Source organism: Panthera tigris, chromosome B3 (assembly GCF_018350195.1).
Source record: "Panthera tigris isolate Pti1 chromosome B3, P.tigris_Pti1_mat1.1, whole genome shotgun sequence".
NCBI classification, from domain to species: domain Eukaryota; kingdom Metazoa; phylum Chordata; class Mammalia; order Carnivora; family Felidae; genus Panthera; species Panthera tigris.
The window spans coordinates 22,306,615-22,594,972 of NC_056665.1; the positions used below are offsets into that span (position 1 = coordinate 22,306,615).

Sequence of the window (288,358 nt, forward strand, 5' to 3'; positions counted from 1 at the left end):
GGGATCAGGGGAGGGGTCCTCAAGCTCATACCCCTGATTTTACCGAAGAGGACAGGGACACTAAAAATCCAGCTGAGGTACAGCTATAATGAACTGAAAAGGTAATAGGACTCACCTTCTAGCCTCCTGAATCACACTGTGAGTTCTGGGGATGCAGATTCCCACAGCGTTACATCAGTTGCTTTGTGACGTTTGAAGTTTGTTCATTCTGCCACTTTCCCCTAGATGAGTTCTGCACAGGCTACTGAGCAGGGTTTTCGGGGCTCCACCGACTTCACATTCCTTCCAGCCTGCCAATGCAAGCTGAACTGATTCCAATGTTGTTAAGGAAGCTGAATATAGCTTGAAGTTCTATTGAATTGAGTCCTTTTCTGAAATAAAGAACATTTAAGTGGATTACAAGTTGATATTCTTGGCCATTTTCTGTTGGCTGATGGAAGCACGGGAGGAAGTGAATAGTACAGTTGCTTCATTGGGTAGAAAATGGCTTGTTTCCGGCTCATATGAAGTTCCATGGCTTTTGAAATATGATTAAGCAAGGTGTAAATAAAGCATTGGCACATGTTCAATGCAGCAACGGCCCTTTGCAAATCTATTATATACTCAGAGCTGAGCTGTGTTCTTGGAATATAATACTAAGGGAGGCATGAGCATCAAGACACTAACTATCTTTGTGTCACCACAATTAAAGGATACATTTGCATGTAGATGCATTGTAGAGAGCAGTAACTACTTCCAGGAGGTGGATGGATTTGAGGAAGTCAGTAGGAAAGAGGCAACCTTTGACTGAAGCTTGAGGCAAACCAGGTAGGGCATGGAGAAGTGCCAGAGGCCATGGAAGGCAGGTTGTCTAGTGGAAGTGGCTGGGAAATGAAGGTGGACAGACGGAGGGCCTCAAGGGTTGCAGTGTTTTGAAGATGGGTATAGGATAGAAGAGGAAGAATATGATCTGTATTTAAAAAAAAGAACTCCAGCAGCAGGAGGAGGTGGGGGGGGGCAGGGCTGCTATCATTGCAAGGGTATCAAGGATTTTGTGTAAGCAATGCAGGACTGAGCTTGAACCTGGCTGTGCAGAAGAGAGAAGAGACAGGAATGAAGGAAATCCCTGGAGCAGAACAGACGGGACTGAGAGCGGTGATGAAAGGAAGAGTTCAGGACACACATGAAGTCCCAGCTTGGAGGCAAGGAGAAGGATGGCACCTCCCAGCGAGACTGGACAGTTGGCAGAGGCAATGTTTGGGCAGAAAAAGAATATTTTCACTCTTTTTTTCTCCTTTTTATTTTAGAAGAGTTAGACATACAGAAAAGTTGCAAAGATTGTACAGTGGATTCCCATAAACCTTCACCCAATTTCTCTTAATTGCTAATTGCACAATTATCAAAACCAGAACATTGACACAACATTATTAATTGAACTACAGACTTTAACAATTTTGTCATCCAATGTGACTATTTTTTAGTTTTCTGAGCTGAGGTGCTACTAGACGAAGTCTGGATCTCAGGGGAATAAAATTTATGATGAAAACTTTGCTTTCTCTTTTCACTGTTATTTTTAATGCATGCATTGTTTGTTTATTATTTATAAAATAAATATATTAAATAGATAAAATAATATAAATAAAATAATATATATTACATATAAAATATTTATATATACATATTTTAACTCGCTTATATAAATATAAATTTTAAACAAATATTTTATATAATATTTATGAATATTTTATGCATTTAAAATATATTATTTAATTATTATATATAAATACACATATATTTTAAAAATATATTTATATTAAAATATTAAATTTTAAAAGTATATAAAATGAATGGTATCGCCCCTACCTTCCTCTGTCTCAGAATTTTCTTTAATTGCAAGAGTTAAATACAGCTACTTTTATTGTAAGAACTGTCTTACTAGTGTCAGCTAACTAATATCACTGAGCACTTCCTATGCATCCACACAGCACTGTTTTTCTCTATCCCATGTCTATTCTGCAGGCAAGGGCACCACCTTTGTGAGGCCCAAAGAGGCCCAGACTGAGCACGCCCACCCAGGGTGAGCCAGACATGAACTCTAAGCCCTGCTCCTAACCACAATGTACGCAAGCATTTTATTACACTATACTTTTGGCCTCCTGGCTGTCTCTTTGGGTTCCTCTATTTTTCTTTTTTCCCCCTGATTCTAAATAGCTTTATATATTCTATATTTAAATCAAACATATTATCATATTTCTTTTCTTCCTGATTATAAGTAGTTTTATTTATTCTATATTTGAGTTAAATGTCATCATATTTCTTTGTTTTTCCTTTTTTTTAAAAAATTAAATTCGAGTTAGTTAACATACAGTGTAGTCTTGGGTTCAAGAGTAGAACCCAGTGATTCATCTCTTATATATGACACCCAGTGCTCATCCCAAGTGCCCTCCTTAATGCCCATTGGCCATTTAACCCATCCCCCTACCCACCTCCCCTCCAGCAGCCCTCAGTTTATTCTCTGTATTTAAGAGTCTCTTATGGTTTGCCTCCCTCTCTGTTTTCAATCTTATTTTTTCTTCCCTTCCCCTTGTTCATCTTTTGAGTTTCTCAAATTCCACATATATGACCCAGCAATTGCACTACTAGTAATTTATCCAAAGGATACAAAACGCTGATTCAAAGGGGCACATGGTACCCCTATGATTATAGTAATGCTAACGGAACTAGAGGGTATTATGCTAAGTGAAATAAGACAGAGAAAGACAGATATCATACAGTTTCCCTATTTTTCTATAGAAAGAGGTCTTGTGCTTCTTTTCTTCCTCCAATGATCTTGAAGGAAACATTTCCTTTATGTGATTAGTGGTTGCCTTTAAGTTAATGGAACTCTCCCACAAGTTCTTTTCACAGGTCTCCATACCAACCTATCTAGCAACTTCTGTGGTCCTCATCTCACTCAGCCCCTTAGCAGCTTTGGGGAGAGTGGACAACACCTTTCTCCCAACAAACTTTTCTGTGGCCCTTCCCATGACACCATATGTGCATTGCTCTGCTCACTGGCTCCCCTGTTCTGCTCCACTCTGCAAGCTGGTTTACCTTGAGCCTTGGGCCTGGGATGTTTCTTTGTCTCTCTATGCACCCTTCCTAAGTGACATACTTCATCCTTATTACTCTAATTTCCATCCCCAATCTTCATTTCCAGTTGAGATTTCTTTTCTGAGCTTCCAACTTGTATATATGACTGAACCTGGAAAGCATAGCTTGGATATGCCACAGGGGACCTGAACCTAACAGATTCATAACTGCATTGAGGGTCTTCACTGGTCTCCTGGCCCACACCCCATGTAGCCATTTTTTTTTTACTTCTTTTCTTCATCCCCATAACCAACCATCAGCAAATTCTGTAGATTCAAACAAACAAAATGTATAATCTTCTCCCTGATTCCCCTGTCATCCACCAATAGCTCTTCAAACAATTGCAAAAGCTGAAGTGATCTCATCTACTTCACAAAGCACCCTTAATTCAGAGGGTGAAGTGACTTTTATAATTGTAAGTCAAATTATGTCACTTTTTTGCTTCAGAAAACAGATGCTTCAGCCATTGCCAATGGGAGTGCAAAATGTTACAGAACATAATGCAAAGCAAATGGGAATTTCCATGAAAATATTAAATGCACCTATCCTTTAACACACTGATGTCTCTGGGAGTTTGCCTTCTGCATGTGTTTTTACACATACAAAATTATGTATGTACATGCTTATTCTCAGCAGCCTTGGAAACGCAGAATATTGTGAACAATTCAAAAGCCAGCCAAGAAGAAACCAGATAAAGAAGCTATGGTATATCATACAACAGAATACTTTGAAGTAGAAAAGCAAATTGAAGAAGATTCTCATATCCTGATATGAAAATATCTCCAGAAAATACTGTTCAAAAAAAAAAAAAACCAAGTTGAAAATATTTCATAACTTGTCATCTTTTATATAAGAAAGAGAAAGAAATAAGAATTTACATTTGCTTGAAAATGAGAGTGGTGAGATAGACAAGAACAGCGGTAAAAGTGGAACTTCTCATTGTGAAATTTATTAAAGTGTTATGATGTGATTTTTGAACCTTGTTGAATATATTATTCACACACACACACACACACACACACACACACACACACACTTCAATGACTTTCTCTTAATCTATTGGGAATTCGCAGCCCTTAGCATAGGCTGGGGAAGCTGTGTAATCAACTTCTCCACCATCCTATTGGATGGGCCTCCCCTTAACTGCTCAGAAACTTCAGCAGTGTTCAGTTTCTTGCCAACCTCAGACCCTTCCAGGAAATCAGGCCCTGCCTGAAATGCACGTTGCCCCTATCCTTGCACAGCTGGGTCTTCTCAAGTTTCAGGGTGCCACATACATGCCACTCACAAAGAACCTTGCTGACCAAGCCATGCACAGGAGATTGTCTGCTATGTTTCTCTGTCCTAACCATCCCATGTGCTACATATATGCAGTACTCTGTATACTTTATAATTTCCCCATTTATTGTTATTGTCTTGTTTATTTATCTACCTACCAGTTTTAGTCCAAGAAAGCAGACATTATTTATTCTCACTCAAAATTTTAGACACTCAATATATTTCTTGAACAGATGACAGAGTATGCTTAAATCTATATTTCATCAAAATTTTCTAGCAAAGTCATGAAGAAAATGCTTGATTTTTCCCATATTCCTTGAAGAATTTTTCTTTGCTTCTTTTGCTCTTTCAACCCTCTTTTTAACATTATATAATTGATGGTAAATATTTAAATGTTCCTTAAAAAAAGAATGTTAAATTTTTCATGCAGCTTTGTTACCATATTTATGGCACTTATTTATACCCAAATACATATGTCCAAAATGTTTCAATGTTTAAATTACAATTATCTTATTATTTTTTAACTCTATATTTTCATGTTTCTCTCACTGTGCTGGAGTATACTTTCTAAGATTTTTTTTCACCCCTTGTGAAGTATATGCAAGTGGTGTATTTTCTGGGAAATTGTAATGTTACCATTCTTTGTGATCCATAGCTTGTTTGAATTTTACATTCTCTAATCCCTACCTCTTCCTCCCAAAGCTCTGCAGACGCCTCAGTTGCTCTCTGAGATCAGCTAGCACTTAGGTCAGTCTGAATTTCATTCCTGTGTAGAAAACTTGATTTTCTACCTGGCTCCTTAGGAGTTTTTAGATTCTTTTTTGTTAACATTCAAAAATGTTTAAGGTAAGGAAAATTCAAGAAAATAACACTCAGAAGACAAAAAGAAATGTTTAAAACTAAAGTAAGCTATGGCAAAGATATTGGAACTATCTGATAGATAATTTAGGATAATTATGGTTAATATATAAAGAGGTGGACAATGTGCAAGATCACATGGGTTATTCAATCAGGAATATGACACTATTAAAAAGAATTAATGGACATGCTTAAAATGAACAGCCAATTAACAGGATAAGGAATGCCTTTAATCCATAGATGAAGCTGAGGAAAATAATCATGAGCTTCTAGATAGGTTAACAGAAATTACAAAAATGAGAAAGACACAGAGACAGACAAACAGAGAGACAGAGACAGATAGAAAATAAAATAGTAGGAAAAAGAAGAGACTATCCATGAGGCATGGGACAAATATAATGAAATATGTATAATTGGAATCTCAGAAAAAGAGAGATAGAATGGAGAAGAACATATAAGTAATTAAATATTAAACAATTTTTTCCTAAAATTAGACACAAAAACATTGACACAAGAAGCTCAGAGAACCGCAAGACAAACACCAATGTGCATGCACACATATACACACTCAAAAATGCATAAATATATCCCTATGCACATCACACTCAAACTGCTAAAAACAAAACAAAAAGAGAAGTTTTAAAATGTAGACTACAAAAAATAAACATTAAATATAAGGAACAAAGTAGATAATTGGAACAAAAATAAGAATTACAGTAAACTTCTCATTAGAAACAATGCAAACTAAAAGGTTATAGAATGACATTATTAAACTGCTGGGAAAAAGTACTGTCAACTCAGAATTCTATACAGTGAAAATATTTCATAAATGAAGGAAAATAAATACTTTCTCAAACAAAGTAAAATTTAGAGGTTTTATTACCAGCATAATTACACTACAAAATTACTAAGGAGAACTCTCCTTCATAAGAATGTGGTATTATACTTAAATATGAATTTATAAAAAGAAATTAAGAATTATAGAAATGTAATAATGAAGATATATTTAAAAATACACTTTTGGCAAGATTTAATTCTTTTTTATGGCTGAATAACATTTCATTGTATATATATATATATACATCTTTTTAAAAAAAATATGACATTTATTGTCAAATTGGTTTCCATACAACCTGTGCTCATCCCCACAGGTGCTCTCCTCAATGCCCATCACCCACTTTCCCCTACCTCCCAACTCCCATCAACCCTCAGTTTATTCTCAGTTTTTAAAAGTCTCTTATGGTTTGCCTCCCTCCCTCTCTAACTTTTTTTTTTCACTTCCCCTCCCCCATGGTCTTCTGTTAAGTTTCTCTGGATTCACATATGAGTGAACACATATGATATTTGTCTTTCTCTGCCTGGCTTATTTCACTTAGCATAATACCCACCAGTTCTATCCACATTACTGCAAATGACATGATTTCATTCCTTCTCATTGCCAAGTAGTATTACATTGCATATGTAAACCACATCTTCTTTATCCATTTGTCAGTTGATGGACATTTAGGCTCTTTTCATAGTTTGGCTATTGTTGAAAGTTCTGCTGTAAACATTGGGGTACAAGTGCCCCTATGCATCAGCACTTTTGTCTCCCTTTGGTAAACTCCTAGCACTGCTATTGCTGGGTCATAGGGTAGGTCTCTTTTTAATTTTTTGAGGAAAATTGTGTTCGGGCGCCACTTGTCATGACCGGCATGACAAACACCGAGGTCAGGGTCCTGAGGGTAGGGGAATGCAAGAAAAAAAGAGAGAAGAGAAAGTTTGGGAACAGGAGGGTCCCCTGGGCTGATGGCCCAAGTGACGGCTTTATTGTTGCTGTACACAATCTTTTATAATATAAGACTCTTATGGATCAGGTCATTCTAAGAATAAACAGGTTTCACATGATCACTGCCAGCCAAAACATTTAGTTCTGTGTACCTTGCGAACTTTCTGAACGGGTCACAAGACCTTGTTGATAGATTGCTAGCAAAACACAGTTCCCATGTTTGTTTCTATCTGACTCGGGGTAGAAAAAGGGAGGTAGCATTACTGCCAACACCTGCAGACCGCAGGCTTCAGGAATTAACTTTCTCAGCCTTGACAAGGCTTTCGTATGCCCTTGAAAGTGGGGGAATGGGAGGGAGAACCACCGGGTTGGCTGAGTCAACAGGGAACGTTGCTCGACCTGGTCTCAGCCTGGCACCGGGGCCCGGCCCCCCACAGAGGGGCTGCAGTCACTCTGGATGTCTGCTGCAACTCACTGCTGGGGCCACAGTCAGACTAGTGTGTACCTTATCTTTCCCTCTCCCAGGTTCAGGACTCACTGTGGAGTGGTGTGGCCCCTGTCTAGGCTACTTGCACACTGCCAGGCTTGTGGTGCTGCTTCCATGGGATCTGGCTAAGGGCGTGTTAGCAGGGGTGGATCCACAGGGTGCACAGGGGCGGGAGGGGCAGGCTTAGCTAGCTTTGCTGTGGGTTGTCCCCTGCAGGAGTGTCCCTGCAGCACTGGGAGGGAGGCAGGCTTGTCAGAGGGATGGATCCACAGAAGAACAGTGTTAGGCATTTGCATGGTGCAAGCAAGTTCGGTGAAGGGAACTGGTTCCCTTTGGAATTTTGGCTCAGGGATGGGAGAGGGAAATGGCACTTGCTAGTGCTTTTGTTCCCATGCTGAGCTGAGCTCTGTCTTCTGGGGCTCAATAATTCTCCCTCCCAGTGTCCTCTCACCCTCCCTGCTCTCCGAGAGCAGAGCTGTTGACTTTTAACATTCCAGATGGTAAGTCCTGCTGGCTGTCAGAACTCACGGAGTCTGGCCCCTCCACTTTTGCAAGCTAGACTTTGGGGGCTCTGCCTTGCTTGGTGGGCTCCCCCTCCACTACCCTGGAGTGGTGTGGCCCCTGTCCACGTAGCACACCGCCTCTCCGCCCTTCCTACCCTCTTCGGTGGGCCTCTTGTCTATGCTTGGCTCCAGAGAATCCCTTTTGCTAGTCTTCTGGCGGTTTTCTGGATTATTTAGGCAGATGTGGGTGGAATCTAAGTGATCAGCAGGACGAGGTGACCCCAGCATCCTCCTATGCCACCATCCTCCTCTATACCACATCTTTTTTGTCCATTTATCTATTGATGAACACATGGGTGGCTTCCATAATTTGGCTACTGTAAATAATGCTGCAAAAAATAGGAATGCATATATCTTTTCAAATTAATGTTTTTGTAGTGTTTGGATAAATCCTCAGTAGTAAAATTGCTGGGTCATATGGTAATTCTATTTTTAATTTTTTGAGGAAGCTTCATACTGTTTTCCATGGTGACTGTACCAGTTTGCATTTCCACCAACAATGCACAAGAGTTACTTTTTCTCCACATCCTCACTAACATTTATTGTTTTTGACTTTACCTATTCTGACAGGTGTGAGGTGATATCTCATTGAGGCCTAGATTTGCAACTCCCTGATGATGAATGATGTTGAGCATCTTTCATGTGCCTGTTAGTCATCTGTATGCCTTATTTTGGATGAATGTTTGTTCATGTATTCTGCCTATTTTTAAATTGCGTTGTTTTTTGGTGTTCAGTAGCAAAAAAGTTCATTTAGTTTGGACACTAACCATTTATCAGATAATGTCATTTGCAAATATCTTCTTCCATTCAATAGGTTGTCTTTTTGTTTTGTTGATTATTTCTATTGCTGTGCAGAAGCTTTTTATTTTGATGTAGTGCCAATTATTTACTTTTGCTTTTACTTCCCTTGCCTCAGGCCATATATCTAGAAAAAATGTTGCTATAGCTGATGTTAGAGAAATTGCTGCCTGTGCTTTCTTTTAGGACTTTTATGATTTCAGGTCTCACATTTAGGTCTTCAATCCATTTGAGTTTATTTTGGTATATGGTGAAAGAAAGTGGTCCAGTTTCATTTTTTTGTATTTTGCTGTCCACTTTTCCCAAAACCATCTGTTAAAGGGACAGTCTTTTTCCTATTTTCATATTCTTGCCTCTTTTGTCAAAGATTAATTAACCTGTATTATATTAACCCATATAATTGTGAGTTTATTATATATTATATTAACCCATATAATTGTAGGTTTATTTCCTGTCTTTCTATTCTGTTCTATTGATCTATGTATCTATTTTTGTGCCAGTACCATACTGCTTTAATTACTACAGCTTTGTAATATACCTTGAAATCTTGAATTGTGATACCTCCAATTTTGTTTTTATTTTTTTTATATTGCTTAGGTTTTACAGAGTTTTTGTGGCTGTATACAAATTTAAGGATTATTTGTTCTTGTTCTGTAAAAAATGCTATTGATATTTTGATAGATATTGCATTAAATCTGTAGATTACTTTAGGTAGTATGGACATTTTAACAATATTTTTCTGATCCATGAACATGGAGTATCTTCCCATTTGTTTGTATTGTCTTCAACTTCTTTCATCAATGTTTTACAGTTTTCAGAGTATAGGTCTTTCATCTCCTTTGTTAAGTTTATTACTAGGTATATTTATTGTAAAAGAAACTGTTTTCTTAATTTCTCTTTCTGCTGCTTCATGATTAGTGTATAGAAATGCAACAAGTCTGTATATATATATTTTTAATCTGGCAACCTTACTGAATTCATTAATCAGTTCTAGTACCTTTTGGTGGTCTTTAGGATTATCTGTATATATACTATCATGTCATCTGTAAATAGTGAAAGTATTACTTCTTCCTTAACAACTTCTGTGACTTTTATTCCTTTTGCTTATCTGATTGTTATGGCTAATACTTTCAGTACTAGATTGAATTAAAGTGGTAAGAGTGGACATCCCTGTCTGGTTCCTGACTTAAGGAGAAAAGCTCTCGGTTTTGAAGTATGTTCTCTGTAAACCTGCTTTTTGAGGGCTTTTATCATGAATGGATGTTGTACTTTATCAAATGCTCTTTCTGTATCTATTGAAATGATCATGTAGTTCTTATCCTTTTTCTTATTAATGTGATATATCACATTGATTGATTTGAGAATATTGAATCATACTTGCATCTCCAGAATGAATCCCACTTAATCCTGGTGAATGGTCTTTTTAATGTATTCTTGGATTCGGTTTGCTAGAATTTTGTTGAGGAATTTTTTCATCTGTTTATTACAGATATTGGTCTGTAGTTCTCTTTTTTCTCTTGTAGTGCCTCTATATAGTTTTGGTATCTGGGTAATACTGGCCTCATAGAATGAATTTGGAAGTTTTCTTTCCTCTTTTATTTTTTGAATAGTTTGAGAAGAATACGTATTAACTCTTCTTTAAATGTTTGCACCTGTGAATCTTTGTCTTGGACTTTTGTTTGCTGCAAGTTTTGGATTATTGATTCAATTTCATTGCTGGTTGTTTGTTCAAATTTTTTATTTCTTCCAGATTCAGTTTTAGGAAGTTATATTTTTCTAGGAATTTATCCATTTCTTCTAGTTGTCCACTTTGTAGGCATACAATTTTTCATAATATTCTCTCATATCCCTTTGTGTTTCTGTGTCAGTTTTTATCTCTCCTTTTTCATTTTTGATTTTCTTTGATTCCTCTCTCTTTCTCTCTGTCTCTCTGTCTCTTTTTGATGAGTGTGGCTAAAGGTTTATCAAGTTTGTTAATCTTTTCAAAAAACCAGCTCCTGGTTTAATTACTCTGTTATATTGGTGCTTGAGTTTCTATTTTATTTATTTCTGCTCTATTATCATTACTTCCTTCCTTCTACTGGTTTTGGGTTTTGTTTGTTGTTGTTCTTCTAGCTCTTCTACGTGTAAGGTTATTTAGCTTATTTGAGATTTTCTTGCTTCTTGAGGTAGGCCTGTATGGTTTTAAACTTCCCTCTTAGAACCACTTTTGCTGCATCCCAAAGACTATGAATTGTTGTGTTTTCATTTCCATTTGTATCTATGTATTTGTTGATTTCCTGTTTGATTTGTTGGTTGATGCATTCATTGTTGGTAGCATGTTATTTAACATCCATGGATTTGTACTCTTTGTAGGATTTTTCTTGTGGTTGATTTGTAGTTTCTAGTGGTCATAAAAGATGGATGGTATGACTTTCATCTTTTTTAATTTGTTGAGATTTGTTTTGTGGCCTATTGTGATCTAAGTTTCCTTATTGATTTTCTGTTTTGATCATCTGCTCATTAATGTAAATGGAGTGCTAAAGTCCCCTACTATTATTGTATTACTATCAATTATTTCTTTTATGTTTGATATTAGCTGTTTTATGCATTAACTGCTTTATGCAAACATGGTGCTCCATGTTTGATGCATGAATATTTATAATTATTATATCTTCTTGTTGAATTGTCCCTTTTATGACTATATATTGTCCTTCTTTGTCTCTTATTACAGTCTTTGTTTAAAAGTGTACTTTGTCTGATACATTTATTGCTATCCTGACTTTCTTTTCACATCCATTTGCATGATAAATGCTTTCCATCCCTTCACTTTCAATCTGCAGGTATCTTTCATTCTAAAATGAATAGACAGCCCACATAGATGGGTATTGTTCTTTTTTTTTAATACATTGCCATCATCCTGTGACTTTTGATTGGAGTATTTAATATATTTACATTAAAAGTAATTATTGATAGATATGTATTTATCACCATTTTATTACTTTTTCTGGTAGTTCTTTTCTGTTCCTTTCTTCTATTGCTATCTTCTCTTCTGGTTTGCTGACTTTCTTTGGTGGTATACTTGGATTTCTTTCTTTCTATTTTTTTGCACATCTATTACCAGTTTTTGATTTGAGGTTGCCATTAGGTTTATATTTAACATCTTATGCATTAGCAGTCTATATTACATTGATGGTTGCTTAATTTTGAACCCATTCTTTGTTTTTAGAGTTTATTTATGTATTTCAATAAAGAGAGACAGAGAGTGAGAAAGAGAGAGAGAGAGAGAGAGAGAGAGGAAAGAGAGAGAATCCCAAGCAAATACCGTGCTGTCAATGCAGAGCCTGAAGTGGGGCTCGAACTCATGAACCAAGAGATCATGACCTGAGCCAAAATCAAGAGTTAGATGCTTAACCAACTGAGCCACCCAGTCACCTGAAACCCATTCTTTACTCTTCTTCCCATAACCACACATTTTAGGTACATGTTGTCATATTTTACATATTTTTATTTTGTAAGTCTCTTGAATGAATTTTACAGATATACTTATTTTTACTGCTTTTGGGCTTCCTACTTTTCTTACTCCTACTTATGATTTTTCCTTTCCACTCAAAGAGTCCCCTTTAACATTTCTTCTAGGATTTGTTTAGTGGTAATGAATTCCTTTAACTGTTGTTTGTCTAAGAAACTACTTATCTCTCCTTCTATTTTGAATGATAGTCTTGCTGGATAGGGTATTTCTTGGCTGCAATTTTTTTCCATTTAGTACATTAAATATATCATGCCACTCTCTTCTGGCTTGTAAAGTTTCTGCTGAAAATCTGCTAAATGTCTTATGATATTCCTATTGTATTTAATGGTTTCGTTTCTTTTGCTGCTTTTAAAATTCTCTCTTTATCACTACTTTTTATCATTTTAATTACTATGTGTCTCCGTGTGGACCTTTTTGGCTTGATTTTGTTAGGGGCTCTCTGTGTCCCCTGGATCTAGATTTCTGTTTCCTTTCCCAGATTTGGGAAGTTCTCAGCTATTGTTTCTTCGGTTAAATTTTCTGCCCCCTTTTCTCTCTATTTTCCTTCTGGGATTGCTATAATGTGAATATTACTGTGCTTAATAGTGACACTGAGTCTCTTAGTCTATTTTCATTTTGTATTATATTTTCTTCTCTCACCTGCTCAGCTTGATTGCTTTCTTTTACTTTGCCCTCCAGGTCATTGATCCAGTGTTCTGTTTCCTCTAGTCTGTTATTTATTCCATCTAATATATTTTAAATTTCATGTATTGAGTTCTTCATCTGATTGGTTCGTTTTTAAGTTTTCTATCTCTTTGTTGAGGGTCTCACTGAGGTCCTCCACTCTTCTCAAGTTCAATATCTTTATGCTTATTACATTAAATTCTCTATCAAGCATGTCAGTTAACTCCATTTCATTTATCTCTCTTGCTATGATTTTGCCCTGTTCTTTCATTTGGGGCATATTTCTCTGTCCCCTCATTTTGTTTAATACTCTGTGTCTGTTTCTGTGTGCTAGGCAAGTCAGCTATGTTTTCTGCTTTTGAAAGTAGTAGCCTTATGAAGAATAGATCCTGTAGAACCCTAAGTGCAGTATCCCCTGTTCACCAGGGGTGTCTCCTATGTGTTATGTGTGTGCCTTACTGTTGTGGCTCAGTGTTTTTTCCTTCAGTCCATTCATCTGGAATGGCTCTCTTTGCCTGTTGTGGGCAGATTTTGTCCCTGTGGTTTATCAGGCCAGTATGGAGACTCCTTGGGGTTGAGTCAAATCATACAAGCATTTGCCAGAAATTCAGTAGCGCCATACTCCAGAATGCTTTCTATGTGTTGACCCCTGAGAAGATTTTGTTGATTGGTGAGGCCTGCAGTTAAGCCAGCAGTCTGCTCCCAGCCCATTGCTGGGGACATGGTCTGATTGGCATGTGTGGTTATCTTTCCTTCTCCCTGGGGCAGGAGTCACTTTGGAGTGGTGCTGGACACTGTTGGGGCAGCTTGCACACTGTGAGGTTTGTGGCAGTACTTTGAATGGTCTCCAGCCATGAGTGTATTGGAAGGGACAAATTTGCTATGTGTTCAGGGGCAGGACCGTGGTGTTAGCAAGGTTTGTGTGCCTCTCCTCTGCAGGAGTGGACCTGCTGCTGCTGAGAATGAGGTAGCCCTGGCTGGACGGGGTGGATCTGCTAAGGCATGGGGAGTTTTGGGGTGAGTGTGTGCAATGTTAACAAGTTAGATAGTGAGTGTCAGTGCTGCACTAGTTTCCATAGGTGACTATGTGTTTATGCTGGGGGGGCAGGGGAGGGAAATGGCACCTGCTAGCTCCTTTGTTCCTGGACAAATCTTTCAATGATCTCTGTCCCTCCAGCACACACTCTGAGATGAATAAGTATATCTTTCTTTCATATGCCCCAGGTGGTTTTCAAACTGCTGCTTCTAACCATGTATATATCCATGCTGTATATCCATTGGCTGTTGCTTATTTGTTTGTTTGTTTTGGTGCTGCCTTTTTAAGGGCAGGGACTCAGTTTCCTCTTGCCCTCCTGGCTCTCCCAGAGTTGAGTCCACTGATTTTTAAAGTTCCAGGTTTTAAGTCCCACTGTAAGAACTCAAAAATTTGGCCCTTCTGATTGTCAAAGCCAAATGTTATGGGAATTTCTCTTTACAGTGTTGGCTCCCTGGTGTGAGGTTGTATTTCTCTGTCCTCTCTGCTCCCTTGGCATCCCTCCATCCTGTGGACAGTTCTGGGAGTCCCTCTTACTTTCTTACCACATCTATGCCCTCCCTACACTCTTCAATATAGCCTCTTCTCTACATTTAATTGTGTAGTTTGTTCTGTTGGTGTTCAGATCATTTTCTGGGTTATTTACACTGATGTCAGTGTTATCCAGTTGTATCCATGGGATGAGGTGAGCTTACGGTCCTCCTAGTCAGCTATCTTCTCCAGCATGTTGTTGCTGTTGTTTTTAAAAAAATGAAAAGGCAAATTAATGTAGAAAAGATTGTCATCCATACATGCTTTTTAGAAAATTATTTTGTCCTATGCAGAAAAATGCATCTTGACTGTTATCTAACATCTTAAAGAAAAATTAACCATAGATCTAAATATAAATCATAAAAGTACAAATCTTCCAGAATAAAATAAAAGAAACAATCTGTAGATGCAGCAAAAGATTTTATTTTTGTAATTTTTTAAAATATGAAATTTATTGTCAATTTGGTTTCCATACAACACCAAGTGCTCATCCCAACAGGTGCCCTCCTCAATGAAAGATTTTAGATCTCAGCATTGCTTTAACTGCATCCTGCATATTTTGATATGATGTATTTTTTAACATTTACTTATTTATTGAGAAAGAGAAAGAGACAGTGAGAGAGAGAGAATGAGTAGAGGAGGGGCAGAGAGAGAGGAGAGAATCTCAAGCAGACTCTGTGATGTTAATGGACATGAGGCTCTATCTCACCAACTGTGAAATCATGACCTTAGCCAAAATCAACAGTCAGATGCTTAACTGACTGAACCACCAAGACACCCAGATAATATGTGTTTTGATTTCCTTCAATTATGTGTATCTTCAAATGTTTTTGAGACCTCCTCTTTGATTCATGGATTAGTGTGTTGTTTACCTTCCACATGTATAGAGATTTTTCTTGTTGTCTTTCTATTATTGACTTCTAGTCTGAGTCTATTATGGTTGTAGAATACACACTCTGTATCATTTTAATTATTTCATATTTGTTATGGTTAAGTTTTTGATCCAGGATATCATTCTTCTTGTTGAAACCCTTTTCTTCCAAAGGCTGTTGGAAAAAAATAAAAATAACAAAAAAAGAACAAACGTATTGTAGTGTTGTTTGGTGGAGTGTTCTATGTGTCAATTACATCTTGTTGGTTAACTGTGTTGTTCAGATCTTGTATATTCTCACTGTTTTATGTCTAGTTATAACAGTTGTTAAAGTATGGGTTTTGAAATCTCCACCTGTTATTTTGGCTTTGTCTATCTCTTCTGTCAGCTCTATCAGTTTTGCTTCATGTATTGGAAGGCTCTGTGGTTTGGTATGGACACATTTAAAATCATTATGTCTCCCTTGTGAATTGATCCTTTGATCATTGTGTAGTATCCTTCTCTATGGCAATTTTCTTTGCTTTGAAATTTACTTTATTAGATATTAATAACCTAATACTGATTTTCTTTTAAAAGAATACTAATGCTTACATGTTATATTTTTTTCTCTCCTTTCATTTGAAATTTCTCTGTCATTGAATTTGAAGTAAGTTTATTGTATTAAGTTTATAGTTGGATGCTTTTTTAAAACTTCACTGAAAATTTCTGTCTTTTTTTGGAATATTTATATCATTCGCAAGGTAATTATTGGATCAAGTCCTCCATTTAAAAAATTCGTTTTCTGTTTATTTCTTCTGGTTCCCATTGCTTTCTGTCTTTCCTTGCTTTCCTGTGGATTATTTGAATCCTTTTTAGGATTCTTTCTTAATTTACTTATAGTGCTTTTGAGTGTATCCTTTTGTATATTTTTCATTCTAGTTGCTCTGGGTGGTATAATATGTATACATGACTTATCACAGTCTACTGGTTTTCAACATGTTACCACTTAGTGTTAGGTTTGGAAACCTCAACTGCATTTAGGTCCTTTTATATGCTCCACTTTTAAATATCATTGTATGGGGAGTCTGATGATGCTGTCATTTTTGTTTCCATCATTAAATTAAGTGTATAAAACACACCAGCAAAAGAATAGTCTAATCTACATATGTATATTTTTGCTTTTTTCCCTTGTTATTTCTTCTTTACTGATGCTCCAAAATACCTTCATTTATCATTCCCTTCTGTTTGAAGAACTGTAGTTACTCTTTATGGGTAGGTCTGAAAGTACCAGTTTCTTATTTTTTCCCCTCATCTGAAGGTTTTAATTTTCTCCTCACTCCTGTAAGTTTCATCAGATATAGACTTCTTGGTTGACAGTTCTTTTCTTTTAGCACTTGAAAAATATTTTGCTGCTTCCTTTGCCTCTATGGTTTGGGTTCTGATGAGAATTCCATTGATCAGTGTTTTCTTATTGGTAATACATTGTTTTTCTTTGGCTGCTTTCAAAATTTGTACCTTTCTCTTTAATTTTTGGAGCTTCATTAAAATGTGTCTTGGATGTAAATTATATTCATAAAAATAAAAAATAAATAAAATGTGTCTTGGGTTTATTTATTTATACACTTTTTGGAACTGTAGGTTTATATTACTTTTGCCAAGTTGGAGAAATTTTCAGTCATTTTTTTTTTTTCAAATGCTCTTTCTGCCCCACTATCTTTCTCCTCTCCTCTGGGACCTTGATGGTACAATTGTTGTATCCTTTTTAGTTTTCCTATAGATCTCTGTGGCTCTGTTTATTTCCTTTCAGCATATTTTTCTCTCTGTTATTCAGATTTGGTGAATTTTATTGATATGTTTTCAAGTTCACTTATTCTATTCTCTGTTTTACTACTGAGTTTATACAGTGAGGTTTTTTTCCCCCCTTAACTGTATTTTTCGGTTCTATAATCTCCATTTGGTTATTTTTATAGCTTTGGTTTCTTTGTTGAAAATTTCTTTTTCTTTCCTTTGCTTCAATAGAAACTGGGATTAATTGTTGAAGTGTTTTTATAACTACTTTAAAAATTCTTGTCAAATAATTCCAACATCTGATTCATTTTACTGTTGTAGTCAGTTGATTATCTTTTTTCATTCAAGGTGGTTCTTGGTATGAAAGGTGACCTTCAACTGTATTCTGGCTATTTTGACTTTTAGATTAGGAGGCACTGAGTTCTATTTAAATCTTTTATTTTAGTTAGCATGCCATCACCCTATGTAGGTTTAGCATGTGAGGATGAGTCTACTTTTATGGGTTGTAGTTCCAATAGCAGTTTAATGTTCAGGGACTTCACAGTGTTATTTTCTTCTGCTTGGTTTATCTAGTGTTCTGAGGGTTCTACTGTTGTCTTGTCGTGGTGTCTGAGGGGTAGAAGATATTTCTCCAGGTAGGGAAGTCAGGTGTCTATGGCAAGGGAAGGAAAATCCTTTTTCAGATGGTCCCTTCCCTTCCCTGGTATCTCTGGGGTAAGACACTCTTGGCCCCACAGAGACAAAGAGGCTGCCAAGGCCAGATAGCTTCTGTGACTGGGCTCTATTTACTTTTCCTACCTGTCTATCCCTGTGCTTGAATTGGAGAGGCTAATTGGGCAATTTTATATAAAATTAATCATACATGTACTCCATGACCCAAAGTCTTACTCTAATGTATTCAAGAGAAATGAAAGTTTCTCTTCACACAAAAGCTTGTACATGATTGTCCTTGAAATGGTGAATGCATAATTAATCTATGATAAATCCATCTAGTGTAATACTTTTAGCAACGAAAAGAAACAAACCATTCATGCATACAGAATTGTGGCTGATTCTTAAATGGATTTTGCTAAGTGAAGTAAGAAAGATCCAAGAAATGACCTATTGTGTAATTCAATTTATATAATGTTGGAAAAAGCAAAACTATAGAAAACTATACAAACTATATAAAACTATAGAAAATTAAAGCATATCAGAAATTGTCTTGTATTGGAAGAGGGATTGTATACATGAGGATAGCACAGGAGAGCTTTTGAGATGAGGAAATTTATATGAAACAAATGTTAGGAAATTCTGGTGGTTGGAACAAGACTATTCATTTGTCAAAATCCTTAGAACTATTTACCATAAAAAGTGAATTTTATTTTATGTAATATTTAAAAATCACCCAGGATGTATGTTACCCAACTTGACAATAAATTACATTAAAAAAAATCAACCAGGATGTAGGGGAAAAGTTGACTCCGGACTGTGATGAATGAATTAAACTATGTTATCAATGAAGTACATAAGCACACTGAGGGGTAAAGGAAGAAAAGAGCATACCTAAGTAAGTTAAAAAAAAAAAAAGACGCAGTGTTTTGACTGAGTACTGTATGGCTAAAGACAGAAAGAATGCATAAAAACCCCACTGTACTCTTGTTGGTATATTTGTTTTCCAGAAGGACTGGATTAAATATTCTGAAACTACTTTGTTTACTAATGTTGAACAAATGAGTAAATATATTATACAGAATGACAGCCAACTTTCTCACTGTGAGGGAAAGAAGTCATAAATAAGGCAAGAAGGAAGTCTAGAATGAATTCTATGATGCTGCATTGAAGTTGGAGACTCAATATGGGCATATAAATATAAATATATATAAATATGAATACATATAAAATATGAACATGTTTATATATATTTATATTATATATTTATATTATTTATAAATATATTTATATTTATATATATTTATATTTATATAGGTAAATATATACCTATGTTATATTTAAATATACCATATACATGTTACATTTATATACACATATACAGGTAAATGAATTTAATAATAAATATAGATATATAGGTGTACATATATATGAGTTAGTATACATCCATTTATTTTTTTATCCACTGAAATGAATTAGATGCTATGTCACACCAATAGCATTAACATACTTTGTGTCCACGTTTGGTTTCTAGATAACTTTCATTCTACAACAATAGGGTAATGTAGCTCTTTGGAGATGCAGTTGACTCCAAGCATAGAAAATACATAATGAACCTGGAACATTTTGTAGTGCCAATAACTAAGGAGGTGCTAAAATAAAGCAAAACGAGAAGACAAAAACAATGAAAGATGAGGGCATATCAAAACAGTACAAAAGTTAATCTAAAAGAGCTCTCAATGTCCAAAGAACAATGGCCAAAGAACTCTCAATTAACAACTTTAGCTAAAAAATAAATAATGATAGTATATATACTATCATATATACTGAAATATAACCCCCAAAATTAAGCAAATACTTATGAGTCCATATTGATGTAAATGTATAATTGAATGAATAAATAAATAGGGGAGAAGAGATAACTCTTACCTACATAAGAATTTCAATTAGTAAATGCAGAAGTGAAAAAAAAGAAATGAGAAAAATCACCATTATAATACTAGAAGTATAATTACCACAGGCAGGATCCATTGATAAATGTTAAATAATGCACAAATTTTAAACAGAAAGTAAATAATTTTCTAAATATCTATCTCCAAATATCTAGTAACTACAATGAAGAAAATGGTAAGTTTGCACTGGACGTCCTTCATGCCATCTTAGCCATGTGATAAAGGTTAACACAACCAGTAATAAATAATTGACATCATGTATCCACTGACTCCGTGTATTAGAAAAGCACACCAGGTGGTGGTATCCTTCCCAATAATTAACAAGCTCAATATAATTATGAGAAGACATAAGGAAAGTAAAAATTGAGGTACACTCTACAAAATATATGTTCAGTACTTTTTTTAAAAGATATTATTTTTAAGTAATATCTACACCCAACTTGGGGTTCAAACTGACAACTCTGAGATCAAGAATCTCACACTCCACTGACTGAGCCAGCCAGATGCCCCTGCTCAGTACTTTTAAAAACAGTGTCAATGTTCTAGGTTCTAAAGGGCAAGGAAAAAAGGGACAAATTATCACAAATTAGAGAAGACTAAAGAGGCATGACAACTAAATGCAATATGATATCATGGGTACATCTGGAACAGAAAAAGACAGTGGAAAAACCAGTGAAATCCAATCAAATTTACTTCAATTACTAGTTTTTGCCAATATTAATTTCTGTTTTGATAAATTTTTATGGTTATGTAACTTGTTAACACAAAAGGAAAGTGGATGATGGCTGTACGGTAACTTTCTACTAATTTTGCAACACTTCTCTGAGTCTTAAATTATCTCAATACTACCACTATTAGGTCACTTTTTGTGGGTGATAGGGAAACAACTAATTACCTGGAAACCTAAGTAAAAATTTAAAAATTTGTTTGTTCTGTCTTTCTTATATCAACTATACTCCTTGAGTAACTAAATAAGCATATGGATGAAATGTCTCCTTATAGAAGTTTTCTAATGAATGAAAACAACACTCCTAGTTTCTGGTCAATGTGGCATGAAAGGAGCTTGGAAGTCATCACTTCCATCTTCACAAGAAAAAATACTGAACAAACTGAAAATCAATAGCTCTTATTAGATTAACTAGAGGATAAGGACACAAGGAGAACTGTTACCCCCAAAACTGCAGAGACAGACAGGCCAATATATAGAATCACACTATGACAGAGCAGAAACCCACGGGCAGAAACTGCCACTGGAGCCAAAGCCAGGGTATAAATAAATAAATGGTAATTGATGAATTGTTGGAAGCTCAGTATAGACAGGGTTGGGGGTCTACACTGTCTGGCGGGGAGGACTTCTACAAGATGGTAGTGTAGAAGGATCCTGGACTCACTTCTCACAGACACATCAAATCTACAGCTACATAGAAATCATTTCTGCCTGAAAAACATCGTGAAACTAGATGAACTGCTTCTCCACATCAAAGGATAAAATGACCACCTTAAGAAGGTTAGGAGAAGCAGAAATACAGCTCCTCAAAGCTCCACTCCTGACATGGGGACACACAATAAGGAGAGATCTCACCAATTCAGCATTTTTACCAGAGGAGCAAAGGTTGGTGCCCTACATCAAATGCCAACTCTGGGGAACTATACTGGAGAGATGAGCCCCCAAAACATCTACCTTAGAAAACCTATGAGGCTGATGTACAAGGGACCCAAAGTGCTCTAGAAAAGATTCCTTTTTTTTAGCGTTTATTAAGAGACAGAGAGAGAGAGAGCATGAGCAGGGGAGGGGCAGAGAGAGAGGGAGACACAGAATCTGAAGCAGGCTTCAGGCTCTGAGCTGTCAGCACAGAGCCCAATGCGGGGCTCAAACTCACAACTGGTGAGATCATGACCTGAGCCAAAGTCGGACACTTAACTGACTGAGGCACCCAGGCGCCCCTGAGATTCCTTTTTAACTCACCTTAAAACCCATAAAAGAAACAGACATTTGGAAAGTGCCTAGACTACATGTGAAGCGGATTCATTTGCTAATCTAAAAGCATATGATGGAGGAGCAGGAAATAGTTGAAACTTTCCCCAGAGAAGGGAATGCTGGCATATACTATTTTTGCACTCCTAACCTACCCTGCTAGCCCTGGCAGGTGAGTTTGGTTGTAGCACCCCCTGCCCTGCTGCCTTGTTAAGACCTATAGGGGCAAGTAGTCATAGCACTATCCTACTGCCTTGCTGAAGCCATGAATCATGATGGTTGCTATAGCCTCTTGCTTCCTGGCTGAGGCAGGTGAGCACAAACCGTCATGGCACTTTCCTGCTCCCTAAAGGCAGTGAGCACATGTTATTCTGACATTTCACTACTCCCTGGCTGGAGCTGACAAACATGAGCAATGTGGTATTCTCCCACTCCCCACCTATGACCGGCTTATGCACACAGACAAGTTACTCCTCCTGTTCAGCATTTCCAAAGCCTGTGAGCATGCACTGTCAAGACATTTCGTTGCTGCCTTTCTGCCGCAGCCAGTGAGTGTGCCCTGCTCCATACACTCTCCAGCTGCCTCGCTAAAGCCAGTGAGCATGTGCAATTCACACAGAGGACACCCCTTAATTGCCTGGCCATAATGACCAAGGGGCTTGGCATTCCTTAGCTCTACAGTTATGTATTAATCATAAAGACAGTTGTTGGAAGGCCACCACCACCAGGGCATGGCACAAACAGCAGATTGAAACACAACCCGAGTCTACCTGTGAAAAAGGCTTATTTACTTAGCCTGGAGCTTCAGCCTGAGGGACAGGGGCTTCAAGTTTCCCACACATCTAGAGGCTAGAGTAGGCACTCCCAGGGAATGTAAGTGGGGGGCCACCCTCCTTGTGCACCACCTTGGCCTTGCTACAACTCAATGAAACCTCCCAGAAATGAACTTATACACTCATCTGGGGCCTCAGTTTTTGCAACTATCACCCAGGGGACACCTCCAGAATTCTTTGGAGGTCAGCAGGGATTATGGCCCTATAGGACTGTATACATTTGCATACCTTAAAAGCTCCTTATTAAAATGAGGTGTCAATGAGATTGCTCCCTTTGGAACATGTACAGGTCTTGGCACAACCTCAGTAATAGGGACATATCAGGAATAAATCTGAGGGTTTACACAATCATAAAGTTTCAAGAGACAACAAAGAACTAGAGTAAGTTTGAACAAGAAGTTTCATCACCTACACAAAGCCAAAACTCCTTCAAGACTAAAAAAAAAAAAAATAGCTATTTGCCTAATACATAGAAACAAACACAGAAAGTCAAACAAATGAAGAAATGGAGAAATATGTTCCAAATTAGAGAACAGGAAAGGATTTGAGAAAAAAAAATTCCTTAATGATGGATAAATAATGTACCTGGTAAAGAATTCAAAGTAATCATCATAGGGATGTTCGTCAAACTCAGAGGAATAATGTATGAACACAGTGGGAACTTCAACAGAAATAGAAAATGTAAGCAAGTACCAAATAAAAGTCACAGAGCTGAATAATATAACTAATCTGAAAAATAAACTAGAGGGGTTCAACAGCAAACTGGATGAAGCAGACCTGATCAGCTAGTTGGAAGACAAAGCAATGGTCAATTTATAATAAAGGAGCTATGAATATATGGTGGGGGAAAGGACAGTGTATTTAATAAATATTGGTGGGTAGCAACACGCAAAAGAATGAAACTGGACAACTACCTTAAATCATATACAAAAATAACTCCAAATGAATTTAATTCTTAATGTAAGACATGAAACCATAAAATTTCTAGAAGAAAACATACATGATAATCTTCCTGACATAAGTCTTAGCATCTTTTTTTGCGGGGGGGGGGGGCATATGACTCCAAAAGCAAGGTAAACAAAAGCACACATAAACAAACAAGACTACATTGAACCAACAACTTCTACACAGAGAAGGAACCCATCAACAAAATGAAGAGACAACCTACTAAATGCAGAAGATATTTGCAAATTATACATCTAACAAGATGTTAATATCCAAAATATATAAAGAACTAATTCAACTCAATAACATACAAATAGGAAAACAATCCAATTACAAAATGGGCAAAGACATTTGGAACAGACATTTTTCCAAAGAAGACATACAGAAGGCCAACTGTCACGTGAAAAGATGCTCAACCTCATTAATTATCAGGAAAATGCAAATAAAAACCACAATGAGATATTACCTTACACCTATCAGAATAGTGACTACTAAAAAGGTAAGAAATAACAATGTTGTTGAAGATGTGAAGAAAAGGGAACCCTTGTGTAATGATGGCAGGAATTTAAATTGGTGCAGCCACTACGGAAAATAGTATGGATGCTCCTCAACAAAGTAAAAATAAAACTACCCTATGATTCAGCAATACCACTACTGGATATCTCTCCAAAGGAAACAAAACCACTAATTTTAAAAGCTATGTTCCATGAAGCATTATTTACAATACCCAAAATAAGGAAACAACCTATGTGTTCATTGATGGATAAATGAAAAAAAGAAGATGTTGTACATATTTAAAATGGAATATTACTCAGCCATAAGAAAGAATGAAATCTTCCCATTTGTGATAACATGAATGGACCTTGAAGGTATAATGCTAAGAGAAATAAGTTGGACAAAGAGAGATAAATGTCACATGGTCTCACTCATGTGGAATCTAAAAAACAAAGTAAATAAACAAAATAAACAAAACCTAGTCTCACAAAGAATAGATTGGTGGTTCCCAGAAGGAAGGGAATTTTGGGGGGTGTAAAATCGATGAAGGAGATCAAGAAGTACAAACTCCCAGTTATGAAATAAATCATGACCATGTAATATACAACATTAACATAATAAATAATGTTTTATTAATTTTATATAATGACAAATGTTAGCTAAACCTAGGTGCTCATTTTGCAATGCATAAAAATGTCAAATCACTGTGTTGTACATCTGAAACTAACATAACACTATGTCAATTATACCTCATGAAAAAAACTCTTCAGAAAGGCCTAGTTTTATGATGGAGAGGATATACCTTCATGAGTTTGACTTCCAAGAGACATACCAGGTTCTAACAGTGAGAATTGAAAAAAAAAAAAAAATCCCCTTGTAGTTCCAGCAGAGGGAAGGGAAGGTAGGAACTTTTAAATATGACCAGAGCATTCTGTTCTTCTTACAAGACTTTCCCTTAAGAGAAACTATTTTACCAGAACCTAACTGATTTGAGGGAAAGGAAATTATCAATCCAGTGTACTCTATCTTTCCTGTCTCACATAATATTGGAATGATGGAGAAGCATTTATGAAGATCACAGTTCAGGGGCACAAGCTCACCAAAAGACTAAGATGTAATTGTAGGATTCTGGAATGCTTACTTCATACCTTGCCACTGCATTGATAGAGTTCTTGTATAATAACAGAGGATTGCAAGTGTAAGAACAGTCTATCACAGGGCTTACTTAAGAAGTCTCTAGGGATACCAAAAAACAACAGGAAAGGCAAAAACAAGGAGACTGGAGGAAATTATAGCCTCTGAATCTTACAGCAGACAACAAAAAAAGCTAACTTATAGCTTAGTGAAGATAAAAACCCCCACAAAAGCCTACTTACTTCAGTTCATTTTACCTAATACATCATGTCTGGCTTTCAACAACAACAACAACAACAACAACAAAAACAAATTAAAAGACACGCTGAAAGACAAAACAAACTGTTTGAAGAGACAGAGCAAGCATTAGAACCAGACTCAAATATGGCACAAATTTTGGAACAAAGAGACCCAAAATGTAAAACATCTATGATTAATATACTAAGGCCTCTAATGAAAAAAGTAAACAATATAAAAGAATAGACAGGTAATATCTTTTATTTATTATTATTATTATTTTTTTATTTTTTAGAGAGAGAGAATGTGATAGCAGGGAAGAGAGGCAGATGGAGAGAGAGAGAATCTTTAGTAGGCTCCACGCTCAGTGCAGAGCCTGACACAGGACGTGATCCCATGATCCTGGGATCATGACTTGAGACAAAATCAAGAGTCGGGTGCTCAACTGACTGAGCCACCCAGGTGCCCCAGAACAGATGGGTAATATAGTCAGAAAAATGGAAATTCTAAGACAGATTTGAAAGTAAATACAAAAAATAAAAAGGACCTTATAGAAATGAAGAAGACTTTGGGCTCATCAATAAAATGGACATGATTGAGGAAAGAATCGGTAAGTTTAAAAAATATGTCAATAGAAACTTCCAAAACTGAAATGCAAAGAGAAAAAAAGGAATTTTAAAAAGCACAACAGATTGTCTAGGAACAACAGTTCCTAGACAATTACAAAAAGTATAACATACGCATTGCAGGAATGTCAGGAGGAAGGAAAGAACAAAGAAACACAAGATACAAGTAATAATGGCTGAGAAGTCCCCAAAATTAATGATAGACATTAAAACACAGATCCAGAATGCTAAGCAGATGAATACCAAAAAATTTACACCTAGGCATATTATAATCAAACTTCAGAAATTCAAAGACAAAGAGAAATTTTGAAAGAAGCCAAAGATAAAAGCAAGCAAGCAAACAAAAACACCCTTAGCTATGGAAGAGCTGAGATAAGAATTACATCCAACTTCTCTTTAGAAAATATGCAAACAAGAAGAGAGTGGAATAAAATATTTAAAGTGTTGAGGAAAAAAAATGCATCAAACTAGAATTCTGTGCCCAGGGTTGGAGGAAGATGGTGGCGTAGGAGGACGCTGGGCTCACCGCGCATCCTGCTGATCACTTAGATTCCACCTACACCTGCCTAAATAACCCAGAAAACCGCCAGAAGACTAGCAGAATGGAGTCTCCGGAACCAAGCGCAGACGAGAGGCCCACGGAAGAGGGTAGGAAGGGCGGAGAGTCGTGTGTGCTGCATGGACTGGCGGGAGGGAGCCGGGGCGGAGGGGCGGCCCGCTGGCCAAGCAGAGCCCCGGAGTCTGGCTGGCAAAAGCGGAGGGGCCGGACGGAGTGTGTTCCGACAGCAAGCGTGACTTAGCATCTGGGAGGTCATAAGTTAACAGCTCTGCTCAGAAAGCGGGAAGGCTGGAGGACAAAGGGAGGGAGAGTTGCTGAGCCCCGGGATGACAGAGCTCAGTTTAGTGGGGAACAAAGGTGCTAGCCAGCATCATCTCCCCCGCCCATCCCACAGCCAAAATCCCAAAGGGAACCAGTTCCTGCCAGGGAACTTGCTTGCTCCTCACAAACACCCAACGCTGTGCTTCTGCGGGGCCACCCCTCTGGCAGCGGGTCTGACTCCCTCCCACTGCCACAGGGCCCCTCCTGAAGTGGATCACCTAAGGAGAAGTGAGCTAAGCCTGCCCTCCTGCCCCCGTGCACCTTGCCTACCCACCCCAGCTAATACACCAGATCCCCAGCACCATAAGCCTGGCAGTGTGCAAGTAGCCCAGATGGGCCACGCCACCCCACAGTGAATCCCGCCCCTAGGAGAGGGGAAGAGAAGGCACACACCAGTCTGACTGTGGCCCCAGCGGTGGGCTGGGGGCAGACATCAGGTCTGACTGCGGCCCCGCCCACCAACTCCAGTTATACACCACAGCACAGGGGAAGTGCCCTGCATGTCCGCACCACTCCAGGGACTATCCAAAATGACCAAACGGAAGAATTCCCCTCAAAAGAACCTCCAGGAAATAACAACAGCCAATGAACTGATCAAAAAGGATTTAAATAATATAACAGAAAGTGAATTTAGAATAATAGTCATAAAATTAATCGCTGGGCTTGAAAACAGTATAGAGGACAGCAGAGAATCTATTGCTACAGAGATCAAGGGACTAAGGAACAGTCAGGAGGAGCTGAAAAATGCTTTAAACGAGATGCAAAATAAAATGGAAATGACGACGGCTCGGATTGAAGAGGCAGAAGAGAGAATAGGTGAACTAGAAGATAGAATTATGGAAAAAGAGGAAGCTGAGAAAAAGAGAGATAAAAAATCCAGGAGTATGAGGGGAAAATTAGAGAACTAAGTGATACACTAAAAAGAAATAATATAGGGGCGCCTGGGTGGCTTGGTCGGTTAAGCGTCCGACTTCGGCTCAGGTCATGATCTCACGGTCCGTGAGTTCGAGCCCCGCGTCTGGCTCTGTGCTGACAGCTCAGAGCCTGGAGCCTGTTTCAGATTCTGTGTCTCCCTCTCTCTCTGCTCCTCCCCTGTTCATGCTCTGTCTCTCTCTGTCTCAAAAATAAATAAACGTTAAAAAAAAAAAAAAGAAATAATATACACATAATTGGTATCCCAGAGGAGGAAGAGAGAGGGAAAGGTGCTGAAGGTGTACTTGAAGAAATAATAGCTGAGAACTTCCCTGAACTGGGGAAGGAAAAAGGCATTGAAATCCAAGAGGCACAGACAACTCCCTTCAGATGTAACTTGAATCGATCTTCTGCATGACATATAATATTGAAACTGGCAAAATACAAGGATAAAGAGAAAATTCTGAAAGTAGCAAGGGATAAACGTGCCCTAACATATAAAGGGAGACCTATAAGACTCGTGACTGATCTCTCTTTTGAAACTTGGCAGGCCAGAAAGGATTGGCACGAGATCTTCAATGTGTTGAACAGAAAAAAATATGCAGCCGAGAATCCTTTATCCAGCAAGTCTGTCATTTAGAATAGAAGGAGAGATAAAGGTCTTCCCAAACAAACAAAAACTGAAGGAATTTGTCACCACTAAACCAGCCCTACAAGAGATCCTAAGGGGGATCCTGTGAGACAAAGAACCAGAGACATCGCTACAAGCATAAAACATACAGACATCACAATGACTCTAAACACGTATCTTTCTATAATAACACTGAATGTAAATGGATTAAATGCGCCAACCAAAAGACATAGGGTATCAGAATGGATAAAAAAAAAGACCCATCTGTTTGCTGCCTACAAGAGACTCATTTTAGACCTGAGGACACCTTTAGATTGAGAGTGAGGGGATGGAGAACTATTTATCATGCTACTGGAAGCCAAAAGAAAGCTGGAGTAGCCATACTTATATCAGACAAACTAGACTTTAAATTAAAGGCTGTAACAAGAGATGAAGAAGGGCATTATATAATACTTACAGGGTCTATCCATCAGGAAGAGCTGACAGTTATAAATGTCTATGCGCCGAATACCGGAGCCCCCAAATATATAAAACAATTACTCATAAACATAAGCAACCTTATTGATAAGAATGTGGTAATTGCAGGGGACTTTAACACTCCACTTACAGATATGGATAGATCATCTAGACACACGGTCAATAAAGAAACAAGGGCCCTGAATGATACATTGGATCAGATGGACTTGACAGATATATTTAGAACTCTGCATCCCAAAGCAACAGAATATACTTTCTTCTTGAGTACACATGGAACATTCTCCAAGATAGATCATATACTGGGTCACAAAACAGCCCTTCATAGGTATACAAGAATTGAAATTATACCATACATACTTTCAGACCACAATGCTATGAAGCTTGAAATCAACTCCAAAAGCATGGAGGTTAAAGAACACCCTACTAAAGAATGAGTGGGTCAACCAGGCAATTAGAGAAGAAATTTAAAAATATATGGAAACAAATGAAAATGAAAATACAACAATCCAAACGCTTTGGGATGCAGCGAAGGCAGTCCTGAGAGGAAAATACATTGCAATCCAGGCCTATCTCAAGAAACAGGAAAAATCCCAAATACAAAATCTAAGAGCACACCTAAAGGAAATAGAAGCAGAAGAGCAAAGGCAGCCTAAACCCAGCAGAAGAAGAGAAATAATAAAGATCAGAGCAGAAATAAACAATATAGAATCTAAAAAAACTGTAGAGCAGATCAACGAAACCAAGAGTTGGTTTTTTGAAAAAATAAACAAAATTGACAAACCTCTAGCCAGGCTTCTCAAAAAGAAAAGGGAGATGACCCAAATAGATAAAATCATGAATGAAAATGGAATGATTACAACCAATCCCTCAGAGATACAGACAATTATCAGGGAATACTATGAAAAATTATATGCCATCAAATTGGACAACCAGGAAGAAATGGACAAATTCCTAAACACCCACACTCTTCCAAAACTCAATCAGGAGGAAATAGAAAGCTTGAACAGACCCATAACCAGAGAAGAAATTGAATCAGTTATCAAAAATCTCCCAACAAATAAGAGTCCAGGACCAAATGGCTTCCCAGGGGAGTTCTACCAGACATTTAAAGCAGAAATAATACCTATCCTTTTCAAGCTATTCCAAGAAATAGAAAGGGAAGGAAAACTTCCAGACTCATTCTATGAAGCCAGTATTACTTTGATTCCTAAACCAGACAGAGACCCAGTAAAAAAAGAGAACTACAGGCCAATATCCCTGATGAATATGGATGCAAATATTCTCAATAAGATACTAGCAAATCGAATTCAACAGCATATAAAAAGAATTATTCACCATGATCAAGTGTGATTCATTCCTGGGATGCAGGGCTCATTCAACATTTGCAAATCAATCAACATGATACATCATATTAATAAAAGAAAAGATAAGAACCATATGATCCTGTCAATTGATGCAGAAAAGGCCTTTGACAAAATCCAGCACCCTTTCTTAATAAAAACCCTTGAGAAAGTCGGGATAGAAGGAACATACTTAAACATCATAAAAGCCATTTATGAAAAGCCCACAGCTAACATCATCCTCAATGGGGAAAAACAGAGCTTTTTCCCTGAGATCAGGAACACGACAAGGATGCCCACTCTAACCGCTGTTGTTAACATAGTGTTGGAAGTTCTAGCATAAGTAATCAGACAACAAAAGCAAATCAAAGGCATCAAAATTGGCAAAGATGAAGTCAAGCTTTCGCTTTTTGCAGATGACATGATACTATACATGGAAAATCCGATAGACTCCACCAGAAGTCTGCTAGAACTGATACATGAATTCAGCAAAGTTGCAGGATACAAAATCAATGTACAGAAATCAGTTGCATTCTTATACACTAACAATGAAGCAACAGAAAGACAAATAAAGAAGCTGATCCCATTCACAATTGCACCAAGAAGCATAAAATACCTAGGAATAAATCTAACCAAAGATGTAAAAGATCTGTATGCTGAAAACTATAAAAAGCTTATGAAGGAAATTGAAGAAGATATAAAGAAATGGAAAGACATTCCCTGCTCATGGATTGGAAGAATAAATATTGTTAAAATGTCAATACTACCCAAAGCTATCTACACATTCAGTGCAATCCTAATCAAAATTGCACCGGCGTTCTTCTCAAAACTAGAACAAACAATTCTAAAATTCATATGGAACCACAAAAGGCCCCCAACAGCCAAAGTAATTTTGAAGAAGAAGACCAAAGCAGGAGGCATCACAATCCCAGACTTTAGCCTCTACTACAAAGCTGTCATCATCAAGACAGCATGGTATTGGCACAAAAACAGACACATAGACCAATGGAATAGAATGGAAACCCCAGAACTAGACCCACAAACATATGGCCAACTAATCTTTGACAAAGCAGGAAAGAACATCCAATGGAAAAAAGACAGTCTCTTTAACAAATGGTTCTGGGAGAACTGGACAGCAACATGCACAAGGTTGAAACTAGACCACTTTCTCACACCATTCACAAAAATAAACTCAAAATGGATAAAGGACCTGAATGAAAGACAGGAAACCATCCAAACCCTAGAGGAGAAAGCAGGAAAATACCTCTCTGACCTCAGCTGTAGCAATCTCTTACTCAACACATCCCCAAAGGCAAGGGAATTAAAAGGAAAAATGAATTACTGGGACCTTATGAAGATAAAAAGCTTCTGCACAGCAAAGGAAACAACCAACAAAACTAAAAGGCAACCAACGGAATGGGAAAAGATATTTGCAAATGACATATCGGACAAAGGGCTAGTATCCAAAATCTATAAAGAGCTCACCGAACTCCACACCCGAGAAACAAATAACCCAGTGAAGAAATGGGCAGAAAACATGAATAGACACTTCTCTAAAGAAGACATCCGGATGGCCAACAGGCACATGAAGAGATGCTCAACGTCACTCCTCATCAGGGAAATACAAATCAAAACCACACTCAGATATCACCTCACGCCAGTCAGAGTGGCCAAAATGAACAAATCAGGAGACTATAGATGCTGGAGAGGATGTGGAGAAACGGGAACCCTCTTGCACTGTTGGTGGGAATGCAAATTGGTGCAGCCACTCTGGAAAGCAGTGGGGAGGTTCCTCAGAAAATTAAAAAGAGACCTACCCTATGACCCAGCAATAGCACTGCTAGGAATTTACCCAAGGGATACAGGAGTACTGATGCATAGGGGCACTTGTACCCCAATGTTTATAGCAGTGCTTTCAACAATAGCCAAATTATGGAAAGAGCCTAAATGTCCATCAACTGATGAATGGATAAAGAAATTGTGGTTTATGTACACAATGGAGTACTACATGGCAATGAGAAAGAATGAAATATGGCCCTTTTTAGCAACGTGGATGGAACTGGAAAGTGTGATGCTAAGTGAAATAAGCCATACAGAGAGAGACAGATACCATATGTTTTCACTCTTATGTGGGTCCTGAGAAACTTAACAGAAACCCATGGGGGAGGGGCAGGAAAAAAAAAAAGAGGTTAGAGTGGGAGAGAGCCAAAGCATAAGAGACTGTTAAAAACTGAGAACAAACTGAGGGTTGATGGGGGGTGGGAGGGAGGGCAAGGTGGGAGGGAGGGCAGGGTGGGTGATGGGTATTGAGGAGGGCACCTTTTGGGATGAGCACTGGGTGTTGTATGGAAACCAATTTGACAGTAAATTTCATATAATAAAAAAAATAAAATAAAATAAAATAAAATAAATTTAAAAAAATAAAAAATAAAAAAAAAATAAAATGCTAAAAATACTGAAAAAAAAAAAAGAATAAACATAAAGCTCACATGTACTGCATGTCAGTGTGAAACATGGTACAACCATTAGGCAGTATACATCAAAAAAAAATTTAAAAACATGCATGCCCTTATCCAAGTAACTCAATATCTAGTAATTTGCCTGTTGCTAATAATTAAAGAACCTAACAAAGACTTAGTAATAAGAATATATGTCAAACGCTGGTTATAATATTAAAAAAAAAACAGAATAAGCTTCAGTATCCAATAATAACAGATTGGTTAAGTATGTTTTGGTAAATCCACATAACAGACTACTATGCAGCTATTAAATGCAGAATAATCTTTTATGAAATGTCAAGGTATTTACAACTTACTAAGTAGAAAAAAGGACATTACCAATATGTTTATATGGTGTGATCCCACTTTTATAAAAAAATAAATAAATAAACATGGATGTAAAAAAAAAAAAAAGATTTACTTCAAATGCAAAAAAAAAAATAAAATAAAATAAAATAAAATAAAATGTCCATACTGTCCAAAGCAATCTAGAAATTCAATGCAATCCCTATAAAGAATCCAATGGTATTTTTCACAGAAATAGAATAAATGATCTAAAAATTTGTATCAATTATTTGTGCATAAGAATTGCCAAGTCAAGCAGTCTTAAAAACCATCAAATCATAAAATCTAAAGATCCCTAAGTCAATCTGAGAAACACTTTGATCTTGTTTTATTCTGTGTTAACTGTCCAAATACTTGGCTATACCAATGATTACCTAAGCAGTATCTTTCTCTTTAAAAAGGGCAAGGAAAAATTAATCTCAATTTGAAATTTCAACTGTTCTGGTAGTTGTCATTTCTTCAATGAGTTGGCATTCCAGAGTTGAATCTTCTGCAAAAGATCCATCTGTGGAAGTCTCAACTATAGGAGTCTTACAGCCATGAAACAGCTCCATTCTTTTGTGGCCAAACTTTTATTTTTTTATTTCAAGTTTTTATTTAAATTCTAGTTAGTTAACATACAGTGTGATATTAATTTCGGGAGTAGAGTTTAGTGATTCATCACTTATCTATTACACCCAGTACTCATCACAACAAATGCCCTTCTTAATACCCATTACCCATTTAGCTCATCCACCCACCCACCTCCTCTTAAGCAACCCTCACCTTGTTCTCCATAGTTGAGTCTATTTTATAGTTTGCTTCTCTCTCTTTCTTCCTTTTTTTCTTTCCCCTATGTTCATCTTTTTTGTTTTTTAAATTCCACATATGAGTGAAATCATATGGCATGTATCTTTCTCTGACTTATTTTGCTTAGCATAATACACTCTAGCTCGATACATGTCATTGCAAATGGCTAGATTTTATTCTTTTAATGGCTGAGTAATGTTACATTATGTATATGTATGTAACATATTATTTATTCATTGATCAGTCTATGAGCTCTTTCCATCACTTGACTATTGTTGATAATGCTGCTATAAACATCAAGATGCATGTGCCACCTCAAATCAGCAAATCGGTATTTTTGTATCTTGTGGGTAAATACCTAATAGTGCAATGGCTAGATCATAGGGTAGTTCTATTTTTATCTTTGAGGAAACTCCATACTGTTTTCCAGAGTGGCTACACCAGTTTATTTTCCCATCAACAGTGTAAGAGGATCCTCTTCCTTTGCATTCTCACCAACATCTGTTGCTTCCTGTGTTGTTAATTTTAGCCATTCTGACAAGTGTGAGGTGACATCTCATTGTAGCGTTGATTTGTATTTCTTTGATAATGAGTGACGCTGACCATCTTTCAATGTGTCTGTTAGCCATCAGGATGTCTTGGAAAAAATATCTGTTCATGTCTTCTGCTTAAGTCTTAACTGGATTATTTTTTTTTTTGGGTTGAGTTTGATAACTTCTTTATAGATTTTGGATACTAATCCTTTATCAGATATGTCATTTGCAAATATTTTCTCCCATTATGAAGGCTGCCTTTTAGTTTTGTTGATTGTTTCCTTTGCTGTGCAGAAGGGTTTTTTTTTTTTTTTTAATGAAATCCCAATAGTTTGTTTTTGCTTTTGTTTCCTTGCCTCAGAGACATGCTTAGTAAGAACTTGCTATGGCCAAGGTCAAAGAATTTGCTGCCTATGTTCTCCTCTAGGATTCTGATGGTTTCCTGTCTTACATTTAGTTCTTTCATCCATTTTGAATTTATTTTTGTGTATGGTATAAGAAAGTGGCCCAGTCTCATTTTTTCGCTTGTTACAGTTCGGTTTTCTCAACATCATTTGTTGAAAAAACTGTCTTTTTTCCATTGGAAATTCTTTTCTACTTTGTTGAAGATTAGTTGACCATAGCATTGGGGGTCTATTACTGGGTTTTCTATTGTGTTTCATTGATCTATATGTCTGTTTTTATGCCAGTGCCATACTATCTTGATGACTATAGTTTTGTAATATAGCTTGAAGTCAGGAATTGTGATGTCTCCAGCTTTGCTTTTCTTTTTCAAGATGGCTTTGGCTATTTGGGGTCTTTTGTGGTTCCATACAAATTTTAGGACTGTTTGTTCTAGCTCTGGGGAAAATGTTGGTATTTTGATAGGAGTTCCTTTAAATGTGCAGATCGCTTTGGGTAGTATAGACATTTTCACAATATTCGTACTTCTAATCCATGAACATGAAATATTTTTCCATTTCTTTGTGTCATCTTTACTTTCTTGCATAAGTATTCTGTAGTTTCCAGAGTACTCTTTGGTTAGGTTTATTCCTAGATATCTTATGATTTTTGGTGCAATTGTAAATGGGATTGATTCCTTGATTTTTCTTTCTCCTGCTTCATTATTGGCATTTAGAAATCAACAGATTTCTACATGCTGATTTCATATCCTGCAACTTTACTGAATTAATGTATCAGTTCTAGAAATTTTTTTTTGTCTTTCGGGTTTTCTACATAGTATACCATGTCATCTGTGAATAGTGAAAGTTTGACTTATTCCTTGCCGATTTGAATGCCTTTTATTTCTTTTTGTTGTATGATTGCTGAGGCTAGGACTGGTCCAGTACTATGTTAAATAACAATGGTGAGAGTGGACATCCTGTCTTGTTCCTGACTATGAGGAGAAGCTCTGTTTTATCCCATTGAGGATGGTATTAGCTGTGGGTCTTTCTTATATGGCCTTTATGATGTTGAAGTATGTTTCCTCTTTCCCTACTTTGTTGGGGGATAAAATATCAATATTTTATCAATAATGAATGCTGTATTCTGTCAAATGCTTTTTCTTCATCTATTGAGAGGATAGAATGGTTCTTATCATTTCTTTTATTAATGTGGTGTATCATGTTGGTTGATTTGTGAATAGTGAACCGCCCCTAAAGTACAACAATAAATTCCACTTGGTTGTGGTGAATAATTGTTTTAATGTATTGTTGGATTCAATTTGCTAGGATCTTGTTGAGAATTTTTGCATCCACTTTCATCAGATATATTGGCCTGTAATTCTCCTTTTTAGTGGGGTCTTTGTCTGGTTTTGGAATTAAACTAATACTAGCTTCGTTGAATGAGTTTGAAAGTTTTCCTTCCATTTCTAATTGTTGTAACAGTTTGAGGAGAATAGGTATTAACTCTTCTAAAATGTTTGGTAGACTTCCCCTGGGAAACCATCTGGCCCTGGACTTCTGTTTTCTGGGAGATTTTTGATTACTGATTCAATTCCTTTGTTGGTTATTGGTCTGTTCAAATTTTGTATATATTCCTGTTTCCATTCTGGTAGTTTATATGTTTCTAGGAATTTATCCATTTCTTCCAGACTGTCCAATTTGTCGGCATATAATTTTTCATAATATTCCAATATAATTGTTCATATTTATGTGGTGTTGGTTGTGATTTCTCCTCTCTCATCCATAATTTTATTTATTTGGGTCCTTCCTATTTTCTTTTTGATAAGCCAATTTGAGACTCACTTTAGGATGAATATTCTTCACATAGTTGCTATAGATTTAGATTTACGTTTTCTGTGTATGGATCACTGAAATAGAAAAATCAGGGTCATAATATCAGAGAATCAGTGAGCCATGGGTTTTGAACATCTGTGAATCATGGAATCTGAAGTCTGCTGAGTCATGATACTTAAAAACTACATTTGAATGCAGTTTGGATTTGCAGTAATAGAATATTAGAATCACAACTGTGGAATCGCACATTTGTTCTATTTGAAAACCTCAGCTTTTGTTCAAACACTCTGTTATGGCAAATTCACAAATCTTGAGAAATTGAGTCATGGAGAGTCATAATGCGTCGAAGATGCATCTGGGAATACTGGAGCAGTGCTCATGCAAGCTGTGAATGAGCTTGCAGATTGAGAATATTTGTCTGCAACAGCAGAAATACCATTATGAAAGGAAGTCTCTGGTGCAACCCAAATATTCAATACTGTGAGAGGGAGGGAAATACAAATGCTTTATTGTGCATTTACCACACATCAGTTGCTTTATACAGGTCACTGTCTAAAGTGTGTGAGGAAACCAAAGCTGAAGATAATTTCATGTCAAAGATCAGCTGATACATGCCAGAGCCAAGACTTTCATGGCATATCAGTCTGAAGCCTTGGGCAGGACAGCATGGAGGAAGTTTGAGGATCCCTGAGCAGTCAGCCTCTATCTGGTCAGAGTCCCCTCCCAGCTGTGGGCAAAAACTCTTTATCACTTGCACCTTCTTAATTTCCCTCTCTGTCCTAGCAGAGTAACAAGAGCAGATGTTCAACAAACTCACAGGGTTTGTAAAAGTTCCCATGTTGATTTATCTAAGACTAGTGTACCTACATATCCTTACTCTTCTCTTGCTCAAATCCCAGGGCTGTCCTGGGAGAAGATATAGGAATGGATCCCAAATTTGTCTGCATATTATAATCACCTGCTGATCTTTAAGATGTCCTAAAGCCCTGGCCACTCCCAAACCAGTTAAACCACTGTCTCTGAGGGATGGAACACTGGCGTTGGCTTTTTGTTTTTAACGTTCCAGATGATTGCAATGGGAAGTGAATTTGGAAACCATGGGTTTATTCTGTTATTCATGAACAGCAGTGGTTTCAAATAAGAAATAAATAATCCCATTTTTAAAAATTACTGAAGCCAAATCTCAAATCCAGACCAATGAGATCTCTGGGAGATCCTCATAAGAATATCTGGGAGAAGCCTAGGCTGGGTGATTTATAAGAGCTTCTCATGCTGATAGAGGGAGCATCCCTGGAAGCTTAAGGGATGAGCTTCTCATGACTCCTGGAACTGCATAATCCTTTTCTGCAACTTTTCATACTGGGTGGTAGTGTTTTCCTCTCCATGGTTTCACCTATCAGTAAACAAATCACAGATTTTTGCTAAAGTTGTGAATTTTGGTCACTTGCAAGTTCTAGAGTTGACCAAGCATCCCTATTTGCCCAGGACTCTTCCAGTTTTAGCACTGAAAATCCCACATCCTAGGAAATCTTGCAATCATAGGCAAACCAGTATGCCTGGTCACTCCACTTGCAACCGAAGTATTTATTTTAAGTTTATTTCTTTATTTTTGAGAGATAAGAGAGTGAGCACAGGTGGGGGAGGGGCAGAAAGAGAGGGAGAGAATCCCAAGCAGGCTCCATGCTGTCAGCACAGAGCCTGACTAGGGGCTTGAACTCACAAACTAGGAGATCATGACCTGAGTCAAAATCAAGAGTCTGACACTTAACCAACTGAGCCACCCAGGCGCCCCATAATCAAAGCATTCTGACTAATTCATTTTCCTTCTGAATGTTGCCTGGAATGACTTCTCTTCATCCTCTTAACCAGGGCCCATAAACAAACCACCACCATGATTTATGGCAACCACATGGATCTCTGCATACATTTCCCACATATATCCTGAGATGTCATCTCAGCCTTCAGTACCTCCCATTCAAAACTGAAATGTGAAGTGTACTCTCTAGCTCTCTCTTCTTACACTTGGATCTCTTTATTCAAAGTTTAATGTCATGTTCTATAAAGTTAAGAAAGCAAAATAATAATTCATTTGGGCTGTTTCTCTTCATGGAACTGATTTTCTCACATCACCTCATGTAAATGATAGTACATCTTAAGAATTCCTTTAAGAAAATAGAAAACAGGAATCTTAGCTATAGGGTGGGTTCTATAAAAGAACACAGAGAACACCAAACAACCATGTCTCACCTCAAGATCAGGAACTCCAACTTGCCCACCAGGAAGACTTGAATGGAAAGGCATCTTGACTCTAAGACAGCTCCAACCCTCAGCAGCAGGAATCTAGAGGTCACCACCCCAGGGTTCCACTGATGACCACTCAGCTAGATGCTATTTGTACACTCCTCTCCATGTGGATCAGCTTTCCTTTGTCTACCAAGGCAAACCCCCTACTATCATTGTCAAATCACTTCAAATTACAAAGAAGAAGACTCTACCTTCTTCAATTGATTTTTATAATACCTGACAAGGAAAATCTTTTCACTTTAGGGCGCTGACTTTCAGAGCGGTTACCTCAGGTCTTCACAGGTCCATAGTCCATCAGCTGTGCACTGAGAATGGGGATCATGACATACTACCTAAGCTGTTCTTTCATTAGGGACTATGGATGCAGTTAGTTTATCATGGAAGCAATGATATGATGCATGCCTAAAAATTGATAAAATCTTAGCGTTGGATGAGTCCAACGTGGAAAATGAAATGCAACTCTAGCCTTTTAGAGATGAAACTAAAATATTATATATTGAAGTCAGAAATAGTTTTGTTTGAACCACAGCTTGTTTTTTACCAGTTGACCTTATGTAATTTACATTATTTCTCTTTATCTAATCTGTAATATGTGAGAAAAGAATATTTGACTATTGTATTTGTCATGAAGGTTAATTTACGTAGCTTACTTAATCCCCTGGCATACAGCAGGACCTTCATAACTGTTTGTTTCCAACATCAACTCAGGAACTTCACTCTCTTGCTTCTTTGTCCTTAGCCATCACACTGTAACGTGACACAGCACAATAAGGGCTGTTCAGTCAACAATAGGTTCTGTTTTAGATGGAGTGCAAGCTGTTTGGATTTGGGCACCTAGCAGTCCTCCATCAATCTCAAGTCTCTTATGTAACACAAGCACATGATCAAAGATCTTGGACCTTAAACCTGAATCATCAATCTCAGTGGTAATGGGATTTAGAAAAACGTTCTTCCCTGGAAGATCACTAAAAGGTCATAGTCTTGTTTGCCTCTAATAGATTTTCTGTCATTTTGTATAGTAATGTTCAGTTGGGTGGCAAGATTACTGTCCTCCTGAGAATAACAGTCATCTCTGTAGGTATTTTACCCAATTCTCCAACTGGGCTCTGAGTTTCTCTAGAAATGGCCTTTTAATTACTAGCCTCTAATTTTTAACTGGTTTTACTTTTTAGGAGCACAGAAGAAAAAAACAAACCTGATCACAGTGCTCAGTCTTTGTTTGGTACACGCTCCATCAGTCTTCTCTGCAAAGCCCCGTTTGTGTTATTCCATTCATTCATTTATTCATTCTATTTATATGAGCCATTAATATCCTCCTTCATCCATCATCCTCATTCCAATTCCACTCCCTACCCTGAGCATCACAATGTATACACATTGTACCTAAAGAAAATCCTTTCAAACCATTTTTATACATTCACTTACATACATGTATGAAATTGAGTTATTTTGTGTGCATGTCATGAATACAAATATTGCTTTGTTTTGTTAGCCATATAGATAGATAGATAGATAGATATGCATAAACCTAATTCATTGCTATGTTACTGCTTCCAAGATCTGTACCGTGCACAAGCACATCATTACCCATTTCTAAAAAGGAAGGCTACCCATGTTATTTATAGCTCCTCACTCACATAGCCAAAGCTGAATGTCTTTGTATTGGTCTCTGTGTATATCATTGACACTTTCTTCAGGGTATAAGCCCCAGTGGAAAATGGTCATGTCAGAAGATACACCATATATAATTTTACATAATGGGTCAACCAGTTTTCAGTTTCCAAAGTAAACAAAGGTTCCCATTTCCCTAAATGCTCATTAGCATTTAACATTAGCAAATTTTCTAATTTTCACCCATCTGATGTCAGTATGGTAATATGATGTTTAAATTTGTATGTCTCAGATTACTAGTGAGGTTAAACATAAACTCATTCAGTTAGTCTGTATTCTGTCTAGGTGTCCATCTGAAAAGCTTTTTCGTGTCTCTTGCTTATTATTATTATTATTATTATTATTTTTGTACTGGATTGCTGGTCTTTACCTTGATTTTCAGGAGGTCTTTGTATATTCTAGATATTGGGAAGAGTAGAGCTTAATCTGCTATTAATATGTTAATTTTATTTTTGCTAAACAGAAATTACAAATTCTGAATGGGTCAACTCCATAAATCTTTCCCTTTAGTGTGTGTGACTTTTGGATCTTAGTTAAAAAAGACGTCTCCACTTGAGTCCACAAAGGCATTCTGAATCTACTATTCACTTAATAGGCTTACTTTCTGTATAGAACTTTAGCCTATTCATTGCTATATTTATGAATATATAAATATATAATTAATATTATATTATACATTTAGTTTATATTTAATGATATATTTATATAATTATAATAATAAATATATAATATAAAATATATTTATATACACTTGTATATAAATATGTATTTTATATATAATATACAAATAATAGATTTTTATGAATTTATATTTTAATAATAGTAAATTTATATTATATAAATATATGATATATATAAATACATAATTTATATTATTTTATATATTTAATTGTATATTTAATAATATATTTACATTTATAATATGTATGATTATAATAGATAATTATTATATATAATAATTATATAATAAAATTTTTATAATAGATATAAATAATATATTTATGTATGTTTATAATTTAATATTAAATGCATATTATATATTTATATATTATATTTATATATTATATAAATATATATTCACATTTATTTTTACCATATATATAAGATAGCTTACACCAGGCAAATATATATATATATATATTTGGTGCCTGGTGTAACATAGGAATACATCTTTATTTCTCTCTGTTGGTAGTCATGCTCTTTCCCCAACACAATTTATTGAGTAATAAATACATTCATTTCCACTGATGGCTATTTTAACCACTACCAAATACAATATCCCCAAACACATACATGGCTCCGTCTGCACTATGTTATACTACTGCTCTTGTGTCAGAGGGGTTTTATATAATGTGTTATTTTATGGTATAATTACCCCCTTCTTGCATTTAATTTTCAGGATTTGCTTAGTAATTTATGGATTCCTAGAATTACTTTTTCAGTTTTCCCCTACAAGAAGATAATTACAAAAATGAAGCCTGGTTATTAGAAAGAAGCTGATTATGTAGACTAATATATAGCAAAGATATTCGCCCAAAATAAACATGCAAATAAATAAAATATCAAATGAAGGGAAATTAACATGAAATTATTGGAGGTTTTCTTTTTAATTTCTTTTTTAACGTTTATTTATTATTGAGAAACAGAGACAGACAGAACATGAGTGTGGGAGGGGCAGAGAGAGCAGGAGACACAGAATCTGAAGCAGGCTCCAGGCTCTGAGCTGTTAGCACAAAGCCCAATGCTGGGATTGACTTCACGAGAACCGCGAGATCATGACCTGAGCCGAAGTTGGAGGCTTAACTGACTGAGCCACCTAGGCACCCCATGAGGTTTTTATAATTAAAGGATTTATCTTTTATCTTGGTGTGGTCCTAATAGTTTCATTTCTCCTTTGTTTCTCTTGCCAAAGAGACACATCTAGAGAAATGTTTCTATGGCTAATGTCAAAGAGATTATTGCTTATGTTTTCTTCTAGGCATTTTATGGTTTCAGACCTCACATTTAGGTCTCTATTGTGAGTTCATTTTTGTGTATATTTCAGTTTTCCCAACACCTTTTGTTGAAGATACTTTTGTCCCATTGCATATTGTCTACTTCATCATATTAATTGACCATATAATCGTAGGTTTATTTCTGGGCTTTCTCTTCTGTTATACTTACCTATGTATCTATTTTTGTGCCAGTACCAAAACTTCCAGTTTTGTTCTTTTTCAAGATTGCTTTGGCCGTCTGGGGTCTTTGTGGTTCCATGCAAATTTTATTATTATTTGTTTTAGTTCTGTGAAAAATGCTCTTGGTGTTTTGATAGGGATTGCATTAAATATGTAGATTATACCAAAATTAAATGCTTTTGCACAGTGAAGGAAACCGATTACAAAACAAGAAAATAACCAGGCACCCACTAAATGGGAGAGGATATTTGCAAGTAACATATCTGATAAGGAATTAATATCCAAAATGTATAAAGATCTCACAACTCAACACCAAAAAAATCAAATAATCTAATTAAAAGTGGGCAGAAGACATGAACATACATTTCTCCAAAGAAGACATAGAGATGGTCAACAGACACAAGAAAAGATTCTCAACCTCACTCATCATCAGGGAAATGCAAATTAAAACCACAGCAAGATATCACCTTGTACCTGTCAGAATGGATACAATCAAAAACATAAGAAACAACATGTGTTGGTGAGGATGTGGAGAAAAAGGAATTTTATACACTGTTGGTGAGAATGAAAACTGGTGCAGTCACTGTGGAAAACAGTACAGAGGTTCCCCAAAATATTAAAAATAAAATTACCATATAATCCAGTAATTCCACTATTGGGTATATACAAGTAGAAATTGAAAACAAAAATGAAAGAAACTAATTTGAAAGAAAACAAACAAAAACACTATTTCAAAAAATATATGCACTTCTATGTTTATTGAATTGTTATTTATAGTAGCCAAGATAGAGAAGCAACCCAGGTATCCATAAATTGATGAATGGATAGAGAATATATGATACACACACACACACACACACACACTGCCAGAAAAAAATGGAACCTTGCCATGTTCAATGACATGGATGGAACTAGAGGGTATTATGCTAAGCAGAGTAAGTCACTTGAAGACAGACAAATACCATATGATTTCACTCGTGTGGAATTTTAAAAACAAAACAAACAAACAAGGAAAAAAGAGACAAACAAAAAACCAAACTGTTAAATATAGACAACAAATTTTTGGTTGCCAGAGGACAGGTTGGTGGAGGGGATGGCTGAAATAGGTGAAGGGTATTAAGAGCATATTTACCTAGATGAGGACTGAGTAATGTATAGAATTGTTGAATCACTACATTGTACACCTGAAACTAATATAACACTGTATGTTAACTAACTGGAATTAAAATAAGAATGTAAAACAAATTTTAAAAAGTAAATAAATAGAATGTAAAACAAATTTTAAAAAGTCAATAAAGGATTTTTCTTTTGAACATGAGAGACGGAACCTATATTCAGAATCCCACTGAAATAAGAATAAAGAAGAAAAACATAGCATCAGTGCAGAATGACAAAGCAACTAAGATGACATCAATTAAGAACCATTAAAAGATTTTAAAAAGTGATAAAGTAGGTTGATAAGTGGTGTCTGAATTGTCAGTTCAGAGAAAGCTAAGGGTATATGGAGAGTAAGGCCAATAAATATAATAGAGGATATTGCTTCCATGGAATAAAAACAGGATGCATTTAAAGAACATTCAGAGAACAAAAGTGCTTAAAAATTAAAAATATAATGGAAAAAATAATATATGCAATAGAAGGTGTGGAAGATAAAGTGACATTACTCTTCAAGAAAGTAGAGCAAAATAGCAAATGAGGTGTAAGAAATCAACCTGGGAGGGCCAACATCCAAATAATTTTTTTTAATGAAGACAGATAGTAAAATAACGATGAAATAATACTAGAAAGTTTCTCAGAATTTCAGGGCAATAAGTCTCCAGATTGAAAGGTCCCACTGAGCACTTGATACAATGTTGGAAATGGAATCACAAGAAATCAGCCCCTGACATTTCAGAGCACTGTGGCAAGGGGGAATCAATATGGACAAAAGAAAAGAAAAGAAAAAAAAAATGATGACTACAAAATGACCAAATGACCTCATGACCTCATTTACTACAAAACTAAAATGATTCACACAATAAACAATGCCTTCATATTTCTGAAGAAAAATTATTTCCAATCCAGACTTCTCTACAAACTAGTCAATCAGTCTCATATAAGGAGGTAGTGAAGGTACTTTCAGAAAGTAAGGTCTCAAAGTGTGACGGCCATGCATCTTTTACTAGAAGAATTTGCTCTACTGGAATGTGATAATAATAAAAGGAAGAGTAAATCATGAGATCTAAAAATAAAAATCAACTATTCAGAAAATAAGCAAAAAGAATTTCTAGGGTGATGATAGTGGAAATCTCTAGGATGACAATTAGACATGATTCAAACAGATGGAAGATTCGATGGGAAGAGTCTCTGTGGAAAATAGAAAATTATTACTGATTTGGAAGTATTGAGAGATTTTATTGGAGAGCAAAGTATTTATTTGATACAAATTTAAAAAGCAGTTTAATTTAAGATTCACTGACAAAAAATATTATGAACTATAGAGGACTAAATATAAAAACCTAGGTGAAATGGAAATTTTTTTGAGAAAAACTTAAAATACTAAATTTTATGCCAGAGAAAGAAAAAAAATGTAGAGATCAATAACTAATAAACACATTGAAATGGTGTTCAAATTCACCCTTTGTCAACTGAGACAGTATTACATAAGTAAATTCTACAAAACTCTCAAAGAATACATAACCCTTATTTTACACAATTTGTGGAACGAAATAGAATTTGAAGATAAGCTTCCAAACTCATTATATGAAGTCAAGTTAATAGCCTTGGTACCAAAACAGAGCAAGTAAATTACAAGGAAAGAAAATGACAGACCGATTTCACGGGTGAACATACATTCAGAAATGAGAAATGGAATGCTAGCTAATTAAACTCAACAGTGTATTTTTAAATTAACAAAACAAAATGGTATGTAGAATTTACACCAAGAAAGCAAGGTGACTATCAAAACAGATTCAACATCTGATTATTTCGTTATCAGTAAATCTACCAGTGCAATTTACTGTGTGGATGCAATAAGAAGAAAATCACATAGCTTTCTCAATACATTATTAAAAAGCATTTTTAAAAGTTCAATGTCTATTTACATTGGAAACTCATAGAAAAAGAGACTCAACAGATGGAATATAAGAATAAATAAAAGAATATAGTAAAATTGCCAGATAGATCAGCACATAAAAATGAATTTCAGAGACACCTGAGTGGCACAGTTAGTGAAGGTTCCAACTCTTGATTTCGGTTCCGGTCATGATTTCGCAGCTGTGGGACCAGGCCTCATGTCAGGCTCCATGCCGACAGTGGGGAACCTACTTGGGATTTCTCTCTCTCTCTCTCTCTCTCTCTCTCTGTCTGTCTCTCAAAATAAACATTAAAAATGAATTTAATTCCTCTAATCAGTAATAACTATTAAGAAAATGTCATGGTAAGATTCAATTTACAACAGAAACAAAATCTGTAAAATATTTAGGATAACTCAACCAAAAAAAATCATTAGATTTGTATTGAGAAAAAGAATCACTCTTTTAAGGATTGGCTTTTAAAAAACTAAACCTTTAATTTTGAGATCATTGCATATTCATATGCAATTGTTAGAAATAATAGACTCTATGTATCCTTTGCCCAGCTCCCCCCAATGGCAACACGTTGAAAGGTTATTACATCACAACTGGGAGTCATTGATACAATCCACCTATCTGGGGTTCAGATTTCCCCAATTTTACATGGATGTACTCATTTATATGTGTGTGTGTGTGTACTTAGTGCTATGCGATTTTATGACGTGTAGTATAATGTATCCACCACCACAGTCAAGACACAAAACAGTGCCCTCACCACAGAGGTCATTTGAGTTCCCTTTTTAGAGCCATACCCACCACCTCCCACACTATTTCCTGATCCCTAACTCCTGGCACCCACCAATCTGTTCTTCATTTCTACAAATTTGTCATGTAAAGGATGAGACATAAATGGAATAATAATTCTGTATCCTTTTGGGATTGGCTGTTTTAAACTCAGCATAATTCCTTTGTGATCTATCCAGTTTGCTGCATATTTATCAATAGGTTGTTCATCACCCATGGTATGGTTTACCACAGTTTATTTGACCATTTATCTACTAAAAGATATCTGGGTCACTTCCCATTTGAGGCTGTTAAAAATAGAGTTACAAATGAGTGAAAACATATGTTATCTATCTTTCTCTATATGACTTATTTCACTTAGCACAACACTCTCCAGTTCCATCCATGTTGCTACAAAAGGCCATATTTCACTCTTTCTCATTGCCAAGTAGTATTCCATTGTGTATATAAACCACAATTTCTTTATCCATTCATCAGTTGATGGGGGGTGGGAGGGAGGGGAGAGTGGGTGATGAGCATTGAGGAGGGCACCTGTTGGGATGAGCACTGAGTGTTGTATGGAAGCCAATTTGAAAATAAATTTAATATTAAAAAAATAGTTACTATGAACATACATGTACAGATTTTTGTGTAATTATGAGTTTTAATTTCTCTGGGATAAATGACCAAAAGTGCAATTGCTGGATCATATCATAGTCATATGTTTACTTTTATAAGGAACTGCCAAACCACTTTCCAGGGTAGCTGTACCATTTTACATGTCTACTATAAATAAGGGCAAATTTTTTAAATAAAAAGAAGCACAAGTAAGGGTATGTTATCAAAACTATAAATGGTATGAAAGGAGACAAATGTGAAAGTCTCTTTTATTTCATCTCTAATGACTACAACTAATGTCTGCTGACACTTACTTGACTGGCTTCCAGAACTGTCTTACCGAAATGAGGTTATATTATATCTGCTAGTAGCTTTTATCATGTATCTTATCATACATATTTTCTTACCTGCAAGCACATGTTGATCCTATTCTTTTAAGGATGCCTCATAGTTTATGGATATGCCATCCTTTGTTCAACTTGTCCCTTAATGATGGGTTTTATGGAGTTTGTAGTTCTTTTTGTTAATATATGCTATAGTAATAAACATTCTAAGCATAAATGTTAAGTGTATATATTGTGTGCTGTATCCTGGGATAAATTATGAATTATTGCATTAAATAGGATGCTAATTAAAACTTGGATAGATATCCCCAAATTTCTTTCCTAGCAGATGTACTCATGTATACTCCCAACAACAGTGATGGCAGTACATCTTTTCTTAAACCTCCTCAGGCTTTGGAATTTATAAGAATTCTTGATCTTCACAGATTTGACAGGCTAAATGTGGAATCTCAACTTCAATTCATCATTGAAAGATCATGTTTTGAAGTCTTTCTCTTATCCAATCATATAGATAAAATATACTAGGGAATAAAAACCTAAAAATGTGCAGCTATGCTTCAAGACAGAAAAATTGTATCTGTGGCTGAGAAACCCAGAAAAGCAGAAGCTGGGTTGCTGATGGAAGCCTCTGCCTCTCAGGGAAAGCAGGAAGTGATCTATCTCAGTGCTTAAAATGAGAATCTTCCTCCAGCTTCCTTGCTCATGAAGGATGTGGGGAGAAGGTGCTACCAAGGATAGTGGGGGGCATAGGCCCAGCTGGAGGATGCTGACCTAGGTCTAGCTTGGAGCTGTGCAAAACGCTCTGTGCAATATTCTCGGTTTCACTGAGAAACATGAACTGAGACTCAGTAAGAAAATGACACTTGGAATCGAGGGTTCCAAGGAGATAGGTATTTTCAATAGCAAAATTGTTATACACAGCAGGATAAGGAGAGACAGACAGAAACAGAGAGAGAGAAAAGAGCCTGTGTAACAAAATTCCAAAACACATAAGGAATTCTAAAGCTAAGAAAATCAACCCTCCTCCCACAAAATATCATCAAATATTTTGAACGTATATTCACTGAAGAAAATAATTAAAATAATAGCATCATAAAAATAATCAGGAGAAACAACTAATTAGTTCAGGACAAAAATAGAATAGATACACTTCTCCCTCTTCCTGCAGGTAAGTACAGCTAAAACCCTAAACATTATATAAGCAAAATAAGATTCTGAAAAGTGGAGGGAAAAAAGATAAACCAGCCAGGGAAATAAGTAAGTTAGAGAAAGACAAATACCATATGATTTCACTCATATGTGGAATTTAAGATATAAAACAAACGAGTAAAGGAAAGAAAAAAAACAGAGGCAAACGAAGAAATAGACTCTTAACTATAGAGAACAAACTGATGAATACCAGAGGGAGTTGGAGGGGGGATGGGTGAAATAGGTGATGGGGATTAAGGAGTACCCTTGTCATGATGAGCACCGGCAATTGCACAGAAGTGCTGAATCATTATATTGTACATCTGAAACTAATATAGCACTATATGTTAACCAACTGGAATTTAAATAAAAATTAAAAAAAAAAACAAAAACAAAAACCAGCTAGGGACCTGGGGACAGAGGAAGAACAGAGCAGTGAGTTCCCTAGTTTTCTTTTTGCCTCACAGATCCCAGACTGGATACCGGAGAAGTTAGCATCAGAGAATACCAAATGAGAGCAGACAAAAATAAATCTTAACAAAAGCTTGCTCTCTCTAGCCAATGGACCAGGAAAGAAGCAAACCAGCAAGACAGAAAACATTTAGAAAGTACACGCACACCCACCTTCATCAGCAAAGGCCCAGTGGGGAGCCTAGACCTCCATTGCCCCTGACTGTAAGTGGGCATGGTTGGAGTCTATTGCCCCTTCTCCCCATCCCATCAGAGAAGGGGTAGGCAGTGGGAACTTTTGCTTCCACACACAGAACTAATAACTCCCCTTTTCACAGTGTTACTGGGGGCATATAGGGGCCCTCAACTTCTACCACCACCCAGTGGTAAGGAGGATCCCACACACATACTCCACCAGTGCCAGAAATGTCTCTGCTCCAAGCCAGGATGGGGCCTGCATCCCACCTCTGTTCAACAAAAGTAAGGCAAACCTCCCAAGAAGGCCCATTGGGGAACTTGGATTTTCATTCCCACTTGGCAATGCAGTAGCCCCTTGAATTGAATGTGGTTCCTACGGTATTTACAATAACTTTGTACAACTGTGTGTCATGCATTTTTCAATATGTATGCTTTATTCATAATGAAAAAGTTTAAAATATTTTAAATATAAGTATGTTTAGTATCCTCAGAGATAAAGAAAGGAATGGGATTATAAAAATAACAAGAAATTATGAAACAAATTCAAGAGAACACAATGAAAAATAATGAAATGAGCTTCCTGAAGGCTCTCTGTCTCCCTGGGATGGGTTCTCAGCAGTCTATTCCCCACCAATGCCCAAATAACAATGACATTTACAGAGCCTCAACAGACGAAACACATCTAGACAAAGAATGAATTAGAAGTTAAAACCAAGGATCACAGGATTTACCATTCAAAAAGAAGCACTTTGGAAAGTGAAAGGGGACAACACGTATGAGCCGTTTTAAAGCTAAGAGTCAATCCTTTGCCCCAGTGGTCTCAAGCAAATTGAGGAATACAGTCCACCTACCCATAATTCACCTTGGAGTCATAGAGGGAAGAAAAGTTAATGAAAAGACAAGCTGTAGAAGAGAGGAGATAATGAAAATCTCCAACATAAATCTGGTTGGAGTTTCTGAAAAAAGACCAGAGAAAAATGGTAGAAAAGCAATTTTTAAATTTTTAAAAAATGTTTATTTATTTTTGACACAGAGAGAGAGAGACAGAGCATGAGCGGGGGGGGGGGTGCGTAGAGAGAGAGGGAGACACAGAATCTGAAGCAGGCTCCAGGCTCTGAGCTGTCAGCACAGAGCCCAACGTGGGGCCTGAACTCACAGACCACTAGATCATGACCAGAGCCGAAGTAGGACGCTCAACAAAGTGAGCCACCCAGGCGCCCCAGAAAAGCAATTTTAGAAGAGGTAATGTTATGGGTGCCTGGGTGGCTCAGTCGGTTAAGCGTCTGACTTTGGTTCAAGTCATGATCTTATTGTTCAGGAGTTTAAGCCCTGTGTCAGGCTCTGAGCTATCAGCACAGAGCCTGAAGCCTGCTTCGGATTCTGTGTCTCCCTCTCTCTCTGCCTCTTCCCTGCTCATGCTTTCTCCCTCTCTCTCAAAAATAAATAAACATTTTTAAAAAATTAAAAAATTAAAAAAAAAGAAGAGGTAATATCAGAGAATGTTCTCTAAGGCAAAGAGCTCTCAAATTAAAATTTGCTCAGAATACTATGCAGAATAAATGAAAATACACAAGGCATCTTCTAGTGAAACTGAAGATTATATCTAAAAATCCTAAAACCTTCTGAAGAGAAAAGATAAAAGTAAGTAACTACCTAAAATGAGAGAGAATAGTGGTGGATTTTGTGAAAACAATTGCCAGAACCTTGTGGAATAATATCTCCAAAATAGCAGAATGTAAATAACAATTAAAAATAAAAAAAAATATAGGCAATTAAGATATTTTTTAAAGGACTCTGGGAAGATGGTATAAGCAGCACTATTTGTTTTTAATCTCTCCTGTAAACACACATAAATGAGCATAGCAAAACCCAAATTCTGTAAACAACCTCTGCAATAGAGCTAGACAGCCATGTATTCCACAGAATCCCAGAACACAAGAGTATGAAGTGAACCATTGTCTTCCAAAAGGCAAGCATAGCATCAGCTGAGGGAAATAGTTTGATGGATCTGAGACCTTCAATATTACCACCAAGCAGGGCAACTTGACCAGTGCAGTTGCACAGGACATCACAGTTAGAAGGATGCCAGCTTGGAGGTTGATGATCTGCAGTTGCTGTCTTAATAATCTTTGGATTTATCTAATGGGACAATGGAGCACACATGGTGGGGGGGGTGGGTTGGAGTCTTAGCTCACATGTGGTCCTGCTTCCTGAAGGCTTCTCTGTCTCCCTGGGATGGGTTCTCAGCAGTCTATTCCCCACCAATGCCCAAAGATCACAGCCACCCTCCACCTCAGCTGGGACCTGGTACAGGATGCCTGCAGTCTGTGAGGTGAATTATAGACTAGGGGTCCAGGTGCCTGTGAGGGTTTCACTCACCCTACAAGTATCCCTGTGCTCAAGCAAATACTACATGAACTAGCAAATAAAAACCACCATTACGAGGTGGGAGAGAGAGCACAAGAAAAAAGAAAAAGCCTTTTTATTTGGTCTTTGAATAAGTGGCATTAAATAAATTATATGGCAAGCCTTGCCAATGATTACTTTCTAGAAATCCCAGCAGGCCAGCTTTTGAAAGCAGCTGAATTAGGAGGGGTTTGCTCACTCTTAAAGTAAGTGAGGGCACAAGAATTTCAGTAAGGTCTGAAAGGACCAGCATGGACTAGGTCTTGCAAACTCTCAATAATAATAAGCACATCTCCCTTCCACGACAAAGCCCCACACAGAAAGGAAACTGTTAAGAAAAGAGTCCAAAATGAGCTGGAAAAAGATGATAAAAACAAAGAAAAAAGAGCCTACAGATTATGAATAGGGTAGAAAAACAGATTCTTTCAGAAAGCAAGATGCCACATTTTCCAACACTTCTCGAAAGCAACCAAAGAAGTTACTTGTATCAGAACTTAAGATTCAATCAGAGAAGCAGAACCATTGATGTGTGTGTGTGGGGGGGGGGGGGATAGGGGGACTTGCATAAGGACAGATTCTTGGCGCTAGTTAAGCAGACATTATAAGGCTGGTGTTCTTGCACCTGATGCTGGAATCTGAAGTTCTCAGGGCAGATGGTCAGGACTGGAAGATGCATGTATAGAAGGAGAAAGCAAGAACTAGCCGAACTTAACAAGCATGGGCTGGAACCTCATAAGAATGGACTGAACCCTGTGTTAGATTTAGTTGCCTTTGAAACTGGTGGTATGGGCATCCTGCAAAACCTCTTTATCATGGAGCTAAAGGTATACCTGTCCCAAGAGCTGGAGAAGCTGAAGGACGATCCAGCAAAAGTAGAGACAGGCCTGTGCTTCATACTGACAAGGTGAGTTCAGCAGATCACCAACAATGTATGTGAGCTACAAATGGGTTGCTGTTTTACTTCTTCCTTCCAAATCACCTATGAGAATCTCTCTGCCCTAACAAGAAAAATGCAATGAAGAGAATTCTAGGAAATACAATTTGGTTTTGTCAAGTAGACACATCAAAAGCCACCACAGTATTTGAGAGCTATGATGTGAGAAACCATTCTAAATCATGACTCCATTCTGTAAGTTTAGATGAACCAAATTTCATGTAAAGAACCACATTTCAGTTACAGGAAAAAATTGAAGTCATACAAAGCTTTTTATAGAAAACAGAAATTAAAAGCATGTCAGAAAGACATTTTGATAAAATGAATTTAAAATATACAAAGACTTGTATTACTCTAATGATGAGTGACATTGAACATCTTTTCATGTATCTGTTGGCCATCTGGATGTCTTCTTTGGAAAAGTGTCTATTCATGTCTTCTGCCCATTTTTTCACTGGATTATTTGTTTTCTTGGGTGTTGAGTTTGGTAAGTTCTTTATAGATTTTTGATACTAACCCTTTATTCAATATGTCATTTTCAAATATCTTCTACCATTCTGTTGGTTGCCTTTTAGTTTTGTTGATTGATTCCTTTATAGTGTGGAAGCTTTTTATCTGATGAAGTCCTAGTAGCTCATTTTTGTTTTTATTTCCCTTGACTTCAGAGACATATTGAGTAAGAAGTTGCTGCAATGGAGGACAAAGAGGTTGTTGCCTGTTTTCTCCTCCAGGGTTTTGATGGTTTCCTGTCTCACATTTAGATCTTTCATCAATTTTGAGTTTATTTTTGGGTATGCTGTAAGACAGTGGTCTGGTTTCATTCTTCTGCATGTTGCTGTCCAGTTCTCCCAGCACTATTTTCTAAAGAAACTGTCTTTTTTCCATTGGATACTCTTTCCTGCTTTTCAAAGATTAAATGGCCATATATTTGTCAGAGTGGCTAAAATTAACAACTCAGGCAACAACAGATGTTCGTGAAGATGTAGAGAAATGGGAACCCTCTTGCACTGTTGGTGGGAATGGAAACTGGTGCAGCCACTCTGGAAAACAGTGTGGAGTTTCCTCAAAAAATTAAGAATAGAATTACCCTATGACCCAGCAATAGCACTACTAGGAATTTATCCAAAGGACACAGGAGTGCTGATTCATAAGGGCGCATGTACCCCAATGTTTTTAACAGTGCTATCAACAATAGCCAAATTATGGAAAGAGCCCAAATGTCCATCAACTGATGAATGGTGGTATATACATACAATGGAATACTACTTGGCAATGAGAAAGAATGAAATCTTGGATATGCAAAAACGTAGGTGGAACTGGAGGGTATTATGCTAAGTGAAATAAATCAGTCAGATACAGACAGATATATGTTTTCACTCATATGTGGAATTTGAGAAACTTAACAGAAGACCATGGGGGAAGGGAAGGGGAAAAAGTTTCAAACAGAGAGGGAGATAAACCATGAGAGACTCTTAAATACAGAGAACAAACTGAGGGTTGTTGGGGAGTGTGGGGGAGAGGGGAAGAGGGGTGATAGACATTGAGGAGGGAACTTGTTGGGATGAACACTGAGTACTGTATGTAAGCAATGAATCATGGGAATCTACTCCCAAAGGCAAAAGCACACTGTATACACTGTATGTTAGCTAACTTGACAATAAATTATATTTAAAACAAATAAATAATAAAATAAACATTAAAATAAAATAAAATAAAAAATATACAAAGAGATGAAATGTATATCCTGATATTTTAAAATACTTGATTAAGAAAATTATCATTTATAGTGATGAGAGAACATTAATTAATAGAACTAAGGGGAAAATATTTTTTGAATTATTATTTAAAAATTTTTAAGTTTATTTATTTTAAGAGAGAGAGAGAGAGAAACAAGGGAGAGACAGAGAGAGAAGGAGAGAGAGAGAATTCCAAGCAGGCTCCGTGTTGTCAGCATAGAGCCAGACTCGGGGCTCAAACTCAGGAACTGTCAGATCACAATCTGAGCTGAAAGCAAGAGCTGGACGCTTAACCAACTGAGCCACCCGGGTGCACCAGGGGAAATATTTTTAAAAGAACTCCACTTAATATATAAACACAGCACAAATAATTACAACAGGTTATGTCTTAAGAGAAATGGAGGAAGGAAAGGATAGCTATTTTTTTAAGATATGGAAAGTATTAGAATGAAAAGAATAACATAGAAAATTATCACTACCACCATCACCACCATACACATACACACAAACACAAAACAATATACAGATCAAAGAATGAAAAACAAAATGAGAATAAGATAAACACTAAGGGCTGTGTTTTTATTAAAGTTTGTTTGTTTGTTTGTTTATTTTTTAGAGAAAGGGGAAGGGGCAAAGAGAGAAGACAGAATCCCAAGCAGGCAAGCAGGCTTTCCTGTGTCAGTGCAGATCCCAAGGAGGGGCTCAAACCCACAAACTGTGAGATCATGACCAGAGTGGAAATCAAGAATTGGATACTTAACTGACTGAGCTGAAGTCTGGAGGCTGAATTTTTTAAAAAGTCTTTTAAAAACAAGTATTTAAAACTATGGAATGAAAGCATACAGTGCATATCTGGGAAAGTCAACCCAGAGCAACCAATACGAAGTTATAAAGTATTGAACTTTGAATAAAAAGATAAATGTTCTCTGGCTATCCAGGGGAAAAAAAGAACAGATAAAAGTCACATAAAACAGAAAGAAAATTAGACTACCCTCAGACTTTTCAAGAGTAGCACCTTATGCCAAAGGGAAAAAATTACATATTTAAAGATACTTTTCAAAAATTTAAAAATTGAACCAAGGATTTTACATATAAGCAAATAGACTTTCTATTATAGGGAGGAAACAGTCATTAATACGCAAAAACATAAGCAATATTTTCCATGAGTCCTTTCTTAAAACTGTACTGGAGAATGAATTTTAGATAGTAAATGTAACTGAAGAGACACTGGGATAAAGACCACTGGTGATCATTAGTATTATTATATGCAGAACCAAGATTAAATATGAGATACAAGGGAGAGTATAGCATTTCATAGTTATAGGCTTTGACAATGTACATACAGTAGTGAACTTTTTAAAAAGAGGAAAAAAATGGGGAAATCATACACACAAAAAAACAATTTTTTAAAATGTTTTTTTTTAGTCATAATGTTGGTGACAATGTTGGTATTGCTGTTTTGAATTTGCTTTGTTTGTACTGTGAGATAAAACAAATGAATATGTGGTGTTATTCTAATCTGATTATCCCCAGCACTTTTGAGAACCAGAATTTTTAGGAGATGCAAATGTAAGATAGAAGACCTTAAGTAAGCACTTTGACCTTATTAGGCATTTTATTACAGATGATAGAAATAGATGATAGATAGAAAGGTAGATAGATGATAGATAGATAGATAGATAGACAGATAGATAATGATAGATAAGATAAAATATAGAGTTGATGGATGATAGATAGATCATAGACAAATAGATAATAGATAGATAATAGATAGATAGATATCCTAAATTTGTCTATTTGAGAGGCCTAAAAATAACACTTACAACTAAAAAAATACCCAGGATTTAGAGACACAGTTGACATAGCTGATTTCTGGTCTTGGGGAAAAGTACAAGATGAGAAGACAAGCTCAGAATATCTTGTAACAGATTGCAAGGCCATTATCAAAGACTAGTAGGGTTGTGTTAAAAGAATTTGGGGGTCAACCTGAAGAACCTCCCACTCACCAAAGATAGGACAATTTGATCCATACGGATAATGGCTGTAATAGGTTGAAACACACTGAAGAAGTATCAATCTGTGAGCTCATAATGATGTAGGGCATTCATCCAGCTCCTCCAAAAAGCAGATGCCAAGGTGGGAGGAAATGTGCAAGGATTGCATTGGAGAAAATAACAGTGTGAGAGAAAATGGGGAGTGAAACAGAGTTGTTGACTATCAAACTTCAGTGTTAAGTTTGACCCCAAGTGAAGGGAGGAGAGGGGAGAGTTTGGGTGGAAAGCCTACACTGTAATTCAGGAAGGTTCAGCAAGGGATACCTCCAAACAAAGGTGGTTATCAGAGGAGTTCAGTGTCTCCCAGGTACAAGGAACAACTTATTAAAGGCGTGTCCTCAGCACAGGCAAGGAGATGGATTTCATAGCTCTTATAACTGGGACCCTTGGTGTTACCTGAAGTTGGAGGTCTGCATGGGGACACACGCACGCGCGCGCGCGCGCACACACACACACACACACACACACACGTTTAGTTACATTTATAGGATACTAAGGGACCAGTTATTTGTTTTGCAATCTCATAAATAAAAGGGAAGTCTCAAACATCTATCTTGCTTTACTTATGCAAACTACCACTGGGAAACAAATGGCAGATGTGGAGATATATTTAAATGAAGAAGGAAAGAGCTGGAGCATCACTATTGTGCAACATGTATAAATTAAAGATCTAAGCACTGCCAACTAAGACTATATGGCTGCTAACCACAGAAAAGTGATAATTAGACCCTTATATGCCCCTTGACAATGAAATCAGCAACACCGTTGAAGTAATTTTCCTCCAAAAATAAAATGTGAATCGGATTAAGTTTATAGACTCAATCACTACTTTGTAGGAAAAATTGCAGAATTGTTTTTTTTTTTAGAATTGTTTTTTTTAAACAAAAATTTTCAAGGTAAGAAGATACAGACAGGTAACAGATATATTTTAAAAAATCAGGCTAAGCTAAATTATAGTGGTTGGGGCTGTTCAGCTAGATAATAAAACTATAAATAAAAGTGATAAGGGGATTTCCATAAAATCTAGAACAGCAGATTTCATGCTATGGGAGAAAGGTGCTTGTCTTGAGGAAGGGGCATGAGGCTTCAGGGGTTGCTGCTAATCTCTTGAATGGGGTTAAAAGGATATTCATTGTATAATAGCTCTGTAAGTGATACATTTGCTTTAGGCAGTTTTCTGTACTTGTAGCTTTTGTCATTAAAATATTCAAAATTTGATGGGAGAACAGAGACATATATAGACATATAACAAAAAGAACTTACCCTATAAAGACGCTCACTGAAATAAATATTAAAGATGTATAGCTAGGGGTACTTGATTGGCTCAGTTGGTTAAGTGTCTGGCTCTTGATTTAGGCTCAAGTCATGATCTCATGGTTTGTGAATTCAAGCCCCACACCTGGCTCTGTACTAACAGTGCAGAGCCTGCTTGGGATTCTCGCTCTTTCTCTCTCTCTTTCTGCCCTTCTCCTTCTTGTACTCTCTCTCTCTCTCTCAAAAATAAATAAACTTGTAAACACAATTATAAAAAAAAAAGATGTATAGTCATATGAATACTTAACCTAGAGGGAAGTGAATGAAGAAACAATACATTGGTAAATTAACTAAATATCACCTATATAAATTATACTGCTATCCTTAACTTTAGTTAATAGTTTGGTAGGTGCAAAAAGTAACTTTCTAGATCCAGTTCCAGGAAGGTGGAACAAACACATGCTAATCTTCCTATCTCACTGAACTCCAATTATACAGGCTGAACTGAATGCATAGACAGCAATCTGAAAACTCTGAAAAGTAAATATCAGCTGTCAGATCAAAGGAAACCATCAGAATTCAAAATATCAATGAATTGGCAGTGCATTTGCCTTACTTTCCTTGTATATTCCCCAGCCTAAAATCAATGAAGCTGGAAAACCAGAATGGAGCACTGTGGTGCAGACAGAAAGAGCTCCAGCTGAAGCCCTCTAGCTGGGCTAAAAGGCTAGGGAAGAGAAATGAGAAAGAGTGAGGGAAATCCCCCATGCTTTCTTTCCAACTTCTCAGTTTTTGCACCCTAGTGCCCAGATAGTTGTGTGATAAGGGAGCAGTAGCAACAAAAGTAGCCAAGAACAGAAAACTGTGGGAACTAAATCTCTGGGGGAAGGAAGATTCCTCTAGCATTTGTTGTAGCTACAGATCCAAGAAGGCAGGCTCAATCTCAGGTGTTTTTTTTTTCTCTCTGTCCTCCGTAGGATTGGTCTTTACATATGGTACAATGATGGAACTGGGCAGTTCCTGGCCAGGAACCTGAAAAGGGGAATGGCAGGAAACACAAAATACTCTCTAACCTGTACCTTCATAGATCTGATTTTAATTAGTATCTTAAAGACTTTAAAAGTTGAGATAACCAATTCACCTGTGCCCAGGTCCTTGACTGACAGCTGGATGGCACAGATACAGGACTGCTTGAACCACACTGAAAGGCATGGAAAACAATGGGTACTGGAAGCACAGCCTACAGAAGGCTAAAATGCAAATATCATCATTCTTCATAGGATTTAAACAAGTCCCAGGATCTCATAATATTCACAATATGCAGGATAAAATCCAAAATTACTCAGCATATGAAGAACCAAAAAACCAAAACAAAACGTAACAAAACAAAAAACTTCAACTTGCATTAAGAAAAACAATCTCCAGACATCAGTGATGAGATGTTAACATTCTACGATAAGTCTCTGAAGTAGGTATTAAAAAATGCTCAGATAAGCAATGGTGGGCCTTCTTGAAACAAGTTAAAATAGAAAGTTTCAGCAAATAAATAGAAGATAAAAAGAAGAGTCAAATGAAAATTTTATAACAAAAAATCCAACAACTGAAATAAACTTACTGTAATGACTCCATAGCAGAATGGAGATGATAGGGGTGCCTGGGCGGCTCAGTCGTTTAAGTGTCCAACTCTTAATTTAGGTTCAGGTCATGATCTCATGGTCATGATCTCACAGTCTTGAGATCCAGCCTAGCATTGGGCTCCATGCTAGGCCCTGAGCCTGCTTAAGATTCTCTCTCTCTTTCTCTCTCCCTCCACCCCTTCCCAGCTTCTGTGCATGCACACACACTCTCTTTCTCACCCTATCTCTAAAACAAACAAACAAAAAAGAATGGAGATGATAAAGGAAATAATCAAGGCACATGATCAATAGAAATTATCTAATTTGAATAACACACAGTAAAAAAAAAAAATGAACAGAGCCTAAGGGAACAGTAGGGCAACAATAGGCCCAAATTTATATCCTCAAAGACTAAAAATGGAAGGAGGAGAAAAGGTGTGATGCCTAAAAAAAATATTTGAAGAAATCATGGCTGAAAACAATCTCAGCTTGGCAAAAACAAAAAGCAAAGCAAAGCAAAATAAAACAAAACTATAAACCTAAGATTCAAGAAGTTCAAGAAATCCCAAACAGGATAAACTCAAGGAAATTCATACCCAGACACATTATAATCATACTTCTGAAAACTAAAGAAAAAGAAAATAATCTTGAAAGCAGCCGTAGAAAAGTGACATATCCCTGTAAAGGAACATTGATTTGAATGACAGCAGTTTTCTCATCAGAGGCCAGGAAGTGGCACAATGTTTTCATAGTACTGAAAGGAAAGAATTGTTAACCTAGAATTCTGTATCTAATGAAAATATTTTTTGAAAATAAATACATGACAACAAATGGCTTCCTTTTATCCTGAAGGTGAGTTATGTCTTTGCTGTATACAGGATTCCTAGATTATAGTTACTATATTTCAGGAGACTGCAGTTGAGTCCTCTCTTATAGTTTCCGTTTAAGACGTGTATAGTTTGCCATATGCAACTTCTTTCTTAATTTAAAATACAAGAAATAGAACAAAATAATAGACAAGTATATTTGGGGGGGGAATATACAGTTGATTTTAAAATTTATATATAAAGGCAAGGATAGCCAAGATGGAGGTGCAAGGGCAGGTAGAACCTCAGAAAAGAATATGTAGTTGTTTCAAGACAACTACATATCCATACAGAATAAAAAGAAATCTTGAATCCTACCTTACCTCAGAGTGTAGACAAACATTAATTACAGATGAAATGCAGCTCTAAATGTGAAAGACAAAGTAATAAACCTTTTGGAATAAAACATAGAAAAATATCTTTCTGACTTTAGAGCAGGAAAATATTTCTTGAACAGGACACAAAAAAACGCTGACCATAAATAACAATATAAGTTGAACTATACTAAGGTTAATAAATTGTATGTGTCAAAATATGTCTTCCAAGAGTGAAAGAGAAGCCACAAAGTAGAACAAAATAATTATAGCACATTTTTCTGACAAAGGACTCATATCTAGACTATAGAATTCCTACAAATGAATAGGAAAAAGAAAGTGTATCCAATAAAAAAAAAGTAGGCAAAAAAAATAGGCAAAAAGCTCTGAAAAAGGACTTCACAAAAGAGGATATTTAAATAGTGAAGAAATATATGAAATGTCCTGAGATTAAAAAATTAACAAGGAAACTGATAACTAATACCATTAATACCATCCAAAATGCTTATAATAAAAGGGAAATGATCAAGTATTCATAAGAATGTGGAGTAACCATATTCATCAGAGATACACCCATGTATTAAAAGAACATTTATAAGAAATGATCATAGCAGCACTACATTTAATAGCTCCAAACTGGAAAATACCCAGATGCCCATCAACAACAGAAAGGGTTGTGGTCTATTTATATGATAAAATGCTATTTAGTGAAAAGAATCAATGGACTACAAGTTAAAAATATGGATAAATATTACAAATACAAATTTGATCAAAAAGAGTTGGATAAAAGAGAATGCATTGTTCAACTCATTAGTAGGTAAAACTATCTATAATGTTAGAAGTCAAAATAATACCACCCTTTGAAGGATAAAAACTGTAATGTAGGAGAAGAATGGAGTGCTGGCAATATTCCTTTTTTTTTTTTTTCATCTCAATGCAAGTTTCACTAACTTGTGACTTTTTCTGTGTGTATGTTATGATTCCATAAAAAATGACAAAATTAAACTTTCTCTGTGTATGTAATGATTCCATAACAAATGACAAAATGAGAAAGGTGACTTCACCAGCTAATTGTTCTAATGATGTGGGGAGGAAATAACACAAAGTTTACACAAACTCTTTTAGAATATAGGAAATTAGGAATAATTCCCAACTCATTTTATGAGGCCAGCATAATCTAGATACCAAAACGTTACAGGCTTATTACTTAAAAAAGAAAATCTCAGGTATGTTTCACTGAGAAGCACAGATGCACAGTTCTAAAGAAAATATTCACAAAATAAATTCAACAGTATTTTAATAAATAATAATAACTAAGATCAAGTGGTTATTTTTCAGGACTAGAAGGTAGGTAGGAGCAGGACAACATTGCATCTCCTACTTCTGAGGCAGTTTTAATCCTGACTCAAAACTCCTAGCAAAGAATGGTTGCTATGATAGAATGTATGAGCTGTAAAACAAATAAGGATTCAGCAGGGGTTGGTTGATAGTGATTACCCCTCCAGGATCACTTTTAGCATGACATGCCTGGATTTTCTATAATATTTATTGTAAATAAATCTGTGATTTATGGGCTGCATCTATATTAAACAATAGATTAGTCACACAAACAGGGCTACCTGAGTTGCCAGAATATAAGAACTAAGAGACAATCAAATGCCATTGCATTTCAGACTCATAGCTTCCAGAACTGAAGACAATAAATTCCTATGCTTAAAATCACTTAAGTTTTGATGTTTTGTTATGGAAGACCCAGGTGAATTATTGAATGTCTTCTGCCTGAGATCAGTAGTGCAACTAAACAGCATAATATCACTTCTATTAAATATTGAACTTGATGCTCCTAGCTAGTCAAGTAAGTCAAGAAAAAGAAACAAAAGAATAAGAATTGGAAAAAAACAGTTTAAAACTATTGGGTTTGGCGGTTGTTATGACTAACTTAAAAAAAATATCTATAGAAAAACTTTTAGAATTAATAAATGAGTTTAAAATTTCAGAATATAAGACCAATATGCAAATGTCAAATATATTTCTATATCTGCAACAGTTATAAAATGAAAAAAATTTACATATTATTTTAACAGCATAAACATATCAAATGTCTATGAATAATTCTTATGGAAGTTTCTCAAAATATCTACACTGAAAATTGCAAAATATGATTGAGAGAAATTAGAGAAGATCTAAATAAACAGAAGAAATATGATGCTCGTCATATTCAAAGATTAGAAAATTCAATATGGTAAAGATGTCAATTCTTCCCAAATTGATCTAAAAATTCTACAGAATCCCCCCGCAAATTATAAAATGAATAATAATTATTTTAAGATAAAAAGGGTCAAGAATACCCAGGGCAAGATTGAAGAAATAGAAAAAAGAATATTCACACTACCAGGCATATGAAGACTTATTAAAATCCTATAGTAGTTCAAAGAGTCTGATGTTGCTATAAGGATAAACAAACATGACAGACCTGCATAGGTATTGTCATCTGATGCACAAAGGTGATATGGTAATAGAGGGAGAAAAAGATTACCTTTTCATTAAATGGTATTGGGTCAATTGAATATCCATATAAAATAATAAATCTGTCTTCTTACCATACTTCATAGCACACACAAGGTTTTAGTTCCAGATGGATGAAAAGTCTCAGTGTGAAAGGTAAAAACAATGCTCTTAGGAAAAAACATAAGGTGATATCTTCATGACTGGGATAGGCAAAGAAATCTAAAGCAAGATACAAAAAAATGCAAATTGTGATTGGAAATGTTGAGAAATTAGACTATGCTAAGAGTAAAAACATCTGTTACTCAAAAGATACCATTAAAAAAGTAAAAAAAAAATGTCTGCAATATATGTCTTACAAAGGACTCATATCCTGAAGAAATAATGAATTCCTACAAATAGCAAGAAAAAGGCAGATAACCTAATAGAAAAATGGGCAAAAATCTTAAAAAGTCACTTCACAAAAGAGGATATTAAAAGTATCAATAAACATATGAAAAGCTGCTCAACAAGGAAATGCAAATTAAAAGCCACAATGAGATCAAATTATCCATAAACCAGAATGTCTGAAATTAAATCAAAGACAAGTGGATAAGTATGCAAAGCAACTAGATCACTCATACACTGTGGTAGGAGTGTAATTAGAGCAAGTACTTTGGGAAATTGACTATCTTCTAAACCTGAACATTTGCAAGTTCTAAGAACAGCAGGGCTCTCCAGAGAAATGTATATATATGTACATATATATGTATATGTATGTGCACAGAGAGAAAGAGAGAGATGGATTGTAAGAAATTGGCTCACATAATTATGAAGGCCAACAAGTCCCAAGATCTGCAGGGTGAGCCAGCAAGATGGAAATTAAGAAAAGCCAATGATGTAGTTCCATTTCAAAGGTAGGAAAAAGCCACTGTCTCAGTTTGAAAGTACACAGACAGGAGGAATTCTCTCTCACTTGAGAGAAGGTCAACCTTTTGGTTCTGTTAAAGCTTTCACCTGATTAAATGATGGTCACTCACATTATGGCAGGCGATCTGCTTCACTCGGTTTACCAATTTAAATGTCACCCTCACCCTCATAGAAGCAACCTCAAAATGTATCAAAACTCTTAGTTCCCATGGCCCTGGTCAAGTTAACACATAATTATGCACAATATCACAGTATCCAATGGAAATATGTACACATGTTCCCTAAAAGACATGTTCAAGAATGTTCACTGCAACATTATTTGTAATAGCTTTACACTAGACACAACAGATTTCCATCAATAGCAGATACTGGGGTATATTACTATCATCAGATACTATATAACAATTAGGATGAAGAAACTAGGGGAGTCTGGGTGGCTCAGTCGATTAAATGTCTGACTCTTGATTTCTGCTCAGGTCATGATCTCATAGTCTGTGAGTTCAAGCCCCACATCAGGCTCTGTGCTGATGGTCTGGAACCTGCTTGAGATTTTCTCTCTCTCCCCATCTCTCTGCCCCTCCCTGCTTGTGCATTCTCTTTCTCTTAAAAATAAATAAACATTAAAAAAAACTTAAAAAGGATGAAGAAATTAAACTACATCCAACAACATGGATGGATCTCAAAAACAATGTTGAGTAAAAGAAACCAGATCCAAAAGAATGCAAACTGTAAGATTCAATTTATATGAATACAAAAACATTCAAACCCATGCTCTAGTATTAGAAATCAGGTTAATTGTTACTTTGCGGGGAAGGCTAGAAACTGAAAAGGACTTTTCCGGTTTTGCAGCTAATATCTTGTGTCTTTATCTAGGCACTTATTACAAGGTATTGTAGTTTTGTGAATTCATTGAGCTGTACTTTTAAGATTTGTGCCATTCTCTATTATGTGTCCCTTCAACAAAAAGTTTATCTTAAAGTAGAGTCAAAATAAAGCACATTTAGAAAACAAAACTTGAATGATTTTATTTTTTTATTTTTTAAAGTTTTTAAATTTTTATTTGTTTTTGAGAGAGTGTGAGTGAGGGAGGGCAGAGAGAGAAGGAGACACAGAATCTGAAGCAGGCTGAGGGCTCTGAGATATCAGTACAGAGCCTGACATGGGGCTTAAACTCGGGAACTGCAAGAATATGACCTAGGCCGAAGTTGGATGCTTAATCGACTGAGCCACCCAGGCGCCCCAAAACTCGAATGATTTTAAAATCATTAGATTTTAAGTGTGGTAATATCACAAGGAAGTGTTTCTGAAAAAGTAAAACAATCATAGCTGAGATGTAAAAAGAAATGGCATGTTTAAAATACAAGGTAAACATGGGAGAAATATAGGCAAATATTTACTGATTAAAATAATAACAATAAAAACAATAACTAAACAACAACAACTATGCATATGTTCATGGGTAAAAAGCAAGAAAGAAATGAAACTTCTAGTGATAATTGCATATAATACTCAAATTGTTGCAATAACATTTAAAGTGCTCTAAGTCCCAGGGTGCTTTGGTGGCTCAGTTGGTTAAGTGTCCAACTTCGGCTGAGGTCATGATCTCATGGTTCATGGGTTCAAGCCCTGAGTCAGGCTCTGTGCTGACAGCTCAGAACCTGGAACCTGCTCCAGATTCTGTGTCTTTCTCTGTGTCTGCCTCTCCCCACTTCTGCTCTCTCTCTCTCTCTCTCTCTCTCTCTCCCTCTCTCTCTTTCTCTCTCAAACAATAAACATTAAAAAAATTTAAGTGTTCTAAGTTCCTTGTGTTGGAGGAAGGCAAATAATGCCGATTTAAACTGTAGAATACTAGATATTTACTTTTAAATATTATGAGTAGAGAAGCTATCTGCTTCAAGCCATGAAGGAGTAACTGCCACCATAAACAACTACAAAATTATCTGACAATGGTTTTTTGATGGTGGATAATAGGCAGTACAGGACTGTGATTTCAGAATGGAAAGAAAAAAGCAAGCCCTGCTTTCTGCCTGGGAGAACTTTTGGGACCCTGAAATGGAGAGGTGGAATCTAAGCAGCACACAGTGGTGTTACTGAGCTGAGGAGGCAAAGATGGGATTTCTAAGCTGCAGAAAGTGGCTGGCATTTGTATGTTAGCATACCTAAAGAAAAAGGCATAATGCAGAGAGTGGTGGTTCAGAAACTTGTGAATGAGCTAACCATGAGTGTTTGGCCAAGAACATGGCTGCACATGCCATGCACAGAAGGAACTCCATAAAACCTAGGAGAGATTTCCTGTTACGGGGACAAAACCTGAACAGACATGGCAGATATCTGCTGAGTGATATTGGCATTTTGTACTGGTTGTAAGTAGAGACATATTGCTGAATACCTTGGCCATTCAAGTTGTGATCCCTAAAAAAAGCCAAGGCCTAGGATTAAGAACCACACCTTAGAGTAAGGGCTAGGCTCTGGACTAAGTTTATAATTTAGGTGGAATAATACACCTAAACAAAGAATGAAACCAATAAAAACTGGAATAGCAGAATACCCTATTAATAACTTCCAGCCAGAACAAAACACAATACTCTTTAAAGCACTCCCTACAATCATCTATAATCTCTGGCATAATTAAAACATGACTAGACACAGAAAGAATCAGATAAAAATGTGGCCCATAATCAGGAAGAAAGAAGACAGTCAATACAAACAAAACCTAAGGTGACCCAAATGTTGGAAATAACAGACAATGACATTAAATCAACTCTTTTCAGTTTCTTCTAAAACATAAATAAAAATATATTCATAAAGAACGATCATATTGGGAAACTGGTATCCTGTCAACCCAGAATTCTGTAACCACTAAAAATGTTCTTAAAAATGAAGATGAGGGCTGCCTGGGTGGCTCAGTCGGTTAAGTGTCCGACTTCAGCTCAGGTCATAATCTCACGGTTCGTGGGTTCAAGACCAGCATCAGGTTCTGTGCTGACAGCTAGGAGCCTGGAGCCTGCTTCTGATTCTATGTCTCCCTCTCTCTCTCTGACCCCTCCCCTGATCATACTCTGTCTCTCTCTCTGTCTCTAAAAAATAAACAAATGTAAAAAAAAATGAAGATGAAATCAAGGTTAATAATAGCAGTGCATATATGTTTCCAGCAGACCTATACTACAAGAAATACCAAAAGGAAATTCCACAGGAAAATGAGATGGAAAACAAGAAAAGTTCCACAAATAGTTATTATTAATAATTATGAAGGATTATTTCTTTTTATTTAGTTTGTGAAAACTCAATTTACTATTTTTTTAAAGATTATATTGTTAGGTAATCTCTACACCCAATGTATAGCTCAAACGTGCAACTCCAAGATCAAGAGTCACATGTTCTGCTGACTGAGCCAGCCACGCACGCCTCAACTCACTATTTAAATAAAAAAGTAATAACATTGTAATGAGAGTTTTATTACCCATGTAGTTGTAAAATATATGATAATGGTTGTACAAAAGACAAGAGAGGTAAATAGAATTTTACTAATATTAGATTTTACACTTTATAGGAAGTAGTACAGTAGTAACCATAATAGACAGTCATAAGTTAATGATGCATATTGAAATTCCTAGAGCAAATGGTAAATGCAAAATGGTATAATTAAGAAATGCAACAAAGAAATTAAAATGCAATAGTACATAAAAATTTGGTTATCAAAAATAAGGCAGGAAAGTGGGAAGAGAGGTGCAAATGATAGATTGGTTAACTCGAAAATATATATAAAAATGATAGACTTAACCTAACCAAAGCAATAATTGTATTGAATATAGATGGACCAACACTTTAAGTAATATCTGAGGTATTTATACTGTAAGAAAGCATCACACAACTGTATGTTATCTTCAAGACATATTTTATATATGAAGACAGAAATTGAAATAAGAGATAATTTGAAATGCAAACAGTAAGCACAGAAAGCTGGCATAACCATATTTATATCAAAATACACCAAAAGAATTATCAGAATTAAAGAGCAATATTTCTTAATGCTAAAAGATTCAATCTATCAACCTAATAGTTATTAATGCCTATATGCATAGTAAAAAATTCAAAATACATGAAGCAGAACTGACAAAACTAAAGGGAGATTAGAATAATCATCAAATATAGTCTCTTAAAAATTAAAAAAAAATCAGTAAGGATACAGAATATATGAACAACTGTATAAACTCACTTGTCTAATTGACATTTATAGGCAACTTCAGAAAACACATTCAAGTATACATGGGAGGTTCACCATGGAGGAACATTTATCATATGCTGGGCCAATAGTAAGTCTTAATATAGTTTAAAGGGTTGAAATCATAAAACATTTATTCTCACCACAAGTGAATTAAATAAAAATTATGTATCTAGAAGAGACATGAATATTGGGAAATAAAATAGCACACTCTGAAATGAACTATTGCTCAAAGAAGAAATTACCAAAAAAAAAATTGGAAAATCTATTGAACTGCAGGTAGTGGGTATAGAACACATCAATGTTAGTAGGAGCGACTAAGGCAGTACTCAAATGGGAATTTATGTCTTCAAATTTTTACATTTGAGAGGAAGTCTAAAATCAATGATCTCAGTTTATACCTTAAGAAATGTTTAAAGATCAGTAAGTTAACCCCCAAATTGGTAGAAGTAAACAACCAACCTAAGAGTAGAAATCAATGAAATTTTTTAAGAAATTAAAGTTGAGAAAATTAACAAAGCAAAAAAGTCGTTTCTCTAGAGAAATTAATAATATTGGTAAACCCTGGCAAAATTAATCAAGAACAAAAAAGGAGAAAACACAAATTATTGAAAACAGGAATGAAGAGAAGGTATCACTTCCTGCTTTACAGACATAAATATGGTAATACAGGAATATAATAACCTTATGCCAATTTATCCAATAACAAAGAAAATATACATTTTTTGAAAAATGCAACTTAGTAAAATTTTCACAAGAAGAAATTCTGAATTGCATGATATCTATGACAACTTGAGTTTATATTTAAAAAAATAAAACTATCTACAAAGAAAATTCCAAGCAGATAGCTTTACTAGTTAGTCTTATTAAACACTTCAAGAAGAAATAAAATCTTGCACAAACTCTTGCAGAAAATAGAGGAGGAAAAACATTTCCCAATTTATTTTGAGGCCATAGTAGTTCTTCTACCAAAATTGGACAATGGCATTACAAGAAATGAAAATTACAGAGGAATATGTCTTCTGGATATAGATAGAAAATTCTTTTAAAATTTATTAATTAATAAAATTCAGTATTAATCAAATTCATGATCAAGTGAGTCTGTGGTTTGTTATCTTTTATCTGTATTGAAAAGTTCTCACAATTTACTCTTTTAATATTATTTTTGTCCCATGTCTATCACAAAAGCTAGATCTTGAAACTTTGTTTCTTTTTTTTCTCTTTGGTATTTTCCATCCTTTTGTCCTTCCATAGGCTTCAGCCTATTTTTGCCCTATCTTTCAGATCACTAATTCATTCTTTAACCATGCCTAATCTGCTGTTAAATCCATCCATTGAATATTTTCTTTAAAATCTTCAAGATTTTCTTTGTCTTTAGTTTTCTGCAGTTTGAATACAATTTGCTTAGTTGTTGTTATTTATTTATTGTATTTGTCTTGCTTGGGCTCTCAGAGATATTACTCAATCTGTGGTTTGTCATCTGTCATTAATTTTGGAAAGATCCTAGATATATCCTTCAAGTATTTTTTCCGTCTTTGGAGTGTGGCCTCCACAAGTGTTCCTATCCCTCCTTCCTTTAGGGGTGTAGATTTTCCCTCCCTGTCCCCTACTTCTTTCCATGGCTGCAGCATTTCCAGTCTATTTTCATGAAGTTGTGTCACATGTTGAGTGTTTTTTTTTTTTTTATAGATGAGAAAGAAATCCTGGAGTAGACTAGAGTGAACTGGATTCTTCCTGCTGTAGCTGGAATGAGGTTTTAGCATTACCCTCTGGTGAAGACCTTTCCCCTGGGAAGTAAGTCTCTGTCAGGAAGAAGGGTCTGGAAGGGATTATCAATGGCTGCTCTTCCATTCCTTCTGCCATGACCACAAAGGAATCTTTCTCATATCCTCACTTTGAGAACCTGATATGATTGCTGGAGGGAAAGAGTGTGCAAGTGTATGGGGAATCTTTCTATGACTGTAACCCCTAGGAGTTTCTTGCTCTCAAGCTAGTCTTCATTCAGCCTCTAGAAATTCATTAAACTGGTAATTAAATAAGTGATACTATTAATTTAGGGTCTCCAGCAGTTTCTGTTCTATGCAAACAAGTTTCAGGGGTTGTATCTCTCTGGCTGTACATGACTCCAGATTTTGGTGTGGCAGTTTGCCTGCATTTTCTTGCTGTAAGGACGGAAGTGTGACTACCAAGCTCTTTACATGTCAGATATTTAAAAAAAAATTCCCATCCATTGAAATTATAATTTTAAGTTTTGAGTTCAAGTGTTTAAATTTTTTTATATATAGATTTTTGTCTGTTTAAAAAAAATAGTGCTTATTTTCTGCCAACATCCAGTTTTTTTTAATCTCCTTTGAACATATTGAGTATAGTAATTTTAAAGTCTATTACTGTTCATTTCAATTTTCTGAGCCTGTTAGTCTATTTCTATTGAGTAATCACTGCTCCTATTTCTTTCTAACTGGTCTTGTCTCCTTGTGTGACTGGTTTCCTTTTTTTTCCATAAACTTTTTAGTTTAAATAGTTTTAGATTTACAGAAAAATTGCTAAATTAGTATATAAAGTTCCCTTATATCTATCTCTCACTGTTTTTCTATTGCTATTGTCTTATATTACTATGGTACTTTTGTGACAAAATGAACCGACATTGGTACCTAACCATTAGCTAAACTCCACATTCAATTTCTGTATCAACAGTTTTACCATAGTATTTGTTTTCTGTTTCAGGATCCTACCCAGAATGCCAAATTGCATATAGTTACTATGTTTCCTTAGCTTCTTCTGGTGTGTGGTAGTCTCTTAGACTTTCCATTTTTGATGACTTTGAGAATTTTAGAAGGTTGCTTGATTACTATTTATTGTGTGTTGGTCATGGCATTTGCAAACTTCTTACTAAAAATAGCTTGAGGTTTACAATAATATCTCCCACCATAGAAGATTCACATTCACCCCAAGTACCTGGGAGTGCAATCTGGGCTCACCTCAGAGTAATTCCCAGGACTAATATGGTTCAAAGTTGGGCTGCATCCACAGAAAGGTCTTGTCTACTTCTGATTCATACTTATGTATATGATATAACCAATACAGGTACTAATACCAAGCAAAAGAGGTTTACTAGATCTCTTCTCCTTTTGGGTCTTCTATCAGTTCTTGTCTTAGAAAGAAGGCTAAACTTCATGACGCTGTCAGTTCATCTTCCAGTTTCATCATCTGGAAATGGCAATTGCCATTTTATTTTTTATATATTTTTTTAATGTTTATTCATTTTTGAGAGACAGAGAGAGACAGAGTATGAGCAGGGAAGGGGCAGAGAGAGAGAGGGAGACACAGAATCTGAAGCAGGCTCCAGGCTTTGAGCTGTCAGCACACAGGCCAATGTGGGGCTCAAACTCAGGAACTGCGAGGTCATGACCTGAGCCGAAGTCCGACGCTCAACTGACTGAGCCACCCAGGCGCCCCGGCAATTGCCATTTTAGAAGAAGTTTCTCCAAATGCAGCGTTAACTTCCTGTGTCTCTGCCTTTCTCAAGACCCTTGTCTTTAGTGGACATTGTCTTGTTGCTCACTGACTTGTTAGCCCTCTGATATCTTCAGGTAGATTTTTAAAAACCAGCTTTAGTGAGGGATAATTTATAAATAATAAGATGCTGTCTAGTTGGATTAGTTATAACAAATATATATACTTACTTGTATATAAACCATCATAATCAAGCTATGAAACATTATCATCATAACAAAAACTTCCCACATGTTCCTCTGTACTCATCAACCTCTCGCCTCTGGCCCCAAGCAATACTAATCTGTCTTATCACCATAGTTTAGCTTTGCCTTTTCTAGAGCTTCATAAAAATGGAATCATATGGTATACCTACTCTGGTTCCTGGCTTCTTCCTTTAAGCATAATGCCAAACAGATTTTTAAAGTACATTTGGACCAATACTTCTAATTGTTCTAAGTTTTTTTTTTCTGAATTATCAAATCTGCCATTACAGAAATTGGAAGTTCCTTGTTCCTTTACTCTTGGAATATGAGTTTTAGGATTAGCTAATAAATCTTCACAAAATAACATTTCAGGATTTTGACTTATGACATTAAACTTATAGTCTAATTTGGAGACCATTGACATCTTTAATATACTGAATCTTCCTAGCTATAAAACCATCATCTTTCCATTTATTAAACTAAGTTGAAACTAAACAATGTCTTAAAACATTCTCAAAATAAAAGTCAGGCAATCTTTTGCTTGATTGACTTCTAGGTAGTAGGCTGTTGGTATTATGAATAAGCTACTTAAAAAAATTTGTACATAGTTGTTTAAATGTATAAAATAACTTCAATTAATATTGAATAGAAATTATAATAGTGAGAAATTTTATACTGTTCCTTATTTTAAATGGAATACCTTCAATGTTTGAATGGTAAATAAAAATTTAATTTTTAAAAATATATCATACAAGTAGATGCATTAAAAGTGTTTGATGAAATTATATGCCAATTCATAGCACAGTTCTCAAAAACATAAACACAACCAAACAGCAACAACTAGGAGGGAAAGAGAATGGCTTTACTCACTCAAGTGAATATATGGAAAACAACCTACAAAATATTTGATGCTAAGAGCTAAACTCTTTCCCTCTAAGATTAGGAAAACGGCAAGGAAGTCCTCTCTCACCACTTCTATTCATTATCATCCTGGAAGACAAGAAAAAGAAATAAATTGTGGAAAGGATAAAATAAAACTATTCTTATTCTCAGACAATATGATTATGTGAAAAACACCAAAGAATCTACCCCCCCCCACACACACACACAAACCTGTGGAACTAATTTGATGAGTGTAGCAAGCATGCAGGATATAAATTCAATATACCGAAGTAAACTGCCTTCCTATATACCAGAAACTGGAATTTGAAATTCAGAGTGGTACCATTTATGATACCACCAAAAAAAAAAAAAAAAAAAAAAAAATGAGGTGCTTTAAAATAAATCTTACAAAATATGTACAAGATATACAGAAAACTACAAAATATCAGTGAGAGAAACCAAAGAAGATATAAATAAATGGATAAATATTCCTTGCTTGTGAATTAGAAGAATTACTATTTTTAAGATACCAGTTCTTCCCAATTGAATTGTTGAATCTATAGATTCAACAAAATTCAGAGTAAATTCCCAGGAAGGTATAGGAGAAAATTATAAAACTATAAAACTGTAGGAAAAAATCCATGTGACCTTGGGTTTGTTGAGAAGTTTTTACATACAACACCAAAAGCATAACCCATAAACAAAACAAAACAAAATATTCGAATTTGTTAAAATTAAACTTTAAAACTTGTTCTGCAAGTGCATTGTTAAGGCAATGAAAAGACAATTCATAAGTGGAAAACACTAATCACATAACTGATAAAGGACTTCTAAAATATACAAACACTACTTAAAACTCAACAATAAGAAAACAAACAACATAATTTAAAAATGGGCAAAAGACGTAAACAGCTACCTCATCAGATACGATATATAGATAGCAAATAAGTATATGAAAAGAGGCTCATGATCATTTTTCACTAGAGAAAGACAAATTAAAACAATGAGTTACCACTACACACCTATTATAATGGGAAAATTACCAAAAAAAAAAAAAAGGTAATACTAATTACTGGCAAGAATATAATGCAACTAGGACTTTTCTAATTCCTGATGGGAATGCAAAGTAGTATGGCCACTTGGGAAGATAATTTGACAATTTCTTGAAAAACTAAACATTATGGATTGAATTGTACCCCTCCCCTCCATATGCTGAAATCCTAAATTCCAATACCTCAGAATATGTTTGGAAATAGAGTCATTGCAGACTTAATTAGTTATACTAGAGTAGGTCCTTAATCTAATGTGACCATTATCTTTTTTTTCAATGAAATTTATTGTCAAATTGGTTTCCATACAACACCCAGTGATCATCCCAACAGGTGCCCTCCTCAATGCCCACCAGTATCCTTATAAAAAGGAAATTTGGAGACATATACAGCACATTGAGAGCACCAGGCAGAGATGGAGAAAAAGATCAGATCATGCTTCTAAATGCCAAAGATTGCCAACAAACCACCAGCAGATATGAGAGAAATATGCAATAGACTCCCCCTCATAGCTCTCAGAAGAAACCAACCCAAGCAACACCTTAATAATCAGACTTTTAGATTCATAATTATGACACAAAAAATGTTCATTGTTTAAGCCCCTCAGTTTGTGCTTTTTTATTATGGTAGTGTTAAGAAACTACTACAGTGAACATAGACTGATCAGATGATACTCAATTACATTTATGATTATTTATCTAATGATTTGAAACATTATGTCCACACATACCTAAAAATCTGGACTTGACTGGTAATTATGGCTTTATTCATAATTGCCCCAAACTGGAAGCAACCAAGATGTTCTTCAGTAGGTGAATGAGTAAACAAACTATGTTACACTCACATAATGGAACAGTATTCAGCAATAAAAAGAATTAAGCTACTAAGCCCTGCAAAAATATGGATGAATCTTAAATATACATTGCTAAATGAAAGAAATCAGTCTTAAAAGGCTACATATGGTATGACTCCATTTATATGACATTGTGGAAAAGGCAAAACTATAAGGATGATAAATGGATCAGTGGTTGCCAGGCATTTGGAAAGAGGTAAGATATTAACAAAGGAGTCATGGAAAATTTTATAGGACAGTGAAATTATTTGGTATAACACTTTAATGTTAAAGACATGATGCTATGAATTTTTTCAAAATCCATAGGACTTTATGCAAAATGAATGAACCTAAATTGATGCAAACTGAAAAAAAAAAAACGTTTAGGAATTCAGGGATCCCATGATGGAATGGTGACTATGACAAAAATATCTAATGGTATTAAAAATATTTGAAATAACCTCAGTGAAAAGGTTGGGGGGAAAAGTACTGACATAGGTAACATTGGAAATGAGTGAAGACTTTAAGACAAAAGGCAAAAATGACTACATAAGCACTGTACTCCAGTTAATAATGCACACATCTGAAACCTTTCTATACATGTACTGGAATTCAACCAGTAAGTAAGCAGATGACAATGGTTGGAGTCATTTCTCACTATTAGAGTTGGAGGTTGTCCACAGACAATGGGGGATAAGGTTAGAATGATCCATGTGGTATTAGGTTAGAGTTGGAGATGTTAGTGTGAACTTATATGTGGTTTTCAATAGATACAGATAGGTATGTGTGCATACATGGGTTAGATAAACACCTATCTCCTTCCTCTGACAGTTTCACGAGGCCTAGAAGCAACCTCACCAAGTAGCAACAAGCATGTCCAGTCCTCAGATCTTTAATTCTAATACCATTTTCAATCAAAAGAATCAAGGGATCCTTGGAGAAATGGCTGATTCTAGGACTGGGGCCAGAAATATTATGAGTCTGGAGCATCTTGTAGTGTTAGAAAATATGGGAATGTATGAAAGACTCCACAAGGGAATGTATGAAAGTCACAGGAATCAACTGTAAGAACTCCTATTGATCAAAGCTTAAACACTTTGAGCAAGAATATAAATAAAGTCATACTGGATTATAACTCAAGGTATGAAATAAATATCATTGAGTACACTGATATAAATAAGTGGTTGAATAAATAAATAAGTGAGGGAGGAGAGATAAATCATGCAGAAGGATTTAAAATATTTATGTAAATACTTTACGGACTACTTAAAATTTATGAGAACACTTTAAGGAGGTTGATCATAACTCCTCATTCCTTACGTGTGGGCTGTGAATACTGACATTCTTCAGTTAAAGAACACAGTATAGAGAGGGAGGTAAAAAAGAGTAACCTTACAGTAGAGAAATCTGACAGTGTGTCAACCCAGGTGATCAAGGTCAACATCAACATTGGTAGGTCATGTTGATAGTATGTATCCTTGATATGATCTGATGAGAATGGCACCTTATCTATGTAGTCTTCCTCTCCAAACCCACAACCTCAGTTTAATCACAATAAAAACATCAACAAACCCTAACGGAAGGGCAGTCTGCAAAATAGCAGAACAGTACTCCTCAAAACTATCAAGCTCAGTGAAAACCAGACATGACTGAAAAACTATCCTGACCAAAAGAAGCTCAAGAAGACATGATATCTCAATGTGATGCTGTGTCTCACATAAAATCTTGGAACATAAAGACAGTAGGTAAAAACTAAGAAAATCTTAATATTTAAAGTATGGTCCTGGGGCGCCTGGGTGGCTCAGTTGGTTAAGTGCCCGACTCTTAGTTTTAGTTCAGGTCATGATCTCATGGTTCATGGGATCAAGCCCTGCATCAGGCTCCATGCTGACAGTGTGGAGCCTGCTTGGGATTCTCTCTCTCCCTCTCTCTATCCCCCTCCCCTCCCCCTCCTTCTCCTTCTTTTTCTTCTTCTTCTTCTTCTTCTTCTTCTTCTTCTTCTTCTTCTTCTTCTTCTTCTTCTTCTTTCTTCTTCTTCTTCTTCTTCTTCTTCTTCTTCTTCTTCTTCTTCTTCTCTCTCCCTCTCTTTCTCTCTCTCTGTCTCACTCAAAATAATTTAATAAACTTAAAAAATAAAGTATGGTCTTTAGTTAATAATAATGTGTCAGTATTCTTTCATTAGTTGGAAAAACATTTACTGATGTTGGATGTTAACAATAGTGGATACTGGGTGTTGAGTATGAGAATTCTCTGTACTATCTCCACAATCTTCTTAAAAGCTAAAATTTTTCTAAATTTAAAAGTTTACTAAAACACAAAAACAAAAACATAATATTTGCTATAGCCTTTTAGAAGATGAACTTAGATTTAGAAGATGAAATTAGATTAAAGTAGCTTCCTTTAATCCTAGGTTGGTTATTTTTCAATGATAAATAAGAATTGAATTTTATTCAATATATGTTGACATGATGATATTTTTGTTGGCCTGTTAACATAGTAATGAGTACAGGGATACCTCATTTTATTGTGCTTTGCACATTTTTTTTTCTTATACACTGAAGGTTTGTGGCAACCCTACATTGTACATGCAGTGCAAGTCTATTGGAACCATTTTTCCAAAAGCATTTCCTCACTTTGTGTTTCTGTGTTACATTTTGGTAATTCTCACAACATGTTAAACTTTTTTTAATTGCTATTTTATTTTAATTGCTGCAATCTCATGATAAAACTTTAATGGATGAGGAGTTGCTGCTTATGGATGTGCAAAGAAAGTGATTTCTTGAGATGGAATCTACTCCTGGTGAAGATGTTGTGAAGATTATTGAAATGACAACAAAGGATTTAGAATATCACATAAAGTTAATTGATAAAGCAGCAGCAGTGTTTGAGATGACTGACTCCAAGTTTGAAAGTTCTACTGTGGGTAAAGTGCTATCAAATAACACCACATGTTATGGAGAAATTGTTCGTGAAACAAGAGTCAATGTGTCAAACTTCATTGTTATTTTAGGAAATTACCAGTCACCCCAACTTCAATAACCACCGCCATGAACGATCAGTAGCCACAAACATTGAAGCAAAATCCTTCACCAGAAAAATGATTACATTTGCTGAAAGGTCAGATGATGGTTAGCAAGTTTTAGCAATCATATTTTTCTTAAATTAAGATGTGAGGGGTGCCTGGTTTGCTGAGTCAGTTGAACATCCAACTTTGGCTCAGGTCATGATCTTGCAGTTGATGAGTTTGAGCCCTGCATCAGGTCCTGTGCTGACAGCTCAGAGCCTGGAGCCTGATTCGGATTCTGTGTCTCTCTCTCTGCCCCTCCCCGGATCATGCTCTGTCTCTCTCTGTCTCAAAAATAAAATAAACATTAAACAATTTTTAAACTAAGGTGTGTACACTAGTTTCTTTTTTTTTTTTTGAATAGTGCTACTGCATACTTAATATACTACAGTATATTGTAAACATAACTTTTACATGCACTGGGAAACCAAAAGATTCATTTGTCTTGCTTTATTATAATATCTGCTTTATTGGGATATTCACTTTACTGTTGTAGTCTGGAATCAAATATGATATATCTCCTAAGTCTGCCTATATCTTGCTTTCCTGGGATACACCCTTCTTACGAACTTTATTGTGTTCTCCCAGATTCATATGTTTAAGTCATAACTCCCTACTATGACTGTATTCGGATATAGGGCCTATAAGATGATAATTAAGGTTAAATGGGGTCATAAAGGCAGGACCCTAATCTGATAGGACTGTGTCCTTAGAAGAAGAGAAAGAAACATCAGACCTGTTTCACTTTCTCTCTGTGTGTGCACAGGGGAAAGGCAGCCATCTACAAGCCAGGAAGAGGCCTAACCAGAAACTCACCCTAATACCTCCTTGATCTTAGACTCCAGCCCCTAGAACTATGAGAAAATAAATTTGTTGCTTAAGCCATCAATACTGGAGTGTTTTGTTATGGTAGCCTGAGCTGACTAACACAATCCTATTTGATGATTATTAATTTTTATGTTTTTTTAATTTGGTTTGCTATTTGCAATGTGGTTTCTATTTCTAATTCTATAAGCTGTACTGTCCCAAATTTCTTTCTTTTCATAGTACTTAACTAGCTTTAGTAGTTTGGTTTGTTTTTCTATTAGACAAGAAAAAATTAAACATTAATGATGTAATCATTTAACTAAGAAGTTATGATAGAAATAAACTAGAAACTTATAGGCATGAAGGAATTTAAAAAGATATGAATTAATGAAAAAATAATCAAGTGCATAATAGTTATTTTAAAAACTAAAAGACTAAAATAGAGTAGTTAAGAAAATAAATAATGTGCCAAAATAATATCAAGAATGAAGAGTAGGAACCATGTATATATATATATATATATATATATATATATATACACACACACATATATACACATATATACACACATATATATATGTATATATATACATGCATATATATTTCATTTATTTAAGAAGAACGTGTTTTCACTAATTGTTGGGTGTGCATGCTTTTATAAATGCCCACCAAACCAAATTTCTTAATTTCTTAATGTTTGTCAATCTCCAATATACTTTGTCATTTTGGCTGGTTGGATTTTTTTTTCAGCAGATTTTGCCTGTTACCTGAATTTGCTGTCTTAGAAGGGCCAGAAATGTCCTCTTCAATTATACCCTTTCGCTTCCAAAGTGTTCTTACTACTTAACAGTCATTGATTATTTAGATTTGCATTTAAGTTAATGCTCTTTGTCTCCTTTAAAATCTGTGTTTTATTTTTTTGCTGTTTAATAGTTTCACCAGCTTCACTATCTAATGATGAATCTTTTGTTTACTTAACATGATCACCACTTTTTTTTTTAGATTTTATTTTTAAATAATCTCTACTCCCAACATGATGTCTGAACTCATGACCCCAAGATCAAGAGTCACGTGTTCTACCAACAAAGCCAGCCTGGTGCCAGATCATTGCTTATTGTACTTCCTCAATTTGATATTTATATTTTTTTCAGAACTGAAACTTCTTAGTCATTTTATCTTTAAATTTGTTTTTAATGTTTATTCATTTTTGAAAGAGAGAGAGAAAGAGAGAATGAGAGAGAGAGAGACAGCATGAGGGGGGAGGGGCAGAGAGAGACGGGGACAGAGAATCCAAAGCAGACTCCAGGATCCCAGCGGTCAGCACAGAGCCCAATGCAGGGCTCGAACCTGTGAACTGAGAGATCACGACCTGAGACAAAGTTGGACGCTTACCCGGCTGAGCCACTGAGGCATCTCTTAGTCATTTTTTCTTTAAATAATTTCTCACGTATTCTTTTTATTAATATTTTTTAGGACTCCTAGTAGATGAGTTCTTATTCTATCCTTCTTATCCCTTAACCTTTCTTATCCAGGTGATTTTCTGGGTACATTTTTCAGCTCTTGCTCCCAGAGTACCAATGCTTTCTTCATCATTAGTCAGTCTCCTCTTTAACACATTTGCTAGATTTTCAATTTTAATTGTTATGGGTTTTTTCCTAGATGCTCGTGTTTTATTTTCTGTTTGTTTCTTTTCCTCTGTGGTTTGTTCTCTCCTTATGCTATTAATTCCTATTTTATCCCCTGTATGCCATATTACTGATACTGCTTACCTTTGTCCTCTCTGCCCAGGCACAGATAAAAAGATTGCTTTCCAGCTTCTCTTGCTTGAAGTTGTGATCAAGAGACTTGGCTCTGGCCAGAAAATGTGGGCAGAGATGATACAAGCAACTTCAGTCCTGGTCCAGGTACGCCTCTACTTGTTTGCAGGCTGTGTAAAGGTTGAGGCCCCAGCAGACTTCAATTAGCACATTCCTCTGGTCCCCAGAACACAGTTAATCCAGTTGTTGAAAGGATCTTGTATCTTTAAAAGACTTGAGGAGCTTAGCCACCTAGGGAAGTCACTGGAACTTTTTGATTATGGTATGAGAGAGAAATAAACTTTATAGTGTTATGCCAACAGGATTTGTGGATTATTATTGCAGCTGATATTACTCAATAACTTTGGCATTGTAAACATACTTATTTTATAGTTTTTTTTTCCCCCAAATCATCCTCTTATCTCAAATTGTGGGGTACTAACTTTTTTTGCCTGTGGTCTATGTACTTTCACTTACTATTGGCTATTGCCTCATAGGGGATGTAGTTTATTTGGGAATGGGTTTTATATTTTTTAGTTGGAGTTCATTTTCATGAAAGTCATAGTTTTTTTTGAGCTCCATGTGTGTAAATTTATAAAAGCTGTTCCCAGAGGGATTCTTGAATTCTAAACCATGTGAGTTGTATATATTTGGGCACACACCTAAGCACTATGCATTTTTTTCGAAGTTTGTATTTACTTATTTTGAGAGAGAGAAAGAGAGAGAGAGAGAGAGGGAGGGAGCAGGGGAGGGGCAGAGAGAGAGGAATACAGAGAATCCCAAGCAGGCTCTGCGCTGACAACACAGATGAACCCAATGTGGGTCTCGAACCCATGAATCACGAGATCATGACCTGAGCCTAAATAAAGTGTCAGACGTTCAACTGACTGAGCCACCCAGGAGCCCCTGCAATTTTGGTTTTATAAATGTATAGTTACCTTTTCCGCCTATCCAGACTCAAAGCAGAAAACATGCTTCCTCCCATTACCCTTGGTCATGTTTAGGGTTTGCTGGTCTATTTTTACATGAAAGGGGAGATTTTTGCAGGCTCTAGATTTATCTGGATATTTTTGTTCCAGTCCCCCACCTCTCATAGACTCAAGACCAGTTTGCTTCATTGAGGTTTGTTAAAATTTAAGACTCTTATCCTTGGAGCCCGCGTCTAGATATGCCCCTCTCCTGGACTATGATAATAGCACCAGCTTGTGAGTAACTATTCTGGGTTTGTTTCTGGTCCCTGCCTTTCTAAGCACAAGTATGTATTAATTTTCTCTTACGTTTTACTTACCATTCATGTTGGGAATGGGAGTGAAAGGGGTACCTGCAGTTCTGTCAGCTCAATCCCAGAAAGTCCCACTCCTTTCTTTATTTTACAAATGAAAAAACTGAGTCTTATATGGGGATGAACACAGCCACACTCACAGACCTATTTACTGGCACAGCACAGACTGAAATTTATTTATCCACACTCATGTTAGCTCTAAATTGTAAACTGAGTGAGTGGATTGTGCTGGTAGGTCCTACAGGCATCTAAAAGAACATAGGACATAAATAAAAACTCGTTGACTGGTTGTCCCACTAGAGAATAGTTTAATTCTAGGTTTCTGATATTATGGGTACAAGGGACAAAAGAAGTTTTTATGCTTTTAGGAAGGTGATCCTAATGGCCAAACTCAAGGTATATGAATTCCCTTGGCCCCCCTAGGCTCATGTCTCTCTAGAATGGAAGGTTGGGCTTTTAGACACTTTCAGGAAATGTGTTTGAGAGCTAGTGTTGCATTCAGATGACCAGTGGGGATGGCATGCCGGTGAGAATCTCCCTGTTGTGTCCTATGCCCCCTCTATTCTGATATATTATTTTCTTTCTCTGACTCCCTTTTTGCCAGCAGCTGAAACCCTTTAGTTCATTTCTTCACCAGTGCCAGTTCTGTGTGTATCCAGACTGCCAGATTGCAGAACTCAGGAGCTCGATTAAAGCTAAGAGCATACCTGTCTGCTCACCAGGAAATTCTATTCTGGTGTTCCCTTCTCCTGGCTGGACCCTTCCTTTGTGGCAAGCCCTGGTTGGCTGTCATGTCTATGAACTCTTCCCCAGAAAGAATCAATCTTTCTTTCCTCTAGGACCTTCTCTTAGTTCAAAGTTTACACTCATTATTTGCTTATACATGCATCAGTTAACAGGTGTGAATTTGCTATCAGACACTTCGTTGCAAGGCTGTCACATTTCTTTGTTTTTTTCCCAAATCAAATAACTGGCTCAGTCACCCATTGCTGCCGCTCCGGTAAATTCAAAGGCAGTCACGTTTTGGTGAGCTTTTCTAGTGTTCTGTTTGTTTGTTTGTTTTTAATGTCATCCAAAAATCCCGTGTCTTATGCAGTGCCCAAATGTGGGCTTTGCCTCTGCCGGTCCAACCTGCCTGAGTTCTTGGTGTAGATCACTTTGGGGCAGCGCCCCCTACGTGGGCTCAGGGAACCTGCTGCACTCAGCTTTCTGCAACCTTCTTGCAGAGAGCTAGTGGGACAGAGCTTTCCGCCTCCCTATCCTCACCTCCTTCCTCTTCCAAATCCAAGCCCCCTCCTTAAGGTCTAGGACTCGACTTAGCCTCTGACCATTTGACTGATGTTTACTCTGAGCCTCCCCATGTCAATTAACTCTTTCCCGAGTTAAAAAGGAGAAGGAGAAGGAAAAGGATAAAAGCCTAAATCACACCACCAAGTTTTGGTTGTCCTTCCAGATAGGGGTGGGAAGTAACTTTTCAATTTTAAATCTCCTTTAAAAGAGAACGAGGCATAAAGAGGGTGTCCACTGGGATTGCCATCACACACTTCTGCGGCGTTTCTCCTCCCGTATAGAATGTCTCCCAGGCAGAGATTTCCCCTCTTCTCCCAGCACCTAGATGAGAACCTAGATGAGAATCGGACTGGTGATGCCCAGCAAATGGTTGCTGACAGAACACCCTGGCGGGAGGTAGGAGGGGGGCTTCCTCTCATGTCTGTTTTGTCTGGTTGGAGAGACGTCCCAACCTGTGGGAGCCTGTTTCCTAGTCGCTGTCACCCAGCCACTGTCGTAAGGGAGGGGAGGACCCTGGAGGACTGGACCCCAGAATTGTCCCTCTCTCTCTCAAGGACCCGTGCAGCTTCTGTCTGAGAGCAGGAGGGAGCGGACTGGGGACCAAGGACAAAAGGGAGAGACAGAACCTGGCCTCGGACAGCCCCTGGCTCGGCCGGAGGTGTGATGCAGAGGGACCGGGACAACGGTGGAGACGGAGGCGGGGCGGGGTGCCCTGGCTGTAACCAGTACTCCGGAGCGCACTTCCCACTTATACCACCGGGCTGCAGTTCCCTGGGCGGCCGCCGAGCCGCCAAGGGCCCCGCTGGCAGGCTGGGGTGGGGGCGGGGGCGGGGGCGGGGCTCGTCACGTGGAGAAGCGCGCGGAGGCGGGCGGGGCGGGGGCGCGCGCTCGGCTCTTTAAAGGCGCGCGAGCCGAGCCGGGAGAGGCGGCTCCGCGGCCGCAGGCGCAGGCCGGGGCCGACTAGCAAGACGCTGGGCGCGCCGGCCGCGGCAGCTCAGAGTCCCAACATGCGCCGGTCGGTGTGGCTGGCGCTGGCCGCGTCGCTCTTGCACGGTAAAGCCGCCGGATCTCCCAGTCCTCTACTCCTCCTCCGCGGGATCCCGGGCACATCCTGGCTGCTCCGTGCGCCCCGCGCCCGGGCCAGGTTTGGGGGCTCGCGCCAGCGAGGGACAGTGGGCGGCGCTGCCGGGGGCTGTCCTGGGAATGAGAGCCCCTTTCGTTTGGGGTGCTTGCTTTGGGCGGTGGGGGTCCGCGGGCAGGGGGCGTGGGGTGCACCCCCGGTGGCCTTCCCTGAGCAGCCCGCTGGGCTCTCCTCTCCTTAAGTGTCCCTGCAAGGCGAGTTCCAGAGGAAGCTCTACAAGGAGCTGGTCAAGAACTACAACCCCTTGGAGAGGCCCGTGGCCAACGACTCGCAGCCGCTCACCGTCTACTTCTCCCTCAGCCTCCTGCAGATCATGGACGTGGTGAGTCCTGGCCCCGGCCACAGGGCTGCCCTCTCCCCGCCTTGGGCTCTGAGGGGTCGCAGAAGGATCAGGCGGGGTGGCTTGGCTTGGACGCGCTAGTTGGCTCAGGGTGAGGCGGGCCCGCGCTCTGTTCCCGACCTGGGCCTGCCCTCTGCTTCCTACCTCAGTTTCCCCATCTGCTGCGTGCCTCGGTTTCCCCACCAATCGAGGAGGAACCCCGTGAAGCATGTTCCACTGCCCCAGCTACTTGTGCATGGGTACTTCAGTCCCACCTTTCCCTCAGCTTAGAAACTCAGGATGAAAGTATCCCCATCCTGAGCCAGAATCAGCAAGAATAAGGTCCAAATGATCACATTTTAGTGCTCCTTATGTGCTAAGCGTTAGCATGCAGTCCGTGCCAATTTAGCCATCTCTAGACTTTGCTGGTGCCTGAGGTATGTAATTTCTTTGGGTAGGGGCTTGGCCTTGGGCTTTGTAGTTGGTTAATGTGTCCAGGCAGTTGGCCAGCTGTGAGCATTTACACGCCCCTCACCACAATACCAGTAATGGACTTTCCCCGGCCCCTTACTGGTGAGAGTAGTGCTGGTAGTCCAGCTTTGGGTCCACACCCGAGATGCACTTGTCTGTTCCTTCAGGCAGCTGCTCTCAGCCCCATGGGGTTTTTTCTTTGTGGACTTGCTAGTGCTCATTTCAGTTGACAAATCTGTATCATATGTATCACAAGTTCTTTCTTGCTCTTCTAGACTGCTCTGAAGGTTCAGTTTTCATTGTCATATCCTTCATACAATACAAATATTTTACAAAAGCGTTTCATTGTTAAAAATGGGTTTCTGTGCGGTGTCTGTACAAGGCATCAGATTCTGTTCTGGGGCACATGAGGGTAAGAGTGGGACACAGGGATGGTGGTGTTCAGGGAGGAAAGAGGTGTGCGAATGGCCTAAGTTCCACACAGAAAGTGCTAAGAGCCACCAGAGAGGTTCAGATAAGTGGTGTAAGAAGACATGTGATATTTCATAATTTTACAAAGAGTACCCACACTACCACACTGATGCATGTTGCATCACTTAACCTAGTTAGAATTGCCACAATGAAAGCCTTCCTCTCCCATACTACACCTGTGTTAAATGTGTACTTTCTCCTACAGACAGAACTATGCTTTAAAATATTCAATGCATATGTGATGACATGGTCAACTTATCATGAAAGGAGGGCTGTAAAGAAAGACAAGTGCCATCATACAGTTTGCAAAAATTGCTGTTTACAGAGCTTGGATTACAGGAGAGGGGAAAGGATGAAGAGTTGGAGTTAGGGGAAGAGAGACTGAAAAAGAAGCTGTAGCATTGAATGAAGCCAGGTCAGAGAAATGCAAGTGCAGAGGCCTTGGGAGGGGCAAAAGTCTCTGGGTGTTTGGAGAGGCAAGTACTTTACAGAGCAACTTCTCTGTTACTTCAAGAGGTTCACGATTTGTACTTGGGAGCCTTGATGGTTTCTGGCTTTGACAGTTTGTGGATGATTGCTATTAGGTAAGTTTTATAAGTGATCAGAGTCCGTACTGTGCATGATAGCATTTCATTGGTCACTGATGAGCTAAATATGTGAATGCACTTTGAGAGACCACAAAGTTAGCACATGACTGTGGTCATTTTCAGTAAAACATACCAAACCAAACAGCACTCCCCACCCCATCCCCTACACACACGATAAAGGACCAGTCAACACACTCCACAGTTGGTGCATGATAGGCTGGGAAGGTGAAACCCACCTCCCACTGTCCCATTTGCCTAGGATTGGCTCCAGCCAGCAAGACGGCCTTACCATGGGTATGCTACACAGTTGCCTCTCTTGAGTGGTCCTTGTGCTGGCTGGATGGTATGTGAAGTTACAGTGGCTACTTAGCCAAGGAGTAGGAACAGTGAGCAAGTGAAGCTGTCCTCCTAAGGCTGGCCATCTCTTTTGGAGAGGAGACCACTCACTGAGCAGCTGCAAGCCTTTCTGAGTGCTTTTGACTCTTTAAGAGACTCTTAAGGAATCAGGTTATATAAGGGATTTGGGGGTCTTATGAGAAGTTTAGGCATAAACTTGAGTTACACAATGTGACAAATAATAAAACACAAACTTGTGTCAAGTTAGGAAGTTTGAAAAAAAAAACAAAAATCATGAATACTGGATATCATCATCATTACAGTATTAGAGAAACACGTGAAGACAGCCATTAGCAGCGTGAGGTAATGGGAAGGTGGGAAGGGAAAAAGCCTTGATCTCACCTTGGCTGTCCAGCCATGACCCCATTGAACTTCCTAGGCAGGCAATGCTGCTAGCTCATGGTGTGGCCTTGAACAGATTTATTTACCTCTTTAATCCCTGTTTCTTCATGTGTATAATGAGAATGGTAATACCCACTTCACCAGGTTTCAAGAGGATTAAATAAGAAAAAGTGCTTGACATACGCTAGTGATTCACTGAAGGTTTGCTCAATCTTAATTATGTAGCTACTCAACTCAGAGATTGGGAAGTTGATGCCTAGAAAGCTGTGGTCACTTGCCCAAAGTTGCTCATTGGTTAGAGGCAGGGCTGCAAGGAAAACCCACATCTGACTTGCAAGTTCTTTGCATCTCTTGCCTCCTTTAGAATTGATAACTACTTTTGCAGAATAGTTAGCTTGATTTATTTAAACTGGCTGAACTGTAACTGATTGAGTGTGACTGTCCTGAGATACTAGGTGAAAAGGAAGTCTCTGTATCAGAAGTAATGAAATATGCAAACATTTGTATTCCAGTTGGAATTGACTCTGCCTGGTTTTGAAGCAGGGCTTTCCAGCTGGAATCTTAGCACCCTGGACAGAGACACAGTGGCTCTTATAAAGGATTCATGTGACAGTCTTGACTGGTGCAAAATTCTCTTTATAAATCTGGTAACAGGGGTCATTTATGCACTCTGACTGAGCTGTTCTAGAGACCATTATCCCTCCCCCTAAGTCTTGTTATTGTTCCCCTTTTTGCCAGCAGAGGTTTCCTGGATGGAATGATGGAGAGTTGGCATATGATGTTGCATATCTTATTTTCATGAAAGATCATTTCTCTTTCACCAATTTATTCCACACATATTTACTGAACTTGTTTTTGTGAACATTGCTTGATTCAGAGGATTCATAAATGAATAAGAGATGGTTTCTACTTTTAAAACTCCTCACAATCTGGCTGGGGAGACTGACATGGAGATCCAAGACTACGACGTGTGTAATTTAACATACATGCCTATACAAAGTGCTACAAATACACATAGGAGAAAACATTTATTTCCAGCTAGCATGGCTGGGAATGGTTTCAAAGCGGAGGTAGTTAGATTTCTAAAAATGAGTAGGAATTTGACAGTTGGATAAAGTAGGAGAGACTTTCCAGGTGATGGGGGCAGGGTGAGGAAAGACAGATTTTGGTGGAGGGCAGCATATCTTCAGCAAGATGGGTTCTATGAAGCACTGTCTCCTGGTTAACCTTCACTACAAGTTTTACTTCAAGACTTCTTAGAATATTGAATGTCCTTATGTTTATTGAGAATTTCTAAAAGAGGGATATAGCATTGACCAAACCACTAATTTTTCTTTACAGACTCTTTTGTAAGAATTATGTTCTAGAAACACACCTTGCAGGGTGAAGGATAGGATTATTTTTTTGGTAGGATTATGAGTTGAGTTCAGAGACAGGAGGGGAATAGAGTGTAATGTGTCGTGTATGCTTTTGCAGAGTTGAGCTTTTGCCCTCGTCTGGGTATCTCAGAGGGCATGAGGAGGCAGTGTGCCAGGGGATTTGTGAAGCTGTAAGATCAGCTTGCCATAGCATATTTTCCTAGAAATGGAAACAATCCAAACTGTGATATTTGTATTAAATCCAACAAGTATAAATTATAGATTAGGATGCAAAAAAAAAAGATGCATACATTTTAAAGACAAAGCATGTGTTTTCAAAGGGATTGTTTTACCTGCTTTGGTCTGTTCTAGCTATTTAATAGGCTCTTTGGTGAAGTGCTAGGTGTAGAGTGGGAAGGTCTGGTGGATTTTTAAGGAGAGGAGGGATGTAACCAGATCTGTGTTTATTTAGATAGAGGATGTTGAGGGCAGTATGTCTACGGAATTGTTTGGAGAGGAGGTGAAGTGTATGTAGGCAAGGGATGAAGAGGTCGAAACTTCCCACGTTGTGGGAAAGTGAAAAGTGGACAGATTCCAAAGACACTTTGCATAGCTAATCTGTGATGTATAACTGTTTACATAAACTTCATGTAGCTACATAGATAAATTTGTTACGTAAAAGTGCCTGAGTTATTCCTAAATGCATACTCTGACTCACAGAGTTTATTAATTTACTTCGTGGGTTTGTAACTGGGCTGCGAATGAGATAAGACACAAGAAATCATTTTGAAGTGTTGCAAATGCAGGGTTCTAAACTGCCAACAGTTTCCATAATATTTCTCCTTTATTTGTGCCATTTAGTCATTCACCTGTATGCATACATCTTAAGGCCATTCTAAGTGTTGATTTGCATAAAATAAATGTGCACAGTTATGAAAGCCTGTCCAGAAGGCAAAGTATTTAAAATGAGTAATGTGAATCAACACATAATTATTATACAATGTAAAATGCATAATTATGCACAAATGATTTTTGGTGTTTTATAGATTTTACTTTTAGATTCAGCCTTTTAGAAGCGTTAGTCACAAGACAGTTGAACTAAGTGGTCATGCATTTGGGGTTTGCTGCTACCAGTGGTGGGCATGGTTGTGGAGCCTGATATCCTAAGGGCTTGTGTGTTACCTGACACATCCTCACGGGGCCTTTGCTTTTGCCAGGCTTAGAATTTTTCATCTACCAGCCACTATGTAAAATGCTATAACTCTAACTTAATGTTATCAAATATTAACTGTAAAAATTGTACATCTTGAACATCATGTGTGAAGAAAACCCAATGTTCAATTAAGTATCCTAATGTTTGTATACATATTTCTTAAAACTACAAAGGTAATATATATTTTGTGTAGGAAACAAACAAACAAAAAGGCCCGAGGGGAAAATCATCACCCAAATTACCATTACTCAAGCCATTCTGGTGTAGTTCATGGTCTCTTTTCTCTATAGAGTGTGTAGAGAAATATTTAAAAATTAAAAGTTTAGGGGTTCCTAGGTAACTCATTTGGTGAAACATCAGACTCTCAATTTCAGCTTATGTCATGATCTCATCATTCATGAGTATGAGCCCCACATCAGGCTTAGTGCTGTTGATAGAATCTGCTTAAGGTAACCTCTCTCCCCCTGTCCCTCTGCCCCTCCCCTGCTTGTGAATGCACTGCACACATGCTCTCTCTCTCTATCAAAAAAAAAAGTGGGGGCTCCTGGGTGGCTCAGTTGGTTAATCATCTAACTCTTCTCCTCCCCCCTTTCAAAAATAAACTTAAAAAAAGTGTATAACCCCATTACAACACCTTAAACCATATTAACAGGCATTAATTTTAAAGTGATGCAAAGAAAGCCCAGGGTCCCCCAACTTCTCTGCCATATTAACTCCTCCCCCCAAATATGCCATGTAGTAAACAAATATGAGTTTTAAAATAAAATCAAATTCATTTTCCACTATCCTGCATTTCTCACATTAGTGCATGTTCAATCTCTGTCCCTCTTTTTATTTTAGAAATCGTTTAAAAAGTGTATATTGAAATGATTCATGATGTGACTTTTAAGTTACATGAAATGATTCATGATGTTGTTTCTAAACCTGGTTGCCTTTTTATTTTGTCCCAGTGCATATGAAGAATTGTAGGTATAATTTGAGGGTCTTGAGGATACTATCTTTATCAACTTTCATGTTTGTTTCTGGCCGACATCTGGGTCATGGCACCAGCACAAGCACAAACTGCCTTAATCCAGTTAATCATTGAGATGATGAGGGCCTGGACTTCCATCCCTGTAAGGGCTGCTCTGCTGTTGATTTTTGCTTATACATACCTAGATATAAATATAAAGAATTTGCTAGAGTCTTCTTTCTTTTCAGTGGAACTTGAACTCCTATTTGGTTCCCCTAGCTCTCAAGTCTGTCAAGATATGCTTAATTTTTTGGTCTCTTAGGCATTGTTTCAGGAATCATCAAATGGTTCCCAAAAGGTGCCCCAAACTCTGTTATCTACCCAGGGCTTCCCTCTCCTTCTGGATCTTGGTGCTGCAATTTCTCATTGCTCTATTAATTTCTCTGGTGTTTTTATGCATGTGATCATTGCATTTTCCATCCTAATTGTTCTAACTGGAGGATTCGTGAGAACCACTTTGTTCATCATTGATAGTAGCAGAATTGAAATTCTAAATTAAGGCATGTTTATAATGCATCCTTATAATTGATCCAGATTTATTATGGTGGAGATTTTATCCCTCTCAAACCTCTTTATGGCTTTGGGACATAAATAAACATACAAATTTTTTAGCTTTATAAACTGAGAAGTATGGACACTTTTACTAAAGGAATCTTTCTTGTAAATGTTGCTTTTCAGGTCTACCACTGAAGGTATTCCCCAAAGGGTTCAGTTTTCTCAGAGTTCCTGATTCATCCTTGACATGCTGTTAAAGGAAGAGAAATAGTCTTGTTATGGAGGGATGCCAACCAAAATCTCTGTTCTCTTATTGATTTATTAGGATTAGGTAGTGTTTTACTCCTCAGAGAAAAGGAGAGTCATTTGGAACCTTCTAATAGCAATTCCCATGGTATTTATTTCAGTAATTTATTGACAGTCAACATTAGCTATAAATCATTTTAGCAAAAACCAAAAACAAACAACTCCCCTAAACTAAAACTATTATAAAAATAGTGGGTCTGTGTACCTATTTATGTGTATATAAACACACACACACACACACACACACACACACACACATACACACACACACACACACACACACACACACACGTTCTTATCTCTCCTTGTCGAATATTTTCTTTGGGTACCTCTAAATGAGATATCATATAGTATGCTTAAGTTTCCATGAAAAAAAGCTAGAAGTTACAGAAAAAGCTAAGGAATCACAGCTCTCAGATTGCCAAAATAATTGGATAAAACTAACATGATATTAAATAAGGAATTGTACAAAAACCCACATTCTGGGTTAAAAGTCACTGAAGGAGAATGGGCTATGGGAGAGTGTTGGACATGTGCTGACTCCAGGCCCCAAGTCAGGTAGTAGATGAAGGAGCTGATCTGTCCCAGTGACAGGTAGAAGTTGGTAAAGGGGGAGGGAATTGTAACTGTCATAGTTAACAAATGCCATTTGTGTGAGATGATTCTCAAAGTGGGGAATTTACTCCCAGATCATTGTAAAGATTCCTGACTTGGGGTAAAAGAGGTAGTGTCTATATTCCAGGGAGAAAGCATATCGATAAAGTAAGAAAATTGCATTTATTTTTCACTGAAAAGCCATTAGTATGACACTGAGCACCACGATTTAGTTTTTCCCTTCTCTGGAAGTTTATGCAGGTGGAATAATGCAAGCACATGGTGTGTATTCTTTTGGGTCTGGTTATTTTTGCTCAATTTTATTTTTGTGAGAGTGCATTCAAGTTGTTGCCTATTATAATTTATTCATCTTTATTGCTATTCTGTTGATGGATATTCGGATTCCAGCTTTTGTCTATTAATAAGAACTCTACCATGAATATTCCTATTGTACGTATATTCTGATGCACATGTGTATGCATTTCTGCCTATCACATGCATATATGTATAGAAATGGACTAAGTCATAAAGTGGCAATATCTTTAAGTTTTCCAAATGAAGCCAAATTGTTTTATTTATTTATTTGTAAGTGTTTATTTTATTTATTTTGAGAGAGAGATGTAGAGAGAGAGAGAGAGAGCAGAGAGGGGCAGAGAGAGAGAGAGAATCCCAAGCAGGGTCCACGCTGTTAAGTGCAAAGCCCGATGTAGGGCTTGAACTCATGAACCGTGACATCATGACCAGAGCTGAAATCAAGAGCTGGCTGCTTAGCCCACTGGGCTAAGTGCCCCCAAATGTTTTAAAAAAATGGTTATATACCAATTAATATTCTCACCAGAAGTGTATGAAAAATTCTTATTGCTCTACATACTCACCAACTCTTGGTATTTTCAATCTTTTTTATTCACCATTCTGGTGGGTGGGGATTTTATTATTTATTTATTTATTTACATGTTTATTTATTCTGAGAGAGAGAGGAGACAGCATGAGCAGGGGAGAGAGAGAGAGAGAGAGAGAGAGAGAGAGAGAGAGAGAGAGAGAATCCCAAGCAGGCTCAGTGGGGCTCAACACCATGAAACTTGAGATAATGACTGGAGCTGAGATCAAGAGCCAATCCTTAACCAGCTGAGCCACTCAGGCCCCCTTCTTTGTGATTTTAGTTTGTTTATTTTTGAGAGAGAGAGAGAGAGAGAGAGAGAGAGAGAGAGAGAGAAAGACAGAGACAGAGAGAGCAGGGGAGGGTTTGAGAGAGAGGGAGAGAATCCCAAGCAGGCTCCACAATGTCAGTGCAGAGCCCAATGTAGGGCTCGAACTCACAAACCGAGAGGTCATGACTTGAGCTGAAATCAAGAGTCAGGTGCTTAACAGACTGAGTCACCCTGGCAGACCTTCTTCTTTGTGATTTTAATTAGCACTTCCTAGATTACCAGTGAAGTCAAGGACATTTTTATTTCCTAATTTTCAGCTTGATTATTTTCTTTTGAAAAGTGTCTATTCATGTCTCTTGCCTGTTTTTATCATTTCTATTTTTTTTTGTTTTGTGTTGTTTTTCCTTTTTGATTTGTATGAGTTATTCTGTATTATGGATATGAGTCCTTAGGCACTTATATGCTTTTGCAAATATTCCCTCAGACTCTTGGCTTGTCTTTTTGCTCTTTTAATGTTTGTTCTTTCTGTCTTTTGTAAATCTTTAATCAAAGTATAATATACTTCTAGAGAGATGCTGTCTTGATGAACAGCAATTCATTATGATGTGGCCCAACTCATGAAACCTTATTTTCTATGTTTAATGCTTATTGTGTCCTATTTAAAAACTCTTTCTTTTTCTCAACATCATGAAGATATTTTCCCATAGAGGCGTTTTGTTGTTCTTGTTTTACCTTTCATATTTTATGTACCATCTACCTAGAACTGATTTTAGTTGAGCATAGTTTATTTTTTTAATGTTTATTTATTTTATTTTGAGAGAGAGAGAGAGCGAGAGAGAGAGAGAAAGAGAGAGAGCAGGAGCAGGGGACTAGCAGAGCGAGGGAGAGAGAATCCTAAGCGGGCTCTACACTGTCAGTGCAGAGCCCGATGCGGAACTCCATCCCATGATCCATGAGATCATGACCTGAGCTGAAATCAAGAGTCAGATGCTGCCCAGGTGTCTCTTAATTTAGTACAGTTTAAAGGGTATCACTTTTAAAGTAGTTTCATGGAAATCTTGACTGATGATTAATTTCTTTTGTTTTTTAAAAGATAAAGGATTGTAGTGTATTTGCTGTGTGAATGTTGAACTATATCACACTTGGACATTGTGTATCCACTGTGTCTGCCTTCAGATAGATGTTTCAGTTATTTAATGTGTGTATAATATGGATAAAATGTATAGGCTGTGACATTTTTAAGTATTTAAACATGTCGATATGACATACAGCAGTTACAGAGCCAACAGTAAAGGATTTATAAGAAGCCCTAACCCCTAACCCCACATTTCCCATTGCTGTTCATTCCTCAGAGACCTCCAGTGATCTGTTTCTGGTTATGACTCCTGTTTTAATACTCCATTTATTATTCCTTGATTGATCAACTGTATCCACTTGCTATTGACTTCTTGTTATGACAGGATATGAACTTGGCTCACTCACCACAGCTCCCCCCTTCTACTCTCATACCACTGTTGTCATTTTCACCGATCACTTTTATACCTTCAAAAGATAGTTCTTAAGGCTTTTTTTCATTTCTGTTATCCATAATTGGGTTTCCCTCTCTGTAAGCACTCTAGTTCTGTCCCTACTTTTCTTTAACTCCTTCTGTCTCCATGTTGGTAACCTTTACATTCTCTCTTTTAATCATATTTAATTTCTCTGCAATATGATTCTGTTTTTTTAAAGCAGTCTTTATGATTTTGTGACAATGTAAACTGTATTGTCTGCAAAGCCATTTTTCTGAGCCTATACTTCCTTCTGTATGGGTCCAATGCTGTGGCTTCTGTGCCATTCAGTGGGGTGGAGTGTATCTGTTGTCTACTGATTCAAATGTTCTTCTCTTTTTAAATGTTTTATTTATTTTTATTTTTGAGAGAGAGTGAGAGAGAGCGCACACGTGTGAGAGAGCGCACATGAGCAGGGGAGGGGCAGAGAGAGAGAGACACAGAATCCAAAGCAGGCTCCAGGCTCTGACCTGTCAGCTCAGAGTCTGATGTGGGGCTCAAACTCCTGAACCACGAAATCATGACCTGAGTCGAAGTCAGATGCTCAACTGACTGAGCCACCCAGGCGCCCCTATTTGTCTTTTTTTATACTCTTTACCAAATCATATCATACCTTTCTTTTTCTAAATCTTTAGTCATGCAGTTTATTCTGTGGATCCTCCTTTTATTATTCTCTCTGTTCATTATACAGTTGATCACCTTTCTCAAATGATATCAGTTGAAGATTATTGTTCATTTCTTTATTTAGTTTATGTGTTTTAAACTGGATTATATTATTTCTTCTAAGGTAATTTATTCCTTTTCTTTTAATTTTACTCATTTATTTATTTGTCTTTCTGTTTATTTTTACGGTTTGTTTGTTTGGCAAGCTTTCCTAAAATGACTTCTGATTCTTAGAATTCTTTTTGTATTTTATTTTTTATTTTTATTTTTTAAAATTTTTTAACTTTTTTTTTTTAATTTATTTTGAGACAGAGACAGAGCATGAATGGGGGAGGGTCAGAGAGAGGGGGAGACACAGAATCTGAAACAGGCTCCAGGCTCTGAGCGGTCAGCACAGAGCTCGATGTGGGGCTTGAACCAACGGACCGTGAGATCATGACCTGAGCCGAAGTCGGCCGCTTAACCGACTGAGCCACCCAGGCGCCCCATCTTTTTGTATTTTAAAATTAGGGAAGAGAAGCATTGGTGGAAGTGCTATATTTGAGAGTAGGATTTAGTGTCTTTCAGCTCTGGTTTTAGGGCCTGAGTGAGGACTGTTAAAATTTTTGAAACCCCTACATGCCAAAGAGCTGGATGGTTTGCCTCAGGGGCATCTCTTATCACATTAACTTCTTTATTCTCTGATTCATTACTATCCAATAGAAGTATAATGTCGGCTACAGATGTAATTTTAGATTTCCTAGTGGCCACACTTAAAAACATATAGGTGAAATTAATTTTAATAATATATTTTACTTAACCTAATGTATCAAAATTATTAACATTTCAACACATAGCAAATGCAGAAACATTGTTAATAAGATGGTTTACACTTCTGGGGGAGGGCAGAGCTGAGTCTTAGAAATCACATGTGTATGTTGCACTCAGCACATTTCAGCAGTGGTCACTTATCAAGGACTCAGTAGCCACCTTTTCCTAGTGGCTACCATATTAGACTCCACAGCTCTAACCAATCCACTTGTTTGGGTTTTGACTGTATTGAGAAGGAACCCTGGCTAATGGTTATTCTTAGAAGGGAGCTGGTAGCTCTCTTTTCCAGAGCTCTCTGTCATTCACCTGTGTCAGCTCCACTCCATCCACCTTGCCTCCTTCAGTTCACTTCTGAACTCAGTGAGGCTCCACTCAGCAAACCTGCTCCTCCCACCCTGCAGTCAGTCCCCTCTCCAGTATTTAGCAGCGGCTACCTTCACTCTACCTTTGCAGTCGCCAAGCCTCCATGCACATGCTGTTTTCCTGTAATGTATTGAAATATTTTTATTTATGATTCCATTTATGATTTAATTCCCATTCTCTTTGTTTGGGGGTTTTTATACCACTTCCCTCCTTTATTTTAATTTCAGTGGTCTTAGAGGGAAAGGGGAAATAAATGGGTGTGTTTAGGCTGACATCTCAAACTGGAAACTTACAGGATATTCTTATCAGCAACTTAGCCAATGGCATAAATATGTTGTTTTGTATTTTTAATCCATTGTTTGATTCACATGTCTATGTTGATACTTCTGTAATACATTTTGATATTTAAAGGGATCCTTTAAACTGATTGGGCAGTGAACACTTGGGCACAGTTGTTTCTGTCATTTTCTTATATTAGTGCAGTTCCTTGGAATGCTGTATGACCATGCCCTTCAGATGGCGTTCTGTGACCTGTTGAATATATGCTTAAAAGGTATTGTCTAAAAAATACAGGTAGAAGTTATAATTTCCTCGTCCTTGGCAACACCCTTGAATTTACCAAGAATGAGATAATAAGCATTTTCACATATGTCTTACATATACAGTTTATTTAAATGTAAATAAATGTTTTCTTTTAAAGTAGCCACTGTAGAAAGTGATACATTTACTCTAACGAACTACTATATTATCGAATACTTTTGGACTCCTGTTAGGGTTAAAGCACTATTATTTGAAAATTTTCAGTAGGGAATTTTTAGTTTCAGGATAAGTTTGTTTATGATGAATGACAGGGTGTTCCTTAAAGTGGGGTCTCATGATGAAGATTCATGGCTCCTAAATGAGATGGAAATGGATTTTCTGTTCTCTTTCTTTTGGATGCTTATAATCTGATACGAAGAAAAATCAAAATAAAGTTCCCCAAAGTGTCCTAAGCAACTTAAAATCTTTCTATACTATTTTCAAAGAGAGCCTGTAATGAGATAATGAACTTACTGGTACGTAAGCTTGAAAAATCTTTAGTTTATATTCATACCTTATATATTAAATGAAATGTTTTGTGGGTTTTAAAAATTAAATTAATTAATTTAAAAATTAAATGGTTAAAGCTTTTTTTAAAAAAAGTTTTTATTTATATTCCAGTTAATATACAGTGTTAATATTACTTTCAGGTATACAATATAGTGATTCAACAATTCCATATAACACCCAGTGCTCATCACTACAAGTGTACTCCTTAGTCCTCATCACCTACTTAACCCATCCCCAACCCAACTCCTCTCTGGTAACCCTTAGTTTGTTCTCTATAGTTAAGAGTTTGCTTCTTGGTTTTCCTCTCTCTCTTTTTTCCCTTTGCTCATTTGTTTTGTATCTTAAATTCCACATATGAATGGAATCATATGGTATTTGACTTTCTCTGACTGATTTTGCTCAGCATAATAATCTCTAGTTTCATCCATGTCATTGTAAATGGCAAGATCTTATTATTTTTATGGCTGAATAACATTCCATTGCATATATACACCACTTTTCTTTATCCATTCATCATTTGATGGACAGTTGAGCTGTTTCCATAAAATGACTATTGTAAATAGTGCTGCTATAAATATTAGGGTGCCTGTATCCCTTTGAATTAGTACTTTTGTATCCTTTGGATAAATACCTAGTAGTGCAATTGGTGGATTGAGGGTAGTTCTAAAGATATTTTTTAAAAATTTTTTTTAACGTTTATTTATTTTTGAGACAGAGAGAGACAGAGCATGAACGGGGGAGGATTAGAGAGAGGGAGACACAGAATCGGAAACAGGCCCCAGGCTCTGAGCTGTCAGCACAGAGCCCAACGCGGGGCTCGAACTCACAGACTGTGAGATCATGACCCGAGCTGAAGTCCGACGCTCAACCTACTGAGCCACCCAGGCGCCCCCTAGGGTAGTTCTATTTTTAACATTTTGAGGAGCCTCTATACTGTTTTCCAGAGTGGCTGCATCAGTTTTTTCAGTTTGCATTCCCACCAACAGGGCAAGAAGGTTCCCCTTTCTCGCATCCTTTATAATACCTGATGCTTCTTGATGTTTCTTTCTTGTATTCTTGAGTTTAGCCATTCTGACTGTTAATGAGGTGATATCTCATTGTAGTTTTGATTTGCATTTCCCTGACGATCAGTAATGTTGAACATCTTTTCATATGTCTGTTGGCCATCTGGATGTCTTCTTTGTAAAAGTGTCTATTCATGTCTTCTGTCCATTTTTTAATTGGATTATTTTTTTTTTAGGTTTGAGTTCTTTATATATTTTGGATACTAACCCTTTATCAGGTATGCCATTTGCAAATATCTTCTTCCATTCTTTTGGTTGCCTTTTAGTTTTGTTGATTCCTTCACTGTGCAAAACCTTTTTATTTTGATGAAGTCCCAATAATTTATTTTTTCTTTTCTTTCCCTTGCCTCTGAAGACATATCTAGTAAGATGTTGCTCCAACTAAGGTCAAAGAGATTGCTGCCTGTGTTCTCCCCTAGGATTTTGATGGTTTCCTGTCTCACATTTAGGTTTTTCATCCATTTTGAATTTATTTTTGTGTATGGTATAAGAAAGTGGTCCAATTTAATCTTCTGTGTATCACTATCCAGTTTTCCCAACAGCATTTGTTGAAGAGACTGTCTTTTTTCCATTGGATGTTTTTTCCTATTTTGTCGAAGATTAATTGACCATATAATCATGGGTTTATTTCTGGGTTTTCTATTCTGTTCCAATGATCTATGTGTCTGTTTCTGTGAATTGGCAAAACCTTTACAAATACTTAGAAAAATCCTCAACATTTAAAAACTTCTTTAAAAGGTTTTCTTTTTAAAACTAAAATGTAATTCTTAGATTTTTCATTAAATGTTATAGTTATACTCAGCAAATTGTTCCTGAATCACTTACAACAGTATTTTATATTTGCCTCAAATATCTGTAGATTGAGGATCAATACAATTCTGATTGATGAAAACTAAAGAATAACAGGTATGTTGATTAAAAATGGGCAAAGTCCATAGAATCTTGGTATTTGTGAACATTCAGATATTTCTGGTTATTTTTCAGGGGCATATCCTAGAGGCAATTGGAAGTCAGGAGATAGGTTTTTGGTTTTTTGTTGTTTTTTTGTTTGTTTGTTTGTTTGTTTTGTTTTGTTTGTTTTTTTTAAGTGACATAAAGAGCCAGCCGTGTAGATAGCTAAAGCAGGAGAATTTATCTAAATTTGTCTTTGAGGCTTCCCTGTTCTTTATATTAGTAGTCATGTGTTTTATTGTTCCAGAATATTGCATCAAGGGCTTTTTTCTCAAAGTCATTACGCCAAGGATTTGTATTTTCTGACTTAGGGTCCCAGGAATGAGAGAGGATTTTAAAGCAGCTCTCTGGAAGCTGGAACAGAACTGGAATACAGTCCATAGCCACAGGGAGTTTCTCCTTATCTTATTTCCCTCAGAGGGAGTCAGGACAGTTGGACCCTTCATCTTCTTCCCACGTATGGAGCAATTAATGTAACAGGCATGGCCTTGGATGATCCTTTGTCAGTAACCATTGGGTGTGTATTAAAACAGCAACATACAGATGACACCTTCATTGCTTATGACAGAGAAAATTAGGGACAGTGGATTACATGAAAAACTGCAAGGGAATATTCATGATAGGAAATGCGTTTCCTTTCCAGTAGTGGTTTGTACCAGCAGGGAGCAGCTGGTCACAGAAGTCTCTTCACAAACAATCTTTCCACTGGCTTCCTGCATTTTTCCAAATAGCATACCAGATTAGAGAGAAATGCTTATAAAGTGCTTGAAACTTAATCTCAGAGGAAATGAATAGCAAGATGGAATACATGGTGTAGCATTGTGTAGATGGGAAAGATTGCACTGATTTCAGAAATCTATTTTTTTTGAAAATGAGTGTCCTTCTGACATTATCATTGTATCTGCCAGGAAATCTGGAAAAGGCTGTGGGTAGGTGGGTAAGACCTGAGGTGGGTAGGATTCAGGGTCTGGTTCCCCTACCTATAAGTAGCTTTGATGGTTTGACTTTGGGTGTATAGCTCAATGTCTGTATTTGAAAAGATCTTTAAAATGTCATCATCTGTATGTATATAACTTTAAAGTTTCAAACACTGTCACACACCTTATTTTTGTCTCTTCAGTAATCATGTGAACTACATGTTATATTATTATGGTCATTCTTGTTTACGCAGAGAAACTTTGGGGTTCAAGCCCAGGTCTTCTCCTTTTTTTTTTTTTAATTTGGGGATTTTTAAATAATATATTATGCAATATTCAAGATTTTAAATGGGTGACCAATGAGATTTTGTTATCATTTTGAATTATTCTGGGGGATATTTGATATGTTTTATTTCATTGCAGTAAATGTTTCTAAATGCTCAAAATGTCGGGTTACTTCCTGTGTCTTTTTGGCATGGTTTCTGTGACCATGGATATTTTCTCTGTTTCTAGCACAAAATAAAATGAGGTGTCACAAGTTCATTGTGTATCTCCCACTCTAGACCTAGATCCCCTTTTATCAAGAAGCCTGTCAGTGGGAAATTGTGTTTGGAAATCACTGATTGACAGTAGGTAATAGAATAAATTCTGACTTGAGTCTACTATATATCTCAGAAAGAGATAACTGAGAAAATGGGAAGTAAGAGTAATAAAGAAATGATTAAAAAAAAAAACCTTCTAGAGTTCAAGGAAAACATGAAAACTTAGATGAAAAAGTCACACTGAATACTTCAATTTTAACACACCAAGTAAAGGAAAAGAAAATCTTTAATTTGTGCAGAACAGGCAAAAATCATTTTGCCAGAGGATGATTGCCAAAATGACATCTGTCATCTTAAGAGGAAACCTTGGATTTGAGAAGACAATGGGCTATAATGCCAAAGCTTAGATGAGAAACTGATTATTGTTATCCCCCAAATCTCTACAAAGTCAAGTAGAAAAGAAAAAAAAAGTTTCAAATATGTAAGGATTCAAGGTTTACCACCCACAAATTATTTAAAAGAATTGCTATCCAATGCATTCTAGTTATGCAAAAACAAAAAGCAAACCCTAACCAAACCTTTATAGGTGGGGTATAAGAAATACAAGTAGTCAGAGATAAAAAAAAAAATAATCTCATTAAACCTAATTAAAGTGTCAGGCAACAACAATCCCTGCAATTTTAATAGCAGTCTATAACCCAGATCTCTCATTTACTCTCTCAATGTATATATGAATGAAAATATTTTTTTTCAAAAATTTAAATAAGCACTATAAGAAAATTATAAAATTTTCAACCTTGAATGGGAAAAATGAAGCAAAGAAACTTGAATATTCCAGTAATATATACAGATGGTTTCAAGAAACACACCAAAAACACTGTGGGGAAATTTTGATGACAGAATTTTGATGACAGAAACAAGGCCAGTCTTAATCCATAATCACTACTGTGAGATGGGTAGATGCACCTTTAAAAACAGGAAGCCCAGATTCATTTTTCAAAGTTCCAGCTAAATGCCACTTCCAAATTAATTTCAAATTAATCAAATTATGCCACTTTTAAATTAAAACTACTCAGGTACTAATAGATAAAAAGACATAGATAAATATTAGATGGGAAAATGCTGCAACAGGGAGATATTAACAGTGGACTCACTATTGTATCTTCCTCTATTGGAGGCTCACTGTGATGGTTAATTTTATGTCAACTTGACTGGGTAAGGGATGCTTAGATAGCTGGTAAAACATTATTTATAGGGATGTATGTGAGGGTGTTTCTTGAAGAGATTAGCATTTGAATCTATAGACTGAGTAAAGAATATTACTTTCATCCATGCTGCTGGGCATCAACCAATTCATTGAGGGCCCTAATAGAACAAAAAGGCAGATGAAGGGTGAATTTGTTCTCCATATTTAAACTGGGACATCCACTTTCTGCCCATGGACATCAGTGCTCCTGGTTCATGGGTTTTCCAACTTCACAGTTCTGGAAGGACTTATGCCATTGGCCCCTAGTTCTTGGGCTTTTGGACTCAGACTCAGACTCAGACTGGATTATACCAAGATCTTTCCTTGTTCTCCAGCTTGCAGACAGCAGGTCATGGGACTTTTTGGCCTTTGTAATTGTGTAAGCCAATTCCTATAATAAATTTTGTGTGTGTGTGTGTGTGTGTGTGTGTGTGTGTGTCCTATAGTTACTGTTTTTTTTAGGGGAATGCTGACTAATGCACTCATCAAGGGAGGCCATCTGCAATTGGCCTGGGAGGGAAGGTGGCTTCAGTGAGGTGGGAAGGCATTGAAGCAAGTATTCAAAGCCACTGGGAGGACAGAGCATACAAGTCAAGGGGTGATGGCAGAATTGTGTACCCTGAGGAGCATTGTGGGCCTTGAGGGCTCTGGATGCTCACTGTGAATTATAAGATCAGAGGGATGACAGCAGTAACCAATGTCAGTACCTGGCTCTGCATTTATGCCTTGCTGCAGCCCTGCAAATGAACTGCTATTCACTGTATTTTGTTAATTGGACACCAAAGTTGGTGTGAGTTCATGGTAATTGTAAAAGTGGAGCTGCCATGTGTTGAGAAACTACAAATGGCTTAAAAACCATTGAGAGCTCAGCAGCCCTTGCATCAGGAGTCATGCAGTGGACTGTACTTACTGCATCCTTCATCCAGCCCAGACCAGAAGCCAAGTGAAGGCAAGAGAGAAGGGAGGAACATTGTCTAGGCACTTACCCTGCCTGTAAAGAGCAGTCTGAAATGGTTCCTGGCCTAGTTCAAATGACATTTCTATAAAGAGATTTCCTGGTCTCTTCTAGTCAGAATTAATCTTTTTCCCTTTGGTGATATCAAAACACTTCACTTATTTATAAGTTGCTGCTAGGTAGATTCAGACAGATACACAAGATTTGACATCATAAGAAGAGAGTTTAAAACTGAGCTCAGGGGTGCCTGGGTGGCTCAGTTAAGTGTCTACCTCTTGATTTTGGCTCAGGTCATGATCTCACAGTTGTGAGATGGAGCCACCTTCAGCTCCACGCTGGGACTGGAGCCTGACTGAGATTCTTTTTCCCTCAGGCCTTCCTCCCCTCCCGGAAAATCAATCAGTCAGTCTGAGCTCAAACCCTCCTAAGTTGTGTGAGCTCGGGAATGCTGCCACACCTCTTGGATACTGCCCCTTAAAATAATAATACTTGCTGTGATAATGTCACAGTACTGTTGTAGGTGGTGATACTTTTAAAAATTTGTATTTTTGTTAATATAATTCTTGCACATAAATTAAGCACTGAAATAAATCTCTGTGGCTTATTTATATATCTGCCTCCATTTACATTTCCCAGAAGCAACTACTTTCATTTCTTAGCTGTTTCTTTGAGATGCACATCTATATCTTTAAATGAAATGCTTGCAATAACCACTACCTTTTGGTTTAGAGTTATGTTCACTATCTAAGTCCTTCCCAATGCTGAAGTGAAGATTTATTTCTCCATTCACTCCCCACCCCCAAACAAGTAATACACTTCCCCCTTTCTTCCCATTTTCTCTCAATGGAATTATATCATCATTTTTGGTTAAGTTAATATACAGTATGAAATATAATTATGAAATTACTATTTACATCTGAGCCATGTAGTAGGCTGTGATTGTATTTATTTTCTAGCATAATTTTTTATTTTCCTCAAAGCTAATGTTATTATCTTTTTCCAGTCATTGAATTTCTCGTGTAAAAAGCACTGTTTCATCCCTAAACGTTTTAGTAGAAGTATAAATTGTACTTCTTATGTTCAGACACATGTTGTTTTTTATTTTTCAGGTTCTTAGAGACATATCTTTTGAAGCATTTTGTCTTCCTGTTTGAAACTAAATTGGTTGTTCCCTAGGTCTGCTGCATAGCTGTCACACTGGTATTTTCTTTAACTATTGGGTTCTGTCAACAAATCTCAAATACCAATGGGGTGTCCTACAATTCAATTCAATTCTCATCCCAACTACCCAGAGTTAGCATCAGATCTGACAAGATAAAGGCATAGAACCCAGCCAGACTGTTCTTCCTTCAGATACCAGCCACAAGTGGGATCTCCAGGCTATCAGCACTTCTGCCAGGGCTTTCCAAAACCCCTCAGGTTTGATAATTTCCTAGAACAATGCACACAACTCAGGAAAATGCTACGCTTGCAATTATTGTTTTATTATAAAGAATATAAAGGAGTAGCCAAATAAAGCAGTATGTAGGGCAAGGTCTAGGAGGGTCCCAAACAGAAACCAGATCATGTCACCCTCCCTGTACACCAACCAGGAAATTCTTCCAACCTCTGTTGTCTAGAATTTGTAATGAAATTCCATTTTGTAGGCACCCTTAATTAAATTATTAGCCTCATTATTGAACTCGATTTCCAGCATCTCATCCTCCTCCTCCTCGAAGGCTGAGCTGAAAGTTCCAGCCCTTTACTCTCATCTAGGGTTTTTCTGATGATCACCCTCCATCCTGAATCCTTTTAGGGAATCCCCTGCTTTTGCCTTAAGTGCTTCATTAGCATAATGAAATCATTCTTATCATTCAGGAAATTCTAATAAGTTTTAAAACTAATTTCAGGAACATGGAACAAAGATTGTGTGTATGTGTGTGTGTGTGTGTGTGTGTGTGTGTGTGTTATTTTTTTACTATGCCACAACTATCAAGTACAGAATTTCTGTTGCTCATTCTCTAGTTATGTCCTTTTCAGGAACCCATGATGTATTTCTATGTTTCTGTTCTCATTCTGATGGATGGTGACCATCAGTAGCAGTTCGAGAAAGGGAGCATAGAGGAATATGCTTATATGAAGCAAGGTCTTTTTGTGACTTTATTTTTTGTTATACTTGATGGATAGTTTAGCTGGGAATAAGCTAAATAATGTTTCCTCAGAATTTTGTTGTTTCTTTGTCCTCTATCTTCCAATGTTCCAGTTTTCAAGAGCTCTGTTTTGCATTCTGAATGTTTCTTGTTGGTAGTGTCTGCTTCTTGTTGAAACTTGTTCTTCTTGCATTGATGCCATAGCTTCTCTTCCATCTCTGAAGTTATTTTTTTAAAGTTTTGAAAGTTTTCATCTGCTCCTCATATTGTCTGTTTCTTCAGAGTCTCCTTATTCCTTGCTTATTTTGGTCTCTGTTTTTCATGTTAGAGGCTTTCTCATAGTGAGGTGATCTTCGGTAAGAGTGGTGTTGTATGTATCCATGAATATCTTGGTGATGGTGGGGGAGTGGATTTCACTATAGCATGGTCTGGCTGGGAAGATATTTTGTGGACCTTAGTACTTTTAGATCTTTTCTTTGGAGCTTTTCAGTTTGCCACGAGAAAATATTTCTATTATGCAACCTGGACAGTATGAGCCTGACAGAGTTCTGGGAGCCAGGAAGGGACAGGGGCTAGGGAAGTCAAGTACTCTTAACCCCACATCTATTTTCAGTGTGTTATCTCTGTTGAACCTATGTGTCTCATACAAAGCCCAGAGAGTAAAGTTCTAAAATTCTACCAGGACAGGGAGGAGCAATTGCCAGATGTGAATGTGAGTATATTGGGGCATTTAAATGATTCTTATAAATACTTTGCTCCAGTCCTCCTGTTTTAACCCCATCTACACTTTTAGTGTCACAGTTAGCTGCTCCCTTTAATTTGTGACCTGTACTGGGTCCTGTCTCAGCTTCCTCTATGTTTACTTTGATTTGTACTTTGCAGACTCTGACAAGTCATCATCATTTCTTGTCCACTTAGGTTTCAGATTCCAAGATGTTTATGTTGTGTCTCCTTTCACCTTTCATATTTGTCTTTTATTATAAATGTGAATTTATTTCTTGACACATTTTGTGAACTTTTTTTTTTAATTTGGGAAGAAGAGAATGCATGCTTATATCCCAATTTCATTTTTAATAAGAATTTTCTGAATGGTGGTATTGAACCAGGACTATGTGCCAGAGCCCTATGAAGAACTTGGTCAAATATGAGTGCCTTAAGGGTATAAGTGAAAATGTAGAGTAAGGAACCCCTGAGAATTCTCTCCTCCAGAAAATCAAGAAGAAAAGTGAAATTTTTTTTATAAAAACAACTTCTTGGGGCACCTAGGTAGTTCAGTCATTTGGATGTCTGACTTCGGCTCAGGTCATGATCTCCCAGTTCACAAGTCTGGGCCCCATGTCAGGCTCTGTGCTGACAGCTCGGTACCTGGAGCCTGCTTCAGATTGTATCTCCCTCTTTCTCTCTATTCCTCCCCTGCTTGTGCTCTTTCTCTGTATCTCAAAAATAAATTAAAAAAAAAATTAAAAAAATTAAAAAAAGAAACTTCTTAAAAGCTTTGGAAATTAACCAAAGGCTTGTAGAAGTCTGGCGGAGCATTTATTAAAGAAAGTCAACTGTGGGGCACCTGGGTGGCTCAGTCGGTTAAGCGTCCGAGTTCAGCTCAGGTCACGATCTCGCGGTCCGTGAGTTTGAGCCCCGTGTCGGGCTCTGGGCTGACGGCTCAGAGCCTGGAGCCAGTTTCGGATTCTGTGTCTCCCTCTGTCTCTGACCCTCCCCCATTTATACTCTGTCTCTCTCTGTCTCAAAAATAAATAAACATTAACAAAATTTAAAAAAAAAGAGAGAAAGTCAACTGAATCTTGTTAAGAAGAGTGAGCTTTGTAACTTGCCCTGTTTCCCTCCCCATATTTCCAGCTGTCCAGGAGCCTTGAAACCTACAGTCTGCAATCATGCTCAAAGCCATCAGCTTACCAGCACTGAAGGGAACAGAACAGCATTAGGGTTCCTTAAAAGTCTCATTGTCAGAGAATGGCCATTATTTGATCCGTCTGGTGATTCTTTAGTAAACACTACTTTCAAGGCTATCTTTAACAGACCTAATCCAGATCTTTACAGTCCATAAGACCTTTTCCATGGGAGCATTTGTTGAAAAAAATTTTTTTTTCCTCTGACTTTCATTTCTATATTCCTTCGGTACCATCATAATTTCTTTTTTTTTTGTATTTTTTTTCTTTTTACCTATTGACTCCTTTTGCCCATTTCTCCCCCCACTCCAACCCCACATATTCTCTGTATTCATGAGCTTGTTTTTTGTTTTCCTTTTAGATTCCATATATAAGAGAGATCATATGGTATTTGTTTTTCTGTGTCTGACTTGTTTCACTTTGTATAATATCCTCTAGGTCTATCCATGTTGACACAAATGGCAAGATCTCACTTTTTTATGGCTGAATAATATACCATTGTATATATGTATCCCACAATATCCCTATCCATTCATATATTGATGGACAGTTACTTAGGATGCTATTGCCTATTGTAAACATATCTTGGCTATTGTAAACAATGCTGCCATGAACATGGAAATGCAGATACCTTTTTGAGTTAGGTTTCTCATTTTCTTTGGATACTCAAACATTGAATTGCTGGATCATATGGTAGTGCTATTTTTAATTTTTTGAGGAATCTCCAGACTATTTTCCATAGTGGCCGCACCAAATTATGTTCCCACCAAAAGTGAATAAAGGTTTCCTTTTCTCCACATCCTTGCTACCATTTCTTATTTCTTGTGGTTTTTTTGTTTGTTTGTTTGTTTGATTGATTTGGTAAGAGTTATTCCCACAGGTATGAGGTGATATTGTGGTTTTGATTTACATTTCCCTATGGTTGACCATTTTGAGCATCTTATAATGTACATGTTGTCCATCTATATGTCTTTGAAAAATGTGTATTCAAATCTTCTCATTTTTTAAGTTGGATTTTTTTTTTTGCTATTGAGTTGTGTTTTCCAGTTTGAAAATTTTAGAAGTGTTTGCTTAAGCTTAGAATTGCCTGAGTCAATGGATGGTATGTGGGGAAAATACCAATCTAACCAAAAGACTAATAGTAAAAGCTAGGGAATTAGATGCCAATAGGGTCTTTAAAAATCTCCAAAAAGTATATGTAAGGCTATGCACATGCTAAGCAAAGACCTGAGAAGCCCTAACTTTTCACTTTGATTGACCTTGAGGCTGTGTGCAAGCAGGAAGTAAATGTCAAAGAAAAGTAGTCAGCTGCCTGACTGACTGTTGAAAATTTACTTCAACACATACACAGAGCCTGTTGACAAAGATTAGGAGACTTAACTTGTTACAGGTGTTTAAGGAAATCCCTATTCCATTATTAACTAGAACAGATACTTCAGTGGTCACACACAAGGATATAGACTAAACAAATAAATGAACAACAACAAGATCAAACCTGGGGGAGGGAAAAATGATTTCCAGAGTTGTGACATTATATTATATAAAGTGTCCACTTTTCAACAAAAATATACAAGATGTGCAGCAAAAGAAGAGAGTATGGCCCATATACAGAAACAAAGCAATCAATAGAAACTACTCTGAGGAAGCCCACTTATTGGATATGCTAAACAAAGACTTTAAATCAGCTGTTTTACATATGTCCAATGAACTAAAGAGAATTATGTCTAAAGAACTTAAGGAAAGATACAGGATAAAGAGATATAAATTATTAAAAGGACCCAAATATAAATTCTGGAGTTGAAAATCACAGTAACTGAAATGATAAACTCACCAGGGAGTTTCAACAGCAGATTTGAGCAAGTGGTAGAATATAACTAGGAATCTGAATGTAAACTAATAAGATTATCCAGTCTGAAGAACTTAAAAAGAAAAAACAAATGAAGATAAATGAACTAAACTTCAAAGACCTGTGAGACACCAACAAATGTATCAATGTATGTAAAATGGGAGTCCTATGAGGGAAGATAAAGGGAAAGAGATAATATTTAAAAATATAATAGATGAAAATGCTCCAAATTTGATGAAAAACATGAATGTATACATCCAAAAAGCTCAGTGAACTACAAGATCAACACTTCATAACTGATAAATGAATGGATACAGAATATGTGACATATGCAATGGAATGATATTTAGCCATAAAAAGGAATGAAATCTTGCCATTTGGAACAACATGGATGGAGCTAGAGAGTATAATGCTAAGTGAATTAAATCAGAGAAAGACAAATATCATGTGATTTCACTCATATATGGAATTTAAGAAACAAAACAAATGAACAGAAGAGAGGGAGGGTGGGAGGGAGGGAGGGAGGGAGAGAGAGAGAGAGAGAGAGAGAGAGAGAGAGAGAGACCAAGAAACTAACTTGTAATTATAGAGAACAAACTAATGGTTACCAGAGGGGAGGTGGGTGAGGGGGATGAGTTAATTAGGTGATGGAGATTAAGGAGTGCACTTGTCATGATGAACACCAGTATGGAATTGTTGGATCACTATATAGTACACTTGAAACTAACTAACACTGTATGTTAACTAACTTGAATTAAAATAAAAACTTAAAAAAAAAAAACTTCATAATCAAACTATTGAATGCCAAATTCAGAAAGAATCTTGAAAACAGTAGAATGCAAAGTATCCTCAGATTAACAGCTGATTTATCTATACAAATCATGAAGGCTAGAAGGCAGTAGGATGAAATATTCAAAATGCTGAAAGAAAAAAGACAACTAAGAATTATATATCTCTCAAAATTATCTTTCAAAAATGAAGAAGAAATTAATATATTTTCAGATTTCAAAATTCCACATCATTTTGTAACTATATATGGTGATGGATGTTAACTAGACTTATTGTGGTGATCATTTTACAATATATGCAAATATTGAATCATTATGTTGTATACCTGAAACTAATATATGCAATTATACCTCAATAAAAAATGAAGAATAACTGAATAATTGGAAAGATATCCCATATCTGTGGATTTAGTATTGTTAAAATGGGAATACTCTTCAAATTAATCTGCAGATTCAGTGCAATTTGTATCAAATTCCTAGCTGACTCTTTTTGGACAAAAGAATCTTGAAAAAAATGTTGGAGGACTTGCTCCAGTAATCAAGACTGTATGATACTTACATAAAATTAGACATGAAGATCCAAGGATTAGAGTTGAGGATCTTGAAATCTATAAATTATTGGCTAATTGCTTTTTGATGAGTGTGCCAAGATAATATGAGTAAGAATTTTTTAATAGGGGTTTCTAGGTGGCTCAGTCCATTGGGTGTCCAACTCTTGATTTTGGCTCAGGTCATGATCTCATAGTTTATGAGATCAAACCCAGTGTTGGGCTCTGTGCTGTCAGCCCTCTCTCTCTCACTCCCCTGCTCATGCTCGCTCTCTCTCTACCAAAATCAAATAATAATAAAAAAGTATGTAGCTTTAAAAAAGAATACTTTTCAATAAACAATTCTGAGACAATTGGATATCATGTTAAAAAAATAAAATTGGACCTCTACCTCATACCATATACTAATATTAGCTCAAAATGTATCAAAAAACTAAATGTAATTGCTAAAAACTATGTAGCTCTGGAAAAAAAAATGGGGTGTATCTTTGTGACCTTGGATTAGGCAGTAGTTTCTCTTCATGACCTTGGATTAGGCAATGGTTTCTTAACATCTAAAGCACAAGTAATAAAACCAAAAATACATTGGATATTGTCAAAATTAAAAACATGAGAAGTTACTATAAGAAAGTGAAAAGGCAAGCCCAAGGTCCTAAAGATTTTCTCCTATGTTTTCTTTAAAAGTTTAAAGTTTTACATTTTACATTTAAATCTGTGATCCAATTTACTTTTTTTATAAGTTATGATATTTACATTTAATTTTTAAAATATGATATCTAATTGCTACAGCCCTACTTGTCAAGAAGATTATCCTTTATCTCTTGAATTTTTGCATTCTTGTAAAAATCAATTGACCACACTACTGTGGGTCTACAAATAGGTTCTTTATTTTATTCCATTGATCTGTGTGGTAAGCCCTCTGCTAATACCACACAGTCTTTATTAATGAATATGTTTAATAAGAACTGAAATATAGTAGAGGATAATTCTTCACAGTTTTTCAAAGTTGTTTTAGTTATTCTTGTTTCTTATTATCTTTCCATATATATTTTAAATAATATTGTGAATATCTACAACTATCTTTCAGAGATTTTGATAAAAATTGCATCAAATCTATGTATAAATTTAGAGAGTATTGAGTCTTCTAATTCATGAATATGTTATGACTACATATTTATTTATATCTTTGACTTTTATCACCCATATTTGTAGTTTATAGCATATATGTCCAGCAGATATTTTATAAGATTTACTTCCTCCCTTCTACCTCCCTCCCTTCCTTCCTTCTTCCTTTCCCTTCCTTTCATTTATTCTTTCCTTTCTTTTTGTAAACAAATATAAGTAGTAATGTATTTTTTAAATTTTGTTCATGTTTTGTTCACTGCTAGTGTGTATAAATAGAATTGATTTTGGTGTATTCATTTTGTATCCTACCACATTGCTAAACTCATTTATTATTGGAGCTATTATTGTAGATTCCTTGGAGTTTTCTGTGCAGACAGTTATGTTTTCTGCAAATAGTAACACTTTATTTCACCCTTCTCCATATGTATGCCTTTAATTTTTTATTTATTTATTTATTTATTTATTTATTTATTTATTTATTTATTTATTTTTTGTTATCTTGAACTCACTGTCCTGGCTAGAACTTCCAGCACTATGTTGAATAAGAGTATTGAGAGCAGACTTCTTTGCCTTATTTCTGATCTGGAGGAAAAATTGGGGTTTTTTTTTGCCACTAAATATAATGTTAGCTGTAGATTTCTTATAGATGTTCCTTAAGAAGTTGAAGGCATTCCCCTCTACTCCTTTTATTTCTAAATTTATTATTATTTTTTTAGAGTTTAGTGCTTATTTTGATGCAGTAGATATGATTGGATGATTTTTCTTGTTTGCCTGTTAATATTTTGATTTTTATATGGTCAGGACACATCATTCTTTTTTTATATTGCTGAATTCCATTTGTTCACGTTCTGTTACTGATTTTTCTGTCTATGTTCATGAGAGATATTGTCATATGTTTTATCTTTTGTACTTTTATTTTGTTTTCAGGGTAATACTAGTTTCATAAATATGTTGGTATGTCTTCCTCTTCTAATTCTGGAAGCCGTAGCATATAATTGCTGTTAATTCTTCTTCAAATGTTTGGTATAATTTAGTGAAATCATCTCAGCTTTGAGATTTCATTTTTGACAGTTCTAAAATTAAAAATTCAATTTATTTATTAGTTATTGGGCTTTTTATGTTATTTTGTATTGGATGCATTGTGATAGTTTCTTTTTCTTTTTTGAGGGAGGTGGGAGGAAAAATTGGTCTATTTCTTCTAAACTTTCAAACTTACATGAATTGAGTTCTTTGTAATATACTATCTTATTATCTATTGGTTGTCTGAAGGATCTTTTCATATCCTGTTTTATTCTTGATGTTTGTTTTCTTTTCTTTGTTGGTCTTGCTAAGTGTATGTTACTTTTATTGATCTTTCAAAAAAATTATCTCTTTGTTTCATTGATTTTCTCTGTTTTAAAATTTATTGGTTTCTACTCTTTATTTTTTTATTATCTTTGCTTTGGGTGTTTTTTCTCTTCTTTTGATAGATTCTTCAGGTGGTAATATAGATTATTAATTTGAGACTTCTCCTCTTTTCTCATGTATGCATTCAAATGCTATAAGTTTCTCTCTCAGCACTGCTTCATTTCTCTTCTACAAATTTTGATGTTATATTTTCATTTTCAATGTATTTTTTAAAATTTCTCTCGTATCTTCCTCTTTGACCCACTCATTATTTAGAAATATGTTTTGCAGGGGGTGCCTGGGTGGCTCAGTTGGTTGAGTGTCTGACTTCAGCTCAGGTCATGATCTCACACTCTGTGGGTTTGAGCCCCGTGTCAGGCCCTGTGCTGGTAGCTCTGTGCTGGCAGCTTGGGGCCTGGAGCCTGCTTTGGATTCTGTCTCTCTCTCTCTCTCTCTCTCTCTCTCTCTCTCTGTCCCACCCAACACTCACACTCTCTTTCTGTCTCTCTCAAAAATAAATAAACATTACAAAATTGAAAAAAAAAGAAATATGTTTTTCAGCATTTTAGCCTTTGAATAATTTCTTATTGTCCTACTATTATAGATTTCTAGTTTAATTTTATTGTTGTTGGAGAACACACACTTTGTATGATTTCAATTATATTAAAATTTTTAAGGTTTGTTTATGGACCAGAATATGATCTATCTTGGTATACATTCAATGGACACTTGAAAAGAGAGTATTCTGCTATTGTTGGTTGAAGTGTTATATAAATGTTGATTAAAGCCTGTTCATAGGTATTGTTGTTAAGTTCTTCTGTAAGCTTGCTGATTTTTTTTCTGCTTGTTCTTTCAAGTACTGAGAGAAGTATGGAGAGCTCCAACTATAATAGTGGGTGTTTCTGTTTCTCCTCTGATTTTTTTTTTTCAGTTTTTTTCTTCTATGTGTTTTGCAGTTCTGTTGTTTTGTGCACACACATATAGGATTGCTATGTCTTCATGGTGAATTTACTCTTTTATCATTATGTAATGCCCTTATCTGTCTCTAATAATTTTCTTTGCCCTGAAGGCTATTTTATCTGACACTAATATAGCCAGTTCTGATATATCTGGATAAGGTTTACATGCTATTTATTTTTCTTTCTTTTTACTTTCAACTTTCCTGTATTGTTATTTTGATGTAAGTTTCTTGTAGACAGCATAGTTAGGTCACTTTTTTAAATCTACTTTGCCAGTCTCTGTCTTTAAATTGCTGTATTTAGGCTGTTTACATTTAATGTAATTAATGATATGTTGGCGCCTAAGTCTGTCACTTTGTTTTTGTTTTCTGTTTCTCTCTTTTTTCATTTTTCTGTTTTGTTTTACCGACTTTCTATAGGTTATTTAAACGTTTTCTTGGAATTTCATCTTGATTTATCAAAAGTGTTTTTTTGTTGTTGTTTGTTTTGTTTTGTTTTGATAGAGGTAGACAGCACAAGAGCAGGGAAGAGGGGTTGGGGGGGCAGAGGGAGAATCCCAAGCAGGCTCCCTGCTCATTATGGAGACTGTTGCAGGACTTGATGCCATGACCCTGGGATCATGACCTGAGCCAAAATGAAGAGTCATGTGCTCAACTGATGGAGCCACCCAGGCACCCCATATCAATAGTGTTTTTGAGCAAAATTATTTGTATAAATTTCTAGTGGGTGTCTAGGATTATGTTATGTAGAAATAGCTTATTGGTTACTGACGTGGTCATTTTACCTGCTTCAGTACAGCATAGAAGTCTTACCTATGTTTGCATCCTTTACCATCGCTTGTTTATAATATAATCATCTCAAAGAATGAAATATGGCCTTTTGTAGCAACATGGATGGAACTGGAGAGTGTGATGCTAAGTGAAATAAGCCATACAGAGAAAGACAAATACCATATGTTTTCACTCTTATGTGGATCCTGAGAAACTTAACAGAAACCCATGGGGGAGGGGAAGGAAAAAAAAAAAAAAAGAGGTTAGAGTGGGAGAGAGCCAAAGCATAAGAGATTGTTAAAAACTGAGAACAAACTGAGGGTTGATGGGGGGTGGGAGGGAGGGGAGGGTGGGTGATGGGTATTGAGGAGGGCACCTTTTGGGATGAGCACTGGGTGTTGTATGGAAACCAATTTGACAATAAACTTCATATATTGAAAAAATATATATATATAAATTTTTAAAAATGAAAAAAAATAAATAAAATAAATTGACTAGTGTAAAAAAATAATATAATCATCTCTACTATTTCTTCTTCATACATTTAGAGCCATCTCAGACAGTTGTATAATTTTTGTTTCAACCATTAAACACAATGTAGAAAACTTAACAGGAGAAATAAAGCTGTATTGTATTACTTGCTCTGTTTTTTTCTCCTTTATGTCCAAGTTTTCTTCTTTCAGTGTCTCCTTTGTTTAATGAACTTTATTTATCCATTCGTTTAAGGTAGGATAATAGGCAACAAATTCTTTTAGTTGCTTTCATCTGAAAATGTCTTGAGTTCTCCTTTATTCCTGACCAATATATTTCACTTGATATGGGATTCTGAATTCACCTTTATTTTAACATATCAAAGTGTTATGCCACTTCCTTCTCGTCAGTATGGTTTAGGGTAAATAATACACTATCATTTAAATTACTTTTGCCCTATAGGTAAGTTATTGTTTTTATCTTGCTGTTTTTAAAGTTTTTTTATTGTCTTTAGTTTTTGACTATGATGTATCTTGGTGGAGATTTCTTTAGATTTACCTTGTTTGGAGTTTACTCACTTCTTGAATCTATAGATTTGTTTCTTTTGTCAAATTTAGGAAGTGTCAGACATTATTTCTTCATGTGCTTTTTCAGTTACACCTTCTTTTTGATTCACGACTCCAGTAGTACAATTATTATATCTTTGTTGTAGTCCCATAGGTCCCTGAGGCTTTATGTTTTCTTTTTCTTAGCTTAATTTTTCTCTTTTTTTTTTTTTTTTCAAATTGGGTAATTTCCATTGGTCTATCCTCCAGTTCATTCATTCTTCAATCATTCTGGTGTTGAGCCTATCCATTTATTTAGGTTATTTTATTTTTAAGCTCTGAAGTTCTTATGATTCTTACTTACATCTTCCATCTCTTTGCCGAGAATATCTTTTCATTTATTACTGTCATGTTTGTAATTGATCATTGAAGTACTTTTATGATGTTTGCTTTAAAATTTTTAGCAGATAATTCTGACATATTTTGCTTGTCATCTTGTTGTTGGCAACATTTGATTGCCTTTTTAAATTCACTTTGAGATCTTCCTGGTCCTTTGTATGGTAAGCGGTTTTCAATAGGAACCTAGACAATTTGTTATTATGTTGTGAGACTCTGGGTCTTATTTAAACTTTCTAGCTACCTGGCTTTCTCTGACACCATTCTAGCAGAGGAAGAAGGGGCATTGTCTAACTGCTAGGTGAGGGTGGAAGTTGAGATTTCCTGCTTGGCTTCTGTTGACATGAGGGGAGGCAAAAAGGATAAACTCCTCCTTACTCCTGGACAGATACGGAGTTCCTACTCTGTCCCCCCACCCCCACCCCGGCTTACTGACTAGTGGAAATGAAACTCATGGCTTCCAAATTATCTTTATGGGATGTAAGAATCAAAAATAAAACCCAGGAAAGTCACTGCAGTATTGTTCCATGGGTACTAAGGTTTATAGGCAGTCTACTTTCTCCTGTATACTTTTAAGAGTTTTCTTGTGTTTACTTTACATGTAATATCCAGAATTTTTAGTTGCTTTTAGTTTTATTTAGTGGTAATAATGGGAACAAGTATATCTATTCCATCTTTCTGGAACTTAAGCATTTTTATTGCTCTTGCTATAAGCATTTAAAAATTCTATAATAAGTCAAAATATATACTATCAAAAAATCAGATAAAAATCATAACTCCTGTAGTTTTGTATATGTAAGGTCAGTATCACATCCTGCATATATTTTATTTGGAGAGGTCAAGTAATTCTTAGTAAAGCAGGTTGGATGTAAAGAAAGATTTAAGAGATCAGTTCAATATTGAAATGATCAGATCATATTCATGACTAAACAGGGAGCGAGAAATATGAGGATCACAGAATAGAATTTAAACAATGGAAAATGTTATAAGTACAATTTATAGGATGCTTTTCTCCCATTTTATATTTTAATGTGTTTTTCATATGATTACATTCTTTTTTTTTAACTTTTTAAAAATTTATTTATTTTGAGAGAGAGAGCACGCCCACATGTGTGTGAGCAGGAAAGGGTCAGAGAAGGAAGAGAGAGAGAATTCCAAGCAGCTCTGCACTAACAGTGGGGAGCCCTGAAGTGGGGCTCAATCCCAGGAACCATGAGATCATGACCTAAACCAAGATCAAGGGTCCAGTGCTCAACTGACTGAGCCACCCAGGCACCCTGATTACATTCTTTTAAAAACATTTTAATAATTAATTACATAGTATTCCCTTTTATGGATGTGCTGCAATTTATTATGGGCATTTAACTTGTTTATAATATTGTTGGCACTATCCATTACATAATCAATACCTTTGGACTTACTTGTTTACTATGATTCCCAGCTATTTCTTTAAGGTTATTTCTTAGATGTGGAATTAGCCCAAAAAGTTAATAGTTTTGTTTTTTTAAATCTTTTGACATAAAGGCAAATTTAAAGGTTTCTTTGAAGAAAGTACATAACAGTTTACAAACTGACTCACAGTGCTGGAAACTGCCAGTTTCACTATACTGTCATCAGCTTTTACATCTCATCATTTTAAAATACTTAAAAGGAGATTTGGTTTATTTTATATACATACACTTTGCATTAGTACAGATTTAAGAAAATGGTCTACAGTTGTGGAAACCAATAATTCTTTCTTTCTCAGGATCATATCTTACTATCTACAGTGAAAAATCCATGAGCCCACACCCAGAGGAGGACGAGTCCAGGATGTGAACATGTAGCAATATTTCAAAGTTTTGTGCACTATTTATAAATTTGATGTTAGAATTAATCCAATACAATGGGAGAAAACAAGCATATTCAATGGCAACCTGCCACTTGTTTCCCCATTTGTATATTTTGGGAAGCCTCATTTTACCCCTCAGCCAAAACAGCAATGCATATTCATAACGTTTGTGATTTTATTCTTTCCCTCTTTATTTGTGAGTTTATTGGGCAAGATTTTCTGTCTTATTAGTGTGTTTATTCAGTTTTCAAAAGCAGAAAGAGAAGGTGTGTACTAAATATCTTAACCATCATTCCCCTAGGCCTTTCTGATGGAGTTGACCACCATCAGAGACTGTAGAAACACAGGAGAACAGAGGAGTGCCTTTAAACTCCTGGTAAAACAATTCCGGTTGCATCTTGGGAAGGTCCTTCTGGGGGCAGAGGAGGAAGTGAGTGTTGAGTCATGTGGTTGGTCAGGGGAGAGGGTAAGATGTGTCTTTGTGAACTAGGAAGACTATAGAGAACTTTCAGAAGTTACTGAAAGTTCTTAAGAAATGTCAAAGGGGCACTTCCCTGGGGATCTCTTCTTATTTTATAACCTAATCCTTTTTAATAATTTGTCTATGAAATCTAAGTTAGGGTAAATGCATTCCCTTGTTATATTGAAGAGAAACCAATTGTTGTTCTAGATTACAATGAGTACAAAATAGGTGCAAGTTTATTCTGATCTATAGGTTAAGGCATGATTGTAGATAGAGGTGAGGAGGTGGGAAATTGTGGAATAGAGATTCAGCTGTAATTGTAGATTCAAACTCAAGCATCCCCTGCACTGAGCATTTTCTATCTAGCTAATTCAGGGTTTATAATGAAAAAAATTTCCCTGACATATTAAGTGGCTTACACATAACAAAAGGTCATTTATTAAGGAAGGGCACACTTTGGAACTTCATGCAAACTATTTAATCACTGGAATTACAAAAAAGTTCCAAAGTCATTCTGTTCTTGATTTTGTGATAGGAACATTTTTCTTGGTAATTGGTATAGTGTGCTTTATGGCATGAATCACTTCATTGTACTTCCCAGAAGAAGAAATGAGGTCTGTGAATAGTCTGAATTTGGCTTATTTAGCTCCTCATTGTTCCTTATAGAATAGGACATCTGAATATGCTGTGTATTAGGAGAAATGGACTTTTGGGTTGGGGAGGAGGTATAGAATTTCCTTTCTTAGTGTTAGAACTCTGCAGTGATTAGTTAGAATGAATTGCCAAGTTATTTCTGGGCACTGGTAATTTATTAGCTTTCTACATACAAGTCTGTAAGAAAAGGATTAGAGCCTAAAGATCTGTAGAGGACTCATTATTTATAGATTGTATAGGATCCTATAGTTCCATTGTAAACCACAAGTTCTTCGAGACTTCTCAAAATCCTTGTGGTAACAGTGTGAACCAGGAATCTGTGAGAGAGCACTGTAGTGCTTTCTCTTCATTGATGTACATCTTTTGAGTAGTACTCTTTAGCCCTCAGGTTTCCACGGTGACCCTGATGAAATTTGAAATGTGGCTCATGAGCAAATTGGCTAAGAAAGAATTCTTGAGACATTTTTGGTGCTAAAAGGTGGTTTTATTATAGCACAGGGACAGGACCTGTGGGCAGAAAGAGCTGCACTGGAATTGTGAGGAGTGACTGATTATATACTTTTAAGTTTGTGGAGGGAGAGCCAATAGAGATAAAGTAAGTTTCCAAGGAATTTTGAAGCAAGGCTTTGAATACCTTAAGGGGTAGCTGCTGTTAAGATAAAGACTTTTAGTCTTTAATAAAACAAAATCATTAAGGCACTAAGGCAGCCATGAGTTCCTTGAGGAAGGTCATGCTCTGTATGCCTCAGGTGTCTATCAGTGGGCTGCAAGCTGTAGGGAGATTTAATTTAAGCTACATTTCTTTTGCCTTTGTTTCCCTCATCAACTCCAGCCCAGTTTCCTTAAAGGGTGGAACCTCAAATGCAAAGTCCTCTGCTACTGTGTTCCTAGGCTCAGAGTTGGCACTGGGGGCTGCCTCAGTAGCAACATTAATGAGACCATTAAAAACTCAGAACAGGCGGGTTGGGCCACCTTTAGGTCAGGGTGGGGCCTGTGGAGCCTCTGTAGAGGGTAAAGTGTTGCCATATAATGCTCAGTGCTCCTGCTACTCCCTCAGGTATCTATATGGCAGAGAGTAGGAACTTAATAAAAGTGCATCACCAGGACTGGGCATTTAGTCCCATAATTAGCTTGAAGAGGAAGACATTTTGAGTCAACTGCTGTGGGAGGGACCTGCTACTTCAATGGTGTTCACTCCCCCATGCTCATGTGTCAGGGACCCACTGTACAGACTGTACCCACCCCTGCTCTCAGATACCACCTGACCTCTGACTCCTCTGAAGGGGTCTCGGAGTAGATATCGGCTTCTCTTTTTACAGAAGCCCCCACTATCTTGCCTCTCTCTTACTAGATCTTTGCTTGCTTTAAATGTCCATCTTTTCTGTTCCTGTTGTATTTTGTTGAAATCTTTAGAAGAGGGAAGTATTCCCATTTTGCTTCTTATAATCCTTTTTTTATTTAAAACATTTTTTAATGTTTATTTATTTTTGAGAGAGAGAGACACACACAGAGCATGAGCAGGGGAGGGGTAGAGAAAGAGGGAGACACAGAATCTGAAGCACACTCCAGGATCTGAACTGTCAGCACAGAGACTGACGTGGGGCTCGAACTCCTGAACCATGAGATCATGACCTGAGCTGAAGTCAGACGCCTAACCAAGCCACACAGGCGTGCCTTTATAATCCTTCATTGAGGTGTGCAGGGTAACATACTACTGGGGAATGGGTGACAAGGATTCTCAACTTCTTTTCCTGAGTTGCAGTTGTTTATTTCTCTGACATCACCACAATGAAATTCATTGTTTTTGTAATTCCTATAGTTTAGCAACATATTCCTATAGGTTATTCCCAATTAGCCTTCTCTGCTTGAATGAGTTTAAGAATATCTGCAAACTTAGAAATTTCTCTGCCTTTCAGATAATGTATAAAAATCTCCATGTTGATTCTGGAAGGAACTCCCATGTAGGCTCTTTGCCCCCACTTGTTTTTCGAACATTGGAGTGAATGATGTTGAGATGGATTAGAGAAGTCTCTGCTACTTTTCATTCTTTATCTTTCATTATCTGTAAAAATAACATTTTACACCATAGTCCATCAGTTATGAGATGTTTATTTTTTTCACGTTTTAACATTTTTGGAAAATATATATGTCTTACAGTTGAGTGGCGTTTGAAATTTGATGTCAGAGCCTTGTTGTGATGCTTGCTTTGTCTCTTTTGGATTATTTTTTTCTTGTCTTTTAGTTGCCTTTTGGTTTTTCTGTCACAAGCTAGAAATGACCTTTAAGGTAATAGGAATTGAAGTAAATACACCTTTAGCATGAGAATTTATGTTTGTTTGACTACGGTTACACTTTACTGTTTGCTGTAGCTGTACATTCTTCTAGTGTCCATATTTTTGTCTCCCCTCCCCGAACCTTGGCCTTCCCTTGGCACTCCTGGGCAGAGAGTCTGTAACTCTTTCAGTTGTACCCACTGGTGTCCTACTGGAGCCTTCTGGTGTGGTGAAAAGGTGGGGAGAGGAAGCATTCTGTAATCTTATGATAAAATCTCAGTCTTTTGGTAGGCCTGTGCTCCTGGGCTTGAACTTCTCAGGTATTTCCTGGTGATACAGTTCTTCCCTCTCCCACTCTGGTGAGACAGAAAGACTACAGGGTACTGATGTGGGCAGGATGTCCTCTTCCCAGCAGGAATAAACCTCTCACAAAGTCTGGAGGATAGGCCTGTGCTGAGAAGGTGCTGGATGGCCTATTTCCCTAAAGTTGCTCCTTCCCTCCCCATGTCAGAGTTTCAAGATGATTTTTCTTGCATAGTTTTCATGAGAACTTGGTTGACGCGGGGGGCTCCTGGAGATAAAATCCATGAAAGTGTAGGGGTGTCCATAGGATTGTGGCCTGTGTCACGTGGATGAATGAGGTGTGGGGGTTTGGTTCAGCTCCCCTCTACCTGTGGAATCAAAGTTTGTCCTCAGTACCAACAAGGCACTGCTCAAACTCTCTGTGAACATAAGTAGTCACCATTCACATTCACTCTGTGACTGTAAGTAGTCACAGAGCTCTGCCAGCATCAACTTGTGCACTCACAATGTGCTTTTTACGTCCCTCTTGAATTTTTTGTTTTGGGGGATTTCTTGTGCTTTTTTTTATGAGCTTAGATTTGTATTTTAAGAGATTTCAGAATTTCTAGGTGTTTTATGGCACAATGGTGTTAAGGTTATGGAGTCTACCATTTCACCAGGACCAGGAGTATGTCTTCTGTGCATTATCCCAGAACCCTTACTATTTCTCATGTGTCTGTTCTCCATTTCAGCTCTAGTCCTGTCTTCCTGTGTCACCTCCATCTCCGACCTCTTCTTTAATTGACTTAATCTCTTTGTGTTTTTCCTCTGCACAAACTGTGATTATCTCATGCCTTGCTTTCATGCCAATAACTCAATTTTTAGCTGGCTCTGTTTTGTCCCTTTCTGTGTCTAATTTACTAGCTATGTAATCATGTTGTTTTGGTTCTAAGTTTATTTATTTAACTCTGCAGTTTCCCTTTCATTTCATTTGGTTATTTAATGATCTTGTCTTTGAAATCATGTTTAATTTGATTCAAGGCTTTATTAAGTTATATTGTATAAAGAACTCATGGGAAGCATGTCCTTGTTTGGACTTTTTTTTCCAGACTATATTTTATATTTTATTTGTGCCTATCTGCTTGCCTTCCTTTCTTCCTTGTATTTGCTATTTTAAAAAAAGTGTATCCATCCATTCATTCATATACTGCTATATTTTGTTTATGCAGCTGTCATTCCAGATTTTTTTTCAACTTGCCCAGGACTTACCCTCATGATATGTATACCCATAATTTTTAATAATCTGTATTATAATGGTGGCGAGCTATTTTTTATATCATTTTCCTTATTTTTGGTCTTATTTATTTTACCTTAATTCATTAAACCAATTAATCTACATTACTTGTAGAAATATTAGAAATGCCAAATAACTGGGCACTGGATGACTTGGTTAAGCGTCCAACTTAAATTTTTTTTTTAATATTTATTTTTAAGAGAGAGAGCATGAGCGGAGGAGGAGCAGAGAGAGAGACACAGAATCCAAAGCAGGCTCCAGCCTCTGTGCTGTCAGCACAGAGCCCGACATGGGGCTTGAACCTACGAACTGTGAGATCATGACCTGAGCTGAAGTTGGATGCTTAACCAACTGAGCCACCCAGGTGCCCTAAGTGTCCAACTCTTGATTTCAACTCAGGTTATGATCTCACAGTTTGTGAGTTCAAGCCCTGCGTCAGGCTGTATACAGACAGTGTGGAGCCTGCTACAGATTCTCTGTCTACCTTTCTCTCTGCCTCTCTCCTGCTGGCACTTTCTTTCTCTCTCTCTCTCTCTCTCTCTGTCTCTGTCTCTCTCTCTCCTTCAAAAATAAATAAAAATTAAAAAGTTTAATAAAAATTGCACCTGGGTGGCTCAGTTGGCTGAGTGTTCAACTTTGGCTCAGGTCTTGCTCTTGTGGTCTGTGAGTTCAAGCCCTGCATCAGGCTCTGTGCTGACATCTCAGAGCCTGGAGCCTGCTTCGGATTCTGTGTTTCCCTCTCTCTCTGCCCCTCCCCTGCTCATATTCTCTCTCTCTCTCTCTCTCTCTCTCTCTCTCTCTCTCTCTCTCTCTCTCTCAAAAATAAGTAAACATTAAAAAATGTAATAAAAATGTCAAATAACAACAAAGAAAAATGTTACTGTTTTTACATCCTGCTCCTTCCTTTCACGTACATCATCCCCTTCCCTTCGGCCTTTTGAACACACCTTTGCACCAGTTCCACATGGAGTGTTATGTTGGGATCCCTGTATCTATAGTTCATGTCTTTAGAGGACCCCAATTGTGATAAGATGTGCCAGGACCAGTTCCTGCTTTTCATTGGAAAAGCCTGGTGTTGAAGCTGCACACATTTCTGTAATTTCTCAGGCATTTGTGGGGTCTGGCAGTGGGTGCAGTTGTTTACTCTTAGCCCTGTAGGAGATAATGTGTTATGTGTGTTGCATTTGTTATAAACAGTGAAGGCAATGCTTGGACACTAATTCAGTTACAATGATGGTTTAAGTGTAAAAGGGAAATTTATTGTGTCTGTTCAAGGAGAGTTGAGATAAATCTTCATTCTGGGGTCACTGAGTGCATCTGGAGCCCTTCTGCCTCTCCTGCACTCCATAATCTTCTTCCCACGCTCCTGCTTCCTCCTTCCACCACCCCCTCCACCTCTTAGCTCTTCTAACTCAAGGTGCTGTGTCTTTGTTAGGTTCCACTCTCACAATCCCCTTTCACAGCTTTGTTCCTCCAGATTTGGGTCTTCTGGGGGAGATAAGGAGGCCCTTCCTTTTACAGAAGTGGAAAGAAGACCTTTTAGTCCCAGTTAAAAGTACACTCTTGAAACTCCATGCCTCCCTTGGGGAACCTGGGCAATGCTGGGTATGGGGTCCACCCAGCGGGAACCAAATGGCTACACCGTCAGGGTGGGTCACTTCCCTAGAATATCCCTCTCATACCTTCACACACAGACAGCTGGAGTGGCTCAGTGATGGGCCCTAGTCCCTTCAATATTGCACTGGGCAGTGGGTTTTATGGGGGAAAGAAAATCAGTTACCATAGGTGCAAGGACCTAAGTGCCTGAGACACGCTTGTCACTAGTTCACCTGGCATGCATACTTCCCAAAGGAGTCAGCCTGATGGGGTCAGTTTTGTACCCTTCATTATGATGTGTCTTACCTGGGATTAAGTCAGTAAAGAATTACACACTGACCTATTGGGAGGAAAAAAATGTGTATCTGTTATATACTCTGGCATGATTTTAGAGATTTCCTCAAGTCTTTTTCTGAATTGCTCCTGAAAACAGTGTTCTAGAGACATGTAGGATTAACTTTGGTAGCTAAAAATAGAATAAAAGGGTCCTAAATCACTTTGGGGAGTTCTAGAGACAATTTTCCAAGGACTATAGCCTGTCTCTGTGGAGTTCTTTGGAGCAGTATCTACGGTATCACGCTCTTCAGAGTGCTGTGTTTTAAAGGGACAGAGAACACACATTTCCTTTATTTGTTAGTACTTAAAAATACTGCTAGAAATAAGTGTATATCTCTAAACAGGTAAGTGATGATTAAGGGGTTCCAGAACCTGGGTAGGAAAATAGTGAGATTCCTTGGCCAAGCCTGCTGTGAGGCTGGGTAGCTGGTGGAGGGATGTTAGATCCAATGCTTGAAGGAAACTGTGTTGCATACATTCTTTTTGAAAAGATTCATATCTGAACATGCATACATCACAGAATAATCCTTAACCCATTAAGAAAATTAAGTGTTGAGAGGTGCCTGGGTGGCTTAGTCGGTTGAATGTCCTACTCTTGATTTTTGGCTCAGGTCATGATCTGACAGTTTGTGAGATCAAGCCCCGAATTGGGCTCTTCACTGACAGTGTGGAGCCTGCTTAGTATTCTCACTCTCCCTCATTTTCTGCCTCTCTCTCTCAAAATAAATAAACTTACAAAAATTAAATGCTGACATTGAGACATTAACCTCATAGGCCCAGATTTCAGTGAGAATAAAACTAATGTAATGATACACCACACTGAAAGGTAGGCAGTTGGAGGTAGAGAGATGTTACCTATTTGGGCCAAACTTTCTAAGCCTCTCCAGTACCTTTGTGTTGGAAGAACTTATTTCTGATAATTGAAAGTTGGAAAGTTTTCCTATGTTTTCGTCACTTTTGGTGTGGTACTCATTTAATCCTTGCAACTTGCTGGAGATGTGGCAATCAGTTTCCTATTTTTTGTTTTTATTTATTTATTTATTCATTTATTTATTTACAGAGACAGAGAGAGAGAGCCAACACAAACTGGGGAGGGGCAGAGAGAGGGAATCTGCCAGCACAGAGCCCAGTGCAGGGCTCAGTCTTGTGAACTGCAACATCATGACCTGAGCCGAAACCAAGAGTTCTATGTTTAAGCCAACTGAGCTACCCAGGTGCCCCTCAGTTTCCTATTTTTACATATAGGAAACCGAGTCTCAGAAAAGCTCAATGACTACTCCAAGTCTACACAGCTTGATGGTGACCCAACCAGGTCTGCTTGTGATAGATACCTAGATTTTTGATTTGCACTCCCAAGACAAAGATCATGAGCAACCCCAAATGAAAACAAAGATGGAATAGGGGTCTGCACCCTGAGAGGGCCAGGTCTTTAGGTACAAGAAACAGGGTGTCTTACGAATGCCTAGCCCTATACCAGTGGCTCTCAAACTTTTAAGCTTCAGAACCCCTTTGCTCTCATAAAAGCTATTGAGAATTCCCCCCATTTTTATGTGGATTATATCTATCAATATTTACCATGTTAGAAATGAAAACTAAGAAAATGTTTCAAGTTCATTAACTCATTTTTAAATTGTAATAAACAATTACAAATTGTTAACGTAACTAATATTTTGTGGAAATTAACCATTTTTCCCAAGCAAAACAATTTTACTGAGAATGGTGGCATTGTTTTATATTTTGTAAATCTCCTAAATACCAAGATTAATAGAAGACAGCTGGATTCTCTTATCTGCCTCTGCATTCAGTCTGCTGCTGACATCATGTGCCATATGGTCTCTGCAAAGCTCTCCCCACTGCTCATGAGGAAATGAGGGGGAAACAGCCTAAAAACTTCTAATGATTATGGAAAAAGTTTTGACTTCACTGATCCTCTAAAGCATCTCAGAACCTCAGAGGTTTCCATACAGTAATTGAGAATTTCTCTGCTATACAGATACCAAAGGGGACCATTTTTTTATTAGCATCACCAAGGTGCTCACTGTTGTGATATTCGGAGGAGTCTCATGGTGCCTCAAATACAGGTGTTGAGATAAACAGGTAAAGATAAGGGGTTGGATCTCAGATTCTACACTGAGCTGTGTGACCTAGGGCTAGGAACTTACTTTGTTTACAGATGCTATCTTTATTCACCCCTTCTCTCTTGATTATAAAGGTTATATATGCTCACTGCAAAACATTGGAGCAGAACGGAGACATATTAGGTTAAATTTGGGAGCCTTCCCATTATCTCAATTGGTAAATGAGAATAATAATAGTACTGATTTTCCTGGGCTGTTGTCACAAGACTGATATAGTTTAAAAAAAGTGTGTGTGTGTGTGTGTGTGTGTGCACGCGTGCATGCACACATCCATGCATGACATTTGCAAGAATCCAAATGTCTACTGAAGGTTTAGCTATGTTTTTTTTTTTCAAAAAAAAATTAATGTTTATTTTTGAGAAAGAGAGAAAGAACGAGCACTAGCTGGGGAAGGGCAGAGAGAGAGGGAGACACAGAATCTGAAGCAGATTCCAGGCTCCAAGCTGTCAGTACAGAGCCTGACATGGGGCTTAAACTCATGAACTGCAAGATCATGACCTGAGGCAAAGTCAGATGCTCAACTGACTGAGCCACCCAGGTACCCTAGCTATGTAATTACTGATATTCTTTGTGGTGAAAATCATGTGCTTGTTCATCTTTTGCCCATTTTTCTCTTGGATTGTCTGCCTTTTTCTTATTGATATGTAGGAGTTTATTTCTTATTCTGGGTATGAGTTTTTTGTCAGACCTACGATCTCGCTGACTTAGGGGAAGTCACGGACTCTCGGTTTATTATTCTGTAAAACTAGGGCAAAAATATGGTTGGTGTAAAATTAAATTTGATAAAGGAAGTAATCCTTGCTATAAACTACAAAGACTACATGAATAGGAATTTATGTTATCCAGCAATTTTCTCTGCAAACAAGAACTTAGACAAAGTGAGATGTATTGTTATCTCCTTTTCTCAGTGTCTACACAAAAGCAAAAAGAAAGTGTTGGGAACTATGAAAAATAATTTTGAATAATGTTTCTGTATAACTTCCAGAAGAATAATTGCTATATGAAATGAAAGGTAGCACATTACACATTATCAGAACCATTGTACTCAAAACAGATACATGATTATTCTGGGAGATTGATTCAAAAAAGCATAGCTACTTAAATCAAAGTGTACTTTAAAAAAAAAACACTAACATTATTGAAGTATGATTGATGTACAAAAACTGTACATATTTGATGTACACAATTTGACAGGTTTGGAGACAAGCATATACCTGTGAAACCCTCCCTAAAATCTGTATCATAAACATAGCCATCACTTCAAAAATTCCCTCCAGCCCTCTTTATTTATTTATTATCATTATTAATTTCTGTGATAAAGTTTAACATTAGATCTACCCTTTTAGAAATTTTTTTAAATATGTAATATGGCATTGTTAAGTATAGGCTCCATGCTGCACAGATCTCTAGGAATTATTTATCTTACAGAGCTGAACATTTGTCCCAATGGACTAAGACCTTCCCTCTCCCCCTCCCCTAGCCTCTGGTAGCCACCTTTCTACACTGAGCTTCTGTGAGTTCAACTAATTTAGATTCCTCATGTGAGTGTAATCAGGTAGTACCTGTTTTTCTATGTCTGGCTTATTTCACTTAGGATAGTGTCCTCCAGGCTCATCTATGCTATCACAAATAGCAGAATTTCCATCTTTTTTTAAGGCTGAATTATATTCTGAAGTGCTCAGATTTTTTTTTTTTTTAAATGAGGCATTAGACTAGTTGGCTATGGGGGTGCTTTGTCACAAGGGCATCCTGTGATTCCATGGCGACCGTCGGTCGTGTCTCCTCTTGTGTGGTCCCAGGGGTAGGAAGGAGTGTGGGTCTTGCAAGAGAATCGTATGTGTGAGGGCAGCCCCACAGGAACAGCCACTGGCACTGAGTCACATGTCACAGCTTGTATGAGGCTGCCCTCGCCTCTCCCACTCTGGGCGGTGGTCAGGAAAGCTGTTGTCTCCTTATTTTCTGGGAGAGAAAATTGAAACCCACAGAAACTGAGTGCCTGAGATTAGAGGGCTGAGATTGGAGTCTGGAGGGTCTTCCTCTGCATGGGGTCTGCTCCACCATGCTGTCCTGCCAGGCAGGGTCATCACTGAAACCATATTCAGATTCTGTTCTGCTTGCTGGTTATTTATTCAGAGGCCCTTGGGCTGGGGTTTGGATTCCTTCCCACAGGAACCCCAGTGTTTGACCAGTGTGACATCCAACTCATGAGGAAAGAGACTACTGAATGCAGTTTCATCAGCTGATTCAGGATTTAAACAAGCTCAAGCGCAGTACAGGAGGCTGGTGGCTTTGCTGTCAGTGGAGGATGTTTAGATAAGAGGGAAGGAAGTTTCCCTCCTGGGTAGAATAAGTAGATTTTGGGAGAGGGAGTGGAGCCCCTGTATGTTCTTCCAGGAACATCCTAATGCCTGAAGCCAGAGAGACATCTGGGAACTGCAGATCCATCTGCCAGCTTTCTAAACCAAAGGCTCAGTCTCCATGCCCAGTTCTCCACATCACCTCATCATGCACAGCGATGTGTAAACCCTGAGGCATGGCAGTTGAATGCAGGCTGAAGTTGTGCCTTGGGCCCTCTTGCAGAAAGCTCAGGAAGCAGGACACTGGCTATCCTCAGGGTGGCAGGAAGGAAGGCCAAGTGGCTGGTGTAGGGGGTGTAAGTGTGGGCACTGGGGTGTGTAGGAGACCTGGCCACTGTAGACTGCACAGGCCCTAGGTCACCAGGACTACACCTTCAGAGGGCCACCGAAGGATGAAAGTGTCCTTTCCAGGTAGGTGGCTGTCCTCTGTGTTTATAACTCCAGGAGCTGGTTGCCACATCCTTTCTGAAGTAGGCTGAACTGTTCTAGGCCAGGGAGGTTCTTCCTCATGTTGAACTGAAATCTGCCTCTCCTCACTGACTTTCATTCTCCTATGCAAAGCCAAGGTCTGTCTGGGTTGCTGGCTCTGTGCTGGAATCCCTGGTGATCCAGGAGGCAACTTCAGTCCAGGGCTGCCTGCTGGGGGGGGGCCTGGCCTGGAGCAGGAGAAAGGAGGAAGGTGTGGGACAGGGCAGGCCCTGGGAGATGAGGAGGAGTGAGTTCTTAAAGGGCAAGTGGTGCAGGTGATGGCATGAGGGATCTGTGTTTTTCAGTATTCTAATATCATAGGGTGTAAAAGTGAAGGCTCATCCTTGGGACTCTACCCCTGTCATCCTCTCTGAAGGTGTCTCATTCCTTTACTATCACCTTTTGAAATTATATCATTGTTGAGTTGTGTAATCCCACCCCCCACTCACATTTTGTATTCCATGAGCTCAAGAACAATGTTCAATTCCTACTCTACATGTCTGGATAGCATAATGCGTGAGACAGGAAGTATTCTGCAAACATTTGTTGAATGAGTGAATAAATGAATAAATGAATGAATGAATGAGCACATGGCTGGACTATGGCTTGTAGAAAAGGCTGTGTGCTACACTGAGAACCTTGGTCTTAATTCTTTGATCAGTGCAGCTGAAGGAGGGCAGAGAGCTCCATCTGGAGCTTAGTGGAGGTCAGACTGTGTGTGGTCTTCATCAGCTTGGGCTACCATAACTTAAATACCACAGACCTGGTGGCTTAAACAACATGCATTTCTTCCGTACAGTTGTGATGCTGTTTGTAAATCCAAGATCCGTGCACTGGTAGATCTGGTATCTAGTGAGAACCTGCTTCTTGGTTCATAGAGAACCATCTTCTCCCTCTGTCCTCATGTGGCAGAAGGGGTGAGGGAGCTTTCTGGAGTCTCTTTTATAAGGCACTAATCCTATTCCTGGGGGCTCTGCTCTCATGACCTAATCTCCTTCCAAAGGTCACCTCCAGATACTGTCCCAGTGGGGTTGAGTTTGAACATGTGAATTTCAGGGGAATGCTAACATTCAATGTGTAGTGTGGAGAGGACGCTGCATCTCAGGGGTGGTGAAGAGGTAGGACACCTTGTCTCTGTGCGGACTGAGAGAGCTGAGAGCCTCAGCCAGCCGGTGGCCCTGGGACGGAAGCTGGGAGGAAAGAGACCTACTCTGGGAATGCCAACAGCAGCCTCCTTGCTGATCTGCAGGCTGGTCCTCTCAAATCTCCACGGAAGGCTCCCTTACCTGGCATCGTTGTGCTCTCCAGCAGTGGCTGGCTGCTGCTCAGTGTTGATTACAGTTTGAAATGCTGGCACTTTAGTCCCATGCTGCTACACACCACAGAAATTCCGTTTCACTCTAATGAGGTTTCAGTTCAAATGTTGGAAAGAAGAAAGCCTTTTAATTAGATTGGTAGTAATTGAGCTCCCAAACCACAGAAGCCTTTTTCTCAGAAGCTGAAGACACAGATGCAATTAAAAGAAGGAAAGCCACCCAAGTGGAACACCAGCTAATTTTAAGTCCATTAAAAACAACAACTCCTTAATAAGTTGACACAACGGATGTATGTCCTAAAAGAGTTCACTGATGCTTTCAAATAATATTGGAGATTGAACCGGAACTAGAGTACTCATGCAGTTCAAATATATGGCTCCGTCGGGAACCATTCGCTTAGTACAGAGTACAGAGAAATGTTAGCTCCATAACTTTTTCCACCCAGAAGACTCTGCCATGTTTTATTTTGGAAAATAGAATGTATTTTTCCTGTAACCAAACTGACATCTACTTCTGGATTCAGCTGTGTCCTGAGACCCTACTAGGACATTCTTCCCTGTCCCTCCTCAAGTAGCCCTGTTCTTTCTTCAGGATTCAGATACCTCCCTACCTCCTAGTTTCACCTTTCAAAGGTGCTCAGAGTGTGAGTTGCTGGGCCAGGGCCATTGATGCATCAAGTAATCTTTGCCAACTCCTTACATGTTCAATACATTTTTTATTTTAATGAGAAGCAGCATTTGTTTCTCGTTTGCATCCCTCCCTATGACCACGCCCCAGCAGATGCCATGTTCTCTCTGCCATTGGGATTGTTTTTGTGTATGCCATAACAGGACCAGATAATTCCTGCTGGAGGAGCTCACAGTCTCAGCTTCTAGGCACTCTGCTTGAGGGCATTAATAAATACTTTCTCTTAGAGAGAATGGCAGTTGTCAATTTGTAGAGTCCTTTGGGTGGGAATTGAGTGCTAAGTAGTGAATACCACTATCTCAGTATAAGTATTGCATGGAACTTGGTCGTTGGTGTGTGCACACTGGTTTTTGCTAGGCCATGTTGGGCTCAACCAGCTGTGGTAAAACACTGCTTGCATCCCAGTTGGAAAGGCTGTTGTTGACTAGAATTTTCTTTAGGTGTCCTGTGCTGGAACAAAGTCATGGTTAGTACACTATCCCAAGCTCTGATTAAAGCACAGACTTGGCACTCTTCTGGATGCCACCCGTAGGTGGTTCAGAAATGTGGAAAAAGGGGCTTTGGGTCAGAAAGATCCAAGTTTGAATAGCTCCTTCACAAAGTCACCTCACCTTTCTGAAACTTGGTTTGCTCATTAGGACAGAATTTACCTTGCAAGTGTGTGTCAAGGGCCAGGAATACTTCCTGGTAGATAAAAGATGAGAGAAAAGGTAGGCAGATCCACAGGGACCAGGGAGAAATGTGGCCCACACACTACCATTGGCATATGGTACAACAGCTGTCATAGGTCATGCTCCCTTTCCTGGGGGAGGGAAGCGTGAGATATTTATATTTGTTTAAAACTCTATACTTTCTGGTAATAAACTTGACTTTAAAAAATTGGAATTTGTACCCAACTTTATTTTTTAAACATATAAATTATTTTAAAGAGTACAAAGGAAAGTAAGCTAAATCATTAGGAAGTGTCATCTCTGGGTGGTGGGGCTGTGGGTTTTAATTTTCTTCTTTATACTTTGCATTTTGTAAGTGCTCTATAATAAATGTCTGTTACTTCAGAATAAAGAGAACAAGCTTAACTCTGGGGAAATACTGCTTGAGTGTGTTTGGAAGTGCTTGGTTCCTCCTAGTTTCCACGCATTCCCACAGCCCCAGTAGTATGATTCCTGCATGAATAATGGCATCAGTCCCTCTTTTGTAAACCATATAAGCAATATTTATGGTTCTTTCTTTTTCTTTGAAGGATGAGAAGAACCAAGTTCTAACTACCAACATTTGGCTGCAAATGGTAAGTTGAGACAAGGGCAGTCCTCTCCCGTGGGTCTTCCTGCTGTGGTTTCTCAGATGCTCCTGCTTGAAATGACCCTGAGAAGAGTCAGGATTGTCCTCCCTAACTCCACACATGCCAACTTATGTGAAGTAGAACATCCACTTTTGGGTATTTCTCACTGCGTCCTACAGGGCTCAGTGAATGCGTGTATTTCCTACAGGGTGATTTGGGGAAATTTTAAAAGCACTCATGCAAAACAAGTAATAAGATGAAGATCTACATTGTTGGTAACCTGTTTGTAACCTGCACCTTAACTGGTCCCCAGGGTTTAGGGGCAGCCGCCTCACTCTCTATGCCTTCTAGATGCGCATAATGGGAATCCTAGAGAGTTGCCTAAGCCAGAGGCTGTCACAGTCCTGCTTAGTGCTCTGCAAGAGCACTAAGAATGCAAGAATTCTGAAATGCTGTATTCCATTCATGGATTTTTAGCTTGACATGTAAAATCCTCACCTAAATTTAATGAATTGCAAATGATGTCTTTTCCAGCAAATTGTAAATATTGGCATTTAAAAGTAAAACTGTTAGTCTCTATTTTAAGTGGAAACTAAATACCATAATGATTTGATGCCCGTCTCATTCATTTAGGAAGGCCTTCCTATATAAAGAAGGCCTTCTAGCTGCAGATGTCTTGCACAGTCCCTTCCTTTTATTATTGCACTTGTATTGCTATGCCACTTTTCACACAGAACTTATCCTAATGTTCTGTAATTTCATGTTTGCAGGTTATCAATCACTCTGTCTTGGTTCTCTGAAATGTAGATATTTACATAAAGTCATTCTTTTAGACAATAAGTGTTAAATTTTTTTCTTTTGGATTGATTTAGGATTACAATGATTATTGGTTCTTAATTCATCACGGTGGCATTCATGTCTCTACCAAAGATGGGGCTTTGTTTTAAATTAATTCATATGTTTGTAGACGATGATTTTTTTATTATGAAATGAGACACTAATGCAGATTTCACCATCAATTCTATGACTTTTTTTAATTTTTTTTTTTTTTATTTTTGAGACAGAGAGAGACAGAGCATGAATGGGGGAGGGGCAGAGAGAGAGGGAGACACAGAATCGGAAGCAGGCTCCAGGTTCTGAGCCATCAGCCCAGAGCCCGATGCGGGGCTCGAACTCACGGACCGTGAGATCATGACCTGAGCTGAAGTCGGATGCTTAACCGACTGAGCCACCCAGGCGCCCCTCTATGACTTTTTAAAATAGATGTAGTAGTGTATCGTTCATTATGAAAGACATTTTGTTAAAACATTAGTCAATTCCTTGAACTTCTTCCAGATTACATGACAAAAATAATATAGTTTCATTGGAATGTATTAGCTGACAGCTTGCTTAGTTTCTCATTCAATTTTGTTGAAAACAAGGAATTAAAACGTGCCTGATCTTTGAAAGTTTTTGTCACCTGATTTTTAACACAATTTACACAGACACTGGTATTTTGAATCTGCCTTTTGTTGTTTGCTTCTTGGGTCAATGTCCCAAGATAGGAGTTGAGGTGAGGGAAATTCCCTTTCTTTGTAAGGCAGAAATCAGAGTAGTAAATGTGGGGAAAGGAATATTGCCAGGTGGTTGTTGGGCAGGTGAGTTTTGGTGGGAATGCAAGTGGAAGTTCGGGAATAGAAAACAGATTCACTTAAAGCCATCTGCTGTATGTCCCCGGAGCAGGCTTTGCTATACAAGAGATGCCTCACAGAACCTGCCTGTAATGAATAAAGTAGAACCTTTGCAGAATTTCCCTGCAGGATTTAAAGCAACATTCCTTTTTTTTTTTTTAAGTTTTCCTTTGAAATGTATATACTACTTTCCCTTTTTTAAAAGACTTGATCTTTTTAGAGTCGTTTTAGGTTCATAACAAAATTGAAAGAAAGGTGTGGAGAATTCCCATTTACCCCCTGCTCCCACATCCCCTTTCTGTCTCTTTTTTTTAATATGAAATTTATTGTCAAATTGGTTTCCATACAACACCCAGTGCTCATCCCAACAGGTGCCCTCCTCAATACCCATCACCCACCCTCCCCTCCCTCCAACCCCCCCCCCCCCACCCTCCATCAACCCTTAGTTTGTTCTCAGTTTTTAAGAGTCTCTTATGTTTTGGCTCCCTCCCTGTCTAACCTTTCTTTCTTTTTTTTTTTTCCTTCCCCTCCCCCATGGTCCTTTGGTAAGTTTCTCAGGATCCACAAAGAGTGAAAACATAACGTATCTGTCTTTCTCTGTATGACTTATTTCACTTAGCATAACATTCTCCAGTAAAACAACATTCTTTAGTAAGCACATCCTATCTTCATCCTGTGCACATCTGCTCTAGCTTCCCTCCTTTTGTCTGGGCACGTGGGCTTGGGTCTGTTCTCCCCTTGGAGATGGCGCCTCCCTCCTGGGAAGAGGTTCCCTCTTCTGGGGCCTGCTGAGAGTCTTACTGTCACAGTTGTCCCTGTTGCTTCTAAAGTCATGTCCTAATAGCGTCTAGAGGTTGGCCTCATTAGCATACAAACTGCAGTTTGTTTGTCTCCATTAACTTTCCCCAGTGACTCTCCTTTCCTTCTTACCTTTACAGCAATGTTCCTTCAAGCAGCATCCTCCCCAGACATCCCCACTCTCTTCCCATGAATTCTCAGTTAAACTCACCCTTAGCTGACTTGGGGTGAGCAAACCACTAACCCCCAGGTTGTGAATGCTATACTCTAAATAATGTTTTTCCCCCGTTTTTCTTTCTTTTCTTTTTTCTTTTCTCTTCGTCTTCTTCTTCTTCTTCTTTTTTTTTTTTTTTTTTGAGAGAATGAGAGAGTTCATGCCTGAGTGGGAGATGGACAGAGGAAGAGGAAGAGGTAGAGAGAATCTTAAGCAGGCTCCATGCCCAGCACAGAGCCCAAACTCTTAACTCTGAGATCATTGACCTAAGCCAAAATCAAGAGTCAGACACTTAACTGATTGACCCACCCAGGTGCCCCTTCCCTAATTTTTTGATGAAAATTTTCAAACATACCTAACATTTGAATTTATGGGGAGTCTATAGCCTCACCTCTTAGATTCTGTAATTAGCATTTTTTTTTTAATTCTTACTTTATCCCATTTGGCTATTTATCCATCTTTCTATCAGCCTAGCTTATTTTTTTAGTTCATTTCAAAGAGGAATAGCAGACAGTGGTGCATTTTCACCTGCATGTTTCAGGCAGCTCTTTGACCAGGGTTTCTTTCAAGGTAAAAATTTTGTATACAATGTGATGTATAGATCCTAAGTGTATCAGTCAATGAATAGCCAGGAATGGTTTCAATTCCTCAGTCCCACCCCCATCAGGAAGCAGAACTTCGCCATCACCCCAGGTGATACCTAATGTCCCTTACCTGTCAATACCTGTCCTATCTTTCCACTCTCCACCAAGGATAGAACACCTTTATTCTGGTTTTTCCAGGGATCGATTTTTTCCCTCTTACCTTGGGTCTCTCAGGAACATTTGGTAGAGTGGATTGGTCCCTCTTACTGGAAATTCTTCTACATTTAGTGTTTGGCTACCTGTCCTTAGGTTTTCCTCCTAATTCTCTAGTGACTCCTGAGTTCCCCCTGCTAGTCTCTTCATCTCTGTGCAGTCATTCCTTGTCCCAGGAGTTGGAGCACCCAGTATCCTGGCTTAAAGCACAAACCCAACTGCCTTCCTGGTGCCCCTACATGGGCACCCAGTAGGCTCTTAAATCCAGTGTGTCCTTTCTTTCCCTTTCTCACTTGTTCCCTCTATAGTGAAGGGAAGGAAAAATTCTTCTCTACCCTTTGGGGTCTTCCACTTGGACTAAGATTGAATTTACATGAGACTGATTAACAGGAGAAAAAAAAAAAAAAACAGAGTTTTATTATGTGCACACGGAGGCCAAATAATGACTTTGACAACTTTGACACCTAAAGAAATGACAAAGGCAGATAGTTTTTAAACTTTTCAGACAAAGACACGATAAATCTGTGAGGAGTTAACAGGACAAAAAGCCTTAACTTTGGGAGCTTTAATTAGTAAGGAATTCTAAGAGGAACTTGGGCTGGGGTGGTAAATTAGTAAAAAGTCACAGGGATTGTTTATATAGTCTTCTTGGCTCTAAATTCCCTATCTCTGGTGATAAGGATGTCTCTACATCCTAATTGAGAGAGGACACCTCTCACATGGTAGATTTATTTCCTGTTTTCAGGGGGACAGTGGAGGGTCTGAGTGTCCCTCTTGAACAAGCTGTATCGTAATTAACTTTTATTTAAAATAATCAGTATGACAAAGTGGCACGTTTTGGGCAGCCTGCCCTTGGCCCCTACAATTGCTGTCTCCATTTGGATAAATGGTAACTCCATGTATTCATTTGCTCAGATCAGAAGCCTCAGAGTCACCCTTAGCTCTAGTCTCTCACACCTACCTCTGATCTCAACCTTCAAAATAGAGCCAAGCTCTAACTACTGCACATCAACCCCATTGCTTCCACCTTGGTCTAAACCAGCATCATTTCTCACCTATGTTACTATGGAGATTCATAGCTGGGCCTTGTGTTTCAGCCCTTACCTCCACTAGCGATGTCTGTTCTCAATATAGCAGTCAGCGTGATCCAAGTAAGAGAAGAAGAAGGCTTAGCCACAAGCCTCATTGACCCAGATCCTTCCAGGGGCTCCTGTCTCACCCAGTAGCAAGCTGAGGTCCTTGAGGTGGTCTGTGACTTTGCATGCCAGGCCTTCACTTCTTCTACATGCTCCCCAGCCCTCTTCTTCTTGCTGTGCTCCTTGCCCTGCTTGTTGCCCTACACACATCATCTCCCTCAGGGCCTTTGCATTTGCTCCCCCTGCCTGGAAGCCTCTTTCCCCAAGAACCACTTGCTTTTCTTTCTCACTGCTTAGTAGTATCTACCTGAAGATCACCTTTTCAGTGAGGTCTTCTCTGAGTTCCTCTCAAACCCTACTATCTCAAACCCTCATTGCCTACCCCCAGCCCATACCATTCTCTTCACCTCAGTATCTTAGTCTTTCTGGCTGCTATAACAAAATACCATAAACAGGGTGACTTATCAACAACAGATATTTATTTCTCACAGTTTTGAAGGCTGGAAGTCCAAGGTGCCACCATGGTTGCGTTCTATTCAGAGCTCTTTTTTGAGTTGCATTTTTGTTGTGTCCTCACTAGGTGAAATGGGAGTGCTAATCTCTTAGGGAGGGATCTGTCCCATTGTATAAGGGTGCTAATCTCATTTGGGAGGGCTCTCTCCTCATGATCTGATTACCTACTAAAGGCCCCACCTCTGATATCCCTCACACTGAGATTAGAGTTCAACATAGGAATTTGGGGGAACACAACATGTATTCCCTAAGTCTACTTCATTTTGTTTTTAAAGCCCTTGTCCCATACTTTGTATTGTTTATTTGTTCTCTGGCTCTGAGTTCTCATCCCCCACCTGGAATGTGTCCTCTGGGAGGGCAGGACTCCTGTTGTAATCACTACTCTACCCCCAGCAGGCATGAGTAAGTTTTGTAGAATGAATGAATGAAACAAAAAACTCAAGGTGAACCTAGGAAGGGCTAAGATATTATGATACAAAATAAAGCCAACTCCACCTCACATTTAAACACTGTAGTGTAAGCTCTGGGAATTCTGGGAGATAGTACAAATGTTTCCTTTTTTATATAAAACCAGGCATTTCCCATGTTTTCTATGGTACAGAGCTGCTGTTGACATTTTTCTTATAAAGAGAGAAACACCTAATATGCTCACTACATATTAGGTCAGAGACAGGTCTGTCTTCCTGATGCCTATATCCTTATCCCTCAATAAGCAAATGATCGTTAATAACATATATGATTTGGCATTTTTTTTTCAAAGAGTGTTGTTTTCTAGGAAAAAAGTAACTAGATTATTACTTATTGCATTGAGTTCAGGTGCTCCATAAATAAGCATGCTTGCTTTGGAAGATGTCACTGGAGACCTCTAAATTTCTTTCAAGCACAGCTTATTTCTAATTCATTATTGCACTTGCAAAAACGTCCACAGCTTCATTTGTTTTAAAAATCACCTTTTTATCTCACTTACCTATTCACCTTATCTTTTTGAATGCCTGCTACGGGGAAGACATTGAAGTAGGTCACATGAGGGGGAACCCAGAAATGGATGAGACCCAATTTCTTCTCTTAAGCCATTTACAATCAGGCTGTGCAATTTACAGCCTAACAAAAAGGTTAAAATATCGTGAACAAGTGACTCCCTTGAAGTATGGCAGGAGGCCAGCTGGTGGTGTGGACAGTGGAGTTCAGAGGTGGAAAAAATCTCTGCTTTACAGAAATGGAAGGGAGAGAAGGAAAGGCATAGACCCTTTTAAATGTGAAGATCAGGAAGCATTGGTGTGTGTAGGTGTTGCATCATTAATTAATACTTGTTTCCACATGCCCACCACCTGGAAACATGCTTGGTGCCTTTTTAGCATGTGTTCTTACAAAGCAGGGGTGACATATTTATCTGGAAGGTGGCATCTGTAGCTCATGTAGCAGCTTTAACACTGGCTTCTGAATGAATTTTAAGGAATCATGGGTATCTTGGGTTTAGAACAGACCTTAACAGGTACCTAATCGAAGGTCTTTCCCCCTGGAAAGCCTTGGAATTCCTCTGAGGCCACAGCATGGAAATAAGGAACTTGAATGTCACCATGGCAGGCCTTGGAAGTTGCACCGGGGCCATTTATAAAGCCACCATCACCTAGATTCCTGCTTGTTATGTTCTCCAGCTGGTGACCAGCCTAGCCTGACCTAGCCTGAATAAAGGGTATGAATAAGAAGTGAAGCTCCATATTGAAGACCAACAGGGCAGAAGACCCAAGGGAGGCAGAAATATGGACAGGAGAGGACAGAAAATCAAGGAAATTGCCTTCAGCCACTTTTCTTCCCCAGAGCTTCATGTTGCTGAATTGCTGTTCTGAAAATCTGAATCTGAATAATCTTTTTCCCAGGGTATTTAAACTCTGAGGTCAATATTCTGCAAATTAGAGATTTTCTATACAGTCAGAAGAGAAGGGCAGAAAAGTAAAATAAATTAAATTCTCTTTTGACTTACAGTTTGTTATTTTGTTTTCCTTTCTTTCACTTCCCCTTGATTTTGTAGGACTTTCTGGTTATTTAAATAACCCGAAGGAAGAGAAAGTTGCTGTTCTATATACCTCTTCTTATTCCTAGCAGGAAGCAATTGGGGTAGTTTCTCTGTAGATTAGTTTTATCATTTTAGGAGGCCTGTCAGATATGATCTGATTTAATCTATAAGAAGAAGTGGCAGCAGCATTTCAGTTTCTGAAGAGACAGTTGAGCCATCCAAAGACTTGCCTGTGCTTTTCAAAAGAATCTGGCTTCTCTTAATATGGAATTTTAACCATTCTTCTGACTACATTTTCCATCCTTCTTATGTTTATTCCCTATTTTTTATTTCCCGATTATGGATTCTAATTATGGAATGAATAGCATTCAGACTATAGAATGCTAGGTTGTAAACCATGTTTATTTCTAAAATACTTAATTGCTGCATTTTCTACCACTTCATCTCTGAGAATGCCACACCTTATGTTCACACACAGGCTAGCCAGTGGCTTGCTTAGGGCCCTCATGATGACCCATAGTTAATGGTGATTTCAATCATTCTGTCACAATGAGAGAAAAAGTGTTGGGGGCAGGAGGAAGAAGGAGGCCCACTTTCTTCATCTGAGATCAAAATGGTTGACTGGAAGAATTTCCAAAACATGTTTATATGGAGTTTTCCAACACCAAGTACATGCTGTCTTTCACACCAGCAACTGATTCTCTGATTCTCTGGATACCAACTGGGTAGATCCTCCCTATTTGGAGTTAGCATCAGATCCTACAAGTTACGGACTCAATCCCACAAGACTACCCCATCCGATGCCAGGTGCAAAGGGGGTGTCCAGGCTGCCCACACTTCTATCCAGCTGAGTTTGAATGTTGAACAGCTCATGGAATTCAAGAAAACACTTATATTTACCAATTTATTATAAAGAATCCTGATCAGGAACAGCTGAATGGAAGAGATGCATAGGGCAAGGTGTGAGGGAGGCCCAGAACTTTCATGCCTTCTGTGGGCTAGTTACTGTCCTGGCACTTGGATGTATTCACCAATCTGGAAGCTTTCCGAATCTTGTGGTTCAAGAGTTTTTATAACCCAGTCCCCATTCTCTCTCCTCTCCCTGGAGACTGAGGTTGGGTGGGGCTGAAGGTTCCCATCCTGTAATCAAAGCTTGATCTTTCTGATGACCGGCTGCTTGCTGGCAACCTGAGGTGATCTCGGGCCCCCACCCTAAGTCACCTCACCTCAATAGAATAACCTCTGGTGGGCTCAGAAGGTGCTCTATATGAATAATAAGAGACACTCCTATCCTCAGGAAGTTCCCAAGGTTTTAGAAACCATGTGCCAAGAACCTGGGACATAGACCAAATATGTTTCTTATTATACCATAATGTACTTTTTTTTTAAACAAAGAAAATGTTCCCTTTCTTCTCTCTCATTATCCTGCTATAAATATTTCCATGCATGTACATGCACACAAACTTAAAGTTTCCTATGGCCTCAAGGTAGATGTTAATGGGGGCCAGTTCTGAGACCCATGGAAGGATTAGGGTTCTTATGGTACATCTCAGATCAAGGGCCCCTTCCTCCTTTGTATGTCCCCTTAAGAACCCCACATAGTCATATCTTGAAGATTAAATGAGAAGGGATCCCACAGAAATAGGGAGAGAAGGAAAATCACCGACTCTTCCAGATGGTCTGGGAGTATTGGCGTTTCTAGACTGACACTATCAGCTGCCCAACCTGCCACACACTGTCTGTAGGAAGATTTTGTGCAGGGCCTCTTGCCCTCCAGGGATCTGAGTGGGGAGTGAGTGCTTTAAGAGGATAGAAAAGCTCCTTCTGGAACATTATTATTCACAAGCCCCTTTACACATCCATTCTTCAGAAATGCTCATGGAAACCTGTGGCGTCCTGGGCTCTCCTGCTCCCAGGGCACACAGCCCCAACATTCCTGCTCTGGCTCCCAGTGCCCAGTTGATGAGGCTTCTGCACCTTTAGCTGTAGCTTGGTTGTTACAGCTCTCCTGTCCTATAGTATCTTATGAAATGGAGGAATCCCTCTTTTTTTTTTTTAAGCCATCATTTGTCATGGGCCTACCAGGGCCACATGACCTACCTGCTGCTGCACACATTTCATCCTTCCAGTGCCGTCCTGCCCTGTGAGGCAGACACCTGTGAGGAAGCTGCAGCTCCCAGAGGGGGTATTTACCTTGTTAAAAAACAAAATGCAACCAAGTAAACTTGAAGATCTAATTGGCTTAATTAAAGGATTTGTGAGTTGGGCAGCACCCTATCTAGCAAGTAGAGAGAGCTCACACAAGTTGTACAAAATGGAAAGTTTTTATAGGAAGGAGGGTGGGGCAAGAAAGTTATAAGCAAGGGAAAAGAAAGGATTGTTTCAGGAAAGGTAACCTTATCTTTGGGGGAGGGGCAGGGAGTTTTATCAAGCAGATTATATCTCATCTTCCATTGAGGGATGGAGAGGGCCCTGTGGCGACAGATGACTTCACAGAGGCTGATCAGAAAATTCCTGATTGGCCCTTTAAGACTTAGGTTTCTGTGAGAGGTTGAAAATACAGTTAAGTATTAAGCCTCAGTTTGGTGACTTGGCCTAAGTAATTTGGGGCCTATGTTTTTGTTGTTGTTGTTTGTTTGTTTTTAATGTTTATTTATTTTTGAGAGAGATGGGCAAGGGAGAGCATGAGCTGGGGAGGGACAGAGAGAGAGGGAGACAGAGGATCCGAAGCAATCTCTACACTGACAACAGAAGGCCTGATGTGAGGCTTGAACTCCTGAACCCTGAGATCATGACCTTAGCAGAAGTCCGACACTTGACCGACTGAGCCACCCAGGTGCCCTGGGTTGTTTGTTTTTAACAATCTTCTTGAGGGGTGCCTGGGTGGCTCAGTCGGTTAAGTGTCTGACTTCGGCTCAGGTCATGATCTCGCGGTTCGTGAGTTCAAGCCCCGCATCAGGCTCTGTGCTGATGGCTCAGAGCCTGGAGCCTGTTTCAGATTCTGTGTCTCCCTCTCTCTCTGACCCTCCCCCGTTCATGCTCTGTCTCTCTCTGTCTCAAAAATAAATAAACGTTAAAAAAAATTGAACAATCTGCTTGAGCTCACACAGCTGGTCTCTGCCACAGCCTTGGTGTAAACCCAGATGTGACTGAGTTCCACAGCTCTCTGCAGCCCCCCTTTTCTTTCCTGAGGGTGGGGGAGACCCAGATTGGCTTTTGAGTGAGCAGATGGGGGGCTCCTTCAGAGAGGATGAACAGCCCCTAACTGCCAGTGCAGAGAGATTGGGTTGGAAGAAACATCAATGGTAGAGCCTACTGATCACTCTTCTTGAAGTCAAATAATGCAGTTCTGAGTCCTGACCCAGTGTCTGACTGAAAGGATGTTGCTTCTCTGTGCCCCGGTCTCCTCTTATAAATAGGAATAGTAATCATGCTGGCATCCCTGGATCATGGCAAGCAAAGTGTACGTGTGACTCTGAACAAACCAAATGGTCAGGATACATACTCATGGGACACATGCAGCTAAGATGATGGGTTGGGTTGAGGAGATGTGAAATTGCTGGGGAAGTATTGTGCAGCTCACACGTGCCATCTGAAGAGGTTGCAGTTTGACCAACCAAGGGTTTCTACTTCCCTGCTTTTCCTCCCTGCTCTGCCCATCATTTCAGCAGGTGGGGGAGATGGGCATTTGCCTGCCATGCCCACCTTCGCTCTGGGAGCCCTATGACCATGATTAGCATGGTGGCAATAGTGACAGTGACAGGCATCCCAGGGTGAGATATGAGATCCTGGTAAGGAAGGCACAGGTGTTGAGTGTGGAAGGGCTTATCCCCCTGACAAGGGAGAGAAAAGAAGGGAGAACTGGGCAAATGGTACAGAGACAGAGCAGGCTGGAGCAAACACAGTTTGGTTCATGCCTAGGCATTCCTGCAAACCAGCTTCAACAAGACTGGCCCTTCTGGGCACTGTCCTTCTCCTCCCCTTGCGTATCCTTCCTGCTCTTCTCCCCTCCTCCCTTCCCCTCTACTAACTACCCACATCAATTAGAAACATCAGTAGGGTGGCTCTATCCTAAATGTTCCAAGTGATTTTTCACCACATTATACATTGACGGATCTTCATTCTCAGAGGCCCATGGCTATAAAGTCACATTACTCACCTGGCTATTCCCTCTCATCTGACTTCATATGGTCCCAGAACTGGAACAGCCTTTTTGGATGCTTGCCTGTCCTCTCCAGAGGATGGTGGGATCTCTGGGACGTGCTCTGTGATCCACGACCCCTTGGCTACAGTTCCCAAATCTCAATAGCTTTGAAAATTAAAGGGTTTTTGTCCCCCTTGATGTTGTTTTTGTAACTTTGCATCAAACTCACTGAGTCTAAAATCAAACCGAAATAGATGTGCAGTGGAGGCATTTATTTTTCTTACTTAGTATCAGTATGCACGTTTTGCTGCAGAAATAATGATATGTTTGATTATGGGGAGTTGCCTAGATCCCAGCTGGAAGTGTTGCATCACATACCTTTCTAAATCTGAGGTCTGAGCTCCAGATCATGGGTGGCCCCAGGGAGACTGGGTACAGGATGGGGCCTTTACTGGGGGTCTGCCCTGATTATGGCACATTTGTAGGAGGTGCTGAGTCCAAACCCTGCAACCCTGGCTTGGTGGAGCTGTTTGTATAGCAGCTGTAGGTGGGATCTTACCCGAGCAGTCTTTACAGAGCTAGTGGACCCTAGGTAGGGCTGAGCTATGTGGTCCTTGGACAAGGGACCCCAGGCATGGGCCTTCCTCTGGCAAAGGTCACTCAAGAATCAATTTTGGACCTGACGTCAAGCAGATGCACCTGTGTTGGTGTGTTTATGACTATTTCCTGAGTCCCCATCTTCACCCTTGTCCTGATTCAGTGTTTTACCACCAAGGCCATGTGTTTGCATTTTGGGGTTGTGGCATCAGAAGCACTGTTCCTGCATGAAAATAAGAACTCCAGTCCAAAAACACATCCTCCTTAGAAGCTTCTGAGAGGTTCCCCAGCAGCTGCAAAAAGTTGTTTCATGGAAATAAATATTCTTAATTTTTCTAGCTTAGTTCATATTCCAATTGAAATAAGTGAATTTATTTTTCCAAAGTGTCCTTTCAGTGGAGAACTTTGAAAGCAAAACAGTTACTCATTTGGCTAGGAAAAAAAACCCATCTGCTGTGGGAGGGGAAGCCTTCAGGGCATGCAGTGGACTGGAATTAACTTTAATGCTACTGTTCGAATGTGGTCATGGTGACAGCAGGATCTTAAATGTGATTTTTATGCTGTTCATGGTCATTTTGCAAGAGATTACTTAATTCTCAGTTTCCTTATATTTTATAGATAACAATTCAATTATGTAAATAGTATCTGGAACTCTTTTTGGCTTTGAATGTATCTAATAATCCCTTATAAGAAATATTAGTAGGCAAGGAAGCAAAGTGCTGCTAATGTCATTGTCTGTGTGTATTAGTCTTGGACAGATCACTATTTACAATGGAATATGTCAGAATATCCGGGCGTGAAGACTGTTCGTTTCCCAGATGGCCTGATTTGGAAGCCAGACATTCTTCTCTATAACAGGTAAGCACACTGGACAAAAGGAGAAATGATTTTAGTTTTGCATATATATAACAACCAAGCATATTTGAATATTTCATCGAAATGCCAGACCCATGATCTGTAATTTGGGACCATTGCTGCCCATGATGCTTTGTAAATGGCCAGGCCTTTGAGAAACATTCTGTCCCCCTCTCCCATGTTCTCTGCCTTGGCATGAAGACTTGCATTACCCAGCACTCTGCCTGAGCACATGTCTATAGGGCTGTGCATTATAGGTACATATATACTTTTGTGCATATTGGCACTGAGGCATTTTTTACATGTGGAATTACCTTTACACCTGAATGGCAGCAATTATGGTCACAGCATAAGTTGCTGGCCCTTGACATGCATGACTGGAGTCCACTGTTTGGACCCAGGTCCTCATCTGATGTATTCCCATTGTGCATTGGGAGAGTCCTGCTGCCTATAGCTGAGTGCATGAAGACCATCACCTCTAGCTGTGCTCAGAAGCTTGTGATGCAGGTGGAGTACTTGATAGAAGAAAGACAGATAATAGTCATATTCTAATATGGATTAGGAACAGGAATCCTGCTCCTGAGGTCAAGAAATGAGGGATTCATTGTGAACCAGGACAGTCTGATTTGTAAACCAGATGCCTAAAAGGTATTCAGGCAAGGTAAATTTCTAGAAGCACTAAATCTTTTTTTGCTAAGCTACATAATCAAAATAAGGGGATCCAGAACATCTCTTCCCAGTAAGGTTTAGAATGTGATAACAAGCTTAATATTAAAGAAAGATAACTTCCTAATTACAACTGCTGCATTTGGTCCTACCGGGAAGAGAAGGAAGTCCCATGCCTTCCTGACTTAGAAAACAGTGTGACCATTGGCTACTGTCCTTGGTTGTCACCAGCTGATGTGTTTGTCCTACACTGACTGCTTCTAGGAGGCTGGGTGATTTCATTTCTTGTGTCAACTTTCAATTCTGTCTTTCTTGCTGGCAGTTACATTTCATTTGAATAATTAGGCTTGTTTCTAGAAGAATAGTATTCCCTTCTGATTTGCTGCCACTCTTCAGTTTCTTAAATTAGTTCAGACACCTGAGCTCTGAAACATGTCTAAAGTTAGAGTAAGTGGTCCCCAACGGAGTAGGTGAAGCACATGGAACCCCATGGCTCATCTTTGGATCATTAGTTTCCCAGCCACTGACATCAAAAGACCACAGAAATACATTTTATTTTGGAGGCTGGAAATACAAGATTAAGGTGTCTGCAGGTTTTGTTTCTTCTGAGTCTCCTCTCTTACAACTTGTAGATGTCCATCTTCTCTCTGTGTCTTCACATGGTCTTCCCTCTGCACATGTCTGTGTTCTCTGATCTACTCTTGTGCCGACTACCATCACATTGGATTAGGGACCACTATAACAACCTCATTTTAACTTAGCTACCTCTTTAAAACCTCCAAATACAGTCACATACTGTGGAACTTCAACATACGAACTAGGACTTCAGCATGTGAATTTGGCGGGAGTGGGGGGGTGGGGAACACAATTCAGCCCATAACAGGGGCATTGCAGTTGACTTCTTAAGGACAAAGAGTCAGTATTGGAGAAGTCTGGGTATAAATTGTAGCTGTAATATTTAGTATGTTATAAACATTAAGTCTCAGATTCCTCCTTTGAAAAATGGGGGAGATGCCAGCTTCAGAGTTTGGAAGGGATAACTCTGCGGATGCACCTAGCATGCTTAGTGTGGTACTTGGCAAAGATTGAATGCTCAGTGATGGTGGTTGTGCATTTATAGACATGGTGATGAGGATTTCTGCTCAGAGTAATTCAAAAAGAAATGTCAATAATGTTTTTACATTGTGCCTAATTTAGTTCTTTTTCATTTGAAATCAAGAATAGATATTACAATGTGGTAGAAACTTCATGAGGTTATAGAGGTGCTTCTTATCACTTATATGTAGCACCTCAAAACCTAATAAATAAAATGTTTGATGCTTTTAATGTTCTGGCTAAGGAAGAGTTACCATGTATTCTATGCAAACTGAATTTCAAGGAGCAAAGATGCAGTCTCCACCTGCTGTCACCAGGGAGCGGGATCTCAGAAATAATGGTACCCACCCCCCCCCCACACACACACATCTGACCCAGCTGATGGTCCCAGAGCCCCTTTCCTCTCATGTTTCCCCTTGAGCTCTAAATAACTATTTTTCTCTTTCCTCTTTTCCTCATCTCCCCATTGACCACATCCACCAGCTTCTATCATGGAATCTGTACAGGCTGCCTCCTCTTCTGCTTTAGTTTTTCTGAAAAATGGGATATAGAACTTCCTTTCTGAAATAACTGTTAAATAGATGGCTTGCATGTCCACACAGACATGATGTAGGATAAGCAGGTTACAGAATACATGTAAGCCAGTCATAGACACAGTGTCAGTTATTTTTTGCTGTTTGAGAGACTATCCTGAACTTAGTGTCTTAAAAAAAATGTATGCATATGACTTCTCACCACACTGTGGGCTGACTGACCCATGTGGTGGCCTGTCTGTTTAAGTCAGTTGTTGGCAAAAAGCAGGGGGCTGAGGCTCTGATGGGCTGGAATGTGGAGAGCCACACCCCCCAGCCATTGGTGGGAGCACAGCTGGGACAGTTACCTGTGCCACCTTAGCTTCCTCCATGAGCCTTTTCCACAGGATGCAGGCAACCCCCAGTGTGTGGCAAGAAGTGTTCAGAGAGGAAGGAAGTGGCAGCCACCAGGCTCCTTATGAACTGAGCATATGAATCCTAGAACAGCCCCTTCACTGCACTCTGTTGGACAGAGTAGGCAGGAGCTCAGCCTTGATCAGGGAAGCAGAAGTCAGCCTCACGTCTCTAGGGCACACAGGTTGGGGGGGAGGAAGGAAGATGAAGGTGTGCTCTATGGAAGGGAAGAGGTGAAACAGGAAGGCCAGATTAGAGTTGAGGGGGGAATGAAGGACCAAAACAAACATTTGTAATGAAGGAGCACTCAGTTAAGTGCATGCTGGAGGGACTGGTAGGAAGGAGACAGAGGGTAGGTAGGCAAGCAGACAGAGTTTCCAAACACAGAGTGATCTCCTTATCCCTTGCCTCTATTTGCTGGCTTCCCTCTACTGTCTGGACACAAGTCATGTGGCCTGGCTGGCAGGGATGAGTGGTCCAGCCCACCCCTGCAGCTGCCTCTTACACCTCCTGCTTCCTGGCTAGATGTTTGTCTTTCAACTCCTTGGTGTGTCTGGACTCTTTTTCACTACAGGACATTTCTGTGAGCTCCCCTCTTGGTGTGGAATGCTTACCCTTCTTTCATCCCTCAGACCTCAGCTTGACTCCCTGTTCCACTGAGTCCCTGTTGTGTCTTTTTGCCATGCCTTACAGAAAAGGCATTCCTGTCCCCTGTGGCACATGGGCTCTGCCACCCCCCTGGGGGTCTAGAGAGTGCTTAATAAATATATGTGCACAGACAGGATGGAAGGAGGAAGCAGGGATGCAGGAATTAAGAGAAAGGGGGAAGGTGATGGGTCTCTGTGACATGAGCACTGCTAAGAACAACAAGAGAAGGAAGGAAGGAAATCATATTGGCAAGCTGGAAAATATGAACCTGGGCCTGAGCCAAAAAATTGACAGAGGAAGTAGCAAAAACAGGCTTGAATTTAATAGGGTCCTGACCTTCTGATATTCTGTTATTGGAGATTTTGAGAGACGTTGAGCTTAATACTTTCTGCCAGCTTCCAGGCACTCCAAATAGTATGTTCTCTCAGTAGGCTTGTGTGATGGTTCATTAAATTGTTGTGTTTGCAGGGGGAGCTTTTCCTTAAGGAGGGGAGCATGCCATCATTCTGCATAAGCCATGATTTTGAAGGGAGCATTGATTCAGGTTAGGGGAAGCATCACAAACACGTCCATCACGTTTCTTGCTCTATTCTGGTTTGATATTGGAGTCCAAGCTTGAGCCACTAATGGTTTTGGGGATATAATACATTTTTCTGTGCTTTGAAGAGGTTGGGTCATTGCAAAGCAGCCATCTCGGCATCATTTCTGGGATGGGCTGCTTTATTTCCCTGATGGATGGTGAACAAGTTACAGTGCTGCCAGCCAGCTGGCCGGGTTGCTCTGAGGAGAGGACAGGCGCTGATAAAAGCATCCCTGCCGGATGCTGATCCCAGTACTTTCTTGGTGGCTTTATTCTGCTTTACTTTAAGCCTGCAGTTCAAGGATTTTTCTGAACACAGTCTTGCTCAAAGTGAGTAGCAGTTGTGGATAGCTTTTCATGATTTTCCCATTTGGACGGAATGAAAGGCCTCACTCTTATCAGCAGTCAGCTTGCAGAAGAAAGCCTGAACTGCAGTGACACCTTGGCCACCCCTGCCTGCCCTGTGAAACTGCAGGCAGCTACCTCAGCCTCTCTGGTCTTCTCCATTCTTAAGCTGCTCAGTCAGAAAATCCCATAATAATAGTGGAATCTTTGTTGATGAGTGTATTTGAAGATGTTTTTGTTGGCTCTGTATTGGTAGGACATGAGGTATCAACCACCCCTTTCTTATAGCCTGTGCAAAGCTGCATTTGCACATCTGCAGACTCATGTTTGCCTCTGAGATTAGAGTCCTCTGGCTGTAACCCTCTTTCTGTCACAGATTCCCATGACCCTGTGGCTGACAGCAGAGCCTGGAGAAGGGGTGATGTATGCAGGACACACCTGGGTGGAACGTGGTGATCCAGCTGATAAGGGTTAATGATTGTGTGCTGATCAGTGACTCACTGATTTGGTTCACCCAGAAGTCAGCCTACAACAAGTACTTCAGCATATGGTTTATGGATTTTATTTTTTATTTTAGAGAGAGAGAGAGCACTGTGAGTGCTGGAGGGGCAGAGAAAGAGAGAGAGAGAGAACCCCAAGCAGGTTCCACGCTGTCAGCACAGAGCCCGATGAGGGGCTTGATTTGGTTCACCCAGAAGTCAGTCTACAACAAGTACTTCAGCATATGGTTTATGGATTTTATTTTTTATTTTAGAGAGAGAAAGAGAGAGCACTGTGAGTGCTGGAGGGGCAGAGAAAGAGAGGGAGAGAAAACCCCAAGCAGGTTCCACGCTGTCAGCACAGAGCCCAATGCAGGGCTTGAACTCACAAATGATGAGATCATGACTTGAGGTGATACCAAGAGTCTGATGCTTAACTGAGCCACCCAGGTGCCCCTCAGCGCATGGTTTATTTGGGACAGGAAGTGACTCAGAGAAGGGAGGGAAGATAGTATATGCATTAAAAATGCGCTAAAAAGCAAGCTGCTGCTCTGGGCAGTGGGGACCCATTCCTGCTGGAGACCTCTGTGGTGTTTGTCTGTCAATTGCCTTCTGTCATAGATTGACAGTTGCTTCCAGGAATGGCAGCTCCCTGACACCGGCTCTGCTTGCCTGCCCCATGCATGGACCGAATGTGTGCTGGTGGCCAGAACCTCAAGCCTCAAGCTGGGCTGCTGATGGTTGGAAAAGGCAGCTGTCAGGGCCTTGGGTCTGATAAGGACAGCTGTTGACGTGGTTAGCTACAGCACACATGGGTTTCACACTCAAGTTTCAGTTGTTGTCACCTTTGCCTGATTGAAGTTCCAATCCTGACTCCTGATGGGGAGGACAGCAATGAAGTGAGTAGGAAGGAGGACATCATAAGGACTTAGGGGGTTTCTCAGCCAAAGCAGAGAGGAGACAGACAGGTAGCAAAGATAATGGAGAAAAGCCGGGACCTGCATCCTTGTGAGAGGCTGTAGCCCTATTGTGGGCTTCATGTCTTATCATGGTATCACATCAGTCCACATAAAGAATGGGATCTTAGGGAGCAAGTCTCTTATTCAATTTAATGCCTCTTGAAGAAGGTTAACCAGTTGGTGTTCAAGGGCCCAAAGTTCAATCATGTCTGGGCTGGGGTTGGGGATGGGAACAGGAGGCCATTACCAAAAGAATATGAGTTAGCAGCTCTTGGATATGGCATGAATCTTCAGTATAGCAAAGATAATTTTGCAGCTTTGGACCTCCCAGAGAATGAGGTTTTATGATGTGCTGTTATAGCATGATATACATTATCAAATATTCAGACCTAATCTGGAGGGAGGCTGTTTCTAACAAGGTGTGGTGGGAAAAGAGTGGAGCAGTTACCTGTTTTTAAGTAGTGAGTGGAAGCGGCCAACCTATGTGTGCATCTCCAAAATCATCCTCTGAACTGTCTGTCCAACCCTCCCCTTTCTCACCCCTGCCCCTTTGATGTTTGTTTTTAATTTTTTCATTCACTGAACCAATATTTAGTGAAGGCTTATGTGCTGTTATCACACTGTCCTAGGATCTGAGGACACAGAAGTGACCAAGCCAGACAAAAATCCCTGTGCTGTAGACAAATAGAAGAGGGGAACACACATGCCAGATATCTGGGGCTCCAAGAAAAAGAAAGCCTGGAGAGCATGTAGGGAGTGGTAGAGCCTAGGGTAGGACGTGAGCCCAACAGAAGAGCCAGAAGGAGGTGGAGGAACAAGTCATAGAGCATCAACGAGGTAAACGTTCTTGATGGAAAGAATAACAACGGCACAGGCCTTTCAGGGAAGGTTGTGAAAAGGCTTGAAATGTGAGAACAAAACAGACAAGAGAAAGATGACCCAGTAGCCTATGGCATGTTATGTGTGGTTTCACACACCTTCCAGGTTATCAGAAACTGTCTCAGACTATGTCATGGTCTTTGAACTACTTTCCAACTCTGTAAGTTCTAGGAAACCAATAGTAATGCAAAGGACTCCAGTCCATAGAGAAGCAAATGGATTTTGTTTGGTGGACTGATTCCTGTTAACATATCTCATCCATGTTTTGGTTGCCTTTGTATGTGTCAGCTTTTTGGATGCTTCTTGGAATTGGTTTTTGACACCTTGCTTGTTCCCTCATTAACTAATGACTTAAGTAAAAACTTTGACACATGTTCATTTTATATTTGTGCGTCATGCTTTTATCTTTGAAACAAATTGATCTTTTTTGACCACCCTGAGATGGAAACATGCCATCTGGGTCTGCTGAGGAACACAAGGGGGTGATGTGGCTGGAGTGCAAGGGTGCAGAAGGTTAGAGAAACAACAGGGTGTGGCCCAAGTATTGGAGGTCTTGGCTTTTACTATGAATGACATGGGAGAGGCTCTCATCCTTTGGTAGAATTCCATTTCTTTTTTTGCTCTGAATAATTGTCAAAATACTTATTCATATTCTTCATCTGACTTCTTCTTCTGCTATCAACTGATTCACATTCCATGGTTATTTTGTTCAGAAGTTATCTGTTCTTCTCTGCTTGTACACTTCTCCAAGATGATGGTGGTAGATGTGTTTTGTTTTTGTTATTTCCTCTAGCTTCTTGGAAACGTTGATGGAGGGTGGGCACATGAACACATGTCATCATTCAGCCACTGTCAGCCCAGATACTTGTCTGCCCCAGGCTGACTCAGGGCCCAGCCTGTCTGCACTGGACAGCATGGACTGTCCCTAGTGAACCTTTAGCACCTCTGCCTGGTTCCACTCTTTCTGCAAAGGGCTGGATGGCTCCAGAGTCCGTCTTTACATCCACATTTCTCGGGGCTGGAAACTGGTGCTCAGAGAGGTCCAGCCACTTGCCCAAGGTCACCCAGCAGGGTGTGCCTGACTCCAGAGTCTCAAGTCCCTAGGCTGGCCTGACTGTGGTCATACTTTTTAGAGCTCTTTTATTTTTCTGTAACTTAGAAAAAGCAAAATAATTCCTCTCTCACTCCCTCTGAGTTGACTCTGCTTTTAGACCTTCTCTGGGCATCTCTTTTGTCTTTCATTCTGGAAAGGTGAGTCTGTCTCTTCCCGGTTTCAGAGCATCTGACATCCAACTTTTCTTTCACCAAATCCTTTGCCAGCCAGAGTGGGATGACAAAATGCAAACCACTGTGCAAGGGTTTGAGCAGAATTTCAAACAGAGGGCCAGGTGCTGCAGCAAGCAGAGTTTTCTACGGACGGCTTTGCATCCAGATGGCCCAGGCAAACTGTCTTTCTGCCTATGGCATGGGGCCAGTCCACTGAGTGCCTGCTCCCTCCCTGCACCCTGAGGGCCTTGTGAGACTGATTGAGTCCAAGAGCGTGGCTTTTGGAGATGAGCTTATTGATCTTAGTGGCATCGGACACAGAGCCAACATGATTGTAAGGGTCTGTGTAATAAATATGTGAGACAGGAATTCAATGGAAAGTTCAGTCATCATCATGAGCTGCCTGAGAGAGGACTGGACAGGTAGCACAGTGGTGGGGGCCAAGATCAACCCTTGCCTGCACTTCTCAGACTGCTGTGGGGGTCCCTGCAAATTTCCACTGCCCACCCAGGGCTGTATTCAAAGCCACCTGCATGGAGGAGCACATAGGAGTTTGTTATTCACAGGAAGAGATGCAAGAAAGAGAAACTGGCCCTCCCCAGCAAGCCCTGGGAGGCTGACCTACAGAATGCACTGCCCCAGCAGAACATGCCCCATGGAGAGTATGAAAGCCTGGAGAAATGGGTACTTTAACTTGCAGGGCAGTGCCACAGGTGTGATGTGGTTGATGCTGTCAGTTCAGCTCAGGAGAATTTTCTGAGGACCTACTATGTGTGAGATGCTGTGATTCTAAGAGGACACATATTCAGTGTCCTGGAGGCACTTGTAATCATTAAAAAATCACTTTACCCTGGGTGGTCTCATATGATTTGATTTGATGGCTGGGAATTAAGATCCCCAGTTCATCTGTTTCTGAGACTAAATGACCTGCACGCAGAACCACAGCCTTGACTCCAGGCCTTTTCACTTTTCCCAGTGCTTAACACCTTCTTCGTGGATATTGGCGAAGGCTCAGAAGATCATTTTACAGGGGAGAAATGATGTGTGTCAGTGATCTGGCATCTTAGAAAGATCTGGAAGAGGGAGATCCTCATCCAGAAGGCAGAGGGGAGTAGTTATTTATGGGATGGTGGCCGGGACTGTCTTCCTGAGACAGTCATGGGTTTTTAGTCTGCTGTCCTGGCACAGCTGTGAATAGTGCTCCTTTAACTTCTAAGAGTGACTCAGTTTAGACAATAATATATTGTGGTATCCTCATTTTGGGACAGTGGCTATCTAGAGAGAACAGTTAGATTAAGACATGGGTGCCAAGAGAGGGCATTTTCGTGAGAAAAAAATGAAGTTAGGCCATAACACATACCTCTTTAAAAGAAGTGGTGGGGAAGAATCCTACAAGAGATCAAATGTTGCAGATATGTGCTTTGAATGCAAGGAAGGGGATGAAGAATAGGATAAGGTCAGGATGAACTATAATCAGGAATTCAGTTCAGTCTGGCCAGGCTTCTCTTCAGGGGCTGTCCCTACCTGGGCCACTGTGTGCCATGGGGACTTGGTGTTTCTAAGTAGCATGCCACATGGAAAAATCAGGTTTAACATTCTCCTCCCTCCCTGCTGGCTAGTGATCTCTGTCAGAGAGACCATGTGCTGTACGCATGCTTTATCCCCCAAAGTTAGTGTGGCAAATAGCACATGGAGAACATCAAATTACAGTGAACAGGTACACTATTGGGGACATTACCTGGGTCCCCAGTAGGGAATTTCTGGAGGTTAGAACTCGGGTAATAGCGCTAGGAACTTACACTGGATTGATTATTCTTCCCAACACCAAGTACATACATACATTACACATACATATATACATACATACATACATACATACATACATACATACATTCTGGTTGTTTGGGGTGGGAATGTTGGGTATGAGTCATTAAGATATACATGGATTTTAGCCTGAGAAACAAATTAGCCTAGAGATTATCATTCTTCTTTGTCCTTCACTTTCCATACCAAAATTTCATGAAGGATTATTCAATGATAATTGCTTAAGTTGTCTTTTAGTATGGTTCATGGTCTTTTATTTAAAACAAATTTTGCATTCTTAGTGAATGAAATCTATTTCGTTATTTTATTTATGTATCCTCTATGGCTTTGGGATCCCATACTAGAAGATTATATATGCATCCATTTAATACTTTAAAAAGTTTATATGAAACTAAACTACTAAGGTAAACCAAAGAGGTTCCTTTGTATTTTGTGGGGTTTTTTTCTTTAAATTTTCATAAATGGTATGAGGTAAGAGTCTCCCTTTATTTCACTTTCAAGACTAGGAAATGATTGAACATGATTTAATGAGCATTTCATCTTTTCCTCAGTGAATTAAAATAGGATGGTTGTATTTGTCTCTTCATGTGCCAATAGCATACTGAATACTAAGCAGGGTAAACAAAAAAGAAACATATATCTTGAATATCACACTGAAATTTAAAAACATTGAGGATGAGAGAAAAATCAAAGCTCTCAAAGTGAAAAATCATTGTAACAAGAAACAAATTTGCCCAAGTTAATAGAGCATTACTTTCTAGTATTAGAGAGAAATTCTTTTCAAAAGAAAATATTTTACTGAACTGAACTACCCAGGCAAAAACTAACGTAGTTTCAAATTTGTGAATACTTGAGTGATTTACATACTCAAGGATATACTTAGCAAAATGGGATGAAACCCAAAAAAAGGAGCGAGCATGGAACATATTCATGAATTGTTATCAAGGAAAACACTAAAAGTCATAGTTAAGTTTAAATATTTGATAATATGTTTAAATAAAATAATAACTAAGAGGTTTGGGTCAGTAGGAGATTGAGATACAGAGGAGTGTGGCATGGAAATTTGCTGTTCTGTGGTTTGTGTATGGTAAAGATACCCCTGTTAAATGTACAAAATGGCAAAAAAAAAAAGTACAATTTATGTGTTGCATATTTGAGTAGATATATTAGAGAAGAACTGGTATTATAACTTCCAAACCACTAGACATAAAACAAATAATGAGAAGAAATTGACTAGTACACCAAAATTCAGGAATAGAAAAATAAGAAATAATATAAGAAAGTATGGTAAAATGACAATAGAAAAGCAGAAATAAGTTAATGTAGTCACTAATCACAAAAATGCAAATAGTTTTAAATCCCATAACAATCCCTAAAGTAAAATAGACCCTCTGATTGAGTTGGCATACAGGGGTGCTGGTGTGGCTCAGTCAGTTGAGCATCCAATTCTTGATTTTGACTCAGGTCATGATCCCAGGATCGTAGGATCAAGCCCAGGGTTAGCCTCTGTGCTGAGCTTGAAGCCTGCTTAAGATTCTCTCTCCCTTGCCCTCTGCCCCTGTCCCCCACTCATGCTCTCTCTCTCTCTAAAATAAATAAAATTTAAAAAAGAAAAAAAAAACAACAAAAACCCAATGGTGTGCTATATTCAGAAGACAGATTTTAATAAAAATGATCTAGCAGAATTAAAGGGATTGAAAAAGGTTTGTATTAAAAATGCCAAAAAAAGACACCTGATTTAGCAGTGTTCTTATTCAACAAATAAAAAATAAAACATAAAAGGCATGAAAAGAACAACATAACTAAAATTTAAATTAAAAAAAAGGCATGAACAGGGACAAAATTAATCTTTTTATATTAATTAAAGGAAAATTTACTGAGTAAACAAAGTGGTTATGAACAATTACATGGCAAACAATCTAGCTTCAAGATATTTGCAACTAATACTGATAAAATATATAGGAGAAATGGAGAAAACCAGAATTTTAGGAAATAAGTATGGTTAATAGGATTAAATAAAATAATTGATAAGACTGAACCAAGAAATAGATTTGTACCCAATAAACAAAAAATATTTAAAAAAAATTTTTACCTTTATTTATTTTGGGAGAGAGACAGAGTGTGAGCAGGGGAGGAGCTGAGGGGAGGGAGACACAGAATCAGAAGCAGGCTCCAGGCCCTGAGCTGTCAGCACAGATCCCAATGCGGGGCTCGAACTCACAAACCATGAGATCATGACCTGAGCCGAAGTCAGACGCCTAACCGACTGAGCCACCCAGGCGCCCCTAAACAAAAATCATTTTTAAATACCCTTGAAATATTTATAAAAATTATTTTTGAGTTATAAATAATATCTAGTGTATATTCTAAAACAGATCTCCTACAGCTCATATTCTCTGATCAAATGCCATAAAAGTAGAAATAACAACAAGGGGATTATGATATAGTATTATTTTTGTATATGTATCTATAATTTGTACCTAATTTTTTTAAAGAAACTCTCAGATTAGTCTCAGTATATAGAACCTTTCAAGAAATATCTTTTAAGGAATGAATGATAATGAGAGCAAACATAGCAAGACCAGGGAGATATGTAAAAGTAATGCCTACAAAATAGGAAACAAGGAAGTTTGAAATTTGGTTAATAAGCCTGTACCTCAAAAAGTTAGAAAATGCATACCAAAAAACCTGAAGAAAGCAGAAGGAGGGAATTAATGAAGAGATAAGCAGAAAAAAAATTTAAAGACACAAAACAAACACACATTTAGAAACAAGAAAGTCAGAACTAAAATCTAGTTCTTTAAAAACATTAAAAAACCTAAATGACTAAATGAAAGAACACACACACACACACACACACACACACACAGAATATCTCATTTAAATGGGTGATTTTCTAGGGGAATACAAATTACTGAGTATACCTAAAAAGTAGAAAATCAGAATAGATTTAAAAATACATTTTAAAAATGTAAAAGATAGGCAAATATTTACATTTTAAAAAATACATTTTTACATTTGAATTTTAAATATTCAAAGAATAGGTAAATCTACATTATATAAATTATTCTAGAACATGGATAAAAGATGGAAAATTTATACCACTGTTATAAATTAACATGGCAAAGACATCTCAATAGAAGAGAACTATCAACAAATCTTGCATGTGAATATGGAATGCAGATATTCTAAATGAAACACTAGCAGATAAAATCAAGCAGTGCATTAAGTGAAAAAGACCAAATAAATTTTATCCCAGGTATGCAAAGATGGATTAACGTGATAGGCTTGCTAATGGAATTCACTACATATCCATGTTAAACAAGGAAACAAAGAAAAAATCTCAACTGACAGAAAAATATATTAAGTTCAGCTAAATTCTTGATCCAAACACATTATAAACTAAGACTAGAAGAAAACTTTTATAATTGGATAAATATTATCCACAAGAAAACTCCAACAAACATAAAGTTAACTGTTGAAAAGTTAGACAGATCCACATTCTAGTCAGAGATAAAGCAAAGATGCCAGATATTCCTGCTGCCAGCGGTCTGTTGGAAGGCCCTAGCCAGAGCAAATTAAAAATAAGAGATCTAGATATTACAGAGCAAGACATAACACTGTCATTGCTACTAGTTGATTATTTGTGTAAATATAGAATTAGCTGACAAACTTTGAGCTAATAAGAGAATTCAACAAGGAAGAGAGATAGCAGCTGAGTTACATATCAGCAGATAGTAACGTGGAATAAAAGACCTCATTTACAATAGTAAAGATAACTGTGAGATACTGAGGGAAAAAACCTGGTACAAATGTGCCATACCATTGTGAGGAAAACTATAAAATTCACCAAAGCATCTCAAAGAGAGTGAAATGGCATGTGTGTTCTTCCCAACCCTCTTTCCAACGTGGCCACCCAGACATTGAAAGCAGGATGCAGTAGCAGGACTGCTATGGAAGGTTCCTAGGTCAGGCTCTAGAACCATGTCTGCAGTCTTTTTGCACCCGGTCAGAGGGTCCATGACGAGACAGTAGATTAGCTTTGAAACTTCTCAGATTGTTCAGTGGTTCCTTTGGTGGCCCTCTGAATCCTAAGAGCATTCTACATTCTGCTGCCCACTTTGACTCTTCTGTTTTGATTCTCTGACTTCTGCTCTGACTTAAGAAGCTCCTTGAGTACTTGTTAACAATGGAGACATCATCTCTACCTCCTCAGGGTCAAATATAGCAATGTGAAGTACAGCTCAAGAATCTGCCACATATGGTCCCCAGGCCAAACTTTGGAAGACCCTGCCTGCTGAGCACTAATACCAGCTTGCATTCCTTTAATTAGATGGAAGCCAGCAGGGATTTGGTGGCTGGAAGTTATGAATTTCAGCCCATACACTAACCTCAATTTTATTCTTGTCTCCCTATTGCTGTTGAGAAAAAGACCAACTGAATGGTAAATTATGCTCATGCCATTGGAGACTATGGCAAAAGAACCAATGAGAACTTGATTTTAACCATCTGAATGTTTCTTTCTGGTACTTACTTACTTAGTGCTTCTTATTTTTCCCAGGGATGCATTAATGCTAGACAATTTTAGTGACTCATTACAGGATTCCTTACTCATTTTTGTAATCAACAGGTAAGATGTGTTATGATTATAACATAGTCCTTTGATGTTCTTGGTAAGCAGAACATAGTGTGGATTCCATTTTATGGTCTTCCAGATGGTTCCTCTAAAAAGTTTACTGAAGGGACTCGTGGGTGGCTCAGTCAGTTGAGCATCCAACTCTTGATTTTGGCTCAGGTCATGACTCCAGGGTCATGGGATTGAGTCCATGTCCAAGCCCAGCTCCACACCTAGCACAGATCCTCCTTAAGATTCTTTCTTTCTTTCTCTCTCTCTCTCTCTCTCTCTCTCGCTCTCTCTCTCTCTCCCCCCTCTGCCACTCTCCCCTTAATGCTCACTTGCTCTCTCTCTCTCTTAAAGAAAAAAAAAAATAATAAATAAATAAAAGTCTTATGGAAGATCTGTGGCAGTAGCATCTAGGTGTGAAGGTTGCAGTTCTCTCTCAACTTCCAATACATGTTGTCACTTTTTATCTTGTCTTTGTTGACCCTTATTTATTATGAAAGCTAACTTCATATTGAAGGCAAATTAAAGACAGACATCTTCATATTTCAAAATACTATCATTAATGGCCATGACAAAGTCAAAATGCTTAATTTCTGTCCCCCCTTCCCTAAACAGCTAAATTTCATTTTATATGTCTTCCTTGAGTCCATCCACTTAATACATTTTTAGGTGATTGTAATGACTTCATCTTTCAGTCATCATAAACATTTTCCATATTTCCATGGATTTTTCGTAATCATCATTTTAATGGTGACATAATAGTCCATTGAGAAGATGTATTTTAATTGACCATTGTTGGATATTTGATAAAGTTTCTAATTTTTTAAAAAAATAATCCTACCTTGGGGCGCCTGGGTGGCTCAGTTGGTTAAGTGTCTGACTTCAGCTCGGGTTATGATGTCCCGGTTCGTGGGTTCGAGCCCTACATTGGGCTCTGTGCTGATAGCTTGGAGCCTGGAGCCTGCTTCAGATTCTGTGTCTCCCTCTCTCTCTCTCTGCCCCTCACTCACTCATGCTCTGTCTCTCTCTTTCTTTCAAAAATAAATAAACATTAGAAAAAAAATAATCCTACCTTGGGGCACCCGGGTGACTGTCGGTTAAGTGTCCAACTTTGGCTTAGGTCATGATCTCATGTTTTGTGAGTTCAAGCCCCCCATTGGGTTCCATGTGCACAGCTCAGAGCCTGGAGCCTGCTTCAGATTCTGTGTCTCCCTCTCTCTCTGTCCTCCTCCACTCACACTGTGTCTCTCTGACTCTCTCTCTCTCTCTCTCTCTCTCTCTCTCTCTCTCTCAAAAATATACATTTGGGCTCTTTCCATACTTTGGCTATTGTTGATAGTGCTGCTGTAAACATGGGGGTGCATGTGTCCCTTTGAAACAGCACACCTGTATCCTGTGGATAAATGCCTAGTAGTGCAATTGCTGGGTCTTAGGGTAGTTCTATTTTTAGTTTTTTGAGGAACCTCCATACTGTTTTCCAGAGTGGCTGCACCAGCTTGCATTGCCACCAACAATGCAAAAGAGATCCTCTTTCTCCACACCTCGCCAACATCTGTTGTTGCCTGAGTTGTTAATGTTAGCCATTCTGACAGGTGTAAGGTGGTATCTCATTGTGGTTTTGATTTATATTTCCCTGATGATGAGTGATGTTGAGCATTTTTTCATGTGTCTGTTGGCCATCTGGATGTTTTCCTTGGAGAAGTGTCTAAGATGTGGTATGTGTATATATATATATATATATATATATATATATATATATATATGTGTGTGTGTGTGTGTATATGTGTATATATATATATATATATACACACATATATATATATACACCACACACACACACATACACAATATCTTTATGCCTTTTATTTCCTTTATTTTCCTTGTGAGGACATACAGTATTATGTTGACTAAGAGTGTCGAAAAAGGTATCTTTGCCTTGTCCCTGATCTTAGAGGAAAAGCATTCAGTCCTTTTACCATTAAGTATAATGCTAGCTTAGTTTTTTCTGTAAATGTTCTTTATTAGACTGAGGAAGTTCCTTTATATTCCAGTTTTCTGAACTTTTTTTTTTAATGGATGAGTATTGAATATTACCACTCTCTTTTCCATATCAATTGAGATAGTCATGTTCTTTTTCTTCTTTAGGCTCTTAAATATGATTGATGCCACTGATCAGTTTTAAAATACTAAACCAGCTTTGTACCCATAGACTAAACCCCTCTTGGTTATATATGTGTGATTACTTATACATGCTGCTGAATTATATTTCCTAACATTTTGTTAAGGGTTTTTATGTCTATTTATGAGGGAATGTAGTTTGTAGCTTTCTTCCCCCCCTCCCCCCACTTCTCTTTCTTTCTTTCTTCTTTTATTGTTTTGCTTTTTTGTTTTTTTTGATACTATCTTTGTGGTTTTCATTTCAGAATAATTTTAGCCTCTTAATATTAGTTGATAGACATTCTCTCATCCTCTACTTCCTGGGAGAGAGTTATAGAGTTAGTATTAATTCTTCTTTAATCATAGGATAAAATACTCTAGTCAAACCATCAGGATCTAGAGAACTAATTAAAGAGTTTTTGGTGTTTATTAATTTAATTTGTTTTAATAGTTTTAGGACTATTCATCTTACTTGTTTACTCTTGGTTAAATTTTAGCAGTTTGTGCTTTCCGAGGAATTTGTGTATTTCACCTAGCCAGTCAAATTTATGTATAAGGAGTTGTTTATAGCATTCCCTTATCATTCTTTTGGTGTCTACAGGGCATATAGTGCTATACTCAGATTCATTCCTAATACTGGTTTGTCAATTTTATTGATCTTTTCACAGAAGTAAATTTTTGTTTCATTGATTTTCCCTATTTTTTTTTCTCTTCTCACTTTGTTTGACTTTTGTTCCTATCTTTATTATTTCCTTCCATCTACTTACTATAGATTTATTTTTCTCTTCTTTTTCCAGTTCCTTGGGGGGTGATCACAGATTATAGAATTGAGACTTTTTTCTAATGTAAGCATTTGCTACGATAAATTTCCTTGTGGGCACCTTACCTACATCTTATAGGTTTTGATATGCATTTTTTATTTTCATTCAAATCAGTGTATGTCTTGAATTCCCTCTAGACTTCCTCTTTGACTCAGAGATTATTTAGAAATTTGGTGTTTTGATTCCAAATGTTATGAGACTTTGCTGTTAACTTCCTGTTATTTGTTTCTAATTTGATTTTCTTGTGGGCACATGTCACACTCTGTATAGTTTCAGTTCTAACAAATGTTGTCAAGATTTGTCTTATGGCTCAGTATATGGTCTTATTATATGTCCCATGGGGTCTTGAAAATAATGTGTTTTTGCTGTTGTTAGGGAAAGGATATTCTGTCCATTAGGTCCTATTGGTTGAGGATGTGTTAAGTTCTTTTGTATCCTTGCAGATTTTCTATTTGTCCTGTTGTCAGTTGTTGAGGGAGGAGTGTTGAAGTCTCCAACTGTAACTGTGGATTTGTCTGTTCCTTTTTTTCACTTCCATATGGTTTTGGTTCACATATTCTGCAGCTTCTTTGTGGAAAGAATGTATGATTACTATGTCTTTTTGGTGGACTGAGACTTTATCAATGTGTAAATTTATGCCTACCCTTTGTAATGATCTCTCCTCTAATGTCTACTTTATCTGATGATAATGTAGTTGTTCTTGCTTTTTTGGATAATATTTTCTTGGTATATATAATTTGGTTGGAAGTCTAGAGTCCTCACTTGGCTGTTGTTGATGGGGTAGTAGTGGAACGTGATTTTCTTTGGTGTTTAGCTGAGACATAAATATTGTCTAAAAGTTTTCTGTGTGACTGGCTGCCCTTCTGATCACTGGGCTACACAGAGAAGGCTTTTTCTCAGGGCTTTATTGTTTTGTTTTGGTTTGGTTTTGGTCTATGCCCATTTGTGCTTCTCAAGTACCCAGTTTGGAATATAGGAGGCAAATGGAACACATAGGGACCTCATGTCATTCCTTCTGCCTTCTTCTATGCACTTTTCATGTCTCCTTATATTTATTTATTATATTCAGAGTTTTTAGTCATAAATCATGGAAGGAATAGTGGATTAGTCAACTTGAGCTGCCATAACAACGTACTATATATCGGGTGGTTTTTTTTTTTCTTTTTTGTACTAAAGTAGATATTTTAGACTGAAGCCTGAAGCTATTAAATTTTATTTCTTATTTATTTATATACAGTGCTGCTCCCAAGAATAATTCAAAGTGATCTTAATGGATACATAAAAATGGAGACACTTATTTCTCACAGTTCTGGAGGCTGGAAGTCCAAGATCAAGGAGCAAGCCAATTCCGTTCCTGTTGATAGCTTTCTTCCTGGCTTGTAGATTGCTGCCTTCTCACTGTGTCCTCATATGGCATATAAATAGGAGTCGGGGTGGGGGGAAGGAAGATGGAAAGAGAGATATCTTCTTATAAGGTTACCAGTCCTATTGGATTAGAGCCTCATCCTTATGCCTTCATTTAACCTTAATTACCTCCTTTCAACCTTTAAGCCCTATCTTCAAGTACAGTCACATTGGGAGTTAGGGATTCAATATGTGGATTGGTGAGGGGTGGAGGGGGACAAAAATCAGTCAATAGAAAATAGTTAAAAGTATGTCTTTCTATAACTGAAAGTCTGAGCTCTATTTTTTATTCTATCAAAATGGTAATAAATGCATTTGTGACTATAATTGTTTTAATCTTAGATAACTTTCCAGACCAAACATGGAATTTTTAAGGCTATTAAATGCTCTTATTGTATTTTGTGAAATTTTTTTCCAAGCATGTTATACCAACTTGGTTTACTTCTAAAGAAAATTAGGTTCACTTAATTCCCAACAGCTGTTTTTATTTTACCTCTTTGGCCTAAACTTTGCACACTTTCAAAAAAAAAGAAAGGAAAGGAAAGGGGAAAATAAAGGAAAAGGAAAAGGAAAAGGAAAAGGAAAAAGAAAAGAAATTAGGCCCCAGTATTATATTCCACTTAATGTAAACCAAGTTTGGTTTTTATAATTCATTATAAACCTTTTTGCTTCAGTGTTTTGGTAGAAATAGTAACATTATGGGCAGGAAATCTTTAGATTGACTTCTTGAAGGCAAAAATAATGTTTTTTATCTTTTTTTTAATATGTCATAGCAAGTGGCAGTTTTTGAAAACATATGCTTAGTTTATTTAGGCATCTTAATCATTCAGATTAATGTTGATCAGTTTCTTTACTATCTTCAATCTGAAGAGAAAAGCTCCCTTAAAAAATTAATGTGGTCACTTTTTAGCCAGTTACGTTAGTAAGGACTCAGACCCCCTTTTATTTAGGGGATTCCCAAGCTCATAAAGATCTCTGGAGTACAGGTGGGCAGAGTTGGATATTGTTACCTTTACCATCGTGTTTTCTAGTCACCCTGCACACACACATATGCGAATTTCTGCATATAATTTATAGTCTTTTAATACATGGTCATACCAATGGCAGAACACTTTGTCTTCCACTGACAAGGGTGATTAATTTTTTCCAATTTTCTCTTTGTTTCATAGATCTAGAGTCAGAAAAGGTGTCATGGGCTACATAGTTCAGGAATGAAAAATCACTTCTTCTTTCATTGACTTCTTCACATCAATTTATATAGGCTACCTAAAACACTGTGTTAGAAGGAATGCCCAGGCCACAAGCAGACCTTGGAAAACGGAGATCATCTCTCTCTTTCCCACATGGGGCCCTGGAGAGTTCAACGAGCTGTTCTGTGTCATAAAACTAATCACCCACCGAGGCAGGAGTAATACATGTGCTTCCTCTCACTTGCCCCCTAAGAGGTGGGGTGAAACTGAGAAAGCTGGCATGGTGTGGAAATGCTGCTGTCAGTGAGAAGTGGACTAAGAAAGCACTTACTTTTCAGTGCAGGAAAATGAAAAAAGAAGTTTGCCTGTTTCAGGCTGTGCTGGGGGAAGCTGCCTTCTGGGTCTAGTGGGCTGAAGGTTCATTCCAGTCTGTCCCATTAGGAAGCTTCTATGTGCCCTCTTCAAGCTCCACAGGTGGTAAATCTGTGTTTGAGCCATGTGATTTCTGCAGCCTGACAAATAGTATAAGGCAGGACAAGGAGAAGTGTCCATGGACAAGGGCTATACAGCTGTGACAGGAAAGCCACAGGACTCTGTTCTTTCCTCCCACTGTCCCCTCACTTCCCTGCCCTCCTCTCCCACCAATGCTGTTTCTGCATCAACACCAACATGAGCTCTTGTTCTTACAGAAAATGGTACAAAGACTCTATAAGGAATGAAACAGCAGAGAAAGTAAGATGGAACTCACTTAAAAAGTATACACATACACAAAAACAAAAACCCTGCTAAAGAGGAATTGAAAATTAAAATTATAAAACAAAGAAACCACTCACTTGGAACAAATGGAAAACACAGCAAATAGATTTAGATCTAAACTTTAGATAATTGAAACTAACAAATATTTTTAAGAGAATTAAACATGATTAAGAATTGAAAACACAAGAAAAGAGGAATGTACCATTTAAAAAGCAGCTTTAAGGGGCACCTGGGTGGCTCAGTCAGTTAAGCGTCTGACTTTGGCTCAGGTCATGATATCATGGTCCACAAGTTCGAGCCCTGTGTCGGGCTCTGTGCTGACAGCTCAGAGCCTGGAGCCTGCTTCAGATTCTGTGTCTCCCTCTCTCTCTGACCCTCCCCTGTTCATGCTCTGTCTCTCTGTCTCAAAAATAAATAAACATTAAAGAATTTTTTTTTTTTTTAAAGCAGCTTTAAAAAGTCAAGCAAGGGGCACCTGGGTGGCTCAGTCGGTTAAGCGTCTGACTTCGGCTCAGGTCATGATCTCACAATCCGTGAGTTCAAGCCCCGCGTCGGGCTCTGTGCTGACAGCTCAGAGCCTGAAGCCTGCTTCAGATTCTGTGTCTCCCTCTCTCTCTGACCCTCCCTCGTTCATGCTCTGTCTCTCTCTGTCTCAAAAATAAATAAACATTAAAAACATTTTTTAAAAGGTCAAGCAGAATTAATAGAGGTGAGAAATTTAACCATCAAAATTAAAAACTCAGTGGAGGCATTGGGTATCATGAGACATAGTCGAAGAAGAGGCTATTTGCTGAATGAATTATAGCAAGCTAAATAGATGGAAAATATGAAAAGAATAGTGAATAATTGCAAAAAAATCTAACACTTCTGTGATGTTTCTGTGTGCCAGGTCCTGGTCCAGATGTCTTACATATATTAACAACCTTATGAGAAAGGTACTATTATTATTCCTATTTTGCAAATAGAGTAAAATAGGAATAAATAATCATGATCATAATCATATTAAAGCACAGTGTGTCTGAGGTCATGCAGAAAGCAGATATGCAAGCATGAATCTAAGGAATACCATGTACTTAATTCTGCAAGACATGGAGTATGGGTCCCTCTCATATGTAGGATTAGTGTTCCCACACATGTTTGCTAGTAAAATAGAAGGAAATAATAGAATGTGGGAGAAGTTTCATGAGATTATTCTGAAAATAATCAGAAGAAAGGTAAAATTGTGACTTGTATATAGACATAAAAAATGAACACATGTTAAAGAATTTATTTTACTTATATAACTGACAGATGTTAGAGCCAGTTCAAAGGAGAAGTTACATCAGGAAGATTTATATGGAGGAGGGGAATATTGAGAGAAATTGTAGGTGGACACAAAACTTGTTTATCTACAACGCACAGAAAGTAAAATCACCACCAGTTAAATCACTACCAGACAGCATATAATTTATACATCTATCAATTGCTTGGAGCTTACAAAGCACTGCTAAATAGCTCAAACACAATGACAGGGTAACTCAGAACCGTGTGTTAGCAAGGATACAGTTTTTCATTGAAACAACACTTTTTTTCAACATAAGCCGTGTTCCAAAAGAGTGGCTGAAAATTTAATAATATTGATGAAAAACATAAATCCTCAGATTCAGGACATACAAGTCTGAGGAAAGGTAGATAGTAGGAAATGAGCCCCTAGACATACCATTTCTAAAAGCTGCAGATCATTCAAAGCTAAGGAGATCCTGGGAACAATGAAAGAAAAAAGGGCAGCTTACTAACAAAGATGTGACAATTAGACTGCAGACCTTTTAGAAGCCACAGTAGAATCCATTAATAAAAACAAGAGAGAGAGAATATTGTCTAAGTACTGAAAGAAAATAATTATCCACCTAGAAGTCTTTCCCCAGCCAAATCATTTTTTACATGAGGGGCAAAATCAGACATTTTCAGGAAAACAAAGACTAAAAAAGTTTCCCATGCAGTGGGAAACTGCCAGAAATACTACTAAGGAAACTACCAGAATAAACACTTAGGAACAAGGTTTGAAAAGGAATGGTAAGCAAAGAAGTTGGTTAAAAAGTCAGGTAAATACAAACAAATTAGAATATATAAAATAATAATGATGAACTTGGAGGTATTAAAAGCAAAGAGATTAAATGCTGGAAATAATTATGTGGAAGGCAGTACTTGGAGAGCAAGTGCAGGTAAAACACTGTTGTACTTAAGTTGCTCTGGCAGGGCATAGAGTTGTCATTTTTGAGTAAGACACATTAAAAATATAAGAATAACCATCAGAAGCGTAAGAATATAGTGAACTTTCAAACAGGTAGAGAGCAAGTGGGGAGAAAAATAAGGAAAACACAAGAAGCCCAAAGAAAGGAGACAATCAAAGGAGAGAGAAACTGAAAGCACAAAATTAAGTAAGTAGTAGAAATAAAACCAAGCATTAGCAACATAGAAGATAAAAGTAAATGGATTAGGTAGCTAGGTAAAAGTACCGAGTTTCCCAACTATATATACTTTTAAAAATCCAGCTATTGGCTGTTTGGATGGAACTAAAGCACTTAAGTACATGAGACAAAAATAAACACACTAATTAAAATAAAAAGTAAAAAATGAAAAGATGATACCTGACAAACAGGAACCAGGAATGAGAATGGCTGTGTTTACAACAGGAAAACAACAGCAACAAACAAAACAACCCCCCCACAAAAAAAAAAAAAAGAAAACAAAAAAACACAACACACACTGTAAGAAAAAAGAACAACTAAAATTCAAGGTAAAGTCAGTGATAAAAGAGAAACAGTTTCTAACAAATCATGAGGCACCTGGGTGGCTTAATTAGTTGAGTGTCTGACTCTTGATTTTGGCTCATGGTTCATGGGATTGAGCCTCACATCAGGCTCTATGCAGACAGTGCAGAGCCTGATTAAGATTCTCTCTTCCCCTCCTCTCTCTCTCTCTCTCTCTCTCTCAAAATAAATAAACATTTAAAAAAGGACTATATAACAAATCTCACATGTATGTATGCAATAAACACAAAATATCTTTTAAACAAATAAAGACAATTGACAGACAAATCCATAATTATGGCAAAAGATTTTGATGTACTTCTTTCAGTAATTGATAGTTTAAGAAGAGGAAAAAAAACCAAGGATATCTAAGTTTTTAACTACACAGTTAACAAGACTTACCCAATATATAAATATAATAGTTAATAGAGATATACATAGACACAGATATAGGAATAGATTTATCCTTGTTTTACTAAAAGTAAATATCTGGAGAACTAAATATCTTTAGTGTGAGAGTGTATGTGTGTGTCTATGTGTCTTTGTTTCTGTGTGTATGTAGGGGGAATATGTAACCTTAAATATTTACATTAGAAAAGGTTTTATGGAGTATTGCTTGGCAATCAAAAAGAATGAAATCTTGCCATTTGCAACTAGGTGAATGGAACTGGAGGGTATTATGCCAAGTGAAATTAGTCAGTCACAGAAAGACAAAAATCATATGACTTAACTCATATGAGGGCTTTAAGAGACAAAACAGATTGATATAAGGGAAGGGGAACAAAAATAATATAAAAACAGGGAGGGGAACAAAACAGAAGAGACTTATAAATATGGGGAACAAACTGAGGGTTACTGGAGGGGTTATGGGAGGGGGGGATGGGCTAAATGGGTAAGGGACACTAAGGAATCTACTCCTGAAATCAGTGTTGCACTGTATGCTAACTAGCTTGGATGTAAATTTTAAAAAATAAAAAATAAAAATAAAAAAAACAAAAAGAAAACATTTTAAAAGGAAATTTGTGAGTTAATCACCAATCTCAAGAAGTTAGAAAAATATTAATATTAAGTAAATAGAAGGGACAACAAAGAGTAGAAATACATTAAATAAGTAAGATAGAAATCAAGAAATAAACTTTTTTTAAAAAGAACTAATAGGGATGCCTGGGTGGCTCAGTCAGTTGAGCGTCTGACCCTTGAATTCAGCTCAGGTCATGATGCTAGGTTGTGGGATCGAGCCTCAAGTTGTGCTCCATGTTGAGTGTGGAACTTGCTTAAGACTCTCTGTCCCTCTGTCCCCCTCACCTGCTCATGCTCGCTGTCTCTCTCTAAAATAAAAAATAATAATAATAAAATAAAAAAATAAAGATAATTAAAAACTAATAAAATGAACACACCTCAGAGTAATTATTTAGGAAATAAAGAAGATACAAACAAATGTTTATTAGGTATGTAAAGGGTTTATAACCTCCAACAGGCATTTTAAAACAAGTGAGACTTTCCAGAAGACCATGGGGGAGGGGAAGGGAAGAAAAAAAAAAGTTAGAGAGGGAGAGAGCCAAACCATAAGAGACTCTTAAAGACTGAGAATAAACTGAGGGTTGATGGGGGTTGGGAGGGATAATGGGCATTGAGGAGGGCACCTGTTGGGATGAGCACTGGGTGTTGTATGGAAACCAATTTGACAATAAATTTAATATATATTAAAAACAAAAACAAAAACAAGTGAGATTAATATAGACAACTTTATGCCAATAAATTTGGAAATTTAGCCAGAATTAACGTTTTCTAGAAAAATAGAAGCTGGTTCTAGACAAAATAGAAAAAAATAGACAAGAAAATTGAATCAATATATATTTCTTAAAAATAGACTTTATTGGGGTTCCTGGGTGGCTCCGTAGGTTAAGCGTCAGACTTAAGCTCAGGTCATGATTTCACAGCTTGTGGGTTTGAGTCCTCTGTCAGACTCTGTGCTGACAGCTCAGGGACTGCAGCCTGTTTCAGATTCTGCTTCCCTCTCTCTTTCTGCCCCTCCCCTGCTTGTGGTCTCTCTGTCAAAAATAAATCAACTTTTAAAAATAATTAGACTTTATTTTTTAGAGCAGTTTTAGGTTCACAGGATAATTGAATGGAAAATACAGAGATTTCCCCTATATCCTCTGCCCCCACATTTGCATAACCTCCTCCATTATCAACGTCTCACATCAGAGTGGTACATTTGATACAATTGATGAACTTACATTAACACATCATTATTACCTAAGTCTATAGTTTCATTTAGGGTTCACTCTTCATATACATTCTCTGGGTTTGGACAAATGTATAATAACATATATCCACCATTGTGATATCACACAGAGTAGTTTCACTGCCCTAAACATTTTCTACCCCACCTATTTATCCCTCCCTCACCACAACCCCTGGCAGTTTTGCCTTTTCTGGAATGTCTTATAGTTGGAATCCTACATATGTAGCCTTTTCAAATTGGCCTAGTAATAAGCATTTAAGGTTCCTACATGTCTTTTCATGGCTTGTTAGCTCATTTCTTTTTATTGCTGAATAATTTCCCATTGTCTGGATGTAACACAGTTGATTTATCCAATCACCTACTGAAAGACATCTTGGTTGCTTCCAAATTTTGGGAATTATGGATAAAGCTACTACAAACATCCATGTGCAGATTTTTGTGTATTACATACATAAGCTTTCAGCTCCTTTGGGTAAATACCAAGGAGTATGATTGTTGGATTGTGTGGTAAGAGTATGTTTAGTTTTGTAAAAAAACTGCCAAACTATAGCCCCAAGTGTCTGTACCATTTTGTATTCCCACTATTAATGAATCAGAGTTTTTCTTGCTCCATATCCTTGTCAGCGTTTGGTGTCAGTGTTCTGGGTTTTGGCCATCTAAGAAATGTTTCTCATTTTAATTTGCATTTCCCTAATGACATATGATGTGGAGAATCTTTTCTTATGCTTATTTGACATCTGTATATCTTTGTTGATGTGTCTGTTCAGGTTTCTGGCTCATTTTTTAATTAGGTTGGTTTTTTTTTCCCCCTTATTGTTGAGTTTCAAGAGTTCTTTGTGTATTTTAGATTATATTCTTTATCAGGTATGTCTTTTTCAAACATTTTCTCCACATCTGAAGCCTGCAATTTCATTTTCTTGGTTAATATGTTTTGAAAAAGAAAGGAAAAGGTGGGTTTTATAGGCAAGTTCCATCTAGTGTGTAATGTCAATTATGAATATACATGTATAAATCTTAACTACAATATTAGCTCACCAAATCTAGCAATAATTAAAAATAAATCCTATCAAATTTAGTTTTCTGTTAGAAATATAAGTTTTGTTTAACTTTAGAAAAATCCATTTATATGACTCATCCTATTTACAGAATGGAGAAAAATTATGTGATCATCTTGGTAAGTGCAGAAAAATCAACTGACAGTGTTTAATATCCACTTGTGAAATAGAATAAAACTTTTGTTTTAAGTTTATTTTTTTGAGAGAGAGAGCACACATGGGCAAGCTGGCTATTGGCAGAGAGAGAGGCAGAGAGAGAGAATCCAAAGCAGACTCCTCACTATCAGCGAGGAGCTCGAACACACAAACCATGAGATCATGACCTGAGCTGAGATCAAAAGTCAAACACTTAATCAACTGAGCCACCAGGCACCCTGAAATAGAATAAAACTTAATTTCACTTGATTTAAGGTCTTTACCCATTTAAAGTTCAAACATTTAGAAGTTTCTGTATGTGGAACAAATAAGGATAATCATTGTCATCACATATCTTAACAATGGTATGAATTTAAGTAGTAATGAAAACAAAGGAATAAAACATCAAGTATTAGAAAGGAATAAACTAAATTATCATCATTCATAGAATATGCAATTTCTTTACATAAAAAAAAAAAACTTTTAGAGACTACCTAGACAAAATATATTGGATATAAGACAAGTGTAAAAATATTGAATGTATTTCTTTACCCATGTGACAATTAGAAAATGTAATTTAACAAATTTTATTTCCAATATCTGCAATGTTTATAAGTACCAATAAAAATAAATATAAGAAAGACCAAAATAAATGATGAGTTATATCATATTTATATGAAAATTGAATATTGCAAAGATGCCCAATTTTCCCAAACTATTCTATAAATTTAATGTGATTGCAACTGAAGTCTCAACAAGGTCTTAGTGGGAGTGGACAAGTGGATCCTGTAATTTACAATGATGAGTAAAGGGTAGGTGATGCAACATTTAAAATTTTTTTTTTAAGTTTATTTATTTTGAGAAAGAGAGATAGTGAGTTGTGGAGGGGCAGGGAGGAAGGGAGAGAGAATCCCAAGCAGGCAGTACAGAGCCTGATGCAGGGCTCAAACCCAATAACCATGAGATCATGACCTGAGCTGAAGTCAGATACTTAATAGACTGAGCCACCCAGGTGCTCCAGTGATACAATGTTTAAAAGAACAAAGTTGGGGGACTTACTCTGCCAAATACCACATTTCATTATGTTGTAGTGATTAAGATGATATTGTACTAGGTCAGACATAGTCATATAATTCAAGGAACAAAATAGGGAGCTCAGAAACTTGATACATACTGTAATAACATTTTCTTATTTATAACATGGTTATAATCCATCCAATGTTACATTCAATTATTATAATAACATCCATGTTACATGCCACTTAACATGTAAATTGGCGGATAAAGAACGGATTGAATATATTGCTCTGGAAGCTTCCAGCTGATGCCCAGATATCTGTCCCCTGGGATCTCTGACAGGTAGAAATGGCCATAAAATTTCAGTTCTGCTCAAGACTTTTTGTTCACAGACTGTGACTGGCCACATTGCTGGTAGTAGACCGTTAACATTTTAGAGTAAAATACAGAACTAAAAGTATCCCGAAAAAGGACTTACTACTTTTCTTTTTTTTCAATATAATTTATTGTCAAGTTGGCTAACATACAATGTATGCAGTGTGCTCTTGGTTTTGGGGGTAGATTCCAATGATTCATCGCTTACATACAACACCCAGTGTTCATCCCAACAAGTGCCCTCCTCAATGCCCATCACCCATTTTTCCCTCTCCCCTACCTCCCCATCACCCCTCAGTTTGTTTCCTGTATTTAAGAGTCTCATATTACTCTCTTTTGAAACAAAATTCATCTATTCTAAACAGACTGTTTTCCCCTCTGAAATCTAAACATACTTTATATCAGAGATGTCTTAACATGTAATTGATAGCTTTTTTAAAAAAGAGATTTAAAATAAATGATACCTTGATCCACTGTCTTTTGAGATAGATTGGCTCTCTGTTTCTTCCCCCTTTACTTTTTTTCCTTCCAATGTTTTTATTTTATTTTTTAAAAAAATTTATTGAGATATAATTGACCTATAACCTATGTAAGTTTACTGTGTGCAATGTATTGATACAAATATATATTGCAATTTAATTACCACTGTAACATTAGCTAATACTTCTATCACATCACATAATCATTATTTCATTTTGTGGTAAGAACAGTTGAGATCATTTTTCATCTCTTCTGCTTTTCCATCCTTCTTTCAAGGACAATGTGAGCTCAGAGGGAATAGGACGGATTGTACATGAATCCTTATTCATTAGAGTCTTCATGAGCCCACATACCTAGTGCCTACCCTCTTTGGTACAGCAGGGTGACCCTGGATTTTTTTTTTCCTCTTTCTTTCAGAATTACCTGTATGTAGAATCATAGTTTAGTGAGTATGTGGCCTGTTGGGAGTTGACTTTCTGGGCTTTCTTGATGGCTGGTCACCCTGTTCTTCTCTCTCAGGGCACTGACAGCCAGACTCCAGGACCAAAGGATTCTGGGGGTGGCATGTTCAGTTTCTTTTCCCTGGCTTGAGGCTGAGCTCCTCCATGCTCCTCAGTGGGGGTCACTGCTGTAGGGCAGGCTAAGCAGGAGGTTGCACTGAGCTGGGTTCAGAGGCTCTGCTTCCCAGGCCAGGAGTCAGGGGTGGAACTAGGCACAGAGCAAGCCCTAAGGAATGGAAAACAGGAAGGAATCTAATCCCATACCTCCAGGGTTCACCTCTGCTGGCCTGTGCCTTCAATGGCTTCTGAAAGCACAGCTTGTAATTAATTCCATAAGCATTGATTGACTCCTGGATCCTGCAGTCATAGCCACCCACAGTTTGCTCTCAAGCCTCCATGCTAGCCTTGCTGCTGAGGCAAGTGCTAAGATAAGGTGTTGGGGCAATACCTCACTCACCTCAGGGTCTAGACGAACCACACCTTCATGAAGTTTCCCTCTGTCTAGTTAACCTCCAGATATATGATCAGATCATGCCTTCTGTTGGGGATATAGCAACTTTCCTTTCCACCTGCTGGAGTTCTGCCCATCTTTAGAGCATATCCAGATGCCCTTTCTTCCTGACCACCCCACTAAGGACATAGGGCCTCAACCCTGAATATTTAGGTTAAATATCCCTCCTGTCCATGGTCACTTTTCAATGGCCAAGGCCCATTGCCCTTGTTGCCCCATCAGTGGTGGGGGTGGGAGCCTGTCTGCCCTTCGCTGGCTGGACAAGGACCCAGGCAGCTAGAGAGAGGAGCCCTCGAAGGTAATGAAGGGGCCATGTGCCTAAGTTGTCAAGAACTCTGTGAGCACATCGTGTTCTAGTATATATTAGTATATATATTCAAACTGTTTAATACAGAAAGGTTCACATGCACAACAGAGCAGAAAGAGGAATGAACTGAGTCCTTGGACCCATCCCAACCCATGGTTATCAGTTTCTGCTGGCTGCAAGGCTATGTTACCACATGGCCTCATGGTCACTATCTGCTGTCCCCCCCCCATTGTACATCACTGAATGCACATAGTGCTGGGCCGGAAGCCAAACAGCACTGACACTGTCACCTCCTGTGTCACTGCAGTGGTTTCGACTACTCATGTTTCATAGGAACTTCATTACTTGCCTTGGAGAGCTGTTTTCAGACTCAGTTTTTAGCAATAGGGCCCTTTTTCAAACTTTATCTCCAGTTATCATGGCCAAAACAGATAAAGTGGTATTAACATACAATTATTACAGGAGTTTACTTTTATATAATTTATGTATAAAATGGAAAAGAATTCTAAAACTGCCAAAAAAATATTAAGATTTGAATTTTGATAATGATGACAGAGTTACAATTCTGTTTGTCTTCAATATTCTATTTTGGTTGGACCGCATTTAAAAATCAGTGAGTCACATAGGTAAACTGTTGGCTAATGGAAACAGATTTTTATCTTGATTTTACTCATTTGTCTTGTGATCTCAAGAGTCTTCAATTAAATTGATCCAAATGTATGGAGGAAGAGCTTGGAGGAATTTTTTTTTTTTTTCCTTCCAGAACTGAGTCACTGATCTAACAGATGCTCACAGTCTTTGTTATAAATGTAAAAATCAGAGAAGAAACCCAAGCTTAAAATAAGCAAAACTATGTATCCTCTGTCATGAATCGCACAGTGCTCTCAGTTGTAGCTACAGAGGTGGAAACGTGCTGGTTCTGAGTTGGAATTGTAGGCTCAAATGTGAAGTTTTAAAAAGAGCAGTGCAAAACTGAAGTCTTACTGGGTAACTCATTCACAAGAGGTTTATAAATACAGCATAACCATGCCAAGAGAAGTTTTAGCTTAAACTTCCACCAAAAAAGGAGTTAAATGGGCCACATGCATTAATCCACTGGTAGGTAGTCTATTCTGAAGAGTTAAAATTTTGTAAAAATTTGAGTGGGTTTGGACTTTTATTAGCATTTTTAAATACAAGGAAATGAGATGTTGGAATAAACATTTACAGAAACTCCAAAGCACATCCACAGAATCTCACGGTTCCTGAGAACTCAGTTTGAAAATCATGATATGATATAAAGTGATTTTGTGAAGGTCCACATTTTCAGCTATTTTGTGCCTAGTCCCTGTTTATCATGTGATTCATTGAGACAGTCGGGTACAGACCACAGTCAAGCAAAGAATATTTGCACCTTGAGCCTGCCCCCTCCTCCTTCTCCCTGTGTGTGCTCAGAGTTAAGGAGGTGGGTGTATCCTTCATCTCAAAGGATTATCCTTTTGTGGTGGCTTAGTCTCTCTCTCTTCCTTCTTCCTCTGCACGTCATCACATTTTTGTTTCATATTCAAACCCTGACTTTTTTTGTACAGTGTTTTCCGCAGTTTGTGGTTGACATTTCTTTTTCTTATTACAGTGATTTTTTTAATGTGTCTTTAATAGAATCTGTGGTGTTTTCCAGCTTATTTCTTCTCTCCATTGCTCTGAATCTACTTCAGTCTCTTCAGAGACACCTCATATCTTGCTGTAATGTGTAAACACACCCCCTCTGTGCCTTTTCTAGGTCCACTGCACAGCTCATCATGGAAATCCATTTTCTTGATCCCTAGTTTTATTTATTTATTTATTTATTTATAATTTTTTATTTAAAAAAAATTAATGTTTATTTTTGAGAGAGGGAAGGGGCAGAGAGAGGGGGAGACACCGAAACTGAAGCAGGGTCCAGGATCTGAGCTGTCAGCACAGAGACTGATGTGGGGTTCGAACTCACAAACCATGAGATCATGACCTGAGCTGAAGTCAGACACTCAACCAACTGAGCCCCCAGGCACCCCAATTTATTTATTTATTTAAATGTTTATTTATTTATTTTGAGAGAGAGAGAGCATATACACAAGCAGGGGAGGGGCAGAAAGAGGGTGAGAAAATCCCAAGCAGGCTCCTCTCTGTCGGCGCAGAGCCCCATGCAGGTGCTAAATCTTGAGCCATGATATCAGGACCTGAGCTGAAATCCAGAATCGGACACTTAACCCTTTGAACCACCCACCTGCCCTGATACTTAGTTTTAGTTCAAAAGTTTATTTCTTCTTTTTCAGTATTCACCCTCATTTTCCTAGAGCTCATCCTCAAATCTAGCACGTGGGACACAAGCTCTGTAAGGCCTTTAATGTTCTTGAAGGTGCCTCTCTTTGCCTTCATGCTTGACTGGTTTCTTTCAGCCCTAGAATTTCTCTGTGTGATTTCTTTGGCCCTTCCCTCCCACCCATTGCCCCTGTTGTTTCTCCAGCAGCTGTTGAGTTCCCCTGGCCTTGTACTCTGAAGGCCCTCTTCATCAATGTCTCACATTTCATCTTTGTAATTCTTATCAGCCAGACCTCCTACCTGTCTATAAACATTTATTTCATAAGCCAAAATTTAATTTTCGTATTGCTGTGTTTTACTAAATGCAATATCCTCTTGAATTTCTGTGAGGATATTTTTTAAGGAGCAAATTTTTTTTGTTCCTTTCATTCACTTCTTCTTCTTGGATCTTTTCTGTGTCTTTAATTGTGTCTCTCATGCTGAGTGCTGTCCTCAAATATCTTGTGACTCTGAGTTTCCCTTTCAGAGGACCTCAGGATTAGAAAAGGCTGCCCCAGCCTCTGCAGAAGTATGCAGCCTTACTACAGGTCCCCAGTTGCTAAAAGGAGAGGAATTTAACTCCTTGGTGCTAGCGTTTTGACCCAGCTGCCTGTATTTTCTTGAAGGAATTCTGTTTCTTTTTATTTAAGGATAGCCAGGATTTGTTTTAATGAGGTATGCTAAGAGATGCAGACACAGAAGTAGCTGTCATGGAGGAAGCAGTTTTTACTCACAGTTCCCTAGAAACAGGAGGCATAGCACACCATGCAGACCCACACAAGAAAACACCGGGGTGGGTCAGGAGGCAGAGGGAGTGAAGGGGGAACATGGGCAAGAGCCTTTGTTGTGGTTTCTGTGGAATGGAACTGGTGAGGCAGGATGAGCAGAGTTAAGATTGGCCAGTGTGAATAATTTCAGCGGGCTCTGGGTGATAGGGGCTGTCCCTAGCTGTCTGGTACCTGGCCCTCTGGTTATTAGGGCAGAGGGATAGAGGCCTAGAATATGAAACCGTGATAAAGGAGGTGGCTGGGGTGTGGGCTCTGGATTTGATGGTTTGCATTTGAGAGATACACTGGTGAACAAGTTGTCTGCTATCTCTGGGAACTGGCTAACCTGGGAGTGGAAGGGGGCACACTTCATCCAGGGTCAGCAAAGCATCATAATACAGAAAATAAAAGTCATGGATAATAAGTGCTGTTGGCTTTAATTGTTGTTCTTTCTTCCTGTTTTGTGTCTTCTTCCCATCCCCTTTATAGAATTTGTTAACTGCTGGCTGCAGGAGTTTCTGAACATGGGCAGGGAGGGGGCTGGGGAGGATCTATCTAAAACTTATACCTAATTCTTCTCTCTTCACCTGCCCACATTCCCGTCATTGCTATTCATGGTGCCCAGTATGCCTCTGGGCTCTGCCTATGCCTGGCAACCTCCTGCGCTTGCAGCTTCAGTCATTCAAGATGTATTGGATAAGCATCAACCAAGCATTGGGCACATTCAGGAGACTGGAACTGGAGCTTTGAGGACGGTGGATCAAAATCCATGCCTGCATGGGGCTGTCAATGGCAGAGAGCTTCTACCCTACAGATAGAAAGAAACTTCTCATCTGCTCCTGTCCCATGAAATTGTCTTCAGGATTGACTTTTGCTAAGAACTTTGTTTTATATGCATATGAAAATCACAGTTTATATGAAATGAGGGGGTGGTGGTGGACATTGGCCTCTACCAACCTCTGCTCTGAGATCTCCCAGGCAGACTGTGAATGGTGGCATGACCCAAGAGCGAAGAGTAGCACCTGCCAGAGCTATTCCAGCACAGTCACGACAGACCTAAGGGCATGGGAAACCCACTGCCTGGCAGTGCTGACTCATGAAATCCTTTTTGTGTTTCTAGTGCTGATGAGCGATTTGATGCCACATTCCACACCAACGTGTTAGTTAATTCTTCTGGGCATTGCCAGTACCTCCCTCCAGGTAAGATCCACTTCCTTTGTCCTCCTGTAGTTAGACAATTTCAGCATGTTTGGGGTGCTAATCCCCCAATGGTTGCTCACACTAGTGGTGGGCCTCCTTTGCCTCATTCACAACCACCCCTTCCTGTTTTCTTCCCTGTGTGCTTGCGTGTATTTCCTGAACTTGATGATGCCATCTTTCCCTTTTTTTTTTTGTCTTGGGGTCATGGCTCAAACTGTCTTTGGTGGCATGTGTCGTATGTTCTTATTGTGTGCCTCATGTTCTTTAAATTGAATCCACAGTGAATGCAAGTCCCCCTTGTCAGGTCATTTTCAGTTCTCCTTAAAACCTGCAAGCTGGGCAACCCTGGCCATTCTCTCCACCCATTTCAGCTCGCAATTTCCCCTCCCACCAGACTGCATATCTTGGCAGGTGCTGCTCTTCAGGTGTTGGGGCAAGATGGTGGACTTGCTGGCTTCTTGAGTGTGTGTCTTACAGAGGACTTGGGTGTTGGGTATAAGAGCAAGTGATTTCAAAGTGGGGCTCATCAATGACTTATTCCTAACTGAGCTTCTCTTCTCCTTCCCAACCAGTTGATGGTTAACTGCTTCCTGGAATTGATTTTTTTTTCCCAAAAGCCCATCATTTCTGTCAATTCACTGGGCCCTGGGCTGTTCACTGAATAATATAGAGCATGAGGAACCTGGGTTTTAATGCTTTGAGGCATATAGGTATTAACAGAGTTTTAGAAATCTTTGAGATGATTTTTTACATGTTCTTTCCAGGATTATTTCCCCACTGCAACCATTTAACTTCCTGCTCCCAGGCAATCTGCAACCACCTCCCACCTCACCACCAACACACACACACACACCACACCACACCCACACACCTACCACCCCCTGCACAACACATACATGAATACACATTACACACCACCTACCAGAAAATGTCCAGGGTTGCCCAGCTTCCAGGTTTTAAGGAGAATGGGAAATGACCTGACAAGGGGGACTTGCATTCACTGTGGATTAAATTTATAGAACATCAGGCACACAAAACACCGCACATATATACCTCCCCCATACACATACACGCACCACACCACCCCCCACATACACACACACACCTACACCACACACACACCTACACACACCACACCACCCCCCACATACACACATGCCACACTATACCCACATACCTACCACCCCCAACACAACACACACCACACACACACACACACACACACACACACACACACACATACATTATACACCATACACATACCACAAACCCCACATATACACCCCACACACATACCTCCCTCACACATACCCACACACATTCACACACCAACAACACACCCCCCCACATACACACACTGTACATCACACGTATACCTTCTTATTCATTTCACAGCACAGCAAAGCTGGCCTTGCCTCCTGAGTTGTTGCTTAAATGCTCTTCCTCCTTAGTGGAGGATAAGCATCCCATGGGCAGATTCCATGTTTATACACCTTAGAATCACCACTAATCAACCAGGTACCTCTCCATAAATGAATGTGTAAGTGATTAAATCCATCAAAGGCAGGTAACTCTCAATAATGTTTGTACAGACTGAAGAGCTATAGATTTTCAGGTTTTCTGTCTTAAAGCACGTGCTTCCATTTTACTTTCCCCAGTTCCTTCACCCCTCCCCCAGCCCAAGCAGGCTTTCCACCTAACAGTAGGCCCCTTGGAGACTGAAGCTATGGGATGAGCCTTCCATCACATGCACAGACATTCTTTTTCACCAGGCTGTGAGTTGCAGCTTTTATTATGAGGGCTATTTTAAAAAACGATCTCCAGTAGTCATCAGTATACAAGAATATGGTGTTGCAGATTGTTTTGAAGGCTGAAGCTATTTTCAGCTACAAGAAGCAGTACTCCTGAGCCCCAAGCTGCCTGTGTGCAATAGCCCCCTCTGAGGCTTCATTCCTGTGTCCCAGCCTCCATGGCCCCAGGAGCCTGGTAAGGACAGGCATGTTGTGCTGTGAGTGTGGGAGTCTTCCATACATTGGCAGGAGAAGTTTGGAGCTTTCTGGCCTGGGGCAGCAAGACTGTGCCCTGGGGGTCATGTAGAACAGATCTGGGATGATGTTCTGTTCATGTAACGAAGCACAGGCAAAAAAAAAAAAATGTTTTGGGTACAAGATTTGAAATAGAGACTTGGTTATGAAATTACCTTCTTTTCTATTTCATATTTTTATAACAGCTTTATTGAAGTATAATTTACATATCATACAATTCACTGCTTTTAACTGCATGATTCAATGATTTTTAGTGAATTCACAGAGTTGTACAGCCATTACCACAATCTAGTGTTAGGACATTTTTTTTTAAGGTTATTTATTTTGAGAGTGAAAGTGCAAGCAAGGGAGGGGCAGAGAGAGAGGGAGAGAGACACTCCCACACAGACCCCGAGCTATCAGCGTGTAGAGCCAATATGAGGGTCCATCTTATGAACCATGAGATCATGACCTGAGCTGCAACCAAGAGTCAGACGCTTAACTGACTAACCCACCCAGGCGCTCCTAGAACATTTTTTATCACCCTGAAAAGATGCTTTGTGCTGGTCTGCAGTTAATCCCCATACTCACTGCCAGCCTCAGGCCACCATTGATCTGCTTTCTGTCACTAGAGATTCTCTTTCTCTGGCCATTTCATAGAAATGGAATAATTCAGTTATAGAGTTACATTTTCTACAGGCAATGTAGGTTTGAAGGGATCTAGCCCATTAATGGGAGGGCAGTGTCTGTATTGACTTCCAGATGCCCATGAACATTGGGTGTAACACTGAACATCATATTTAAAGGGACTTGAGGGGGGGCGCCTGGGTGGCTCAGTCGGTTAAGCGTCCGACTTCGGCTCAGGTCACGATCTCGCGGTCCGGGAGTTCGAGCCCCGCGTCGGGCTCTGTGCTGACTGCTCAGAGCCTGGAGCCTGTTTCAGATTCTGTGTCTCCCTCTCTCTCTGACCCTCCCCCGTTCATGCTCTGTCTCTCCCTATCTCAAAAATAAATAAATGTTAAAAAAAATTAAAAAAAATAAATAAAGGGACTTGAGGGGATAGGAAGTTATTACCCTCTCCTAACTTGGTTGTGGGGTGAGGGTTGTGTTTGCAAAGCTGTTACATCCCTTCCTCCATTCATTCTTTTTTAAATTTAGTAGCAGAAATGTACAGAGCTGACTCTGTCCGCAGGAATAGAGGCACCCTTAGTTAGCTCTTTGTGCCTTCTCTTGCCTTCTGGCCTTTCTCTGGGCAGGGAGGAGTACATGGGCATAAATTCCTAGAAGGGTTTATCTGGTCTCCTCTCTGACCTGGAAGAAATTCACTCCCAACTTGTCTTAGCTTGGACTTACTCTTTTTCTTTTTTTTTTTTTAATTTTTTTTTTACATTTATTTATTTTTGATAGAGAGAGACAGAGCACAAGTAGGTAAGGGGCAGAGAGAGAAGGAGACACAGAATCTGAACCAGGCTCCAGGCTCTGAGCTGTCAGCCCAGAGCCCGACGTGGGGCTCGAACTCACAAACAGTGAGATCATGACCTGAGCCGAAGTCAAATGCCCAACCAACTGAGCCACCCAGGTGCCCCTGGAATCACTCTTTTCAATGGAAACTGTCACTTGTGCCCAAGCGCTATGCCTTCAATTTAAACTTACCAGTCTTTGTTCTGTTCTTAATCTAGAATTTAAACTAGTTAAAATTATTCCCTACATACATTTCTAGATAACCAAGTATTTTCTCAATTTTTAACATAAGGAAAATGCCCACGCTGCGCCCCCCCCCCCCACCAAACAGAGACACACAAACACACACAGACACAGACACACACATACGTCCCTTTCATATTCTGCTTCTAAACCCTTTGTCATTTCTATCAATTTCTCTGGGATTTTTTTCTATTCTTCTTTCTTATTATTTAGAGATTGAAGATACACAAGCATGGAAATTTTACAGAACTTCTAATTCTTTGCACAGAAATCCCTCAGAACAGTCTTCGATGGAGCATAAAGGTGTTGTGTTTGAATTTTAAAAAAAACAAGAAAGCTTCACCCAAGCTTTCTTTCTAGACATCTCCCCAAAATTTCCAAGCTTATTCTGGACAGGTCTAGCTGTAATTTGGAGGAGCAGGGGCTGAATGCTTCTCTACTCACCCCTAGTCTAGATGCCCAGAAGCCTACGTCACCTCCTCTCGAAGGGAACACAGGTGGGTCAGAACAATGTGTGCATGAGGCCCTCCTTAAAAAGACGTGCTGAAATCATAAGTAATGTATTGTATAACTCGTCAGCCCTTTCCTAGGCCATGAAGAATAGGCACTGCATATTATGAACAGCATATTGAGGATCGAAATCAAGGGATTGTTCTGTATGTATGTATTTATTTATTTGAATTATTTATATTTTAAATTTAAAAATATATTTTTTATATTTAAAAATTTTTAAACATTAATATATTTATTTTTGAAGGAGAGAGAGAGCATTGTGGGGGAGGGGCAGAGAGAGAGGGAGACACAGAATCCGAAACAAGCTCCAGACTCTGAACTGTCAGCACAGAGCTCAATGCAAGGGTTTGAACTCATGAACCACGAGTTCATGACCTGAGTTGAAGTCAGACACTTAACTGACTGAGCCACCCAGGTGCCCCTGTATTTTTTTGTATTTTAAAATATATTAATTATATTTTAATTTTTTTCCAGCTTCATTGAAGTACAGCTGGCAAATGAAAATGTAATGAGGTGTACAACATGATGACAATGTACATATACATTGTAAAATGATTTCCACAATCAAGTTAACATATCTATCCCCTCACATGGCTGAGTTTGGTTTTGCTTTCCATGAGAATGTTTAAGATCCACTCTCTTAGCAAATTTCAAGTATATGATATTTTTAACTAGAGTCAGCATGTAGTACATTTGAGCCTTAGAACTTACTCATCTTGTAACTGAAAGATTGTCCCCTTTGACCAACCCCTCTCCATTTCCCCACCACCCCCAGCTCCTGGCATTTCAACACTTCTGTGAGTTCAGTTGTTTCCTTTTTTTTTTTTTTTTTCAAAATCTACATATGAGATCACATAGTATTTGTCTTTGGTTTATTTCACTTGGCACAGTGCTCTCCATCTTCACCCATGTTATTGCAAATGACAGGATTTCCATCTTATTTTAAGGCTGAATAGTATTATCCATTGTGTGTGTGTGTGTGTGTGTATGTGCGCGTGAGAGAGAGAGAGAGAGATCTGATAATCTTTGCTTTTATTTATTTGTCCATCAATGAATACTTAGGTTGATTCTGTGTCTTGGCTATTGCAAATGATGCTGTAATGAACATGATGAACATGGGAGTGAAGATATCTTTTCCAAGTAATTATTTTGTTTCCTTCAGATATATACCCAAAAGTGGGGTCACTGGATCATAAAGTAGTTCTATTTTTAATTTTTTTAGGAATCTCCATACAGTATTCTTAATGACTGCACCAGTTTACATTTCCACCAACAGTGTGAGATGCTGTGTATTTAAAGCAGTCACCTTCCATTTTAGTCACCTTCCATTTCAGTTTTTCTGGCCGTTTTCATTGTCCACGTAGGCATATTCAAGAGCTCCTGTTACATTGATGTGCGCTGGTTCCCCTTTGATGTGCAGCAGTGCAAACTCAAGTTTGGGTCCTGGTCCTATGGAGGGTGGTCCTTGGATCTACAGATGCAAGAGGCAGATATCAGCGGCTATATCCCAAATGGAGAATGGGACCTTGTGGGTAAGTCTAGCAAAGACATGAGACCAGTGGCCTTGTAGAAAGCCACTTTATTCCTGTGCTGACTTTAAAAGTTTGGGATTTTCCACTCTGCTTTTCAGTGTGAACATTTATTGAACCCTGCAGCAATCTCTGTAATTTACTGAGAGCTATACAATGAGAACAACAACCAAAAAAAAAAAAAAAAAAAATTAGAAAATTCAATGCTTTCCATGAAAAGTGTGTAGTTAAACAAGTCAGTACTAGTATCGGCATCTTTATATTAGAATCTGCTCCATTCCTAAAATCAGGCTGGACAGTAAATTGCAATTCGTGGGAAACTATATTTGATGATTTTAAATAGAAAAACAATAATTACATTTATAATGGTGTAAAGCTTATAATGTATTATTTATAATCCTGGTGTCTTAGTCCCTTCAGGCTGCTGTAATGGAATACCATAGACTGGGTGGCTTATAAACAATAGAAATTTATTTCTCACAGTTCTGAAGGCTAGAAGTTCAAGATCAAGGCACTGGAAGATCTGGTGTCTGCTGAGGGCCTGCTTCCTGATTCATAGATGGCTGTCTTCTGGCTGTGTTCTTACATAGAAAAGACTAGGGAGTTTTCTGGGCCTCTTTGAATAAACAAATAGTTTATTCAAACACTGATTATCCAGGTTTTTAGCACTCAACAAACCCCATGGTTATTTGTGTGATATGCTCATTAAAATAAACAAGCAGGGTAATTTTATTCAGACAATGGTTCCTTCCCACCCCCTGCTAATGGAGGAATCCCAGGCAAGCGGAGTGAGAAGTTCTATGAGTGCTGCAAAGAGCCATACCCAGACGTCACCTTCACAGTGACCATTCGCCGCAGGACCCTCTACTATGGCCTCAACCTGCTCATCCCCTGTGTGCTCATCTCTGCGCTGGCCCTCCTCGTCTTCTTGCTCCCTGCAGATTCTGGGGAGAAAATATCTCTGGGTAAGTGTCCTGATCTTGGGTGGGAGTCTGCAACAGGACAGGAGGCCTTGCCTCCAGGTCAGTGCTGTAGGGATCACTGTGGACAGTGCAGGACTTGTCACGGCTCTGAGTGCAGAGATGTTGCAGAGCCTTCTTGGTGCATCACACACTGACCTGCCAGCCCAGGGCATCTTCCTGACACCACAGGCTCCTGATCTAGGCTCCATGCTGGATGTCCATGCCCTCCTGAGAATCTGAAGGATCCTGTGATCCTACATAGAATATAAAAATGCCCAGGGAGAGACTACTGAGTTCTGTCCTGAGGGGCCTTGCTTTCTCCTCTCCTGCCACCCAATCCTGTTCCTTGGTAGTAACTGACCAGCATTTGTTATGGACAGGGAACAGTTTAGTCTAGTTTAGTCTAGTACCAGTTTGCATCTGTATATTGCTGTCCACAGGGTGATTCCTTAAGATCCAATACAAAGATAAGAAAACTAAGATTTGGAATGGTGAGATGAATTTCTCAACATCTTAAAGAGTTACCAAGATCATATTTAGTACATGTAGAAATCATCCTCAAACCCCTATCTTAAGTGCAAGGCTCAGACACGTTAAGTGACTTATCAAAGTAAATAGCAAAGTCAAGACCAAAAGCCAGGTCTTTGGATAGCATGGTTTTTTTTGTTTTTGTTTTGTTTTGTCATGCTATATGAAACTACCTCTAGATCCTAGTGTAATAAAGAAAATGAGACATACTTGTGTTGAGTTCCGTAATTCATTTTGTATTGTTGTTCTAAAATTCTGGCTCCTAAACTTATCTCTATCTAGGACTCTGGTAAATGATGAGAAGTCCCCAGAAAAAATAGCCATGCCTATATGTACAGAGAATTCTGCATCTGGTTTCAGGATGTCACTGACCCCTCCCCCATACCTCTGTAGTTATTTGAATGTCAGGTTAGGCACAGTTAAGTGGAATTGAGTCCCTATAATCTGTTCTATCTCAGGCACCTTTGTGTTTATGTTTCAGGGATAACAGTTTTACTCTCTCTTACTGTCTTCATGTTGCTGGTGGCTGAGATCATGCCTGCGACATCTGACTCAGTGCCCTTGATAGGTAAGCAAGTGTTGGGCCTCTCTTGAAGACACAGACTTAGAGAGTACCCAGGATTTCCTAGCATGGAAACAGAGCATAAATCTGTCCTCCGTGCCCTGAAGAGCCCCCAATCCTCTCTTTGCCATAAGGAGTGACTATACCTATAGTGACTATATACCTATAGTGACTATAACTATACCTTGAGTCATTGTTTTTCCACAAATTCTTTGTCAAAATGTAAGGATCTCACATTTTAACTCTTAGCCGTTGTTTCCTGAGATACCTCAATGTCTCTGTATAAAGTTAAAGCTTGTGAGGAAATGTAAACAGGACAAATATATTTTGGCCAAGACAGATGTAAGGCATGACTTTCTGCCCAGGGCAGGATAGCAGAAATAGAAGACAGCATCACTTGTTGCTATACCCCTTTCTGGATCGGAATAAGCAGGAACATGCAAAGGGGTGCTCAGTTGTCTAGTGGTTAGGATTGGTACTCTCACCAATAGCCAGGGTTCCATTCCTGGTTAGGGAATCAGACCTCCAGCCAGTTTTGAGAATGGGAAGCAAACGTTCTGACAGTGGATATTAGGTTTAATATAAGAATCCCTACTCTAGTTTGGTGATGGAGATCAGAAACAGGAAAGGAGTCTATGATTATTCCTGTTGACCCATGCCACCTGAGGGCTGCCATATGTGGTTAATTAGGGAGGACAGGAGTAGGGGAGCTTATATGGATACTCCCAGGCTTCACAAACTAAGAAGCCAAGGCTCATCTTTGTGGAGTTCCCTTAATGTGTAATAGTTTGGCCAGAGAGAGTAATTGTTGGTATGAAAAGCCTTTGTGGGTGTTCCTAGTTCTCTCAGTACCATCCAGAGAGCAAGGAACCATGTTTCAACTTGAGGGTCTGACCCCATTATTTCTACCTTCCAACGCAATACTTTCAATAGAGACTTTCAGCAGAAAGCACTCCCTGTGGGGCAGTTGGCAGAAACTGCCTTGACTGATGAACCAATGGGGAAAAAGCATGGTTGATGCATAGCCTATTTCTAGAAAGATGTGATGCTGTTGGCCTCTGACCTCTGTTGTTGAGACTTCAGCTGTGGGATCCTTTGACCATGGACACCTCCACAAGTCATTGTATTAGTCTTCTAGGGAGACCACAATAAAATTTCACAGACTGGGTGGCCTACACAACATAAATATATTTGCTTACAGTTCTGGGGGTTTGGAAGTTCAAGATCAAGATGCCAGAAGGTTTGAGATCTTCTGAAGCCTCTCTGCTTTACTTGCAGATGACCCCCTTCTTGCTGTGTCCTCACATTGGTCTTGCTGGGTGCATCCTTAGTACCCCTTTGTATGTCCAAATTTCCCGTTCTTATAAGGACACCAGTCATAATGAATCAGATCCCACTCTAAGGACCCCATTTTAACTTAATCACCTCTTTAAAAGGATGGTCTTCAAATACAGTCACAATCTGAAGTACCACGGGTTAGAGCTTCCGCATATAAATTTAAGGAGGCCACAGTTCAGCCCATACCAGTAAGAGTTTTGTTTACTACCCTTCCCTTTCTTAGAAATCCCTGATGCTAACTTTAAACCTCAAATGTCCATCTCTGGCAACTCCTCACCAAGGTACCTCTTGGTCTCCACAGTGGGGTAGTTAGTTCCTTCCTGCCCGGAGAGAAGGAAGTGTTCTTAACCAGGTGTGTGGTCACACACTTAGCCTCCGCACCAGAATGTCTTCTGCTTAAACCTCACCCCCCTTGAGCTGAAAGCCACACCAAAGTTCTAATAATCAGAGTTGCTGATCAAGGAATGTCTTCCTTGTGTCAGACTTTTTCCTAGATCCTGGGCTCATATAATTGCTAATTCTTGCACCAACCCTGCAAAGAATGCACTGCTTGCTATCCCTGTTATACTGGTGAATAACCAAAAGCCCAAACAGGCTGAGTAGCCTGTGTAAACTCACAGATGGCAGCCACTGGATGGGGGCAGGGGGTTGGGGGATGGCTGTTTTGGATGCTGCATGCTGCTTCTCCTTGGGGCCAAGATGGAGAAACCCATTGTTGCCCATCAGAGCTGAAGCTAATGTTCTCCTGGAAAGTCACTGCCTTCCACATCTTCCTCACACAACTGGCACCTCCTCCTATCTCTCATTAGATGGGGCCAGACTCATTTTCTTAACTTTTTTGTTTTTAAATGTTTATTTATTTATTTTGAGAGAGAGAGAGAATGAGCAGGGGAGGGGCAGAGACAGAGGGAGAGACAGAATCCCAGGCAGGCTCCCCACTGTCAGTGCAGAGCCTGATGTGGGTCTTGAACTCACGAATCATTAAATGAGCCGAAATCAAGAGTCAGACGCTTAACCGACTGAGCTACCGGGTGCCCCAGCCTCGTTTTCTCCCTAATACTAGCTATCCAGGCCTCATAAGACAGCCGGTGATGCCCAGGTTTGCCCTTGTTCCATCCCCACCCCCAGCACGTTCACAGCCTGTAGTCATCCCTGTGGTGACCACACCCTCACCACCCAAGTGTTTTCAGTTCCATGACAGTCCACATCCTTTATCCTGGGAACGATCATTTCAGCATCTGGTGAGTCGCTGTTAACCCTCAATGAAGGAGGCAATGGACGGAGTTAAAAACAGTGTAGTTAGGTAGGCCAGGCTGCTTTCATGGATAGGAAACCAGGTCTCTGTGCTCTGGGCTGGCCTCTGCCTGCCAGGAATGTGGACAGGAGTCTGCAGGCCTGGAGGTGGCCCTGCCCTGCTCTTGGCTTCACCATCCAGCCCCAGGCAATCAGTCACCGCCATCTGGGTCTGCCTGCCACCCTGTGATAATTGTGCCATGGAGGCCCCGGGTCTCACCCTGTGTCTCTTGTCTCTGCAGCCCAGTACTTTGCCAGCACCATGATCATCGTGGGCCTCTCTGTGGTCGTGACAGTGATTGTGCTGCAGTATCACCACCACGACCCCGATGGCGGCAAGATGCCCAAGTGGGTGCGTTCCTCCTGTGCTTCACCACAGGGAGTCAGGGCTCCTCCCCAAGGGAGGCTCTAGGAATGATTTATCTATCTGAAAAATCCCACACACAGCCCAGCATTCCTAAACAGAACCATATTTCTCATAGCACCCCACCCATCTACATTATTGCATGATCTGTATGTAGAGGACAGTTCTGGTGAGCATGCTCTTAGGCTCCCATGGCATTGTTCTTACAATCAGACGTTCCAGAAGAGGGCTCACACACAGACTGCTCTGTACATTTTGCTACCATAGTGTTTGTGAAACTACTTTTTGCATGTACACCACAGAGAACTGTGCAGTGGTTGGAAGCAACAGACAAGATAAGCACACAGCCATGTGGTTGGATCTTCCAAACAGAATGAGGAGTAAAAGGGTAAGAAAAGAGTGAGCCATGTAATAACCTGTGTAGTCAATATATGTAGGAATGTAAACTTACCACAGGCCTATAAAATAAAGGTTAGTAGTTACTAGTGGGGAAGGGAGTATAGGATGAAAGCTAAAGGATGAAAACCAAATGATTGAATACAACAGCCTATTGTGTCAGCCCAGAGCATGCCACACCTTCCCAGCACCTGCTTAGCACTGGCATGCAGGCTGATGCTTACCTACTCACATGCTGTGCTCCTTAGGAGTCCAGTATCTGATGCTCACCTGACACTCAGGAAACCTTGATTAAGGCCACATGGGTCTTGGGCTTTCGTCACCTCACACCCAAGGCAGGGGAGGGATGCCCCCCACCCGAGATACTTACTTGGACCCTGCAATCCTTCCAGTCTTCTTCCCCAGAGAGCATAGCCTAAGGGCAGTAGGAGCTAAAGGAGCCTCTTATGTGAAAACAAGATTGTTTTTCTTTGGAGATCTGTAACCTTGCATCCAAGTTCAGAAAGGAGTCTAGGACTCACCAACTTGCTAAAATGAAGCTGCAAGAAGCAAGATGCATTTTGTGAACCTCCAGCAACAGGGAGTTTCCAGGCCTTCTAAAAATATTCATTGTGCAATAATTTACAGTTACCCAAAAGTGAACTTAAGAAAAACTACTTTAAAAAAATGGCTTTACCAAGTTACTGTGTCCTCTTAGATTCTCTTCCATAGGAAATTCTTACACTTAACAAAAACTTTCCTCATAGCTCATTGCATCAGCAGTAGAGTGAGCTCCCAGAAATGGTGTTATCTCCCACACACGTCTAATCACTGCAGTCCATTGGCTTGTTTTCAGATGGTGCCCTCATTAAAAGCTTGGACACATGTGTCCACATTCACCTGCATTCTCATCTGACTTTTATAACCCTGACACACTTTCTGTCTACCCATCCTTCCATTTGAAATAAGTAATACAGTTACGTGTTCCCAAAGTCGAAATAAAAGTAAAATTATAAGGAAGGATATCAGCTCTCATCCCTGCCCATCACTCTGCTTCCACCACCAATATTGATGGCCATTTCAATTAATTCTTCCATTATCCTTCAAGTGTTTATTTATGCAAATGTAAAGCTAAAAATATATATTATTATTTCTTATGTTTAAGACATGAAGGAAAAACAATTTTACCAACCTGGTAGTACTTTAGTATCCAGAAAAAAATATTTTTTTAAATTGTTTTTAATTTTAAATTTAAATTTTGAGAGACAGAGAGCACAAGCAGGGGAAGGGCAGAGAGAGGAGACACAGAATCTGAAGCAGGCTCCAGGCTCCAAGCTGTCAGCACAGAGCCCAACATGGGGCTTGAACTCATGAACAACAAGATCGTGACCTGAGCTGAAGTTGGACGCCTAACCAACTGAGCCACCCAGGGGCCCCCAGAAAGAAAATCTTAATTAAGACGATATGCTAATTATTCACCTCTCAGCACAAATGTGTCCAAACCAATGGCTGCAAATGAAACATGAAGCTTGTATGTCTCGCTTTCAATTTATATACCCTACTGCATTTTTCTCTTTCTGTGTGTATTTGAAACATAAACAGTCTCCAAGGAACTTTTATTATGATGTGTTGCTATGAAGAAGATACTGCCGGTGCAGCGGCATTATGTGACATTTGCACAGCCAGACACAAAACCATAACCTAATAGAAGAGGTCATGAGCACAGTTTGATAAGTGCCAAGAGGATAATTTCATCTTTTGAGATGCTTTAGCCTTGAAAGCTAATGATTCAGGCCATGGAATTCAAAATAGACCTGGCAGCATGGATAATATTAGTTTGAAATGTGCCCCAGGGTATGCACAAACACCCCCTGTCCCCCCCCCCCCCCACCACCACCACCACAGACACGCCTGGCCTTAGCTCTCCATGTGCACAGTTGCCTCTGGGTTTGGACGCATTCATTGCCCACTGCACTCCCTTGAGCTCTGGTTCAGTCTTCCCTGTGCCTTCGAAGTGCGGGTAGGGGGTGGGCTGAAGTCACAGGTGTTTTGAGGAAGACATTGTAGACCCTTTTACAGATGAGGCTGTGGAAGTCTAAACACATAAGTAACTTGCTTACTATGTGACCTTGAGCCAATTTATTAGCCTCTTTGAAGCCTCTGTTTCTTTGTCTGTAAAGTGGGGAGATTATACTCACTTCACAGAACCTCTGAGAGGCCCAAGTGAAATGACGTGCCTTAGGAGCCTCCTGTGGAGGGACACATGTGGGGCCATGTGGCCCTGCCCCTTAATGATCACAGAAAAACTTCCAGGGTCTGCAAAAAGCCCTTTCCAGGCTCTGGAGGTTTGTCCATAGAGTGTGGGCAGGATATATAGACTGCCATCTGCTATGAACGAAAGGTTATCTTTACAGCTTAAGTGAACCTGCTCTTATGCCTTCTTGTTCTTTCATTACCTTTCTCCAGACCGGTCTATTGCAGTTATCTCTGATAAGATGTTATAAAAACAATTACCAAGAAAGTGCTGCAGGCATGAACTTCACAACTTACTGCCTAAACTTATAGATGTGAAACATACCTGCTATGTTGCTGATGGAGTTTGCCCACAATCATAAACCAAAGTTAAAATCAATATCTGGATAATTTCAGGGAAAGAGCCTACTTTTCACACACTTGTCTAAATAGGCTTCCAAGAATTTTTTTTTTTTTTAATCTGGATTGAGTCTTCACATGGCTCCCTTCTTTTCATTAAAGGGAAAAACAAGAAAGATCAGTGATTTCTCTTGAGCATCTTGTATGCATGTGGGCGATATATGTTGATAAAACACTTTAAACCAGAAATTGACAAACTATGGCCCTGATGGTCAAATCTGGCCCACCAATTGTTTTTGCAAATAAAATGTTATGAGAAAAAAGCCACGTTTGCTTCTTTACATGCTTTTTATGACTATTTTGTACTTGATTAGCAAAGCCGAGTAGTTGCAATGGAGACCTTATGGACTTTATTGTGTGGCCCTTTAAAGATAAAGTCTGCCAACCCCTGCTTTAGATTTTTCCAAGTACTTTCCCACATATCATGTTACTCAGTCTTCACTGTGTCCTGATGAATTAGGTTAGAGATTCCTAAACTTCCCTGGTTCACAGCACCTTTAGTGTCCCAGGGATTTTTTTCACAGCCCCCGGAGCAAAACAAACAAACAAACAACCTAATGACTCTATTACATTGGTCAAAACAACTTAATAAGTATTTATGTCCTGACCACTTAGCACCTGTTGGTACAGCACAACCTCTCAAATCTTAGGAGCACACTACCCTAATTTCCTGTCCCATGTTGACTTTCTTGGCACTTGCTTTTCATCAGGACAACAAAAACTGCTTTGTAATGATATGTCATCACCGCTAAGGGATCTGGTGTCTCAGTCTGGACTGCTTCAAGTTAGGCGTTCATGCAGCATCTGATAGGTGTCACAGGGTCACCCTTGAAAATCTTTAAATCTCCAGGGGTGTGCCATGGGACACTGGGGTGCCTCACAGGCAGTTAGGTATGATGGCTGTTAGTTACAGTTGAGGAAAGATTGGAGAGGGAAAATGACTGGTCTTATTCACACAGCTCAGGCAGGGCTCTCCTAAGATAACCCTCACCTCCCACCTGCTTATCTGTCCAGAGATTGCTGTGTGTCTGCCACTGAGAATTCACTCCATCCTGGGGGGCCTTTCTGCATTGCCTTCATCTGCGTAGCTCACATTTGACTCAACCATTGTAAGGCGTTGGCACTGCCTGCCTGTGGAAACTCACCCCGGAAGGAGCAGGGGCATGTCACCCTTGGGGTCCACTAAGTAGGGCTGAGGTCCTAGGATCACCTTGCTGTTAGGATCAGCTGAGGCTCACCACCCACCCTGCTAACTGCCCCGTTGTCTCCCCAGACCAGAGTCATCCTTCTGAACTGGTGCGCCTGGTTCCTGCGCATGAAGAGGCCCGGGGAGGACAAGGTGCGGCCGGCCTGCCAGCACAAGCCGCGCCGCTGCAGCCTGGCCAGCGTGGAGATGAGCGCGGTGGCAGGGCCACCGACCACCAACGGCAACCTGCTCTACATCGGCTTCCGCGGCCTGGACGGTGTGCACTGCGCCCCCACCCCCGACTCGGGCGTCGTGTGTGGCCGCATGGCCTGCTCCCCCACGCACGACGAGCAGCTCCTACATGGCGGGCAGCCCCCCGAGGGGGATCCCGACCTGGCCAAGATCCTGGAGGAGGTCCGCTACATTGCCAATCGCTTCCGCTGCCAGGACGAGAGCGAGGCCATCTGCAGTGAGTGGAAGTTTGCCGCCTGCGTGGTGGACCGCCTGTGTCTCATGGCCTTCTCCGTCTTCACCATCATCTGCACCATCGGCATCCTGATGTCCGCCCCAAACTTCGTAGAGGCTGTGTCCAAAGACTTTGCTTAATCTGGTTCTGGTCCCCAGCATGTAGGAAAACGCACAGACAGGTGATGTCATTAGCTTGGGGATAATTTGGGGTGCTAATCCCACAGCCACACTAAACGTGAGGACACTGATGTACCCGTAGCTGTCAGTCATGTCGTTACAGTCTCCTTGTTCCTTTCAGTAATAGGATCTCAGCACGTTTTTGTTTCATCCTCTCAGAGGGGCTCCTTGATATCCTTGGAACATCCTTAGGGTCCCCAGAACCACTGAGAGGTCATTTTGCCCATTCCCCAGTGCCTGGTGAGCCCTTTAGAGAGGTCAGAGTGGCTCAGGACTGCCAAGGGAAGCCTGTACACCTGGTTTGCATGCCTGCATGTCACTTGCCAAGAAGGCCTACATGAAAATTCAACATATGCTTTTGCCTGTTTACAAACCTAGATTGAAAATAATAATAATAATAATAATAATAATAATAAGCCGCAGTCACTAGATCCATTCAAATTATTGGTCAAAGGAAACAAAACTAAAACTAAAAACCTAACTGCTGGTGTTTTCTGCAATTCAGGTTTTATTTTTCTCTACCATAGACAGTTGGTAGAAAGAAACAGTTTTATGCTGTTCCTACATTTTAAAACACACACACACACACACACACACACACACACACACACACAGTTGATCTTATAAATTATGCTTTTACCAGCCTGAGTCCTGCCAGTCTGCCCTGTGGAGGGAATTAGGACAGACACAGATGTGTGTTGATTCTGAACTAGGACTAGACCCAGGCAAGTCAGAGGGATTGCTATAGCTCCTAGTGACTCACATTTCCTGTGCTGCCCCCAGACACTGGGGACTTGAGTCTGCTCTATTCTGAAACACCCAAAGGACAAATAGAGTTCTGTTAGAATTACCAGCCCAGTGTAATAGCTAGAGGTTAAATTAAACCAGCTATGTATTTCTTTTTTTTAAATAATATATTAGATATTTCACATGTACTAGAGTTGATTAGTGTTAGAAACTTGTGGGTCCATACAAGTGCACAACATAAAATGAAAATATGCCAAGCTTTTCTTTATGTGTCAAGGCCAGGGGCAGGGTCTGGGACATCTTCTCGTTCCCTGTATGGCAGGAACTGGGAAGGGAATGATGTGGCCACTGGCTTTCCTGGATGAAAGGCCAATGGAAGTCAACAGAAGGGGCTGGCAGGCTAAAAATGGCTATACAACCAGTAACTCCACTCTCTGATTTTTAGGGATCTGCTTACCCACAGCTCATCTACCCCAATGTTAGCCCAGAAAAGTGGCTTGAGCAGGTAGAGTCCCTGGAGATAAGTGTTTTGAAACCCAGGGAAACTTTAATTTTAAACCTACATGGTGACATGGTTCACCACTTAACATAATCCAGCTGACAAAAGTCACTTTGCCTTTTCCCATTCTCCTTATTTTTTAATGACAGCGGAGGGAAACACAACAGAACCTCTCCTGTTCTATTGTTTCATATAGTAACTGCTCAGAGCTCAAAACTACAGAAGGCTTTGAGCTCCTGGGGATCTTTAATTTGCTTCTAACCCCTGAGATGGGTATATATTATGAGGGAAGATTAGATTTTCAGAGGAAAAGAGATTGCATACCTTTCTCCAGCCATTTATTTCACTCATTTCTGGGTAATGAGCATGGATTGGTTTGCACTGAGGAATATGGAGGCTTGGTGCATGCTCTGTGGGCACGTAAGCTCTGTGGAGGCTTGTGCATGCGTGAGCACTGAGTGCAGCTGCAGAGAGGATACCTTGTTTATAAGGCGGTTGCTAAATAAAAGCATTCCAGCATCACACCATTGGGAGTATGGCTGTTCTCAGAGTTTACCCATTCTACATGGGATAGATGAACAATGCACAATCTTTTCTTTTTGTGTTTATTTTTTTTTCTATTTTAGAAATCAGTAGAGGTGTTTTGATATCTAAGAGAATGCTTCATTTGTTACTGCTATCTGAAAATTAATGTCTACAACATTTTTCCTTGGAAAAAACTTTTTTTGGTTTTGTATTTTATACAGAAAAACATAAAAAAGCAAATAAAAGTATGTTGACCACTAAAATAATGCTCTGCCATTTTAAAAAGTAATAATAAGGAAAAGATGCACATGTAGTAAAAAAAAAAAAAAAAAAAAGAGAGAGAGAGAGAGAGAAAGAAAGAACGAGCAAGAAAAAGAAAAGAAAAGCATAAATGGCCACAGGGACCACCTATGAGTGAGCTTCTGAGGACTAGGAGGCATTTCCAGAAGGGAAGAAAAAGAAAGGGAAGGAGGCCAGGAGAGGGAGAAATGGGGTGTGGGAAGAGACTCCTTTTTTTTTTTTTTTTTTTAACCACTCATGGTATGCACACAGCACTCTGCACTTTGCTTTCTGCACTTAGTGTTTTATCTTTACATAACAACATATAAAGATCTACCTCATTCTTCTTAATAGCTGCTTGGCATATCATTGTCTCAGTGGATATAATTTCTTTGGTTAGTCTATTAGTGAACATATAGAATATTTCCAGTTTTTACTTTTATACACAAATCTGTAATTAGCATCCTTGATTTATATTTTAGCATACTTTTGTGACTATACCTTGGTGTAAATTCTAAGTTGGAAATGGAATTGCTGGATTTAAGGACATGTGCATTTAACATTTTGGTAGGTATTGCCAAATTACCCCCCAAAGACCGATCAATGGATACACCTACCAAGAGTGTAATGAAAAGGCCAATTTCTCAGCTTTCTCAACACTATTATCAAACTTAATATTCTTTTTCTAATCTGGTGACAGATTATATTGCAATGTTATTCTGATTAAGTTAATTTTATTATAAATGGAGTATCTTTTCAGATGTTTTTTGTAAATTTCAGTTTTTGTAAATTTATGTCCTTTATACAATTTACAGTTGGGTTATTTGGCTTTTTCTTAATTTGCCTGTGTACTTTGGAACTTTTCTGTCTTATGTCTTGAAAATATTTTTATTTGTTTAGAAACATTTTTATTTGTTTATTATTTGTGTTTTGATGTTATTTATTTTGTAGCATATATAAAGTTTTAAGTTTTATGTTGTCAATTTATCCATATTTGCCTCGGTAGATCCTGGGATTTGTTTCCAGTTTTAAAAGGCCTTCCCCATTCTGATTATAAATAAATTTACTCATATTTTCTTCTAAATTCTTATGGTTTCATTTGTTTACCTTTACACCTTCTTACTCCCTGGAATTCATTTATTACAGGAAATTAAGGTAAAAATGCATTTGTTTTCTCTCCCAATGGTTGGTCACTTGTGCCAACAAAATATATAATGGGGTATCCCTGTAAGGCAGTTAGTGTTTTCCCCATTTTGATCAAAATGCCACCTCATTTGTAAACTAAGTTTCTCTAAGTGTTTGGGGCTATTTTTACTCATGATTTGTCTAAGAATTCCTTTCAAATCTGAAGCTTTATCCATGTTAATATCAAATATTCAAATATTCAAATATCAATATTTTCAAAACAACCATCCCCTCCACCATTCTTCCCTCTCCCTTCTGCTCTCTTTCTATCCCCCTCCCTCTGTATTCTCTAACTCCCTCTCTCCTACACACACATTTTTTTTTAATTGAGGTCACAATGAATTTATAGATTGAGTCTTCCTACTTAAGACTGCTACAGTCTAGGCTTGTATTCAGTCTAAGTTTATACCACTTGGTAAATTTTTATGGTCTTGTTCATACAGGCCTATGAATTTCTTGTTTATTTCTAGATATTTTATCATTTGGGTACCATTTTCAGTGGAATGATTTCTTCCATTTTATTTACTAACTGGAAGTGTAGGAATGTAGTTGATTTTGTATAGTAATGTCATAATCAAACACTTTAATGGTAATTTCTTACTGTTTCTAAGATTTTCTTTTGCCTTGTCCTTTCCAATAATTTCCCTTATTTCTTTCTTTTAGGCAATTGCATTTGGGAACAGTGTCAAATAATAGTGATTCAGGTGGCATACCTATTTTGTTCTTGACATTAATGGGATGGTTCAGTGTCTCACCATTCAACTTGTATGAAGACATGTATTTTCCTTGTCATAATAAAAAAGTATCCTTGCATTCTCAAACTATTAAGGCTTTCTGGGGAAGTTAGATTTTTGTCATAGCCTCTCAGTATCCATGGAGATGATCAGAAGGTTTTCCTCCTTTGCTCTAGTAGTTGTATTATATTAATAGATTTAAGACCAAACCACTATTATGTTCCTGAGATGATCCCTACCTGTGATTTTTCCTACTAATGTTGATAATTGAAATTAATCATTCTGCTGCTTGCTTTTGTGTGCTAAACAAAAATCTCTACATTCTGCAACCAGATACTTGGTTTTAGAATCATTTTTGTAAGTGAAAAAGAAAGCACCTAGTGGCTGTCTGGGCATCCCCTGGTACGTTTCTGAATTCCTCCCATGGGGCCAGTTAGGTCCTCAAGCTCTTCTGAAGTCACCTTTAGTTACATATTTTTTAAAGAAAAAAATTTTTAATGTTTATTTAATTTTGAGAGAGAGACAGTGTGAGTGGGGTAGGAGCAGAGGGAGAGGGAGACACAGAATCTGAAGCTCCAGGCTCTGAGCCGTCAGCACAGAGCCTGATGTGGGGCTTGAACCCAGGAACTGTGAGATCATGACCTGAGCCAAAATCACACGCTTAACCAACTGAGCCACCCAGGGGCCCCTAGTTACATATTGTTTTAAGAAAACTAGTTACGATCAATTTTTTTAAACATATTTGCATAGATTTACAATACAGGCACTTAGAATTTTTTAATTTCCTCTGTATTGGTGGCTATTCCTTAGTTTTTTATTTCTAACTGTGTACATTTCTCCTTTCTTCTGATTTTATTGATTTGACTCACCAAGGATTTTGTGTTTGTATTTTCAAGCACCAAACCCTTAGATTTATTCATCAGTTTGGGGGAACTGGCCGCAGCCCCTGTTGGATTTGCGCTGACCTGACCTGTTCTGGAACAGCTTACACACTGTGCAAGGAGGAGCCACAGGTGGGAGAAACTGCCACCCTCGCTGGCTTCCAGGCCCAGGACAGGAGCTTCACTTGGCAGAGGGAGCCAGAGGGTCAAACAGGCCAGGCAGCACAGATATGTCAGACATGATTAGCCATTGTATTGATATGATGGCCACAGTTACTTGGAGAACAGACCAACCTAAAGCTTTAATTAACCAGAAGCCATCTTGAGGCACATGCTTCTGGAGGTAACTCTTTCTACATAATTTAATATTCTCTCATTACTACATTCTTTCTGACCCAAACCCTCCTGAAATTCTCCCTACACTTGACTTCACTGCTCTTGGCTCCTTTTCTAATTACCACTTACTTCATTTGCATATGGGTTTGATTTTCTGATATCAGAACTTACCATAATATGGTTAGGAGGTCCTGATGTCTCACACCTGGGAGGAGGGAGGTACTGTCCACAATTTCAGCCTTTTTGAACTCTTGGGGTCAAATATCATTGTATTTTCAGCACACCCCATTTAGGAATCACAGGATTGCAAAATATTCCACAATTCTGCCCAGTTCTTCAGACTTTCCTGTCTGACTCTTCAATATCTCATTTAAAATTGTACACTCTCGTAATTTTTTTTTCTCCAAAAACCTTGTTATCAGTCCCACTTCTGGTTGTGTTGGATTTTTATGAATTTGCCTTCTAACAAATACTGCCCATCAACAAATTCTGCTGTTTTATAATTTTTAGATTTCTGCTTTTATTTTAATATTTCAGTCCTTTTCCTTTATTTATTTATTTATTTATTATGTAAGATTTATTTTTAGAGCAGTTTTAAGTATAGAAAAATTGGGGAAGGTTCAGAGAGTTCCCATATACCCCCACCTACTCGCATGCATAGCCTCTCCAAGTATCAACATCCTCTACCAGATTGGCACATTTGTTATAACCAATACATTGGCACAACATAACCACCAGAAGTTCATTGTTTACTTTAAAGTTCACTCTTGATATTACACTTTCTATGGGCTTGGACAAATGTGTAATGACATGTACCCACCATTACAGTAACACACTGAATAGTTTCACTGTCCTAAAAATCTGTGCTCTGTTTATTCCCTCATCCCCACCAATATCTGGCAACCACTGATCTTTTCCTCCATAATTCTGTTCCTTTTTTTACCCCAAAATGCCATATAGTTGGAATCATACTGTATATAGCCTTTTTAGATTGGCTTCTTAGTAATAATGAATTTAGGGTCTCTCCATGTCGTTTAATGGCTTGATAGCTCATTTCTTCCTACAGGTGAATAATATTCCATTGTCTGGATGTATCACAGTTTATTTATCCATTCACTTACTAAAGGACATCTTGGTTACTTTCAAGTTTTAGCAATTATGTGTAAAGATGCTATAAACATCCATGTGCAGATTTTTGTTTGGAAATGACTTTTCAACACCTTTGAGTAAATTCCAAGGAGTACGATTGGTGGATCATATGGTGAGAATATATTTAGTTTTGCATAGAATACATAGAATGCATTTTGCATTCCTACCAGCAATGAATGAGAGTTTCTGTTGCTTCCCTTCCTTTCCAGAATTTGGTGTTGTCAGTCTTCCAGATTTGGGCCATCTAGGAAATTAGTGCTATCTCACGGTGCCTGGGTGGCTCAGTCGGTTAAGTGTCTGACTTTGGCTCAGGTCATGATCTTGTGGTTCATGGGTTCGAGCCCCGCATCAGGCTCTCTGCTGACAGCTCAAAGCCTGGAGCTTACTTCAGATTCTGTGTCTCCCTCTCTCTCTGTCCCTCCCATACTCACACTCTATCTCTCTCTGTCTCTCAAAAATGAATAAACATTAAAAAAAAAAAAAGGAAAGTAGGGGTATCTCATTGTTGCTTTCATTTTCATTTCCCTGGTGACAAATGATATGGAGCATCTATCCATATGCTTCTTTGTCATACGTCTATCTTTGAAGACGTGTTTGCTAAGGACTTTGGGCCAATTGTTATTTAAATGTTTATTTATTTTTTAGATAAAGAGAGCACAGGAGCAGGGGAGGGGCAGAGAGAGAGGGAGACAGAGGATCCAAAGCAGGCTCTGGGCTGACAGCAGAGAGCCCAATGCAGGGTTCCAACTCATGAACTGCAAGATCATAACCTGAGCTAAGTTGGACACTTAACCATCTGAGCCACCCAAGCACCTTGGCCCATTTTTAAATCAGGTTATTTGCTTCCTTACTGTTGAATTTTAAGAGTTCTTCGTGTATATATATTGGATAACAGACCTTTATCAAATGTTTTTTCAAAATATTTTCTCCCAATCTATGATTTGTCTTTCTTTCTCTTAACATTGTTTTTTACAGAGCAGAAGTTTTGGATTTAAATGAAATCTAGGAGCACCTGGGTGGCTCAGTGGGTTAAGTGACCCACTTCATCTCAGGTCACGATCTCATGGTTGGTTTGTGAGTTTGAGCCCAGTGTTGCACTCTGTGCAGACAGCTCAGAACCTGGAGCCTGCTTCAAATTCTGTGTCTCCCTCTCTCTCTGCTCTCCTCACTTGCACTCTGTCTCTGTCTCTCTCTCTCAAAAATAAATAAACATTAAAAAAATTAAAAGTAAATATATGAATGAAATCTAGCTTATCAATTATTTCTTTCAAGGATCATGCCTTTGCTATTGTATATAAAAAGTCATTTCCATACCCAAGGTCATCTAGGTTTTCTCCTACATTATCTTCTAGGAGTTTTGTAATACTGTGTTTTACATTTAGGCCTGTAGTTCATCTTGAGCTAATTTTTTGAGCAGTGTAAAGTCTGTATCTTTTTCTCTTTTTTTTGCATGTGCATATCCAGTACGATTTATTGAAAAGACTGTTAGCTCCATTGTATTGCATATGTACATTCAGTTGCTCTGGCATCCATTGTTTAAAAAAAAAAAAAAAAAACAAAAAAAAACAAAAAAAACCTATCCTTTCCCACTGAATTACCTTTGGTCCTTTGTCAAAAATTAATTGAGTATATTTATGTGTGTCTTCTACTGGGCTCTATATTCTGTTCCACTGGCTTCCATCTGAGTTCTCTATTCTGTCCTGTTCTTTTTTTTTTATATGAAATTTATTGTCAAATTGGTTTCCATACAATACCAGTGCTCATCCCAACGGGTGCTCTCCTCAATGCCCATCACCTACTTTCCCCTTGCCCCCATCAACCCTCAGTTTATTCTCAGTATTTAAGAGTCTCTTATGGTTTGCCTCTTTCCCTCTCTGTAAGTTTTTTTTTTTTTTTCCCTTATCCTCTCCCCTGGTCTTCTGTTGAGTTTCTCAGGATCCACATATATGGTATCTGTCTTTCTCTGCCTGACTTATTTCACTTAGCATAACACTCTCCAGTTCCATCCATGTTGCTACAAAAGGCCATGTTTCATTCTTTCTTATTGCCATGTAGTATTCTATTGTGTATATAAACCACAATTTCTTTACTATTCATCAGTTGAAGGACATTTAGGCTCTTTTCATAATTTGGCTATTGTTGAAAGCACTGCTATAAACATTGGGATACAAGTGCCCCTATGCATCAGCACTCCTGAATCCCTTGGGTAAATTCCTAGCAGTGCTATTGCTGGGTCATAGGGTAAATCTATTTTTAATTTTTTGAGGAACCTCCACACTGTTTTCCAGAGTGGCCACACCAGTTTGTATTCCCACCAATAGTGCAAGAGGGTTCTCGTTTCTCCACATCCTTTCCAGCATCTATAGTCTCCTGATTTGTTCATTTTAGTCACTCTGACTGGCATGAGGTGATATCTCAGTGTGGTTTTGATTTGTATTTCCTTGATGAGGATTGACGTTCAGTATCTTTTCATGTGCCTGTTTGCCATCTGGATGTCTTCTTTAGAGAAGTGTCTATTCATGTTTTCTGCCCATTTCTTCACTGGATTATTTATTTTTCGGGTGTGGAGTTTGGTGAGTTCTTTAAAAAAATTTTTTTTTTACATTTATTTATTTTTGAGAAACAGAGTGAGACAAAGCATGAGCAGGGGAGGGGCAGAGAGAGAAGGAGACACAGAATCTGAAGCAGGCTCCAGACTCTGATTGAGTCTGGTCAGCACAGAGCCTGATGCGGGGCTCGAACCCACAAACTGTGAGATCATGAGCTGAGCCGAAGTTGGATGCTCAAGGGACTGAGCCACCCAGGTGTCCCTGGTGAGTTCTTTATAGATTTTGGATACTAGCCCTTTCTCTGATATGTCATTTGCAAATATCTTTTCCCATTCCGCCGTTGCCTTTTAGTTTTGTTGATTGTTTCCTTTGCAGTGCAGATTTTTAGCTTGATGAGGTCCCAATAGTTCAGTTTTGCTTTTAATTCCCTTGCCTTTGGAGATGCGTCAAGTAAGAAATTGCTGCAGCTGAGGTCAGAGAGGATTTTCCTGCTTTCTCCTAGGGTTTTGATGGTTTCCTGTCTCACGTTCAGGTCTTCATTTTGAGTATGTTTTTGTGAATGGTGTAAGAAAGTGGTTTAGTTTCATTCTTCTGCATGTTGCTGACCAGTTCTCCCAGCACTTTAAAGAGACTTTTTTCCATTGGATATTCTTTCCTGCTTTGTCAAAGATTAGTTGGCCATACTTTTGTGGGTCCAATTCTGGAGTCTCTATCCTATTCCATTGGTCTATGTGTCTGTTTTTGTGCCAATACCATGCTGTCTTGATGATTACAGCTTTGTAGTAGAGGCTAAAGTCTGGGATTGTGATGCCCTCCCGCTTTGGTCTTCTTCTTCAATATTACTTTGGCTATTTGGGGTCTTTTGTGGTTCCATACAAACTTTAGGATTGCTTGTTCTAGTTTCGAGAAGAATATTGGTGCAATTTTGATTGGGATTGCATTGAATGTGTAGATTGCTTTGGGTAGTATTGACATTTTAACAATATTCCCTGCTCATGGGTTGGAAGAATAAATATTGTTAAAATGTCAGTACTATCCAAAGCAATATGTCCTGTTCTTTTGTTAATACCATACTGTCTTGATTACTATAGCTTTATAGTAAGTCTTGAAATTGATCCTATTTATTTATTTTAATGTTTATTTATTTTTGAGAGAGAGAGAGACAGAGTGTGAGTTGGGGAGGGGCAGAGAGAGGGAGACACAGAATCTGAAGCAAGCTCCAGACTCTGAGCTGTCAGCATAGAGCCCGACACTGGGCTTGAGCGCACAAACCACGAGATCATGACCCAAGCCGAAGTTAGTTGCTTACCACTGAACCACCGTGGAGCCCCATGATCCTCTTTTTTTAAGAAAATTATATAGGATATATAAAATTTAGGAATTTAACCATTTTTAAATGTACAGTTCAGTGGCATTAAGTACATTCACATTGTCGTGCAACCATCTCCACCATCCATCTCCAGAATTCCTTTCATCTTGCAAAATTGAAACTCTACACCCAACTCTGTGCTAACTCCCCATCTCCCATCTCCCCAGACCCTGGCAGTCACCATTCTACTGTCTCTACAAATGTGATTATTCTAGGTACCTTATACAAGTGAAATAATATAGTATTTGTCATACTCTGACTGACTTATTTTACTTATCATGATGTCCTCAAGGTTCATCCAAGTTACAGCTTATCTTCTATTTTTATTGCTTACTTTGTTGTTGTTCTAACTTATTCAGTAGATATATAGTTCATTGATTTTCATTAGTTCTGATTTAATTACTTAAGTACCTTTAGCTCTGAATATTCTCACCAAAGCTTTCACAGCAATCCATGTTTTAATATGTAGTTTTTTTAAACCTTCATTTTCTAGATATTCTATAATTTCAGTTTTGATATCTTCTTTGAACTGAGGTTTTTTGAGCATTTTAAAAATGCCCAGATTTTTTTAAAAGTTAAAATTTAATTTATAATTGTAGCACACTGTTCTTTGAGCACCATGCATTCTGTACTATTTGTAATAATTATAACTTATTGAGGTATGGTTTGAGTTTTTCTTAATATAATCAGTTTGTATAAATGGGTCCTTCCCAGAGTACGACCTTGGAGTTCTACCCTTAGACACTGACCTGTTAGAGTCAGGCAGGAGCAGTCGCTCTCCCCATTTACAGTACTTCTCACTCAGTTTTCTTTTCTGTCCCTATCTGATATTGAACAATTAATATATCATATTTAGATTCTATCCTAAATGTCTAGTTTGAATACACAAAATTGTCTGATCTTAAAATCAGATCCCCAGATTTCCTTTCCTGAGCTAATGCCTCATATATCCTCACTCATAACTTTATTTTTAACTGTTTTTGAGTCACTTTTTTGTAGGTCTATCTTGAATGCTCATTTACATTTTAATACAACTGATATGTTTGTTTCTAATATTAATTTTCCTCAAATGATTTCTGTAGTTAATATTTCTTTTGCATCCTATGTTTTAGGTTTTCTTTCCCCTCTTTTGGGCATATGGGTATTCCTTTTGTTAAAATTGAAGATTTATTCTTTCTATCTGTTTAAAGTGGCTACGTATATACTTTTGCATAGCATAACTAAATCTATATTTCATGATTTATCCATCTGAACCTGTCTCCAGTCTTCTCACGTGTTCTGAAATGGTGGGTTTGATTCTCAATTTGTCTCCCAAGCTCTGCAATTTGCCTTTCATTTTATTCACTGATATCTTTTAGATCTTGTTTTATTGAAATCAATTTTTCATTAACTTCTTATATTCAATTTTGGAGCATTTCCTTCTGTTCATTTGGCTGTCTGTCCCTACAGAGTGGAATCTTTGCCTCTCCCACATGCCACGGCCACACTTTCCTTTCTGTTCTCCAAGAGCATGTTTGCATGGATGCCTTGCCATTTATTTTCATCTTGCTTCTGCTTAGTTTGGGCAGCTCTGGGTGGGCTTTCTATTTCCTCTAATTGAGAAGGTCTCAGACCCTCTTTCCCAAATCTCTAATTATTCTCTCATTCAAGCTTGAAGTGAAGGCCCACTACGCCCCCTTTTTCTGCTATTCTGCCCTGAGGTTCTGAGAGGAAGGATAGAGGATCTAGGGTTTATGTTTCCTTGTTGCTGCAGTTGTTGGTCTGTTAAGTGCCAGTAACATTTGAGGTACAAGTCTGAGAGAAGACTTCATTTATTTCTTAAATTCAGCATGAATTCCTGGGGCCTCCCACCAGCTCATCTCTGCAGCAGCTTTGCCCAAACCTTATCCTTACACCCACTCTGCTCAGGACAGAGAGAAGAAAAGATACTCATGGATGGAGCTGCTAGTCCCACCAGTGGGTGGGACATGGGAACATTCCCTTTTTATCTGATTGTGCCTTGTAGGTGGTTAATATCACATTCCTTTTTTTTTTTTTTTTTTTTTTTTCTGTCCATCTGGGAAAGACAATGTGAAGACCTCTGGTGGGTTTTCTGCTTCTGCTGAGATCTGCAAGGGGTCAACAGGACATTCTGCATTCATGGGATTTCTAGACGTGTTCCCCTCTGGATTACAATTTCCCTTCTCAGTCAGCCTCACTCAAGATTGGTGTGGCAGGGTCAGGGAAAGTGGAGTGAGGTGTTTCAATAGGACGTGTATGTAGAAGCGTCTCACTGAGGCAAGGTCTGTGCCTTGCAGACCCACACCGCTCTTGTCTCTCTTGTCTTGGCTGCAGTATTTTGAAGAGTGTGGCATGCAGCTTTGTCACTTCACTTACCTCCCTGTTGCTGTTTAGTATTCTTGCTGTTTCAGCAGGGAGCATATCTGGTCCTGCTTTCCTCCACTCACAACACCTTTTTAAGGCGCTTGACCTATATTCAGAAAAATGAGTGTGGAGAGTAACTGTTCTACTTAAATTCCAAAGCTAGTGGAAAATTACATTCTCAATATTTTGAGAGTATCCTGACAGGTGTTTTTAACTTTATGTTGAAGCTGTTGATCTTTATGTTGAAGGAGCATCTGCGGTTGTGGAGCTTAGTATTCCTCCACTGTGCCCATTTTTCTCCCCATGGTAAATGAAAGTAACCAAGAACTGGTCATGTATCGTCATATATCTTTCTATTAATACTAACTACATAGCTGTTTTTTAAGACATGCCATACTGACCTATCTTTTAAGATACAGACAGTCTTGCAGGAATGAATATTTCAGAGATAAAATGAGTCTTATGGGTCCTCCTGTGCATTTTGGTAATTACTATACAGTAGAAACTGTTGTTACATTCTTTAAACATAATAAAGGCTCAGAAAATGACTGCCCACTGTTCATGCCTCAGCCTGCTCCATATACCCTGTCATCCTTGGCCTTCTGGTTCCTCTGTGACAACCTCAGGCATCTGCATTTGCCAAGGCCCACATGCTTTCTATGTAGAGGGAAGAATGGGTGTGCATTTGAGAAAGGAGTGTCTTAAATCCTTTGTAGAACGAAGTTAAGTTTGTCATCAGCTAGACCCCAGACCTGACCTTCACTGCCTACCTGCTTGTACTCATTGACTTTTGTCCCACATTTTTCCTTAAGCTCTCCTTTCCAGCTTATCTCTTAACTCAGGCAAATGGACAGTGAAACTTCCCCTTAAGCGATAGCAACTGCCCAGACCAGACCTCCTACCAGCCCAGACCACCCAGACCAGTTTGAGTGTCACCCATGACTCTTACCTGTGCAGATGGACCACAGAGTGATGTCTAGAATGACCAAAAGCTACTTACTAAAATCTCCACCCAGGGAACCTCAGCCTCATTTACATAACATGCAATATATGTATAGGCATGTTTCCTTAAGGTGCATGTGTGACCTTAAGCCCACCTCTACATATGATGACAAGCCTTTTATATATAAATATTCATCCCAACCCTAAATAAAAGGAACCCATCCACCTTTGCTCGAAGAGTCAAGGCTTTGGAACTTATTCCTCATGATATCCTTATTTGCTGCAAATAAAGGTTTTCTTTGTGTGACAGCTCAGCCTGGTGCAGTTTCTGACTCACCAGAGAGCAAACTCACATTGGTTAGATTACAATATAGGTGGGCCCTAATCCAATCTGACTGTTGTCCTAATAACAGATGATTAGAACACAGACACCCACAGAGGGAAGACCATGTGGGACATGTGGAGAAGAGGGTCAATTGCAAACCAACTGGAGAGGCCTCATAAGACACCAACTCTGCTGGCACCTTGATCTCATACTTCTAGCCTCCAGAAGTGTGAGATAATAAGCTTCTGATGTCCATGGCAAAATGCCTAGTCCATGGCATTTTGTTACAGCAACCCCAGCAGACTAATAAAGACAGCTTGGTATGACATGATGTCCCCTCTGCCAGGCTCTGAGGAGCAAAGTAGATACAGTCATGTGAAAAAACAGTCCCTTAGCTGGAACAAGAGCTCTTTCTCAGTAAGAGACTTAGATATAAGAGAAAAGAAGTAAGGTATCCCGGCCTTGGGAAATCATGGAAGACTTCCTAGAGAAGGTGGCTCCTTGGCTACAGACAGCAAGACTGAGGCCAAAACTGGTAATTTTCTCAGTCTGTCACAAATGCTTGTTTTTGAATTAGGACTAGAGACTCAATGTCCCAACATTGTACTCATTAACCCCAAACATGTCTGCCTGCCTTGGAAACGGCAGCAAAGAATGGTGTCCTCTCTTCCAGGAAATGTGAAGATGCTATGGCTGCTTTGTCAACTCAACTTTATTTCCATTCAAAGTATTTATTGTTTTTGTTACTGGTGAGTGCTGTCTTCAATAGCTGTGAATGAAATTTGGTGCTGAAACCATTTTTCTTCGAAAGATGTATCTTCAATACCATGATTTTTGAGGCATTGGTCATTCCTAAAAGTGCTTTCAGTTGGAGCCTGGGCAGTAGGGGTGGCTGAGGATAATGCCCTGAGGCCACGTAGTTAGAGCTTTCCAGGAATATTCTAAGGCTGTGTTAAGGCACTGCTAATCTAGTAAGTTTGGGTTGGCAATGATTAAGAAAACCCCTCCAAGGCACTTTGTGGCTTGTAAATCCATTCCCTTCAAACCCTCAGTCATTTCTCTAGTGAAGTGGTTAGAAATGGCCACCCCAGGTCAGCCCGTCTTACCCGCAAACCCAACTCTGCCTCCCACTGACTGACTTCCAGCACACTCTATATAGGCACCTAATTGAAACCTCAGTGTCCCCATCTGTAAAGAGTAAATGACTAATAGCAGAGCCTGCTGAGACAGGTGTCTCGATACAGTCCAGGACAGAGGAAACACTCAGAAATGTCAGCTAAATTTATTTTCACCAGGATCAAACATCATCTCACACAGGGAACACTCCATTCTTGTTTTCAAAGGCTTATAACAGGGGCTCCTGGTGGCTCAGTCAGTTGAGCATCTGACTTCGGCTTAGGTCATGATCTCACAGTTCATGAGTTCGAACCCTGCATTGGGCTCTGTGCTGACAGTGTGGAGTCTGCTTGGGATTCTCAGTCTCTCCCCTTCTCGCTGCTCCTCCCCCACTCATGCTGTCTCTTTTTCTATCAAAATAAATAAATAAACTTTAAAATAAATATATAAAGGCTTATAACAAACAGCTTCCCAGCTGTTCTGTCACAGGTGTCCCTTTCAAGTTTAACAAACTGCTCTTGACCCCATGGGCAAGGGCCTCTAGCCACATGTTTTCTGGTGAGAAAAAACAAAGTTTAGAGAGACAGTGTCAGTCGTCTCTTCCAAGTGGTATTTTCCAAGACCCCAATACTGTAAAGCACAAATCAAAAATAAAGAAAAGGGCTTTGGCAGTGAACCCCACGAGAAGCTGGCGGGTCAGCAGGGAGAGATCATTACACATGAAAAGCGGCAGAGCCCCTCATAGAATAAGTACTTGAATACTACATGTTCTGCACATTCCCACATGGAAAGGGGGAGAAGCAAATCTATGTGGAGCTGGGAGGCTTTCAGGGAGGGTGGGAAACTCCTAAATGGACACGGACATGATTGAGACAGGATGTGTGTGACAGGGTGAAGACCTGGGAGAGTGGAGTGGAAAGAAGGGGCCAGGGAAGTGTCTCTGGAGGCAACCTTGTGCAGCACATGGAGAATGAGCAGAGTTACCCAGAAGGACAGATAGGAGTGGCAGTAGCTCAGCAGAGGCCCCTGACCATGTGCAGCACCAGACAGACAAGCAATCAAGTAAGGTTAAGAGCTGGGAGGTGTGACATTGGGGTGTCACCGCTTTTCCTCAGAGCAATGTAGGGGGCATTGAAAGTTATCAGCAGGGGCGCCTGGGTGGCTCAGTTGGTTGAGCGACCGACTTCGGCTCAGGTCATGATCTCATGGTTCGTGAGTTCGAGCCCCGTGTCAGGCTCTGTGCTGACAGCTCAGAACCTGGAGCCTGCTTTGGATTCTCTGTCTTCCTCTCTCTCTGCCCCTCCCCCACTCATTCTCTGTCTCTCTCTGTCTCAGAAATAAATAAACATTAAAAAAATTAAAAGAAAGTTGTCAGCAGTGCAGTGGTATAATCCAATTTGTCTTCAGATTCTTGAAGACAGAATAAAGGGAGACAGCATACCCGCCTCATTTCCACCTCAGAGGGCAGGTGTTGAGGACTATGCTGAAAATCTGAGCAAGTTTGAAGGCAGGAGCTGAAGTCCCCCCAGTTTTTAAGGTGAGATACTGTGTGAGGTTTGCAGGATGTGGGATGGAAGATCACAGCCAACTTGGTTGATGAATTAGTAACCGACAATCAAAGACAGGACAGAAGGACCCAGATGAAAAACAAAAACAAAAACAAAAAAACAAAGTGAAAAGAGGATTTTGAGGCATTTTCTAGATAAGTATGATATAAACTCTCTTCTCCACCTCACTAAATGGTATTTTCTAAACTTTGCAAATCTCCCTGTGCCAGTCAGTGCAGACAGGAGGCAGAAATGCGAGCATGGAAGATTTCATAGGAAGAACCATCAAACAGACAAAAGCAGGCAGCTGAGACTGAAGGAGTGATCAAGGACTCTAAGGTGTAGAGAGGCGGGAATCACAGAAAGCAGCTGCCAGCCTGGAGCTGAGGGGAAGGACAGATTTTCCAGTGTTTCATTTATTTCAGGAAAATGTATCATTGTAGAAGCATTTTTTGTAATGGCTACTTTAAAGTTCTTGTCAGACAGTTCCAATATCTGATTCACTCTGTGTTGGCTGCACTGTCTTTTCTCATTCAAGTTGTGATTTTCTTGCTTTGTGGTGTGGTGAGTGATTTTTTTCCCTTGTGTCGTAGAAATTTTGTCTGTCATGTAGGGGACTGTGGGTCCTTTTCAAATCTTTTACTTTAGCAGACAGTCTCCTGTTCAGGCATGCATGCCCTGGCATATTTTGTGGGCTGTGGTTTCAGTGACAGTGTCATAGTCTCTGCCGTGTTATTTTCCCCTGCTGGGTTTATCTGGTGTCCCTGGAGCTCCCGTAGTCCCTGCTGATGCTGCCTGAGGGGCAGAGGGGTTTTCCCAGGCCCAACACTGGGTGTCTCTCAGTGAGGCAGTGTGTCCTGTGCTGCACAAAGAAGCTTCCCAGGCAGGGTCCTTCTGCAGGTGCTATTTATCCACCAGGTATTTCTAGGTGGGGAGGAAGTTCTCAGCTTGTGAGAAAGAAGAGTGCAGGCTGTTCACACTGGCAGGTCTCAGGATCCATCCACCTTGTTAGTGGTGTTGAGCTGGTATTGTCAAAAGGACCCTGTTGAATCAGAGGAAGAGCAAACTCATCTGGCCACCTTCAGACACTGTGCTGGGATCTTCTGTTGGATGGGAGAGACACCAATTTTCCTGCCAGTGTTCCTTCCTTCATAGGTCCCAAACCAGTCCTCCATCCTCTGATCACCTTTTACAGTTCTTGGATTGCCTCTTGTGTGTTATTCTAGGCTTCTGGTTGTACTTGGAGCAGCAGGGAGGGGTCTACCCATCTTGCCCAGATAGTAGATGGGGGGAGTGAAATGGACATCTTATGTCTTTATCATACACTGTCCTTGAGGTGGGAGGCTGCACTGCCAAGGACTGATGGGGAACATTCCATGGAGTCCAGGAAGTGTGAAGGTGTTGGATAGATATCCCTGGGGCTGTGGGCAGAGAGGCAGCCCAAGTGAGGGAACCACAGTGAGAGAGGCACACTCAGGAGAAGGGGGTGCCTGCACTGATAGGGACAGATGTACCCTCTCTGTAGTCTCCTGGGGTTTCATTCAGTGGCTGCATCACAATGGAATCTTTGGATATTGCATTGTCTTTAGCCCAAGAATTTTAAATTACTTTTCCTTTATGTATCCCATGATTTCAAATATCATACTACCCACTTAATAACATTCCAATGTTTCTAAAGAAAAGAACATTGATATCTTATTCATCAATAATAATAATCCTGCAGTGAACAAAAACAAAAGAGTGCTAATGTAGTCATATTTTGCATTATTATTGCTTGGGTTTGAGAAAGAGAAAAGCAGCCCCAGTTGATGGGCAGGAATCTGCCTGGCACTCACAGCTGGGCCTTCGTGCTCTCCCAATGAATGCAAACAACTATACCACACACAAAGTCAGGCAAGGCCATTCCAAGCATGTGATGGATCAGGATGAGAGAAAAAGCAGTACATCATCATGTCTGAATACCAACAAAACAGGAACACTGTCCAAACCACAAAATTGGCCAAATATCCGCCTCTCCCAGATAGAGTGAGAGAGTGCTGCTTCTTTATAAGTAGAACAATGCCACCTCGCTCTAGTCTGCCCTCCTTCTAGATGTAATTTATTAGGATACCTGAGTGCAACATTATGCTTCCTGACAGCACCCGATCCAGAGGAAAGCCCCACTTCTTTGAACTCCTCTAGAGTCATTCAACACAAACCGTAGTCCTGTAATGAGTCCTTTCTGACACCCTCTTACCCAGATGCCCCGTGACTCCCCATGGGGTGCACTATGTGTGGTTTCTCTAGCTCCAAGGGACAATAAGCCTACCTTGTTCACCTGCAAGCATGTTCCTGGGGGTCTCTGGTTGGAGGACATTTTCATTTACAATATATTCAGGTAGCATTCATGGGCTAATTTCCATGAGGTCTTTGGCATATATAAAACAGTTTATATATTCCACCCTCACCTGGCCACCAATACCATGATAGTATAACTTTTGTTAAACCCTAGGATTCTGGAACACTCAGGATTTTAACTTCTGAACTAAGAATATCCTTGCATATCTTTGTGGTGTCTGGATAATAACAGGGGTAACTTTGTGAGAGAGGAGATCATATCTTCTTCACTTATCAATCTTCTGATTCTATTAATGACTAATGAGAACCACCTGGGGCCTGTAAACTCTCCTTCCCACCTCTCCTGCTATTTGTCCCTAAGACACACACTCCATTAGTTTTTAATTACTGTGTATCTGCTTTCAAAGAACATTTTTTTCAGAAAACAAAACAAAACAAAAGGCACAAAAATGGATGTTCACCACCAGTTTTCTCACTGAACTGCACAAAAATTGTTAATTTTAAATGTTATCAAAAAGAAACAAAAAACAAATAAAATTTACTTAAAGTTTCTGGCTACAGACTTTTAGCGAAATGGCTCAAAGGAAGATATCCAAAGTCAGGGAGACTTTGTACATCATATGGAGCCTTTGACACACATGCCTGAGCCCCCTACATGTCCTCTGTGTCTGGAGTTGATGATGGAGTTAGGGAAGCTTCCAGAAGACATCTCCAGCTGTGCATAGTAATTCTTTTCACCCCTCCCAGGAGTATAAGACATAGAGGAGATCTGAACACGTACGGTTTATACTACTGGATGGCCCCTCCCTCATGGAACTCACTGTGTGGGCATGAAATAGTTACCACTGTATCCCTCTTCACACACCAGTCTAAACAAACAAGCAAATAAAGCTTTTAAACATGTATTTTTGATATTATACAACCATGATATGATTTTGGAAAATATCTCCTTGAGTTTGGGGGAGGGTAATGAGGGAAGGTAGGGTTAGTAGATTTAGAAAATAAAAATACAGGATGAGATAAATACTGCATGAGACATCTTTACACTAAAAAAATGTTATTCAACTGAAATTAAAATTTCACTGGGTATTCTGTGTTTTCTCTGCCCACACAAGGGGGAAAGAGTTCATCACACACAAAAAAAATATTAAAAACCTGACAAGTGGAAGTGATGTTCTTTTTTTTTAATGTTTATTCATTTTTGAGAGACAAAGCGTGAGTGGGGGAGGGGCAGAGAGAGAGGGAGGCACAGAACATGCGACAGGTTCTAGGCTCTGAGCTGTCAGCATAGAGTCTGATGTGGGGCTCAAACCCACAAACTGTGAGCTCATGACCTGAGCCGAGATCGAATGCTTAACCAGCTGAGCCACCCGGGCATCCTGGGGTGTTCTAAATTAAGAATGGTCTGGTCTGTGATGGCATTCCAGATGTGTGATTCTGGACTATTCTGCAAATGACCCAGAGGCTTTGGCTGGCTCTTTTAGGAAGTAGGAACCCAATGATTGGCCAAAAGAGAACTTGGGAGCAGTGTGTGTGGCACAGGATTACCTGTTGATGGGTTCTAGAGAACCCTGATCTCTACAAAGTTCTGGTTGCCCATCGGAGCCTAGAATGGTAGGATGAGACACTGGGGTATGTGCTGCTAAGTTGAGACAAATTTCTTGACTGTCTGGTTCTAATCAGATGGTGTTCTTGGTTAAAGAGAATGAAGAGGACAGTGTCCTGCTTCTCCACCCCAGATCCTTGGGGGTCTAAGGCTCTCCTGGAAGCCTAAGACAGCCACAGGTCTGTAGTGTTCAGTGTGAATGAGAGAACACAGAAGCCTGACAGAAGGACCACCTGTTTTTATTTTCCTTGTCCCAGCTGCAGTCCCACTCTGGACTGGTCATGCCACTGTCTGGTTGGAGCTTGCCAATTCCAGCAGATACATTGTCTCAGGTTGGCAATGCTGCTTTTAATGCAGAAGTGTCCTGCTGTGAATGATAAATTACACCATCATCCTATTCTTAGCCCAGGGGCCTCTGTGCATTGAATGCATTGCATCAGCTTTGTTTTAACCACAGAATCAACCTTTTCTATAGGATGAGGAAAAACAGGACAAAAAGGAAACAAGGTAAAGATAGCCAGTATAAAAAATGGTAGGAATGGGGAGAAAATATCCTACTCTTCCCTCCGGGGTCTCCTTACCTACAGAGGCCTCAAAGAACAGGGTCACGGGAGCTGACCTGAGAAACTCCTAAAAAGCTTCCAAAAAGCTGATTCTGGAGACACTGAGGCCCAGCTCTGGCATAAACTGTGCCAGCTCATAGAGCTCTGGCTCTATCCTAGATCTGAATTTTGAAGAGGTAGTTAGCATTTTTCCCAGAGATGCTTCATTCAGGTGGGGAAAATGGACTGGGGAAATGGATAATTGCAGATCATGTCAGGCTGATATTGAACTGCAGTGTGCTAGGCACTTAGTGAGGGTCTTGTCAATGTTGGTGGAGTAAATATATATGAGTTCAAACTGCCTTATTAGAGTTTCAGGTACTTCTCCTCTGTAGATTATTAAAATATTTCCCTTACTTTCTTAGAAATAATTTTATTTAAAAACCCACCTGTGTTAGTTTCCTATGGCTGGTGTAACAAATGACCATAAACTTGGTGGCTCAAAATAATATAAATATATTCCCCTACTGTTCTGATGGTCAGAAATCTGAAAGGAGTCTCATGAAGATAGCACACTGAGATATCCGCAGCACTGGCTCCTTCTGGAGCATCTCAGGGAAGATCCATTTCCTTGCCTTCTCCAGCTTCTGAAAACCACTTGCATTCTTTGGATTTTACACTTTCTTGCAGAACCCAGTCCTTTCTTCCCCTACTTCTCTGTCATATTGCTTTTCCTTTCTATCATCAAATCTCCCTCTGCCTTTCTCTTTAGAAGGCCACCTATGATTGCATTTATGACCCACTTGGATAATCCTGGATAATCTCCCCATCTCAAAGTCCTTAATTTCATCACATTGCAAAGTCATTTTGCCATGTAAGCATTTACAGATTCCAGGGATTAGGACAGGGACATCTGGAGGGCTCATTCATCTGACCACACATCCCTCAGATTGAACTGGTGTGGTGGTCTTGTCACTCTTTCAAGACAAGGGAAGGAATTCAGGGTTCTCTGCTCCTGTGGAGCTATCTTATCTGTAGAGAGTATCCTTCACATACAACCAATGTGATCTTCAAAACTACCCACCAACCAGGAGTCACTTCCATGATCAGTTTGCAAATGAAAAATTGAGAGGAAAACTAACACTTACTGAATTAAATCAGATATCATTATATACAAAGTCCTGTCCTTTCATTGCTTCAGTCAATCACTTTAAAATCTGGAAAGGAGTTTTGTTCTTTAGTGTGTTTGTTCCCATTTTATAGGTAGAGAACCTAACAATGGAAAGGTTAAGCACAATAACTCATGACTGCAGAGCCAGACATTAGGTTCAGACATGAAGATTCATAATTTCCAGCCCTTATATATTCCACAACCCCATTTCAACTTTCCAAGCATTCCTTAGCACAGTCCTGCAATGGTCTGAGGATGGGGTGGTTGATGGCTGCAGGGAACTTTGTGGCTGCTCCTCTGTGGTATGCAGTAACATCTTTGGATGTGTCCAGAACTACAGAACATTAAGACAAAAATGTGTCTTGATGAAAACTCTCCCCAAGTGCTGTCAAACTATAGCATATACAGAACTATCTGGGGGGCTTATAAAACATAAAAGTTTCTGAGCCCAATTCTTAGATATTTTTAACCTAGAAGGTCAGGTGTAAAGACCAGAAATCCAATTTTTAACATGCCCATAATATGCCCTAATACAACTGGATGGAAAAGAAAGACACCAAGATGAGAGGATAATGCATGTTTTCTAGAATGTAGCATTAACTTTTCTTCTGAGAGCATGGATTTTTTTGTTACCAAAGCTAATCATGGTAGGCCATACAATTAGAAAATGGCAAAAAATTCTTAACAGCTTTCAGATTGTTTAGCAGATTTAGTCAGGTAAAGAATTTTGGCAGTCTGGGGTCTTATTTGAGTAAGAGAAACAAGTGAAATGTGGATTCCTAGTTGTGGAACAGGACATTTGGGGATGCCTCGGGTCTAACTTGTGCATTTGCTGTAAATAAATCTGGAATGGCCACTAGAATTTCTACATTACAATCTTTCCAACTGTACTTTCCAGAATATGGGATCAACTGCTGAGGAATATTCCAAATCAGGGAGTAGATGGGCAGTATCCAGATGCTATGAATTCACCAGAGATGTTAGCAAAGACTTGAGGTTTGTTACTGCTTAGAATATTGAGAAATGGAGCATCAGAACTTAATGTTTAGGGCTGGGAGAGTATGCCCTAGACCAAATTCCTGGATATCTGGTTGTCGTAGGCAAATTTGCCCTATAGGCATCTGTTTTCTTTGTATTTATAAACTTACCAAGTCACCTGTTCTCTATGTTGCATTTCCCTAGCTGAATTACCAGGGACATATATACAGTGAATCTGCTCGACTGGTGTATTTGATGTCATGCAAATGAGACACATGAATGATGATTCATGGCCTATAATGAATGATAATATAACTTCTCACACTGGGATCTGACTTTGCAGTTCACTTGGGCTTACTACAAGCTGATTTCTTGAAAGAGCTCAGATTCCTGACTCTAGCGGGCCTTTGCTAGAAGAGTGTGCTCTGAATGGAAGAGAAGCAATAGTTCCATTTTTTTCTCAGTGGACCACTTCTAAAGCGAAGTCAGAGTTTTAAACAATGTTCAATGTCTCTTTTTAAAATCCCCACCTCTCCATTTCCCATATGAAAATATCCAGGCCAGAGTTTATGCAGACATTATTTTTTTGATGTCAAGGTCAGCAAATTGTGCTAAGTATGTGTCCTACGATCTCCATAAAAGGGAATCATTGAATTTTCTGTCCACTTAGTGGCGTCTTTTGTTAATGATGGGCAAGAGGCTTGCATTATTTATGGAACACTTTGACAACTCAGCAGTTTATAGAATATATATGAAGAAAGGGAGCTCTTTATCTTCTAATAAAATGCTGCATAACAACTTCAGTATTGAACTGAAAGAATCCTGTATTATCATGCAGCGAAGTATAAAGGACTTACTTTGGTCTCACATTCAAACTAACCTTCCAACTTTTATGACTATGTCCCTGTATGTCTGCTGGCAAAAATGAAGTACTACTTCAAAGATAAGAAGATTTATTTTATCCATTATAAATACTTCCCAAAGCAAAAAACCATCTTGTTAAAATGCTGTAAGTCCGTCCACGTGGGACTTAGGTGAAAGCAATTTTGGATAAGTCACTGTGTACCAGTAATGAAAACAGAAATGAATTCAACCCTCTAATGGGAAAGTGACAAGCAAATAAATTAGTCTTCAGGTTATCCAATGTTAGGAAATTATCTAAGACAAAAATATGACCACAAATTGAAATACAAAGTTAAAAGAGTCTCCAGGTTTCTATACGGATAATTGGTAATTTAAAATAGTTGGGGGCAGGAAGGGCAAATTTGGATATCAGGATTTGCCCCCAGTCTCTCTGCTGCTTCTTAAACTTTTACTGCACCTCTACCTTCTCCACTTCTGCATAAGTGTTGGCAAAATTCACATGTAACTATCACCAGTCTGAAGTACACGTAGTCTGCCCACTGCCTGAGACTGGCCAGAGACCCCCCTTAGTTTTGTCTTTTACATAAACAAGTTATCACCTCTGCTTAATTATAACATAGGTAGAAGCTGTATGTTGCAAGTCCAGGACATATGACTAGCATTAAGTTACACCTTGATATTTAGGAAACAGAGTGGTGAAGGACCTATCCTGGACATGTGTTGCTCTTTTTCCCTAGAATTCTAACACACTTATGTCACACTTCAGTCCTAAAAACCCACCCTCAAAGTCTTGCTTTCCTCAAAGTACACCATACCCCAGAAGTAGCACTTGATCCTCCTCCCTCTCCTTTGTCCTACCTCCTCATATAAGGCACTATGCCAGGAATGTGGGCTTCTATAAGCAGAGTCATTGTACTGGCCTCCAAGATAGTGTGGCAAACTCTCAGAAAGTAAATAAGTCATTATGGAGATGCAAAGTATAGCTTGGGGAATATAGTCAATAATATTGTAATGGTTCGGATGGTGACAGATGGTGAGTACACTTATTGTAGTAAACATTGAGTAATGTATAGAAATAATGAATCTCTGTGTTATAAATGTGAAATTAATATAACATTATATAGTAGTTATATATCAATTAAAAAAATTACTGTTGAGACAGTTGCATAGAAAGGAGGCGGATGTAGGGCTCCTGTAGTTCCCCCAGCTCTTGTTCTGGGATAGTGGAACAGAAGCCATGAGAGGTCTTATTTTTTAACCCAGGGGTTCAGCCTGAAACTCCTTGCCTGAAGCCAAACAGCTGAGATGTTGAGGAGCCTGGACTGATCCCAGTTTTAAGATACTTAAAGATTCTTCTTCCTGCCTCCAGGTATTTATGAAACCCACCCCATTCAGGTAGGCAGAAAAATCAATGATGTGTCCAGTCACAAAGAAAATCCTATAAATTTCTGAAAGTAAAAATGATACACGCCATATCTCCTTTCATAAAACAATGAAATTAGAAATTACATATAAAGGGATAGCAAAAAAGAATATGATCTATCCCCCTTTAACAAGCCCAGCCTTCTTAATAATTCTCAAATTAAGGAGGAAATCATGACAAAATTTTAGATTATTCAGAAATATACAGCTGTGATAACACCAAATCCAAATCCATGGAACATGGCCCAGGCATCAGCTAGAACACATCTATTGTCTTCAAGATATACACTGAAAAGGACAAAAATATGAACAGCATATGAATTATGTATGCCAGTTAAAAAAAAACTCAAGAGATGCTTGTTTGTATAATAAATGGGGCTGATGTGGATGAAGTTCACTTTCAGTTCAAACTTTGAAATTCTAGATAAAACATCCAAAGAGAAATATATATATATATATATGTGTGTGTGTGTGTGTGTGTGTATATATATACATATATATATATGTGTGTATATATATATATATACACATATATATGTGTGTATATATATATATATATGTATATATATTTCTTGGTTCTGGCTGTACTTGGAATCAAACTGATTATTGTGGTCATGCTCAAAACAACTTGGCTTTGGAGAGGTGGGCCTTAGATTTTCAGCCTAACAATGTCTCATTGCACATGCTCTTTGAAGTATTTAAGTGTTTAAAGTTGAATAAATGAAGACCAAGAATGTTGTTGGAAGTTCAAAGTCTCAAAAGGAAATGATAAGGCCATGTAACCACTGTTAGTGCATGTCAGAGGGGCCCCTGTTTGGTCACATCAGCTCCTCACAGTTTGGAATGATCAGAACAAGAAGGCCACTCTTTGATGAGTCTTTTTCTTGGCTAGGGATCTTTCCTGTTTTTGTTGGCTATCACACACTGGTTTTGGGGTGCAGGCAAGGGGGTTAGAGGTATCTTTGGTGGAGGATAAATGTGTAGGGGAGGGAAAGAGAAAGTGGGAGAATGGCTTGCAGAATTAGCCTGCCTCCAAAATTGTGACCACAGGTATGATTTAGGTTGGGCCCAGAGGGAATAAAAGATGTTTTCTCTTGTGACTCTCATGTTAAAAAAATAAATAAGGTTATATATATAAAATATGTATATAGTCAATTAGTTTCTCTAAGCTGAGGCCCCCCAGATGGTAGAAATTTATACACATTTTTCAAATACAGTTGACCTTTGAACAACACATTGCTTTCAATGCCCCCTGGGGATTGCCGTCCCAGGTGGGAAGGAGGGGGACGGACCTTAGAAGAAAGTGTGGGCATATTTTAAGGGTCTGGCTTGGAAATAACACCCATAACTTGTGTTTACATTCCAATGACTAAGATACCAGTTGCATGACCCTACCTAATTACAAAGGATGCTGGGCAGTAAGTCTAGCTGCTTGCCCAAGAAGAAAAGCCAACTAGATTTTGAATGGCCAGCAAATTCTGCCACAAATGTAAGAAAGAATCTACAAGGTGTATGTGAATAAAATTTCAAAGTCTGCTGAAGGACATTAAAAAGTAAATAAGAAGAGAGATAGATATATTATGTTCTTATATGAAAGATATAGTTGTATAAAATGAAATTGTCCCAATATTAATCTAGCATTCACGTGAAATCTCAGTCAATATCTTAACTGAATTCTATGGAAGCTGATAAAATGATTCTAAGTTTCATATGATGGAGAATATCTAAGTTTTTAAACAGGACACTATAGGGGCACCTGGATGGCTCAGTCAAGCATCCAACTCTTGATTTTGGCTCAGGTCATGATCCCAGTATAATGGGATTGAGCCCCACATTGGGCTCTGCACTGAGCCTGGAGCCTGCTTGAGATTTTCTCTCTCTCTCTCCCTCTCTCTGTTCCTCTCCCCTGCTTGCACTCTCTCCTCTAAAATAAAATAAAATAATAAAAAAAAGAGGACACTGTAGTGTCATTATCACTATAGGTCTATTATAATTAAAACATAGTGGTATTGGTAAAAAAAAAAAATAGATACATAGAACAGATAAACAGATTAGAGGACCCAGAAATATATTTTTAGTATTATTCAACTTAAAAGGAAGGAAATCCTATCACATATTACAACATGGATGAAATCTGATGACTTATGTTAAGTGAAATAAGCCAGTCACAAAAACAAAACAAAACAAATACAGCATGATTCCACTTATATGAGGTTCCTAGAGTAGTCAAATTCATGGAGACAGAAAGTAGAATGGTGGTTGCCTGGGGCTGCAATGAGAGGGGATGGGAGGTGGTGTTCAATGGGTGCAGAGTTTCAGTTTTGCAAGATGAAGAAGTTCTGGAGATCTGTTGCACAACAACTGTTGTTAACACTGCTGATCCACACACTTAAAAATGGTAAATTATGTTATTTTTTCACGCCATTAAAAATTATTAAATTATTTTAAAAACAAATATCTTGATAGGATAGTGGCTTATGATAATAAAAAAGGGGTGTTTCAAGTTAGTGGTAAGTGGATAGCACATTCAAGAAATAATTGGTTGTTAATTCCATACCCATATGGAAGAAAAATGTCCCCATACATTATAAAAACAACAAAGTTCAAGATAAAAGGAAGAATTGTAAACTTAGAAAAAATATTAAGAGAGTTTTCATAATATGGAAGTGTTACGATGGCTAGATAAAAATCAAAAGTGTGCACTTGATAAACAAAATACAGGGAGTTGTTGCATTATGTTAGAGTGTTGTAAAAATATTTCTAAGCGAAGCGTAAAACTCAGAATTCATAAATAAATCTAATGAAATATTTGCCCTCATAAAACCTTAAATCTTTTTTAGAGGAAAAAAAAGCCACCATAAAGCTAAAAGGTAAGTGATAGACTGGTAGGAGATATTTGCAACATATTTACTCAATAAAAGGTTAATATCCAGAATGTACACAGATCTAAAAATCAATAAGACAGGAAAATATTTTAATAGAAATACTTAGAATATGAACATGACTCCCACAGAAGACTGAAACAGCCAGTAAGCATATGAAAAGATGTTAAGTCTTACTCAACATCAAGAAATAGCCAATTATAACCATAATAAAAATATTTCCTCATATATTAGATTGGAATTAATTAAAAATATTCAGAGTAGTGGTTGTTCTTATTCATCTTTGGTGAAAAACTAAAAACTTTCATCTTTCAGAAAAACTGGATATATTTCTCAAAGTATAATATCTGTGTGTATTTGATTCATGAACCTTACATTAGGCATCTATCTTAAATATTCCTATATGTGAACGCAGATAAATATATTAAAATGTTCATTGAAGCATCTTTTATTTAAGGAAACATCAGAATTTAAATATTTCATCAATAGGGGTTTGGTTAGGTGGTATTCCACAATATGAATGTAGTACAATTATTTATATAATTAAAACAGATTTGATATATGTAATTATATACATATACATACATATATACATATATATACACATGCACACACAATAAAAATGTTCTGGATGTAATAGCTTTTTCTCAGTCTTTTAAGTATCAAAAAACTGGGTGTCAGTAGGGAGTTCTTCTACAAGACAAAATATTTTTCCATTGTATTTAAATGGTAGTGCATTTTACCTAATTCCTATAATTACCATTGATGTAGTAGATGGAGAAATCTATTAAGTCCTTGAATTTTAATAACCTCATTGGTACAAGCCACATTAACAATATTAAGATTGCTCCTTCTAAATAAACAAGTCAACCAGGTTTGCCCTTTCGGACCTCACAAAGACCACAGACTGCATCCAGCCAATGCTGTTGAGTAAGGGTACTGGAGTCTGGCTGTAGGCAGGTTCCCAATATACAGCTACAAGCCAGGGGGTGATGTGGTACACGGTGTAGCCAGCCCTCCAGATATTACCAAGACAGATGTTTACTGACCTATAATACAGCTCATACTATTCAAAGACACTGAGGTGGGGATGAAGTCAAAAGGGCACTTTTAAGTACTTAAAGATGAGTCTTCATGGTAATATAGCTAATAGTAATAGCCAGGAAATCTACAATAACTAAAACATACCCCTACATTTATACAGTAAGTAGTATTTAAACCTTTATTTTTAAAGCTTAAAAATAATCATGAACTCCAAAAGCAATGGGCCTCCTACCCTAGAGCTGTCCCCACCTCCTTTGCCTTTTTTTAAACTATTTTTTTTAATTTCAGTATAGTTAACACACAATGTTATAAATGTAAAATACAGATAGTGTGAGCCTGTTATTAACATCTGATATAGGATTTCAGGATTTTGATTTGGTTATGTCCTTTACCTTGAATGGAATGACGAGTGGAAAATGGAATTCCAATCACCCACAGTGTGCAGTGACATTAGGATTCAATAGTCACCTGGTACAGTCACAATATTCATTCTTTTTTTAAAAATTTTTTTAAATGTTTATTTATTTTTGAGACAGAGAGAGACAGAGCATGAATGGGGGAGGGTCAGAGAGAGAGGGAGACACAGAATCTGAAACAGGCTCCGGGCTCTCAGCACAGAGCCCGACCCGGGGCTCGAACTCATGGACCATGAGATCATGACCTGAACCAAAGTCGGACGCTTAACCGACTGAGCCAACCAGGCGCCCCCAGAAATATTCATCCTATAGAAGAGCACACTCATCCCCTGGTATGATGAATCTGATGAGCAGGAAAAGCAAGAATCTTAAATGTCTTAATGAGACACATGTGTAGCAGATGATGAGCTATAAACCCCATGAAACCTCAGGGGCCCAGGCAGTGGGAAGTTTTCTAGTGGCCAGATGTTCTGAAATATTTTGGAACATTCTCTCCAAAGTGAAAGAAAAGTTGCTACTTCTATGGCCTTCCACTCAAAAATGGACAGTTTGGGGTGGGTCTCCTTGGAGACAACATATACCATATTTGAAAGTGCTGCTTGAACGAATGTGTTGAATAATCTTCAAAATTCCAGATTTTGAATGGGACCTGGAGCAGGTGTCCTGGAACTAATGGACCAGCATAATGGTAATTGAAATGTCTGTTTCCAACAGGGATGCTGTATGGAGTTTCTGGCAAGCTCAAGTGAGAGAATTACAGTGTAAATATCCAGGTTGGGGAGCAATGCCATGTCCTATGTTTATTATTATTAAGAATCAGGTCTTAGCTTGCTGTGCTACTAAATTTTGTAAAGATAGTATGGCACCCAGTGACATGTGACCTAAGCTGCTCATCATGAAAGGCTGTGTTCTGACATACCAGGCCACAAGGTGGAAGTTGTTTGTAAGAGAATAGGTTTGAGCAAGTCCAGAGGGTACAGTAGATTTCATGGTCTGGTACTCCAACTCCTACTGAATCTTGTGCGCCTTCTCTATCTTTCTCACAATTTACGTTTATGACTTCATGGGGATTCCCATGACAGTCAGGTTTACAGATGGTTCTGCCTGTTATGTTGGCACCAACCATAAGTAGACTACTCAGCCTCACTCAAGAGTAACCCTAAATAACAAGGGAGAGGAATATTCTCTAAGTGAACAAAATTTTGAACAGCACATTTAGTTTTTCACTTTGACTATCCAGCCAAAGAAATGACCAAAAGTAGAGATCTACACAAATTCATGCACAGCACTTTGACTAGATGGGCAAAGATGGGAAAAGAACAGAACTGGATGATAAGTGATGAATAGACTAGAGAAGAGGTATGCAAATGACTTCTTAGAATGGAAACTGGGTGCCATATTTGTGTCCTATGTGAAGGTTCACCAAAGATTCAACTTCTCTGTAGAGGGAAGTTTCAATAATCAGGTGGGCAAGTCGACACATTCTATGGCTGTCATGGAAGGCTCCATGAGGCCATGTACAAAGTGGCTAATGCAGGAGTGACAGAGGCCATGCATGGGCTCAACAACATTTACTTCCTAAGGGGAACCATTTAGTTGCATGGTAGCAAGCATATTACAATATTGATTTCTCCCAAATTACTGCCTTGTTCTTGTTGGAGAAAATACTCATTCCAGATATCAATTATGATTTTTTCCCCACATTGGTAATGTTTCTCCCAAACCTATCATTTCTGGATCTAGAATGCCACATTCACCATCAGTTATTTCATATAACACTGCTTCTGATCAAGGAACCCACTTCATAATCAAAGGAGTGTGGCAATAGCCTCATTCCCAATTTACCTACTTTATTCCCTGTCACTCAGAAGCAGTTGGCTGGATATAATGTCAGAATGGCCTGTGTTATGCCACCAATTGGAAGACAGCACTCTGAAAGTGGTATATGCTTTGAGATAGCAACCAATAATCAGAATATGCACATCTGGAAATTAAAGAGGCATAATTGGAAATGGTTCTTCTCACTATTATGCCTAATATTCTTTCTGCAGAATTTTGGCTTCCCACCCCTATAACTTTGTGCTTTGCTGGCTTGGAAGTTTTAGTTCCAAATGGAGAAATGCTTCTGCCAGAGAACACAATGATATATCCATTGAATTTGAAGTTGAAGCTGTATCCTGTTATTTGAGTTTCTTTATCCCACTATAAAGAAGAGAATTACTGTCGTGGCCAGGGTGATTGATTATGATTACTAGGGAGGAAGTGCTATACAAAGGAGGTAGGGAGGATTCTATCTGGAACACATAGGATGCTCTGTAATGTCTCTGCCATGTCCAATAGTAGATATTAGTGGATAATTTTGTGAATTAAATTGTGTCCCTCACAAAGATAAGCTGAAATCCTAAACCCTGGTACCTGTGAATGTGATCCTATTTGAAAATAGGATCTTTGCAGATATAATCAAGTTAAGGTCATACTGGCTTAAGGTGAGCCCTGATCCAATGTGACTTGTATGCTTATAAGAGGTGTAAAAGAGGGGCGCCTTGGTGGCTAACTTGGTTGAGCATCCAACTCTTGATTTCAGCTCAGGTCATGATCCCAAAGTCATAGTATTGTGCCCCATGACAGGCTCTGTGCCGTGTGTGGAGCCTGCTTGGGATTTTGTCTCTCTCCCTCTGGCCCTCTTTCCTGCTTTCTCTCTCTCTCTCTCTCTCTCTCTCTCTCTCTCTCTTGACAGAGAAATAGAACTCGACAGAGAGAGAGAGAGAGAGAGAGAGAGAGAGAGAGAAGTGTAGAAGAGGCACAGACACACACATGGGAAGAATGCCATGTGCCAATGGAGGCAGAGGTTGGAGTTATGTAGAAACAAGCCAAGGAATAACAAGGATTGCAAGCCACCACCAGAAACTAGGAGAGAGGCATGAGATAGTTTCTTGCTTAGAAACAACAGAAAGAATTGCCCCTGCTGACACATTGATTTGGGGCTTTTGGCCTCCAGATTTATTCTGTGACAGAATAAATTTCTATTGTTTTAAGCCTCCCAGTTTATGATAATTGTCTGGCATCCCTTGGAAACTAATGCAAACAACAACGGCAATTTTATGGGAAAGCTAAGGACTCAGACCCTTCAGGAATTAGCTATTTGGCTATTTGACCCTGTGATCAGTTACCGAAATGAGGGCTGTAGCAACTAAGGGTATTTTCTTTCTGTGTGTGTGTGTGTGTGTGTGTGTGTGTGTGTGTGTGTGAGAGAGAGAGAGAGAGAGAGAGAGAGAGAGAGAGACAGAGAGAGAACCCATTTGACCCTTTTGATGGGAATATGTGAATATTTAGCATGGAAATGCAGTATAAGTTCAGGCACACTTTAAAGTACAAGTGACACAAATTATCATCAATTTTGCTAGAAGGTGCCCACCCAATGGGGAACTAGGGGGTCATCATTATTTCTTTTGAGCTGCTTATTTGCTCAAATCTGGGTGAGATTTGCAAATCTGGGTGAGACCACTGCCCTCCCTCACTCAGTCCTGAACCCAGCCTAACAGAATTCTTGCCCTACTCAGAGGTCAGGCTCTACCTTCGGTCTGCCCCTTACAGGCCTTCAGACATCCAACAATGAAGCCCTCATAAACATCTCTCATCTTCTCATTGATCTGACTACAAACTATCCCTTTCATAGTGCAAACTCCTCAAGTCCCATGAATTCTGTGATAATCAGGAGCTTTGATTTTAATCACAATTTTCCTCCTCCAATACTACCTTCCACTTACCAAAAAGCCCCCTCAGTTTCTAAATGCTCTGCTCACATACCATACCTCCCCTGAGATCTTCACATGGCTCCAAGCTATTAGTATCACATACTGAAGGCTTAGTGCCTCTTCACTCATTTGATGAGCTTTTATTCCATCACTTTATGCTTCTGTATCCCTTAAGATGTCTTCCATCTGGCTTGAAAGGCTTCCTTCTTTCTCTTTTTCCCAATAAAGTTGATAGGTCACTAACTCATATTTACTCTCCTTCAAAAATGTTTTTATTATTGTTGCCAGCTGCTCTCTTACCAGTGCTGCTAGCACTAGTTCTTTTACCATAGCAGGAACAGTAATCTGTAAAGATGAGAACATCCAGTAAGTGTTTACTGTGTTCTACACACTGTGCTAAGTCTTCTCCATGCATCAGCTCTACAATCCTCACCAAAACGTTATGAGATAGGTGCTCTCATTATTCTCATTTTACTTCTAAGGAAACTGAGGCTTATGGAAGTTAAGCAATTTGCCTAAAAGCACAAGGAATAGAAAACTACACTTTATTTGTGACAAAAAGTGCTTGAAATATATACCGTCCACGCCAAAGATATTTTGGAAGGTCTAAAGACCCTAAAGGTATGGGGTGTCCAAGGCCCACAATCACTGAACTCTCTAGGTTCTTAAAGGAAGTTTGTCTTTTTCCAAATGTAATTCCTCAAAATAGAAGAATTGTCCCTTTTCCTTCAAGAGATTTTGGCTCAGGCAGCACTGATTCATGTGAAGGTCCACATTTTCAGATTCACTGGCAAGCTGGTTTGTGGGGACAGGTCTTTGACTTTGAATTGTAAAGCTTGGCAGTTTTGGACCAGAGTTAGGTGGAGCCCAAGAATTTTGTGATAGCGCCTAGGGTCACCATGAAGACTAGCCTGGGAGGCAAGGAAGGCAGAAACTGAGTCTCACCCAAAACAGCTGTGCTTTTATATATCCATGTACCTATGTATATGTACTTATGTGTACATATGTGCTCTTATGATATGGTATTCATATATATATATACACACACACACACACACACACACACACACACACATATGATATATATGTATATGTGCATGTGTGCATACCTATGTAAGTTGAGTACATATGCATATTCTGGGTTAATTTTCATTTGGAAATAGAACTCTGATGCTTTAGAAACTGTTTAAAATCCATTCTTTGCAATGAAAGACAAGGATAAATAAACAACTGAGGGTCAGGGAGATTAAACCTATAGCCAAAGACAACATGAAACAACTACTCAAATTCAAGTTTCCTCATTGTGATAAGGTGATGATTGTGCTCTTGCACCTTCTCTCTCAAAGACCAAGTGGGGCCCCCAAAGGATAAGGATGAGTAATTGGTACATTTTGGGCCCAGGGCTGGGCTGTAAACTGTAGGTCTGGGGTCCAAGAACTCCTCAGTGAGTGGCCTCATGATATGGACCATGCCAAAGCATGCTGCCTGAGGCAATGACCTCAAACCTCTCTGTCTAGATGAGTTGGGGAGGAGGGTCATGCTGCCTTCATTGTTGTTCTATCGCTGGCCTGGGGATCATGGTATCTTGGGGCTTGGTCATCTGTATGATGTACCTTTTATTGCCTGGAGAGTTTTTATTATTTTGTTTGTTACTTGCAGACAGATTTGAGTGGCCCCTGTGAATACAGCCAGGATCTGCAACTTTACTCTTAAATTATGACCTTTTTAAGAAAACAGGTCCCACAGAATGAGCATAAGGATGATAGAAGCCAATATTTCAAATTATAAAATGTTTAGATTTTTTACACAAAATTTGCCTCTACAGCCTCCATGAGGAGAAGAAGAAAATAACCCCAAAACATGCAACCAGAAATGAAGATGAGTCTCCTACCTCAATTATGTCTACATAGCCTGACCTTTAGCTAGAAATGGCCAGTCACTTCTGGATCCATTAGCAGAGAACTGAAAGACAGGGGTTAAATGTAGAGGAGGCAGTGGGGAGCCCTGCCAAGGCATGCCCTCCCATCATTCTAGGGCCAAAGGAGTTCTATCCTGCTTTACAAATTAGCACACTGAGCTCCTGAAATCAAGTGTTCCTTTCTAGATTGCAGCCTGCTTGGTGCTGTTCATCAGGTGGCTCTAAACCTTTTAAATGTTTGCTTGGGCAATATGACTTCCTCTAGACTCAGAGCCAAATACAAATTAAAAGCTTGGTGCAGACTTTTTCTTTTCAGCAGGTTACTAACAGAGCCTTAGATACTCGGCAAACATTTATAAAAGAAGGCTTATTCCAGTACTGATCTGGAACAGAACTTTTTGTATGATGTAATGCATAAACCTTGTCCCAGGAATAAATTAGCATTCTGGGTAAATGCTTTAGCATTTTAATAAAGAATTTTGATGGACTAAAAATTGTTCTAGATGCCAGCTTCACATTCATTCTGCTGACTGTCAGCCTTGAGAAGGGCCAACAACCCTAACCAAATTCCCCTTCTGCCTTCAGAAGCTGTGCTGTTCCTTGCATCCATGCCTATAACCATTTAACCTTCATTTTCTGTAAAATTTCCTACCCGGAGTCAATCTTGAATTGATTTGTTGGAAGTCTTGTCTCTTGTAGCATGCATAACTAGATTTATAAGAAATGTAAAATATAGTGCAGAGGGAATGGAAGGCATAGTAGATGTAAATTATGTTTTCCCTCATGTCTACAATTATTTGAAAATACCCATTCTCTCCTTTGATTACACCCATGTTTGGTGTAAGTGTCACTAGTCCCACTTCATGGGTGAGAAAGTATAGGGTAAGAAGGTGAAGTGGTCTGCCTGTCCCCAAACTCACAACTAACAAGGAAAGGCTCAGGTCTTACTTTGGCCTCCATTTGTTTTTTAAATTCAATGGTCCCATGTCTTTTCCGAACACCACAAATGCATTTGGAAGGATGCTTATAAATCATCATTGACTCCTGGAATGGAAAGAAGCAAGTGTGCAGACCAACATATAGATTTGCAGGGAATCCAAACTGCCTGGAGTATACAAACCTGCCCTAGAACTCTCCTCCTGCCCCCTCCTCAAGGACAACAGAAAGAGACAGATGCCTAGGTGGCAGTATGAGGCATCTCTGTGCCTGGGAACACACAACACCTGAAAAACACATGATGCTGCAGGAGTTTGAAAGTGGAGAGTCAGGGTACTTTCTCCAATGTGTGATTCATGTTCCCACCTGCAGTTGCTCTGAGGGTGCGATTAGGTTTGTGTTTATCCTACTTTCCCAACAATATGTCCAATCTGCACCCTCATGCCTCACTCTGGAAGGAAACATGAAAAGGGTTGTTAACTTTTTTACTCTTGGTGCTAGTAGACATATTGATAGCACACAACTAGCACGGGCTTCCTAGATAAGCCATTTATGAAGAATTGGTTCTGGAAATTCCAGAATAAGAACACTGATATAATTATGAAACCAAGTATTCCAAATATAATACCCTAGGAGATTGTTAACAGAAGGAAAGTCTTTGAGTCAGCCTTTTAAAGCTTCTTAATTTGTGCTTTTGAACTTTATGGTAGGAGTAGAAAGAAGCAAAATCTGCTGGTCAGAGAGAGAGAGCATATCTGATTTCCTTCCGCAGACTTGGAAACTGAGTAGAAATGAACCAGCCTTTAGAGACTCTATACAATTGCAGTTCTCTGAGAACCAGGCTTATATCATCATCATTTGAGTCCTGAGAAAGGGTGATAGCAGTAAGAAGAACCTTGAAGGACGTTGCTATTCAGGCAGGCAGACTGTATAGTAAGAATGCTGAATGAGGCAGAACTTCCTTGGAAAAGGGTTGAATCAGTGAATTTCAATGAAACAGCCCTCAGAGGCATAATATTTAGTGATTTCAGCTTGCATTATTTATTGACTAGTGGGGAGTTTGTGGGTTTAACATTTTATTAATATGGCACCAGGTCATCTGAGAAAGTTGTAGCCACTGGGAAAGCTCCCCAGAAACACATTTTCATATTATCAACAGTGCACTTTAAGGATTGAAGAGATTCTCCAGTGTGTCTCTGGGGACAGATAGAAAGTGCCACATCTTACACAAGCCATTTCTTCTCCAAGGAAGTCAAATGCTAGTGAGCAAACTCCACAACTACTTTATTTCTTTCTTGATGATCTTGTGTTTCTTACTTTGTGCCTTCAAACCCATGAAAGGCTGGGAAAGCAATCTCTATGACCTAACATAGCTTTGAACAGCTAAATGAGTCCCTCCTGTTATCATTCATTAAGTGACCCCAGGATATTGGCATCAAATAAAACTTATATGCAATTGCTCATGGCCTTCTGTCTCACTTAAAAACGTGATGGTTAAGGGGTGCCTGGGTGGCTCAGTCTGTTAAGCATCTGACTTCAGCTCAGGTCATGATCTTGCAGCTTGTGGGTTCAAGTCCTGCATAGTGCTCTGTGCTGACAGCTTGGAGCCTGAAGCCTGCTTCTGATTCTATCTCCCTATCTCTCTGCTCCTCCCCTGTTCATGTTTTCTCTCTCTCTCTCTCAAAAATTAATAAACATTAATTTTTTTAAAAAATGTGATGGTTAATGCCTAAGAACTCAGATCCACTACGAAACCTGACATTTAATCATATGATTATGGAACACTTTCCCTCCTCCACTTCATGTCATTACATTAATAGGGCTACAATATGTTAACAGTGAGTTACAGCTAAAAGTACTAAAATTGCTGCAAGGATCAGACCCTATTTAAAAAGGTCTTAGGAAAACTCAAACAGTAAGAGAAACAGAAACAAGAAAACTAGGCAAATTTAAAACCATTGACATCTACAGCTACAGCAAACATTAAACATTTCTAACCAGATTAATTTAAAACCTTATACTAAAGGCAAATCTGAACAAAACTCACACCTGACACAGACTTTGGACTTATCAGAGAGGGAATTAAAAATAACTATAATTAGTTAAAACATAATAATGGAAAAAAGTAAACAATATTCAAGAACATATGAATAATGTTAAAAGAGATATGGAAGATTTAAGAGAGAATCAAAAGAAAATGCTAGAAAAAATAAAAGTTGCAGAAATAAAGAATGCCTTTAATGGGCTCATGTGTAGACTGGAAACAGTCAAAGAAAGAATTGGTGAGCCTGAAAATGTGTCAATAAAAACTTCCCAAATTAAAATGCAAGGAGAAAAAAAAAGAATAAAAAAAAACCCAGAACAGAGAGAACTTTGGGATAATTTCAAAAGATGTAACATGCTTAATGAAATAATAGAAGGAGAAGAGAGAAGGAATGGAGTAGAATAAATATTAGAAGTAATAACTGACAAGAGCTTTCCAGAACTAATGGCAGGCATCAAACCACAAATTTAGGAAGCTCAGAGAAAACAAAGCAGGATAAGTAACCAAGAATCTGCACCCAGACATATCATACTCAATGTATTGAAAGAAAAAAAGTCCTGCAAATCTAGATTCTATATCCAGAAAAATAATTTTTCAAAAGAGAAGAAGAAATGCAGACTTTTTCAGAACAAAAGTGAAAGGAATTCATCATCAATAGAATGCCCAGCAAGAAATTATGAAGTTCTTCACAGGGAAGGAAAATGGTAGACTGGAAACTTGGATCTACTTTTTGAAAATACCAGAAAGTATATTAAAGAAGGAATAAATGAAAGTAAAGTGAATTTTTTAATTCTTAATTGATATAAGAGAAATGTTTAAAGTCATAACAGTACTAGAACAGTATGTTATGAGATTATATAATATGGACAAGGGAAATAAATGACAGCAATTCTATAAAGGAGGCAGGAAGGAATTAGGAATATTCTAAGTTACCTGTACTACCCATGAAGAGGTATCTATCATGTTATGTAGATCTATATTAGTTGTAATTAATGTATATTGCAAACTGTGTGGCAATAACTAAATTAAAAAAATAATTTGAGAGTGTGAAAGCAGGGGAGAGGGGAAGAGGAAGAGAGAGTATCTGAAGCAGGCTCCATGCTCAGCATGGAGCCCAATGTGGGGCTCAATATCATGAACCATGAGTTCATGACCTGAGCCAAAATGAAGAGTCAGATGCTCAACTGACTGAGCAAACTAGGTGCCCCCCCTTAAATTTTTTTAAGTTTTAAAGTATAACTTACATGCAAAGAGAGAAGGAAAATATAATTGAATGAATGCTAAATCAAAATCAGAGAAGAGGAAAAAAAAAACATAGAGAAAGAACTATAATAAACAGAAAACTGTTGTAAACATGGCAGATATTAAATCCAACTATATCAATAATCACATGTAAAATACCTTAATAAGCAGGTTAAAGGACAAAGATTGTCCAACTGGATTAAAAAATAGCCAATTATATATTTTATACATCATACTCCCTTTAAATATGAAGAAAAAGAAAATGGGTGGAGGATGATGGCAGAATATGGAACACTAAGAATCTGTCTCCCACCCTAGACAACATTTGCACTCCAGAAATTGTCTGATGTATCTATTTTGGAACAAAATGACAACAAAACAAAATGAAGTTGGAGGTTTTCAACTTCCAGGAGAATATTTGGTTGGTAAATTGCAGTTAATTTCAGTCCATTTCAGCTCATAGTACAGCCCTACTCTCATGTAGGCAGCTGTGCATGTGTTTGTAGAGTAACTTGCATACAGCTTATGGGAGTCAGGATAGGCAAAAGAGATATTCCGAATACCAGGAATCAGTGCTCTTATTGCTGCTTCTGCTCACAGAAGTGCAGACAAAAAAGTGGTGGCCATTGTTGTTGCATCTAACCCATCTGTTTCAAGCCCCCCTCTTTCTGGCTGAAGTGAGCTCCATGGCTCTTACAAGTCTGGCACTCTTTTCTCTCTCCTTTATTTTTTTTTTCTTTTTCCCCTTGGGAGAGCCAGATGTTAAAGATGAGAACTTCAAAAGCACCTGCATGTACAGGGAAAATGAGAAAGTGATTGAAAATGCCCAGGGAAAAGACCTGAGACTGCTCAGGCTCAGGAAAGACCTGAGAATACCTTGAGTTTATATCTTGAGCTGATTTTGGCACAGAGAGGCTACAATTAAAAACAAAATGAACAAAGGAATAACAAAAAACAACTAGCAAACTCTAGAAAGGAGGGTTCTAGCAAACTCTAGAAAGGAGGGTATTTGATTTGCAGTGTTACCATGTTATTAGATTTAAATATCTAGTTTTCAACATCCCCCACCCAAATTCACAAGGCAAAGAAACAGGAACATATAGACCATTCAAAGGAAGACAAAATAAGTCAGCAGGAACTGTTCCTGGGAAAGACCTGATGGCAACTGTACTAGACATAGACTTTAAAACAACTGTTTCAATGATATTCAAAGAACTGAAGGAAGATGTGAGGAAAGTCAACAAAATGTTGTATAAACAAAATGGAAATATTAATAAAAAGATACAAAACTGAAAAAGAAATTGCATTGTAAAGTACAATAACTGAAATGAAAAAGTCACTAGAGGAGTTCAAAGGCACATTTTAACAGGCAGGAAAAGAGAAACAGTGAATTTGAAGATAGGACAATGGAGATTATCTATTCTGGAAAAACAAATTGAAGAAAAGTGAACAGAGCTGAAGGGACCTGTGGGGGTCCATCAAGCAGATCAATATACATGGCGAGGCAGTCTCAAGAGAAGAGAGAGAGAGAAAGGTGCAAAGATAATATTTGAAGAAGAAAGTGTTACCAAGAGTTAGATGGAAAAGAAAAGAAGTCTTTGTCTTTTCACTGCCATAGTAAAGAATTACATGACAACAAAACAAAAGTAAAGCAGAGAAAAGATTTTATTAAAGTACACTCCAAGGGATGGGGCACCTGGGTGGCTCAGTCAGTTAAGCTGCCTACTTCAACTCACAGATCATGATTTCATGATTCACAAGTTCGACCCCTGTGTTGGGCTCTGTGCTGACAGCTTGGAGCCTGGAGCCTGTTTTAGATTCTGTGTCTTCCTCTCTCTCTGCCTCTCCCCTGCTGGTACTCTATCTCGCTCTCTCTCATTCAAAAATAAATTTAAAAACATTTAAAAAAAAAGTACACTCCAAGAGTAGCCAGCCAGTCAAGAGAGACAAAGGCCCAGAAGTTCCGAGGTGTGGGGTTATATCATTTTTTTTTTTCTTCTGGGTGGGTCCTTTGAATGACAGGCCTGGATTATATAATAGTTAGCCAGAACCACGTATGCTTCACCGACGGTGTTCTATCAAATGTTTAAGAAAGAAGACACCAACTCCTACATTATCTCCCAAAAAATAAGCAGAGATAACACTTTCTAACTCATTCTATGAAGCCAATATTATCCGTATATCAAAACCCGGTGTATTATTTCAGCAATAAAAAGAAATGAGCTATCAAACCAAAAAAAGACATGGATGGACTTGAAATGAATATTGCTATATTTAAAAAAAAGCCAAATTGAGGGGCGCCTGGGTGGCTCAGTCGGTTAAGCATCTGACTTTGGCTCAGGTCATGATCTCATGGTTCGTGAGTTCAAGCCACGTGTTGGGCTCTGTGCTGACAGCTCAGAGCCTGGAGTCTTCTTCAGATTCTGTGTCTCCCTCTCTCTGCTCCTCCCCCATTCACACTCTGTCTCTCTGTCTCTGTCTGTCTCTCTCTCTCTCTCTCTTAAAAATAAATAAAAACATTAAAAAAAAATTTTAAAGCCAAATTGAGAAGATTTCATATTGTATGATGCCATCTGTGTAACATTCTGTAAAATGAAAAATTATAGAGTTAATAAAAAGATCAGTGATTGTCAGGGGCTCAGGAGTGTGAAGTTTAATAGTTGAAGCAGAGGGAATTTTTAGAGTGGAGAAACTATTCTGGTGTGCTTAAATCCCTACTCCTTAAGTGTGAGCTAGTTACAGTGACTTCATTCCAAATACCAAAGTGGGAGAGAGAGTGCAACTTGACAGTGGAGAAACCTGACAAACTACCCCAGCCAGGTCATCAAGGTCAACATTGACAGTGATAGGTAATATTGACTGTATGTACACATGATATCAAGTGATGAATACGGCAGTTTACCTCTGTGGTTTTCCTCTTAAAAATCTACAACCCCAGTAAAATCATGAGAAAAATTTCAGACAAATTCCACTTGAGGGACATCTTATAACATGCTTGACAAATGCTCCTCAAATCTTTCAAGATCATAAAAACAAGGAAAGTCTGGGGCACCTGGGTGGCTCAGTCAGTTGAGTGCTGACATTGGCTCAGGTCAGGATCTCGAGGTTTATGAGTTTGAGCCCCACATCAGGCTCTGTGCTGACAGCTCAGAGCTTGGAGCCTGCTTTGGATCCTGTGTCTCCCTCTCTCTCTGCCCCTTCCCCACTCATGCTCTGTCTCTCTCTCTCTCAAAAATGAAATAAACATTAAACAAATTAAAAAAAAATAAAACAAGGAAAGGCTGAGAACATGTCAAAAAATAAAAAAGCCCAAGGAAATATGATAAGTAAATGTAATGTGGGATCCTGAATAAAATTCTAAAACAGAAAAAGACATTCTGGAAAAACTAAGGAAATTTGCGCAAACTATGGACTTTAGTAATAATAATAACAATAATAATAATAATAAATATTGGTTCATTAATTGTAACAAATGTAAGAAACTGGGTCTGAGGGTATTGTGGGAGCTTTGTACTATGTTCTCAATTGTTTTTATAAATCTAACACTGTTCTAAAAATTGATTATTTTTTAATGGTTCTTCATGCTGCCTCTATCTCACTTAACATAGATACAAAGTCAAATCACACACAAGTACATTTAACTGGCAGACCTAAGTTATACTTGTAACCAAAGGAGCTTAGCAAATATGGTTTTGATCTTTCTAGCCTCTGTAGTACAGGGAAACATACAAGAAGTTTGGAAATGATGATGACTGAGCCTGTCCACAAGAATTAAATACAGGTGGTTGTATCAAAATTCAACTGACTATTGTCTTGTTGATGAACCTCTAAACCCTATCCAGTTTTTCTCTGTTATCAAGGTTTTAACAAGTTAAATAGAAGGCAAATGAGAGGTCACAATATATACATATATTAATAGATACCACCAGAAAAAAACATCAAGTTCATATGCCCATCCAAAGTACTGCCAACACAGATTACTATCAATTGTTCATAAATTTGTGAATCTGTTGGGTAAAAAATTTCATGTTGTTTCATTTAATGTTCTTCTAATTACAAAGGTAATAATGCTTCTGATCACCTGCTATTCACTCCGTTGGTGAGGAAGTGATCATCAGTCCTAAATAGGATGAGACTGAGGACACCTGACATTGGGCTGATGAGATTTACAGCAGTTGATTATTCACATATGCTCATGGCCTTGGGGAGGAGGACACTGAGTACGACACAGGTCCACATGAGTTCTTGGGAAAAGAGTGAATATCAGGCGGACTGTTGGAGACAGGATTTTTGGAGGATGCAATTGACTTGTTTGAATAATTGTCGTAGGCTGGCAGGGAAGTGAAGGCCAGTAGGGTGAGGACCAGGTGGAGTGCATCCTGTCCAGCTGAAACAGGAATTCATTGGGTAAGGAATCTTTCCCACTAGGTGGGGGGCATGTCTAGTGAGAGTGGGAGAACCCGCAGTTAGACATTTGGGGCCCTGTGAAGTTCAAAGATGTCAAGGTAGCACATGAAATTTTAGGCTTTTCAATGTTTATTAGTGAGTTATATTTCCTTTTCTTTGAATTGCCCATTTATGTCTTCTCTCCAACTTAACTGTATTGTTTCCGGGATTTAATTTTTTTTTTTTTTCTGGTTATCAGCTCTTTTTCTCATACTCATATTATAAATATTTTCCCCCAGTCTGTTTTTTTTTTTTTCATTAAGAACATTCTTTAAAAACTACTTTGTTGTGGTGCTGCTTAGAACACTTCAGTGACTTTCAGAACAAATACCAAAATTTTTGATGTGGCTGGCTACCCTGAATGAGCTGCCACACTCTCTTGTGCTCATGCTCCTGTCCTCATGTCTGTTTTCATTTCTTCCCATGCTCCTTTATCCCTTCATATACCTGATTCTTTCGAGGCTTCCTGCTGCAGATTTTCTTCTTCTCACGCATTACTATGACAGACTCATGTGTATTGAAAAACAAACAGTAGCAGGTACAGTAGGTCTAATCAAAGATGGTCATAAACCACAAGCATTGTGGGTGCTTGTATTTTTCTCCACTGAGCTTTCCAATAGCCATTTTATTTGTTAATTTTAAACTGGAAACATGTTGCATGGTACAAAATTAAAACAAAATTCTGTGGTGAAAAGGTCATCCTCCCTGCTTCCCAATGTTTTTTTTTGTTTGTTTTTTTTTGTTTTTGTTTTTGTTTTTGTTTTTTTTCAGGAAGCAACATCTGAGATTGGTTTCTTGGGTCTTCAAACTTCTAAGCATGTGTGCTCACACCAGACACATTGTTTTGTACCTTCTCACTATTTTTTTACTTGTTTCATTCCTTTGCAATATATGTAGATCTTTGTCCTTTTTATTTGCTTCATAATATTAAGTCACATGGATTCACTGCGGCTTAAGCCACAAGCTCACTATTGATGGATATATATGCATTAGTGATATATTTTTATTACAATGTTGCAAAGAGTAATCATGTTCATACCTCATTTAGTCAGGTGTGAGTTTATCAAAAGTAGATGTGTTAGTCAAGACTATGTGAATTTTTAAATTGTGATAAGACAGGATGTTATTGTTTCTTATAGTGGGTGTGCCAAATTGTACTCCTACTGGTAGTGTATAAACCATAGCTTCTCCAATTGTTTATTGAGTCTGATAAGCAAAAACTATATCATTGGTTTCAGTTTGCATCTTTAAATGTTAAAAGAAACACAGCAGTTGTATTCTTTTACTATGCACTTTAATGTTTTCTTATCTTTTGCTGACTTTTATTAGGCATTTGGTTTTTGTTCTCATTGATTTATAGTTATTCTTTATATATTATGGGACTGTAGAGCCACTCTTTTACAGTCCTATAAGTTGCAAATATCATGCTCTGTTTTTCATTTCTGTTTTTAATTATCTATTTTTAAGGAGAATTTATCTACTCATAATTAATTAATCAATATTTTTATAGGTTGGGTGTTGTGAAGTAGTTTAAGATGGCTTCCTTATTCTACTTCTTAATGGAAAATGTCATTGCTTTTCTAGTATTTTTATGTTTTTTCTCTGAGGATTTGAGACTTAAATAATTTACAATTTATTTGTGTGTCATGTCAAGTAGGGCTTTAACTCTTTTTTTTGCCTCAGATAGATCCAAATTGTCAACATCATATTTTGAAGAATATATTTTTTCTTACTTAAAATGTTGCCATAATAACTGACTAATTGTCTTTACATATTGTGCTGTATTGTGGACTTTTCATTCTGTTCTATGGATTTCTTGATTTATGTACCACTAGTGTACTTTTTATTAAGTGTATATTTATAATACAGTTTAATACCTGAATGTGTTTTCCATCCTCATTATTTTTCATATTCAGAATTTTCCTAACTACTTTCTTTTTTTGTTTTTCTCTTTAAAATCTAGAATCAACCTGTCTGGTTCCAAAGGAAATACTCTATTGGTACTTTTATTGGATTTCAAATACAGCTTAATGTAATTAATGTCTAATTACTGTCTCAGTTCAACATAATTGTATGGTTTTCTATTTGTTTAAGACTTTTTTAAGTCCCTCAATAGCACTTTACAATTCTTTTTTCATAAAAGCCTTACAGATTTCTTATTTAAATCTTGGTTAATTCTGTTGTTCTTGTTTTATTTTATTTTATTTTATTTTATTTTATTTTATTTTATTTTATTTGTTTTATTTTATTATTTTCCCAGCCCCTTTGCCAGATTCTTTTGTCTTATATCAGTTGATTTTCTTGGGTTATCCAGGTATATAATCACATTAATTGCAATCAAATATAACTTTATCTGTTCGTTTCCAGTTTCCAAATATCTTCTTTTTTCCTAAAATTTTCAGGTAATGCCACCATAGCAGTGTTCAATAGCAGTGATACTGCTTGATATACTAATCTGATTTATGCCCTTAATGGGAATGCTTCTACTCTTCTCCCATTATAATAATAATGGATTTTAGGTTGATATATAGATTTCATCAGTTATAATTTTTTTACAAGTTCCTTTTTAAAACCAAGAATTTATGTCAAAATTTATTAACATATCTTTTTGGAATTTGTAGAGATGACTTTTTTCATTTTTCATTTAAAATAATACATCATTTGAATATATAATAAATTATATAAATGGGTTTTGCAGTATTAAACCATTCTGGTAATCCTGGAATAATGCTATACTGCTGGCTTCTGCTTCTAATATTTTATCTAGGACATTTACATTCAGTCATGATAAAGGTGGATATGTATCTTTTTGTTCTAACTGGTTGAGATTACTATAAATTTTGTTTGGTTTATTTAAAAAATTACCTTCTTATACTCTCCACTGAATGACTTAAAAAGAGCATTTTATGCAGTTCTTAAAGATTTGGTAAACTTTTCTCTATGTAAGCATTTGGGGCTGGTATTTAAATAACTTACAAATTTTTCTAAATTTTCTATGCAAATTGTTCTGTTTGAATTTTCAATTTCCCCTGAGATCATTTTTGGTGTTTTTCTAAAAATTTCTTAGGAAATCATCCACCTAATTCATATTCTTCCAAATGTTTTCATAAAATTGAGCCAAATAGTCTTATTTATTAATGTTTTCTTTTTGGTATTAAAATAACTGTTTTTTTTTTTCCTCCCCTTGATTATGTTAGCTAATAGTTTTGAATTTTAGCCTTAAGAATATGATTCTGAAATTTTGGTTCTACAATTTTTCCTTTTTTTAATGTTTATTTACTTATTTTTGAGAGAGCGAGAGACAGGGAGAGAGCATGAGTAGCAGAGGGACAGAGAGAGAGAGAGATAGAGATAGAGAAAGAGAGAGAGAGAGAGAGAGAGAGAGTGAGACAGAGAATCCCAAGCAGGCCCTGAGCTGCCAGCGCAGAGCCTGATGTGGGGCTCAAACCCACAAGTTGTGAGATCATGACCTGAGCCGAAGCCAAGAGCTGGATGATTAACCAACTGAGGCACCTAGGCGCCCTGGTTCTACAATTTTTCTATTACTATTTTATTATTTTTAAAATCCTTTATCTTAGGGGACCAGGGTGGCTCAGTCAGTTGAGCAACCCACTCTTGATTTTGGCTCAGGTTATGATCCTAGGGTCTTGGGATTGAGCCCCACGTCAGACTCCATGCTAAAGCATGGAGCCTGCTTGTGATTCTCTCTCTCTCTCCCTCTCTCTCACTCTCTCGCTCTCCACCCCCCCTCCCCTGCTCCTCCCCTGCTCATGCTCTCTGGCACTCTCTCTAAAATAAAATTTTAAAAAATCCTTTATCCTTACTAAGGACTTCTTTCCACTCCAATTAATTTTGTTGCATTTTGTGAATTTTACCCTGAGCATTGTTCTAGCTGTATCCCGTAGGACCTGATATGTATATTTCATTATCATTTTCTTTATATTATATATTATTGATTTTAATTTATTTTTGAATCCAAGAGATTTTATTTCCGGTTTCTGATATTTGTGTTTGATATTTTTGCATAAGATTTTAGTTTCACAGGAATGGTTCAGAAAATAATTTGTCTATGTTTCTTTTACTTCTTGGAACTTATTTAGTTTTACTTTGTGGCTTAATATGTAGTCAAATTTTGTGTATGTTTCTTAATCACCTGGAATAATGCTGATACATACTCTATATCTGAGTGTGGAAGGATGGTGGTACATTCTTTATAGTCTGAGTGTACATTATGTATACACACACATACACACACACCTTACTCACATAAGTATATATTTATATATGTAAGTATCAATTAATTATACATGTGTGTCTATATATATATATATATGTACATATAAATATGTACATGTGGTATAATTCACCTAATACTTATATGTGTAGTATATAGTGTCACTATGTATATAAATTCCAAACTCCACATTGATTAATTTACCTCGTCAGTTGTGTGATTTAAATGTTTTCTAGTCTTTTTGGTGGCAACACTGCCCTCTCAAGGACCAAGTGCAAAGCATTCAAGTCTCCTACAACTCTTTCCTATATTTTCTATGCCTTTGTTTTCTAAATGTTGACATTATGTAATTAGATACAGGTTTTCATGACTGGTAGATCTTCACTGAGAATTATACCCTTTTTCATCATAAGGAAACTTCCTTTGACTTAAATGAAACTGAACTTGTTTTCATTCTAGATCAGAGCCACAATGGCCAGGGCACTGACCAGTGTGGAGAGAGACATGAAACATGTCAAGAGAATATCAGAACAGAAAATGCCAGCTTTCCTGGCAAATGACACTCTCTGCACTCAGGGTCAGTTAGGGGCAACTGGGAGGTTAAAGGCAACTCTGCTGGTGGTCACTGAACCAAAGGATTTAAAGCTGGAAGGGAACTTTGAGATGAGCTGTTTTCACTGCCCCTGCAGAGGGCATGGGGGTCAGAGTTGGCAGGGAATATTTCAAGAGAAAATTATTCAAGAAAATATTTGGAAAGCAAAGGATATTATCTGGCAGAGAAAGCAGGGAGGCCAAGTCCAGTAAAACAGCTTCATCCAAAAAGGGATACACAGCAGTTAAGGTAGTCCTGGGCATTTGCTTGCCCCACCAAGGCCCGTGGTGTGGACCATGGGGCTGGGAAGCTTCAAACAATGAAGTGAGAGCTATGTCACCCTTGCATGTTTTGCTTCTCTGCCATGATTTTTCTAAAAGCATTTTCAAAATTCTCTAGTTCTCCAGACTTAGTTTATGAGATTTCTTCCAGGTCTATTTGTAGAGACCTGATTATATCATCCACCTTGTATTTGTTTTTAAATCTTTTTTTGTTGCTTTGTACAAATTTTTCATTTCTGCAGTGTTCTTCCTCCTTTCCATTTCCTACTGGATTCTGAACCTTTGTTCACATCCTTTCCCATTGGCACAGGCCTCTTATCCAAACATCCTAACTTTTACATGAGCTCTTATTTCAAGGACACTGCATGCTGTCTGCTACACATAATATTTTTGGCAGCAATGAATAACTATTGGTCAGAATTCTTTCTGCTTCCTTGAATAATAGCTCTTGTGATCTATGTTTTTTATATACCTCTGTCTTGTCTTTTCCCCCTTCATCAAAGGATGCAGCTGATTGGCTGCTTGATGGCAGTTTTTATCCATAGGCTCAGGCTGTTTATCTCTGCCTGACTCATCTCTGGAGAGAGCAGTCAGTAGTATTTATTTGTTTATTTATTTATTCATTTATTTATTTATTTATACCCTGAGGATGTTTCTCTCCAACACCCACCACCAGGTCTAGCCTCTCAAGTCCTTCCCAGGCTCTCCACCTTGACATTGGTAATTGTTGCTGCCCCCCCCTTTGTGTCCTGTACATCTCTGGCTCTCTTCCAATGGTGAAAGCATCTGAAGCCCGGAACTTATAGATGGACCATGGACTCTCCCTTTTAGAAACATATCTAGGCTGGTCTGGGGTTTCAGGTAGCAGAGGTCAACGCCTTTATATTTGCTCCAGTCAAGGTGCCAAAGCTTTTCCTTTAAAATTGTGACTATTTAGGAAATTGTTCTCTATTTAGGAAAGATATCTTTTTCTTTATTATTTTGTTGTTGTTTATGCATATTTTTGATGAGCATTGAAGGACAGTGAGAGTAAGAAAAGTCATCTTCAAACAGAAGTCAGTTTATGTTTTGTAATGAATAAATTCTTATGCTCAGCCTCACGTTTCCCTGACTTGTAATGGAGGAGGAATAAGATTAGAAGAAATCAAGAATGCTAAACTAGTCTTACCCCTTTTTAAAGAAGATTTAAAGGCTATTTTTATAACCATAAAATAAGCATGAACTAAGTTTCTCCACTTACCTTGGTCCCTAAAGTTCACTGGTCATTTACAACTGTAACTGCACTTGTCCATCAGCTGCTGGGTTTGAGTCTCAGCTTCCTTGCCCATAAGATGAATTGACTGCACTAAATGCAGTGAGATAAAAATATAAACTCTATCATTTGTTTTTGGAATGATTCTCAAAATATGAAGGGAAAAAATAAAAATTTCTAGAGATACTTATTTGGCTTTCTTTTTTTCTAGAATAACTGAATTCTTAAAAAGCAAGCTCTCAGGGAGAAATAAAACCAGTCAGGTCCAGGACTATGAGACCTGATACCTCAATATAGAGGTCAGTTGGTGGTTAATAATTGAGAGTCTGTTCTGGCAATTTCCAGGAGCATCCTTGTTCCAGAAGACCTTGAGAGCACCCAGTAAGTGGGTGAGCCTGTGCTATTAAGTTTTTTATTAGGCTGTCAGCCTTGCATATCTCCTCCAAAAACATGTAGTCCATAGAAACACACTTCAGTTCTCTTCACCTGATTTGATATAATTTTCTTCAGTGCTGTCTAGTTATATTTAATTCCTTTTTTATGTTTACACGCAAAAAGTAGGGGGGGAAATGCAAAGACCATATTTTCAAACGAGAAGAGGGTGTAGTAATTGAGGTCTTGGGTCCCTCCAAAAAAGAGCAAAGCAGAGCAGACCTTACCTTATGCAGCATCTATCAGAAGCACTTTTTCTAAACTTTGTAAAGCAATAGGAAACTCGTTAACTTTTATGGCCATACAAAAAGATAATAGCACTTGTGGCTATGGAGATATAATTGGGCTTTTATTTAAATGTGGCAGGGAGTTTGTGCTCATTATAGGAAACAAATGAACAACAACAAATCATCCTTTGGATTAATCTCTCATGAGGTATTGGTGTTGGAGGACCAGAGAATTAACCTAATGCCACTTATTTATGTTTCAATCAAATGAGAGAGCCAAGGCTTGATAGAAACTAGCCTTCTGCATGTTTGAATAGTCAGTAATTATTGTCGTCATCATCATCATCATGAAAAAGAATTCTCTTTTGCCATTGTTGAATTTAAATAGGAAAAGGAAAGATTGCAGATCATAAATGCAGTTGTTAATTTTGCCATGGGAAAATACTAAATTTGATCATCCTCTTGTCTCTGCTATACCTAAGCCCCTTCCCTGACTTATACTTCCTATTTGTCTCCCAATCTGGCAATTTACTTTTACCCTTATTATCTCCTTACCCAATTACATAGAGGAACATGGGATAAAACCTATCTGAAAAGTCCCATGGAGGGTTCATTCAGATTCCTAATATATAATGAAGGTTAAAAAGTCCTTGATGTGTCTGTGCACTGCACCACAGTAGTGCTTTGCAAAGATACCTGGAAGGATGGATTTGAGCCTGGTGCACAATGAAAAATCTACAGGGTTTTGTAATGGTTAAATGAGAGGCTAAAATACTCAGCACAATGTTTTTAACATTCACTGTTTACTGAATCCCATGAAGAGGCAGGAACCATGCCAGGGGCAGGAAGTTCAGAAACAAAGAAATTGACCAGCCCTCAAGGGGCTCTCCTTCCAGAGCTGGGCAGTGGAGGTCATAACCAACCAGTGAACTTTGAGGACTAAGGTAAACAGAGAAATTTAACTGTGGCTGAGCTAAAGTCTGAGCTAAAAGTGACTGGTTGGAGAAAGGGGAGGAACCTGGGGTGCAGGCTGACAGAGCACCATTTGCTAGTGCTGCAGACTATGAGTTGTATGTGAGTCTATGTCAGGGTGATGACTGGTAAGAGTTGAGGCTGAGTGAATGGGCAAGTACCAGAAACTTGACATGAATTCATTGGGTTTCAATCATATCCCATAGCAAATTGGGAGATAGGGAGGAGTTTAAGAGGAGGATAGTATAATTCAATTTACATTTTATAATCATCACCCTAACTGCAATTTATAGAAGGACTGGAATGTTTTAGGACTGAATGGAGGAGACTTGTGAAGAATAAGCTAGACAAAAATTTATAAGGGCCAAATTTTGGTAGCCATAGCAGAGGGACTGGGAGAGAAAGAGATCATTGATGGGGACCCTTTTTCTAGGTGTGGCTAGGTCATCCCTCTGTGCCACTCTTGGTCAGGGAATGAATCTCTCAAGGATTAGCTATCTCCTTAATCTAAGCACCCTATCATTTTGAAGTCAGGGCTGAATCAGTGGATGTTTCCTTGGCCATTTCCATTACCTATCACCACCTGCCTTGCTTAGACTCATCTGCACGGAGGCTGGTAAAAAAAGAAAAATGAACTTAACTGTAGTGAGAAGTCCCAGAGCCCACACCTTAAAGCTGTTCTTCAGGAGTATGCACATTTGTGCCAAACCCACATCAACCAATGGATCCTAAAACCATCCTTTAAGTGAAACATGGATTTGTTACCCAAATGTTTACTGAAGATACATACTGAAACCCTGCTTTTGTCTTAAGGCTATTATCTTCTATACAAATTCTGAGTTTCCTGTAGATCTTCTGAGTGATCAAAGGACCATATTATATCAGTGCAGGGAGATATAGATTCAAAACTATTTTAAGTGTTATGGGTTGGAATCAGTGCCCTTTTTAAAAAATGTTTTTAATTGTGGTAAAATACATAAAATTTACCACCTTAACCATCTTTAAGTGTACAATTCAGTGACATTAAGTACAATTACTTTGTTTTGCAACCATCACCATCATCCTTTTCATCTTCTCAAACTGAAACTCTGTACTCATTAAACAATAGTTCCCCACTCCTCCTGTCCCCTGGAAACCATCATTCTACTTTCCATGTCCTATGAACTTGATGACTCATATCAATTTGAACATCATATAAGTGGAATCATACAATATTTGTCTTTTTGTGTCTGGCTTATTTCACTTGATACAATGTCCAGAAGTTACATTCATGTAGTAGCAGGTATCAGAATTTCCTTCCTGTTTAAGTTTGACTAATATTCCATTGTGCACATACCACATTTTGTTCATCCATTCATCCATTGATGGGCACTTCAGTTGCTTCCTCCTTTGACTATTGTGAATAATGTTACTGTGAACATGAAATACTGTTTATTTTTAAACATAGGTGTTGGTCCTAATCTTGGAGACTCATGAAATTCCTCTCTAACTTCTCTCTTCTCTCAGAATTCCTCCTCTTCTATGTTCTGTGATATTTTGTCTCTAATAAATGAAAAGATATGATGGATATGATATTTCATTTAATTAAAGGCTAAACACAAACCTTGAACAAATCACTTAATTTCTTTATGATTTAGTGTTATCATCTATAAAACAGAAATATCATTACCTACCTCCTAGGCTTATAAGAAAGAGAACATTTTCTATAAGGAACACACAGTCTGCCACATGGTGTCTACTCAGAAAGTAGAGACTGGTACTTCATTCCCTATAGTTAAAGGCAGAGGGAAGGGTAGAATTCATTCATCTGGGGCATGAGGAATGTAAAGAAACACATACTTATAGTCAGAAATATTGTGAGGGCAGGCATACACTTACAGATCTTCATGAAAAAAGATTGGCCTTAGTCACTAGAAATTGGAATTGGAATTCAACTGGCAGCCGGTAGGGCTTCAGGGGAATTGCATTCAAGAAAGAAACCCAAGCCCAGCAAATAAGGACCCACAAATTCCTCGGCTCCCTGACCCTGGTACCCTTCCTGAGATAGTATGGGTAAAACATCTCCCAGAAGGGGAATCCACCCTGTTATAGACTGAATTTTGCACCCCCCTTCATATGCCAATGTCCTAAACTTTAGTACCTCAGAATGTGATCTTCTTCAGATATAAAAGTGAAAACTGAGGTCATTGGAAGGACCCTAATCCAATATGACTCTTGTCCTTATACAATGAGGAAATTTGGACACAGATATGTGCACACATGGAGGGAAGACCATGTGAAGATACACAGAGGGAAGACAGTCAAGGAAAGAGGCATAGAACAGATTCTCCCTCATAGCTCTCAGAAAGAGCCAACCTTGCTGACATCTTGAATTTGGACTTCTAGCCTCCAGAGCTGTGAGGCAATACATTTTTGTTGGTTAAAGGACTCAGTTTGTGATACTTTGTTACAAAAGACTTAGGAAACTAACACACACTCCTAAACCCTTTCAGGGGTGGCTGTAGAAGACCCTGGTGGAAAAAAACCCTCAAAGTCAGCAGAACCTAAAGAAGCAAACTGGCTGATCAAGGAAACTTCTCTTCAAGGACAATTTAATGCCTGTTTGGCATACACATAAATACCCATCTGGCAGGCGTACGGGAGGGGGGTGGTGATCGAAGTATTTTATTAAACTAAGTATATAATTTGCAAATGGTTTTATAAGAAATTTAAAAAAACAAATTATAAAAGAAATCAATAAATTGTACAGAGTTGACAGCAGGATTTTTTTTTCTTTATAGTACAACTAAAAACATTTTGTTTCTCCTATACTGGCTAAAATTTTTATAATGTATTCCCCAACTGATAGCTTCAATATTACATTTTAATGAGTAGTCTCACAGTTAATACATTCATTTATTGAAAACAGTTTCACCATTTGGACCATAAGAATCAATTGCTCAGTGTTAAGGAAAATGTTAATAGAATTTGTCATATATAACATGAAGTCATAAAAGGCTCTTCAAGATGCAGATGTATTCTGCCCTTGTTTCTCTATTAAATCGTTTACATTTCTAAATCAAGAAAATTTCTTTTACTTGAGCATGACTTTCTAGCAGCATGGTCTAATTTTAGAGAGCCTGAAGTTGTGGCTGGGAGGAATTTACTGAAGACTGGCTCAATGCCAATGACTACTCACTGGCTATGCTTTTCTCTCCCTGTAATCACAGACAGGTAAGAATTACCACCATTGTGTCTGAATTCTTCAGTTTTTGGCTACAACACTAACATGCAGTGGTCTCTTGCTTTGTCCGCACACAGCCCGTGGATGTCTGAAACATTGTGTGGTAGCAATGAGGCAGTGACTTTCTCAAAGAACTCTGCAGTAGCAGGCAAAAGACTCTACTCTTCTGTTCCTAGGGACTTCTGGTGGACATAAAATGTGCCAGCACTCCGACCTCCCCCCACACTTTCCATTCAATGAGCTTCTTTTGCCTTGCTGTTCTACTGCCCCATCCTCTCTTTTCTGGGTGCTGGAGAGCCACTGCCCTGTAGCCATCCTCCTCAGGGATATCATCCAGTAGGTATAATTTCAGTTTCTTTCTCTTTCCTCTTTTCTCTTTAGACTCTATGCAGAAGTGACACATTTTAGTGAAAAACTCTTGTGCTGTAATGTTTTTTTATGAAGTCCCTTTCAAAAACACACTTTAAAAATTTCACTGTGTATCCTAAGAAATAGTTATGGTCCTTGAAAATGTCTACTAGAAAATTTTGGTTAATGGCTGGAAATATCTTGAAGAGCTGCTTCTTTTTAGTTTGGTGACACAATCCTTTATCAGCATAATTGGTTTCCTTTTCAAATCCTATTTTTCCTGTAAGGCAATTTCTTCTGACATTATTTCTGAATGACACTTTTTTAAATTGAAGTGTAATTAATATACAGTGTTACATTAGCTTCAGGTGTACAGCATATTTATTCAACAGTTCTATGCATTACTCAGTGCTCACCATGATAAGTGTAGTCACCATATAGCATTATTACAATATTATTGACTATATTCCCTATGCTGTACTTTTCATCTCCATGACTTTTTCATTGTATAACTGGAAGTCTGTACCTTTTAACACTCTTTATTTGTTTTACTCATCCCCCCCTGTTTCACTTACCTTCTGGCAACTAGCAGTGTGTTCAAAGAAACAAACACATAAATAAAACAGACAGAAAACAAGCATGTAAACAACAAAAAAAAATACAAAAAACAATCTAAGTGACACTTCCTAGGTTTGAGTATTCCAGTAACAGTAGCATATCAAGGGCTACTAAAATCTTCAGTAACTTTTTGTTCTCTTTTCTCTGAAATGGTGTTTGTTCAGAATTATCAAGATCAAAAAAAATTAACAAGATCAATATGCCCAACAAGAGGAGGATTTAGCATATACTTGTCAGAGGACACTTCTGTTGTTGCTCTAAACACAAGTACAGATCAGGGAATTGGCAGAGAAAGGTAAATATTGGTAAATATCCATTGGTAAATATTTATATTATTTTTGTTTAGAAATCATTTCCCCTTGTATAATTATAGACAAATCATTCTGAGTAAACCTAAGTAAATAAATAAAACTAAATAAATAAAATTATAAAGTATGGATACTGTTGTATTATCTTTCCACTTATAATAGTTCTTCTGATTTTTTTAAAAACTTCTAAAATAATAAATCAGCATTGCTGTCTTTAACATATGGAGTAGAAAACTCACTGTAGCTGTTTTTATCCTCAAAACTATCAAAAATCACATTAAGTTCCATCATTAATCATATAATTTGGCCTGTCTGGAAATAATTTAAAAATCTGGAAGGGGGGGAATATCAGCACTCTGTTAACTGGTGAAAGTTAACTCACTTCCCCAATAAAAGTTCAACAGGATTGTGTCATATAATGTGGTAGATTTTCTTGGAGTGAAGGTGACAAAATGGACACAAAGGGAGTTCTTTAGAAAAAGAAGCCTGCAGGCCATTAGATTCTTTTAATTTTTTATGAATCACTTTTTCTAGACTCAGATCTATGAGCCACGTTATCTTCAACTGTGAAAGACTCTGAATCAATACCTACAGGGGAAACTAATTCATTGTGCTGAAGAACCATTTCAGCAGGTAATGGCAATTCCAGACTCTCTGATAAGAAATTTGGCCGTCCCTGGCATGAGATTCAACATGATGGTTTTATTTTTATTATTTTTTTTTTTTACTGACAGCAGATAACAAAGTATTCCAAACTATTAGAAATTATAATTTCCCCCATTTCTTGTGTATCTTCATTCATAAATTATTCTGTTTGTTTGAAATCTCACACAATCCTCTGGAATATTTTTATTTTTCCTTATTTCAAAAGAGTTAGTAAAATTAATTTCCTCATTTAATTCAAGATTGTATTTCTCAGTACAGACCTTTTTTTAAGTTTATTTATTTATTTTGAGAAAGAGAGAGAGAGAGAAAGAGAATCTCAAGCAGGCTGTCAGAGCTGAGCAGAGTGTGGGGCTCGATCCCAGGAACCATGAGATCATGACCTGAGCCAAAATCAAGAGTCAGACACTTAACTGACTAAGCCACCCAGGCACCCCTTGATACAGACTTTAAAACATCAAACCTATTCGAAGAAGATTGTAGATTATCTCCAGTGTCTGTAGCCAATATATTTTCTCCATTTCATTCATGACTTTAGGGTTGTAACTTTTAGATACCTAGGGAAGATCGCTTGATGCTATACAAAACTGTTAAGATTGGCCTAACTTTTAGGAAGTGGCTCATTCACATTTAAAAAAAAATTATGTTTATTTATTTGAGAGAGAGAGAGAGAGAGAGAGAGAGAATAAGTGGGGAAGGGGCAGAGAGAGAAGGAGACACAGAATTCGAAGCAGGCTCCAGGCTCCAAGCTGTCACCACAGAGCCCGATGAAGGGCTCAAATCCACAAACCGTGAAATCATGACCTGAGCATAAATCAGACACTCAACCGACTGAGCCACCCATGGGTCTCTCACATTTTTTGTCTACAATAGTATTCCAGACCTACAACAGCATTAGGAACAACATTAATTCAGCTTTTTAAGGAGTTATAGCTCTTATTTCTACCTGTCTGATTTTCCCCTTTCTGCATCACAGGTAGGCTATGCACATATTTGTATTACTCATTCAAAACCCAAATGTGAAGTTAAGGAACTCAAACTTAATGTAGAGGAGGAATTGTCTAAATTTTCATTGTTCAAGTTCATATTTTGGGTATAAAGAATGAGAGTCATAAAACTTACAAAATCACTAGGGTCACTTAAACTATTAATATCTCTTAAAGGCAAAAATGAGTCTATATGGTCATCAGAAGGGTTCAATTTCTGAAAAGTCCTTCTGCATTAAGGCTAAGCCTCCAGTTAGTTATATGGCCCATAATGAATCAATTTTTGAATCTTCACTCTCTTTTTAAGAAAGACACTTTTCCATTATTTCATATAAAGATGATTCTTCTTTCAGATAATCTTAGTAGAAAACCCCCTGCATTTTCAATTCAGGATTGTTGTAAGGATTCAATGACGTAATCTATGAAAAAAAAATGCTGTGTACAAGGCCTGGCACTTACTAAACGTCCAACTCTGTTCCTTGTGAAATCACATTCACAAAGCACACTGCCAGTGCATCAAGTGCACGTCAATCATGTCTGGCTCAGAAAGCATTCTGAGATTGCTGAAGAGTTTGAAGAGTTCTAGCCTCATTGACTTCTTAGCTGGAAACACCGGTCATGATAACCCCCCTGGAGTTTGCAGTGTTCTAGTAAGGACTGACCCCAAGATTTTTTTTTCTCCCTGTCATTCTGATTTCCAAAAACTGAAATTATTCTCCTTTCTTATTTATGATATTTGATATTAAAGTCATACCTGAATGAAAATGGTTACAGTTCCTTATAACTCAGCAGTGTTAGGATTTTTTGAGAGGAAACACATTGTATTGTATTTCTTTCTATCTTCTAGAAATGAACTGTCCAATATGATAACTACTAGGCACATGTGCCTTTATGGAAAAACATTCAGGAAATAATAAAATCCTCCCTTCTGTGTGGTAATGATGCTATAGACATACTAAGAGCAGAGTGGATATTCCTGTTACTCAGTAGAATATGTTTCTGTACCTGGAAAGCTCAGATCCATTAATATAGGACATCTTTTCCCCACAAATAAAGTACCTATGCCAGACACAGACTATCTCATGTAATCTTCTCTTAAAACAAACTGGTTTATAGCAACATGATATATTATCCTGAAATTATAGACCCCTAGAGATGGAGACAACCTTAGCAGCATTGTCAATTTTTATAGTCAGTGGAGAAATTCCCTCATGACTTCTCTGACAGGTATTCATCCCCTGCCTCAGTGACAAAGAGCTTACACCTCTCAAAGTGCATCTTTCACCTTTGTATGATTCTTCTGCTTTTTTAGCTTTAATATTATGAAACTTTTAAACATGCAAAGAAGTTGGAAGGATAGTACATTGATAAACCGTGTACTAGATAAGCATTGGAATTAACAGGTGTAAACATTTTTGTTGTATTTTCTTGTTGTGTTTTTATGTTGGTGAACTATTAGAAAATCTTATAATCACATAATGTCATAATCAAAGATAAGAAAATTCAAGGTAATTTGCTAATGTTATCTAATACATAGTCCATATTCAAATTTTTCAGTTGCTTCAAAAATGACTTTTACAACTTTTGTTAAAGCCAGAAAAAAATCCATATTCATACAATACATTTTGTTAATATGTCTCTTTAATCTAGAAGTTTATATCCTTTTTTCTTTTTATATTTTCTTTTTTTAGTCTTTAATTTTTTGTAGTTTTATCGAGGTATAATTGACAAATGAAATTGTATATATTTAAAGTGTACACTGTCATACTGTGTCACATTATAAAATGATTACCACAATCAAGTTAACACATCCGTCACCTCACTTCACGTGTGTGTGTGTGTGTGTGTGTGTGTGTGGTGAGAATGCTTAAAATCTACTTAGCAAATTTCAAGTGTATAATACAGTATCATTAACTACAGTCACCATGCTGTACATAGATCTTCAACTTATTCTGAAAGTTTTTATCCCTTGACCAACATCCCACCATCTCCTCTCCCCTGCCCTGTCCCTGGTAATCAACATTCAACACTCTGCTCCTGAGTTTGATATATACATATATGTATATGTATATACATGTATATATACATGTATATATATGATATATATCATATATATGTATATATGATATATGTGTATATGATATATATGATATATATATCATTTTGATATATGTGTATATGATATATATATCATTTTGATATATGTATATATGATATATATCATTTTGGTATATATATCATTTTGATATATACATATATATGATATATATATCATATATATGTATATAAATATATAATAAAATATATATTTTACATATAACTGATAGCATTCAGTATTCATCTTCCTCTGGTTTATTTCACTTAGCATAATGCCCTCCAGTTTTATCTATGTTGTCAAATGATAGGATTTCCTTCTTTCTTATGGCTGATTAATATTTCATTATATATATATTAGTATTATATATTTATACAGTATGATTATATAAAAATATATAATTAATATAATATTATGTTATACAATATATATGTTTCATGTATACTATATATATAGTATATTGTATAATATACAATTGTTATATTTTATATGCACATATCCCAATATATGTCACAATATTTATCTCATTTTCTTTATCCATTCATCCATCAACAGCCACTTAAGTTGTTTCCATATCCTGGTTATTGTGAATAATGCTGTAGTAAAAATGGGAGTAAAGATATCTTTTTGAGATACTGATTTTATTTCCTTCGGATATAGACCCAGAAGTAGAATGGTTCGGTCATTTAGTAGTTTTATTTTTAATTTTTGAGGAACCTCCATACTGTTTTCCATAATGGATGCACCAATGTATGTTTCTATCAATAGCACACAAAGGTTCCCATTTCTCCCCATTTTTACCAACACTTGTTATTTTTTGCCCTTTTGATAATAGCCATTATAACAGGTGTGAAGTAATATCTCATTGTGATTTTGATTTGTATTTCCTTGATGATGAATGATGTTGAGCATCTTTTCATATGTTCATTAGCCATCTGGATGTCTTCTTTGGAAACGTGTCTATTCAGGTCCTTTCTCCATTTTTACTTGATTATTATTTTTTAATTACTAATTATTTTTGCTAAGATTTGTATGAGTTCCTTATATATTTTAGATATTGGTCCCTTATCAGATATATGGCTTGCAAATATTTTCTTCCATTTTGTAGGTTATTTTTTCATTTTGTTGATGATTTCCTTTGCTGTGAAGCTTTTCAGTTTGTTGTATTTCCTCTGTTGATTTTGCTTTTATTGTCAGTGCTTTTGGTGTTGTATCCAAAAAATCATTCACAAGACCAATGTCAAATTACTTTTCTATTGTTTTCTTCTAGATGTGTTATGGTTTTAGGTCTAAAATAGGGGTCCAACGTCATTCATTTGCATATAGATATCCAGATTTGCCAATACTCTTTATTGAAAAGACTACCCCCACCGTGTGTTCTTGACACCTTTGTCAAAGATTATTTACTGTATGTGCATGAGTTCATTTCTGTACTCCTTAATCTGTTCCATTGATCTATGTGTCTCTTTTTTATGCCAGCACCATACTGTTTTTGATCAGTTTGACTCTATAATGTAGTTTTTAAAAGGAAGTTTGATGCATCCACTTTTACTCTTCTTTTTCAAGTTTGCTTGGGCTATTTGGAGTCTTTTGTGGTTCCATATGAATTTCAGGTTTGTTTTTTCTATTTTTGTGAAAATGCCATTGGAATCTTGATAGGGATTGCATTGCATTTGTAGATTACTTTTGGTATGATGGATATTTTAACAATATTAATTCTCCCAATCCATAAATATAGGATATCGTCCATTTATTTGTTTTCTTCAATTTCTTTTATAAATGTGTTACACTTTTCAGTGTACATATCTTTCACCTCTATTCCTAAGAATTTTATTATTTTTGATGCTATTGTAAATAAGATTGTTTTCTTAATTCTCTTTCAGATAGTTTGTTTTTAGTATATAGAAACACAACTTTACTGAATTCATTTATTAGTTCTAAAAGTTTTTTCTTGGAGTCTTTAGGATTTTCTGTAAATAATATTATATTATCTACAAAGACAATTATATTTCTTCCTTTCCAATTTGGATATTTGTATTTTTTCCCCTTGGTTAGTTGTTTTGGCTAGAGTTTCCAGTATTATGTAGATAGAAGTAGCAAAAGTGAGCATCCTATCTTCTTCCTAATTGGAGGGAATGTTTTCAGGGTTTTACCATTAAGTATTATGTTAGGTGCAGGTTTGTCATATATAGACTTTATTATTTTGAAGGACATTCCTTCTATACCTAATATATTCAGAGTTTTTGTCATGAAAGGATGTTGGATTTTGTCACATGCTTCTTCTCCATCTGTTGAGATGATAATATATTTTTACCTTTCAATCTCTTAATGTGGTGCATTTTTTAATTGATTTGCATATGTTGAAATCCTTGCAACCTAGGGTTATATCCAACTTGATCATATTATATAATTCTTTCAATCACTGTTAAATTCTGTTTACTAGTATTTTTTTGATAATTTTTTCATATATGTTCATCAGGAATATTGACCTACAATTTTATTTTCTTGTCCTTGTCTGGCTTTGGTATCAGAGTAATATTGGCCTTGTAAAATGAGTTTGGTAATGTTTCTTACTCTTCAATTTTTTGAAGTGTTTGAGAAAGATCGGCAATAATTAGTCATTAAATGCTTGGTAGAATTAATCTACCATTAATTCTAGCCATCTAGTCCTTTGATGGAAGAATTCTGATTATTGATTCAGTCTTCTTATTTATTGTAGATCTATTCAGATTTGTATTTCTTCATGATTCAGTCTTGGTTATATGTTTCTAAGAATTGATCCATTTCTTCTAGGTTGTCCAGTTTATTGACATATCATTGTTCATGGTAGCCTTTTATATCTATCATATGTTTGTGGTATCGATTGTAATGTCTCCTCTTTCATTTTTAATTTTGTTTATTAGAATCTTATCTCTTTTATTTCTTAGTTTAATAAATGTTTGTTAACTGCATTTATCTGTTTAAAAAAACAGCACTTAGTTTCAATCATCTTTCTTTTTGTCTTTGGTCTCTACTTCATTTGTTTTCACTGTGATCTTTGTTATTTATTTCCTTCTACTAACTTTGGGCTTCACTCATCCTTCTTTTTCTAGTTTGTTGAGGTGTAAAGTTAGGTTGTTTATTTGAGATTGTTCTTATTTCTCAATGTAGGCATTTATCACTATAAATATCCCTCCTGGAAGTGTTTTTGTTACATCCCATAAATTTTGGCACATTGCATTTTCATTTTTATTTGTCTCAAGGTATTATTTTTATTTCTCTTTTGATCCTTTTAATTTTTACCCATTGGTTGTTTAATTTGCATATATTTGTGGGTTCTTCAGCTTTCCTCCTGTTACTGATTTTTTTTGTTTTACACCATTGTGGTTGGAAAAAATACTTGATATAATTTATTTTTTTATGTTCATTTATTTTTGAGAGAGAGAGAGTGAGAGTGGGGGAGGGGCAGAGAAAGACAGAGACACAGAATCTGAAGCAAGCTCCAGGCTTTCAGCTGTCATGTCAGCACAGAGCCTGACATGGAGCTTGAACCCACGGACTGCTAGATCACGACCTGAGCCAAAGTTGGACGCTTAACTGACTGAGCCACCCAGGCACCCCAGACACTTGATTTAATTTAAATCTTAAATTAGCTAAGACTGTTTTGTGGCTTACTATATGATGGGTCCTGGAGAGTATTCCATTAGGACTTGAGAAACATATATATTCTACTACTATTGGATAGAATGTTCTGTATACATCTGATAGGTCCATTTGGTTTAAAGTGGTGTTCAAGGGGTGCTTGGGTGGCTCGGTCAGTTAAGCATCCGACTCTTGATTTTGACTCAGGTTATGATTTCACAGTTCATGGATTGAGTCCCACATTGAGCTTCATGTGGATAGCATAGAGCCTGTTTGGGATTCTCTGTCTCTGTCTCTTTTTCTCTCTCTACACCTCCCCCAGTCTCTCTCTCTCTCTCTCTTTCTCTCTCTCATAGTACATAAACAAAAAAAAATAATGTTTATTTATTTTCGAGAGAGAGAGAGAGGGAGAACAAGTGGAGCAGGGGCAGAGAGAGAGGGACAGAGGATCCAAAGTAGGCTCTGCACAAGAGACAGAGCCCAATGTGGGGCTTGAATTTGCAAACTGTGAAATCATGACCTAAGCTGAAGTCAAATGCTCAACTGACTGAGCCACTCAGGTGCCCCATAAATAAACTTAAAAAAAAAAAGAATTTGAAGTGTTATTTAAGTTCAACATTTCTGTGTTGATGCTGTAAGAATGCAGGGTATTAATGTCTCCTAATATTACTGCATTGTTATTTATTTCTTCAGATGTGTTATCTATCTATTATCTATTATCTATATCTATCTATCTATCTATCTATCACCTTCTATATCTCTTCTTACAGTTTTTTACTTAAAATCTATTTTGTCTGATGTAAGATTAGCTACTTTGCTCTCTTATGGTTTCCATTTGCATGGAATATCTTTTTCTATCCCTTCACTTTCAGTCTGTGTTGTCCTTAGAGCTGAAATGTGTCTCTTATAGGCAGTATAGATCATGTCATCCATTTATCCACTCCATCTGTTGATTGGGGATTTGATCCATTCCATTATTAATAGTTAAACACTTACTGTTGCTATTTTGTTCATTGCTTTCTGGGTGATTTGTAGTTTTTTGTTCCTTTTTTTCTCTCTTGCTATTGTCCTTCTGATATGCTGTAGTGATATGGTTGGTTGAATCTTTTCTTTTATCTTTGTGTATCTACTAGAGATTTTTTCCATATAGTATGGTTAAGTGATTTGTATATCATAATTATAGTAATCAAGTATTCTGAATTTGACCATATACTTGCCTTTATCAGTGAGTTTTATCCTTTCATATGTTTTCCTCTTACTATTTAGCATCCTTTCATTTCAGCTTGAAGTACTTCCTTTAACATTTCTTGTATAGAAGATCAAGTGGTGATAAATCTCTCCACTTTTATTTATCTCAGGAAGTCTTTATCTCTCCTTCATTTCTGAAAGACAGCTTTGCCAAATAAGTATTCTTAGTTGGCATTTTTTTTTCTTTCAACACCTTGAATATATCATTTCATTCTTTCTTGTCTTGCAAGATTTCTCCTGTGATATCCACTTATAGTCTTACTTTGGTTTTCTTTTCTTCTCTGCTGCTTCAAAAATTCTGTCTTTACCTTTGGTTTTTGACAGTTTGACTATATGTGTCTCAGTGAAGTCCCTTTTGTGTTAAATTTGTATGGGTATCCATTAGCTTCATTAGCTTGTATGTCCATCTCTTTCCCAAGATTTAGGAAGTTTGGGGACTTTTTTTAATATTTTTAAAGTAAGCTTTCTGCCCCGTTTTCTTTCTCTTCTTCTGGGACCCCTAAAATTCAAATATCGTTTGTTTTAATAGTGTCCTATATTTCACATAGGCTTTCCTCATTTTTTAAATTTGTTTTTCTTTTTTCTCTTCAATTGGATAATTTTAAATGACTTATCTTTGAGTCTATAAATTCTTTCTTCTGCTTGACCAAGTCTTATGCTGATGCTTTTTATGGCATTTTTCATTTTATTCATTGTATTTTTAGCTCCAGATTTTCTGTTTTCAATTTCTTTCTGTTTGACCTCTTGCTTCATTCATGTATTGTTTTTCTGATTTCACTGAGTTGCCTATGTTTTCTTGTGGATCATTGAGCTTCCTTTAAACAATTATTATTATTATTTTTTTAATTTTTTTTAACATTTATTTATTTTTGAGACAGAGAGAGACAGAGCATGAACAGGGGAGGGGCAGAGAGAGAGGGAGACACAGAATCCGAAACAGGCCCCAGGCTCTGAGCTGTCAGCACAGAGCCCGACGCGGGGCTCGAACTCACAGACCGCGAGATCATGACCTGAGCCGAAGTCGGACGCTCAACCGACCAAGCCACCCAGGCGCCCCTAAACAATTATTTTGAATTATTTTAGAAAATTCATAGATCTCCATTTCTTTGAAGTTAGTTACTGGAAAATTATTGGGTTCTTCTGATGATGTCACGCTGTATGTATGTATGTATGTATGCATGTATTATGCTCTTTGAAGTCTTGCATTATTGTCTTTGTGTTCAGAGAAGCAGTCACCTCCTCCAGTCTTTCTTGACTGGCTTTGAGAGATAACTTCACAAATCAGTCCAGCTAAGGATTTTGGGGTGTTATCAGAACTTTTCTATGGATATTCCCACTCTAGACATCTTGTTCCTTCTTGGGAAATTCTTGACATTATATGCTTTCTCATAATACCACAAAGTCATGCTAGTTGCTGAGAGCATTCCATTTTTTCCCCCTAGGATAGTGTCCTGAAATGCTCAAGTTTATAAGCCTTCCTCCAATTCCACGGAGTTGAGCTGGCTTTCTGGGTTTGATCACTAGCTGTCTGCAGTTGGTTCCACTTGGCATCCACAATGAGTATGTGCTGGTTAGCTGGCCATGATGAGGAGAATGATGTGGCTGGGATGAGGTGTGCAAACTATTGGGGATTGGGAGGTTCTGCAAATGAGGTGTTCCCAGTGGCTCATGGGTGGCCTTCTTGATGGAGTCCACAAATTGGTTAGTAGGAAGAACCATGAAACAGTTAATAGCATTCTTCTGAGTTCCAAGCCTGACTCTTGTGCTCCCAGCCTCTGTCAACCCCTCAGACTTATAGATCACCTCAATAATCTGAGCGAGGCAAGAAAAAATGGTCTTCTTGGGAAGCATCTTATATGGCTTTTCACTCATTCATATGCCCTTATTTTCTCTGTGGGAGAAATCACTGACTGAAGAGGCTTCTCTTGGCACTGAGTTGTCTGCCTTGGGGAAAGGGTGATGTGGGCAAAGCGAAACAGTTCCTCTTACCTTCCTTAGTGTGTCTATTCTCAGTGTTTTTTTTTTTCTCCATCAGTGTGCTAGAATTTCTCTGCTGGACAATCTCTCAGATTCTTGTCCATAGGCATTATCAAAATTGATGATCTGTGGGGGAAATGAAAACAGAGAACTACTACTATTCTGACATCTTGCTCATGTCATTTTCTCTCTCTTTCCTTTTTTTATGATACGATTTATTGAAGAAACAGTTTATGGAATATTTCATATTCTGGATTTGTATGGTTGATTCTTCTCTTTTCCATATTTTGTGAAACTATAAAATTAAATTCAAAAACTTGTTTGGATTTAGACTAAAGATTTTTGGCATTAATACAGCTTCCATGTATTTCATATCACATCACATCAGGAGGCAGATAAGTTAGGAAGTCTCTTTTAGTCATGCAAATTTGATCAAATAGCTAAGTGTAACAGCCTACATGCTCCATCATAAAGGTAGTTTTTTTTTCCTAATTAGCAAATACTTTATGGGGTGATTTTATGAAAGTAGAAATATGCTGTTCCTCACCACGTTTCCTCTAGTGCATTTTAGTATCTCTTGATGATCCTTGTCTGAAACATTTATTTTATTGAAGTTTACAAGATGGTGATTTTTCTAATTTGTTCATTTGTTCTGCCTGTCTGTCTCTCTGTCTTTCTCTCTCTCATTCTGTATCCCAATCTCCAACACCTATAATGACTACCGAAATCTGTCTATTAAAATATCAACTCTTGGGGTGGCTCAGTCGGTTAAGCGTCCAACTTCAGCTCACATCATGATCTCGTGGTTGGTGAGTGTGAGCTCTGCATCAGGCTCTGTGCTGACAGCTCAGAGTCTGGAGCCTGCTTTGGATTCTGTGTCTCCCTCTCTCTCTGCGCCTTCCCCACTTGCACTCTTTCTCTCTCTCTCAAAAATAAATAAACATTAAATTTTTTTAAAAAATTGAAAAAATCAACTATCAAAATCTTTCAACTCTGCCCTTCCCTCATTCCCACGTTTGCTAAGCTGTACCCTAAACATGAATTTAGGAGGTAATTCATCCTCATGAATGAACCTAACTTTGTTAACAGACATCCTAGCTATGTTCTTAGATCTTGATTTCAGAGACAACTTCTGAGTCATCCTTAAACTTTAGTTGCAAACTTGGAACCAGGACATGTCAAGTTTATATATTTTCTAAGTCTTCAGTTTGAAATAATTGTAGATTTACATGCAGGTCTAAAAAATGGTAAAGATCCCATTCACCTCATTCCCCCCCCCCCCCGGATGATAACTCAATGCTCAACTATAGTTACAATATTACAGGCAAAGAGATTGACATTGATGCAATTATTTTATCTTATTCATATTTCATCTATTTACATGCACCTACTGGTCTATGTGTAGATATTTAGTTCTGTGCAATTTTACCTTATTTATCTTACTTATAGATTCATGTGACTACTACCACAATCAAGATACAGAGCAAGTCCACTATAAGAATCCTTTACTAGTCTTTGTAGCCACAGCCTCCACTCTCTGTCACTAACCCATGGCAACCACTAATCTGCCCTCAATCTCTATATTTTTGTCATTTTAGTAATGTTATATTAATACAATCACAGCATATGAAAATTTGGATACAGTATATGAAAACATAAACCCATACAGTATATAAGAGCTTTTGGCTCCTTTTTTTCACTCAACACAATATCCTTGAGAGCCATCCAAATTGTTTACTTTGAGAATAGTTTGTTCCTATTTGTGGATCAGATAATTCCATGCTATGGATGTACCATAATTTAACCACTCAACTAGTAAGGGACATTTTAGTTATTTCTAGTTCTCAATGATTACTAATTAAGCTTCTATGAACATTCATATACAAATTTTTGTGTGAATATAGTTTTTATTTCTCTGGAATAAGTGTCCAAGAATATTATTGCTGGGTTGTATAATAAACATATTGTGATTTGCAAAAAAGCTACCACAGTCTTTCAAGAGTGACTGTGCCACTGTATCATTTCACATCATGTATGAGTGATCCACTTGCTCTGCATTCTTGCCAGTGTTTGATGTTATCACCTTTTTTGTTTGTTTGTTTGTGTTGTTTCTGCTTTCAGCCATTCTGATAGGTGTGTGGTGATGTTTCACTGTGGTTTCACTTATGTTTTCCTAATGGTTAATGATAATAGCATTTTTTTAGGTGTTTATTTGTCATCTGGATACCCTCTTCAGTGAAATATCTTTTGCTCATTTTCTCATTGATTCTTTTTCTACTGTTGAGTATTGAGGGTTCTTTTTATGTTATAGTTATAAGTCATTTGTTGGATATGTGGTTTGCAGACATTGTCTCTTAGTTCTTATCCTCTTCACATGGGCTTTCACAGAGCAATAGTTTTGATAAAGGCCATTTATCACTTTTTTTTATCATCCTTTTGATACAAGTCTAAAAAAATGTTTTCCTAGCTGTATATCCAAATTTTCTGTCTTTTTTTAAAATTATATTTTGCATTTATGTCTGAAACCCATTTGACTTAATTTTTGTATAATCCATTAAGTTTAAGTCATTTTTTTTTCCTATGGATGCCCAATTGCTACAGTCCCTATTGTTGAAAAGGCTATCCTTCCTCCATTGAATTGCCTTAGCACCTTTGTCAAAACTCAGTTGGGCTTATCTGTGTGAGTCTATTTTGGGGTATCTATTCTATTCCATTGATCTATGAGTCCATTCCTCTGTCAATAGCATAGTGTATTTATTAATGTAGTTATATAATACTTCCTATCATATTGTTGGATATATATATTCCTAATATTCCTGGCACAGAGCTCCTAAAATACTTGCAATTTCCCAAATAATACAAAATTGATGAGAGGGCTAGAACAATTAGTATCATTCTTTGACCTCTGAGGAGGGAAGAGGGTCTGAGATTGAGCTCAATTCCGTGGCCAATTATTTCATCAATTATGTCTACATAATGAGGCTACAATAAACATTCTTTTTTAATTTACATTCAAGTTAGTTAACATACAGTGTAGTCTTGGCTTCAGGAATAGAACCCAGTGATTTATCTCTTATATAAGACACCCAGTGCTCATTCCAAAAAGTACCCTCCTTAATACCCATCATCCATTTAGCCCATCCCCCAGCCCCCTCCCCTCCAACAGCTCACAGTTTGTTGTCTGTATTTAAGAGTCTTCTATGGTTTGCCTCCCTCTCTGTTTTTATCTTATTTTTCCTTCCCTTCTGTGTTCATCTGTTGTGTTTCTCAAATTCCACATATGACTGAAATAAACATTCTTAAACAGCAAGATTTGAGGAGATTTTGGACTGGTGAACACATCAATATTCTGAGAGATCATGGAAGCTCTTTGCTAACCTCCACCTCTCCATACACTGCCTTATGCATTTCTTCCATTTGGCTATTTCTAAATTATATCCTTGTAATTAAATATTCAAATGCAAACAGATTTATGGAAAGTTTGAACAACTTAATAATTTTAGAGAATATTGGCTTTTCTGAAATACTTTTTTGAAAAAAATGCCATTTCATCAATAAATCGCAAATCCATTGTTCTATCATGTCTTAGTTATTTCTCATTAAAACCACCTTAAAAGTGTAGTCACAAGAAATAAGAAACACACCTGTAAATATTATTTAGCTGAGATACTTGCCAAAAAGATAGTCATTTTTGCAAAGCAAACAATAATCACATTGTTTTATATCATCTTTAATATGTCCAACAATTCCCTTTCCCAGGAACCTTCCAACAATAAAGTTTATGGTCAACTCAATCCTACTTGCCAGAAATAATCAAGGAACAGACACAATTAGAAACAACATAAACCCTTCAAATTATCTGTCACTTCCAAACATGAATTTTTTCCTCAAAACTTGTAGTAAATTGCAGGCCAAGGTCAGGTGAAAGGATGCTACCAGAAGCAGGCCTTCATGCTTACCAGACAGGCAATTTTCCTATAAGTCCTGAGTTGTGTCATGGCATTTCAAGGGCTGACACCTTCTTTGCCACATGAAAACATTTCTCTATTCCCTAGCAGAGGCTCAGTCTCATCATTGAAAGGAATCCACAATAACAGACAGGAAACCAATATATAAAGCAAAATAATTATTCATTTCATAATACAAAGGCATTAACTACCACAGAACTACATATTCATATAGACTTAAGAGAAGTCAAATGACAATTTGAAAGTTTTATGGTGAAAAGAGAAAATGCACACTGGACTCTTTCCTTCTAAATGATACATTATTCCTTCAGTGGATCAATACTATCAATTGGAATGCAATTGTGTCTTGTTCTTGCCTGAAGCCAGACTTTTCCTTTAGTGTAACTTTGCATACCCATTCTGTAAAACTGTAATTCATTAAGTTTGCAAAGTTCTTGGTTTCCTTGCTTTTATGCCTACTATACTTGCTTCAGGTGTGCTAAAAACTCACAAAATAGTACATTTTCCCTCTATGTTCTTTTCTTCTTTATGCTCTAGAAGAACTAACGATGAGGAAATAAAAGGTGAGCAGTAAAAGAGTTGAAGAAGCAAGCGTTAAAGACTTTGCCATTCTCAACCAGAGTAACTGGTCTTTGGCCAACAGACTTTGCTATTTCAAAAAACCCAAATCAGGGGCACCTGAGTGGTTCAGTTGGTTAACTGTCTGAGTCTTGGCTTCAGCTCAGGTCATGATCTTATGTTTCATGACTTCAAGCCCCATGTCAGGCTCTGCACTGTTGCCCTGCAACCTGCTTGGGATTCTCTGCCTCCCTCTCTCTCTGCTGTTCCTCTGCTTGTTCTCTCTCTCTCTTTCTTTCTTTCTCTCAAAAATAAATAAATAACATTAAAATTTTTTAAAAAAACATTTTCAGAATGTGTTTTGTTACTTTTCCATTGGCATAATGAAAAACATATTTAAATTTTATTTATTTATTTTGAAAGAAAGAAAGAGAGAAAGAAAGAGAGAGAGAGGAGGGGCAGAGAGAAGGACAGAATCCCAAGCAGGCTCCATGCTGACAGTGCAGAGCTCAATGCAGGGTTTGATCTCATGAACCATGAGATCATGACCTGAGACAAAATTAAGAGCTGGACACTTAACCAACAGAGCCACCCAGGCTCCCTTTTCTTTTAAATGTTTATTTATTTATTTTGAGGGAGAGAGAGAGAGAGAGAGAGAGATGAAAAACATATTTATATTGGGCTTCCCTTGACAACATTTGGCAAAGGGCCTATAATGTTAGCTCTCTCTTGGAAACACTGGAATGTATATTCAATCTTATTATTTTATGCATAAAAACTTGCATTTGGACTCCCTGAGACCAAGTGGCAGTAATTTTTTTTTTAACGTTTATTTTATTTTTGAGACAGAGAGAGACAGAGCATGAATGGGAGGGGCAGAGACAGAGGGAGACACAGAATCGGAAGCAGGCTCCAGGCTCTGAGCCATCAGCCCAGAGCCTGACACGGGGCTCGAACTCACGGACCGTGAGATCGTGACCTGAGCTGAAGTGGGACGCTTAACTGACTGAGCCACCCAGGCGCCCCAGTAATTTCTTTATATTGCCCCTGATTTCCAAATTCTTTGATGAACACAAATATATGTTTAATAACAATAGATTCAAGTTGTTTGAAATACTTAGGATCTCCTCATGTCATAGGTGTCTTATATCCAAGACCCTATCAGAATAACTTTTTGATCAGCTTATTTGTCCCACATTTACTCACATGGATTCCTACCTTGATATGGCTGTAACTCCAGCATTGAAGAACTCCTTGTGGCTGTAAGTCTCTGATCCTTCCCTGTTTTATGTAGGCTGAGGCTTTGTCCAGTCTCTTAGTTCTGGAATGCCCAATATCTGCCAAATTCTTGTCTTGGTTGTCATGTTGTCCCTTGGCCAGTTGGGTTAAAATCATATTTAAGCTGTCATAGGCTCTAACCATGGCTTGCTTTTTGAACCTAGTTTCTTTGGCTATTGGATGCTTTTTAATCCCATCTAGCTTCCCCAATCTGTTCTGCTCCCTTTGTGTGTTAGCTCAGGCTACCATAACAAAGTACCACAGACTGGGTGGTTTCAAGAACAGAAATTTATTTTCTCACTGTTCTGGAGGCTCAAGTCCAAGATCAGGTGTCAGCAAAGTTGATTTCTACTGAAGCCATTTTCTTGGCTAAAGATGTCCATCTTCTTCATGTATCTTCATATCATCTTCCTTCTGTGTGTGTTCCTGTGTCCTAATCTCCTCTTCTTCTATAGATACCAGTCATATTGGATTAGAGAACACCTTACTTAATTACCTCTTCAAGACTCCGCATCCAAATACAGTCACATTCTAAGTTACTAGGGGATAGAACTTCAACATAAATTTAGAAGGGATGCAATCATCCCTTAACACCCAGGATTGCCTTTATATCTTTCCTCAGCCATGAGGGGTCCCGGTTTCTTTTACTTGGGGTGCTACATATGAAATTTCTGATTGTCCATTAGGGGTACCCTCTGTTCAGTTTGCACCCACAGCCATGCTTTGGCTTCCAGGCCCATGTTGAATTCTTCCCCTGGCTCTAGATTAGGAGAAGGAAAACTTGGTAGTTTTCTCCAGTTTGTAGGTAAATGTCTAGTGCCTTCTGAAACATGATTCCACTTGGACCTATCTTCTCACTTCCTTCTACATTATGAGCTTTGGTTCTTTTGGTCTTTTGGTGACTTTCCACCAATAACAGCACTGAAATATTGTTTTATAAAGTTTCACAGAATATTATTTTTGTTGTTTATAAATAGATTCTATAAAGGAAACCAAGAACTTTTATGAAATGATGCATTAAACAAAGTAAAATTTATTTCATGCAAAATTTCTTATAGCCTATGTCTCCAAAGGTTGGATGAGTGGGAAGATATACTTTATGTGGTTTTCCAAATGTTATTGCAAGCCCTTTGGGGAGTGTGAACCATGAACTCCCATCCAGCACAAAGAACTTGTTTAATCACAGTGCTAAGAGGCTTAATCAGACTTTCCATCTGCATTAGGCCATCTTCCAAGATGTGACCCCAGATCCTGTGCTGAGGTTTTGCTCAAGAAAATGCAACACTATTTTCCCAAAACACATTGCCAAATAATTTTTAGTAATTCTACATACTTTGTGGCACATCCATTCTGCAGGCAAATGTCTGATAGGTGTCATTTGAGCATATACTGACTTTGGCATTCAGTGGCAGTCAATATATTCATCACTGAATAGACTGCAGGGAGGTGTTAGAGCTCTGTACATGATCATTGACTTGTACACATACATTCTTACATTTGCATTGGGCAGCAGTCTGTCATTCAAGGGTGAGAGAATAAACTTGTGGATCAGTAAAAAATACATGCTATGTTAAATAAACCTGATTGCAGTTGACCCTTGAACAACAGAGGTTTGAACTGCATGGGCCAATTATATAAGGATTTTTTTTATAAATACAGTACAGAACTGTAAATATATTTTCTCTTATGATTTTCTCAATAATACTTTCATTTCACCATCTTTATTGTAAGAATACAATATATAATACATACAACATACAAATACTGTTTATTTATTGGTAAGATTTCTAGTCAACAGTAAGATATCAGTAGTTAAGTTTCATGGAAATTAAAAGTTATATGGGCATTTTAATATGTGTCAATACTCATAACTCTTGCATTGTTTGAAGGTAAACTCTACCTACAAAGGAAGGGCCTTAATAAAAAATATAGAAAAGGTGACACAGGAGGAAGAAGGTAAAAAAAATAATAAAATATAATATACTTAAAAAAATCTTAACTTGTGTCCTTGGAGAAAATCAGGACAATATTGTATCCATAAAACAAGGTCATATAGCAACAAAAATGGAGAAATCAGACAAGAACATTTTCCTACACATTATAATTATGATTGTTATAGTAAAAAGACATATGATGTCCAAAAGAAAAAATTAAGGAAAACACTCAACCTGTAGATCAAAAAGAAAAAGTGAAGAGACATCTTAGAAGAAAAGTTTGATAGCTGAATTTGAATCCAAGATGTCCAAGGAGTTCCAGAAAGAAAACAGAGAAAATGTTGGAAAGGAAATGACCAAAGATTGTCTGATTAGGAGAACATTTTCAGGAGCCTGGGGGAGGATTGTGAATACTTCTACACTTTCAAAGACACTGACAGTTGAACATAAGAAATTAAAAAAGAATCTACTCTTAGATTTTTTTAAGTAATGTTTATACCCAACATGGGTATTGAACTCACCACCCTGAGATCAAGAGTCACATGCTCTACCAACTAAGCCAGTCAGGCACCTCTAATCCTAGCTGTTTTAGAACAGAGAGGACATAATACCAGACATCTGTAAAGAAAGAATCAAAGAATCATCAGATTTGTCTCTAGGAACACTGGATGCTAGAATACAATAAGGCAATAACTTCAAAGACTGGAAGAATTCAACTTAGAATTCTATACCTGGTCAAAAATTTCTATTAACTAGAGTGCTAAAGTAATACATTTTCAGTCATTCTAAGTTTCAGTATACATCTCATGAATCTTCAGTGAAAAAGTTAATCTTTGGTGATGTGCTGTAGCAAAACCAACATAAATCCAGGACAGAAGGAAGAAGGCACAGAACCTGTGTGAAAGTAGCACCTCCTAGAGAAAATAAAGGACAGTTTCAGATTACTGCTAAGCAACAGACTCAGAGAGCAGCTGGTCTACCAAAGTTCATGATTAGGGGTACTGGGAGGAAACATTTTAAGAAAAAAAAAGTTTCATAAAATAACAAGTATGATGATGATGGAAAATCTTGGTGACAGGTTGCATTCAGGTGCCAAGTACAAAAAAAAAAAAAAGACTATCAGGAATGTCATGAATATATGTACAGATGTGTACGAGAGGGTCATGCTCTAATCCAAAGCAACAAGCATGTGGTGTGAACCAGCATCACCAGCAATTCCCACTTGGGAACTTGCTAGAAATCCAAATATCCAGGCCAATCCCAGATCTGCTGAATCAGAAACTATGGAGGTGGCATCCAGCCATCTGATTTTAGGAAACCCCATAGAGGATTCTGATGTAAATTAAAGTTTGAAAAATACTGCTTTAGATCAAGGGTTGGCTGTGGCTGTTTTTGTTTATAGTTTTACTGGATGCAGCTAACTACAAAATAATGCAGTTTCTATGGTTCCTTCCATGCTGCACCACTGGAGGGTAATAGCTCTGACACATGGGCCTGCAAAGCCTAATATGTATTATTTGGTTCTTGACAGAAAATATTTGCTATCTTCTGCTTTAGAGTATTGGATAGGCTACTATTATGTTGAGACTTGATTTGACCTTTATGGTACATACATCTCAGATTTATCAGTTCAGAAACCCAGTTCCTTCTCTCTGCATCTGACTACACTACTCATGTTTGCAAAGATAGTCATTAAGATCATGCTAACACTGTGAAAGCTGCTTCTTAGTTAATATCTAGAGCAAACACACACTAAGGATTAAGAAACAGGAGTGTAAGTGTTAAAGCATCGTAAATGTGAAAGTCATGCACAGCAGCAGAAGCTAGAGGTGAGAGGGAGGTACAGGGATGAATATTTCCTCATCTCAGGTACGAGGTAGATGAGAGAGATTGTCAAATTGATGCAATAAGAGAAATAGGCTTATATGACTTATACAAAGTTATAAAGGTTACCAGTAGAACTAAAAATCACAATACAACTATGAAAAATTTGGAAATGAGTGAAGGGAGAGAATAGATGAGTAGTAACAGAAAGTGTCTAAATCAAGAATTGTGGGGTAACCAGATCCTTTAGAGGAATAAAATTTTTAAAAAAGTAAATAATAGCTGCCTTTGAGCAGGTGTCCCAGAAATTGGGCAGATGAGGGGTACACTTTAATTTTCACCTCATTTCTTTATTTTGTGCTTAATTTTCGCATGTAAATGTGTATTTTACTTCAGTAATAATATATATTCAAAAAATTGAGGAAAAAAACATTTAAGAGACCTGGCCTGCAGAATTAGGAAAAATTTGATCAGTTCACTTAGCCACCTTCCTCACTGGCCTCATTTGGTAATCTTCCTCCTGTGGGCCTTTCCCCTTCTCATCTGCCCTGGACTTCGTGCTCCTGACTCCAGGGTTCAGCTGACAGCAGCTTCTATAATCTCAACCACCCCAGGCTCAGTACAATCAGTCCACCTTCTAAGGCTACCTTTGTAGCTATGGCTCCTGTGCAGCTCATATTTACTCTTTTCTCTCTTTCCTCAAAGGATTCCTGGTACCTTTGCTATTCTCAAATTCACTCAATTTCACCAAAACAATGTGTGCCTACTCCAAAGCCTTAGCCCTGGCTTACAAGCAGCTACCTGCCCCCTTTGGTGAGGAGAATAAAGGCAAGAGAAATGTAGATAAAATTAAATTTCCTTACAACTTGCAACCCATTGATAAATACCTGAAACAAGCAGAGTGTGACATTCCTCAAGGAACTTACAGCTGCCTTGATGTTAATGTTTTGCTAGAGACTAAAAGCAACCTTAGTTTGACAATAGCCAGACCTCCAGGATCCTATAAACCTTCTTTAACATACAGAAATCCCTTTGGAGACTTCTGTTATCTCTACCCACCCCCACCCCCAACTTTAAAACATATAATCAGTCACACCTCAAAATCACAAGTGTTGCTCTTTCTGCCAAGGGTGCTGTCCCCTGTGCTATAACAAAAGCAACTTTTTGCATCATAAAATGTCTCAAGAATTCTTTCTTGAGCTCAACAACCTTATACCTTCATGGCCTCTATCCCTGCCACCCCAGCCCCCATTTCCCACAATGTTCTGGGTTTGATCCACTGCAGGGTCCAGTGTGGAGCACCTATAGTTTCTGGCTGGCATAGGTCCATTATCTCTGGATATTCTAAAATGTCACTTCCCAGAGAGATTCTTTCTGGACACCCCACCTCCACTCCACCCCAATCCAGGAAACCATCCTATCGTATATTTTATGACAACACACACTTCTTTTTTCTGGTGCTTATCACAAATCTAATTATTAATGATTCATGCAATTATTTATTGAATGTTCTTTACATGTAGCTAGACTATAGAAAGACTGTCTGACTGTAGGCCCCTGTACCTGCAATGACTTGTCCAATGCCTGCCATAAAGTACTTAATTAATGCTTGTTACAGGAAGTGGTGAAATTTGATGGCAGGTTTTCACAAAGGGCCTGCACTTTCCTCTGCTAGGCTGAGCATCTATACACAGGCACAGGAAGACAGGTCATCAGGATGTTCACAGGAAGATGATCTTTCAATCTCAAGGGGAAAGTTTGTCCGGATTGCTAACGACTATGGCAACAGGAAAGGGGAGGATGCAGGCTGGCCCAACAAGTTTGGGTCTGTCTGCCTTCCTAATGACATCTACAGATGTCTCCTGTCATATCCTTCATGTGGGCTGCTAAAACTGGTAGTTTCCAGGGACATGTCGGAGGCATTGCTTTGTAATTTAGTGAAAATTGCCTTTGAGATCCAACTTTGAGCTGGGAAATAATTTGACAAATATCAATGGGTACTTATGTGTCAGCACTTCAAAGACAAGTCAGGTAGATCCCTGGGGCCTGCACAAAGAAGCAGCTGCGATGGGATACCAGCCCCCTGCTGTGCTGCACGACTGCTGGGTTGCCATAGTAAACCACCATAGTAGGCTCATTTTAGGGATCTACTGGGGCAAAGTTTTGAAGAGAATGAGCTAGAAAGAAAGAACTGCAAGGAGACCTTTCAATTGTATGCAGAATTATTTACTGTTCTCATGCATAACACTCTGCAAGCAGAGAGTTCAAATAAGGTCATTGAAATAGCTTAGGAGAGACTAGTATAAAAAGGAACGATTGACTGGAGGGTCATTTTTGTAGAGAGAGGTGAGGTGCAAGCCAGGAGAGAGGAAAAACTCTCAGAGAAAAAGGAGAGACAAAATCTTGAAAATTCTACCTGTGAGAATAGCAGCATAGCATGCTTCCCAGATGGCTGAACACCAAACCTTGAACAAGAAAGATGTTTTTCAAGCATCTCTGTGAATGTGAGGCTGTGGGTCCAGCCTTCCCCTTCTAAATGTAATGATTGATCATCCCAGGAAAGAACTTGGCTCTCATCCTTTGGGCCTTGTAATTTGGTTGAAACAGTTTGTAAAGTCAGCAGCAATTTTCTTAAGCCTTTACAAACCTCTGGAAATTTTCACTCAATTCAGAAAAGAAAGGAATGAAAGTGTGATAATTTGTGATCAAGTTTAAATCTGCTCAATCAACATCATGACAAATTAACCCAATTCATGGAAGAATAAAAAAGAGGGTTTTCACGCACTAGTCACAAATACAGCTTATAAATATGACTTTTCAAAAAATCCACATAGTACTTCAAATGTTCTTTCTCACTTCTGTCAGTCACAGGTTTTTCAACATCAACCAACCAAATCCACTTGATTTTTATAATTCTGATATCACATTTTTGGGAAATCTTGTGCTTTTGGTGGGTTGCTAATAAATTTGCTCTCCCTATGGTGACATGAAAACTAAGAAACTTATGGAATTTTAAAGGAATACCATGTGGAGGGTATTTTGGTTACCCAATATATTCTAATAGGAGAATGTACTGATTAAAAACAAACAAACAAACAAACAAAACAACAAGTCTTATCTCAGAGTGGTTAGAGCTCTTTATGGACCAAAAAAAAAAGGAGGTTGGAGACTGAGGCACCTCTGCCCAAGTTTAGCCTCTTAAAACAGGTGATGGGTTTTAAGGAGGGCACTTGTGATGAGCACTGGGTGTTATATGTAAATGACGAATCACTAAATTCTACACATGAAACCAATTTTCCCATACATGTTAAGTAGTTAGAATTTAAGTAAAAGCTTGAAAAAATCCTTTAAAAATGAAGTAAACATAATTAAATACTTGAGGTTTTTTTTTTTCAACAGATAGTAATGTTTAGGTAGAACAGACAACACAGTAAAGCTGCAGCAACTTTGCCCTCCGTGAAATTTTTTCCTGTTGTGATGTTTTGCCCCATCGGTAGCTCTGAGAACCTCCTCCAGCCAGGGGGAAGACAACTACTCTCTGTGTTAGGTTAGAAAGAGTAGACAGAAGTCTTAGGGATAAAGAGCTTAGTTGGGGTTAGGTTTTACAGACTGATGCTGCAGTGGGGACACCTCCTGATGGCAGTCACAGATGGTTCTGTGGTTGAGTGGACTGGGAAATTGAGTAAGGGAGCCTAGAGATTCCCTCCTGCAAACTTATCTTTTGAAGGACAAAAGTAGGGGAAGAGATAATAGCACTGATAAGCAGATCTGACACACAGCAGGTGCTACTGTGGCCTATTTGTTAAAAGAATGAGATTCCCCAGGACCTTCTGGTCAATCTGGCTTTCCTCAAAACCTGGCCTTACTCACCCCACACCAATGGTATGGAAGGAGCCCTGGGACCTGGTTGGTGTCCATTTTGCTCTGTTAGTGTTGCGGTTGGTGCTTGTTCCACATGGTTAAGAACTTGGAACATGAATCCTTGGGGGAGCTGGTGTTTGGACGGCTTGAAGAGGAGGAGGTGAAGAAGGGAGGGCAGGGACATTTACCTTCAGAAAGGGATGTGACAGAAATGTAAAAAAGGGTTGAGAGTTCCTCATGTTGAGTCATTTGAAATCTGGTGTATGTGGTGCCAGTCTTGACTTGCAGCAAATAGAGGAGAGTGATGAAGGAGAGCCTTATTCTCAATGTTTCCAATGCTACAAGAAGAACCCAGAAACACCCAGATGTGCAGGAAAGTGGCTATTTGCTGGGCTGTATTGGATAAACCTACCAGTGTCTGTGTCCACAGGTCTCCATCTCCCATGGTGAGAAGCAAACTGCAAGAAGGGGTAGAGGAGATTAAAAAGAGGAATGAAGATAAAGAGCACTGACAGAAAAGGAAAACAGATTCTAGGCAAAGGGACCCAGGACATGTCCTTCTGTAATGAGGATGAGGATGAAGAGAACAAATGCTTAAAAAGGGAAAGAAGGAAGGAAGTGGGATGATACAGAAATGATAAGTGGGCAGAGAGGTGAGAAAGGAAGGGGTTCTAGGCAGAATTCTTAAAACTAGAATGATGGGGGCACCTGGGTGGCTCAGCATCTGACTTCAGCTCAGGACATGATCTCACAGTTGGTGAGTTTGAGCCCCGCGTCAGGCTCTGTGCTGACGGCTGGGAACCCAGAGCCTGCTTCAGATTCTGTGTCTCCCTCTCTCTCTGCCCCTCCCCTGCTCATGCTCTGTCTCTCTCTGTCTCAAAAATAAATCAAAACATTTTTAAAAATTAAAAAAAAAACTAGAATGATGATATTGACCACATGTTAAACTGTCCATTCAGGTAGACAGCCTTAAGCTGGTCTCTAGGTCTGGGACACTGCAAGGGCAGCCAGCATTTTGACAGAACAACTTAAGGGAAATTAATCAAGTGCTGGAAAAAAAAGCATTGGGTTTAGGGTCTCATTTTCATCTCTGCCACTGACCAGATACATGAAGCTTGCCCTGCTCATGTCACATTACTGTTGGCAGAATCACACAAAAGAACATAGAGAAAAGGTACTTCAAAACAAAGTACTTTATCAATATAAGTTTGTAATATTTTCAAAGTAGATACTTTACACACATGTAAGTAATTTTTCCAAATATAAAGAAACTGTATTCCTTGATTTTTTTTTTTTTGCAATTCTACCACCCTTCCCCAAACATGACTGTTTCCTCCTTGTCAAGTTGAATATCTTCATATGACAGCTGCTAGCAGAGTCCAGGCACCTTCAGGCTGTCACCTCTGGGTCCCAGTGCACCAAGATGAATGACCCCAAGAGTCATTCCAGCTCACAGCTGCCTTTGCAGCACCAGCCACTTCTCCCAGGACACTGTGTGAGAAGGTTGGAAGGGCTGTCATAGAAAAGATAATTCCATTTGTTGTAGCATTTCCAGAGCCTGGGGCTAGGACCCACAGGTCAAAATAACATGGAGGAAATATTTCGCTCCATACAAATGGAGCTCTGACTGTTGCAATTTTCTAAACCTGGACAAGGAGTTCTCTCTGCAGCTTATGAGCCCCATGTCAGGAGCAGGCATCACTTGGAGTCCACACAACTGTATAGCTTGAGCTTAGTGTTCACAGCACTGTCAAAGATTCACAATAACTAAAGTATAACCAATGAATCACGAAAGTGTACTTAGTAAAATGTATTGCACACACACCAAGAAGACAGTTTGCAAACTGGGAGTACTCAAGCAAGAATGTAGAATGAGGCTTAGGGGTATACTGTTTTAAAACAGCTTAAATAGTGAGAAAGCAATGGCTGTTTATTCTTCATAATGATTGATTACAATATTACAGTTTTGAGCCAGTTATGAGTGGCTCCCTCATAACAACCTTGGGAAACAGTTCAAGTTTTACTCATCATTTCCAGATGTACAAGCAAGAAATGATCCAGGTCAAGTTAGTTTTGCAAAATAATCTCAGTTAAGCTTTTGCTGCATGACTACACCGGTTCTGTCTGTTCAGTGAAACTTCAAGGCTGGTCTCCATCTGTCCTTGATTGTAACAATTCCCCCCTTTCAGTCATTCTATTAGCAGGCTGAGAGCATGACCAACTATTACAGTGTTTTTCTCAGTTACCACTGTTGATGACATCAGGCTGAAGATTCATGTATTTGCTGTTTCTATTAGTTGAATCATCAGGCTGGAGGGTCATGCAGTCACCATCTTCATCATTCATGTGGTTATTGTTGGTTTCATCTAGTTGTCTGATCCTGATGGATACCATTTGCATGTGAATAGCTGCTGACAGACATTTAATGCATTTGAGAGTATAGAACACAATATGGTGACTATAAAGAGAATACATAATAGCCAAGGATTGAACAATTCCCCAGAACAGAGATTCCCAGGAGCCAAGATTTAACCAATCAAATAAATCAAGTAGGTTATAACCAGATTCAGGTTTTGCCTTTCTAAGTCAATTTACAAATTGCTTTTCAAGTTATTTATATAGGCACAACATGATGTATTAGCAAAGACATACACTCATGATTACATAGGAAGGAATGAATATCAGGGTGCTTCTTTTCAGGAGGCAATGTTGCAAGTGGGCTTTCACTGAAATTAGACCGTTTTATGATGGGAGCAATCAGGTTATTTAATGAGAGGCATCTCTACGGAAACAGAAAACCAAAGGTTAATAGTTTGAGCAAATTGCAAATTGAGTTTTCTAAGTTTGGAGGGCAAGCCAGTTGAGAAGCTTTTTAATGTTGGATTCTAGGGCAAGCAGTGGGCATCACACAGATCTTCCTGGTTAGGATTGTGAATGTCTCTGACAATTTTTCTGAGTGTCACATGGCAATCACCATAAAGATCATCTATATGTGTGCTGTTGTGACACCTCTGAGGAGTGTGTCAAAAGTCCGGCTTAACTTGCTTGGCTTTGGGAAAAGAGCAGTTTTAGTGGCATTGTGATTCCAAACCAAAATACTGGGAGAAAATTGGAAATGTTACTTATAAACTTCTAGCCACATATTGGAGAAAATTAGAAGAATTTAGGATTCAATCCAGTTTACAGGTAAAAAAAAAAAAAAAATCTTTAAAGACAATGACCAGTACCGGAATCTGATATCTATAAAGGTGTATTACTGAAATATAATCTTTCCTCCATAATCATTTCTGTTTCCATCAAAGGGCATAGCAAGACTAATCTGTCTGCAAATTTAGTTTTAATAAACTTGGCCTGATTGTTTATATAAATGTAGCAAGAATAGTGATTGACTATATAGGCACTTTTAAAACTGGAAAACAAAATATTAACGAGTGAGCAATGCTTTAAATGAAATCATAAAAATTACAATCATCAGTATCCTGTAATTAATTCTTGTTGATCTTGATCTTTTGTTAGTAGCTTTATGCATTTGTCAGTTTTCCATCAAAGTTTTAGAAATTCTTACACAGCTCAATGTTATTATCTTAAAGTTATCATAAACTTTCATTCTAGAGTACTCACAAGGGTCTTTTCCATAAATTTATCTGAAGATGAAATATATTTACAAAAGCATCCAGAGGAAAACAATAATCATCTGTGAATGACAAAAAAAAAAAAAACTTAAAGTGGCAATAGCAAGATCAGATGAGAATTCATTATAATGCAGTTGATAGGGGAAATGAGTTATTTCTGTGATACATAATGTTTTAAGACAATAGCCGCAGTTATGAATAATAACGTTGTATGAGGACACATCAGGTTTCCAGGAACTTCATATAATTTCTGGAGCATTTATATTAATAACTTCCATATAAATATTTCCTAAAGAAAGTTTAGCATTATTTCTTATTTGACAATGTTTTTCATGAAATTTTACACATACAAATAGGTACATAGTTGTAAACAAACAAACAAACAAAAAAAGTAGTTCTAAGAGAGAAGACTCAATTCCTTAAGTAATCAAAAACCTGACAAAGAACAAACACAGTATCTTTGTTTACTAGGCAGATTACAGAAAAATATTAAAGATAAAGAAAAACCTTGGGGCGCCTGGGTGGTTCAGTCAGTTAAGCATCCAACTTCAGCTCAGGTCATGATCTCACAGTTTGTGAGTTGGAGCCCTGCATCAGGTTCTCTGCTGTCAGCTCTGAACATGAAACTTGCTTTGGATTCTGTGTATCCTGCCCTCTCTTCCCCCCCGCCCCCTTGCTCTTTGTCTGTCTCTCCCTCTCTCAAAAATAAACAAATATTAAAAAAAATTGAAAAAAGAAAAATCTTTATTTACGATTTCTTATTAAGAGCAGACCAATAACCTAAGAAACCTTTGTCCTTTTAACAGGGAGAAAATAAAATTCTAACTGCACCAGCGTAATTTTTATATTAAAAATTTTCTTTGTATTATTTTCCTTGTATTAATTTAAATACATCCATTCTAACTTTAGTCAGGTTGGCCATATATAAAATTCCTTTCTTAAGATTTCTTTTCCACAAACCAATTACAACTTTCTATATCCATTTAAGTTTTGTTCTATCTTTTTCTTTTCTCATTCTGAAACAATCATTTTACTTTATGACACAATCACTTCATTTTTTTCCCTTATCAAAAATGCATTTTTTGGGGCACCTGGGTGGCTCAGTCAGTTAAGCGTCTGACTTTGGTTCAGGTCATGATCTCAAGGTTCATGGGTTTGAGCCCTGCGTTGGTCTCTGTGGGTACAGCTCGGAGCCTGGAGCCTGCTTCGGATTCTGTGTCTCCCTGTCTCTCTGCCCTACCCTACTCATACTCATACTCTCTTTCTATCTCAAAAATAAATAAACATTAAATTTTTTTAAAAAATTCATTTTCATTTCTCATATCTTCTTTTCTAGAAAACACAGATCCTTTTTATATACAGTTGTTTTCTGTTCTTTTCTATTATTTCTAGTAGTTTGTAAAAAAAAACTCTTTTGCTGACAGTCTCAAATTTATTAGTTCAAATGTTATCTTCTCAATTTCAAAATCTTATAAACCTTTTCTAGAAAAGAAATGATGCATATCATAGAGGACAGAATATTTGCTTCTATTAATTTTGGACATTAAATGGATATAAGCTCCTTAAATAGATATTTAAATGGATATAAGCTCCTTCCACAAAATATAATTTTTTAAAAATGTACCTTTTGGAAATTACAGTATGAGACTCACTTATGTTTATAAGTTCATCCTGACATTGTTTTGCTAGGCTGGGACTGATAGAACAGGCAGAGGCAACAGGATCCCTACATTTTTGCTGAATAAGTTTGCTCTATGTTGAGTAGGCAGAATAAAGATTTGAAAGATGGGATAACATCTTCTAAACTGATGGCACGGCTATAAATATCTGGGAAGCTGCCACCAGAATTTCTAGTCTTGCAGGTAGTTAGAAGAAATGGGGGAAGTTCTTTTAAACAAAGATTGTTGCCTGGTTGCAAATCTGAAAAGACAAGGCAATAAAGTATGAGTCTATTAAAAAGTGATTATAGCCTGGCCTTGAGGAGTTATCACTGTCTTGTGTTTATACAAGACAGAAATGGTGAATGTTCTTCTATTGGCCCTTTCAGCTGACCACACAGACCCTTTTGTCACTCAATTTACTGTGGTATAAGAGCACTACCTTTTAAATGTGTTAGATCATTTGGGGTGCCTGGGTGGCTCAGTATGTTAAGGGACCAAATCTTTTTTTTTTTTCTTTTTTAATGTTTATTTCTTTTTGAGAGAGAGCGAGAAAACAGGAGAGGGGCAGAGAGAGAGGGAGACACAGCATCTGAAGGAGGCTCCAGGCTCTGAGCTGTCAGCACAGTGCTCTATGCAGGGGCTCAAACTCATTAACCAAGAGATCATGACCTGGGTAGAAGTCGGATGCTTAACGGGCTGAGTCACCCAGGCACTCCTTAAGTGACCAACTCTTGATCTCAGCTGTGGTCATGATCTTTCGGTTTGTGAATTTGAGCTCCACGTCAGGCTCGTCACTGAGAGTGTGGAGCCTGCTTGGGATTCTCTGTCTCTGCTTCTCCCCCATTCATACTCTCTCTTTTTCTCGGTCTCTCTCAAAATAAATAAATAAACTTAAAACAATGTTAGATCATTCTATAGTATACTATACTATATTAAATAGTATATATTATAGCTTAGTACATGCTACACGTATAAAACCATGTAAGAAACTGAAATAAAGGTTTAATAAACTGACACGTTTCTTATTTTCGGCGTATGCCATACATACAATTTATTTTGCACTTTCTGAAATTATTCTTTTATTTACATATAAATAGCAAATAATTCTTGGGGCGCCTGAGTAGCTCAGTTGGTTAAACATCTGACTTAATTTCAGCTCATGTCAAAATCTCACAGTTTGTGAGTTGGAGCCCCACATCAGGCTCTACACTGACATTGTGGAGCCTGCTTGGGAGACTCTGGTCCCTCTGTTTCTTCCCCTACCTTGCTCACCTGCTTGTTCTCTCTCTCTCTCAAAATAAATCAATAAACATTAAAAATAACTCTATAATAAATCAATGTATAAAATATTGATAAAATTGAAGATATATACATGGGTATATAGGTAATATATATATTTTCTTTATTTAAATAGGTGTTAATCATAACTCACCAATGGCCTGTGACCACAGTTTGAAAAACAAGAAGTTACAGTAAATCCATTCACATTAAGAGGAAATTTTCATGGTAGCTTCACTTCTTCTCATTTTCCAAAAGGGTTCCTTCTGCTTTGCCTGCATTCTTCCAGCCTCACTGCACAGTTTGTGTAGAGTTAATTTATGCTTATTACTTTAAGTGCTCTGAAATTTTTTCTTCAGTTTGTTTTGTATTTTCAGCCCTTCTTCCAACTTTTAAAAAATTATTTGTAATCTTGGCTTTCCAGTGAAAACCAGGAAACAGGCAATTGTGAACTATCGCATATTAACATACTGTAGATTAGCAAACTTAAATGCATTTCAAACTTTTAGAAGTAAATTTGATCCTTTGAATAACATGAGTTTGAATTGTGAGCCCACTTATATGTAGATTTTTTGGATAAATACAGCACAGTGCTGTAAATGCATTTTCCTTATGGTTGTCTCAATAATATTTTTTTCTCTAGATACTTTAAAATTACAACATATAATACATAAAACATACAAAATATGTGTCAATTGATTATGTTATTGGTAAGGCTTCTGGTCAACAGTAGTCTATGAGTAGTTAAGTTTTGGGGGAGTCAAAAATTATATGTTGATTTTAAGCTGTGCAGGGATCAAGGGCCAACTGTATAATCTTCCTCATAATACATCTTTTCAAAGTGGCATAAATATATTTATTAATAAACTTAAATATAAGTCTGTAAAAATTAAATATAACTTAATATATAAGTTATATAAATATAACTAAATATAACTTAAATATAACTCTGTAAAAATTAAAAAGCACAAAGTAGATATGTTTAGCATTTAATGTTTTTCTTATCTGGAAATGATTTAGATATTCAACAAATATCCATCATTTAATTTAGCTTAGTATAAACTCTGATCTTATCTACCTTTACTGAAATCACTTGTTTCTAAAAAAAATATGCTTGGATTAGACATCAAAAATTATGCTTGTGTTAGATGATAAAACCATCATCAAGTTACTTTTCTTGTAAACAAGTTTTGAAGGCATGCCTGCTTTTACTAAACCAATAAACTTAAATTAGCTTTTATTTATCAAAGATTATGCTGGATCACATGAACTGAAAATCATTTGGGTTATTTTGTATGTTCCCAAAATTCTACTTAATTTATATAAATACTTAATTTTCTTTAAGTCAATTAAATAGAGTTCTTTACAAATTAATTTTGTCTATATTATCCAGAGGTAGAAAATATCATATATCTATAACATGTCTCTCAGAAAGAGAAAGAGGGAGATACAGAGAAACAGAGAGAGAACATGCAGATAGATGCAAAGTTTTTATATATTTTTCTTTTAAACTTTTAGCCATGTCTCAGGTACAAAAATTGAAAGAATAATTGGATCCAAACTGTGTTTCTGGTAGAGGGAATAAATTAAAAGTACTGGCTCAGATGCTCAGATTGCCAAATTTTTTTACTAAAGATTTTATTTTCTATTTGTATGGTATATGAATATTTTTAGAACTGTTTTTGAGGTCATTTTGTCTTTTAGAAGCTTCTGCATAACAATCAAAAAATGAATTTGATTGTCTCCTGGAGATTTGGGATCCTCTTTTTTAAGGGTGCCATTAAGGGTGGACTTACCTAAAACAAAGCCTCTCCAGAATGGCCATTGCGATTCCAAATTATAAGTAAGTTTATTTTTCCAGAAAGGCACTACATCGTTTTCCAAGGATGAGGTGTAATCCAAGTTGCCTTTAGATTCCCTAAAATGTTTTAAGTATGAGGGACCGTTGTTTTCCAATGGTTGTCCTAAAACACTCGGAATCGCAGTTTTCTCCATTTTGCACAGAATGGGTGACTTACCAAGGAGCTTCAATGAACAGAAACTGAAACCAGATGCAAAACAGAAATAGAAACCAAGTGTGCACAGTACAGTTGGAAAGTTGAGAATGTAGACAGCATAGCTCAGATCTAGGAGAGACCTACCTTCAACCTCCAGGGTTGACAAGAAAGCAGTAAGTTCAGTGGGTCCTGTGAGTGCTAACACCTGTTTACTCACCAGTCTTCAGTCCTCTTTGACACCATGACACCGGTCCACTTCTGATACCATGAAAAGTCAAAGGTTAAAAATAGCCAACGTAAAACCAATTAGTAAAAGTTTATTGTGCATTCACACACACACACACATACACACACACACACACACACACACACACACACACACGACAATATATAAACCAGGAGCACTCAAACCAGAACATGGAATGAGGCTCAGGGATATATTGCTATAAGGCAGCTTATAGAATGAGAAAGCAGTGACTATTAACTCTTCACAGGGATTGGTTACAACATTACAGTTTTCTGTGGGTCTCTCCTATCAACCTTGGGAAATAGTTTAAGTTTTACTTATCATTTCCAGATGCACTTCACTTTGTGAAGTAATCTCAATTAAGCTTACCCTACATGACTAAACTGGGTCTATCTGCTCAGGAAAACTTCAGGCTCAGGGTCTCCATCCTTGATTTTCACAGCATCAACAACAAAAGCTGATGGCAAGGTTAAACGTTGAGGTGATGAAAAAGTAAATTTCTGCACTTTCAGCAATACTGTAAATGTTTTTATTTTTTTTCTATAGAAGAAAGAAGACCAACACTAATGCTTCAAGTCCAGGTAATAGGTTCTTAACCTCTGGTTAAGAACAGGACAAAGACAGTAGTAGGTATGTAAGAATAAAGAACTGTATTTTACTCCCTGCCTATTGCTTACCATCTGTGGGGCAATGAGGAGGGCATTTTGCCATATTCACTCTTGGTTTTTCTTAACATGGTGTTTAAACAGCTTAACTCACAGTACTATTATATAGTTCAATTAAGATTATGCTTGTGAAAGTCCTAAGTAAATAGTGTAAAAGCTAACTCATTATCATTTACCACCCCAGCACCCCTGGGATACATGATATAAATGTTGCATACTGACTTAAAAAGATCTCTTGGTTAATTATTGATCTTCCCAAGAGAGGTGGAAATAATTCACTCCTGTTCCCTTCCTCTGCAAAGGTAAATTCACAAGACTTCTCTTAAGTATGTCACTTGAAAGTATATATTATTTTGGCTGTTTAATTGAAAATTACATTACAGATTTTTATTTTGATGAAGTCCAGTAGTTCATTTTTGCTTTTTGCCTCCAGAGATGTATCTAGTATGAGGTTGCTACAGCTGATTTCAGAGGATGCGGCTTGTGTTATCCTCTAAGATTTCAATAGTTTCCTGCCTCACATTGAGGCCTTCCATCCATTTTGAATTTATTTTTGTGTATGGTGTGAGAAAGTGGTCAGTTTTGGTGAAGGAAACAATCAATAAAACTAAAAGGCAACCTTCAGAATGGGAGAATATATTTGTAAATGACATATCTGATAAAGTGTTAGTAACCAAAATCTACAAAGAACTTCTCAAACTCAACACTCAAAAAACAAATAATTCAATTAAGAAATGAGCAGAAGACATGAACAGTTTTTTTTTCAAAGAAGATATACAGATGGATAACAGACACATGAAAAGATGCTTAACATCACTCATTATTAAGGAAATACAAATCGAAACTACAATGAGATATCACTTCACACCTGTTAGAATGACTAAAATTAGCAAAATAGGAAATAACACATGTTGGTGAGGATGAGAAGAAAAGGGAACCCTCTTACACTGTCGGTAGGAATACAAACTGGAGCAGTCATTCTGGAAAAAAGTATGAGACTCCTCAAAAAAGTTAAAAATAGAACTATCATATGATCCAGCAATTGCACTACTAGCTATTTACCCAAAGGATACACAAATACTGATTGAAAGGGACACATGTGCCCCAGTGTTTATAGCACCATTATCAACAAGAGCCAGATAATAAGAAGAGCCCAAACATTTGTTGACTGATAAATGGATAAAGAAGATTTGGTATATATATACAACAGAATATTACTCAGCCATCAAAAAAGAATGAAATCTTACCATTTGCAATGACATGGAGCTAAAATGTAGTATGCTAAGTGAAATAAGTCCGTCAGAGAAAGACAAATACCATATAATTTCATTCATATATGAAATTTAATAAATAAAGCAGGTGAACATAGTGGACGGGAAAGAGAGAGAGAGGGGGCAAACCATAAAACAGACTCCTAACTGTACAGAACCAACTGAAGGTTGCTGGAGGGGAGGTGTGGGGGAAATGGGTTAAATGGGTGACGGGTATTAAGGAGGGTACTTGTGATGAGCACTTGGTGTCGTCTGAAAGACCAAATTCTATCCAGAAAGTAATATTACACTATATGTTAACTAACTGGAATTTAAATAAAACTTGAAACAAACAAGAAAATTACATTACATTAATTGAATTTACATTGATACAATTCACCACTGATTTTATTCATATTTTCCCAGTGTAACTTTTATTTATTTGCATGTCTTTGTGTTTGTGTGCGTTTAGTGCTTTGCAAAACTATCATCAGTGCAAATTTATGTATCCATCAGCACAGTTAAGATACTTCGGTCCCATCCACCACCACCAAAAGATCTCTCCTATTGCCATTTTATAAACACACCTTTCCCCAACCAACAATCACACCTTTACCTCATCCCTAATTTCACATAACCACTAATGTGTACACTATTCTAAAATTTTGATATTTCAAAATTTTGTGTAAATGGAATTATACAGTATGTAACCTTTCGGGAGTGGTTTTTTTTTTTTTTTCCACTCAACATAATTCCCTGGAATTCACCTAAATTGTTGTGTGTATCAATAGTTCATTCTTTTTTGACTACTGGATAGTATTTCATGGTATGAATGTAGCAAATAGTGTTTAATCATTCACCCATTGAAAGATATCCAGGCTGATTCCTGCTTTTAGCTATTATAAATGTTTATAAATAAAATGTTTATATGTTTACATGTTTATAAATAAAACTGCTATAAATATTCTTGTACAAGATTTTTGCGAGTATAAATGATCACTTCTCTGGGATAATGCCCCAGAGTGGAATTGTTGGGTCATGTAATAATCATATGTTTGATTTTATAAAAAACTGCCAAATTGTTTTCCAGAATGACTATTCCATTTTACATTCCCACCAGCAATGTCTGAGTGATCCACTTTTTCTCCTTTCTCACCGGCATTTGATCTCACAATTTTTTTAGCCACTTTGATAGGTGTGTAATAATGTACCACAGTGCCTTCAATTTGCATTTCTCTAATGGCTAGTGATGTTAAACATCTTTCATATGCATGTTACCTATTTATCTCTTTGGTAATATGCATGTTTATATGTCTTTTGTCTATTGTCTAATTGAATTGTGTGGTTTTTACTGTTGGTGTGTGAGAGTTCTTTATATAGACTAGAAACAACTTCTAT

At 38.2% G+C, this 288,358-nt stretch overlaps 1 protein-coding gene and 1 long non-coding RNA gene across 2 annotated transcripts in view; one reads left to right on the top strand and one right to left on the bottom strand.

Moving 5' to 3' along the window:
• Window positions 1–198, bottom strand: part of LOC122239200 — a 4,185-nt gene extending 3,987 nt beyond the window's left edge. Inside the window, exon 1 of the long non-coding RNA XR_006218154.1 lies at window positions 116–198. This is a non-coding gene — a long non-coding RNA (uncharacterized LOC122239200). The remainder of the gene's footprint in view (window positions 1–115) is intronic.
• Window positions 199–84,014: 83,816 nt separating this feature from the next.
• CHRNA7 (cholinergic receptor nicotinic alpha 7 subunit) lies at window positions 84,015–195,808 on the top strand. Its single transcript, XM_042987671.1, has 10 exons — window positions 84,015–84,060; window positions 84,331–84,470; window positions 132,810–132,854; window positions 145,480–145,589; window positions 179,826–179,905; window positions 185,511–185,678; window positions 186,446–186,640; window positions 187,647–187,733; window positions 190,601–190,710; window positions 195,023–195,808. The coding sequence occupies exons 1-10, from the start codon at window positions 84,015–84,017 to the stop codon at window positions 195,539–195,541; spliced, it is 1,500 nt and encodes a 499-aa protein (XP_042843605.1). The 3' UTR covers window positions 195,542–195,808.
• The last annotated feature ends 92,550 nt before the right edge of the window (window positions 195,809–288,358 follow it).

What these genes read in the sequence shown, in the direction of transcription:
- CHRNA7 (XM_042987671.1), top strand. Translation starts at nt 84,015, where the DNA reads ATGCGCCGGTCGGTGTGGCTGGCGCTGGCCGCGTCGCTCTTGCACG. An exon ending in CCAACATTTGGCTGCAAATG is followed by an intron (nt 132,855 to 145,479) that starts GTAAGTTGAGAC and finishes TGTGTGTATTAG; the next exon opens with TCTTGGACAGATCACTATTT. An exon ending in GCGGCAAGATGCCCAAGTGG is followed by an intron (nt 190,711 to 195,022) that starts GTGCGTTCCTCC and finishes TTGTCTCCCCAG; the next exon opens with ACCAGAGTCATCCTTCTGAA.